The sequence below is a fragment of the Polypterus senegalus genome, chromosome 13 (genome assembly GCF_016835505.1).
Source record: "Polypterus senegalus isolate Bchr_013 chromosome 13, ASM1683550v1, whole genome shotgun sequence".
Lineage (NCBI taxonomy): Eukaryota > Metazoa > Chordata > Cladistia > Polypteriformes > Polypteridae > Polypterus > Polypterus senegalus.
In genome coordinates, this window is record NC_053166.1 from 62,290,186 (window position 1) to 62,533,978 (window position 243,793).

Consider the following 243,793-nt stretch of genomic DNA (forward strand, 5'->3'; position numbering starts at 1 on the left):
GCCAATGTTCTGACAACCCCATGCTGAGAAAAGACATTCAGGCCTTTCTGAACATGTCAAAGGTCAAGCCTCACAACAATGTAAAGACTTAACCTATGTTTTAGTCAGTGTTGACAATGACTAAAGTCTGAATATAGAAACTCACAGCTTCTTAAATTTTGTTTCCAACAGTGGCTGGCAGCAAATGCTCATCTGCAATGCTTAAAAAAGTATTCCCAACATGACATCATGGCCTGAATCTTTTCAAATTTTATTATTATTCAACTTTGAATTACAGTAGATTTAGTTTGGTGTTTTTGACACCGATTAACAGAAAATGTCTCTTTAATGTGAAAGTGAAAACTGATCTCTGCAAAGTAGTTTCAATTAATTACTAATATAAAACACAAAAAAATTGATTGAGTCAGTATTCTGCTCCTTTAAGTCAACATTTAGGATATGCACCTTTGACAACCATGAGAGCCTTGAGTCTCGACGGCCAGGTCTCTATCAGCCTTGCATGTCTAAACACTGCAAGTTTTCCTAATTCGTCTTTGCAAAACTACTCAAGCTCTGTCAGGTTGCCTAGGAATTGTGAATAAACAGCCTTTTTCAATTCCGGCCAAAAATTCTCAATTGGATTGAGATCTGGACTTTGACTAGGTCAATCCAGAACATTAACATTGTTGTTTTTAAGCCTTTCATGTAGTTTTGGCTTTATGTTTGGGACCATTGTCTTGCTAAAAAACAAATTTTCTCCCAAGATGTAGATTTTTTCAGACTGAATCAGGTTTTCCAGGGTTCCCATGTATGTATTTTGCTACATTCATTTTACCCTTTTCTCTCACAGGCTTTCCAGGGCCTGCTGCAGAGAAGCATCCCCAGTGCATGATGCTGCCATCACCTAACCGACTAAATCTAGCCATGATGTCATGTGCATTTTTTGTAGCAGTGTCTTTCGCTTTGTTGCTGTTCCATAATTTCTCCATGGCTTCTCCAGACCCTTTAATGTGGGTGAACCTGCTGTCATCTGTGAAAAGCACAGGGTGCCAGTGGTGGACCTGCCAATTCTAGTATTCTATGGCAAATGCCAATTGAGCTCCATGGTGCCGGGCAGTGAGCACACATTAGAGGATGTTGGGCCCTCAGGCCACCTTCATGAAGTCTGTTTCTGATTGTTTAGTCAGAGACATTCACACCAGTGGCCTACTGGAGGTCATTTTGTAGGGCTCTGCCAGTGCTTATCCTGTTCCTCCTTGCCCAAAGGAGCAGATATCGGTCCTGCTGATGGGTTAAGGACCTTCTGCAGCGCTGTCCAGCTCTCCTAGAGTAACTGCCTGTCTCCTGGAATCTCCTCCATGTCCTTGAGACTGTGCTGGGAGAGACAGCAATCCTTCTGGCAATGGCACGTATTGATGTGCCATCCTGGAGAAGTTGGACTACCTGTGCAACCTCTGTAGGGTCCAGGTATCACCTGACACTGACCATAGCCAAATGCAAAAACTAGTGGAAAAAAACAGTCAGAAAGGATGAGGAAGGAAAAATGTCAGTGGCCTCCACCTGTTAAACCATTGCTGTTTTGGGGGTCATCTCATAGTTGCCCCTCTAGTGCACCTGTTGTTAATTTCATTAACACCAAAGCAGCTGAAACTGATTAACAACCCCCTCTGCTACTTAACTGACCAGATCAATATCCCAGATGTTTCATTGACTTGATGCTACACTCCGATTAAAAAGTTTTCCTTTAATTTGTTTGAGCAGTATACATGTTATAAGATATGACATTTTACCTGTATTTAACGTTTTTCTCTGAGGTGGTGTGACAGCATGCATTCACATGTGTAGGAAATAACTTCATATAAGGTGCAGATAAGCTCAATTTGGTATACAGTATTTGGTTTTGTTAATCTTGTGACGTTCTTTGAAATAAAGGACCTTTTGCATAAACTTTGCCTACTTTGAATCGGTGAATCTCAAAAAATCAATTCATTCTCTTGCAAAGTACATGAACTGTATTATAGCCAATAACTTTGAAATGTTTACAAATTCTATGAATGCCCTACATGATACACTCACAGTTCCTTTGAAAACCTACAGCAAAATGTAACCAGATTTTAACTTTAGAGTTTGTTAATGGATCTGAGCCTCCCCCATTCACACTAAAAAATTCTATTTTCACTGCAGAAGAAAGGCTCCTTAAAGTTAATCTGTTTTTCCAAATCTTTGGCAGCGTTCTGTGTGTAGCACTGTGGCTGAAATGAACCACCTGAACACGCAAGCCTCATTCCCCTTAGGAAGACTAAGTAAGGGGATATTCCAATCCAGAGACATCCATCTACACGGTAAGAGAGGGTTTTTTCTCCTACGTTGTCTTTCCACAGACCTCTCAAGTTATGAAAAAAGTTCTGTCCTATATTTGACACATTAAAATATTGGATGTGTTCAACATAACCTAAGATTAACCCAGTGTTATTTTAGTCCTTATACAAATATGCTTAGACTGGCAGTGCTATGCGACTAAGATGGGTTGAAATCTAAATAATCGTAGATAATAAACGTAGACCTCAGAATGAACATTTTCAGTGTACCATGTTTCTGTAACATGCCATTTGATATGGGATTCATAAAAGCAGTGTTAAGTTTGTGATGCACCATCTGTTGAAATGACACATGCAATGTATTTTATTGCTAAAAATGTTTGTGATGCGCCATCTTTTGGAATGACAGAGGCATAGCAAATGGATGAACATATCGCCAAACACAGAGACACTTATCCATTTATCATGATGAGTACGGATAAATCAGAAATTTTGCCAACATCTGTGATGGTTTGGACAAGTAGTTAGGATACCAGAGAGTTATTTGCCTAGCTGGAGAAATTCAGCAATATGTGGCTTACTGCATCAAGGCCATTGAGCAGTTATGACAATAAAGGCTATGCTGTCTTCCACAAACTTATTGTTAATCTGTAAGTTGTAAATATTTTACTTCTTTCCTTTTTAGTAAACTGCTATCCAGTTGTATTCAGTAACCACAAATACTGTTGTGTGTGTGTGTAAAAAAGTTCATTCAAATCTCATAATTTCCTAAATGTTGGATGAGGTACTTAATTCTCTGCCGGCTCAGCAAAATAACAATGTGCATTGAAAACACACTCTACCGTTAACTTTGTTAATTTTAAATACAGTAATAGAATTGTTTCATAATGTTTAACTTAATTTCTTAAAAAATATAAAATGCTGACAATTACATTGATTCAAATTTAATAGCCCATGTACAAAGTAATTAATAGCGAATTTTTAAAAGTGAAATAAAATTTTGAAATTTGATTAAATGGTCCATCTGTAGACTGAATAAGAGGGGGGGGGGATCATCAGGACTGCAAATTTAGATTGCAATACTCAATGGAGTAACCCGGTGTATCTCAACTGACTGCATTACTCAGCCTGAAAGAACACTTTAAAGTGTAAGGGTGATGTCCCATCCATTCATCCATCCAGGTATTTATTTTCAAACCTGCTTAATACAGTTCAGGTCATCTGGGATGTTGTTAAGGTGATAAAACGGTGAATAAATTCATAGTGCTTTAAAATGTTTTGTTCTTTAAAACAGGTTAAAATGTAAAGCAGGGAATAATGATACTTACATAACTGTTTCTTCCTTATTCCTCATTTGCACATAATTTGGAATCCATGAAATTTGACTCAGCATGTGGATTCGGGCAAGGCAAGTATCTTGGAAGATTTTATGGGATCTGGAAGCATTTTGATAGATGTTTTTCTTTTTACAGTAGAAGGTTACTCAAGGCTCGATTTGATTACTGGAGTGTCTGGCAAAAGGCAAAAACCAATTATCCCAGAAGCATGAGGCAAAATGTAGGTTCTAACGCCTGGTTGGGATACCTTCCATCACAGGACACAGTTAAACACTCATTCTTACTTATTACTGTGGCAAAAGAAAGTCACAAATTAACCTAACATACACATCTTTAAGAGTGACAGATCCATAAATCAAACCTGAAGCTATGGAACTGTGAGGCCATTTCACCAATGTGAGGTACCTATCATATAAATAAAAAATTCAATGTATGTAAATTGTAGAGATCAATGCAGCTAAATAAGAATGCAATTTACACTAAGAAAATATTTTAAACTGCTGATTTTAATATAAAGCAACCCATAAAGCATCCATTTCTGCAGCTAAAATACACCTCACCAAACATTTTCACCAAACTTGTTTTCCATTGCAAGCTTCCAGGGAGTTAGAACCTATCCTAAGGCAGAAACAAGCCTTGGATGGGATACCAGACCATTATAGGACACACTCATATACACCCATGTTTATTGAAACCAAGCCAATATACATCTACCAATTAACATACTACACGTACATTTATAGGATGTGAAGGAAACCAGAAGAAAACCCACAAGGCCTTAGAGAGAATGTGTAATTAGCACACAGTGGCCAGGCTGGAAACTAAACCAAGATCCCTCAAGCTGTGGATATACAGCGTTAAGCAATTTGCTGCCTCTAAAAGCAAACAGGAAATGTAATTGTTTATGGTTACAGTTGACACAACACTTTTGATCGTATTAGTAGTTTAGTTTGAGCTGCCAGGAATAAACGTTGTCATCGATCAGAGCTTCTACAAATGAGGAAATCTTCCTAAATTCTGGTATATTACATATTGATTGAAGGTTGCATCGATATGCTTACTGTATATTAATTAAGCTTTAATGCTGAAATTATATTTACAGTAATTTTTTATACATGACAAAAATAAATAAAAGTGTAGAATTCAGGAGCTGTATTTTGAGATTTATGTTAGTTTTTTCCTTAGAAAATAAAGAGACAAACATCACAGTAATTAACATTTGTTAATTTTTGCCTATAATATGCATGATAGTTCAAAATGATCATTCTTCCGTTCCACTGCCTGCTTGCCCTATGTGAACATAAGAACAATGATCTAAGATTTAGTCATTCTAATTGTACTGATGTTTTTTTTAATACTTACTTTATAGAGTTGGTTGTTGCCTTCTTGTTATTTTTCATGGCCTTTAGATCTTACCAGCACATTGACAAAAAACAAGATGCAGAAACTACTTCCCTGTTATTGTAAAGACAACATTAAGAGACGTTCCACAAAAAACTTGATTAAGCCGTCAGTAAATGAGATGGTTTCTATTTAGATTACAGAGGCCAAATGCATTTCAAAAGGAAGAGTTCATCATGACTCACATCTTTTTAATAAACACCAATCAATTTTTAAAATTACCTCATGCAGACTAGAAAACCTCATGCTAGGCTTGCTTCCAATTCATACAGTAGGCTATTTTTTATTTTCATTCCTAGTATAAATTAATACAAGTATTTTATTCTAGTTATAATTTATAATATATACATATTTTATACTAGCTGTATTACCTGGTTTCACCCGGAAAATTTTCTAAGAGAATGAACTTACTAACTGAGTACTTTTCTGTAGACAATATCTGTTTGTTTATTTATTTATTTATTTTTTACAAGGGGCTAATATAATAAACTGTTCAAAAAATTAAAGAAACACTTTGAAAAAACATCAGATCTCAATGGGGAAAAAAATCATGCTGGATATTTATACTGATCTGGACTGGGTAATGTGTTAGGAAGTAAAGGATGCCACATCGTTTGATGGAAATGAAAATTATCAATCTACAGAGGGCTGAATTCAAAGACACCTCAAAAATCAAAGTGAAAAAATGATGCGGCAAGCTAGTCCATTTTGCCAAAATTTCATTGCAACAACTGAAAATCATACTCAGTAGTTTGTATGCATGCCTGACAATGTCAGGGCCTGCTCCTAATGAGACGACAGATGGTGTCCTGGGGGATCTCTTCCCAGATCTGGACCAGGACATCACTGAGCTCCTGGACAGTCTCAGGTGCAACCTGGTGGCGTCAGATGGACCAAAACATAATGTCCCAGAGGTGTTCTATTGGATTAAGGTCAGGCGAGCGTGGGGGCCAGTCAATGGTATCAATTCCTTCATCCTTCAGGAACTGCCTGCATACTCTTACCACATGAGGCTGGGCATTGCCATGCATTGTCAAGGAGCCCAAGACCCACTGTCTAATGGCAGTCAAAGTGCCATTGTCTAGCCTGTAAACGTCTGTAATGGATATGCCTCCCCAGACCGTCACTGACCCACCACCAAACCAGTCATGCTGAACGATGTTACAGGCAGCATAACATTCTCCATGGCTTCTACAGACCATTTCACGTCTGTCACATGTACTCAGGGTGAACCTGCTATCATATGTGAAAAGCACAGGGTACCAGTTGTGGACCTAAAACTTCTGGTATTCTATGGCAAATGCCAATCGAGCTCCACAGTGCCAGGCAGTAAACACATGGTCCACTAGAGGACGTCGGGCCCTCAGGCCACCCTCATGAAGTCTGTTTCTGATTGTTTGGTCAGAGACATTCACACCAGTGGCCTGCTGGAGGCCATTTTGTAGTGTTCTGGCTGTGCTCATCCTGCTCCTCCTTGCTCAAAGGAGCAGATACTGGACCTGCTGATAGGTTAAGGTACCTTTTAGGGTCCTGTCCAGCTCTCCTAGAGTAACTGCCTGTTTCATGAAATCTCCTCCATGCCTTTGAGACTGTGCTGGGAGACATAGCAAACCTTCTAGCAATGACACATATTGATGTGCCATCCTGGAGAAGTTGGACTACCTGTGCAATTTCTTTAGGGTCTAGGTATCGCCTCATGCCACCAGTAGTGACACTGACTGTAACCAAATTCAAAACTAGTGAAAAAACAGTCAGAAAAGATGAGGAGGGAAAAATGTCAGTGGCCTCCACCTGTTAAACCATTGCTGTCGTCTCATTGTTGCCCCTCTAGTGCACCTGTTGTTAATTTAATTAACACCAAAGCAGCTGAAACTGATTAACAACCCCCTCTGCTACTTAACTGACCAGATCAATATCTAAGAAGTTTCATTCACTTGATGCTACACTCTGATTATACACTCACCTAAAGGATTATTAGGAACACCTGTTCAATTTCTCATTAATGCAATTATCTAATCAACCAATCACATGGCAGTTGCTTCAATGCATTTAGGGGTGAGGTCCTGGTCAAGACAATCTACTGAACTCCAAACTGAATGTCAGATTGGGAAAGAAAGGTGATTTAAGCAATTTTGAGCATGGCATGGTTGTTGGTGCCAGACGGGCTGGTCTGAGTATTTCACAATCTGCTCAGTTACTGGGATTTTCACGCACAACCATTTCTAGGGTTTACAAAGAATGGTGTGAAAAGGGAAAAACATCCAGTATGCGGCAGTCCTGTGGGCGAAAATGACTTGTTGATGCTAGAGGTCAGAGGAGAATGGGCCGACTGATTCAAGCTGATAGAAGAGCAACTTTGACTCAAATACCCACTCGTTACAACCGAGGTATGCAACAAAGCATTTGTGAAGCCACAACACGCACAACCTTTAGGCGGAAGGGCTACAACAGCAGAAGACCCCACCGGGTACCACTCATCTCCACTACAAATAGGAAAAAGAGGCTACAATTTGCACAAGCTCACCAAAATTGGACAGTTGAAGACTGGAAAAATGTTGCCTGATCTGATGAGTCTTGATTTCTGTTGAGACGTTCAAATGGTAGAGTCAGAATTTGGCGTAAACAGAATGAGAACATGGGTCCATCATGCCTTGTTACCACTGTGCAGGCTGGTGGTGGTGGTGTAATGGTGTGGGGGATGTTTTCTTGGCACACTTTAGGCCCCTTAGTGCCAATTGGGCATCGTTTAAATGCCACGGGCTACCCAAGCATTGTTTCTGACCATGTCCATCCCTTCATGACCACCATGTACCCATCCTCTGATGGCTACTTCCAGCAGGATAATGCACCATGTCACAAAGCTCGAATCATTTCAAATTGGTTTCTTGAATATGACAATGAGTTCACTGTACTAAAATGGCCCCCACAGTCACCAGATCTCAACCCAATAGAGCATCTTTGGGATGTGGTGGAACGGGAGCTTTGTGCCCTGGATGTGCATCCCACAAATCTCCATCAACTGCAAGATGCTATCCTATCAATATGGGCCAACATTTCTAAAGAATACTTTCAGCACCTTGTTGAATCAATGCCACGTAGAATTAAGGCAGTTCTGAAGGCGGAAGGGGGTCAAACACCGTATTAGTATGGTGTTCCTAATAATCCTTTAGGTGAGCATAAAGTGTTCCTTTAATTTGTTTGAGCAATATACATTTTCTATAATATGGCATTTTACCTGTATTTAACGTTTCCCTCTGTGGTGGTGTGACAATGTGCATTCACATGTGTAGGAAATAAGTACATATATATACTGGATAATAGCTATTATACTGGATAGCTATTATTCCTGCCACTATTTATATACAGTATATTTACAGTATTTTTCATTTTTATATGAGTTGTTAAATATTCATCCATTAGTTCACTGCACCCAGTTAATTGAGTTTTACCACACAGGGTCTGATGTCCATCATATCAGCAGGAATAAGAACAGGATGTGTTTACCTGTTTAAATTTCTTGGAAATGTCAGGATTAAAAAATCACTTTCAATCTATCATTAGGCTAATACTTTTACATGGGATTTAGCTACAGTGTCACAATACAAAGAACTCATTAGAAATCTGATCACAAATAAACTGAAATAGCACACTGTTTAATGTAGTCTGGAGTTAATATAATATAACATCATGTCAATAGCTTCTTTATGCTGTTTCTGTTTTTCACATCTGCAGGATACTTACTCACAGAGAACATTAATATGCTACTTGCAGAGATCAACAATGCAATCAGTTTTTCCTGAAGCTGTAATCATTTTATTATCTCTCTCTTGAACTTTAATTACCAAACTGTGAAAGGTGCTGATTGAATCCACATGGAAAAGCTGGATTTAATTTTCAAAGTCCAGGACCAAATTCAAAAATATCCTTAGGGTGTCTGCTTAACTTTGCAATCAGCTTAGCAAAGCTGAGTTACTCCAAGTAGTGACATTAGAAATAAGCAACTGTCATTATTTATTAAGATGTACAATATTTCCCTATCCTGTGGAATAACTCAAAATGTTACACCACACAATTGTGCTTTATTCATTTCTACCAATAAATCAATCTCATTCACCTCTATTAAGTGATCAGTGGGAGCAAAAACCAACAGGATTGGCTATAACTGACCTCTGGACACAGATTATTCACTTATCCAGGGTCAATACAGAATTATCAGTAAATCTAATATGTGAGGAACTTAAAGCTCAAATGCAAAAACTCAAGTGAACATCAGAAGAACATTGAGACTTCCCACAAACAGTAATCAGGTCTGTCTGTTTTTGGTGATGTGAGGCAGGAATGTTAACTTTCTGCACGCATGTTAATTTTCAGGTTGAAACCACAATTACAGATTGATTTAAACCTGTTCAAACTGCTAAATGTAATGCAACATAACATTCTTAAGCTCATATAATCCATTTCAGAGGCACAATTAGCTGGAACCTATACAAGCAGCACTGGGAGAACTTGCATTTACACTAAGCTAATTTGTAAGTTAACTTTATTTGTACTTCTTCAGGGCTACATGAGGAAAATGAGAGTAGACAGAAGAAAAGACACATACAGGGAGAACATGCAAAGTATTTTACATACAGACAACAACCAGGTATGAGATTTGAACCCATTTTGTTGTGTCAATGAAGTAACAACATTAGCCATTGCTGTTAGGTCCTTCCATCAACCCTCCAGACTGACTCTTTTTATTTTTTTGGGTTGCTGTGGACCAGCTATGTTATATGGGTTGGAGACGGTGGCACTGACCAGAAAGCAGGAGACAACTTGAAGGTGGCAAAGTTAAAGATGCTAAGATTTGCATTGGGCGTTACGAAGATGGATAGGATTAGAAATGAGTACATTAGTGGGTCAGCTCATGTTGGACGGTTGAAATACAAAGCCAGAGAGACGAGATTGCATTGGTTTGGACATGTGCAGAGGAGAGATGCTGGGTATTTTGGGAGAAGGATGTTAAGGATAGAGCTGCCAGGGAAGAGGAAAAGAGGAAGACCTAAGAGAAGGTTTATGGATGTGGTGAGAGAGGACATGCAGGTGATGGGTGTAAAAGAACAAGATGCAGAGGACAGAAAAATATGGAAGAAGATGATCCGCTGTGGCAACCCCTAATGGGAGTAGCCGAAAGAAGGAAAAGATTAATAAAATGCATTTGATTAAGTGGAAGCAGACTGATCTGTTAAAAACATATGGTAGAAGAGCAGAGCTGCTTTAAAGCTTGGTAACTGTTTTCAGACTAGCTGATGTACATAAAGATTTCAGACAAGAATACACATTTAAAGCCCCAGGGATCGCCTCCATTTGCACGTCAAAGTGTCAAGATAAACCTTCACTTACTTGCAAGTAATTAAAAGAGATTTCTGACTAGAAAATCTGATGGTATGTCATGTTAAGTGGTCTAAATTATTCCAGTTTAATGTCATCTTTGAAAGTAATAGACCTGCAGATTTAAATTATATCCCTGAACACAGGACTTTTCTGCTCCTTTTTTTAGTGAGATTATAATCAAAATCATCAGGTTATGGCATTTATCAGCCCTTAACATAATTATTTCATTTCAGTAAAGAGTGTAAAATTTAGAAAGCTGAGTGCTAACTGTTTAATGTTTCCAGTAATGTTTAAGTCAGGATGTTCGATTAAATAATTTCACCTCTTAGCAGAAGCATCCAATCTGAAGTTAGCTACATTACTCAGTATGTCTCCCACTGTCTTTGATTCATGATGAAAACATCTGACTCCTCTAGTTCTACTGATTCTTTCACAATTTTAAGTTTATATTCAATACATTATTGCAATATATGCATTCATTGAATAAAGTATTAGTAACACCTGCACAAATACGTCCCCTTGCAATTAGCCAATCAACCAATCATGTGCCATACACAGATATGCAGATACAGATTATGAGCTTCAATTAATGTTCACATCAAACATCCGAATGAGGAAAAAATGGGATCTCTGTGGTTTCTACCATGGCTTGATTGTTTCAGTGGATGTGAACATTTTGTTGATAAGAGGGGTCAGAGAAGGGGCAGACTTGTTCAAGCTGGCAGAAGGACTATGGTTCACTCAGATGACCACTCTGTGCAGCTGTGGTGAGCAGAAGAACTTCTCAAAATGGACAATAAGTCGAACCTTGAGGCAGCTCTGCTACAACAGCAGATGACCACATCAGGTTCCACTCCTGTCAGCAAAGAGCTGAAAACTGAGGCTATAATGGGCACAAGCGCATCAACAGTTGGACAGCCAAAGAGTGGAAAAATGTAGCCTGGTCTGAAGAATGTCAGTTTGTGCCGATGTTTACAGATGGTGGGGTCGGACATTGAAACCAATAGCATGAATCCATGCAATTTTCATGGCACACTTTGAACCTGTTAATATCAATCAATCATTGATTAAATGCCACAGCCTATTTGAATATTTTTGCTGTCCGTGTGCATCCCTTCATGGCCACAGTTTATCCATATTTTAATGGCTACATCCAGAATGATCATGCATCATGTCACAAAGCAAAAGTTGTCTCCAATTAGTTTCATAAATATGCCAATGAGTTTAGTTTTCTTCATTGTCCTTCCCAGTCACCAGATCTTATGTGATACAATCAAGACAGCATGGACCAGAATCTTAAAGGAATGTGGAGTCCAAGAATCGAGGCTGTTTTTAGAACAAGAGGAAGCCCTACCCAGAATTAGGATACAGTAATGCTCCTGATAATTTGCTTAGCAAGTGTACAATAAATATTTAGATTCATATAGAAAACCAAAACAAATTTAACTTTGACAAAAGATTCTCATTTGTTTTTTTTAGCAGATTAACAAAAGATATAATCTTGACAGCTTGAATAAAAATGATAAAATGCAAACAATTTACAGTGACAGAGGAGAAGTTATAAGAGGTTTCAGTAAATGGAGTGGACCACAGCTCTGTGCTGGGCAGATTGTCACCGTAGTAATGGCGTCTCATAGCCCCTAGGCTTATAACCATGCAAAGGCATTGGATGCTTAGGATTTTCCTCACAGGGCGTGTAGTTTAGACTGCTTGTTATCTTGGTGTGAACATGCCCTATGGTAGTCTGGCACCCCATCCAGGACTAACTGCTGACTTGCACCTGATATTCCTAAAATGATCTCCTGTTTCTTTTATCCTGAACTTCATTAACCAGATTCAATAATGGTGAGACATTTTCATGAATATTGTATACCTATGGAAGCTTTTTCAGTGTGTCCAAATGATTTGGCAGATATAAGTCATTTACTGCAGTGTTTCTCAACCTTTAAGTATTTGCTACCCGAGTTTTCATAACAGTTTAAATCGCGCCCCCCCTAACGTTTTTTTTAAACCCTAATAAAATTTATTCCTATATTTGTTGCTGCCGTTGCACTGCTACAAGTTTAAAATTTCCCTATGAACAGCGAAATTACACCACATATGGCAACACTTCCCACCTCTTCTTATTTCCCGCGCTTTCATGGAAAGTTTCAATCTTTGCCTAATTTATTAGAGATGCACCTGCTAGTATACAGTAAATGTGAACTTTGTCTCGCCGAGGCCATATTTCAGTCTGGTTGTTTGACTTAAGTACTCGATAGTGTTCGTAGCAACTCCAGTATACGTTGTAAAAACCAAACATTTTTAAGCTCACCACCATGGATAAATTTTTAATTGGGCGCAAATGAGCATCTGACAATTGTGAAGCATCAACGAGTGCGGAGAAAAGCGTTGTTCCGAAGGTTAAATCAACAAAATATTCTGAAGAGTATTTAAATTTTGGATTCACGAGAACCAAAGTTGCCGGCAAGGAGAGGCCTCTTTGTGTTATTTGTTCGAAAATTTTGGCAGCGGACAGCATGAAACCCAACAAGCTTAAGCGCCATTTGGAAACAATTCATAGTGAGTACATTAATAAACCTTGAGAGTTTTTTGCTGCTAAACTAAAATCCCATAAAAAGCAAAAATCTGCTTTTAAAAAAGCTTTGTCTGTCAATGAAAAAGCTTTATTAGCTTCTTACAAAGTTTTGTATCAAATAGCTACATCCAAAAATCCACACACTATTGGAGAAGAACTCATTCTGCCAGCTGCAATTCAAATTGTGGAAATTATGCTTGGAGATAATTTTACCAAACAACTGCAGTCCATCCCTTTATCAAATGATACTGTAGCTCGTCGAATTAGTGATATATCTGAAGATATACAGGAGCAGCTATTGTGGAAGATTGCTCTCAATTCAGCTTGATGAGGCAACAGATAGCAACAAGGATTGTCATTTAATTGCATATGTTCGATTTTGTGATGGACTGTCAGCAGTGGAGGCGCTTTTATTTTGTAAACCAGTACAAGACAGAAGGACAGCACTTGCTTTATTTAATACTAGCACAATACCCGTGCTTCACAGCGGAGAAGTGTGTTAAAGAAGTTATGAAAAAGAAAAGGAAACATTTTAAAAATAACGTAATATTTGCTTTCTATTTGTTTGCATAAGCACAGTCCTTCACCAGCAATCATTTAATGTTAGCTCAGACCCGGCACTTAAAAGTTTCTCTCACACTTTTGCTGAGTTTGTGCCAAACACTGTTCTATCTCTGACCATCTAATCTTCGTTTGCATAAGCACAGTCCTTCACCAGTAATTTTAACTCAGTTACAAAGTAATCAAAAGTCTCGTTTATACCCTGCGTCCTCTCAGTAAACTTGTATCTCGCGAATATCGTATTCGTCTTAGGCATGACAAACACCAGCGGCAGCGTGTCTACGAACTTAATTTAAAGTTAAGCTTTACACCTTGCTTTCCTATTCATTTGCATAAGCACAGTCCTTCACCAGCAACTTTAACTCCGTTACAGCAATTTTAACTCCGTTATAAAGTGATCCAAAGTCTCTTTTATACCCCACGTCTTATCATTAAGCTTGTATCTCACGAAAATCGTATTCGTCGTAGGCATGACAAACGCCAGCGGCAGCGTGTCTATAAACTTAATTTAAACTTACGGTTTACACCGTGCTTTGTTTCCGCAGTAGCTGCACTTATGAATATGCTTGTATGCGTCACTCGCTTTATATTCTTTTGCTGCCTTCTCAATTGTGTAATGCATTTTTTGTTCAGCGCTCTTTGGAGCTCTTCTTTGTTCTCTGCGTACTGCGTTCACAGTCAGTTCACGTGAGCCACTCGGAGTACATGCATCAAAGGTTCTAAGCTGTACTTGTGTTATCTCGTGCAATGTCCACGACTTTATTTAATGTTAGCTAAGACCCGGCACTTAAAAGTTTTTCTTTCACTTTCGCTGCGTTTGTGCTAAACACCACCCTGACCATCTCATCTTCGTTTGCATAAGCAAAGTCCTTCACCTGCGAATATTTACCGGTAGAGTGTTTCTATTGGATTGCCGGTGACGGACAGCCTTATATGGGCAGGCACTCAATTACATGGGAGGCGTGACGATGAGGTACGCAACTCTGCCTCAAACGGCGACCAAGGTGCAGGCTATGTCCGTATATATGTACATAAGTAGGTTCCAGTTCTGACCGTTATGCATAGAATTTCAAAATGAAACCTGCCTAACTTGTGTAAGTAAGCTGTAAGGAATGAGCCTGCCAAATTTCAGCCTTCTACCTACACAGGAAGTTGGAGAATTAGTGATGAGTCAGTGAGTGAGTGAGTGAGTGAGTCAGTCAGTGAGGGCTTTGCCTTTTATTAGTATAGATATTGGATAATTTCATGACTAAGGCTAACATACAAGGGGAATTTTTTTTTTTGAATATGTACAGATGGTACTTGAGCAAAGTTTCCAAACATTAGTAAGACGAAAATCTCCACAGTGTATCTGGCCACATTGCATGATTCACAGGGAAGCCCTAGCTGCCAAAGAACTAAGTCCTGGTCTGAACAATGTGTTGACCACAGTTACTTCTGTCGTGAATTATATAAAAATGAAGCCCTTAAAATCAAAACTTTTTTCTGCTCTTTGCAAAGATATGGGTGCAGGAAATACAGCTTTACTTTTTTACTGTGAAGCATTGTCGTTATCACTTGGAAAATTTCTCCAACGTGTTTACGAATTAAGAAATGAAATAGCAATGTTCTTGAGGAAAAACTCTTTTTCTAATTCTTTGCATTTATAAAGCGCCTTTCTCACTATTCAAAGCGCTCAGCAATTGCAGTTTAAGGGCCTTGCTCAAGGGCCCAACAGAACAGAGTGCCTTTTGTCATTTACTGGATTAGAACCGGCAACCTTCTGATTGCCAGTGCAGATCCCTAGTATCAGAACCACCACTCCACCTCACTTATTCATGATGAAATTGAGCTACTTAACTGACATATTTGATAAACTGAACTTGTTAAACGTTCAGCTTCAGGGAGCTAGTACACATATCTTGGAGATGAGTGACAAGGTGAATGCTTTTTGCAGAAAACTTGAACTATGGAATACACACGTAAAGCAGAAAAACTTGAAAATGTTTAGCAATATGAACGAATTTGTTAAAAACTATACTGCCAATGAGGATTACATCAAAGTTAGATTTTTACATATTAAAAATCATCTAACTATGTTGGCTAAAAATATTAGAAGGTATTTTATAACCAACGAAAACATACAGGTGGGTGAGAGACCCATTTCAAAATACTCCCGAAGGTCTCTCAGTTGAAGAACAAGAACTACTCATAGACCTCCCAGCAAGTGGAGAAATTAAAAGGGATTTTGGTAATAAACCACTGTTTGAATTTTGGGCTGGACTAGATGAACAATTTTCAGCATTGAAAGAAGGAGCTTTTCGTATACTTTTACAGTTTCCTACATCTTATCTGTGTGAAACCGGATTTTCTACAGTAGCGGCATTAAAGACAAAATATAGGTCCCAGCTAAACATAGAAAGAGAACTCAGAGTTTCAATTTCTAATTTAACACCATGTTATGAAAAGGTTTGTTCTGCAAGACCGGCTCAAGGAGCCCACTAAAACCAATTTGTTCTTTTTTTAATTAATGATATATCATAGATGCATATTTTATTATACCTACTTACTTTTTATCGACATTTATCTAACTCTATATTTATTTTTCTAGTATCAGAATGTAGTTTAAGTTAATTTGTTTTGGTTTCAATTTATTTATTTTCAATTTTTGTTTTCTTTTTTTCACTTCTTCATGCCCCCTTTTTTTTTTACAGGTTGAGAACCGCCGATTTACTGCATGTTTTTCAATTTTCTTACTATTTAATGTTTTGGCTCTTTGATTTTTGTACTAATTGACAAATTAAACTCTGTTTACGGCATACTAAAGTTTGACAAAATGTTTGTAATATTTCTGTGATTTTTAGTTCTCCCCATCATTCAAATTTTGAATGCAGAGCTAGTCACAGGAAATTTTAAATAGACAAAACAAAGACCTTGTAACAAACCAACAAAATAGTCTAACTTTAAACTAATAAGTGCCAGGTATAAATATCCTTGTTCACTTAAGTTATCAGATTTAATCACCCTTTATTTTATATCGCACCATCCTCGGACCACAAAAAGTTAGCTGAATATAATTCATAAATGCAGCTTTACCCCAAAAACCATTATAATGGATGTATAAGAGTTTTTTCATGACACTGTACAGCGAATACATCTTGTTGTCCTAAAGTAAATAAATATTTAGTAAGACAAAATGAAAGGCCAAACACAATTCCATACTAGCCCTGCACTCTCTACTTGCACGAGCTAATGTTACATTATTTTTACTACACATACTGACATATTTAAATATACTGTGTATGTACAGTGATTATTATTCCAAAGAAATGACCATTATAGTACTTCACAAGAGGAACTCTTTTCTAAAGCACCTTGCCAACCAACCCTTTCCAGCTTTCCAAACATTTTTTGTTTGTCGCGTGAGTCTGTCAGAGTCCTGAAAAAGGGAAGCTTGTCATGACTGTAGGGGCCCTTTTCATATTTGTCCACTCCCTTGCCTACCTTTTCTTGTTCAGGCTTGTGTCTTTCTTATAGATGTCATCACTGAGTTGTGTTTTGTATTGTTACTGCATTGAAATAATCTGTCACCATGGCTCAATGATTTTAAAAACAGTGCAAAATCTGTCATATTACCTACAAACGTCTGCTCTGGAAACCTGAGTGGTTGCCTCAAACTAGTCTGCTACTCATTATGTACAAACATGCATCAAAATTGGCTTTCATGCATCATGGAATGGATAATTATATTGTCAGGTTACATTTATGCACGATACACCAAGCCAAAATGATCACCAATTTAAGCAAATTATATTTATTATTGTACTTCTTTAAATCACACTGTGTATTGTACTGTACACTCAAATAACATGTTTATTTTTGACTTGTACTTCCTGTTGCTTATCAAAATATTCACATGGTTTTGTTACAGAACACATAAACATATCATGCTGTTACTTACTACATGAACAAGCTCTGAAAATATGTGGCTGTTTAGAAACTGATCTTTGTAGGATTTCACACTATATTCTGTCTTGGGTGTTCTGCTCTACATGGCTTTAAAATGGAAGAAGTGAGCTCTGAGAATGGATCACTAGATAAAACAGGACCAGAAAGAGTGGTGTACTATGGGTGCTGTTGATCACATGGTAGAATAGTCAACGGAAAGCTTGCTTGGAGCTTTAAAGTTTTAATATCAATAGGTATACGGACAACACCATATTGTAGGGAAAGACATTTTAATATGGCATATTACATGTATCACACGTTACCATTGTGAGTCATCACATTGAATAAAATCGCCAACACCACTAAATCAGATTAGCTGAGGAATACAACGTAAAGATGGGGTGGTGATAAGATAGTTTAGGATAATAAAAATGGGAGTGTAAGAAGAATCGGGAGATTTCCTGATGCTTTGAATGTACAAAAATAAATCACCATAAATGGTTTATAGATACGAAAAAGGGTCCAACCAAGTGGGCAGTTATGGATTGGATAGTTTGTTACTTTCTCTGTATATCGTATATTGTGAAAGTATGGTTTTCATGAAAAAAAGATGGCTTCTGGTTTTCTATAGCAAAAATATTTTTTTTATATTGTTGGTATATGTTTTGGGAAGATGTTTTCTATAGCAGAATGTAGTAAAAAGTTTGAGGATACTGCAGCTCAAGATTAAATTGATTGATTTTTATCTTTTGGACAACTTACATTTGTTAGTCTTAAGAGCCGATTATTGCATTGAATCATTATTGCATCCTGCCACTTTTTTTTTGCAAAAGTATTGTGAAATGACACAATGCTTTTACAAAATATCACAATTATTAAAATAAAAACTATTAAAAGCCAGTATCAATAACCACTGGTTAGAAGTTCACAAAGTCTGATGAGTATGTAAGATTCTGAAAGGAAGCTTTTTGTGAATTTATAGTATAATCCAAAGCTCATGTTTCAGGCTTTTTCATTTTTATATTTTATAATTTAAGAATTTGTGATACCCATCTAAAAAATGGTTGACATCTACATAATCAATGTTGACTTAAGCATTAACATTTGCAGTGCACTATCCATTGAAATTTTTTTGTAATCCATATAATAATACAGTGCATTGCATCTATCATTTGAACAGATGGCACATCATAAACATTTGTAGTGATAAAATGCATTACTGCAATTGTTGGTAGATCTGTTGAAATGAGAGAGACACAGAAACCAGGCAAACACACAGACACTTGTCCTTTTATTAAGGTGGATGTTTTCAATTAAAGTAGTGACGCCAGCTAAACTTTAATTACAAAGAGGGCATGGTGAAAGAAATGATCTCACACACATGTTCCTAAGAGGCTTACACTGATGTGCAGTGCTGTGGCAAGGCTGGCTACACTCATTTATTGGATGGAGTTCAGACAAGTCTCAACCATTTTATTCCACTGACAAAATGACTGTCAGATTGAAGACAAACAGTAGATAAATTAGCTTGATCCAGAATTAAGTGAAATAAATATTCAGGAGGCAGGTCTACCATTTATTTGCACAGGCAACCTTTGGCAAACAGAGTAAACAGACAAGGGGGTTGGTGTCAGATACAGCTTTAACAATAAGAGCACCCATACCAGCAGCTGTCTGCTCTCCTCCTTTTCATCAGTTGTGCCATTTTAAGGCCCGGATATTTAGGGATTCCCTATGAGGGCTGAGGTCAGATCTATAGAAGCAAGCTAATCTTGGATTTGGATCATAGACCTTAGTAAACAACCCCAAAGGCCATAAGGTAAACTGGTTACATAAATTGCATATCTATGTAACATCCCCTAGTTTTGCTGTTTCAATATTACAGACCATAGCCACTTACCCAGAGAAGCTGCCACCAAAGATGGACATGTACAAAAAACAACTAGTAGTCAATAAGTAAGGAGTAACCTAAGAAATGACTTTACACTTAATCGCCATCCAGTGGATCCCAGCATGATGCACGACAGTGAATGTTCTGCCTTTCAGATTGTATAACGGACTCCCGATGGTCCAATTTACAGTTAATGGCGCCGTACTCTTCTCAGCTGTCTGCCAGGTCAGTTATGAAATAAAACTCTGTTTCAGAAGAGCACTTTTTACACTTGTTTTTCTAGATTTGTTTGCTCTGGCTTCTTAGCCAGAAAACACAATTAATAATAACTACATTTATATGTTTGTACTTGAGTCACACCATAAGCGGAGGAGAAGGCTACCCTGATTGAAACATTCAATATTTGATATGCAATATCTGATATGTGATGCTTTAATAGGCATCATTCGGTCTTGACCTAAAAAAAGTGTTGTATTGTAATGTTCACATTATATGTAGAGTAATCCTGCAGTATTTGAACCACTGCACCACTGACTTTTCTATATATAAGTCCACAATCACGTTTCAAAAATTTCAAAACAGAAAAACTCCTAAAGCTTAACATTTTTGGAGTTGTGTGTATTTATTTATTTGTTCATTTTTGTTTTTTTTATTGTCTCATGCTAGTCAGATTCTTCTCCTAAGAAAAACAGTTAACTCATGTTTTTCAAGTAGTCTCTTGACATTTGTTTTTCAGTGCTCAGTGTGGACAGTTGTTTGTGGTAATGAAACACACTACAAAACTGTAGCCTTTGATTCTGAATAATGATAATAATAGTAAATCTATTTATATAACATATACATGCAACTCAAGGTGCTTTCCACAGATTAATCAACAAAAAGAAAGCTATACCACATTTATTTGGGCTGTTATCATTAATTAATATTATGATAATTTCTAATAAATGAAAGTATACTAAATACAAAATCAACCAGGAATTGTTAAGCAAAATGTAACCAATAAAGTGCAAAACAAATCTTCACTCTTATCAGAAAAAAGGTTTTCTATTTAAAATATTTATACATTTATACATTAAGGTTGACAATAGAACAACCAGATCTAATTAATATGTATAAAAATAAATATGCATGGTACGTATCTACATTTTTCCTAGGCATCCCATTTAGTAGAAACAGTATAATATTATTAAAGTTAATGAAAAGATACAAAAGCAAATAAAACAGTCCATAACGGTTTCAGATGATTTAGGATGTAGATGAAGTTCTTGATTCCTGAATGTAAATGTTTGACCAGCTGACATGGAGGAGAGGAAAACAAAAAACTCCTACAAAGGCCATAGTAGAAAAATAAACCTCTGAGGGCCACCGTCATAAGACAGAAACGAGCAAATCAAATAGTAAGTCTGATGGCAATCAGTTTCTCTATCATGAAAGTCAGAATGACCTAGGCCAGCTGCTCGCCCACCCTCCACTGAGCATAAGTTGATACAGTTAGCACAGTCAAGGTTTCCAAGTCCAAGTATTAATACTATTACTTACTCTGATTTATATTGTTTTGCTCCAATTAGATCATATATGTTCTAGAAGAAGCAACAAGCAGTAAAATCAAGTCAAGTGACTGTCAATAATATAAACAGCCGCAAGTACAGTATCGTCACTGGCCTTGGGATCAAAAACCTGCTCAGATGCTGCCTGTGTGTCTGTAAGAAATTCATAGACTCTCTCCATGTTCTTTTGGGTTTCATCCCACAGCCCAAAGATCTATGTGTTAAGTTAATTGGCTATTCTGAATTTGCCCTGAATTAATGAATGTAAGTCTGCCTGGCAATTAACTAATGCCATCTGCAGGATTAGTTGCTAATCTCTACCCACAGTTGGAGGGACAGTTATTGGCTCCTTGTGACTCTGAACTTGTTTGGTTGATTGGAAATGTATATGTACATAAAATAAAGGTTGTTTTAGTTTCAATAATGCCTTAGTAGGTCTTGAATTGTTTTGTCCAAGACAGCAAAATATATTACATCTGCTTCCCTTCTCCTTCCACACCTCCCAGGTAAGTCTCATCCACCTCCTCTGGACTCCAACAATCCCATGCAAAGTGGATGACTCTGTTTTAAACCCAGCCCAGGAATATTTCAGGTGCTCAAGCCATTGTCTCCAAGCTGCACTTCTGAGTCAGGAGGATCCTCACTGTAACAGGGCATTTATCTCCCAACAGCATCACCTTGTTTCCCAACAAGGCAGCCCTATAGGACCACAACTCCCATGCTGCCCTGCACGTGTTTATATAGGGGCTCATCACAAGGGATGATGTCGCCCAGTGTCCTACACATAAAAGGCAGTCTTCCACTGCTCTACATTTCTTCTGGCCAGGAAAGGGACTGCTACCAATCCCAGCCCAGATGCTTCTCTAGCCCAGTTGTCCATTCACATTACTGGCCTCCCAGTCAGGCAATCGACTCCCATCCATTACTTCTAGGATGCCAGTCCTAGTGCACCAGCTGCTGTAGTGCCCCTCCATGCATGTCACACTTTCCTTCCTGACCATCTTTACCTGGCCTACTGGCTGGGACATCAGTCTGCCCATCACAATATATAGATAAGGATTTTCATTTTTTGAGGGGTACTTTAGTTTCCAACAACACCCCAAAAGATGCACAGTTTAGCTCATCCCACAACTCTAAATCTAACCTGTATGGATGACCATATTTGAAAGTCAGAGTATGCCCTGGGACAGACTGACACTCCTTTCATGGTTCATTTCTGCTTTATAATTAGTGATGCCAGGATAGAATACAACACCTCATGACAGTACATTAGCTAAGCAGAAATTGGAAAATATATGAATGAATCAAAACACAAAAGGAGAGCGATGATCATACTACATGTACCGTATATACTCGCGGAGAAACTTGTCAGGGAAATGTGGAAAACTCACGCTATTGGTCCAAGAGATTATGATATGCTAACATCCACCTGAGAGAGTAACCATGGAGAACACTGCCTTTTTTTTCTATGTATTTTGCCTACATGACCACACGGTAATACGCAAACTATTTCGAAGCGATGTTTGCACTGTTTTGTGTTTTTTGTATTTCACACCCTCATACACCCTTATCGTAAGATCACCCCTTATCTACGATGGAGCGTTCGATAAGAAGAAAATATGAAGCTGGTTTTAAATTAAAAGTCATTGAAGTGGCGAAAGAAATTTGTAACTGCGCTCTGCAACAAAATTCTGAGAAACTGGTTCGAGATTGGAGGAAAAAAGAAGATGTAAAAAAAATAAATAAATAAGTGTCGCATTTTTGAATGGGCATATAAGCCAGGGGCCTGATTTTATGATTTATTTTTTGGGTTTCAAGACCCGACTTATATGCAAGTTGTAAGAAGAGCGCTATATAGTGCCCAACCCGACTGGACACGGGAGGCACGTGTAAAATAATAAACTATTTATTTTCTTCCCCTGTGGGTGCACGTCTTCCCCATGTCCCACAGGCAATACACAGTCCCAAATACCAGCACACAATGAAACACTAAAGCACTTCTCCTTCCTCTCTGGCACCACCACTCCTCCCAGGCAACCTTGTCCTCCTTCCACCCGATTCTAGCCCCTGAATGATGGTCGCTGGCTCCTCTTACAGTTCACCCAGAACTACTCATTGTTCCGCCTGCACTTCCGTGTGTGATTAACCTGCTGCTCACAGGGCTGTACCTAACTCCAATTCCCATGGAGCCCTGTGGGAAACTGAGGCACCGCTCCCACCCAGGGTGGCGGCCATCTAGTGTCCAGGGGGAGGTATTGCAGTGTCCCCCTAGTGTGCAGGGCGCCCTGGCTGGGCATGGACCCCAGTCGCCTGCCACAAAGTATATATGGTAATTGTCCACACATTTGGAAATACAGTAAAACACTTAGTAAGGTTTTAGTTTTGATGTAATTCTCATCATGTATTGTAAGCTATCTGTTTTGAAGAAGCTTTTGGGCTTTTTCTTTTAAAAGAGCAGGTCATTTTGTTAAGGTAGTTCCTCAGATTCCAAATGGACAAATTGCACATTTTTTCATTCCAATAATCTGTTTGATTTTTTTTTTTACCTATTTTCATGTATATTCAGATGACTACAGCATTGCTTCAGTCAGATGCGAAGACTGTGTGAATTTATAATATTGTAGTATTAAGGAACTAGGTAAATTTTAATAACACCAAAAATTGTAATAATCATCAATATTATTACTTTTAGTATAAAGCTAAATTAAAAAAGGAACTATTGTAGCACATGATAAAACAGTACAAAAATAACATAAATAAGAGGTTTTTATTTGTGGACCATCCAGTCCCTTGTTTGACATAAACCTTGAAAAAACACTTACTGCCAGAATCAGCATCCGTCTACAGCAAATACGTTAACCAGAACAGAATTTGAGATTTAATAAAAGTTTTTTCTTCTTTTTTTTCTTCAGGTGGTAAAGTGGTTAGCATTAATGTAGCACGGCTCCAGTTTCCTCGGGTCGTCTCTGTTAATATGGTGCTTGCACTTTCTCCCTGTGTCTCTATGGGATTTTTTGCCATATCCAAATGCTGTGTGTTTTAGCTTAATTAGCAGTTCTAAATTGGCCATCTGTGAGAGTGTGTACACATGGCTATATTACTAACATACACATTGGTCTATTATTAAGTGTCATATTAGAAAAACAGAAACAGAAATATTCTTTTCTAAATACATGCAGCATATTTGAAAACATTGGAGACATGACGATCTTATAAGGCACAAGCAGCACTGGATTGTTCTTTAAGTTATGGTGTTATTTGCACCTGTGATTGCTCAGCATTAGCTGTCAGTCTTTAAATACACTATTTAAAAATAGGGAGGCTAACTTTTATTAAGGGTGTTCACAAAAGTCATAAATGTCTTTCTGAATTTCTTACACAATTAAATTTCTTTCTGGCATATTTCTGAGTCACTATGATGAGAAAAGTGGTTAAATTACAATAAAGGCAAAAATCAGCACATTAGTTGGAACAAGAAACTAGTAGCTACAGGGCACCCCTTGTCTGAAACTCCCCTAGGCTTAAAGAGAACTAATGATTTATAGTTTGTAATTTAACGAGTTTCAAACACACACATTTTCCAAAATGTTATTAGAAACATAAAACACACACCCACTTCTGGAAATTTCAGAGCAGAAAGAAGTAGAAGAGGAAATAAACGTACTTAGGTAAGGATGTCCTTTGATGGCAGGAATTACGCTCTGCTTAGGAAGCTGGATGGAATGAAAACTGGCAGGGGCGTGAGATTCCCAAGAGCAAGGCAGGAACATTTTCTCCTCTTTACATTCATTCACATAACAAAAAATCATGAGCAATTAAAACTAATGCCTTACATTCTAAAACTGCTGCAGCTTGTTTAGCTCTTCTATCAGCAAGATTTACTGAAGATTAAGTAATTGGCCCTGTATTTATTTGGCAGACAATCAGCATGCATAATTATCTTTGAAGCAGTAGAGCAGAAAATACCACAGACAACATGATACAATCTTCCATAAGTCAAGTTAAAGAAGCAATTGTAAATGTTCATGATTTTAAAACTATGTACAATGTATATTGTGAAAATTCCACAAAACCTGAAAATATAATGAAAAAATAGATTTTATTATGACTAAAGTCAATAACAAAGTAGGGTGCAGGACTTTGGAGGCAGATGATCCACTAAAGCAAAATAACTAAACCTTTCACACCTTGGCATGTCTACATCTTCTACCTTAATCCCACCTTGCATCTCCCTCCTTCCTTCTTCTCCCAAATGAACACACATCTACTCTTTACTTAATGCTAAGGAGAAATGGCCACTGACCTCTTTTAAGTTGGATTCCATGAAGTACTTTAACATCACTTCTGGTCTCCTGTGAAGCACTTCCAGGCCTGACATAGCCATTCAAAACTCCTATGGTCATATGGTCAAAGCTCCTTTTGTCAACCCCAGGTATCTGCAACAAAAGGGCCAGACAGTGCCTGCAGGGGATATAATAGCAACTTCCTATGTTAGTAGTTACTGGGTTGAGGAATGTATAATCTTTTATTGCGATTTCCCCACTGTCCCTCTATTATCCTAACAACCCTTGAATATTTTCAGGAATTCTCTTGCCTTTATCTCTCTGACATCTCTTCCAGAGCATGTAAAGATTGACGCCCAATCTTGGAAGTGTTCCACGACCTGCTGATGAAGGATGTAATCCCATTTACTATTGTAGTATACTTGCATACCTCACCACTTTGACCTACCATCCTAGTTTTCATTCAAAATACTATTTCTGTTTGCCATAGAAGATAAGCATGACTGGTAATGCAAAAACAGATCTACTAAACTCACACATGGTTTCCATAAAAGTTGGGATTAACGTGTTTGACTATTCAGTGCCACTTCAACAAAGTAAGCATTGATCACCAATATGTTCATCAATGGTACTAACAACTGAACAAATGTGGATTGTTTTTCTTTGTGAGTCCAGCACATAACATAAGATAGCCTCTGCTGCTTATTAGGAGCACATTTACTATGTGATGATACCATCTGTCATGGCAAGTATAAATGGTGCCATTTTCTCTGATAGTTTCCTCTAGGTGTTTTTTTCATGAAGTTTCAGGAGCTAGGAGCATAAGTGAACAGGCAGCCTTAGGTAAATTTATTTGTATTTTCTATTGAAAAATATAAAAGTATGGATTTGAATGCATTCTTAGTTATCCTGGTGGCAACAGTAGATACATATGGCATGATGGTTGGACAAGAATTTCACTGTACTCTTTACCTGTGGCAATTCTACTACTACTACTACTAAAGAACCATGCTCAAGCACAAACAGCTGACATTTCCATGGAACGCCTGTGTAACATCAGCAATCCATTCTGTCATTCTTAGATGTACAGAATATTCCTGAAACCCATCCTCTGCCCATTCTGAGCCTTCTTTGAATCATTGCCACTCTGGAAAAACAACAGCACACTGCTTTGGTGAAAGTGCTCCAGGTCCCTACCTGGCACCGCTACAATGTCACATCATGATGTACAGTACTGTATGGTTACTTATATTTCTGTCAGTAGATGTTTTACTCAGTACTAAAGAACTTTACATGTAGTCTCATTTTGTACCTTTAATGAATTCATTATTTCATTCATTGTTTTTGGAACAATTTGATGAGCCAAAGCACATTATAATTTTTATGCTCTGAGTACTGAGAATGGCACTATTGAATTACTTAAGAGTTGATTATATAGCCAGCAATAGGAAACTCTTGTCAAGACTCCAAAAAAACAGACGACCCCAGAAGGTGGCAGATTATTCACAACCTGGAGTAATAACTAGATAGGCTCCCAAGTGATAATAACTTATAGAGAAAGATAGCGAGAGAGCTTTTGTTTGGTCAGATTTTCTTGCCAGCTATCTATCTTTTATGTTGTACTGCAGTGTCCCACTTTTGCCTCTTAATTTTTGATTACTCCTTAAACAGGGCTACCCGGTTGGTACCCCAACACTTTCTGCTGATTTGCTCTAGTTTATCTATCTATCTATCTATCTATCTATCTATCTATCTATCTATCTACTAAATTAGCAAGTACACACCTTCCCTTGTACAGTGGCCTAATAGAACACATCATGCCACACACACAGAGCATTTCAAAATAAAAATTATAATAAACCATTTTAAAATAATAATTTTATATAATAAATTAACCTTAAATCATGAAGGAGGTATTAAATAGAATTACATATATAGAATTCTGTTTATCCAGTTCATGGACAGAGGACATATCCTGCAATAGCAAGAGTTGGTATGGTAGTAAGCAGTCTTGGGCAAGGTGCCAGTCTGTCACAGAACATACCAACACCCATCCTGGGGCTAATTTAGTTTTCATTTAACCTAAACTTTTTTTATTTTTTTTTTATTTTATTAATTTTATTACAATCCATACATAGCAATCAAGTTTTTACAAAAAAAAGAATTATGTTAAGAACAGATCGATCCCCACCCTGAGAGAGAGCAAGCCAAATGGTGTAAAATTTAAGGCTTGTAAAAATACCTAAATTAATAAATTCACTGTGCTTTATAAACTTATTTTAAAATATTACTGATTAGATCCTGCCATGTTTTGAAAAAAGTCTGTACAGATCCTCTAACTGAGTATTTGATTTTTTCCAATTTTAAATAATATAACACATCAGTTTCCCACTGACTTAAAAGAGGAGAGTTTGGGTTCTTCCAGTTTATCAGAATGAGTCTGCGTGCCAACAGTGTAGTGAATGCAATCACAATTTGTTTGTCCTTCTCCACTTTAAGCCCTCTGGAAGAACCCCAAACACAGCTGTTAATGGGTTAGGAGGGATTGTGAGTCCAAAGCTGTCTGAGAGGTAATTAAAATTTTTGTCCAGAATAATGTTAATTTGGTGCAGGCCCAGAACATGTGACCCAGTGAGGCTGGGGCTTGGTTGCAACGTTCACAGGTTGGATCATGCCCTGGAAACATTTTGGAGAGTTTTAGTCGAGACAGATGTGCTCGATATATAATTTTGAGTTGTATAATTGTATGCTTTGCGCATATGGAGCTCGAGTGAATTCTCTGCATTGCTACTTTCCACTCCTTTTCTGATATATTAATTGAGAGATCTTTTCCCAGTGTCCTCTTGGATCTTTGAAAGGAAGGGATTGTAAAATGATTTTATATATTGTAGAGATGGAGTCTAACTCCTTGAAATTGAGCAATATTTTTCCAGCATGGATGAGGGTGCAAGATGAGGAAAATCTGGAAGGTTCTGTTTAACAAACTTCCTGATTTGAAGATAGTGAAAAAATGTGTAGCTGGAATGTTAAATTTGGAATGTAATTGTTCATAGGATGCAAAGACGTTGTCTATATAAAGATCTCTAAGCAAGTTAATTCCAAATTTTTCCAGATATTAAAACTGCATATGTTTGTGAAGGTTGAAAGAGGTGGTTCTTTGCAGGGTGCCACAGATAGAAGCTTCTCCGTCTTAAAATGCTTTCTACATTGGTTCCAGATTCTAAGTGAGTGGAGCACAATTGGGTTATTAGTGTATTGCCGATAGCGTGTGTTTATTGGAGCACAGAGCAAGGAATACAAAGAAGTACTGCAGGATTTTACTTCTATTGTGGTCCAAGCCTGTGTATGTTCTTCTATTTGTGTCCAGGTTCTTATTGCCTGTATATTTGCTGCCCAGTAATAAAACTGGAAGTTAGGTAGAGCCATGCCGCCTTCTGCCTTTTGTCTTTGTAGGGTCGCTGATGCGTGGATGTTTTGAATTCCAAATAAATGAGGTTGTTGTTGAATCTAATTGCTTAAAGAATGATTTATTAATGTATATTGGGATGTTTTGAAATAAAAAAAGGAGCTTAGGAAGAATATTCATCTTAACAGTGTTAATTCTTCCAGCTAGTGTGAGATGAAGGGTTGACCATCTATGCAAGTCTTGTTTAATTTTTTCCATGCAGACGATGAAATTTTGTTGATAAAGAGCTTTATGTTTACTTGTGATGTTTACCCCGAGGTATTTAAACTGTTCTGCAATGATAAAAGGTAGGGTGTCTAATCTAATATTATATGCTTGAGAATTCACTGGAAAGAGTACACTTTTATTCAGATTAATTCTGAGACCAGAGAGCTTTTGAAATTCTGTGAGTGCTGACTGCAGGCACAGAATTTTCTGGGTCCGATATATACAGTACCATGTCATCTGCATATAATGAGATTTTCTGTTCCAGTCCTTCTCTGCTAATCCCCTTTATCTGATCAGTATTTCAACAATGTATTGCCAGTGGTTCAATGGCAATCGCAAACAGCAGCGGTGACAAGGGGCATTCTTGTCTTGTACTAACCTAAACTTAATATGGGAGGAAGAGCAGAGTATCTGGAGAAAAACCCAAACAGATAATGCAAGAAAACTTCACATAGTCCACACGTAGGATTAAAACCAAAAACACACGGTCTATCAGGCAAAAGGAATAACAACCATGCCTGGTGCATCCGCCATATAATGTATCTGTTTCATTATAAGTTTTTCATTTTAGACTGTAGCCATTGATGTATCTAACCATTATCAAACCCAATTGATTTATTTCAGGCTTACTGGAGGCTGGAGATTTTCTGAGCTTTCTGACTTTAGCAAGACAAGAACCATAACCTGAGTAGCGCACCAGTCCAATGCAGGGTACATTTTACTCACACAACCAAACTCATTTATATTGAGCTACTCTGGAGTCACCAGTTAACCTAAACTACATGACTTAGGAATTTGGGAGGAAAACTTGTGCCGATATGGAGAGAGCAAGTTATGATGCAAAAGTGCTAAATATTTTCTATGCAGTACTAATACAGATATTGTAGTGGCTGGATTCCACTTGGCAAGCATGTGGTTTTAGTTTTTTTCAATGTGTCACTAATTTTCATGTAGAACATGCTGTGAATTAGAAATAGAGACATCTATGTTTAGATAAAATAAGCAAAAAAAAAAAAAAGTAACCTGTAGTAACTCGTGTTTAACTTTTTTCTTTGCCAGTACTAAGTTGTAATTTTTTTAACCTAATGAGTATTTCATAGCTTCAGGCAACAAGAAATACAGCAATTGTGTACCAAAAGATATCATAATTAAAACTGTTCATTGTTATTACCCATATGTCACAGTCCAATGTCTTTCATCCTAGAAATTGTCTTGGCATTACAGAGTTGGCTCTTGCTATTATGAGGTATGAAATTCCTGACAGCACTCTAGGTATATCTTGCCTGCTTATATAGGCCTGGGCTAACAGGTCAGGTGCAAATGTTGCTCTGAATTTCCTGACTTCTTTAAGTTGCAGCATGCTGAAATGAAAAAAAAAAAGCTTTTCTACATACAACTCTTCACATACAGGAAACAGTCTCTCCAAAGATCCACAACATCATCCGTTCATCTATTAATCTATCCATTCAAAATTTGAATTGTAGAAGTCATAGCATATTCTATTACCAGTGTGCACAAGGCAATGCCTCATTCCACATTGAACTCTAGGGCATTATCATAGGGTACAGATAGGATCTAACTGGGAATGTCTATGTCTCACTGAGCCTGGCTCTGAACATCAAAAAATAAAGAGCTCATTGTAGAAGTTGGGGGTTGGAGGAGAGACACAGGGGGCTTTAAGGGCTTGCTGTAGTGCATTTGGCTGTCACTTATTGCTACGTAACTCAAGCAAAGCCTTTGTTAAACTCTTGTTATATAACAGTAACTGACCACTAGATTCACTACAGCTAGCCCCTAAGCGTTGCCATTGGTGGTTTGTTAGGACCAAACAAAGAATTTATTACACTGCTTTCACTCAATGAATAACAGATGAACCAAGGTAACCCCATTCCAAAGTGTTTCTTTGCATTCCCAGGCATTGATGGTGTCATTTACTGCCACAAACTGTTGTTGTCAAGGGAGGGGGGCTCACTTGATATATCTCAGTTGTTTCTCCACCAAATGACCTAATTAACTAACCTAAAAACCAATAAGGCTAACATTTATTCTTCAACAGACCTGATAGAATGTATCTACATGCTGAAATTGAACAGAGTTGCTTTAAAGAATTCTACATTAAGACAAGCAAAATGCATACAGACTCGATTCATCGATCATTTCTTAATTGATAACACGCAGTCCCAAAAGGAGTTTTACAGAACAGAAAAATCGGATAATATGGTTGCCACATACACAAGCAAATTTGTTTAATACAAGGAAAGGAGGGGGAGTTTGGAAATATACCTGACAAACTTGAAAAGCATGGCCATACAATGGTGGCCTAGTATGATTATGGTCCCAGAAAACAAATGCTACGATTCTTTCTCTGTCAATAATCCCCTCATTATTTATTAGATGAATAACTGCATGATTGATGATTTAAATCAACAAAAATAGCTTAACACAATCTATGTACAGCATAACACTGTAAACATATCACTTCCTGCATCTGTTTCATGAAGCCCTTCTTCCATTAATCCATCTTAGAGTCTCAGGCATTTGGTTTGAGGCACCAAATCCAGACAGTGTGCCAGTCCATTGCAGGGCACACTCAAGCAAACAGCACACATTCTATCATTCCAGGCTAGTTTAGAGTCTCACATTAACCTTACTGGGATGACTTTGTATTTAAAAGTTATTTAACACATTTAAGGCAAAAGCCATTAAATTATCTTTGAGTTTTGTCTCAGACAAGAAGTTCATCTTAATAAAATATTTACAGTAGGTCTTCAAATCCACTTTACTGGAGCTCTTTTATCACTGTTAGTGACTTTAGTCATAAATATTACAAGGGTTCTTATTTCTTCTGTCATGCTGCTAACACAAAAACAAAGTGCATTTCTTTATTAATGATTGATTTTGTGTTAGTTGGTCGGTTAGTTAATGAAAAAAAACGTACCTTTATGAAAGCTGTCATTTTAATGCAATAAATAATACTGAAAGTTTACTTAGTAGCAGAAAATATGAAGTGAAAATTACTCAAATGTTTCATGCATCTGGTAAAAATGTCATTCCACATAAACATTGGATTTAACAAAATTAAAGGTTCAGCAGAAAATAACCTTTTTCCACTGTTTTTACTGTGATGGTGAGGCTCATTATTCTTGATATATTATTGGCAAATTGTCTGACCCAGCTTTAAGTTAAACACATTTTGGTTGGAGTGAAAACATTTCTAAAGTGCTTTCAGTAGCAAACGCTTTAACTCTGAAGAGAGGTACTGTCTGACAGGAAATAAAGTCGAAAATGTAAATAGACCAATTTTGTTTCAGAATCCTGCCTGGGCATTGAAAATTGTTTGAGAAATAATTATGTTGTCAATCACTAATTTATTAGCCAAGTTCAAAGCGTCTAATGCCGCATGTTAAAAAGTGTGTGGTAGTTTCAGAAAGTGAAATGTTTTAATAAGCTTGATTTCTAGTTGAGACCTTGCTTTGTTAATTAAGTAAAGAAGACTAAGTTAACAATTTTGTATTATGTTTAACAGTTAGCACAATATGTGCCAGTTATAAAAATGTACATATTGGGCATTTGTATTCTTTGGTGTTGCAGAGAAGTACAATAGAGTGTTGAAAGGAGTTCTTTAGGAAACCACTGGAAATACCACCTGAGTTACAAATACTGGCAGAAAATTTACCATTTTTGGTTTGTGTGACCTTTCCATGTAAAAAACAGACAATAGCAGCAATAGGAACAACAACAGACCCATGCAGACATGGGAAACAAAGGAAATACTAGAATAGTCAACAGAACCTGAAACAGCACAGTTCAGTGATTGTCTAACCAGTGTTGGTGTCTCGGCCACCTTTACAATTGTTTAATTTACTCTGACAGGCTAAGAGGTGTAAAATTCCTTTATTTTGAAAAGGCTGTGTGAGGTCCTAAAGTAGATCTTCAAAATTCTCCAAGGTATTGGTCCATGAGAATTTACTAAATCACGCACTCAAAGACACTGGTGGAAATTAAAGGGAACTGCAATTAGGAAAGAAGCCAGTAGACACTTCCTTATACAAATAATCATGTAAATATAGAATAAATTACCAAAGTATGCAGTCAAAATAGAAGCCTTTTTAAAAAGTATATGAATGAGATAGCTTAGCATTTGCTTGATAAGATGGAATAGTTTTATCTCATTTGTCAAACTACGTTTCTTCTTATGTTCTTCAATAGCTCAGGTAATGTGGTACATTCAGTCAATTAATTCATTTTTTTTTATTCACGATGTGCAGTTCAGGCTTGCTGGATACATCTAGAATATTTGCTCATAAAAATAACCTTTTTTGGGGGGCTGGTTTGTATTAGCAGCAGAGTTCATGTGAAGCTTCTGTAGAAATTCTAAAACAAAAAGCATGTGCAAAACAAAGCTTTCCAAGTCATAAACAGAAGTTCTTTAGATCGAAAAAAAGCTTTGTTTAGTTTAAAGAGAAAAATGAATTTTCTGGCAAGGCAGCAGATGAGTTATTATTGTAACTCGTGTTGTTAGAATTGCAATGATGATGTCAGACACCAACACACATGGAAGAAAAGGTCAACAGCTGCAACTATGTCCACCACAACACCTCAGAAGTATGTTAATCAGATTAAATGAAGCATGCAACTGTCACAGCATTATAAGGCAAATATGATTCCAGTACTGTATGCGGAATGGGATTGTGATTAGTGCTGCTACTTCACAGATCCGCTATCCTTGGTTCGAATGCCATGCTGACTGTCTGTTTGAGTTTGCACATTCTGCCTTTGTCTGTGCGGCTTTGTCTCTTGGAACTGCAGTCTGCCTCCCGCATCACCAAAGATAAACAGCTTTGATAAACTTGTAATTTTTATTTGGATCCATGTGAATGGGAGGATGAGTATGTGTTGTACATGTACTGTATGTGTGGTTACGTGTGGTTCCTGCCTCATGCTATGTTTTGTGTCAGATAGCCCACTTTGAGCCCCCTGCAACCCTGGATTGGATTAGATAGATCTGAGAATATTCATAAAAATGAAGATAAATAAATATAAAATAAAATAAACCCACCAGTTTAGCATTAGCAAACAACAGCAGGTGTTTGGAATGAAGATGAACTGGAAACACAGGTTAAAAAACTCAACCTAGTGGTAGTGCAGCACAGTATACTATGATAGAGAGAGACAGAGAAATATATTGCAGAAAATGCAAAGGGTGTTTCAAAGAAAGACACCACTGTTAGATTGTGCTTGAAACTCGAATTTGTGAGGTGTCCAGCACACAAGTGGCTGACTCTCAGAAACATGCCTTCTGATTTTGTTGTGGCTTTGGCCTTGCCAGAACTGTTCCTGTCACAGTTTTCAAGTTTCTTTTGATGGTGTAGGAAACTGCATTTATGAACACCTTGGCTTTCTCTATTATTTCTATAAAGGAAAGACCTACACTTTGAAGGGGTATAAAGATCAGTCTGTCTTCCTTTCTTAATTAACTTTTTCTTGTCATCATGATAGAAATATGTACAGTGCAGGATTGTCCAAATAATGGTTCTGAGGGTGTAGCAACACAATTTGTTCCAACTTTGCTTTTCTACAGATAGAGGGTTTGTTAGTAATCAAAAAAAGTCGGGACACCTGGAAGAACTGTTAGCATTATGTTTCAAAGTTTAATTAACGTTAATTGCTACAGAAAAGCTGTAAGTTGTTAACCCATTACTTGTCTCCTGAAAAGGGCCTTTTTGTATCTTCTTCTTCTTTTGCTGCTGCTGTTAGGGGTTGCCAGAGTGGATCATCTTGTTCCATATCTTCCTGTCTTCTACATCTTGTATTGTTACACTCATCACCTGCATGCCTCTGTCACCACATCCATAAACCTTCTTTTAGGTCTTCCTCTTTTTATCTTCCCTGGCAGCTCTATCTTTAACATCCTTCTCCCAATATACCCAGCATCCCTCCTCTGCACATGCCCAAACCAACACAATCTCGCCTCTCTGACTTTGTCTCCAAACTGTCCAACCTGAGCCGACCCTCTAATGTGATCGTTCCTAATCCTATTTAACCTCGTCACACCCAATTCAAATCTTAGCATCTTTAACTCTGCCACCTCAAGCTCTGTCTCTTGTTTTTTGGTCAGTGCCACTGTCTCCAACCAATATATCATAGCTGGTCTCTCTACTGTCTTGTAAACCTTCCCTTTCACTCTTGCTGATACTCCTGACACTCTTCTCCACCCATTCCACTCTGCCTGCACTCTCTTTTTTACTTCTCTTCCACAACCCTGTTATTCTGTACTGTTCATCCCAAGTATTTAAATTCATCCACTTTCGCCAACTCTACTCCCTGCATCCTCACCATTCTACTGATCCCAGCTCTGAAAATGATACATTTTTGTTTCAATTTTTGGTAACCTCAACTATATCTCAATACACAATGGAGTGTCTGAAGCTTGAAAGTTGAAAGTGAACCTTTGTAGAGACACCTAGTAGTTGTAGCATACTCTTCAATGTCTACATCCATACAGTGCATTCAATTTAATCAGAAGTTTTGTTACATAACCCAAAGTGTAGTGTAAAATTCAAGTGAAGTTATGCTTAAGCTATGTAATCCACTTGTGAGACTTTATCTGGAATACTGTGTCCAGTTTTGGTTTCCATATTCCAAAACAATATATCAGCACTAGAGTGACTCCATTAAAAAAAGGAAAAGGGTGACTACACTGATTCCAAGACCGTAAGGTCTAATCTATAAATAAAGACCAAAGGGGTTGTGCCTTCTCAGTTTAAGTAAGCAGAGATGTGAAGGTAATATGAGTAGTCTTTAAAATTATTAAGGGATTTTACTTTAAAAATAGTTTTTCAACTAAAGCACAGATGATATCTTCTTAGGGGAAGATTTCGTACAAATATTAAAAAGGAAACCACAGACACATGGAATAATTGGTAATTATTTATTTATTACTATTTATTTCAAATTATTACTATCTATTCAATTATATTTATTTTTAATTAATTATTTATTTATTATAACATCATGTAGTTGTTTACTTGTCTTGCACTTGTCCTGTGTTCATGTATATTTTGTCCTCTGGGAAATTATATCGCTGCAGTAATGTACATGGATGGTATGACAAAGCCACTTGACTTGACTTGACTTGATAACTTAGCAGTTAGTGTGGCAGACCAGTTATTTTCAAGTTCAGACCTAAGCCAACACCAAAACAACCCTACCATCACCACCTCATCCAAACTACTCCAAGCAATGTCATCTTTGAATTGGACTATTCCATTAACTAACCATGTTGTCATTTCCCATTTTCTATTGCGTCAATCCAGAAATTACAAAAATATGCTAATTGATTGTTGGATGAAGCAAGCATTCGTGTGTGTTATATAGGATGACTTCATGCTGTTTACTATTTTGCTTTTTGTTAATGTTCAGAATATTTACTCTAGTAGATAACTGCTGCCCTTTAGCATTCAGTGTCATTTGCAACTGTGTCCACTCCGCTGATTGTTAATTATCAGCATTTGGATACAATAAATACATAAAGTATTTTAAGGCATGGCAAAATAAATCCAAAGTCTTATACAGTATGTTGTATATAACTCTCACACTATTGACTTTTCCAAAAGCCAAATAAGAGAAGGAAACAATGAGATCAATTAACAATTAAGTCACTGATTGTGAAACTGGATGGGATGAAAATCTGCAGTTACAATAGGGGTTGGGGAATTAAAAATTCCTGGGGTAGACAGCAGGACTTTAGGGACTTTCAAATGATTCAAAACCTGACTCTTTATTTTTCAAAAATTGTTCTAAAGTTCTAATGTTATTATACATTCTAAATTTAATTCTTGTAGACAGAGTGAAAAAGTGGTCTTCAGCTTAAATGTAGAAAGAGAAAGAGGTAAAGACAAATCTAAAACAATGTGAACCAAATGTTTTGTAGTGGGTGTTAGTCCATTATGACTTTGTGAAGAAAAACAGTTGAAGGCAGAATTATAGCATTTCTACTTAGTGGTGATAAATGTGTGACAAAATACAGTACTTCAGCTTTGAATGATAAGTGTTAAGAAACTGTTAGAAAACATGATATAAGTGTCATAATGAAGAAGTGACCACACCAGATATGTAAAAATTCCATCGATAATCTGGTGCAAGAACAACTCAAGAAGGAATCAAACTTTTTATATGACCCAACATAATTAGTTTTTCTTTTCTGCATTTAGCCAAAGAATACCTGTATTTCTCGAAACACTCAAGTTATTAAGGAGGTCAGCAAGTTTATCTGCAGCTGCTGTGTAAACAGGAGTGATGTTCAGGTACAGAATGTGAGAGTGCCCAAGACAAAGTGCTTATTTGCACTGACCTGTCAGCATTAGAATGATTCTTTTGTATCAGCCTAGATCTTTCTCTTAAAGTTAAGAGCATCAGGTATCTCATAATGATAAATAATTTTATTTTGTTTACCTCCCATGCTCAAAATGCTTCACAGAAATTCAAAATGAACAACAGGACATTGGAAACGAATAATATAAAACTCTAATTAAAATAAATACAAGAAACACAGAACTTTAAATTAGAATATGAGACAATAAACCAGAATAAAAACAAAATATACAAAATAGCACAAGAAAACCCTGAACAAATAACATATTATATGTGATACAAATGTAAATCATCTTGAGCACATGGACAAAGTGGGTAAACTAAAACAAGCGTGAGAATGTCAGTATAAGTTAAATGCATTTCTGAAAAAAACAGTTGTTTTTAAAAGAAAGAATTGAGCATACTGATCTCATATATTTTCAGGAGGTCAATCCAAAGTCTGGACACTATAGAAACAGAATTTTACAGTATATTCAATCCTATAAGACACAGAGAGACAGCAAAGTGGAGCAGAATGGCTGTTTTGTTCTTGCTGTTGCAGGTCCGTATCACGACTCATGCAGCAGAACTTAGAATTTCCTAGATCTTAATACATAACAGATTAGATAGCAACTTCATTTCTCAACAAATTCACTTTAAAAGAAGAGATAAGAAAGTTAGTTCTATTATAAAAAAGTACTACTTATTACAATTAAAAGGAAGTTATTTTTTCAGTGTTGTCTGCAATTGCTCTAATTCCGATAGCAATGGCAATTGGTCTCCCATCTGCATTTCCCTCTTGCTTAATCGCTGATTCAAGTAAAGTTTAAACAGATGTTACACGAGGGCTTGGATTGCTGACATGTAATCTCCTATAAAATTCATCCCTACTTTCACTTCTGCTGTCTATATTTTAGAAAGAATAAGTGAAAACTGCATACATTTTTTTCTGAGAAATAGTTCACAAAGTAAATTGATCTCACAGTTTGCATTCCTATTTGCTTTTTCTCTCCTTATGACATGTGCACAGTGGTGCTGTTGACCCCCTGTCCCCCCTCAGGGGGTGTTGAGGGCATTAGCCCCTAATCCCACATCGTATTACATCTGCAGTCCAGCCCTAGCTCTTCAATAGCCAAGCTCCATTAGCTGCTGTTATATCACCCAATATGTGTGGTCAAGTCCAAGGGGGACCCCACGAATGATGAACTCTGAAAACTCCAAGGAGGAACCCCAACTCCAATGTCAATTTGTAAAGTCATTAAAAGAGGGGGGCTAAGCCCCTAATACGAACTAAAGCTAACGACACATTTGCATTATATTCCTTTTGGTATCACTTTACCTTAAGTGTTCATAATTACACTGTAACTACTATGTAATTACCTGTATAAGTACAGTGTAACTACAAGTTATTACTCTGTACTTACTGTATAATACAAAGTAATGCTATAGTTAATTACTCAGTTGTCATTGTTAATCCACAGTTTATTAAAATTACAATGTAACAATTTATCACTGATCCAAAAACAAGTGTACTTACATAGTTACATTGTATCTGTACTTTCAAAATGTAATAAAAACATCAGGGTATGTAATTACAACTATGTAACAGATGTTCCACGGTCTGGGCAACTATAATGGAGAACTGCAGTGGGTTTATTATAGTAAATCTTTAAACATGTGATTCTATTTAAATGATTTTTGTCTTCTAAATAAAAACAGATCATTACTGATGAAGTAATTCATTTGGAGATTTTTGGTATACATGACAAGTTTTAATCATTAGAAAACAAAGAAAGCCTTTAAAGACGATTGCAGATTAAAAGGAGAAAAGATCTACAATCATGGTGGCGCAATGGTAATCAGTGAGCCCAAGCCCCGTCACTGCATGTGAGGAGTGTGTATGTTCACCCCATGTTTACATGGGTTTTGACTGGTGCCACTAAATTCATTCATTTTGAGGAGTGATATGCCCAGTGATGCGCTAGCCCTTCATCCATGTCTGGTTTCTGCTTAAATAGGGTCAAACTCCCAGTGATACTAAATGTGTTTCAATAGATTTAGAAAATGTACAAATGGGTACTTAAAAATGTTCCTTTGTATACTGGATCTTTGCAAGAAAATATTACATTTTAAAGACTATGATTAATATCTAGACTTCTGCATTTGCATTAGAGTATATTAAGATAGATTAACCAATGACTGATGGATGATTATTCCATAATACAAAATCTATTAAGAAATGACCTTAGGGGCAGCACAGAGTGAGGAGAACAAAGAAGTAAATACAATATGAAAAGAAGGGAATTAAATGCTGACATCAAACGTAAAGCTCTGGATGGGCAGTAATGGAGAAAGTGGATACCTTGAATGTACCTTTAGGCAAAACTCTAATGAGAGATATTCGTTTTTTGCATTCTACTTTAGCCATTTGATATGGTTTTGCAAAACCTATGAAGAAAGGTCATACCTTACTGCTAAACTCTTGGCTTGGCAAACACAAATCAGAACTATACTCTTTACATGCTTAAGTGAACATCCTAGCAAAATTCCACCTGAAATGACTGAATGATATCCATATGATGTTTGTGATTTGCCTTGATTGTGCAAGCTCTGCAATTACCCACAGACATTCATTGCCGTAAAATCCCTGCAAGAATTCAGAAACATATAAGGTGACTTATTTCTGGAGTGGAATATAGGTTGTGAATAAATTGACTGTCAAAAATCATCCATCCAGCATTACAAATTTTTAATTTATTGTATTTATTTCAGTTTGCTTTTCAAGGTGTCTTAAAAATTATTTGAACAGATATTTGTTGAGCACTTACCACTATTCAGCAATGTCTTGTTTAGATTTTTTTTTTGTCACATTAATATAACATGCAATTTTTTTATCTTAGTTTGTCTATTGGACTATATATACATATATATTTTCTCTGTTTATGCTTATTATGTCTATGTGTTGTTATATAATTTGCACTTGTCGTTACGTTTATGTTCACACATTGAACCTGGAGAAACGTAATTTCATTCAGCTGTGCACTCATTGTTGTATGGTCTGAATAACAGTAAAGTAAATTCATTCATTCATTCATGGAAATACATTTCACTTGTTAAAATCCATACCTGCGTCACTTATGACAACATCACTAACTAATTCAGGGGAATTGTAAGAAATTGTTTTTTGGCATGCTATACATTCTTTAACAAAAGACTGATGAAAAGCATGTGTTCTTTTGAGTTATTGATATATTTGCCAACAGAATTTTGAATGAATTAATAGGCATCTCCAATTTTTCATATATCAAACTTTAACTTGAATTGCAGGAGCATATTGGATACAGACAATAATTTCAGTTCTTGCATTTTACAACACAAGAGCTGATATACTCTTTTGCAGAAAAATATTTTAAGTACATATGGAATAATAATTTTTACATAGCTCTAAAATAATATATTATTATTATTATGATTATTGCTTAAAAGTTAAACCACAAAAGTAAACTTTGCAGTGATAAAAATATTTCTACTTTAAATTGCTAGAATACACTAATTTAACTTTTTGTGTCTATAATCCACATATTACAATGCACCAAAGTATGAATGGTGAGAATATCCCCCATATCTGTGTCATGAATCAGTAATAAATCCTATATTTTTATATTGAAAATGTACAAGAGTGCCTTTGATTTCTGACAAAATGAAGCATGAATGACATGACAGATGCTAACTATTTCTTATTGCAGCAAAACAGTGTGTCCTATCTGGTGGTACTATTGAGAGTCTGGTGACTTTATTAAGAACTCAAGTCAAGTTTATTTATATACTGCAGCACATTTAAAACAACTAAAACCTGAACAAAGTGCTTTACAAAATTAAGACCAATAGCTGAATATAAACAGAGATTAGACATATAACAAGTTAAAAGTAAAATATCAAAATTGAAGAAAAATGACATACTGTATAACCAAGGGAAATGCCTGCCAATAAACAGCCGTAAAACTAAATATGCAGCTAGACAGTGAAACAACAAAGTTAAAACTAGCCCACCAATATATCATAAAAGCAAGGCAATAAAAATACGTTTTAACTTATATTGAAAATTATGAATTGTGGGGAGTGATCTTACTGCAAGTGTGGGCTGTTCCTACTATAACAAAGGCACAGTCACCCCTCAGCTTGAAGAGTGTGCATGGAACAGACAGTGACAATCAATCAGAAGACCTGAAAAGGCTGGTGGATGAGTAGGGTTGGAGCAGATCAGTTAGAAAAGCTTGAGAAGACCAGAGTAAAGCTTTAAATGCAAACAATAAAATTTTAAAATCCATTTTCAGAGCCAAGGTAACATGACAATGCCTTACGGCAACATGATGTTTCAACTCTTCTTTTGGCTGCTCCCGTTAGGGGCTGCCACGTCTTCTTTCATATCTTTCTGTCCTCTGCATGATGTTCCAACATAGAAATAAAATAAAAAATCAAAAGCAAAACAAACTACCTTTGTAAAGTTCAACTTCTTTTTTTTTTTTTCAGAAAAGTTCTACTCATTTCTACAACACCATCCGGCATTTAATATCGTCAATGCAGCTAAAGAGAGTAGAGAGAGGAGTTTATGTTTTTCAGATGCATATAGATATTGGTATGATGTCTGGGAGAAAATATCTACAGTTACCTCCCTCAGATCACTAGGTGGCAGCCACATTGCAAATTGGAGTTTGGTGGCTCAGCCCTGTTGTATTCCAGGGGTGCCACCAGGGGGTGTTCCAGGGACTCATGAGCTCTACGTCATAGGGCTTCCACCTTACGAGATTGTGCTTCTAGACCAGTCTTACTGAACACCAGAAGTACTCTCAGGCATTACATAAAAGGAGCCAAAATCGGGAGGAAGGTGACAAAGATTGCTGGAGGAGGACTGGAGGCAGAAGGAGAGAGAGAGAGAGAGACAAGGCTAAAGAGAAAGAAAGGCATTGCTGTGTTCTGCTTTATTGTGCTTTGTGTTTTCCACAGCAAAATAAAACCTGTGTGTTGCTAAACTTGTGTCTGAGTCTGCTTGTGTTGTATATATATATATATATATATATATATATATATATATATATATATATATATATATATATATATATATATATATATATATATATATATATATAAATATATATATACACAATATACTATTACTTTACTATATGTACTGTATATATAGTAAATACAAAATGCAAATACAGACAGCAGATAAGAATTGTGTTGTGTGTTGTGTATATATACATACAGTATGTATATATATACTATGCTAATTCTTTACTATATACTGTATATATATACTGTATATGTATATATATATATATATATATATATAGTGTTGGAGTACCATGAATTACACCATTTAGGGTACAGTACAAAAAAATGAAATCAAAGAGATATGATGCCATCATTAATGATATAGTGCATCATGAAAGTAAGGTTCCTTCTAAGAGAGCTCTGCTCTGGATAGAGTTCAGGTTTCAAATGACAATGTCCTTCCATTGGCACCGGTATTTGATGTGGAGGAAGGTAGAAGATGAGACAGACAGGAAATGATGTCATTCTAGGAAAAATGGAAATTGTGTTTTTGGTGCCACATCAAATGCATTCCCTTTAACCTTTTTGGATGGACCTAAAACACATCCAAGCTCACATATCGGACATGCTATTAGCATCATCCATTTAGTATTAAAATTCAATGAAGATTCGATCATCTGTCCACTGTTCTGGTTGTTCCTTGAGAAACCACTGACACCTTTCTTTGTCTTTTCCCTTAAGGACATCAGAGAAGATTGTTATTCTGTTACCAGATCTTAAAACTACAGCTGTTCAGATTCATTTGTCAGCTAACAGGCCAAGGAATGTCTGGTAACAGTGGCTGCTGCAGACTTTGCACCATCTTTTACTTTGTTTTTGCTGAGACTGTCACGAAAAGGGCTTAAACAAAAACTCCTACGCAATACTACAATTTTCTGGGGACTCCATCTTAGTACTAGAATTTTCTCTGCTTCATTTTTTTATTGTTTACTAATGACTTAGCTTGCCAAGTACGCTGCACAAGAGTACATAAGTAGTAACAATGTAATGTAAATAAAATGTTCAGGATAGAGCAACCTCTAAATGTTTCATAATCAGGATGACATTTTATATATAATTAGTACCATTTTTAAATGTTTAGGTTTTTGGTTCAGGAAATCTTAAAACTGTTTTACAGTAGTGTACAAATAACAAGATACGGAAGCATGAAAAAATGAAAAATTAATATAAATTATATGCACAAAAGAATAAAAATCTGTTTTGCCCAAAATATGTTTATTCATTTGGCAATTCATATAATGTAAATTATTCTTACAACTCACTAAAATTCACTTATCTTTATAATTCATCAAATGGCCCAGTTTTAATTGTTCAGGTTGCTTACAAACTCACGTTAATTTCTGAGAGTGACATTCAATCTCCAACAAATAAGGAGAGGCATCACTTTATGGAAAATTCTCTATGATAAATTCAAAGAATCTGAAAAAATAATTAATCTATGAAAAAAAGATTTATTCAACATAGTTTTAGTAATTAGTGTCTGAAGTGAAAAGAATAATAATGGTGAACATATTATGTGATGTTTCCCATCATCAGTTGAATTATTATTCAGTAAAATGAGGCCCAGTATAGTCCATGTAGGACTATAGCTGTGTTTGACTTTGCATTCTGATTTTATTATAAATGGTTCCCTAGAATTGTATTTTTTCTATGGAAGCTGCTGACTAGAGTTTTTGTTTTCCTCTCCTGCATTGTCATCTGGCCATATTTGAAAATGTAATAAATTGACAGATATTGTTAGGTTCTATTTATTGTAATCAGTTTTCAAATATTTTATGTTCCTGTCTGTGTCTTTATGTGTACTCATTAAGTAATCAGTAATTTGTGACCTTCTTACAGCTGAGTCTGTACCCAGTGAAGAATACTATCCAAACATATGCATGGGAGGCAGCTAAAGGGTCTAAATTAGAGTCATTTCACACCAGACCAGAGGGTGGCGGAGTACGCTGACCTTTTTTCTCACTTTTCTGCAAACTGTTCATGGTAAAATCCGCCGGGCACTGATGGCATCATTTCCAGTTCTGGGGCCTTAGAGAATGTCACTTCCAGTTCTAGGCCCTTGGACGATGTCACTTCCGGGCTCTTGGATGATGTCACTTCCGCTTTCCATATCCTTGGATGACATCACTTTCGGTGAAGAACCAATGACCGGCCCTTTTGATGACATCATGTCCGGGTCCAAATCTATGGAAGAGGACCCTTCCACTTCTACCCTCGATGACTTCACTCTTTTTTCTGGCCTTTAAAGCCGCCATATTTGACTAACCTAATCAGTTCTGTTTTGGGCTCCGTTCTGAGCACATCAGTGCTAGCAATTTACCCATTTGCAGCCAGGGAATATTATACAGGTGGCTGCCCCAAACCTTTTTATGACTCTTGTGAGTACTTTTTGTGACAATAGATAGATAGATCTGTAAATCTGCAGCACAAACCACCATGCCACTTTACCTCCTTTTTTCAATATAGTCGATAAAAACAATTTCTTCAATGTATAATTGATTTTAATCATTTCAACTAATAACTGGTATAAAAGAGGAGAACTATGTTAAAGAGTTGGGGAACCACCTTAGTGACCCCCATATAACTGAAAAGGTTAAAAACAACAAAGTATGCAACAAGTTCCAGATTACGTCTTTTCAGACAGGAGATCAGAATTGAACTGGAGCAAAAGTGTCCGGTAATTCAGCAGGAAAGTGCGGGTCCAGGAGTGCAGAAAACAGTGACATGAGCAGTAGAGTAGCTTTTAGTCTTCCATTCTGCAAAGAGAGGAAGAGAGAAGGCTGCCTGCACTGAGCGCACTTGTAACACTGGTGATTAAATTACAGTAGGCTACAAATATAAAACAGATTGTGGTTTAGTGCTCATGTATATAAGATGAGGCATCTTATAAAAAATACAGTCATATTATTTTACATCTCAGAAAGAGAAAATATGTCATACAATACAAACAGGTTGTTGTTGTTGCTATTGTTGAAAAGCATGTTAAAACAGCACTGATTTGATATCAATGTAATCTAAGCGAAAACGTCTTTAATATTTAGAAGGGCTTTGGTTTTGGTAATAGAAAATATTCTCGGTTTAATTGACAGCTTCTGAAAATAAACTGTAAAATTAACTAGATTTATTCTATGTTTTACCTACTGAAGCAACCCTTTCTCACGGGTTATGGGTTAAAACAGTCATTTCCTCTTGTCTCAGTGAGTGGCTGCTTTCCTGGAAGGACAGCAAGTTTTTTGTTTCATATCTCCCACAGGGCCCGCTAAATTAGTTTAACATAACAGCAGCCTTCTCCAAACCCTTCTCACTGAACCTCTTTTTTTTTTTTTTCTTCCATTAAAATCTGCTTACCAGACTAAAGGTAGTTTACTGTTGCAGAAAAGCTGGTTGACTTATTATTTGATGATTTTAATAGAAGTTAAGTCCTTCATCATAAGTTTTACTCTACACTATTGTGCAGTTTTACTCTTCAACATCATCTAGTTGACTGGTGGATTTTATAGCAAAGCAATAAGATTGCATGTTTATTTAATATTACTTTCTCAGTTTTTCTTCTTTGCAGTCGTACATCAGTTGCAGCTACTTAGTCTTTCCAAAACACCTTGCTTTATTAAAGCGACGTCACATTAATTTTCACTGAAAAAATATTTACAGATGTCCAAATTCTTGCAAAATGCTATAGTAAGGATATAAACTTGAATTGTACATATGATTATCTTTTATGGGATACTGTTAAATAGCAGTAGCACATCCCCGAAGCAACAGAAGAAGAAACAAACCATTTTAAGATCAAGACAAGTCTTGAGCTAAAACACACCTACATGTAACATGGCTTGGGAGCAGAACCATGCAATCTTAGCTTAGAGGGCAAGTAGTTAAACTGTCGATCTGAGGAGCTCAGATCACTTGATGGGCTTGTCAAATGCCAGCAGATGTCTCTGACCTAAGTGCCCCAACCAGATCCTCTGTTTTCATGCACTTTAACTACCTTCAGCGTGAGAAGGGCCTCTTGGATACAAGTGCACTAATGGCGCAACCAGAAAAGGAGGGAAAGAGAAGACACATTTCATTGCAATAGCAGGCATATAATAATATTATTTTAACTTTACAGATAGTAAAAAAGAGGTATTCCTTTGGGATGAAACCCTGTCTTTTGCTTTGAAAAGTAGCAGGAGAAACCAGCTTTTCATGTCCTTGTCAATCTTGAAAGCAGCAAGGCATGTGCTGTACCAAAGAGGAAATTCTTGTTACATAAAAATTTGAAAAACATATAATTCTGTAGATAGTATTTCAGAGGTACTTTGTATTTTTAAATATATTTCTTTCTCTAAAATACTAGAAAGTTTGTGGTTTTTCATTGTGAATCATAGCGCAAGACTTTGAATTGCATTAATTTTTACCCCCAGAATAATTTAAAATTGTAGCCTCAGGAAAAAGCACGCAGATGCCTTTACTTCGAATTATTGCTCACAATGCAACAAAGTAATTATTAAATAAATTAAGAAAATATGTGTCATTAAAGCAATTGCAAGCACCATTTCTGAGGAAAATAAATAAGCGAAACGTAGGAAGGAGCAGGGCTAATGTGAATTTCCCCTGGGGGATTAATAAAGTATCTATCTATCTAAGATCCTGTTGACCATAATTGCACTGTTCTGTCGTTTTCGTGATGAAGATGATTCAGCCATTGATAAGGAGCCATGTTTTAGCAATTAGACACCCATACCCCCAAACCCGCTCATGCTTTATATGCTGTAGACCACTGATCAGTTGTAGACTTGTAACCCGGCAAATGAATGCAGCAGGCTTCCAGAATAAACTAAATCATTAAAACAGTCAATTGTGTTTATGTACATAAAGCACACTTAATACCCATTGCGCTACACACTAAGTATAAAAATAGCATAGTTACTAAATATATCATAAATTTCCTGCAAAATACTCCAAATTCTGCCAATGTGCTTAATAGATTAGATTACATAAATTTTATTAATCCCATTGGGGAAATTCAGATGCATACAGAAGTAGAAACATAAAAAACAAAGATACAGACTCACAGGACAGATAATACAATCAATCACTCAGTCAATGGATCAATCAATCAATCAATCAATAAAAGTAAACTAAATGAGTAGTTGCCTGTGGCTAAAAGTGCTCCAAGAGGGCACCTCCTGGAGGGGATGGAGGGGATTTTTTACGACGGCGTCTGGTTTTGCCACCATTCTCCTTTCCACAACAGCTACCAAACAAACTGCTGCTGTTTTTAACTCTTTCAGGGGTGAGGTGGACTTTTGTCAACAGGAGGAGTTGACGATGGGAATCGACTGTAAACTGTGACAAAACCAACGTTACGTTTTAGTTGGACTCTCGTTGATAGAAGGATTGTTAGATTCATTGGTTTGACCGAGATTTCCTGCACTCGCATGAGTATCAAGGCATAAACAGCAGCAAAAATGGCGCTGACATCTGGCGAGAGATCAAAGCAAATGCGTAAAGCAAAACACTCTGTGGACAATGTTTTCCTGTTCTCTCTGAACTGGACTATGACTTGTCAGACTCAGATTTTGATACAAGTAACTAAACAAACGTGAGGTTCCAGCTTCAGCTGATTGGTCCCCAGTTAATCATTGTACTGACAATGGTCACCAGGGAGGACGGCCACTTAACAATGATAAGAGGTAGAAACCAGATTGCAATGCACTGCGACCGTGTCTCAGCCACGCAAAGACAGCCTGGCTGCAAGCCTGCCACACATTCTTGGCAAACTGGCAGCCACAGCAGGCAGCAACAGACGTTTTATATTGATTTCTGTGTGAAACCATTGCTTGTTTTTTTGGAAAAAATATTCAGCTTTAAAGAGTTAAAAAGCAATATGGAAAACATTGTGTTTTCTCAACAGTGGCCTTGAAAAATATGCTATGCTAAAACATCTACTCATGGGTTCCCATCCAGAAATATCATCAGCTATGATCCCTACAGCCTAGCATGCAGCATTTCATAAGTTTTAAAATCTTAGCAGATTTCTGAATAGGCCTGCTTTTCTAGATCAGCTATCCCACATGCAGCACTCATGTGTGCCACTGCCAAACAAAATGAACCCTAAGCAAACTCTTATATTGCTTGTGGCCCAAGGCAGCAAAAGTTATCTCTAAAAAAGATATGGAAGGGTTTTAATAAATCAGGACAAGAATCTTTTTCATTTTGTGGCCTTCCTAAACACATTGCCTTGTCTCCTCTAATATGCCTGGATAAACAATTCAAGAACAGTTTAAAACAAAAAGACCAGATATTCACCATCACGTTCTGGCAGTTTTAAACATTTAGGACATATTCTAGCAGGTTTGCGAGGTAACTTGACATTTTTCATCTCATCCACTATGTGATTTTTTTCTTGTACTGGAGCTGCTTAGAAAAGCATTACATTTATCAGAGTAATATAGAAATTCAATTTTTGTCAAATTACATGGCTGTCCATGCCCCTAGGATGGTTTAACTAAGGCATAATCACAAATGCAGTAACTATGTCATTTTCAAATAAAACTCATTAAGTGTTCAGCGAATGTTACTTTCAGGTCTAAAGTCATGTTGTAAGCCAGCATAATTATGAAAAGAACTGACCCCTAAGGGAAGCATTTACACCCATTTCAGACAAAACTTTTCAACCATATCCCAGGAGACTTCAAAGTTCATCCCAGCTGCTAATCGTGCAAGCAGCCTCTGGGAGAATTCACATCTCCAATTACTGTTTAATTAGTCGGCTGACCTCTCAGTGTGTTTGGTTAGGAATAGTTTCACACCTTAACCCCCTCCGATTGCTGCTACTGCCATGGAATTCGAATCTCCTGTTTCTACAAAACACAAAGACAGAAAGTGCTTTTGAAAACGTGTGTGTTTTTGGACTCTGCCACACCACTGAAAAGTATACAGCTCTTTACAAAAACCCCAAGAACACAGTAAAACATCTGTAAAAGGAGTCTGAATGAGGAGCCAGCCAACATTACAGGTTATGCAGTTAATATGTGTGACTATACAATCTTAGGAAACCTCCTAGGTAGACCAGGTTACAATTATCAACACAACGAGGCAATACGTCACTGGGCGTTTCTTAAAGTCAGTTACAATTTTGAACAAGGAAAAACAATGTATAAAACATTTGGAAATGCAATGAGATAAAAGAGAAACTGAGCGCTTTCTTTCAATTTCAAAGTTTTATATTTGAAAACTTAACTAGCAACGATGTAGTCTACCATATGTCCCATAACCAAATGAAACTAAACCTCATCTTGGAAATAACACATAACATATTTGAGATGGTCATTACTTATTCAATAAAAAAACCAACATGTTTGAGGTGCATATAAATTTAAATTTAAGGTTTATGTAACCCATTCGATTCCTTCTACAACCAGCAGGAATTATATGAAGTAATACTTTTCTGTATGAGCATATCATCGTAAAATGTTATTGTTTTTTATATTTGATATAGATATTTAAAAACTATTAGATACATTTAAATATAGGTCTAGATTATTGTTATTTATTTCCTAGTGTAATGAAAGAGGGTGTATTTAATTTTTCACATAATTTTGCACACATGTATTTTATCTAACATTAATTTCTATTCATTTTATTTTCCCAGTGTAATTAAATACATTTATTTACTATTTTACATTATTTTCTAAACATGTATTTTACATAAAGTCAGTTTCTATTGATTTTATTTTCTGTAAAACACCAGGGTTCTGCAGTATAAAAATTGTATATACTATAGGTGAAGTGAATGACTGACTTTTCTGCTGCGCTGTGGAATCCATCATCACAACATGTGAAGTGCTACGTTTTCACAATTTATTTGGAGTTACACATAAACTTTTGGAGCATATGTATTTATTTGTCATTTTACTATTTTCTTTTGCAGACACTGATAACACTTATGGTACCCACTGTTTCTTGGTTTATATTCCTACACTAAACTACACACCCCGTGACCCTGTGTTAGGATATAGCGGGTTAGACAATGACTACACTACACATAACTGATGTCATGACGAGGGCTGAATTTTTGGGTCCTATTGATTTTTCTGTATTAGACACCATTTTCCATAGGTATCAGTAGGGTAGCACCCTGCGTTTCTAGGGGTGTGGTCTCCAGGGTTGTGACCTCAAGTTCATCTGCATGGCGTGATAAAAGGTCAGTGTTAGCACCTTAGAACTTAAGAACATAAGAGATTTGACAAACGAGAGAAGCCCGTTTGTTTACCTAATAGCTAAGCTGTTCTAGTATCTCGTGCAGATTTTTCTAAAGGGTTGTCAAGGTTTCTACTTCAACTACATGTCTTGATAGTTTGTTCCAGATTCCCAAAACTATTTCATAAAGAAGTACTTCCTGGCTTCAGTTTTAAAATGTGCTTTCCCTTAATTTCCACTGATGTCCTTGAGTATGTGATTCACCCTTAAGCCAAAAGATGTACTTTTAAAATCCTCAGTACCTCTGAGATTTTTGAATATCTGGATGAGGTCCCCACACACTCGAGACTAAACAGGTTTAATTCTCTGAGTCAGTCAGAGTAGGGCATGTTCTTAAGTACCGCAATGCAATTGGTTACTCTCCTCTTCACAGCTTCAAGTGCTGCTATGTCTTTCTTGTACTGTGGTAACAGAACTGCACACAGTACTCCAGGGGCATCATGTATAACGCTGTGCATAGAATTCACACTAAAACATGGAATACAGACAAAAACAGAAATGCATAAAAAAATTCAGATGCATACAACTGCGTGTAAGCAAAGTTACATGCACTCCCCCTTTATAAATCCCAAACAATATGAATTTTAACACACACGCATGCACCTTCAAACCCACCCGACTCCTCCCAAAATTTCACATATTTCAATATGCAAATCAATATAAATAGCCCCTTCTGCTCAGTGTTTTGTTAAAAGACAATTGCAAAAGCACATGTAAAAAAGAAAAATTTCACCGAATACAAAGTGGAGGTCCAGCTCAGTCAAGTGGATACAAGGAAAAAACATACTGTTTGGTGGGTAAGGTGCTGATATGAGTAACAAAAGGAAATATATGGTGTGGCACTGAAAAGTTCAAGTTCAGAAAGTCAAATAGTGCCCCCCGAAATAAAAAAACAAGTGGTCAGATGTCAAAGTCAATGTGAAAAGCTGGGTGACTGAGTGTCATACGGAAGCATATTTGGGCCATAGAGAAGAAAAAAAGGTAGAAATGTCAACTTTAAACTTGTAGGTTATTTTGTCAATAAAGTAGAATATTGTAAACTTCATCTTAAAGTCAATGTTTACTAAAGTTTCTCAAATCCCATCAAAACTAAAGTAGCATGTTAAATGCTTCTTATTCTAAGTGCTTCCCGACCCAGTGGTTAATCACTACGTGCATCTTAAACAGGTTTTCTCTTACACCGACAGGAGTGTGCAGGCAGTGATCACCACACAAAATACATTACATTCATGATATTACAGATCTCTGAACATTTTAGAATACTAAGGTGTATACTTGATATCATTTTCATGATGAAATCCATTAAAGCATGTATTGAACATGTGGGAGCACAGTTGTACAGTGGTAGCAATGAGCTATTACCCTGTCCAGTGATTATTCCTACCTCCTACAAGATGCTTGGATAGAATAATTTATTGCAGCTGTATTGTGGCTGTCAAACATACCAACCCCCACTTCTGTCCTTACATTTTCTTTCTCTGTGTAACCAATCGCCATATAATAAGTATCTGTAATACATGCAAAATCAGCTGTAACTTAGAACGCAGATTCTTCAAAACGTTAAAGTAATATTTAAAAATCTTCATTATACATGTTTAATTATTCCATCCATCTATCCATCCAGGGTCATGCCAGTCCCAGCAAGCATCCAGAACAAGGCAGGAACAATCCTTGGGTGGGGCACCAGCTCATCACTACTGCTGCACCACCGTGTACCCACATGTTTAATTATTAACACTATACATTATTTAAATGAAGTTAACGATTTATTAAAATGTAAGATACATACTTTAATGTATTTCATCATAAAAATGAATGGGATGAAACTGTTTTTTGAGCCTTGAGTTTCGTGCAGGAAAGGCTCTGAAGCGTTTGCAGATGGGAGGAGTTCAAATGGACTGTGGTTTGGGTAAGGGGAATCCATGCAGATAATAGTGACTTTCCCGAGGCAGCGTGTGCTATAAATGTCCTCCGGGACTGGAAGCTTTATCCCGATAATCCTCTGCGCTGTTAACGCAACCTGCTATAGAGCTTTCCGCTCAGCTGCTGTGCAGCTGTGATACCACAGATACAACGGGTTAAAATACTCTCAGTGGTGCACTGAGAAAAACAAAGCTTAAGTAGCTATGGTATTTGAATTAGTATGGCCATTCCATGCACCATTCTATCATTACAGAAAGATTACAATCAAGTCCCTTAAATTAATTGATATGCGATTAATTTTGGTGTATTTAACAAAGCCTGCATCATGCATGTGAATCTAAAAAAGAAAGGGAAACAACACAGGAACATTACTACTACTTTGATGCTGTGTGCCGCCCATTTGCAAAAACTGAGCAGAAAAATGCGTATGCATGGTGTGAGGCTGCTGTGAAAACTTGTGTGGCTTTAAGCCAAGTTTAGCTTTTATACATCACAAAGTGAGCGTCGAAATTCGAGTACTCAATATTTTTGTGCGTATGCACTGTTTATACATGAGGCTCTAGATGTGGTCTTACTACTGCATCTTACAATTTGAGTATAACATCCCTTGATTTAAATTTAACAGTTTTAATGATATAACCTAACATCTAATTTGCGTTTTTAATTGCTTCTGTACATTGCTTAGTCAATGGAAATGTTACATCAACATATACCCCTAAATCCTTTTCGCAGGTTGTTTCCTGTATGACTTATTATTTAATTTGTTTTTTTTTTTTTGTCTTTTGCACACATCTCCTGGTAAACTCAAAATATTATTTATCTGTTTCCTGCCACGCCAGGACAACTGAAACATCTTGACACTCCTATTTACTACCTTGGTTGTCATTGTCATTTCCAATTTTACTGTGTATTGTTAATTTCACATCACAGCTGCATAAAAGCAATGTGCTACATTTGTTTACTTAGCATGATACTGAGAAATTAAAATGTGTAAGCAGCTGACAAAGAAATTGAACCATAAATTGAGATAGATAACAAAAGTTAAAACAAAAAAAATTCAAGAATGGAATATGCTTCTTAGAAACACACCTGCTTTAGAAAAAATTGAATGAACTTACATGGCAGCAACAGAAATCATTAGAACTGTTATCTAATCTGGTCACTGATCTTCTGTTCTGTTTCACACTGGTGGTCAAGACTCATTTGTTTAAAGCCTGATAAAACTGTCTTTGTATCAGCTTGCATTTGCAAGATTTTTTTCCTATCCAATTACAGCCTCTGCTGCAACAGCAACAGTGGAACTCAGATATTCCACCAGAGAGGATTGTCAGCTATAATAAAATTATTTATTATTTATTTTTTCACATTCCGTGTGTTTTTGATGAATACTTTAGATGTCCTAGCATGTGAATCTACCCAGCTTAAAGCTGCAGGGGTGAGCGCTTATCCCAGGAGGAAAGGCACCATATGGAAACCCACTGTGGATTCCCTGAAATCCTTGTGACACCAAGACGCACGGGGTACTTTATCAAGTTGTAGGCCCAAATCCATAAAATCATTGGTTGATTTGTGTAGCTTTATTCTTAGTATCCAATACTGTAATCACTCCCATTTTCACTTGTTATTAATTCTATGCACCAGGGATATAAAGGACTTACCAACTAATTAATAGTTAGATGAGAAAGCCCATCAAATGGTTTGCTTCTGTTTATTTTTTATGTTATGATAAACATGACATGTTTAAAGTGGGTAACCTTGCCATTTATCCACAAAGGTTTCATAATAAGTTTATGATCAGATATGGGTGCAAAGAATCATGAATGGCAAAGGCTTGGATTGGCCAGAAAACATGAGAAACAAAGCAAGTAGATCTGTAGGAGAAAGAGTTATATGTATGTATTTCTTTATGCTGATTGTTTTACATTAAATACAAATAAAATTAAAAAGTATAATTATTGTTGTATTTCTAAGGCAATCAAGCAAGTACATGTTTGAATAATATGGCACCCCTTATATTAGGTTAAAATAAAGGAAGACTTAGTAAATCCTATTCAAGAAACAAAATTAAATACAAGAGCATGGCACACACATCTGGAACATTTTTCCCTGCGCATACTCATGTCCAATAACAACATTTACTTCTATAGCACATTTTCATACAAAGGATGTAGCTCAAAGTGCTTTAAAAGATGATGAAGAAAAAAAATAACAAGAAAAGAAAAACAAATTAGAAATAGATAAAAAGAATAATTAAAATATTACATAAGAAATATATTATTAAATTAGTATGCATTTACCTAATAGGCAAGTAATAGAAAAAGGCCTGAATTCCTATTAAAGTCTCTAAAGATTTAGTTTTAAGTCTCTACAGATAGGTCCAGAGGATATGCCACTAAAAAGTGTCTTTAGTGTTCAACATTTTAAATTACTGAATTAATAACTAATTAATCAATCCAAGGAGTTGGAAGCCATGTAACTCCATTTGATGTCAGTATCTGGTCACCCAACCCTAGAAAAGTAATCATTAATTAATCAACAGCAGCAGTAGGCCTTTCATGGAGGTGTTCTGGAATTATGTTTCCTGTTTTTAATTTTAGGTGCTTTCTCCACTGCTTAGTATTGTATGTCTGCCACCCAGTCATGGTTATTTCACCATTAATTAAGTCACACTTTTGAGACCTAATTGTGATATCATATAGGATTTGCTATGGATTCACATTCAGTCTGATTTTGGGACTGCCCCATGCCAGTCGCTGCCAGGATAGGCTCCAGTTCCCTGTTGCCCTCTACTGGAAAGTTGATGAATTGATATATTGTATAACGGTTCTAGCAGAATGTTAACTGCATGAAAAATATTAGACTTTTTTAAGATTTAATGAGGGGAGATAAAAACATTTTTAGTTGTTTTTGTTTAATCATGTAATAATGTAGACTATGAGGTTGTATTGAGTGTCTCGTTTAATATATTGTAATCCTGATAAGTCTGTTTTCATTGTCACATTTGTATAGGACCATTACAATAGTCTTACATACCTTAGATTACCTAAACAACAAAATCTTAAACTCATACACATCCCACGACTGAAACTGTATTGCTCTCACCCTAATGAGTGTTACCTATCTTTTAAGGACTAGATGTATTAAAAATCACCTTTATTACAACTGTGTGTGTTCACTTCACAGAAAGTTAATTTTACTAAAAACATTTTAGAATAGCCCCTGGGGTTCAATTATGCAGCTAACAGAATTGTGTATTTTAAACACTTCCTGGTCGAGATGACACACGTTCTGACCACCTGTGGAGGTCATTGACCCCAGCACAAAGGCTGAGCCTATGAAGAGCATAAGGAAAGGAGAACAGACGCTGTATGAACTGTTAATTAAGAAACATTAGTTCCAAGCAAAATAGAAAAAGGTTACTCCAGTGCACAAATGCACTGTTTACTGTTTAATTCAAAGAGAACTACTCAATGTATGGACTGTCACCAGCTTGTAAAATTATATGCATAGAATGTATATGGAACAGTCATCTAGAAAACTAAGTATACATTTAGTGACTATTAGAAAAGGCTTTTTTTCTCTCATGAAAGCAAAAGAAATCATAATATTAATGTGACAAGTCAATAATAAGGTGGTTACTGTTACTGTTTCAAAGTCTCTGAGCTCTAAGTTTGTATATGAAAGTCTGGATAATGTCTTTATGGATATGGTATTGTCTTGCAATTTCCACATGGATTTGCCCCTAGAAAAAAAAAATTCTTCCCATATCCCACTGCAAGTCAGACTAGATTAACTGGTGTCAGGTGTTTAAAAGAGTTTTGAGGTAGACTTGCTTCTTGTGCAGAGCTGGCTGCCACCTTATGACTGTTTGCTAGGATACACTACCCATCATACGTTTTAGAACATCCTTAATTTTTCCAATTTTTTTCTTTTTTTTAATTTAAGCAGTTCAAGTCTAGTGAGTAAAAATAAAATGGTGCAAACATAAGTGATAAACTGCCACGTGTTAAAAAAAAGTTTGGTTAAATAATCTACACATTTAGAGAGTATTATAAGTCTTTATATTCTACTCAGTTTAAAGAAGATAAAGGCACAATCTAAGGATTCAGCAGAGGAACTGGATAAAACTCTAGAATTACTAGATGCCATAAACTCACTTCAAAGTGGCAAAGCAGTAGGCCCTGATAGCCTTCCAGTGGAATTTTATAAAACAATTCCTACATGTGTCCAACTTTTGTTGATTACTTGCAAACCTCCTGCCCATATAAAAGCAATATTGGAACAATTGGAACAAACTCTATTGCTTCACCCTCTTAACCATTACTTGGACAAAATTGCATTGTATATTGCTATCATAATGGTGAGAAAAAGGCAATTAACAAAAATAGACAGCTAGACCATTATAGCCCTTAAAAATGTATGTCTTTTCTTTATAGAAATTTTAAGTAAACCCAAAGTGTCAACGAGTATTTGTTTTTATAAACTGAAGGCAACTCTGACAGGAACAGGTCTGGCAGAACCAAAGCCACAACCCAATCAAAAGACCAATTTCTGTGCAGTATCCCTATCTCCAATTGTTTATTTGTTCTATGCGTTAATTTCAGAGTACATTCAGACTGGAAGTGGTTCCTGGCCCAGGCAAATCTCTTTTCTTATTTTGCAGTTTTTGCAATGGCTTTCTTACTGCAACATAACCTGTCAAATTTGCAGCTCAAAGTCTTCTCTTCAGATTTGCTTACATTGACCAGTGTTCTGTGAGGCATCTGCTGTATAATACAAGCTGTTCACTCTCAGAAATGTGTTTTCTGATTCTTTTGGGGTTTCGGATCTTCCAGTCCTGGAGCCTCATGCATAACGCCATGCGCAGAATTCACACTAAAACATGGCATAAGGACAAAGGCGGAAATGTACGTAAGCACAAAAAAATCCAGATGCATAAATCTGTGCAAATGCCAACTTCCACATTCTTCCAATCCATAAATCCCGGTCAGCATGAAAAGTAATGCACGTGCACGCGCCTGCTGAACCCCAAAATCCTCCCAGAATTATGCCTCTTTGAATATGCAAATGAATATAAATAGCCCTTAAGCTTAGCGTTCTGTGAAAAGGCAATGGCAAAAGCACGGAGGGGAATAGAAGAATTTAAGAGAAGACCGAGTGGAGGCAAGGAAAAATTTACTATTTGTTGGTTTAAACAGTGAAATAAACAACAAAAGGAAGTTGATCGAGTGACATAGAGTGTCGGAGAAACTCGAAAGCTCAAGTTCACAAATTTGCACAGTGCCCTGAAATAAAAAAGGAGTTGTCAGATATCAAAGTCGCCGTGAAAAGACGAGTCGTAGCCCACTGTCTGAGTGTCATATGAAAGCTTATTAGGGTATAGAGAAAAGAAAAAAACATAGGGATACAATAAGAAAAAAGCCGGAAATGTCAACTTTAATCTCAAAATTTCCACTTTAATCACATAGTTTATTTTGTCATTAAAGTAGAACATCATACCCTTCATCTTAAAATCGTTTAATTCACTTGTTTCTCAAATACCATCATAACTAAATTAGCATGTTAAATGCTTTGTTTTATATGTGTTCTTCTATGTGCTTTATGTGTGTGAATCACTATGTGCTTCTTAAATAATCTTTAATAGAGTCTTCCGTTAAAGTTCACACCATTAATACTGTAATAAGCAATCTCAATGCACGTAGAAAACCTAGGAAATACGGCATAAACTCCAATAATCTAATTAAAATCACTATTTTAGAGGAACAATGTATTAAAACTATAAAAACAGATCGCAGATTAAACAAAAATATACACAGAGCGCTAATAATAATAATTTAGTTCCTATTCCAAATAACAATACACATAGTACTCATCTCTGCACCTCGAAACATTAAATATGGCACTATTAAATGTCAGAGCTTTAACTAACAAAACGTTTTTATCAACGATCTTATTAGTGATAAAAAAATAGATCTTATTGCACTAAATGAAACATGGCTGAATTCAGATGCCGCGTCAGTTTTAATCGAATCTGCGCCTCCGGATTACAGTTTTACTCATGCAAACCGCCAGGGAAAAGGGGGCGGATTGGCTAACATTTACTCGAGCGATTAAAATGTAAAGATGTCAGTTTTGGTAAGTTCAAGTCCTTTGAGTATCTCGCCGTTGTTATTCATGGAGATTCTCAAGTTCTAATACTATCCGTGTATAGACCTCCTAAATATAACGCGTCGTTTTTTGAGGAATTCTCTGACTTAATGTCAATTTTAATTACTAATTATGACACACTCCTAATAGTTGGCGACTTTAATTTTCATATAGATAATCAGTGTGATCTAAAAGTAAAAGAATTTATGAACCTCCTGGATTCTTTTGATTTGAGACAACTCATAAATCAGCCTACACATAAAGCAGGTCATACATTAGACTTAGTGATTACTAAAGGACTGAAAGTTGATATAAAACAGATCATTGATATTGGTCTATCAGACCATTTTCTTCTACTTTTTAATATAGAAATAATGATAAAAACACTCATGAGAAGCATATTGTTAAAAACGCTTCTTTGATTCGCAGCAGCTTTAAAACTTACAAACATTTTAAGCAATCAGTCCGTTTATAGTGCCAGCTATAATAGCGAGGACAATGTAAATAGTAAGGTGGAAAGATTTAATTCTAAAGTGAGAGCTGCTGTTGACATAGTTGCACCTGAAAAGACAGTGAAAAAATCTTCTAGCATTGGTATACCATGGAAGACCCAAAGAGTGTCTGATTTAAAGAGAACATGCCGTAGAGCTGAGCGTCAATGGAGGAAGACTAAACTTACTATCCACCACGAAATATTAAAAGTCAAAATAACAGAATACAATAACACTGTCCGTCTTGAGAGACGCTGCTATTTCTCAAGATTATAAATAACAATGCTAGTAATCCTAGAGTCTTATTTTCAACAATTGATCACCTACTAAACCCAGGTAGCTCAAAGGAATGCCTCCTAAGTGCTTCCAGTGAAACCTGTGAGGCTGTCGCTGTATTCTTCAATCAAAAATTAATGATATTAGAAATAACATAGTATATCTCCCCAACACTAAGGATCCCCTAAACCCCAACATCCTGTTATAAACAAATTAAACTCTTTCACTAGGATAGATTTACCTGATTTACAAAAATAATATCTCAATTAAAACCCTCCACCTCGTCCTTGACCCGATACCAACAAGGTTTTTCAAAGAAGTATCAGGCGTGCTAATTGATAATGTTCTTGACATAGTAAATTCGTCACTAGATACTGGGGTCTTCCCAGACTGTCTTAAGACTGCTGTAGTTAAACCCCTACTTAAGAAACATAATCTTGACCCTCGCTCTTGAAAATTTTAGACCCATCTCTAACTTGCCCTTCTTAAGTAAAGTTCTAGAGAAGGCAGTCATTATGCAGTTAAATGACCACCTAAATAAACATGCTATTCTTGATAAATTTCAGTCAGGTTTTAGAACAAATCACAGCACAGAAACTGCACTCGTTAAAGTAGTAAATGACTTGGGTAAATGCAGACAGAGGCCATTTATCTGTTCTCATCCTCTTAGATCTGAGTGCTGCATTTGACACCATTGATCACAACATTCTTAGAAATCGCCTTAGTCAATGGGTGGGCCTCTCTGGCAGTGTCTTAAATTGGTTTGAATCCTACCTGACAGGGAGAAAATATTTTGTTAGTTGTGGGAATTACAACTCGAAGACACATGATATCCAATATGGTGTTCCACAAGGCTCTATCCTGGGTCCGCTGTTATTCTCAATCTACATGCTTCCGTTAGGTCAGATTATCTCAGGGCACAACGTGAGCTACCACAGCTATGCTGATGACACACAGCTGTACTTATCAATAGCACCTGATGACCCTGATTCTATTGATTCACTAACACAATGTCTGACTAGTATCTCAGAATGGATGAATAGTAATTTTCTCAAGTTAAATAAAGAGAAAACTGAAATTTTAGTGATCAGCAATAATGGATACAATGAGGCTATTAGAAATAAACTGGATACATTAGGATTAAAAGTCAAGACGGAGGTAAAAAGCTTAGGGGTGATTGTTGACTGTAATCTGAATTTTAAATCACATATTAATCAGATCATTAGGACAGCATTTTTTCACTTAAGAAACATAAGTAAAGTTAGACCTCTTTTATCACTGAAAGATGCTGAGAAATTAGTTCACGCGTTTGTTTTCAGTCGACTAGATTACTGTAACGCACTCCTCTCAGGACTACCCAAAAAAGATATAAATCGGTACTGACCCCTACTCTCTTTTCTGTTTCTTTTTCCGGTTTCTTTGTGGTGGTGGCCTGCGCCACCTCCACCTACTCAAAGCTTCATGATGCTCCAACAATGATGGACGGATTAAAAGGAAGAAGTCTACGTGACCATCATCATCATCAAGCCCTTCCGTGAGAACCCTAAATCCAAAGAGGACTGTTTCATTTATGTTAGGTAGAATGCCCAGAGGGGACTGGGCGGTATCATGGTCTGGAATCCCTACAGATTTTATTTTTTCTCCAGCCGTCTGGAGTTTTTTTGTTTTTCTGTCCCCTGGCCATTGAACCTTACTCTTATTCGATGTTAATGTTGATTTATTTTTATAATTATGTCTTTCATTTTTCTATTCTTTAATATGTAAAGCACTTTGAGCTACTGTTTGTATGAAAATGTGCTATATAAATAAATGTTGTTGTTAAATGGGCTCTCTTCCTCTGACAGGACACAGAATCCGTTAATTTTGTGATATTACAGCTCTCTGAATAATTAAAATACTGAGATGTATACTTGATATCATTTTCATGATGAAAAGAAATAAAGCATGTATTAAACATGATAACACAGTGGCGCAGTGATAGTGATGAGCTGGTGCCCTGTCCAGAGATTGTTCCTATGTCCCGCAAGATGGTTGCTGCAACGAAATAATTTATTTCTGCAGTACTGTCTCTTTCAAACGCACTTACCTCCAATTCCTGTCCTTCCTTTTCTTTCTCTAAGTAACCAATCACCACACAATCAGCTCTGTAATAGAAGGTAAGCCATCTGTAAGCTTAGAACGCCAATTCTTCAAAACTTTTAAGGAACATTGAAATATCTTCTTAGTACATGTTTAATTCTTCTGTCCATCAATCTTTCCTGTGTCACGCAAGCCCCAGCAAGAATACAGCACGAGGCAGGAACATCCCTGAACTATCTAGCGCAGTGTTTCCCAAACTCGGTCCTGGGGACCCCTGTGGCTGCAGGTTTTTGATCCAACCAGCTTCTTTTTTTAATTGAACTCCTGGGCTAATTAAGTGAACTGATATTTCCCAAGTTCTGTGTTTAGGGAACTAATATAGAAATTAGAAAACTAAGTTTGCGAAAAAAAAATATTAAAATGTACCAAGTAGTTATATAGGAATGTTTTTTGTTTTCTTTTTAACAGTATTTTCATCTTGATTTTCATTCTACTTTTCTAGGTGTTCTAATTGTTTAATTAACCAATTATTTACTAATTAGTGGGTCTGACTCTAAAGTAGTTGTAGCCTTTGATTATTCAGTGTTGTTTGCCTGGGTGTCTGATCTGCTTGTTTTAAATTGTCATTATTAAGATACAACGAATGGGGAAAAACTGCACAGAGAAAGGGCAAATTATAATGAAATCAACAAAAGAGAGTTAAGCATTTAAATCTATAGCAAAAGCACAAATATTTATAAATGTCTTATAAATGTAAAAATCATGCTGTTGTGCTTTTCTCAATGTCGAATAAAAGAAAAAAAAATGCCAGCTAATTAAATGAAATCAGTGTTATCAGGTGTTGTCACTGATTAAGAATCCGGTTGGAACAAAAACCTGCAGCCACAGGGGGTCCCCAGGACCGAGTTTGGGAAACACTGATCTAGCGCTACGACACCGTATCCTCACATGTTTAATTATTAAAAATATAGATTATTTAATTGATGTTAACATTTAATCTGTATAATGTAAAAAGCATATTTTGCAGCATTTCATCTTAAAAATGATATCGTCATCATATTTAAATACGTGCTGCATAAAGTGGCTCAGGTTGTGCAATATTATAACTGTATTGCAAGTCTACAGTGAGGTAATTGTACTAATAAGTACAAACATTTCTACAAGGAGCACTTGATGGACTGATTGAGTGCATTTATAGTTCTTGGGACGAAACTGTTTCTGAACCGCAAGGTCCATACAGGAAAGGCTCTGAAGCATTTTCCGTATGAGAACAGTTCAAATAGGCAGCATGGCAGTGTGTGCTTGATGCTGTATAACGATAATTCACTTTCCGATTAGCTGCTGTAGAGCTGTGATTCCACACTCAGATACAGTGATATAAATACTCTGAGTGGTGCAGTGAGAGTAATATGGAAAAAGATGATCTGCTGTGACAACCCCTAACAGGAGCAGCTGAAAGAAGAAGAAGAAGGTGCAGTGAGAGTAACAACGCTAAAGCAGCTATGGTATTTGGAATAGTTTGGCCATTCTGTGGACCATTATATTGTTATACATTAATTACAATAAGATGCCTTAAACTAATAAATAATATGCAGTTAATTTCAGTGTATTTGATAAAGCCGCGTGAGGGATGTGGATCTAAAAAAGAAAGGGAAACCACACTGGAACAAAAGCACTGCTTTGATGCTGGGTGGCACCAGTTTGCAAAACCAAGTGGAGAACTTGCAAACGCCAGGGTTTGAGCTAGCGTGAAAATGTGCATGGCTTTACACCAAGTTTAGGTTTTATACATCGTGATTTGAGTGTGGAAACGGGAGTACGCAACATTTTTGTGCATATGTGCCATTTATACATGAGGACCCTGATCTTTTCAAAGTTTCCAAGTTCCTTTTGATGGTGTAGGACACTGTACTCACTGACACCTTGGGTTTCTTTTCAGTTCCTCTATAGGAAAGCTCTACACTTTTAAGGGTCATAAAGGCCTCTTTGCCTGCCTTGGATAATTGCCTTTTTCTCACCATTATGACTATGAGACCAAATAATGCTTCAGAGGATGTTTGTTTCAATACTACTTTTAAACAGACTGAGGGTTTGTAAGTAATCAACAAACATTTGGACAACGTTAGGAATTGCGTTCTTTTATTTTCAAGGCTTAAATAACTTCGGTTATTGCAGAAATACTGAAAGTTGTTAAGTATTACTTGTTCTCTGAGAAAGGACTTTATGTGTAACTGAAAATGTACTTTTTTTTCTTTTAGTTTTTGTTAACCTAGACTTTTCTTGAACCTCCAGTAGTTTACCGATTAACTTTATATAATTTCTGGTTATTAATTGGAATTGAAGTTCTTAAATTTTAATAACACCTGGAAAATGGAGATTTTCTAAAACTTTTGACTGGTAGTGTAGACTGCGGCTTATGGTAGCCTTAAAATTGGATTATCTGAGGTCAGTACACAGAAGGGAAGGAGACTTCAGTTATAGCTCATTAAACCCTGTTCACCTAACTCTTCTAAAATGTCATCAAATCAAGATTTGAAAGTCTCCAAAATGCTACTATCTACCACACTACTTGTAAACTGATAAATGTGAGAAAAAACTTTGGATTATTTATGCAGCATTCACTGTTAACCAGTTTCTATAGCCAGTGTTCTAGATGATGAACTTGTTGTAAATATTGTCAAGATGGTCTTTCCTCCTTCCAACTTAAGCAAAAATAAGTTTATTTACTTTTGATGGTCAGGCACAGTTCCTTCATCTATGATCAAACTTCCTTGACCCAGTTCAGACTCATGGAGGTCCACGGCCTGTGATGGAGAAATCAGAGCCAAGAAAGGAATCTTCCTAGTACTGGACACCAGTAGTGTATTCAACTAGTTGTATTTTATATTGGTTAACCTCTTGTGTCAGAATGTATTCCTCAAATCTTCTCAAAGTGTTTAATACTGGTAGTATTTTATTTTGTTAGATTTTTGTAGTAAATAAATCTTTATTTCCCTGTGTTATCAGAGTGATGGAAATCATTTGTAGAAAACAAGTACCCAAAGTATAAATTAAACTTACACTGTGAGGGCTCTTGAATATAGTGTTCTGAAGCATCCTTTCCTCTCTGATTTGCCTATTTAGGTAAACTGCCCATTCATCAGACCTATCTCCTTTCATTTGGGTATCACGTGACCAGAATGGGCAGTTCCCTTTTGTTCACCTTTGTGACAATCTTGATTTGAGCTGAAAAGAAAGCAAGACATGCTCAGAGGCTCCCAGCTTGATTTGACTGGACAGCAGGAGTGAATTGTGACACTCTGTATAATATAGTCAAAAGTAGCTGAAGACCCAGCACTTCCAAATATTTTGTTTTGCATGGTTATCACATCTGTAAGTACCTTAGCCCAGCATCTGATCTATTTAAAATTTGTAAAGGAATTTAAAAGAGAAGAGAATGCACATTAATAATAATATCCTCATAATTTACAGCTGCAGCAATAGTTTGAGTTCAGTGAATGCACGACCATTCATGGGCCTGCCAGGATTCATTCTAGGTATTGCAAAGTGGAGAAAGATCTCCCTAAATAAAAGGAGCATATATGTTTAACTTCTGAAGTCAATTTTTAAATGCATCCAAGTCAAGCTTCAACAGCTAATGAAAGTCCTCTTTATTCTGTGAAGAAAAGAGGTTTTGTCTGGCAGCTTCAAGTAATTTTCACATTTGATTAATACACATTCATATAAATCATTTCTAAATGGTATACAGATGTGAAGAGGAAGCAATATTGATAAACTGAAGTGAAACATAGCTCTGGAATCAAACACAGCAGCCACAGACCAGAACACAAATGGAGTGATTGAAAGCTTTTTTCTTTCTTTAAGGTTGGCTTTTGATTGCTATTGAGGTGGTGTGCTTTCAGAAAAAAGACACAATATATTATAATTTTAATGTAATTGCCAACACTTTATTTCATCAGTTATGCACCATTCCAGCCAATTCAAAAATGATGTAGTGATTTAAATGTAAATTTTTATATTATGGTTATACTTTCATAGACGCTGAAGTAGGACTGCATGCCACATAAAACCATACAGCTACAGTTTAGAAAGGATTTGAATGAAGCTTTAGTGTAGTATTTACATCAAATGTTCTTTTCCAATATAGGAAAAAGCAAATGAATGTAAAATTTTGGTCTACACAGAAAGTCATTCTGTCATGAAAAAACACAAAGGAATTAATAATTACATTTAATTTAGTTAATTTTGTAATTATTCACTTTGTAACATACAGCCACTGCATCTATCCGGGGTTACTGCCATGTATCAGTTTTTGCCTGGGAAAGCTACTCCTCCATAGGGACATCAAATGGGATGAATAAATAAATGGATTGATGAATTTCACACTGTAGTAGATGAAGATTTTATACTGTATTTTTTTAATAGTATGAGCACATAAGTGTACTGCCTTCAGGTAGCAATGGAAAGTAGTCTAAATGAAACAGTGTAAGGTGATGTGGAGAGGGTCCTGGTTTTCAGGTTTCTGGGCATTGAGCTGGAGGATGACCTGACCTGGAGTGCCAACTCCAAGAAGCTGCTGAAGAAGGTGCAGCAGAGACTGCATTTTCTGAGACTCCTCAGAAAGAACCATCTTCCCAAAAATCTGCTCCTTGCCTTTTATCATTGTTCCATCGAGAGTGTGCTTACGTACAGACTGTGTGTGTGGTACGGAAGCTGCACTTTCTCAGAAAAGAAAGCACTCCACAGGGTCGTCAGGACAGCGGATAGAACAACTGGTTGTACCTTTCCCACTCTGTAACAAATCTACACCTCCCAATGCTGCAAAAAAAGCAATAGACCTTTCACAGGATTCATCACATCCCGGTCATTGCCTCTTCCAGCTTTTGCAATCGGGCAAGAGATACAGAGCAATGAAAACCAGGGCAAACCACCTTAAAAACAGCTTTTATCCAAAAACAATCATGGCCCTGAACTCAGAGTAAAACTGCTCCATATCATTCTCCCAATGTGCAATATAGACCTTAAGTCAACCAGTGCAATTTGTACATTTAACCAGTGCAATTTGTATATATAACAAGTGTAATTTGTATATTTTGTAAAGTACTTTTATTACTATTTGGTTTGTTATTATTTTCTCTCTTCTTGTCTTTTTAACTCTTATGCCTCACACTGAGTCAACTGCACCTTCAATTTCATTGATCCTTTGTAAAAGTGACAATGACAATAAAGATCTATCTATCTATCTATCTATCTATCTATCTATCTTAATTAAAATAATGAGTTTCAGGTTTCCATCTTTGGTTGTTCTCAGTTTTAAGTTCTGGTTTATCTTATCAGTAAAAGTTCACTTGATGATATTGATTCTTACTTATTTAATATTTCAGAGATCTGGTTGAGGATTTCAAACTTCTTCCGCTTAATTAATAATCAGCAAATACTTTACTTTTTCTGGTCACAGTAATAACCTTGGGAACAGTCTCACTATTCCATGCTTAAAGGAAAATGACAGCTCTTCAATATACAAGTGTCTTGTAAAATTATTGCTACTGTATGTTTCAGCCAGAATTGTTGCCATAGCTTAAGCTTTTTGTTATTTATTATCTTTTATTAATAATTGTGTGTTATGAATTCTGCGTTTGGTTTTGTTTTGTATCTCTGTAATATTATGATATTCTTTGATATAGTATTTATATATGTATACATTATTTTTCTATTTTGTGTTATGTTAAGAATATATGTAATGTTTACTGTTATCTCACCTGTCTCTTTTATGTGGAGCCCAAGGAAGTGATCCTACATGATGATCCAACTGGAGAACATAGCCAGATGAATAAAAAGTGATGAACCTGATGATGGAAGAGTGGTTTTGGCATTCCATTTTTATTTAAAGATGCCTGTTTTTGTGTTTTTTTTTTTTTGCACATTGTCTTTAGATTACCTGGTTTTGACCCCAAGCTCTGATTCTGAGGTACTGTTTTTTGGATTTGATTCCATTAGATTTTATAACATATTTTTACTCCTTTTTCTTTAAATAAATTGTTAAAATATTAAGGAACATTATATTGTTGAAGAATGGCCAGTTCCAATGTATAGTCTACTAGGATCACTCATGGCCTAGTACCCATTGTTAATGGAATAAAATACATTCCCGGTCTCAGTTAGGTCCTCCATCACTAAATACATACAAACTATATATATATATATATATATATATATATATATATATATATATATATAGTATACAGTATATAGTAGGACAAAGAAACACACTTTTTCCATTGTATATCATGTTATGACATAGTTATTGTACAAAATGACGCTTTTATGCAGAAAACAAAAATGGAGATGGGAAGTGAGTTGGCAGGAGGTGACATCGAAGTTGTGGGACGGATGCAATGTCATCAAAGGCGGACCGGAACTGATGTGGTAAATGGTAGTGATGACATCAGGAGTAGCCGGAAGTAGCATCATATAAAAGGGCCAGAAGCGACGTCATCTGGAGGTGACGGACGTGACATTTTCGGCAACTATCTTTGTAATCCAGAAGTATATACTTATTTTTCTTCTATTTGTCTGATGGAAAGAAAGAGAGAGATGCACCGTTACCGCATATCAACACCTCATCATCTTTGAGCTTATTGACTGCCTCCTAAGAACACGTGTGTGACTATATATATATATATTGTGGAAACCGTACCCCCAAACACAGATAGACTGACACCAGGATGTCCAAAGCACATTCCTTTATTTTTTCACTGCACCACAATGCCTTGTTTCACCAACTCTATTTCCTCTCTTCTTCTTTTTCTTTTTCTTCTTCTTCTTTTTTCTCTCTCTCTCTCTCTCGACCTCCTTCCTCCTCCTCACAAGCTTCGTCTCCTTCCTCCCAACTCTGGCTCATCTGCTAGAAGGAGGCGGCCCCTTTTATCATGGCCCGGATGAGCCCCAGGTTCTCCCCTTGACGTCACTTCCTGGTGTGGCGGAAGTGTCAGGAAAGCACCTGGAAGCACTCTGAGTCTTCTTGGAATTATTTCCGGCAGTACTTCCTGGTGTGGCGGAAGTGCTGCCATCCAGGATTCCCTTACTGTCCGGGCGCCCCCTGGCGGTGGCCACATATTCTCAGGAACGTCCCAGGTCCGTCCTTGTGGCCCCCAGATAGGCCCAGGTGACTGCCCTCTCGTGGCCGAGGAGTAATACTGTCCATACCGGGGACTATCCAGGCGTCCCGGCCGGACAGTGTCCCCAGACATCTGTGACACTGCCCCCTCACCAGCTGATGCCCATCCGGCAAAGCGGCCCGTCCCGCGAGGGGTAGAAGATTCCCAAGGCGGGGTCCCAGCATACCATCTGCCACGGTCTGGACCTGAAAAACAAGACACAGGTGCGGAGACGTCGTCCCGACGCCGCCTAATGGCATCTTTGCTCAGGGCATATGGACAACGTCTCCACAAATGCCCAACTCCATGACAGTTGTAACACCGGCGCACCCCTTGCCTTTCTGGTGTTCTCCGGGCTTGAAAACAGGACGGGAACGCCCGTGCCTGTATCGGTTCAGCATGGCGTGGGACCGCTTTACATGGCCTCGGAGAGAGCTCTCTCACCGCACGCGAGCTCTCGTTCATTCTTTTCGCCCTGTCGGGAGACCTCTCCGTTTTCCTCCGGGGCCTCCCATTACTTTGGAGTGCTGCAACAGCTTGGATCCCCTTATGAATTAAAGCGGGACCCCGTGCTGTTTGCACCTCTCTTGATCGGGTTCCAAGCGCCGCCGCTTCTTGGCGCGGGGCGGTTTGGGTGCCGACACATACAAGCCGGCACTGCCCCCCCAGTCCCAGTCACTTAGGCCAGCCGGTGGTGATTTAATATTTTTTTCGTACTCACACGCCGGCTGGAAGCCACGGAGCTCCGCGCATGCTCCCTTGGGTCTTGGCGTCCCAGGATTGGCGTTCGTTGGTCCCGCCTTCTTGTACTCATCGGCGGGCACAGAACACACTCCGTCCAATCCCATACTTGTTTGTGGGAGGAACTTCCGGTCTTCCGACGCTCCCTCCACCCTATGAGCGAACGCCTTCGGGGAAGAGTCTTCCGGGCAGCTTCCGCCCCGCAGCCATTCTGCAGTCGACAGCGGCTCCTCTTCATCTCCGTTGTCGTCTCGTTGTCACTCCACGGGTCGGCATGCTTCGGCCACAGACGTGGATTCGGGCAGTCCCCTGCTAAAAAACAAGACCAGGGGACCGCAGGGTAAGTCCCGCCAAGCGTATCACCCTACGACGCGAGACTTACCTCCCGAATCCCGTCTTCTCGAATCCGCTGTCGCTGGGCGGCCTATTCCGCCGCTCCGTGCAACTGCAACGACGACGCCGGGTAGAGGCGTCGCTATCTTCAGGGTGCGTTTGCCCATTTTCCTCCCCATAATAGAGACGTCCGTCTGGCGTGGTCTACAGCGAGCGTTTCCAGAGGCGTCGGCGCAGGCTTGCGTGTCGCTATGGAAGTGTGCCTTCGTCTGCTGTGCGGGGTTGCTTCCAAAAAATATTTATAAAAACGGGGTTCCCCCCTTTTAGCAGGAGGTAGGCCCCATGTTGTGTGCCATTGTGGAAACCGTACCCCCAAACACAGACAGACTGACACCAGGATGTCCAAAGCACACTCCTTTATTTTTCCACTGCACCACAATGCCTTCTTTCACCAACTCTCTTTCCTTTCTTCTTCTTTCTTTCTCTCTCTCTCTCGACCTCCTTCCTCCTCCTCACAAGCTTCGCCTCCTTCCTCCCAACTCTGGCTCGTCTGCTAGAAGGAGGCGGCCCCTTTTATCATGGCCCGGATGAGCCCCAGGTTCTCCCCTTGACGTCACTTCCTGGTGTGGCGGAAGTGTCAGGAAAGCACCTGGAAGCACTCCGGGTCTTCTTGGAATTACTTCCGGCAGCACTTCCTGGTGCTGCCATCCAGGATTCCCTTACTGTCCGGGCGCCCCTGGCAGTGGCCACATACTCTCAGGAACGCCCCAGGTCCCTCCTTGTGGCCCCAGATATGCCCAGGCGACTGCCCTCTCGTGGCCGAGGAGTAATACTGTCCATGTCAGGGACTATCCAGGTGTGTCCGGCCGGGCAGTGTCCCCAGACATCTGTGACAATATATATATATATATATACTAGCAAAATACCCGCACTTCACAGCGGCGAAGTACTGCTTTTAAATTTTTATTCAGAAGAAAAGTAAACCTTTTTAAACTGAGGGAAAATATACCAATAATTATTTGTTAAGGATCTCTTTGTATACCAGTTCGGCTCTCCGGTTGTAATATGACCAAGCTGTGTGCTGAGCTTACTCTTGAGCATGCAACGTATAGTTGGCCATGTGAAAAGCAATCTTGCCTCAAATCAATGGCAACCTTTTGTAGGGTCTGTCCCTGAGACATATTAATTGTCATCGCGAAGCAGGGCCTTAGTGGAAATTGGAGGCATTTGAATTGAAATGGGAGATCAGAGGGTATAAGGGGGATGCGTGGAATAAAAACTCGTGCCGTTACAAAGTTTCCGTGGCTGTAAGTTTTTCAGTAACATTATTGGTGCCTCAACCTTCAAAATTAGATTATGCTCAGGAGTGCCTGGAGGATTGAGAGTGTGGAGAAACTCTAGCGACAGCGTGTCTATTAACTTGTGGATTTTTCTGTGAGAATTTGGTGTTTTCTCAAGACCGTGTTAGCTGCGGAGCTCAGCGGAGTGAAGTGAAGTGAATGAAATGAGGTGAATGGGAGGGGAGATGATGACGTGACTCCCCCACCCGCCTTAACTCTCAATCTCTCCACAAACACAGAAACACAGTCTCTCGGATCTAAACTCTCCTTTATATAAATCAGTAAAGTAGAGAGGACTAAACACTAAGGAAAAAGAACGGCAAGACCGCATCAGCTGTGGAGCTCAGCTCAGAGGGAAATGAAGTGAACGAAATGACGTGAATGGGAGGGGAGATGATGACGTGACTCCCCAAACCGCCTTAACTCTCCATCCCTCCACAAACACAGTCTCTCGGATCCCAACTCTCCTTTATATAAATCAGAAGTTCAGATAAAGGACTGGGGAACGTGTGGGGATTGTGTGTGTCTGGGTGTCTAATTTATATATGTATATCGTTGTAATATAGGTGAAGTACATGTGAATATATTTGCGCCGTTTATAAATAAGATATTCTTTCTGTTTCTTTACCTTGATTTCTTTCTTTCCTGCTTTCTTGTCGGCAGAGCCTCTATGAAGTTGTGGATTTGCCTGCAAGTATTTTAGTGACAGCGTGTCTATTAACTTGTGGATTTTTCTGCGAGTATTTAGCGACAGCGTGACGAACTTGTTTCCGACTAGCCGCATCAGAAAATGTACCACGACATTTGGGCAGTCAATTACGTGGGAGTCGTAGGAATGGGGGACGCAATATAGGCAGGCGGCCAACTACATGGGACGCGTGGTGATGGGGTACGCAACTCCGCCTTACACGGCAACCGAGCTGCAGGCTATGGCCGTATATATGTACGTAAGTGGGATTCAGTTATGACCGTTACGCGTAGAATTTCGAAATGAAACCTGCTTAAATTTTGTAAGTAACCTGTAAGGAATGAGCCTGCCAAATTTCAGTCTTCTACCTACACGGGAAGTTGAAGAATTAGTGATGAGTGAGTCAGTCAGTCAGTGAGGGCTTTCCCTTTTATTAGTATACTAGCAGAATACCCGCGCTTCGCAGCAGAGAAGTAGTGTGTTAAAGAAGGTACGAAAAAGAAAAGGAAAAATTTTAAAAATAACGTAACATGGTTGTTAATGTAATTGTTTTGTCATTGATATGAGTGTTGTTCTCATATCTATCTATCTATCTATCTATCTATCTATCTATCTATCTATATATATATATATATATATATATATATATATATATATATATGTATATATATCTCTATCTATATATATATATATATATCTATCTATATATATATATACCAGCAGCAGTAGAAGTAGTGTGTTACAGAAGGAAAGAGAAAGAAAAGGAAACATTTTGAAAATAACGTAACATGATTGTCAATGTAATTGTTTTGTCACTGTTATGAGTGTAGCTGTGATATATATATATATAGCAAAATACCAGCAGCGATGTCATGTGTTAAAGAAATTATGAAAAGAAAGGAAACATTTTAAAAATAATGTAACATGATTGTCAAAGTAATTGTTTTGTGTATTTGGCGGCAGCGTCATGAAGTTGTTTTCGGTAGCTGCATCAGAAAATGTACCACGACGTCTGACACGCCTCCTTTTTACTGTTTTCTCACAGCTTGGATTGCTGCTGTCATATATACACACACACACACACACACACATACATACATACATACATACATACATACATACATACATACATACATAAATATATATATATATATATACACATATATATACACATACATATCTTCATATCTACATATCTACATATACACACACATATATATATACACACACACAAATTATATATATGTGTGTATGTATGTATGTATGTATATGTGTGTGTGTGTATATATATACACATACAAATACTTGTGTGTATGTTTGTATGTGTCTATATGTGTGTGTATAGGTTTGGTCACTGAGTGCAAGGGAAAAATAATAAATTATAGTCTATAAGTTATTAAACAGTAAAACATTAACGTTTTAAGAAGTACAGGTACATTGAAATTACATTTTCTATGTGAGCGTTCAAATTTGTGCCTCTGGTAATGTGCCTTACCGGCATTTAAAGAAAATTAGTTTTGTGTCCTCTGCAGTGTTAAGAGAGAAAGGCTTTGGTTTGGGATAAAAGGAAAAAAGGTGTAAAGAAAGGAAAGTTGCCTTTTTCTTTTATATAGTATAGAGAGATGTGTTCTCTGGCGTTATGATCGCCTTTTGGGGACAGTCGCGGTGGGTCTTGTGTAGACTGGTGAGGCGTCCCGCCATTAATCGGCTGTGATGGCACTGTCAGTCCTCCACTCCTGTGCGTGTCTTCATAATTGAGCTGAGGACCTCATAATCGTATACGTGCAAAAGAAAGTGTGAATCGCCTTAATATTATTTTGCCGTGGTGTAGAAAAGGGGTCCCGTGTTTGCACTTGTCTGGGCTATAGCGCAGGGGGAGGATGAAAAAAATTAAAAGTGCTCACTTTGACTTAAGGCAGAAGCTCGACTTTTGCTGGGCAAGAGACCCCAGTTTTTGCAGACACGTTCATGATATCAAAAGTCTCAGCGCTCTTTGGAGGTCATTCATATATATATATATATATATATATAGCAAAATACCAGCGCCTCGCAGCAGAGAAGTAATGTGTTAAAGAAGTAATGAAAAGAAAAGGAAACATTTTAATAATAACGTAACATGATTGACATTGTCATGAGTGTTGCTGTCATATATATGTCTGCCTAAATAAGTCACCCTCGCTTTGCTCTTACTTTTTACCGTTCATGTAATCATGGCTAGTGGCGGAAAAATTATAAAATGGAAGGAGGATGGCTTTACCAAAACAATTATTGATGGCGAATCGATTATTCATAAAGCTTGAATTGGTGATCTGTTTTCTGTGTTAACCTCATATTTTTCATACTTCTTCTCAAACTAAGGTGGTGCGAGGGTAAAATGAATCGGGATCGCTGATCAATGTAATCGTGTACCAGGAAATCATGCATTGACAAAGCCCCCTTTGCTTGTAATGCAAAGTGTGATTAAATGCATTATGTTTTAACGCGTTATGGAGCACATGCATCGAAGCTTCTCAGCTGTGCTTGTGCTAAGAAAAGGAAAGATTTTAAAATAACGTAACACGATTGTCAATGTGACCTTTTGTAAGTAGTGCCTGGAGGATTCAGTGTGTAGAAACTCTAGACACAGCGTGTGTATTAACTTGTGGATTTTTCTGTGAATATTTGGTGGCAGTCTGACGAAGTTGCTTCGGAAGACGGCGTTAGCCGCGGATCTCAGCTCAGAACGAAATGAGATGAATGGGAGGGGAGATGATGACGTGACTCCCCACCCGCCTTAACTGTCAATCCCCCACAAACACAGTCTTTCAGAATTTGCATAAGCACACCCCTTCACCTACAATTTTAACTTAGTTACAAAGTGATCAAAACTCTCGTTTATATCCTGCGTCCTCTCATTAAACTTGTATCCCGCATTACCTGTGGGCATGTGAAACGCCAGCGGTAGCCTGTCTATGAACTTAATTTAAAGTTTAGGTTTACACCTTGCTTTCTTTCCGAGGTAGCAGCACTCATGAATATGGTAGTATATGTCACTCGCTCGCTTCTTGTTTCGCTGCCTTCTCAATTATATAATGCATGTTTTCTTAAGCGCTTTTGGAGGTCTTCCTGGTTTTCTACGCACTGCGTTGACAGTCAGTTCACGTGATTACGTGGGAGGCATGATGATGTCACACGAAACTCCACCCCCCCACGTCTTTCCAGCTCAACTCTATTACAGTTAATGAAGAAAAATACCTTCCAGTTATGACCATTAGGCGTAGAATTTCGAAATGAAACCTGCCCAACTTTTGTAAGTAAGCTGTAAGGAATGAGCCTGCCAAATTTCAGCCTTCTACCTACACGGGAAGTTGGAGAATTAGTGATGAGTGAGTGAGTGAGTGAGTGAGTGAATGAGTGAGTGAGTGAGTGAGTGAGTGAGGGCTTTGCCTTTTATTAGTATAGATATATATATATATATGTATATATATACAGTATATGTATACATAGGTCAGGTCAGGATTGGGAGCACGTACTGATTGCTACTCCACCACATGACTACAGCTCAGGATTCTGGTTGGCAATCTCCCAGGCAGACTCACACGGTCCTGTACCCCCCCCCTGGAAATGATCCTCTAGCTACCACAGCCAGGTGTTACATCAGCATCCCCTTTGTCTGGTCCAGCCACTCGAGTGCTCAATATTGAGGGTCCTGTGAGCCGGATCACTCTTGGAGAATCGCGCCACATATTCATAGTGCTGTAACTCCCTTACAATGCAGGTAATGTGCCTCATTTGGGGCTCTGAGTGCTTGTTCATTCAACACAAAGTCAAACCAGTGGTACCCAAGGATTCTCCAAAGAGACACAGTAACAAAGGTGTCCAGTCTTCGTCTCAGGTCACTGGATAGTGTCCATGTCTCACAACCAAATAGCAAGACAGGAAGCATGAAGACTAAAGACTTGGACTTTCATCTTTTTACATAGATATTGAGAGCACCACACACCCCTTTCCAGTGACCTCATGACCCATCATTCTCTCCCAGTCCGTCAATTGAATTCATAGGAAGAGTCACCAGAGACATGAATGTCACTGGCAAGGTAAGTAAAACTCTCGACAAGGTCAACACTCTCCACAGACAGACACACTGATGATGGCTGTGCCTAAGAGGTCATTAAAGGCCTGGATCTAGGTTTATGCAAGCCCAGACACTCAGACTCCTTGCTCAGTCTCTCGAGAGCCCTGATCAGAGTCCCCATTGACTCCACAAAGATTACAACATGGTCAGCAAAGTCAAGATCACTGAATCTCTTTTCACCAACAGATGCAACACAATTGCTGGACCCCACAACCTTGCCTAACACCCAGTCCATGCAAGCATTCAACATAGTAGGAGCAAGAACACACCCCTGACAAACACCAGAAGCAACTGAGAAAAATGCAGAGATTCTGACTCCGCACAGCAATACACTCGCAGTACCAGTGTGCAGGCCAGCCATGATATTCAGCAACCTTGAGGGAATCCCGCGAAGTCTCAGGATGTCCCACAGGGCAGCTTGGTCAACTGACTCAAACACTTTACAAAAATTGACAGAGGCTGCAAAGAAACTCTACTAATATTTGCGTTTTCTCTCCAAAAGAACCCTCAGTGCCAGGATGGTAGGCTTCTTAGGCATAAAACCAGACTGCTCTGGTCACTGGTAGGTGAACAAGTTATCATGGATCCTATTGAGTATGACCCTAGCAAGGACATTACCCGGCACCGAGAGCAGTGTTCTCCCCCAGTAGTAACCACAATCAACAACAAGTCCCATTTTCCTGTCAGTTGAGATGTCGCCTATCTCCTAAATGGAAACACAGATTGCTGGCAATGTTACCACCAGCCTAGAGAAGTTCACCCCGGATGCCTCAGATCCCCAAAGCCTTCCCTACCCTCAGCTGGTTCCCCACTTGTGCGATCACAGTGAGATTGGGTGGTTCACAGCTAATTGGAGGATCAGCCTGCAGAACCGTGAAACCAGAGATATCCAACATCCTAGCTGTAGGATCAGCTTTAAACAGTTGTTCAAGTAGCCAGCCCAATGGGTCACAACTGAAGTGTCATTTGTAAGGACCATTCCATCAGCCACCCTGACTGCGACTCTCTGAGGAACAGATTCGGATGTGTGTAATGCTTCGATTACTCTGTAAGCAGGACGTGCGTCACTTGACCATAGATGGTGTGTCACTTGTTCACAGATTCCTCTAACAAATGCCTCCTTATCTCCAATCAGAGCCCTCACAGTTGTCCTTCTCAGTTCCCAGTACAGACACAGACTGGAGATGCCATCAAGCCCGGCGCTACAACTCCTCTTGATGATATCCAGAGTGCCCTGTGAGATTAAACACCTCCTTCTGGGAACACTGGTAACACCAACATAACCCTCAGCAATCTTCAGGGTCTTGTCCCAGAAGGTCTCCCACATCACATTAGGATCGGTAGCCGCACCCAATTCCGTAAGTTCCTAATATGAATTGCTTGCAAATTAGTCAGAAACAGCCTGATCTTGGAGTCTAGCCAGGCCCAGCGTCATTTTTCTGGTAGGTGGTTGCCTACTGGACCTAATCTGGATCTTCAGAGTAGCAACAACAAGTGTGTGATCACAATTCACAAAGTTGGCACTACTGTAGACCCCACAGTTTTGTAAGAGACTCCAGCATCTGCCCACAAGGATGTTACAGATTTCATTCACCATACCACCAGTATTGGAGTACCAAGTCCAACGATGTGGCTCAGGGCACTGGACTTATAAATTTATGGCCACGATTTAGCCAGCACTCATGCACTCCTAGTATTTTCATAAGAGCTGTTTTCAAGTGTATTGTGTATTTAGGGTAACATATTTACTTCCTATGTGAAATATTTTACATTTACTTAAAATAAAATTTAATCCCCCACAAATCTGCCTAAGCTTGTATTCTGCCCAGGTACTTCTATAATGAATTGGTGGATTCTATACGATCGTCCATTCCATCAAGTTTGGCATCATCTGCAAACTTAAATTTAGTTTATATTTGACACATCTGTGCTGGGCATGAGTGATGAAAATAAATTCAGATTTGGAGACACACCCTTTTTTGTAACTATTCAGCACAGTGGAAGCAGCAACCATGTACCCGAAATGGTTATATGGGTGCCAGAATGATGAATAATGGGATGAATATGATGCTCCAATTAATGCAAAAACATTTCAAAGTATGTGTTTTGGTCTTTACGCTGGCTTTACTTACGCAGTAAGTATAAATCAGCATAAAAAAGCTTGTTATTTATTTTTCTGCCCAGACCATTTATTTATAGTAAAACCTCCCTGATTGTATCCTTCTGTTGCTTACTCATTCAATTCCAGCATATTACTGAAATATGACCTTCCCTGTCTGACTGCTCACTAACACACCTGTTTCTTGCCATATTATACTCAATTTTTTCTATAACAATTTCTTCTGTTAATTTACCCATGATGCATGCTAAGGTTATAAGCCTATACATACTTGGATCCACCCTTTATATATAATGGGATAATATCTGCTGTTTTACATTTCTTTGGAATTTCCCTAGTGTGCAGTGACTTTTGAAACATACCTGTACACATCAAGGGTTTAAATATATACTTATTAAACCCCTTAAGCACTCTAGAATAAATGTTATCTGGTCCTGGTGATTTGTTAGATTTCAGCTTTTCTAACCCAAACAGCACTTTTCCCTCTACAAAATCTCAATAACTAAGTACCTTCTTGGCAGTTTCTGTTACTTCTGGTATGTTTTTCACTTCATCACATGTGAATACATTAGAAAAATGCAAGTTTAGAACAATCAGTATTTCAGTGTCTATATATTTTAATTCACCCTGAATATTTCACTATAATACACTTTGATTTCTCCTTGACTGTTCTTTTATTATAAAAATACTGAAAAAATCTATTCTAGTCACCTTTCACTTTTTTTGTAATATTTCTCCCTAACTGCCTTTTAGCTTTCCAAATTTTATAATACATGCTCTCATATGCCTTGAGGGTAATGCTGGAATTAATTTTATACACCATGCAATGATGTTTTTCCATCGCATCTTATTTTTATCACCTTATATTACTCGCTATGGAGTTGATTTCTTACTGCTTCCGAACTTCCGGATGAAATTGTCCTGCTCTAGAATTTTTTAAGTCAATTTTCTGTTCCTTGACTGTTTCCACGCCTAGAAACGTATTCCAGCACCTGCTCGAAATTTGCCTTACTAAATTTAAACTGTCTGCGCTGGGAATCTATAACACACTCCTAATATCATGACTTTGTTTTGTATGTCCTTTCTAAAAAAATATGTTGCTATCTACTGTATGTTACACTCATCCCCATCTCTTTTGTTTAGCCCGATCGAGCTACACTGTCATCTGTATTATTTAGCCACATATTATTTTAGTCACATATTATTCAGCCCACAGTAGTTCTCTGTGGTCATATGTTGACTGAAATTATCTTAAGTGAGGTGTTGAGCTTTATCTCTTTAGGAACACAAGAGGCAAGGCTGGGCCCAGAGCCTGATGTGACATTATGTATCTCCATCCAGAAAAATGGATAAGTGACGGTGATGCACCCAAATTCTGTGTGGTTCCTAAATCAGTACTAGACTCAAGTGTTTGATGGTATTTTCTTCCTTAATGTATTTATATGTATATTTTATTTAAAAATAATAATTTACTCATGCCTCAAAATGTTAGATTTAATTGTAAAAAATATTAATATACAGTAATTCTGTAAAAGTGATCTTTCCTTAGTGTAGCACAAGAAAAAGGAAGAGTTAAACTGGAGTCTAAACCGTCTGCTTGTTATTCAATGAGTCAGCCTCACTGATGGATGGTGGTTTTCATGTACATTCTTTCCAGCTATTGGTCACCAGTACTTGTTTAGTTTTATTCAACCACAGTCTAAGATAAGTTTCTGGTTGATATAGGAGATATTTTCCATAATCTCAGTTTATATTTATTTTATCTGGAATGTTAGACAAAATTTGAAAGATCATTCCAAAAGACTATTAGAGTTGATATTATTAAGTGTTACCCCATACGATTTTATGGTAACATTTTATTTGCAGTATTCCATAATATCACTTTCCCTGCCTGCGTTTATTCATTCAGCAGCTTTGCTTTTAACTATTAGATTTAAAGTGAATATTTCCTTCTTTGTTATTTTATCATCTGGCATCTCACATTGAACTACAGTAAATTGTGCCACCTTATGCTTTAGTGTTGTATGGCACAGAGTCATCCTTCTGTGTGGTTTTATTGCCTTTAATTTACACATTCTTTTATTTTATAACCCATTTGTAGGAGTTAAAAAATGCAGGGCTGTAGAGATGTAAGACATTCTATTGGAAGCCATCACTGGGCAGGGTGCTTGTCCATATGCACCCCTATGCACACATCCACACTCACATGAATTGAATTTGGAATTGCTGGTCAGCCAAACCTGCAAGTTCTTGAGATATAGAAGGAAATCAGGGGTCTCTCTGAAAGAACTTGCACACTCCACAAAGACTGTAATCATTTGAAGATGTAAATGCTGAACATATTTAAACATAGTATTTATTCCTGCACCACCCATTACCTGGCAATGTGTTACCTACTGCATTTTCAAACATATACAAAAATGTGATGTCATTGTGCAAATTACATTTTTTTAATTTGTGGAATAATGCCTTTTGTTCTGATATTTTTGTTTTTACTCAAGTGATACATAACCCAAAAATTCCTGGAATTGTTAAAAAAACCTCTATTGTAAAACTTAAAGCAATTCCCTTTAAGTCATCTTCAAATACTCTCCTTGAGATGCCATACACTTGTCCAAGCAGTTCTCCCATTCCTGTTAATACTTTCTGTACTCATATTTTGTTACTATGTCTTTTGTCAGTTTTAATTTAAGGAACAAAACTAGGTCACATGGAGCAAGATCTGGTGATATAAGATAAAAGATACATCTCTTAGATGCACTGGGACACATCATCAGTGATGTAACCTGGGGTCATCCGGTGTTTCAGGTCTTTCAACATCAGACACCCTCTTCCAGGCAATCCTGCCTGACCCCAGCTTGTGTCCCAGCAGCATTCACCCACGGATCTGCCCTTTTGATCCAAAGCCACTGTGGCTTTCTCTGTGTCTTCTGTTGTGAGTCTAATGGCTCTGCTCTTCACCTTCCCAAATATGCCCAGAACTGTAAATGCTTTACAGAGTGAATGTCCTGCAAAACCCTGGCAGCCAACCTCCACAGGTTCACACCACGCATGCCAGCTGCTATTTCGGCACACATCTACAAGCTCTTAATACTTGGCATGTTTTCTCTCGTTGGCACTTGTCCATATGCTTTTTTCACTCTAGCATAATCAATTTCTTGGTGGATTTGGATATGACAACCATGTCTAGGTGCAGTGGTAATGATGTTATTGAGGCTTGAAACTTTAGCATCCTGCCCAAGTCCACTTCAAAATGCCAGTCATTGGCAGTATTGAGGAGACCGGGTTTCCCTCTAATTTGTGAGCAGGCTCTAAGAAAGATGATTTTCTTTGGCTGATGGCAGGCCTTGGAGTTTTTTATGGTCATGGCTATTCTGTCAGCAATTGCGATTAGAACCTGATCATGGTGCCAGCGATAGTGCCCATCTACAAGGGCCTTTGGGCAGCTGCTGAGAAGGTGTTCCAAGGATCCTCTTTCGGAACACTAAGGGCAGGAAGGCGATTCACTCTTATTCGAGAAATGAAGTTTTACTGGACTGGGTAGAGTGTCATAAACAACTTGTTCCAAGAACCTTATCTGATGGTAGTGAGATGATGTGATCTTTCGCTGCAGTGCTGCTTTCCATCTCATCTATGCTCCTTGCTATCCCATCCCCACCATCCTGCTAGCTTGAACTTCCTCCACATCCGCTCACACTTCCTCCTGTGAAGAATCAGCCTCGACACAAACAGACGCTAAGGACACAAGTATCAAAGCACATGTGATTTTTATTATTATTTGGTGTCCCAGCAAGCACCAACGTGCTTTACTGTTTCTCTCTTTCTTTTTTTCTTCTTTATCTCTCTCTGTCTTTCTCCTCTACTCTCCCTCCAGCAAGCTTCATCCTCCCTGACTGTGGTTCACAGAATGGAGTGAGGCGGCCACTTTTATACTTCACCCGGATGTGCTAAAGGTGCTCTCTGATGATCTTCCTGCAGCATTTCCTTCCAATCCCATGGCATCAATGCAAACCTGGGGAACTGCCCTCTCGTGTCCCAGGGGAGGTATTGTCTCTCTTCCGGTTATTACATCCCCCAGGTATCCCCCTGCCATCTGCCACAATCCTGAAATGCAAATATTACAGTTAGTTTTTATAGCTCTGCCCAAGTTATCCTACAACAGGTCCTACATGTATATCCCTCCGGCAAAATAGCAATATTATACTTTAATCCCTTTAATTTCCAAAAATGTCTCACATCTGTAAAAGGTGAGGGTTTTTTTATAAGACTAAATGATGGGTTTTGAAAAGAACAGTTAAATGATTTAATCAGTAACATTCATAACATCAAAGCTTGCCTAAGCAAGAAGATCAAAGAGTTACCCAATACAATATAGGTTAGTTCACAGACATTTACACTGCACACAGCCTACCTGCCTCAAGAATGATAAGGTTTTGAATATTCTTTCACAAATGACATCTAGTTAATCATGAGAAGCTAAGTAATGTGTGCACAACCAACATCATTCTGTAATATTCACACGATGCAAAAGGAATATTCATCCTGTTTACACCAAATGCTGATCCTTTATGTCAAGGCAAAAACTTTTTTCCAGACATCAGTTGCCCAATTTCGGAGATCATGTGCCCACTGCAGCCTCACCGTGCTGTTCCTAGCTGACAGGAGTGAAACACATATTGAACTTTTTTGACAGACGCCCATATGCTTCAGAGTCCAATGTATTATGCATTTAGAGGTGCCCTTCTGCATACCACTGTTGTAAAGACTTGTTAGCAGACCATCCATGGCTTTCTGTTAGTTTCAACAATTTTGGCCTATTTCCTCTGCTCTTTCTTATTAACATTTTTTTTTTACTCACAGATCTACCTCTTACTGAAACTTTTTGTTTAGTGCAACAAACTGTACAGACTTAGACACATAAACATTCTAAGAAGGCAGCTGTTTCTAGGATGCTGGAATAACCACTACTGACACTAACAGTTACATCAGTCAACATTACATGAATCACACACCTCCCTGATTATGTTGATATGAGGAATAAGTATACTGTATACAGTAATCCCTCTTCGATCGCGGGGTTTGCGTTCCAGAACGCCCCGCAATAGGTGAAAATCCGCGAAGTAGAAACCATATGTTTGTATGGTTATTTTTATATATTTTAAGCCCTTAGAAACTCTCCCACACTGTTTATAAATATTCTTCGCACAGTTATACAGTAAACCCTCGTTTATCGCGGTTAATCCGCTCCAGACAGATAAATGAATTTCCACGAAGTAGGATTCTTTATTTATAAATCTAATCTTTTCGCTGTTTGCAACCTTCTAAATACTTTTTTAACATTATTAGAGCCCTCTAGACATGAAATAACACCCTTTAGTCAAAAGTTTAAACTGTCCTCCTTGACAAGACAGAGATGACAGTTCTTTCTCACAATTAAAAGAATGCAAACATATCTTCCTCTTCAAAGGAGCGCCGTCAGGAGCAGAGAATGTCAGAGAGAGAGAGAAAAGTAAACAAAAATCAATAGGGCTGTTGGGCTTTTAAGTAAACAAAGCACTGCGATAAAGCCGCCGCAATGAAGGGATCAATGTGAAGGTAGTCTCTTCAGCATTTTTTACAGGCGCGTCCGTATCTTCTAAGCAAACAGCCTCTGTGCAAACAGCCCCTCTGCTCACACCCCCTCCGTCAGGAGCAGAGAATGTCACAAAGAGTGAGAGAGGCAGAGAAAAGCAAACAATGAAAAATCAATACGGGCTGTTAGAGCTTTGAAGTGTGCGAAGCACCGTGCAGGAAGCATATCGTATATCATTGAGGAGTTTTATTTAATACGTAATACGTGCTCTGATTGGGTAGCTTCTCAGCCATCCGCCAATGGCGTCCCTTGTATGAAATCAACTGGGAAAACAAACTGAGGAAGCGTGTACAATAAATTAAAAGACCCATTGTCCGCAGAAATCCACGAACCAGCAAAAAATCCATGATATATATTTTAGATATGCTTACATTTAAAATCTGCGATGGAGTGAAGCTGCGAAAGTCGAAGCACGATATAGCGAGGGATCACTGTATTCTGTATATATTGTAATAAGAAAACATAAACAAAAGTAAAGGGTTGGTCTCACACAATATATGTATACATTAGGGGGTTTGCCCCCTGCTCGCTTTGCTCACCAACCTCCCTCCCTAGCCTGCGCTACGCGCCAGTTACTTTGCGTCTCTGCCGCTCACATTGTGAAGAGGGTGGCTGAACGCACCCCAAAGGTTGCTCCTCTGAAACCCCCTCTTAAACGGTGATACAATGGGAAACAAATAGGTTTTTTAGATCCTTTTTGCTCGATCAGCTGCTGGCTTGCTGCTGCTGCGCCACATGATCTGCATCTCACGCAGAACATTTAAAAGCCTGTCCAGCAGCAGTCCTATTCTTTGTCTTTTATTTGTGGCCCTGGGCATGGTTAAATCACTTGGCACAAAGTCTCGTCTCACGGGATGTGAGTTCTTGATATTTTTTAGTTTATAATTTAAAAACAGAATAAGAATCTGAAAATCTAACAACATCACATTAAAGTTTGATAGATTCTGAAAAGAATGATACCAAACATATGTGTGTAGGTTTTACAATAAGCCCGATTTAAAGCTTGACAAAAAACGTGACATAAAAATGTCACATAAAATCATTGCACAAAATGATTTGCACTTTTAGGCTTAGGATTTTATATATATATATATAGAGAGAGAGAGAAAGAGAGAGTAGATTTAAGCTCTACAATTCAGCATGAGAGCCTGAGATGATTTGGTGCCAACCACAAGCTTGTCAGTGTTTCGACTAGCATGTCTGTGAGTGTAACCAGCCTCCACTGCTGTGCCCTGGCCTTGATACTGGTTAACACTTAAAGCTTCTGCATTGTGATTTGTAATCAAAGGAGAAATGCAACCACAATGGATTCCTTTATTTCTCTATTATTTTTTTTTATTAACAGGCTGACCTGAAATGTTAAAACAGAGACCATAAAAAGAAATTAATATTAAAGCACTGCAATTCATCCTATTAATGAAAAAAAAAAACATGTGGAAAGGCCATTGAACGTTCACATTAGCACATAACCAAAATTAATAGAAAAACATTCAAAACATTTTGAAACAACAACAGTACACTAAGAAGATCATATTACTATTACTGTTGCATACAAAAAATTTAACTCAATCGATTTAAAATAATTGAATTAACTCTACCATACAGAGAATAACAGCACGCTTACCTTCTCTCACAGTAACACAACGGACACTAGGAGTGGCTCAGACTGATGACATAACATTAGCACAATAAACAGAAGAGGGAAATATAATAGGAACACATGAGGAAAACATACAACATAATGAATGTTATCAGGATTTAGTGAAGCTCCAAATAACTAAACTTAGTATTTTAGGCACCTGTTACATCAGCATGTCTAAATGAAAGGCAGAACATGTCTGTGCTGTGAAGGACAAAAAATAAAGTGCCTTTCCAAATGTCTTCAACTTAAAAGATGTGATATGTATCAGCTTTGGCACTGAACAAGAACAAGCAGATTTAAAGAATGGTAATTTGATATGAATTTATTTTCAGGTTTATATTTCCTATGAACAGGAAAAAGTTTTTAATCGAATTTTAGGAACATTCTCAGAGATAGTAATATATGTAATTATGAATTGATTTTATCTTTGGATTTTCTTATTTAGTTGCTGACATAAATGTCATCAAATGAGCATTGTTTTAATATTCCATTGGAAATGAGCTCTAATAATAATAAAAACATAAAGCCATACCATTACAAGAAGTACAAGTGACAATCCCCTGAAAGCAGACAAATTGGTATTTGCATTTGGGAGCTGCTGCTTCTTCAGACTGATTACTTTGAGACAGACTTTTGAGACTTGCTCAGAGTAATGAAGTGTGGTCTTTGAAAGGTAAACTTCATTTTTCATGGACTTCCCTGAGGACTGAGGACAAAATGCCAAGACACTAAACCAAAGATAACGAAGAAAAGATTAAAAATTCTTTTGGGGTATGATTTAGAGTTTTAAATTTACCAGTTTTCAAAATTTTTCAAATTTGCATCCACCCTCCCATTTAGGATTAGCAGGTTATAAAAACAGGCAAATAAAAGAAATATTTAAATTATTGACAAGTTTTTTTTATATTTCACTCTTGCATTCTTATGAAGAACTTGTGTGATCAAATGACCAAACCATACCATTACACTTTAAAATTTTTTTCCATCCTGCCAGTTTGAATCCCCTAAAAACCAGAAGTGACTCTACTCTGTTGAGCCTCTGAGCAAGGTATGACGTTAATCTGCATCCAGCCCTGCAAGCAGGTCCTCCAATTTACAGGGAAAGCATGGGAGATTGTGGCAGGACTGGCACTCCAGCTACTGTAAAAAAACTCACACTGATTTGGTGTGGTGCTGAGGTGGCACTCATAGCACGCGGGTCCCAATCCAGGTTGTTTGTCGTGTGGTAGGTGCAGCAACATGCTATTAGTGCAGGCTCCCAACCTCTTCCCCCTCCTAACACCACCATGGTTAGAAGTTAGAAGCTGTTTTAATCTGCCTAGCGGATGCTGGGTGGTCTCATGGCTTTGGAACCCCTGCAGATTTTTTTTTTTTTCTCCAGCCCTCTGGAGTTTTTTTTTTTTTGTGTTTCTATCCTCCATGGCCATTGGTCCTTACTTTATTCTTTGTGAATTAGTGTTGCCTAATTTTTATATTTTTTCTTTTTTCTTTCTACATCTTGTAAAGCACTTTGAGCTACATCATTTGTATGAAATGTGCTATACAAATAATTGTTGTTGTTGATGTTGTTAATCAAATGCATTATTCTGAATTATTATGTGTGTAATTAAATTCAAATAATTGTTATATAGCGTATTCACCGTTGTCAGAGTCAGATCATTGTACTTCTTAGCAAATTTAGATAAAAGGAAATATAAAATTCCATGTTATACATTGCACATATGCTAATTCATTTTCTAATACCACTTAATCTAATAAATAATTCTGGAGTACCGATCCAACCTTGGCAGTTTCAACATCATAGTGAGAAGCAGACACGGTAATGGTGCCAGTACCCTCATTAATGAACCAATACTAGAGCAATTAAGACTCATCTACCAAAATAAATAACACATCTCTGGGATGCTGAAAGAAACCAGACAATGTCCAGGCCAGGATTTGAATCTAAACATATGGTGCTATGAGACAGCAACCCCGACCACTGCACCACCATTCTGTTTTACTTTATACAGTATACACTTATTTTTAGGTTTGTTCACATATAATGTGGAAAGCACTTCCTTGTTGTCATCATTTCTGTCTGTCAGCATGGAACCACTCAGTTTCCAGTGAACTAATTTTGTTGAAATCTGGCACACTTATTCTTCAAAGAAATTTGTCAGAAAGGGTAAATTATCATATCAACAAGCTGTACAAGGTTTTGAAATTTCAAAAGCTCCTCTTGAAAAGCACAAGGACAATATTTAGACTAATCTATCTTAAAAGAGAGAAACATTCTACACAGCTTCTAATTTAACTTGAAGTTACTTCAGCTTGTATATTTTATATGTTTCCTCTTTTATCCTGACAACAAAACAGAACAGCAATACAAGTTAGTGTGAAACACCAGCAGAGTCATTTGTGGTGCAGCAGCGGCATTTGTACCTGATGCTGGCTGAAGAAATTACTACAGGCAGCTACTTGCCTGGAATTCTCTCACACCTGCTCCCTTCTCTTGATGCTTGAAATTCACTAAGGTAAACTACATGATCTTCACAACAGTAGAAGTAATAAAATACAGCAACTTCATTTGTTCAGAAATACAGTGTGACTCTATAATTTGTTTTGCATATAGAGAAATATACATGTACTCAATAAATCCATCATTTGTCATTACCTTTAATTTTTCTGTATTTCTCTGACACTATAATGTATCTTCAGGGTGCTACAGTGACCTGCTGTTATACATGGTCCAAGGCAGTCAATAATCTTAACTTAAAACTTCATCACAAAAGTTTCCTTCCTTTCAAAATTTTAGGCTAGGAAAGCAATGTAAATATGGTTAACCCTGAATGTCTCTCAGCTGTTATAATGCAATGCAGAGCGTTAAGCCTGAATAACACTCTGGTCTGAACTCTGCTGCTAGTGGATAAAATAAAATGTTGCAAAATTCCGTTGCTTTTTGTCGCCCTAAGGCATATCATTAATTTCCTTAGTGTTACATTTTTTCTCAGAAGAAAATGTAAAAAAGTGCAGTATTTTTTGGCTTTAAAAATGACATTCTTATTAAATCTCATCTTTCTACTGTAAAATGTGCAAAACACTAAGAGTACAAATTCAGAAGTGTAAAAAGTATAATAATGATACAAATAATAATAATAATAATAATAATAAAGAATTGTAATAATAATAGGAAATGAATAAAATAATAATAATAATTCCAATACTGTATATACTGTCAAAATGTGCTCTTTGTTTGGAATATCTTTGAAAGGGAAAACTGCTTAGGTGTGCAATTGTTTACCCGACACTGTTCAGCATAATGGATCATCTCAACAATCCTTTCAATCACATTGTCATCAAGAAATCACTTCAAGGTAGTAAATGGATCTTGGCTGACAACATTCACTTTTATTCCTGGCTGCTGAACAAAATCAAAATGAGATGGTGCTAGTTTATTTGAAGCAGGGTCAACAGAAACCCAAACACGAACGTCAATTTCGGATTCATTAGAATCACTTTCAGTTTCATTGTCTATTTCAATTTCACTGCTCGAAGGCAGATTCACTTTGTCATCACTGCTGATGAGAGACTCCTCAACATCAGTGCTTGTATCACTGTCAAGAGCATGCAACATCTGGGACCTCATGCATAACACCGTGCATAGAATTCACACTAAAACATGGCGTACGGACAAAAGCAAAAATGTGCGTATGCACAAAAAAATCCAGATGCATAAATCTGCACAAACTTCCACGTTCTTCTGCCCCATAAATCCCAGTCAGCATGAAACTAGCACATGTGAACGTGCCTTCTGCCCCACCCCAACCCCTCACAGAATTATGCCTCTTTGAATATGCAAATCAATATAAATAGCCCTTAACCTCAGCATTCTGTGAAAAGGCAATGGCAAAAGCACTGGGGAAACTAGAAGAATTTCAGCAAAAACCAAGTGGAGGCAAGGAAAAACGTACTATTTGTTGGTTTAAACAGTGCTATAAATAACCAAAGGAAGTTGATCAAGTGACATAGAGTGTCGGAGAAACTCGAAAGCTCAAGTTCACAAGGTTGAAAAGTGCCCTGAAATAAAAAAGAAGTTGTCAGATATCAAAGTCACCGTGAAAAGGTGAGTCATTTTCATGATGATATGCGATAAAGCGTGTTGTTAAACACAGGAACACGGTGGTGCAGTGATAGTGACAAGCTGGCACCCTTTCCAGAGATTGTTCCCACCTCCTGCAAGATGCTTGCTGCGTCGAGCGTGACCTTCGATGAAATCATTTATTGCAGCAGTACTGTCTCTTTCAAACGTACTAACCTCCAATTCCTGTCCTTCCTTTTCTTTCAACCAATCTACACACAATCAGCTCTGTAATAGATGTTAAGCTATCTGTAAGCTTAGAATGCCGATTCTTCAAAACCTTTAAGGTACATTAAAATATCTTCGTAGTACATGTTTAATTATTCTATTCATCTATCCTTCCAGTGTCACACCAGCCCCAGCAAGAATACAGAGCAAGGCAGGAACAATCCCTGAACTAGCTAACGCTGTGACACTGTGCCCTCACATGTTTAATTATTAACAATATAGATTATTTAAATGATGTTAACATTTTATCTGTATAATGTAAAAAGCATATTTTGCTGCATTTCATCTTAAAAATGATATTGTCATCATATGTAAATATGCGCTTTATAAAGTGGCTCAGGTTGTGCAATATTATAACTGTATTGCAAGTTTAAAGTGAGGTAATTGTACTAATAAGTACAAACAGTTCTACAAGGAGCACTTGATGGACTGATTGAGTGCGTTTATAGTTCTTGGGATGTAACTGTTTCTGAACCGCGATGTCTCTACAGGAAAGATTCTGAAGCGTTTGCCGTATCAGAGCAGTTGAAATAATTCATGGCTGAGGCAGTGTGTGCTTGATGTTGTATACCGATAATTCTCTTTCCGATCAGCTGCTGTAGAGCTGTGATTCCACACTCAGATACAGTGGGATAAATACTCTGAGTGGTGCATTGAGAGGAACAGCGCTAAAGCAGCTATGGTATTTGGAATAGTTTGGCCATTCCGTGGGCCATTATATTGTTACAGGTTAATTACAATCAGATGCCTTAAACTAATAAACAATATGCGGTTAATTTCAGTGTATATGATAAAATCGCGTCAGGGATGTGGATCTAAAAAAGAAAGGGAAACCATACTGGAACAAAAGCACTGCTTTGACACTGGGTGCCACAGCTTTGCATTTAGCTGGAGTGAAAATGTGCATGGCTTTACGCCAAGTTTAGGTTTTATACATCACGATTTGAACATGGAAATGGGCTTACATAACATTTTTGTACGTACGCGCAATTTATACATGAGGCCCCTGTGCTGTGGAAAAATGTTCCTTACAAGACACCATTACAAGTCTAGGGGAAGACGCACCTACACTACGCCCAGGTAACACTTGGGCCTGATGCTTACATAAGACACACCTATAACGTTGCCCAAGTAACGCTCAGGACTAACGCCATTAGTACTTTTACAGCCTGAGTAATCATCTGCTCTAACGCTTACACAAGACGTGTCCATACAGTTGCCCCAGTGACACTCTGGACTATCGCTTTTATCGCTATTATCATAGCCCAAATGACACTCTGGTCTAACACTAAGAAAGTTAATTTTCATGGGTGGACCAGACCTTTAAACCAAAATACAATGATGTAAATGATAAATTGTAAAGCCAGTTTTAGAACAAACTGAAACTGAGCCAATAATTGAATCAAGTGATAGTGATGATGATGTGAATTGGTCATCAGACGGTGACACAGATCCTGAAACTGATACATACAGAAAAGTACAACCAAAATCCTCTGATATGCCAGGCAAATTTGGTAGCTTGAAGGTTCATTGCAGTGAAAATAGGAAGGTGGCAAAAAGCTGAAATGATTGTGATCAGGTAGAAGGATGAGAAAGATGTTATCACCTACGCATTGTTCACAGTGCAGTAACTATAGTTTGTGTCAGAGGAAATGTGAAAGTCACTAAGCTTTGTACTGTGGTACCTTACAACAACACAATGGGTGGTGTTAATCATACAGATCAGACACTGTCATTCTACCTTCTCATGCTTAGCCAACAAAAAAAATAAGAAACACTCTGTGTGCTGGTGACTGTTTTAAAACATATCACATGAAGTAGTAAATCTGCATCAGTACAGCTGGTGGACGCTAGACATGTCTTTCCTACTGTATGTTTCCATTATAGTGTTTACATGTTTCTGTTACACAAAATATTTTTCTTTTTAAAAAAATCTGCATTTTTGATTTGTTTTTCCAGGGATAAATATAACACTAAGAAGATTAAGTTCAGATGAAATTGTTGATGTAGATGTCTGTAGCTGGAGAATATTCCACATGACATAAAAGTGTGAAAAAGATTAGTATATCAGAAAGTCAATAACTAATCTTCAATGTGATTTTTGTAGGCATTTTATAAATGCCAATATTTCTATATTATCCTGTAATTTTTATCAAGAATCATATAAGGGGATGACAAGTTTACTTAGATTTAAAGTGAGTTAAAATGTGAATTGCTGATGGTAACCGTCTTTTTCATTTTCCCCTGCTGACTACTCTTCACAGGCAGTTGGCAATGGAGGGAGGCTGCAAAAATTTTGTTTCTTTGGACTTGAATGTTTGTCTGATATGTTTTGTCTGCCTTATACTCTCATTTCTTCCATGCTTTTACTGGCATCAAGGTGACTCACAACTTAAGATGAAATAAATAAATAACTTGATTCTAATTGTGTTAGGTGCAGGAAGGGACGACTGTGGACAAAGCTATTGCAATAGAGAATGGTTATCCAAAAAGACAAGTGAATTTTATTTCACATTTACATTATGCTATATTTCTTTTCTAGTTATTTTGGGAACCGGAGAATGCACAAAGATGCAAAGGAAGGATTTTTATTCATTATTTGTTGGACAAAATGTTTCAGAAGCTATTTTCTACAGTATTCAATATTTTCCCATCTTGCAGCTTGTAACCAGGCCTGAGTGTGGGTAAGAGGTGGAGACTGTATATTTGCCAAATCATTTAAATATTGCTTATGTTAATAAGCATCCACTGTCTGCAGGCTTGCCCAGCACAACCTCTGAACTATTAACTTTGGTATTGTCTCCTGAATGACTAAAATATTCCAGCTGTGTTAGTGAGACTATGAGATCAACCACCCCCCACACACCCTTTCTCTATGCCGCCAAACTGGACATCAGCTACAAGTCCAGTCTGTGTTTAAAAATGTCAAGAGTGTTAGCTTCCATGCTGTGCTTTGGCAGCACATTCTTTTGGTTTATTAGTGTTTGTCAGAAGAGTGTCTGCAGTTTTCAATTGAGAAGCCATGTGCATAAACCACAACTAGCCAGCATATACAGTGGTTTCCACATCACAGCCCCTCTTTGAAAGACTCAAAATGTATGCTATATATTACGGAGTACCGCCTGGGTAGGGCCTTGTTTCTCTCAATCCCAGTTTAACTACTTATTGTTCAGTCCCTTTGGGAGTCTGAACAGGAAAGAGACACAGAAACAGAAAATCATTTGAAAAGAAATCTCCATTTTCACTTAAATAGAGACTCAGACTATTCACAACTTATGACCCTCCCCCCACTGTTATGGCCTTGTGATATGCCATATTTTTAGCTATGGCGTTATGACCCTAGGCATGTTGTTATTTGCTTATATTCACCTTGGTGTTCATGGCCCCGGAGTACACTACTCTGTAATTCCAGTGTCATACACTCTCCTCCAGTATCACCATTCTCAAAAAGACCATTCTGTTCATCAGCACAACTCTCAAGTCCTTCCATCTTATAACCAAGATGGCTGCACAGGCATTCCAGCAATGTAGCATCAACAACACAAACTCGCAGAGTGTTGCTGTGCCCCTTAATGCTACTCAGTAGATGTGATGCCCCTTAGATACACCAAAATATGCAAAAAGATGCCCGTTGTTTCCTGCTCTCACCCAATTGGATGATTTAGGGCTCCCCCCCTGCAGGCCAGAATTTTTCAACTTCATATCCATCTCAGGCCGAGTCAATTGCCCCTTCCCACCAGGATGGAATAAAAATAATAACAATCTGAAATTAGTTTTGGAAAAATAATAAAAAAAAATAGTTATTAAGAGCAAACACTTTAACAAAATTAACATAATCCTGGGACGAAATCCCAGAAATTACAATATCCTTACAGTTTTTCAGATCTACTACAGTGTGTTAATACTGTTAATAAGTCTCCATGGTTATAGAGAGTCTAATATATTTACAAATCCATAAAACCAATGGGTCAGGGTAACAATTTTTAGAGGTCTCATAATGATAATGAGGATCTCAAGGCATGGGACCTAAAGCTTACTTTTTGTTTGTTTCCTTGAAGATCAAGTTCCCAAAGTTCTCATAGCAGGCTGTAACAGCTGAAAAACCACGTTTCAAATTATGTTGAGATGTTGTAACTAATAATATGGTACGGCAACAAACAGGGGCTTAGCATGAAAGAGAAAATTACTGTTAATGGGCTCTCTGATCATTCTTACCAATGCACAAAGCTTTGAAAGTGTATAATATTTGAAAGGTACTTTCTTAAATGTGGTTCTCATGTGCCATTGATTCAGCTATACAGTATATATATATATATATATTACATATAGTCACACATATGCATTGAAAACTGCTATACTCCAAACCAGAGGGTGGCGCTGTTGTCTAATGCCCTTTCTTTTTCTCCCTTTACAGAAAAGATGATTGATAACTCTTGTATTTCTGATGTCACTTCTAGTTTTCGCCCTCCTAAAGCCATCTCTCCTGGCTTGTAGACATCATAACCAGCTCTAACGACTTCCGGGGTAAGTATGAAAAAACTAAAAGCTTGCATCTGAACATGACAGCTTTGATTACCACAATTTTGTTTCTGTTTCAGCCTCTAGATGCCCCAAATCTTTTTGATGATTCTTGTGTCTTACAATATATTTATGTATATATAGTCACACATACACATCGGAGGGTCACTTTCAAGGTTCAACTGAGATATGCAATACTAGTCCGGATTGAGAGAGGTTGCTGTCACCGGTGAAGGCAAATAACTCCGCCCCTCCCCGGCCAGGTCCTATAAAGCCTGGCAACACTGGATGAAGGAGTGTCACTTTGATTCCAGCCTAAATGAAGGATGGAGCTCCATAAAAACACAATACCCGCTCCAACCAAGTGACATTATCTGTTACATTAATTTCTATTTTGTTTCTTGTTTTGTTTTATTTAACAAATTAAAAGGCACAACTTGATTTCTTAACATTTATACTGTACATACATACACACACAAATATATATAGATGCCCGGACACAGACACTAAGGCAGCCGGAAGTCCAAAACACATATGTTTTTATTCTTCTTTTTCTGCACAGCACAAAATGTCCACAAATCACCAACAAACAACTCATTGCTCGGTCTTTTTTCTTATCTCTTTTTTTTCTGCCACCTCCATTCCTCTCTTACAAGCTCCGTCCTCTTCCACCCAACACCTACTCCCCAAGTGGAGTGTTCCGGCCTCCTTTATACTGCACCGGGAAGTGCTCCAGGTGCTTCCTGATTAACATCTGGCAGCGCTTCCGGGTGCAGTATAAAGGAAGCCGCCTCACTCCACTTGGGGAGCCGAAGTTGGGTGGAAGAGGACAGAACTTGTGAGAGCTGACCAGGCACCCACTGGCGGTGGCCACGGACCCCAACAGGGTTGAGCCTCCAACCTCCCAATCCGTGGAGACTGCCCTCTTGCGTCCCAGAAAACATATTGCCCCTCTCCTTCCCTTCTCCAGGCATCCCAGTGGGGCAAGGTCCCCGGTCATCTGCCATTATATATATATATATATATATATATATATATATATATATATATATATAAATCTATACTAATAAAAGGCAAAGCCCCCTCACTCACTCACTCACTCACTCACTCACTCACTCACTGACTCACTCACTCACTGACTCATCACTAATTCTCCAACTTCCCGTGTGGGTGGAAGGCTGAAATTTGGCAGGTTCATTCCTTACAGCTTCCTTACAAAAGTTGGGCAGGTTTTATATCGAAATTCTACGCGTAATGGTCATAACTGGAAGCAGTTTTCTCCATTTACTGTAATGGAGATGAGCTTCAACGCCGGGGCGGAGTTTCTGTGACATCATCACGCCTCCCACGTAATCACGCAGTACATAGAAAACCAGGAAGACCTAAAAAGCGCTGAAGAAAACATGCATTATATAATTGAGAAGGCAGCGAAACAATAAGAAGCGGCGAAAGTGACATATACAACCATATTCATGAGTTCTGCTACTGAAACAAAGCACGATGTAAACCTACACTTTAAATTAAGTTCATAGACAGGCTGCGCTGGCGTTTGTAATTTAGTGCCTGCCCATATAAGGCCGTCCGTCAGCGGCAATCCAATAGCAAACTCCACTAAATATTCACGGGTTAAGGACTGTGCTTATGCAGAGGAAGATGAGATGGTCAGGGTGGTGTTTGGTACAAACTCAGCGAAACTGCGAGAGAAAGTTTTAAGTGCCAGGACTAAGGTAACATTAAATACAGCCATGGACATAGCACGAGATGGCACCAGCACAGCTGGGAAACTTCGATGCATGTACACCGAGCGGCTCACGTGAACTGACGCAGTGCACAGATAAAAAGCAACAGTTCCAAAGAGCTGAACAAAACCGAATTACACAATTGAAAAGGCAGCAAAAATATGAAGCGTCTGATACATACAAGCATATTCATAAATCCAAAACAAAGCACACGTTGGAAAAAGTCAATGTCCGCTAAAGGAAGACAGTGTAAAAAACCGTGCATGCAGTGTGTCAGGTCTCAGATAAAGAAGAAGACGAGCTGTTTATTGATGCAGTAAGAAACGAATCGATGAATGAAACCTGTCATCTTTACAGCGATTGACAAACACGGAATGTAACTTGAACACAACACATCCTACAAATACGAACCTGATTGAAAGAAATAATGATAATCAAATCCTTGATGACAGCAACACTCAGTAACACTCACAAAACAAATACTGTATATTGACAGTCATGTTACGTTATTTTTAAAATGTTCCCTTTTCTTTTCATAGCTTTTTAACACACTACTTCTCGCTGCGATCTGGTATATATATATATATATATATATATATATAACCCGATCTACATACTGAATAATGGATACTTTATTAGCCATCAATGATTGTTTTGGTAAAGCCATACTCAGTGTATTCATTAGATGAGCGGTAAAAAGTAAGAGCGAGGAAGGATGACTTATTGAGGCATGCAGGCTGTAGTCTTGCGTCAACTCTATCTGAATTGCGATCACATTTGAAAAATATATCTTTTCAAGTTCTATTTAGTCCATATGTGTCAAACTCAAGGGCCGCGGGCCACATCCGACCCGGCGTGTAATTATATCCGCCAGCGAGATCATTTTATATACTGTATTATTGTTATTAAAGCCGGGTATATGAAGCGCTGGTAACACAATAAACTACAGATCCCATAATGCAGCGCTTCAGCTGCCTTTCTGAACACTTACCGAGTTAATCAAGTTATTGCGAAGCTAGCTCACACGATGCTGAAGAGAAAAGTTGATTCTGAAAATAGAGCCTTTAAAACCGATGGGAGGCTGAGTATATGTTTACTGAACCCGTGTGTCTCATTTGTGGAGCTAATGTGGCTGTAATTACAGAATTTAATCTAAGACGGCACTATGAGACAAAACATCAGGTTAACCTGAATGCAATGCAGAAGATACAGAAAGCAGCATAATTAAATAAGAATCTGACACTTCAGCGGACGTTTTAACCCGTGCACAATCACAAAGTGATTTCAAGTGAAGCTGCTTTTATGGGAGACACAAATGCACCAGTGCACCTTGCCCACTTTCCCTGTTGCCAAGTAATGTTAAACCAAGTCGTCACTACGGTGTTCCCAAATACGCACTTTGCTGATAAACTGAGCGCACTGAGTTTGCACGGCGCTTTGGTGACTTCGAAGAACAAAAAAAGTCCGTCTACATGCGGCTCGAACCTTGTGCATGTTTGGTAGCACATATCTGTGTGAGAAGCTCTTCTCAGTGATAAAGACTAACAAAACAGCACACAGGAGTCGCCTCACTGATGAGCACCTGCAATCCATCCTGAGAATCTCCACAACACAGAACCTCACACCAAACATAAACGAACCTGTGGCCAAAAAAAGATGCCAGGCGTCCAGCTCTAAAATGACATATGAGCAAAGAAACTGAATGATTTGATTTGTTATTGCTGAAAAGAACACATTTCATTTATATTTCTAGGTTTTGTTATGCAGCATGTTCATATTTGAATTTGTATCATTTTGACAGGATATATTTTTATGGAGAGCAAAATCTTTTGGGATATTTAAAATCTAAGTTTATTTTTATATAAAATTACATAAGAGTAAAGAAATTTGAATGTTTGTTCTTTTAACGTTTACTTTATTTCTAACTTGTATAATTTAGACAGGATAAATTTTTATGGAGAGCAAAATATTATAAGTTGTTTAAGGTTTGAGTTGATTTATTCACGAATAATATTCCTGTCTGTTTTTACCATTCCTACCAAACATATTTCTGTCGACTAAATAAAAATTCCTTCTATTTAAAATTTAAATAGAACTTGAACTGACTCACTCACTTACTGACTCACTCACTCACTGACTCATCACTAATTCTCCAACTTCCCGTGTGGGTGGAAGGCTGAAATTTGGCAGGTTCATTCCTTACAGCTTCCTTACAAAAGTTGGGCAGGTTTTATATCGAAATTCTACGCGTAATGGTCATAACTGGAAGCAGTTTTTCTCCATTTACTGTAATGGAGATGAGCTTCAACGCCGTGGGGGCGGAGTTTCGTGTGACATCATCACGCCTCCCACGTAATCACGCAGAGTGAGTGAGTGAGTGAGTGAGTGAGGGCTTTGCCTTTTATTAGTATAGATATATATGTGTATATGTATAGATATGTATATATATATATATGTTTATGTGTGTGTGTGTAAATATATATATATATATATGACAACAACACTCATCACTCACAACAGTGACAAAACAATTACATTGACAATCATGTTACGTTATTTTCAAAATGTTTCCTTTTCTTTTCATTGCTTCTTTAACACACTACTTCTCGCCAAGCTGGTATTTTGCTAGTATATATATATATAGTGACAGATAGGGGGCACTATCGCTCCCTTGAACCCTCGGACAATATGTCAGACACCAGATAAAAGTACAATTATTGACTTTATTAATTAAAAACAGTGCACAAAGCACCCTCTTTTCCACAATACTCATTAATAAACACAATACAATCAATAATCAATTCTCAACTCTCCCTTGAGTTATGTGCATGGAACAAAATGGGTTATTTTAAAGTTGGTAACTGAATCCCCAGCACATACCTCATGGTAGTTGTCCTACTCAGGAGGCCTTTCCTGACTCATGCAGCCCTTCTTCAGTTCATCCCGAGTGTCCTCTATGACGAGCGTGGAACCTCCGCCGAAGCTGTCGCTCTGCTTACCCTTCTTCTTCCCCATAATGGACTTGGTAAACGTGGGTTCTGGCGATGTTGCTGTGTGACCTGACGCTGTCGTCTTAGGGTTCTCTGCCCACAGAAAATTTTTGCACAGGTCCTCTGCCAAACGGCCGGCCAGAGAGTCCTGCTGACTATGCTACTGTAACATATTGGGGGCGCTATCACTCCCTTGAACCCTCAGACAATATGTCAGACACCAGATAAAAGTCCAATAATTGACTTTATTAATTAACAACAGTGCACAAAGCACCCTCTTCTCCACAATACTCATTAAGAAACACAATACAATCAATAATCAACCCTCCACTCTCCCAGACACATTGCCACCATTCCACCCAGCTCAGCTTGTCGTCTGAGGATTTCCCATAATCCTTTATAGTACTTCTCCCGGAAATGTTTCGCTCTCTCTGTCCACGTGACTAGGAACACTTCTGGGTAAGATAAAAAATCTTTCTTCAACCCGGAAATACGTCATTCTTCGTGTCCATGTGACTTGGATTTACTTCCGGGGTTTAGGGCAAAAAATCGCTTTTCCTCCCTACAGCAACTTCTAGCAGCCCCCGTGGTATCCAGCAGGGCTGTAGAGGAAAACTCCAATGTCCATAATTCCCTGTGGCATTCGAGGCTCCTCCATGCTGCAGGGAGGGCTACACCTGGCGACATGGGGGTAATGGCCGGGATGAACAGCCGGCCACATATCACTATATATATATACTCGCAGGAGTACCCGGCATTGCCCGGAAATCTATAACCGGTGAATTTCACAAATGAAAGAAACAGAAAATAGAACAAACAGTTTTCTGCAAAGCAAAGCGACACTACCCAGAAGATTTAGTGATAGGAATTTTGGTTTTGCTTCTTTCACAAAATTCTTCCTCAAATAATAATAAAATTAATTAATTACATTTATATAGCATTTGTCTAACCTACTCAAACTGCTTTAAATAGAGAGTGGGTAACCACTTCATACATCACCAATGTTCAGCATCCATCTGAGTAATGCGATGGCAGCCATTCTTGCACCAGTATGCTCAGCACACACTAGCTATTAGGTGGTGAAGGTGTGAGAGAGATCATTAGCCAATGGAGACAGGAGATGATTAGGGGGCCAGATTGGACAAAATCATGGTGGGCAATTTAGCCAGGTAATTGGGATACACCAATACTCTTTTTGAAAGTTCCCCTGGGATCTTTTATGACCAAATAGAGTCAGGGCCTCAGTTTTTTGTATCATTAAAATGATGGCACCAGTTTTTACAGCACAGTGTCACTGCACTGGGGCATTGGGATCCACACACAGACCACAGGGTAAGCACTTCCTGATTGTCTCACCAACACCTCTGCTATAAGCAATCCAAGTGTTCCGAAGTAGGTCTCCCATTCAAGTACTGGTTAGCTTCTGGTGGATCACCTCTTCTGAAGTGTAGGTGTGCATCATGTCTTGACCTTCTACCTTTCCCCTTAAACTAACAGTAACACCAAGATTCATTTAACAAAACATCCTGTGATACTTAAGAAATGGAGCACTGACAGGTTATATGATGTACCTGGAGTTACATAGTGTGCCTATGGAGAGGACTGAACTGAAAGGCTTGTGCTTGCAAATCCATTGCCTTAGCAACTTAGCCACATTGCTTTTGAAGAAGCCTACTCTTCATTTCTAACTATATAGAGCTTTCCCTGTGTTGCCTGCTCAAACTAATTTTTTTAATCTGTGTAGTGTACAATAGATTCATTCATTATGCAAATCCACTGTGTCCTTCTGTGGCATCTGAAAAAATCCTTAATGACAGACTACAGCATCAGTTCTTCGCCTACACTTCTGGAGAGAGATTCTAATAAAAAAAGACAAACACAAAGAGAACATTTAGACATTGGGCAGATAGGTGGTAACTGAGCACAGCTGTTAGCAGGCCCCAGTTCACCTAAGCCCAGAACAAAACAAATCCAAAAAAAATAAAGTCAGTTAAGATAATCAAAGAAGGGAAGGGAATATTAATAAAAAAATACAATTTGACAACCAATTAGGTCAAAACTGCAGACCGTCTAAGGTCTGTGAATGAAACCAACAGAAATTCATTAGCCTCACAGTTAAGATTCTGCCTGATTTGAAAGCCAGAAGTTTGTAGCTGCAGGTCAGAGCCGTGTTCTTTCATGACCAAACCTTGGCAAAGACAAGTTCTCTACACAGTGGCAATGAGGAAAGATTAGTTTTAAAAGCTGAGACAAAAACCAACAAGTATTCCTGGTAATAATCCACAAAAGCTGATGTCAGTATGAAGGTATTTGGATCTGACAAAATAGCTTTCATTTGCAAGGATTTCCAGCTGTGCACTGGAGCAATGGAAAAAAAAATCCTTTCACATAGGTGATATCCCAGCCCCTCTGCTCCTGCGGCGCCTTGACACACATTACACACAAAGGGCAAAGACTTGAACAGACAGCACATCATTCCTGCCCACACACAGTCCATTAAGGAAACAATGTCTGGGCCATGCTGACTTGCCAAAGGTGATTGCTTTGAAAGTATGTAGAAAAGCAAAGCGAACAGAGAGCAGAGAATGACGGCTTGTCTAATCCCAGGGATAGGATGGATGTCTTGTCAGGATTTGCTCAAAGGATTGAATGTGTGTGGCTGATAGAGACTCGTCACAGGTGACATAACAGGAGCACACAAGAAGCTTTAGCTAAAAGACATCTCTGCTTCTTATTACAAAAGAGAAATCCATCCATCTGCCCGAATCTGCTTTAGAATTTTCCCATAAATGTGGTCCGGGTGCCCACCATGTGCCTAAGAATGTAGTAAAAAGTATTGCCTTACAGCCTTAGTCATAATAGGTTTGGAAAAATATATTGTGTGTGGACCCCAGATGTGGGTTAAAGAATGGCCTTACGACTAAGGTAATAAAGTTAAAGAAACTAAAAACCATGGAGTTGTGTGTATTCTCTGCACAATATTTTACTGCTTTTGCAATTGTAATGCATGCAATTTCATTCTTGTCTAACTGTGAGTGGCTTTCCATTCAGGTTGGTGAGACTGTGGCTTACTGTTACTTTAACACTTTCAGGGCTGATGTCGACTCTTGACAAAAGGAGGAGTTGACGATGGTAATAGACTATAAACTGTGACAAAACCAACTGTTATGTTTTAGATGGACTCTCGTTGCCAGAAGGAAAGTTAGCTTCATTGGTTTGACCGAGATTTCCTGTGCTGGCAAATAGGAAAGACATCAAGCTTCTATTTAAACAAAAAAAACAGGGCATTGAACTTTTTTTGTGCTACATTGGCCAAATGCTTTAAATGACTTTGTTAAATACTGACAGTTACCACTGTTTTAAAGTGAAAATTGCAAGATGATAGGCACAGCCTAAGGGACACATCATTGTAATGGTTTTAACATCGTCTGCAAAAATGACAGTCAGCATGAAATTCTTTGTCAAATTCCAGGAACCAACCATTCAACTATTAATAAAAGAAGAAGTGGCAATCGCAGTTACAACAAAATGGTACACCAAGGATGTAAGGTAAGATCATAAGTGCTTTTTTTTATTTAATAAAAAATGAATAGTACATTATAAAAAGACATTGCTGTATTTATATCTTTACTAATTGCCTTTTTATTCTTTATTATTATTGCTGTGCGACAGGGGCAAGCATACTGTTATGAGCTTCTGTAATCATGCATTTTTCATATAGCTCCTAATGGAATATCTAGTCAATTATATATGGAATATGAGGTTTTGATACATGTAGAACCTGAATTCTGTTTTGTTGTATTTTACTTCATTAGAACCTTCATAATTTGTTTATTTTTTATCGCAATGGGCGCAGGTATTTTGGTGCTGTTTTGACTAAATCATTGATTGAATGTTTCGCACATATGGAACTAGAATGTATTTTATTTATGGCTGCCTTCCATTCCTTTGCTGAAATATTAAGCAACAAATCCTTTCCCCATTGTTCCCAGCATTCCCAAGAGTGCACTTCTTTGCGACATCATCCAGGCGCCATATTAAGGATAGTCCTCAACAGTTCTGGGGTGTCCAAGCTCGATGGATTACTTGTTGTCTGATCCTGATTTTTTGATTATGTTGTTGGCTTTGATGAAAGACCAATTTGATTCCTGATGTTGATTTTGGCCCATTCCTTCACTATGCATCTTCCTGTCATTTTTCCTATTACTGTCTCTTGCTAATCAGTATACATACACCTCAACCAGACCATGAAAGCAGGTCTAAAAAGTTTATGTGTTCTCCATACAGGAAGGTGAAAATCACCTTATGTTATGATGCATATTGCAATTTTCTGTTAATCCAATAAACTTAATGTCACTGCTGAAATACTACTGTTTCCATAAGGCATGTCATATATTAAAAGGAAGTTGCTACTTTGAAAGCTCAGCCAATGATAAACAAAAATCCAAAGAATTAAGAGAGGTTCCTAAACTTTTTCATATGACTGTATGTGTATCAGAAGCGTTATCACGGTATCAGCACACTGGTGGTCAAGGATTCAGACTGTATTGTAACAACTGGCGAGACAGAAAGACTGAGGCACACACTACAAATGACTGTTAAGCCCAGTGCATTTACTTACAGTAAAAATGAACGATTCACAGCCTGACGTTTAGAAGAATCACCTTGCAACTTTTATGGCCAATGGAAATGCCTCAAAAAGTAACAGTTATTGAAATTACTCACGGTTATTTTTTGTTTCTAAGGTTGCATTCACTCTTACAGTTGTCCCAAATGTCTTTCAGATTTAAATGCCATTAACTGTAATATGCTAGAAAGCTGTACTTTTAAAGGTACCTTGGGATGGTGCTCATTGCTACACTGTTAAAGGGTGCACTATGAAGCAGTGACATCACCAATTTAACCTATGTTTTCCTACATTGTGCCGCAATGAATCTTTTGCTAACTTTTTAGAAAATGCTTTTTTTTCCGTGTTAGTGTTCCCTAACCTCTCACTAGTTGTCATGTGAAAAATATTTTTTTAACAGCAGTGTCCAGCCATTTCTTGGGCATTCGTGCATGACCTTGAAGCATTCTACATGGATTTTCCCATTATTTTAGTTGACTTTATGAACACTGAAGAAGCACATTCAGTATAAATGAAATAGTTAATATAACCCTTCTGGAGGTATAGGAAGGATAATAGGAATCTGTCCTGGCAGTAATGGGCACAAGGCATGAACCAACCCAGGATGGACAAGTAGTACATTTTTTTATGTATTTTTTATTGATTTTAATTAGAAGCAGATAACATTCCACACAATTAAGTGAAACTTAACAAAGCAAAATTTAACCCTCCACCCAAAAGAAAGAGAAGGAGGCCAACAAGCGAAAGCTACTCTTTAAAAGCAGCAAGAAAGGAAGAGTATCCTTTTCCCTGAAATGGAAGCGTATTCTGAAATGTTATTGATTAGATCCTTCCAGGTTTTATAAAAGTTTTGAGATCCTCTAATTAAGAATTTGATTTTTTCCAGTTTCAAATAGTATATAATATCAGTTACCCACTGAATTAAAAGAAGTGGACTAGGATTCTTCCAGTTGAGTAAGATAAGTCAACATGCCAATAGTGTAGTAAAGGCAGTTACGATTTGTTTGTCCTTTTCCACTTAATGCCCATCTGGGAGTACACCAAACACAGCCGGTAATGGATTAGCAGAGATTGTGACACCAACGCTGTTTGACAGGTATTCAATGATTTTTGTCCAGAATGATGTTAATTTGGTACACACCCACAACATGTGGCCTAGTAAGGCTGGAGCTTAATTGCAATATCCACAGGTTGGATCTTACCCTGGAAACATTTTGGACAATTTTAAACTAGAGAAAGGCACTTGATAAAAGATTTTAAATTGAATGATTGAATGCTTTATACATATGGAGCTAGAGTGTATTCTATGCATGGCTGTCTTCCGCTCCTTTTCCTAAATATTAAGTGACAGATCCTTTCCCCAATGTACCCTGGGGTCTATGAAAGGAAGGAAATTTAAAATATTTTTATAAATTGTCAAGATGCCATTTGAGTCTTCAAGACTGATCAATATTTCTTCTGGAATAGGACAAGGTAGGAGGTAAGGAAAATTAGGCAAGTTCTATTTAGCAAAGTTTCTAGCTTGAAAGTAGTGTAAAAATTGTGTTGATGAGAAGTTAAATTTGAAATGTAATTGTTCGTAAAATGCAAAGACATTATCTTTGATTGTTTTAATCCCGGACATTTCCCAAACATTACATATTGTATATGTTTAAGAGAGTGGAAAAAGGTGGACGAGACAAGCAGTACATTGTAAAAAACACTACTGCATACATCTACACTCGCACGGAGCCCACCAGGGGGCATACCAGCTCCTCAACCCCAACACGAACAGACGTGGACACAAGTTCAGCGCACACTATTTTTTATTTTTCGCGTGGGTATTGCCTTCCTCTGTTTCCCACCTGCACAGCTTTGTTCCAAGTACAATAAGCACTGCACACACAAATGTCTTTTCTTCCCTGTTCTTCTCCTCCTCCCTCTCTCTTTCTCTCTCTCAATCCACCTCCATGCTTCCTGGCAAGCTTTTTCTTCCACCTCCTAACTGGCTTCCAGAATGATGATGGCTGTCTCCTTTTATGCTGCACCTGGGACTACTGCACGTGACTTATTAGAGTCATCCAGAATTACTCCCATGTGTGTTGGAAGGCCAACAAAATTGGACTCTGTATACAGTGTGGACCACAAAGGCTGACACCGCCACCTGAACCCGACACAGACAGGCGTGGGACACAAGTTCAAGGCACACACAATTTTTATTTTTTACCTCGTGGGAAATGCTTTCCCCTGTTTCCCACAGGTACAGCACAGTCCCAGCACAAGTACAGTACAAACACAATACTTTTCTCTCTCTTTCTCTTCTTCTCCACTCCTCTGGTCAAGCTTTTTCTTCCTCCTCCGAACTCTGGCTCACCAAGTAATGTCTGCTGGCTCCTTTTTATACTGCACCCAGAGGTGCTCCAAGTGCTTGATGACCTAGTTTCCGGCAGCACTTCTGGGTGTGGCAGAAGAACTGCCCAAAAGGGCTCAGCAGATCCTGCTGCTGCTCCCCCTGGCAGCGCCCACAGATCCCAACAGGGCTGCACCAAACTCCAACTCACATGAAGCCCTGTGGAAGTCCTGGGCACTGCTGCAATCCAGCTAGCGTGCTGGGGGAGGTAACGCTCTGGCCACGCTTGCTCCCCCGGTCCTTCCAGTTTGCAGTTGTCCCAGCCAGGCAAGGACCCCAGCTGCATGCTACAACAGTAAAGTTTACTTGTTAACATAGTTTTGCTCCCACAGTCTGGTTAATTCCAGGCTGGCCTACACTATGTGAATGAATATTGATGGATGTGTGTGTGAGTCCTTGAATGGACTCCGAGCATCCCTTAAGTGGCAGCCCTTGACACTGCACTGGGTTAAATTAAAAAAGAAATTTACACCCTTACAATACATAGAACATTGGATATTTCTAAGCCATGTTGTGGATTTCAAGAGGTTATCGTTTTAATATATTGCAGCAGTTTATGAGTATAATCATTTAGCAGTGCCAAAACATCAACCACCTTATTTAAAATAATCAGATTATTTCTGATTAGAAAACAGTTATCCTGAGTAAAACTGGAAAATGACTGTTAAACATATGATACTATAGATGATAAGTCTGTGGCTACCTCAGATCTTGAGCTGGAAAAATGTTTTTTGAAAATGGATGGCTATTTGTTCTTCCTTAGCGAGATAATCTTTTGTGTTTAAACAAAAGCAAATGTGCAGATCACAATAACAAATATAACAATAAGTAAAAAACATTATATTTGTTTAAAATAAACTAGAGTCCTATAAATTAGTTCTCAGTTGCTGAATTCATTTTCTTAATATCTTTTTAAGGTGAGTATCTGTTAAAAGAGCACTCCCACCATAAATGAGCCAACAGCGGCAACAAAGTTCTCAATTCATCCCTAAGGAATGTGTGCAATGTCCGTCTGGGCTTTACTGTTGGAAGTTGTCTACATATTTGCCAGAAGTGTTCTCTAATGAAAAATATTACCTCTATGACACCTGTGATTTTTTCATCAAAAATACTCAATATTCCTCTAATCATAATTAGCACTACAAATGCTAAGTATTTAAAAAAGAGAAAATTTGAGTAAAGTGATAAGGAGATATCCACAATAGTCTGGAATTTAAATAATAACATTAATAGAAATCCATTAAAACATTAATGTAATTTGAGAAATATGTATATATATATATATATATATATATATATATATATATATATATATATATATATATATATATATATATATATATATATGTATATATATATATATATATATACATATATGTATATATGTATACATATATATATATATTTATTATATATATACAGTGCATCCGAAAGTATTCACAGCGCATCACTTTTTCCACATTTTGTTATGTTACAGCCTTATTCCAAAATGGATTAAATTCATTTTTTTCCTCAGAATTCTACACACAACACCCCATAATGACAAAGTGAAAAAAGTTTACTTGAGGTTCTTGGCAAATTTATTAAAAATAAAAAAACAGAGAAAGCACATGTACTTAAGTATTCACAGCCTTTGCCATGAAGCTCAAAATTGAGCTCAGGTGCATCCTGTTTCCCCTGATCATCCTTGAGATGTTTCTGAAGCTTAATTGGAGTCCACCTGTGGTAAATTCAGTTGATTGAACATGATTTGGAAAGGCGCACACCTGTCTATTTAAGGTCCCACAGTTGACAGTTCATGTCAGAGCACAAACCAAGCATGAAGTCAAAGGAATTGTCTGTAGACCTCCGAGACAGGATTGTCTCGAGGGACAAATCTGGGGAAGGTTACAGAAAAATTTCTGCTGCTTTGAAGGTCCCAATGAGCACAGTGGCCTCCATCATCCGTAAGTGAAAGAAGTTCAAAACCACCAGGACTCTTCCTAGAGCTGGCTGGCCATCTAAACTGAATGATCAGGGAAGAAGGGCCTTAGTCAGGGAGGTGACCAAGAACCTGGTGGTCACTCTGTCAGAGCTCCAGAGGTCCTCTGTGGAGAGGGGAGAACCCTCCAGAAGGACAACCATCTCTGCAGCAATCCACCAATCAGGCCTGTATGGTAGAGTGGCCAGACGGAAGCCACTCCTTAGTAAAAGGCACATGGCAGCCCACCTGGAGGTTTGCCAAAAGGCACCTGAAGGACTCTCAGACCATGAGAAACAAAATTCTCTGGTCTGATGAGATAAAGATTGAACTCTTTGGTGTCAATGCCAGGCGTCACGTTTGGAGGAAACCAGGCACAGCTTATTGCCAGGCCAATACCATCCCTACAGTGAAATATGGTGGTGGCAGCATCAGGCTGTGGGGATGTTTTTCAGCAGCAGGAACTGGGAGACTAGTCAGGATAAAGGGAAAAATGCCTGCAGCAATGTACAGAGACATCCTGGATGAAAACCTGCTCCAGAGCACTCTTGACCTCAGACTGGGGCGACGGTTCATCTTTCAGCAGGACAACGACCCTAAGCACACAGCCAAGATATCAAAGGAGTGGCTTCAGGACAACTCTGTGAATGTCCTTGAGTGGCTCAGCCCGAGCCCAGACTTGAATTTGATTGAACATCTCTGGAGAGATCTTAAAATGGCTGTGCACCAACGCTTCCCATCCAACCTGATGGAGCTTGAGAGGTGCTGCAAAGAGGAATGGGCTTAAACTGGCCAAGGATAGGTGTGCCAAGCTTGTGGCATCATATTCAAAAAGACTTGAGGCTGTAATTGCTGCCAAAGGTGCATCGACAAAGTATTGAGCAAAGGCTGTGAATACTTATGTACATGTGATTTCTCAGTTTTTATTTTTTTTTCCAAGTAAACTTTTTCACATTGTCATTATGGGGTGTTGTGTGTAAAAAAATGTGGAAAAAGTGATGCGCTGTGAATACTTTCCGGATGCACTGTATATGTGTATATATATATATATATATATATATATATATAATATGCTATGACAGTAGATGGCACTATACCAGTGCTTAACCTGACACAGACAGATGCAGGAGGCACACTTATAAACGCACAAGCTTTTTAATTTCTTTTTCTTCCCTTGTGGAAAATGTTTTCCCCATTCCCACGAGCCCACAAAACAGTCCAAGCACAACTTAACACAATACTTTACTTTCTTTCTTTCATTCTCCTCCACTCCTCCTTGGCAAGCTTTGTCTCCCTCCTCCCGAGTCTGGCTCACTAAGTAGTCTCTGCTGGCTCCTTATATTTTTTTTTTATTTATTTATTTTATAATTTTATTGATTTTATTGTAATCATTTAATACAAATAGATCAGTTTTTACAAAAAATAGGATTGAAAACAAATCAACACCCACCCCTGAGAAAGAGAGCATGGCCAATGGAATTAAACTTAAAGCTAGTAAAAATAAATAAATTGATGAGTTTAATAGGAGTATAAAGGTAAATGGAGAAGTAAAAGAAATGGGAAGAGAATCTACATCCTCACTGCTTTAAGAGCTTATTCTAAAATATTACTGGTTAGATCATGCCAGGTTTTGATAAAGTTCTGCACAGATCCTTTAACTGAGAATCTGATTTTTTGCAATTTCAAATAATATAAAACATCAGTTACCCACTGACTTAAAAGAGGAGAGTTAGGATTCTTCCAGTTTAACAAAATAAGTCTGAGTGCCAATAGTGTAGTGAAGGCAATCACAGTTTGTTTGTCCTTCTCCACTTTAAGCCCATCTGGAAGTAAACCAAACACAGCTGTTAATGGGTTAGGAGGGACTGTGACACCAAGGCTGTCTGAAAGGCACTTAAAATTTTTTGTCCGGAATTGTGTTAATTTGGTGCAGACCCAAAACATGTGACCCAGTGAGGCTGGGACTTGATTGCAGCATTCGCAGGTTGGATCTTGCCCTGGAAACATTTTGGATAGTTTTAGGCGAGACAGATGTGTTCGATATATAATTTTGAGTTGAATAATTGTATGCTTTGTGCATATGGAGCTCGAATGAATTCTCTGCATTGCTACCTTCCACTCCTTTTCTGATATGCTGAGTGAGAGATCCTTTTTACATTGTCCTCTTGGATCTTTGAAAGGGAGGGACTGTAAAATAATTTTATATATTGCAGAAATGCTGTCTGAGTCCTCGAAACTGAGCAATATTTTTACAGCATAGAGGAAGGTGGGAGATGGGGAAAACCAGGCAGGTTCTGTTTAACAAAGTTTCTAATTTAAAGATTGTGAAAGAAATGTGTTGCTGGAAAATTTAATTTGGAATGTAATTGTTCATAGGATGCAAAGATGTTTTCTATATAAAGGTCTCTAAGCAATTTAATCCCAAATGTTTTCCAGATATTAAAAACTGCATATGTTTGCGAGGGTTGAAAAAGGTGGTTCTCATGCAGAGGTGCCAAAGATGAAACTTTCTCCATCTTAAAATGCTTTCTACATTGGTTCCATATTCTGAGTGAGTGAAGCACAATTGGGTTATTAGTATATTGGCGATAACTTGCATTTATTGGAGCACAAAGCAGGGAATATAAAGAAGTACTGCAGGATTTCATTTCTATTGCGGACCAAGCCTGTGTATGCTCATCTATTTGTGTCCAGTTTTTATAGCTTGTATGTTTGCTGCCCAGTAATAAAACTGAAAGTTGGGTAGAGCCATGCCACCGTCTGTCTTAGGTCTTTGTAGGGTCACTCTTTGGATATGTGGATGTTTTAAGTTCCAAATAAATAAAGTTTTGGTTGAATCTAATTGCTTAAAGAATGATTTATTTATTTTTTGCAACTGGAACTGATCCTTGCTTAGTAAGTGAGTCTCCTGTAAAAATACTATTTTAGTGTTTAGACCTGTTAGGTGAGAGAATACTTTCTCTTTAATTCATGATTCAGGCCTTTAACATTCCAGATCACAAAGTTAACTGTCCCATCATGGAGACATTGATTCTGAATGTTTGATGTCATTTTATAGTCTTAACTGGAAGTGAGACAGCTTTAACCTTAATTTCCAATTTTCCCACAAGTTATTGCCATGCAACCTATTGTTACATTGGAAGTTATAATTATAAGGATTAAAAGGATAGATTAAATATAGCTTGCTCTCTTTCTCTCCATCCCTTATCCCCCCACCACCCCATTTTGTCTCCCCCCTGGCTCCTTATATAAGTCAATGCCCTGACAATGGAAGGATTGGGGGAGAAAGCTTTTTCAGGAAGGGCAACCCCCTTGGCTTACAGCGGGCCACAGATTTGGACCACGGAAGCTCAACCCACATGGGGCCTGTGCCTGGATGTTTGCTGGGCCCTGTTTGGCAGCACTTCTGCCACACCAGGAAGTACTGCCAGAAGAAGGTCATTGGACACCTGGAGTCCTTCCGGGTGTCTTGTAAAAGGGGGCTAGTCGCCACTATTCAACAACCAGCATCATGAGGAAGAAGGAAAAAGCCTGTGAGGAGGACCGGAGGTGGAAGGACTGTGCTGTCATTGTTGCTGTTATTTGTATATTGCTGGGAATTTTTAGCTGAAGAATAAACACATGTGTTGTGTGGTTAACCTGTGTCCTGCCTGTCTGTGTTGGGTTGGGGTGGCTGTACATGCCCTGGTGGTCCGTTCCCATGAAAAAACATCCTATTGTTATTGGCATATTATACATTGATGGGATTGTATTAAATAATTTAAACACTGCTTAATACTAAAATAAATAAATACAAAAGCAATTAGATGAAATAAATGAAAATCTAACCTCAATTTACTTTTTATTAACATCTGTTTTTCACAATTGTAGATACCGTTTTTCTCAGCATACGGTATGCAGCAGCCATATCCCGGATATGCACGCCACCTTCATACTTTTCAACAACCAATTCAAATTTACGCGAAAAAACACAAAATCACGTAAAAATTCACAGAGAGTTACAGCACGGGTTGTTCACTGAATGCTAGCAACTAGCGTACTGACGCTCATGCACAGTAGTGGCTTTGTCTCGAGAGAGGTAAACAAGGGTAGTGTAGCATTCTCTAGACTGAAGTAGTGACACACTTTGAATAACATTTTGAATGCTGTTTATTTTGAACCATGTTTAACCAACTCTCCATACCGCGTGCCTTCTAAACTACACCCCTCCCTCCAGCAGTCATACGTCTCAAAAGATGCAGACCATAGCAATCAACACCCGAACATAAAGCAATGGACAAAAGCATCATTAAACAATCATATACAACAGGTAGCATGTGGGTTGTTCACTGAATGCTAGCAACTGGCACACTGACGCTTGAGGGCAGTTGTGGCTTTGTCTCAAGAGAGGTAAACAAGGGCAGCACGCGAGTCGTATTCCAAACAAAGGTCGTATACCAAGCAAAATTTTTCATGTCCAAACAGGACATATACCAAGTTGGACTTATTCCAAAGCGGACGTATACCGAGGTACCACTGTATAAAAAAAAAATGGATAACATGGGCTGGCATCCTGGCTGGGATGGTTCAAGGTTCCATACCCGGCTGGAAGGCTAAGCCAGCAATTGGACAAGAAGGAAGGCAGGGTGTTCCCTGCCTCAACCTGGTGACTGGTAGAATGTGCCAACACTATAACAACGATCAGAGATGCTGGAATCCTGAAAGGGCTTAGTCAAGGATCTTTACCCAGCATGCTGAAAAGACAGATGTAGATAACCTATATGAAGTATTTGCTTACCTGAGACTGTAGATGGAAGCATCCATTGACTACGGTACCTGTACAGACAGCATGCTGGGAACTTTATTTCTGTGAACTGGCCATGTAAGGTTGTAAGGGTGTCATCAGGAGGTGCTGCAGGGATTTGTGTTCCCTTACTATGTGAAGCTTCCACCTGACCCAGAAGTACTTTCTATGGACAATGCCCTGGTACAAGAAATACTTCTGGTTCTTGTACAGGAGGAGCAGTTCTGACTCACTCAGATTGAGTCGGACTCAGTAGAAGAGCAGGGCAACACTTCCTGGGGAGAAGTGAAGGAGAGAAAAGAGAGAGAAAAGATAGACTGCTGCACTGTGCTGTGTTAAAAGAGAGAAACATGTAGGTAGTCTGTTCTAAATAAATATTTATATCTTGAATCTGGGACTGTGTCTGTGAGGTTGTGAGTAAGGTTTGGGGTGCTGCAATGCCCCCTAGTGGTCACTTGATACTTTCACTTTTTTTCATCTTCTGTATTTTTCCATCTGTTGTTTTTCAAACACTACCATTTTTTCTTTCACCTAAGGACGAAACACTAATTATTAATTAGGATTTATTAGGAAATTAATACAATTAATGTTATTTAATTGTATATTTTAATGCAAAAATTGAGAGCAAGATAAAATAATATGTGCTTACAGGTCAAGCAAAAGCCTTCTAGCAGCTACCTGCTTTAGTTATTGTTTGGGTGCCATCTGGTGGTAGTTTGTTTAATTTCAAAAAGATGGCACTACAGCTGTTTTAAAAAGGGTTTGAGCAGTTTGTCTAACCATGCGTTTCCTGCTAATAGTTGACTCTCTATACCAGTTTCCTTTAATATGTATATTTTGCATAGTAGTTTGTGTTACCTTGTAAGTATTTATATACAATTTGATAGTATGAGAATACTTTGCAAGCCATTATGAGCAAATAATGGCTGCCTATAGTGATAAAGTCTGTCAATGTTCGGAGTGCTTTAAAAACAAATTGTCTGAAAGCACCACAGTGACAGGGCAGAAAGGTCTGGTGGATTAGTAGGGAGTTTGAATTATTCTCCAAGCAGGCAAAATCTTCAAGGCAGACAGACGGCCCTGCTCCAGAAGACTGGCCATGAACTTACAGTCTATGCAGAGTTTGCATGTTCTCACTGAGTCTGTGTCGGTTTTACTCCTGTTACTAACTTTCCAAAGATATGCTGGTTTAATGTGTTGGCATCAGCAGATGTTGGCTCCTGCCTTATATATAAGATGAGACTTGGCTGGGCTCTGGCACCTCGTGACACTCTGATTGGCGTCTAATTTCACCACTATGTATAGGTCTACCAACAGAAGCTTTTTATTAAGGTTTTCATTTCAATGTATCTTCTTTGTCCCTTTCACTTTTCCTTCTTTCTCTTTATCTTTCTCCTTCTTTCAAGTGTGACCCTACTGACCACCTATAATGGTAATTAAGCTGTAAAGATTATTTCTTCTCTGCAGTAGACTGCATTTTTTAGCTTTCTCATTTCAGATCCCAATAAGTCCAACTGCAAGACATCATGTGCATAAATTGAAGGTGCCATGGTGGGTGGACTGGCATCCTGACCAGGAAGGAGTGGTGTGTCCCTACCTGGATGGAACGCCATAAGGGAAAGATCTGGATGAATAGGCATCCTGGTATACTGGCATGGCCAGTAAGATATAATAAGGAGAAGGAAGGAGTGCCCCTTGAGGGGTCATATAATTCCCCAGTATGCAGCATTCCCCAGTATGCAGCATCTCTCTGGTGGAGCTTCCATTTGTACACCAGCAGGGCATCATGGGAGTTGTAGTCCTGATGGATAGCCCTATGGGGGTACTTGGGTGCTGCCTGAGAGAGCTGTGGGGAGAGGATTCCCAAATTTTAGGAAGGGTCTGCCTGACCTGGAAGTGGTTCATGGGTGTAATCATGTGACTCTCAAAGAACTCCCAGGTCTGACATAAAAGAAGTTGCTCAACCTCATCTAAGGAGTCTAAGTTGGGAGAGGAGTAGGACAGTTCTCACTGGAGGGAGTGGAAGCAATGGATAGAGAGGAATTGTATTGTGTTACTTAAAAAAAGCTTGTAAGTTATAATCTTTCAATATATCTTTGTATTTGAAGTCATGATTGTGGTCTTGGAATTGTGTTGTGCAGTTTAGGGTGCAGCAGCGCCCTCTGCTGGTCTAACATATATTGTGGCTAGAATGGGACGCACACAGACTCCCAAATCCAAAACAACCCAAACGAATTAAAATACAAACAAAACAAGGGGTTTACAATAAAATAAAGGTAATTATAATTGAGATACATAACTTTGGAAGAATGGATACAAAAATAAGGGACACAACACAACATGATCCTTCTACCTTTCTTCCTTCCTCTTTTCTTCCTATGAGCTGAACACTTGTACTCAATCCTCTCAACTTCAAGTTCAACTGCAATGTGGTCAGGAGCTTCTTTTAGGCCTTACCTTTGGAAAAGTCCTACTTTTAGAGAAAAAATCAAGAGTGCACCTGGTGTCATCCTAGCATAACTCTACTACGCAGCTCCAAATGTCTCTTCATTCTTCGATCCCAGTCTTCCAATATGAGATCAAGGAATCACTGGATACTTGTCCATCACACTGGAGATCAGAGAAACATGTACTAGAGAAAATGTTTTTTGCTGGCTCCTAACAGCATGGTGGATTTTGAAGCATGCTTACCCTAGTTTCCTGACCTTATACTGATGTCCCAGGAATCACTTGTTCTGGCGCACCATGGACAATATTGGGCCATACATCCTCTATTAACATTGGCCTACTGTCACTGGCAGTGGTACATGGTTTTGCACTATAATACCCGTGGGTTCAGACATTTCGTTTTCTGTAAATTTGCCAGCTGTTTTTTTTTTATTTTATTGTAATATAAATCAGTAGATGCTGACGCATGACAAATTATCTCACTATTACATGTGTTGTGGACATCATTGAATAAGTGATTTGCAAAAGTCCACTGAGCTGTCTGCTGGGACTATTCCTCTTTCTTGCTTTCTCTCTCTGCTTCTTGCTGGCTTTATATCACATACTTTATCTACCAGATAGGTCAGGTGTATACATTTTTATGACTGTACATAATTTATGCACAAAGGTATTTTTATAAGTCCCATAAGATTCTTACTTATGGTAGAAAGAGTAAATTAAGATAAAACTAAGCTGAGGCCAACAAACTATATGCCAAACAAAAATGAAAACTGAGTTACTACAGTTATTTCTGTCTCTTTCTCCTTAATCTCCTTAAGAAATCATAGTTATGCAGAGAGGCATTGTACATGTCTCTGCATTTGCTTGAATGGTTAATGAATCCCTGAAGTCTTACATTCAAAATAACAGTCTAACTAGAAAGTCACTTTTAATTTTCATTGTTTTGAGCTTATCTAGCTATGGGCGATCTCAGGAAAGCATTGCAATTAGTAGAGCTAATGAAAAGTAAAAGCCATAATCAGCTCTTGGTCAAAGGGGCCATCCACTCGACAAAGAAAACGACATTGGTGTGTAAATGGTTATGATGAAGGTTTATATGTAAGGTGTGGAGATCAGCTCGGGCACAGACAGAGACACAGATTTACAAGTCCCAAAATCATACGTTTATTTCTCTTTTTTCTTTACACAGCACCATACATAACCATCACAGGTTAGTCCTTTTCCCTCTTTTCCCTTTCTCTTTGTATTTCTTCTTCTCTGCTGCCCTCACTCCTCCACTCGCAAGCTCTGTTCTCTGCCTCCCAACTCCAGCTCCTTGAATGGAGTGAGGTGGCCCCCTCTTATGTCACACCTGGATGTGCTCCAGGTGTTCCCTGATGATCTTTCAGCAGCACTACCTAGTGTGGCAGATCTGCTGCAATCCAGAGTTCTGGGATTGTCCAGGCGCCCCCTGGCAGTGGCCATGGGCCACAGAGTTGAGTTTCTAAGTTCTGTTCCTGTGGCCCTAACGCCAACCAGGGAGACTGCCCTCTCATGTCCTGGGGAAGGTACTGTCTCTTTCCCGGTCCTTCAATTCTCCAGGATAGGCAAGGGTCCCAGCCATCTACCACAAATAATATTTGCAAACATGCCTCAAAAGTTAAGTGAGATTTCAAACCTGAAAAATTCCCATTCGATCATTGATAAAGCTGATCATTTGCTTTCGGCATTGTCTGTATTTTCTATATCTTAAAGATTGTAGCAGTCCGGTGCCACTAAGATTCACACCATCGAGGAGATGGTGATTTATTTATGTTTATGGTGGAGATTCCAGGGACGCACCCAGCCTTGGCCCAACCTTCATGCACTCAAAAAAGCCAGCGGAAATAAAATAGCAAATAAATGAATGAATTAACACTAATAATGAAAACAACGATCCCACCCCTGTTCTCCTTATGGTGATCATACATTAAATACAACAAAACACAAACAAAACATACACAGCAAAGTGCATGAAAAATGCCAACAGATGAAATGTAATGATGAACATAGATAATCCAGAGATCCGCACGTTGAATGGGAATGTAAAGATAGTCCTACCGGTAGTTCCTGAATTGGTGGGGTTCAGGAGCACTCCTTTCTTTGCAGTATGGCCAAGAATCCACTTATGGTCCTCATGTACACAGGAAGATGGCAGACAACCCAGGCCCCAACCATGAAACGATCCAGGACAATATGAATAAGTACAGGTAACCCAACAGAAGGCAGACAGACAGGAACTTAAAACACAAATTACAAAAAAAACTCCCTTCTTTTGGTCACCGGCCCCCTTTTTAAAAGCCGCCCTGACCTCCTTTGACCCCAACAGTCCCTGCACCCTCAGGAGAAGACCAATCAGAACTACTGAAGGGAATGCTGGGAGATGCAGTTTCAAATTCTAGTAGCACTGCTACAAGGTGGTGCTGCTGCATTTGCAAGTACAATGTCAATAAAAATATTCACCACCTAGGAATTTTCACATTTTATTGTTATACTATATCGAATCGAGGGTGGCGCAGTGGTAGTATTGCTGTCTCACAGTAAGAAGGCCAGGGTTCACATCATGGGACCTCATGGCATGGAGTCTGCAAGTTCTCCCAGCATCTGTGTGGGTTTCCTCCCATAGTCCAAAGACATGCAGGTTAGGTGAACTGGCAACACTGAATTGGCCCTAGTGTTGTGAGTGTGTGTGTGTGCTTGCCCTACAATGGACTGGTGCCCTGTCCAAGGTTTGTTTCTGTCTTGTGCACTATGCTAGCTGTCATAGCTAACCAACCCCCCTGCAAGCCTAGTCTGGATAAAACCGCTTTGCAAAATTACATAAAATGACAATATTGAATCCAAGTAGTTTTATTTGGGTCTTTTGACATTGACCAACAGAAAAGAGTGTTTAAAGTCAAAATAAAAGCAGCCCTCTGAAATGTGTTCTAAATTCATTTTACAATTAAAACACAAAAGGATCGATTGCATAAGTATTAGACCCCCAACACACCTAATCATCACAGGTGCAGCCAAATTTTTAAAAAATTGGCATGAATTGTTAAATGGAAATCACCTGTCTGTAGTGAAAGGCATTCATTTGATTGACGTATAAATACAAATCATCTAGAAGGTCCAACTTGCAGTCAGTCAGGAGCGTTGACCTACCTACACAATGAACACAAAACACTCAAGCAGCTCTATGAAAAGGAGGTAGAAAAGCACAAGCCAGGGGATGGAGACAAGAAAATGAACTGAATATTCTTGGCATTCAGTTAAATCAATCATTAAGAAATGGAAAGAGCATGGCACATCTGTAAATCTGCCTAAAGCAGTGAGTGATCATGCGAGAAGAAGACTAGTGAGACAGGCCACCAAGAGAGCGATGGAGACTCTGAAGGAGTAACTAGCCATGATGCCTAAGATTGGAGAGACTGCCTACAACTGTTACCTGAGTCTTAAAACAAAAAAAAACCTAGGCTAAGACCACTAAACGATATGCCAGACAAATGAATACTGCATATGACATTTCGATAAATTGGGAGACGCTGGAAGAAGGTTCTATAGTCTGATTACACCAAATTTGAGGTCTTTGCCTATCAGACTTTGCCCATCATTTTTAGTGTAAGCTAAACATTATGAAAAAGAAAAACAAAAAATGCCCATCATTTTGCATGGTGATGGCAACTGTGGGGACATTTCTCTGCAGCAGGACCTGGAAGCAGTGGTGTAGCTAGGGGGGGCCAAGAGGAGACATCTGTCCCCGGGTGCAGCATCCAGGGGGGGCCAAACTGATGTTACAAAATTTTTGAATGAAATGTTTTCCATTCTTAAATGCACTAAAAAGTAAATAAAAAAACATTTGCATACTCAGTCCATCACTCCAGCAGTATGAGGATATCTTTTTCCAATGTTTTTTGTCTCTTTCTGATTTTGAAGCACGTATTAGTTCTATATACCCAGCAGACAATAATTTATCCCCTCCACTACTTTAACATGCTTGAGTCCCACCCAGAAACATTTTTGACGTTATTAAACAGGTCGCGCGACTGACATGAGGCATTAGTGTATCATTGTCTAAGTTGTTGCAAACGCCATTTCTGTGTGCCAAGTGATTTGTGTTTATGTGTTTGATAGAAAATTGATTGGGCTGTGGTGAAGTATTCTAGTAGATGGCTGCAAAAGTCTAGATGTTTCCCCATCATATTTTCATATGAATGAATTGTAAGTGATGCAGTTTTTATAAATATATAATTATTTTGATTTATAATTTGCTATATACTTTCTTTAAAATCATTTTTACATGCGGAAAACACATTTTTTCTTACAAAAACTAATTACGGATTTAGATTTTAAAGAACACGAGGCCGCATTATCATTTTCAGAGACTTTTTATTTATTAAATTATACAAACATGTACAAACATTTGACTTTTTAATTACAATAAAATAATCAGGATCTCATGCATTCTTTCATAGTGGTATCTATTTTTTTCAATGCTTCAGACAACATAGTTTAAGTTATAAGTAATTTATAAATTTTCAATTATTATATAAATATTCTTGATTTTTGTAAGAAAAGATGCTGCAAAATCGCAAAATTACAAACTTTATTAAGTTTATTTAACAACCATGATTTGGCAAGAAAGAAGATATATATATATATATATATATATATATATATATATATATATATATATATATATATATATATATATATATATATATTTTTAACAATATTTTTTTCTTAAAATACTATTATTTTAAATACATTTTTTAAAATTTTCTTTCTCTTCCCCATTGCATTTTAGCAAACAGGAGGGGGCGCGAAATCTTCAGTTGTCCCCGGGCACTGAAAACCCTAGCTACGCCTCTGCCTGGAAGGCCTGTGACATTAGAGGGTAAAATTAGAAGAATGCAGCAAAATTCAGTGCAATCCTGGTTGAAAAATTGATGCAGTCTGCAAGAAACCTGCACATTGAGAGATGTGCTTTCCAGAAAGACAACAACCCCAAGCATAAAGTCAAAGCTACACAGGAATGGCTTAAAAACACCAATGCAAATGTCTTGGAGTAGCCAAGTCAGAGTCCAGATCTCAATGCAGTAGAGAATTTGGAATTAAAAAAGACTGCTCACTTGCATTCCTTATGCAACCTGACAAAGCTTGAGCAGTTTTGTAAAGAAGAATGGGGGAAAATGGTAGTGTCCATATGTCCAAAGCTGACAGAGATTTGTGCACACCGATTCAAGGCCTGAAGGGTATGAATGCTTATACGATCAACTATTTTGTGTTTAAGATTTGCAATTAATTTAGACCACTTTGCAAAGATCAGTTTTCATTTAATTTTTGTTTTCTGTTGATCAATGTCAAAAAAACTAAAGAAATCCACTGTTGTATAATAATAAAATGTGAAAACTTGTAAGGGGTGAATACTGTTTAAATACTGTTAATACTGTATATAACTGACAATAGTATTAATGAATAAGATTAAATAAAAAGGACAGATTGCTGTAAACTGGTGAGGATCTTCAGGATAAAATAGGGAATAAGCACAAGTTATGTTTAGTATGATGGAAGCCAAAAATAAGGGCTATCTGACATAAAACTAGATGAATGACATCCATTCTCCAAAACTATCCTTGAGGGAAGATATACAGTAAAAGGTTATCTCCTAATAAGTACTCGAAAGAATTTAACAAGTAAACTGTTTTTTTAAATATGTCAGGTTATTTTTCCAGCCTGCTTAATCCAGACTAGGGTTGGAGAGGGTGCTGGAGCCTACCCCAGCCAGCATGGGACACAAGGCAGGATCAAATCCTGGATAGGATGCCAGTTCATCGCAGGGACAACACAGTCACACACCAGGGCCAATGTATTGTCATCAATTCATCTGACCTGCATGTCTTTGGACTGTGGGTGGAAACTGGAATAACCAGAGGCAACCAACACAGACACAGGGAGAACATGCAAAGTCCACTCGGGGGGGGACCTAGGATGCAAATTCTGGTCTCCTTATGCTAAGGCAGTGGTATTACCACTGTGCCACCATTTTTTAAAACTATTATATGAGAAATTAGCTTCACTTTAATATCTTTAATGTAGACAAAATAAAAACAATGTTGGGGCTTTTAGATCACAGCACTAAATATGTTTTATAATTCATTGCATTTATGCAGCTGTTATCATAATGCAAGACATACACTGTATAATTTGAGTCTAGAGTGCCCAATAATGAAAGGCATAAAAATCTAAATGATCCTCTATGGGAGTTACGCAACTCTGGCTTCTTAATATCATCAAATATTAACACTCTAAATTCATAGTAAGCAATTAGTTTAGGTCTCTGTAGGGAGAATAAGCATTGTGTAGTCTTTATAATTACCAGTTCCCGTTTTAGAATACTGATGACTCCAGTTGATGTTATTGTCTTTACAGGTGTTTTGAATATTAAAATTGTGCCACACTGGAGCAGCAGTGCACTGATGGATTCATGGTTCAGGTGCCTTTTAAGTGGATGTGAGTTTCCTCTCTGATTTCCTTTGACATTCAAAAGACAATTATGTTGATTTGTGAATCATAACTGCCCTTAGGTGAAGCAAAAGACTGGCATCCCGTCCACAGCTGTTACGTTACTGCTATCTGCTTTGCCCATGTGCTGTGATTGCTTCTGTTATCCAGAAACTCCATACTGGGTAACTGAGTTTAGAAACAGGTGTATATGCAGAAAACAAATAGACTAAAATCAGGATGTTCATTAGAAATGTAATGATTTACTTCATGAGGTAGAACTACTTTCTAATGAGTCTGCCCACAGTTTGTGTGAGGACCTTTCAGATTTGGGTACAACTGCCGATCCTAATTTGATGTGGGAGACCTTCCGTGACAAGACCCTGAAGGTTGCTGAGGGTTGTGGAGGGTTGTGTTGGTGTTACCGGTGTTCTCAGAAGGAGGTGTTTCATCTCACAGGGCACCATGGATATCATCTAGAGGAGTTGCAACGCACGGCTCAATGGCAACTCTGGTTGTACTGGGAACTGAGAAGAACGGGTGCAAGGGCTCTGAGGGCAGATAAAGAGGCGTTTGTAAGTGGAATCTGTGAGCAAGTGACATACCATCTGTCGTCTAGTGATCCACGTCCTGCTTACAGAGGAATCAAAGCATTACACACATCTGAATCTGTTCCTCGGAGAGTCGCAGTCAGGGCAGCTGATGGAACAGTCCTTACAGATGACACTGCAGTTGTGACCCACTGGGCTGGATACTTTGAGCAGTTGTTCAAAGCTGATCCTCTGGCTAGGACGTTGGATATCTCTGGGTCCACGGTTCTTGGGGCTGATCCTCCAATTAGCTGTGAACCACCCAGTCTCACTGAGATTGCGCAGGTGGTGAACTAGCTGAGGTTGGGAAAAGGTTGCAGGGATCTGTGGTATCCGGGGTGAACTTCTCCAGGCTGGTGGTAAGTCTGTCCTCCTGGCTTTGCAAGAAATCTTTGCTTCCATTTGGGAGACTGGCATCATCCCAACTGACTGGAAAATGGGACTTGTTGTCCCTATCTGGAAAGGGAAGGGTGATCGCCTGGATTGCTGGATAACACTGCTCTCGGTGCTGGGTAAGGTCCTTGCTAGGGTCGTCCTCAATATGATCCATGATCACTTGCTCACCTACCAGCGACCGGAGCAGTCTGGTTTTATGCCTAACAACTCTACCATCGACCGCATCTTGGCACTGAGGGTTTTCATGGAGTGCAAACGCGAATATCGGCTGAGTTTCTTTGCAGCCTTTGCCGATTTTCACAAAGCGTTCGATTCAATTGATCGAGCTGCCCAGTGGAACATCGTGAGTGTTCTCGGGATCCCCTCAAAGTTGTTGGATATCATGGCCGGCCTGTACACTGGTACTGCGAGTGCTGTGCAAAGTGGAGGCAGGACCTCTGAGTTTTTCCCAGCTGATTCTGGGGTTCATCAGGGGTGTGTTCTTGCTCCTACTCTGTTCAATGCTGGTATGGACTGGTTGCTGGGGAAGGTCATGGGGTCCACCAGCTGTGGGGCATCTGTTGGTGAAGAAAGATTCACAGATCTTGACTTTGCTGACGATGCTGTGATCTTCGCTGAGTCAATGGAGGCTCTTATTGGGGCGGTTGAGAGACTGAGTGAGGTGTCTGAGTGTCTGGGCTTGCAAGTTTTCTGGTTAAAAACCAAGATCCAGGCCTTTAATGACCTCTTGGGCACAGTCATCAGCAGTGTGTCTGTTTGCGGAGAGATTGTTGACCTTGTTTAAAGGCTTACTTACCTTGACAGTGACATTCATGTTTCTGGTGACTCTTCCTATGAAGTCAGTAGATAGATAGATAGATAGATAGATAGATAGATAGATAGATAGATAGATAGATAGATAGATAGATAGATAGATAGATAGATAGATAGATAGAACTTTATTAATCCCAAGGGGAAATTCACATATTCCAGCAGCAGCATACTGATAAAAAACAATATTAAATTAAAGAGTGATAAAAATGCAGGTAAAACAGACAATAACTTTGTATAATGTTAACATTAACCCCCCCGGGTGGAATTGAAGAGTCACAAAGTGTGGAGGAAGAACGATCTCCTGTCTGTCAGTGGAGCAGGGCAGTGACAGCAGTCTGTCGCTGAAGCTGCTCCTCTGTCTGGAGATGCTACTGTTTAGTGGATACAGTGGATTCTCAATGATTGACAGGAGCCTGCTCAGCGCCTGTCGCTCTGCTACGGATGTGAAACTGCCCAGCTCCATGCCTACAATAGAGCCTGCTTTCCTCACCAATTTGTCCAGGCGTGAGGCATCTTTCTTATTTATGCTGCCTCCCCAGCACACCACTGTGTAGAAGAGGGCACACGCCACAACCGTCTGATAAAACATCTGCAGCACCTTATTGCAGATAAACGGATTGAGAGAGCATGGGTGGTTATGAGGTTGCTGGAAAGGGGTGTGTGGCGCTCCCGATATCTATGCAAAATGACAAAGGTCCAAGTCTTTAGAGTCCTGGTGCTTCCTGTCTTGCTACATGGTTGCGAGACATGGACACTATCCAGTGACCTGAGACAAAGACTGGACTCCTTTGGTACTGTGTCTCTCTGGAAAATCCTTGGGTACCGCTGGTTTGACTTTGTATACAGTAGAATGAGCGGTTGCTCATGGAGTCCTGAATGAGGCACATTACCTGCATTGTGAGGGAGTGTCAGTTACGGCACTACAGCCATGTGGCGCGTTTCCCCGAGGGTGATCTGGCTCGTAAGATCCTCATTGTTGGGGAACCGAGTGGCTGGTCCAGGCCAAGGGGTCGCCCACGTAACACCTGGCTGCGGCAGATAGAGGGTCATTTCCAAAGGGTGAGACTGGACCGCGTGCCTGCCTGGGGGTTGCAAACTGGGATCCTGAGTTGTTTCGTCGTGAAGTGGGTACGGCAAAGCACTGTACCAGTGCATGCTCCCCAACTTGTCTTGACTCGTAGAACTACATCATAAATAAGGAAGGTTTTGTCAAATATATGAAATGTTAAAATGTGTGCTTCAATTTAAATGTTTAAAGTATAAATATTCTTGAATGCCATAAAAATTTGTAATTTTCAATGTTTTGAAAGAGGTCCATAGATCTCTAGTTAAGGATCATAGTCACTGACATAGTCTGAAACAGTACCCCACATGCCTTCTGGCCATTTTTGATGAAGACACCTATTGGCTTGCTCATTATCATGAAGGTCTGGCCTAAGGACTGGCCTAACAGTGATGGTTTAAAAGGCAAAAAAATAGAGGGAAACCCTAAAACGCATGACGTCTTGCATAAATAGACATCAAGGCGCATTGAACGGTGTATCATATGTTGGGGTTTCTTGTACTGGTAAATCAGGAGGCATCAGACAAAAAAACTGAAGTGATTTCAAAATATCCATAAGTAATTATTTAAAAAAAAGACAATACAATACAAACTGGTTAAAAAAACATGTTCTATATATCTCTTTTGGCTTTAACTCTTTTTGATCATTTTAATATTATTCTGTGCTATTAGTAGCTGGACTAGTTCATGATAGTACAGAAAGTCTGATTACACCTCATGGGTACTGTAGCTATTCTTCAGCTCTTTGCCAAACCTACAGTCTTTAGGCTTGTCAGAAGTCTTAGACATTCAAACAGATGTGTGTGTTTATTTATCCATCCATTTTCCAACCTGCTGAATCCAAACATAGGGTCACGGGGGTCTGCTGGAGCCAATCCCAGCCGACACAGGGCACAAGGCAGGAACCAATCCTGGGCAGGGTGCCAACCCACTGCAGGACACACACAAACACACCCACACACCAAGCACACACTAGGGCCAATTTAGAATCGCCAATCCACTTAACCTGTATGTCTTTGGACTGTGATCTGTGGACCTGAAATGTAAGTCGTGTAGGTTTTTCTTCACCTGTCTTAACTACAACTCTATATGTTAGTTTTAACTGTCATTTTTAAAACACCATGGTTTGAGTGAGTGTATACAAGACATAATTAGGACCCTGTGATGAACTTGTGCCTCATTCAGAGCCTACCATTGACCCTGTGCTTACAAGAGGGGTGTTTACCCTAAAAGTCTATTAAGTGGGTTCAGAAAATGTATAGCTGGATTGAATAGATGGATAAATGATCTGTTTAACGACTATAGATAAGCTGAGAAATACAATTAGCTTAATTGAAAGATATTAAAATAGAGACAGAGATGTACATCATAAGCATGCTTGACAGGGAAGAGGAAAAAGAAATGAAAAACTATTATGATTACCCTTAAGCAAAACGTACCTGGAGTCTCCAAACCACTTCAGGAGACTGGGACAGAGCTAAATTCGCTAATGAAGGATATTGATTATGCAAAGAGGGACCCTGATGTATTCACAGTAAATAAAATAATAATTACTGAATATTATGTCTAAGCTAAAGCTGGACAAAACAATAAACATGGCTAGGTCTCCTTAAGCAAACAAGCAGAGGTTAAAACAATGCATAGCATCTTAAGTAGTTAATACAAAACACAAAAACACATTGACACTGAAAGTAATAAAGCATTCATCTCAAAGGGCATATAAAGACCAACCAGTGCACACCAACTAGGCCAAGGTAAAATAAAAACTTACAAAGATGTGCCTATTATGACAAGGCAACTCGTACAATAGATAACAGGAATATTTTATTTATATATATATATATATATATATATATATATATATATATATATATATATATATATATATATATATATATATATATATATATATATATATATATATATATATATATATATATATATATATATATATATATGTGTATCTATACTAATAAAAGGCAAAGCCCTCACTCACTCACTCACTCACTCACTCATTCACTGACTGACTCACTCATCACTAATTCTCCAACTTCCCGTGTAGGTAGAAGGCTGAAATTTGGCAGGCTCATTCCTTACAGCTTACTTACAAAAGTTGGGCAGGTTTCATTTCGAAATTCCACGAAGTCGCTAGCATGTAGCACCCGAACGGTGTGTTGGTGAGCGAAGCGAGCATGGGGCAGAGCCCCCTAGTGCCTCAAACAAAAGTCTGTCAGGTAGTAACGCCTTTAACGTTGAACACATCTGCACAGATATCAAACTAAAATCACAGGTAAAAGTGATTCATTTCAAATTGGATATGGGTGCTCAAATCATTAGTAAGTCATTTCTTCAAGACAAACTAGTGAACTGTCTGAATCTAGAGACTGTTGAATGCATCTTGACACTGTTTTTGATATTGAAATATTTTTACTTTTCTTTTTTTTCCACATTGTGATCATCTTATACGTAAGTATTAAAGATCCCACCCTCGTGATGCCATGCATGTTGGAAGCAAGGATCTGCTATATTTAATGTCAGCTACTTTTTATAAAAAAACAACCAACACTGAAAGGCTACATGTTTATTTAGTTCAAGTTGTCATTAGATCTGTAGCAAGATACTCATCATACAACTTCAAAAGAGAAGGAATATCATTTTAAAGCAACATAAACACCCTTAACAGCATTATGGCAGAAGGTGAACATTCACTCTAATGTCCTGAAAATGTAGAGAATTCAAAGAAGTATATTAGCTTTATTTGGTCATTAAATTGTGAATGCTTCATAGATGAGGAGTAGTAGAAATAACATGAACAGAGCCTTACCCAAAAACAGGAAACACATTATGGATCTTAATTAGAATTAAAATCAGCAGAAAACTGTATTAAGGAAATAAATAAATCATAAAAAACGATTAGTTTAAAAATAGGCAGGTATAGGGTATAATAAATTGCCCTTGATAACTGATCTACCAGAGCTTCAATATGATCTCTGAAAAATGGAAAAATTCAATAAAATGCTTGACCAGGGTCTTCAGGAGACCAGCAGAGCATGTTGAAAACTTATCGACAAATATTTGGAGATGCTGATACTGGGCCAGACCATGAAACCACTTAAAAAGAGGTCATATGTGAATGGTCACAGACAATTTTAAAGCCCGAAAGGGGATCTCTCCTCTTCATTTTACATGTCATGTAAACTTTCTTCATCTTTTGTACAAGAAGGTGTGGGTAAGCTTATGTGGGGTTTAAAAGAACACCTATTTAAAACCTTTTTGCTTGTTGTGCAGTGCATGTAGTATTTATTGTTTGTAAAGAAACTCCCATTTACATTTGCAAACTGCCTTGATTTCAAATTACAGCTCATGGCAAGTAAACTTCTGTAAGAGAAAAGAAAAAAAAGTACTTTGGACATCCTGACTTCATTTGTACAAGCACATTTTGGATTAGAAAATGAGATAAATTAACTTTGTGTTTTGTTCTGTAATAACTGTTTACATATGAGAAGTCTGATTTCTTATAAATAGGACTTTAAATATATTTAACTGGTTTGGGATTTTTCATATTACATAATTCAGAAGTGTGTTTCTAGGGAATACCATTTATCAAAAGCTGATTGGTGAAAATTAATATATATTGAAATGAAGAATCCGAAGAATCAATAAAAGATCCCTCGAGCTGAGTAAAAAGGTGGTAAATTCTTCCTTCGATCGATTAAATATTAACCTTTGACCCACTGAGAAAAGAGATGACTACTCTGACATTACATTTATCACAAGTTTGTCAGTCATTAAAGTTTAAAATGTTAATTTACTCATATTTACATAAGATACATCCAAAACTGACAATACCTAGATAGATAGATAGATAGATAGATAGATAGATAGATAGATAGATAGATAGATAGATAGATAGATAGATAGATAGATATTTGTCCCTAAATTGAAATTAAAACTTTACAGAAACTCAAGAAAACCCCACATGCACACCAGAACCTTTGGCGTGGCTAATGATAAGAGCACAGTTGCTGTCTATTAACAGACTTGTAGAGGCAACAGGTTAAAAGTTAAACAAAATTTAAGACTACCAATCATTCACTTACTGTATATATTTCAATGGGCAGAAGGTCCTAACTCCCTAAGACCCTGCAATGGAATATGCAAGTGCTGATGGATTGATGGATGGATGTGCATGCATGTAACTACTTGGTGTTCAACAATCAAAGAATAATTAAACCACTGAAAGATGTAAGAACAAAAAGCTGGAAGAACTACAAAAAATAATGCAGTGTCATCAGGAGATGGCTCATCGTATAGAGCATCAAGAACAGATGTTTGGAAAACTAATAGAAAATGCAGCTAAAAATGATCATATTATAGGTATGTCTGAAAGACTAGAAAAGACTGTTGAGAAAGACAATTTCCATTTTTAGAGACAGGTCAATGAAAGATGACATTAAAATGAACAAAAGGAAAACCCACTGTGTCTTATGTGGATTTAATGAAATTCCTGAAAAAGTGAGAAACACTCCAACCATGTGTCTTTATTATTTTAAGGTGACAAACAAATTAAGGTAGTGTCTCAAATTTCAAAGGATCGTTGCTTTGCAGTACCAAATAAAGGAATGCAGAGATTTCTTTGTTAAATCTGTCATGGGTGAAGTAATGTTACTTTGATTTTTAATACAAATCCTTTAGCACTCCCCCAAAAAATCCTTAACTTCTTTCAGTGAGATTAGAAAAGGCCAGTTAATGACTGGTTACACACTAGCTGATTCTTTAAAAAGTGCCACAGTGATTAGTGTGGGAGATTGGGTTCAGAACTCAGCCTGGTCATTATTCTTTGTAGAGTTTATGGGTTTGGATTTTTTTATCATCCCCTGTCTTTTATTTTGTTTTTATTGATATTTTACAATATTTAAATTGTGTCTTTGATGATATAATCTAATGTTAGCATTGTGCTAATTATCATAGATGCCTGACTGGAGTCATTTAATGGTAACATGGATGCCATATTATTAAAAAGTGAAGAGGTACAGTAATTTTTTGTTGGGTCATTACCTAAAAAATAAAGAAACCTTTTCTTGCAAGAATGAAAGGTATTAGTTATTTATTTTCAGCTTCTTGAATAAAACACCTTTGATTATGATTTTTTATGATTTTTTGTTCCTACTGACCTTCATTCCTCTTCTCCCTAGAGCATATCTCCACCTCTCCAGGGTCTCCTCAACCTGCTCCCTACTATCAATACAGATGACAATGCCATCAGCAAACATCATAGTCCACGGGGACTCCTGTCTAATCTTGTCTGTCAACCTGTCCATCACCATTGCAAATAAGAAAGGACTCAGAGCTGATCCCTGATGTAATCCCAACTCCATGTTGAATGCATCTGTCACTCCTACCACAAACCTCACCACTGTCACACTTCCCTCGTACATATCCTGTACAACTCTTACATATTTCTCTGCCACTCCCAACTTCCTCATAAAATACCACAGCTCCTCTCAAGGCACCCTGTCATTTGCTTTCTCCAGGTCCACAAAGACGCATTGCAATTCCTTCTGACCTTCTCTAAATTTTTCCATCAACATCCTCAGAGCAAACATTGCATCTGTGGTGCTCTTTCTTGGCATGAAACCATACTTCTGCTCACTAATCATCACCTCACTTCTTAACCTAGCTTCCACTACTCTTTCCCATAACTTCATGCTGTGGCTCATCAATTTTATTCCCCTGTAATTACTGCAGTCCTGCACATCCCCCTTATTCTTAAATATCGGCACCAGTACACTTCTTCCCCACTCCTCGGGTATCCTCTTACTTTCCAAGATTCCATTAAACAATCTGGTTAAAAACTCCACTGCTATCTCTCCTAAACACCTACATGATTCCATAGGTATGCCATCTGGACCAACAGCCTTTCCATTTTTCATCCTCTTAGTAACTGTCCTTACTTCGTCCTTGCTAATCCGTTGCACTTCCTGATTCACTATCTCCACATCATCCAACCTCTTCTCTCTCTCAACTCATCATATGCCTTTTCTTTAGCCTTCGCCACCTCTCTCTTCACCTTGTGCCTTATCTCCTTGTACTCTTGTCTACTTTCTGCATCTCTCTGATGATCCCACTTCTTCTTTGCCATCCTCTTCCTCTGTATACTCTCCTGTATTTCCTGATTCCACCACCAGGTTTCCTTTTCCTACTTCCTCTTTCCAGATGTCATGCCAAGCACCCTTCTTGCTGTCACCCTTACTACATCTGCTGTAGTTTCCCAGCTGTCTGCCACCCAGTGCCTGTCTCACCTCCTCCCTAAACTCAACCTTGCAGTCTTCCTTTTTCAACTTCACCATTTGATCCTTGCCTCTGCCCTCACTCTCTTCCTCTTCTTGATCTCCAATGTCATCCTACAGACCACCATCCTATGCTGCTTAACTACACTTTCCCCTGCCACCACTTTGCAGACTTCAATCTCCTTCAGATCAACTCTTCTGCATAGGATGTAGTCTACCTGTGTGCATCTTCCTCCACTCTTGTACATTACCCTATGTTCCTCCCTCTTCTTAAAATATGTATTCACCACAACCATGTCCATCCTTTTGGCAAGATCCACTATCCTCTGACCTTCTTCATTTCTCTCCTTGACACCATACCTACCCATCACCTCCTCGTCTCCACTGTTCCCTTCACCAACATGCCCAATGAAATCCGCTCCAATCACCACTTTCTGTCCCTTGGGTACACTGTTCATCACTTCATCCAACTCACTCCAAAAATCTTCTTTCTCACCCATTGCACACCCAACTTGCGGTGCATATGCACTAACAACATTCATCATCACACCTCCAATTTCCAGCTTCATAATCATTACTCTGGCTGACACTCTTTTCACCTCCAAAACACTCTTGACATACAGTTCCTACAGAATAACTCCTACCCCATATTTCCTCCCATCAACACCATGATAAAACAATTTGAATCCACCTCCAATCCACCTGGTCTTACTCCCCTTCCATTTAGTCTCTTGCACACACAATACATCAACCCTACTTCTCTCCATCATATCTGCTAACTCTCTCCCCTTACCAGTCATACAGCCAACATTCAAAGTTCTTACCCTCAGTTCCACTCTCTTTACTTTCCTCCTCTCCTCCTGCCTCCGTACACAACCCCCTTCTTCTCCTTCTTTTTCGGCCAACAGCAGCCCAATTTCCGCAAACACCCTGGTGGCAGTCGTTGTTAACCTGGGGCTCGACTGATCTGGTATGGAACTTTGTATTGTTGTCTGCATATAAATATCCCCTATGAGTCTATGGATAAATCAACCATGAGATGCAACAGCACCCCAATCCATTGTTCCTGCCTTGAAGCAAGTACTGTTAGCCCTTGCAACCCAGAAATAAATTAATGCAGTGACAGAATTTTAAGTAAATAATATAGCATGGAAATTTGTAAAATACCAAGGAAGACAAAAACTGAGCCATGATGTAGTAAAATAAACCCCTGAATCACATTTCTCACACTTACCAAAAACATTGTTTTTCCTCACATAGGAAAATTCTTTTGTCAAAATACCATAAAAATAAAGAAGATAACAACACCTCAAATGTCTGCAAATGAAATTTGATTACCAAATGATTGAAATGCACTATTAGATAATTCATAATATGTACAGTAATATACTGTTTAGATGATGTGAGGTACTGGCTGCAGCGCTGGGCTTTAAATGACAAAGCTGGGTGGTTCATTTCCCACATGTGCTGTACCCAAAGTCACCTTTAGTAAAGACATCTGACAAATATATAATAATAATAATAATAATAATAATAATAATAATAATAATAATAATAATAATAATAATAATAATGGTCTATTTCATGTCAAATCCATCTTGCATTCATTACCTTCCCTGATGTTTATTAAGTTATAAGTCATCCTTAAATCAAGTACAGAAAAAAAATCTTTATTCTTTTAAAAATTCAAGAGGTGCTATAATTAAATAAATGGCTAACTATTCTCCACAGTAACTTTCTGATAGCTTTCTAATCAATACAAGGTCAAAGAGGGCATCCTTTTCTCTTAGTGAATAAAACTCTTGACTTCAGAGGTCAGGGTAGGATTCATTTATTCAGAATGCCTTAAATATATTTTTCCCAAGGATTTAGCTTCTGGAACTTACATATTATGCCAGTCTTCTTCAAGTAAAATGTTAATTGCACCGTTATAACTATGGTGAGTAGATGAAATAAAATGTGTTACTTTCTGTAAAACACTCTGTGTACTGTGATGTGGCCAAGTGTGTATCGAAACAGAGCCATGACAAGAAAAGAATAGTTGGGACACCAGCCGGGTCGTTCCTTTTAATCTCGTATTTTTCTTCTTTAAACTAAAACAAGTGCCTTCTGACAACAATTGCCATAAGCCCATAGAGCAAAACACAAAAGAAAATAAGGGCTATGGTTAGCCTTATTAACAAATAGCAGGTCTCCCATGGAGCTCCTGTACCCGTCACGTATTGGTCCCAAAAGACACCTTAATGGAGGCAGTTGGGCTTCTTATAACGGGAGGACCGGAAGGGTTGGTGTTACTTTCATTCACTGGGTGATTTCTCGGAAGTGTAAGCAGAAAAGAAGACGACACAGTTAGTGACAGCACCCTTCTCGCCTAGGCGGGTTACATCCTACCCTGAATAAGCCAGCAAGGAGATCCTCTGACACGTATGCATGACAATACTAAGCAGGAATTCAATGGAACACAATTAATGAGATAGAAATCATACCAAATTTCCCATTGAGTTAAGACAACTGGTAAAATAATTTTGGTTTCAAAATCATTGATTTTTGGTTATTCGTTACACAGAAGGAGTTATTTCTCAAATTAAATCTTAATCTTGTACCTTATACTCTATTCCACCATGTCAATTATAAAGGTAATTTGCAACAGTTGTGCAGCCCGTAGTGAATATACAGTACCTATAAAAAGTATTCACCCCCTTATAAGAGGTTTTTTACATTAATTACATTTTTATTATTATATAACACTGAATCACAGTGGATTTAATTTGGCTTTTTTGACACTGATCAACAGAAAAAGACTCTTTAATGTCAAAGTGAAAACAGATCTCTGCAAAGTGAGATGAATTACAAATATAAAACACAAAATAACTGATGACATACAGTAAGTATTCATCCTGGTCTGTATTTAGTAGATGTGCACTGTAAGTATTTCCTATTCTTCACTGGAAATCTGCTCAAGCTCTATCAGGCTATATAAGGATTGTGAGTGAGTTTCAAGTCAAGCCACAAATTCTCATTTAGAATGAGATCTATTCTGTGAATTTGACCACTCTGGAACATTTCCATTGTTGGTTTTAAACATTTCCATTGTAGCATTTTGATTTCTTCTTGAGATTCTTTCTTGCTGGAAAATGGGTCTTGTCCCATGGTGTAGGTGTCTTGCATATGGAGTCAGGGTTTCCTCCAACATTTCTCTGTGTTTTGCTTCATATAATTTACCCTCTGACCTCAGAGGCCTTCCAGGTCCAGCTACAAAAGAGGTGTCCTCACAGAATGATGGTGCCACCAACAGGCTTCATGGTGAGGATGATGCATGTTTTTGATAATGTCCTGTGTTTGACTTCCACCAAACATGACATTTAGTTTAATGTCCAAAAAGCTCAGTTTTGGTTTTATTTGACCATAGAACCTGCTTCCAGCTGAATTGACTTTCTCCCTTGTGCTTTCTTTTAAACTCTAGCTAATATGTTATTTGTGTTTTTATCACTATCCCATATGCTGTGACTGGTGAAGCACCGGGACAACAGATGTATGCACAGTCTTCCGAATTTATACTTTGTGTCTCCTATAGAGTTATCAAAGGTCTCTTGGTGGCCTCCTTCACTAATCTTATTCTTGCACAATCATTGTTTTTTGTCTGCCTGCTCTAGGCAGGTTTACAGCTGTGCCATACTCTTTCCATTTCTTAATCATTGATATAACTAGACTCCAAGGAATATTCAGTGATTTAGATATTTTCTTATCTCCATCCCCTGACTTGGGCTTTTCAATGGCTTTTTCACAGAGCTGCTTGAGTGCTTTTTGTTTTTATTGTGTAGGTTACCATAAGTTGAAACTTCCAGATAAGTTGCACTTATACTACAGAATTGAAACCCTCTTATTACATTGAACAAACTATGTTACTTCTAAAACCAGTTGGCTGCACCAGTGATGACAGACACACATTTAGATGGCTGTGCTTAAGAGATCATTAAAGAAAGACAGAAAGTCCAAGAAAGACAAATGAAATCCACTGCAATTCAATGTTATATGTATAACAATAAAATGTGAAATACTTTTTATAGGCACTGTAATTAATACTATTTTATTGACTAGCATTGTCTGTGGTTCCTTCAATGTGACCATTGACTTTTATCAAAAGAAATCAAATCTTGTTTTGAATGTTTAATATCTTTGTAATGTTTTGAAGAAAATTGTAACTCTGACAACTCCAGTCTTATCAAACGTCCATTAATAGACAGTTCATTTTGTCTCTTGTTCCTCTATCAACAACAACTTTAACTCATTATGAATTCTAATAATCACTGCAATGGATATTACTATTATTATCATTCTTACAGGTCTAAGTTAAATTTTTGATCCTACTACACATACATGACGTTTCTTTACTTCATACCATCGAATCACTTTTTGAAACATGCAGAGGTTTAAGGGTAGAAATCCCCCATTTCCACCTGCAGTGTCCCTCAGGGCTCTGTACTGCGACTAATTTATTTCATTATGTGTCATTAGATTCAGAAACACAATATATCCTTCATTCCTCTGCTGAATGAAATAGCAATACAGGGGCGCCGCAGGGGACTGTACTTTCTCCGGTCCTGTTCAATCTGTATACATCAGACTTCCAATATGACTTGGAGTCCTGCCACGTGCAAAAGTTTGCTGATGACACTGCTATTGTGGGATGCATCAGGAGTGGGCAGGAGGAGGAGTACAGAAAGTTAATCAAAGACTTTGTTAAATGGTGCGACTCAAACCACTTACACCTTAACACCAGCAAGACCAAGGAGCTGGTGGTGGATTTTAGGAGGCCTAGGCCCCTCATGGACCCTGTGATCATCAGAGGTGACTGTGTGCAGAGGGTGCAGACCTTCAAATATCTGGGAGTGCAGCTGGATGACAAATTGGACTGGACTGCCAATACTGATGCTCTATGTAAGAAAGGTCAGAGCAGACTATACTTTCTGAGAAGGTTGGCATCCTTCAACATCTGCAGTAAGATGCTGCAGATGTTCTACCAGACGGTTGTGGCGAGTGCCCTCTTCTACGCAGTGGTGTGCTGGGGTGGCAGCATAAAGATGAAAGACGCCTCATGCCTGGACAAACTTGTTAAGAAGGCAGGCTCCATTGTAGGATTAAAGTTGGACAGTTTAACATCTGTGGCAGAGTGACAGGCACTAAGCAAACTCCTGTCAATCATGAAGAATCCACTGCATCCACTGAACAGTGTCATCTCCAGACAGAGGAGTAGCTTCAGTGACCGACTTTTGTCACTGTCCTGCTCCACTGACAGACTAAAGAGATCGTTCCTCACCCACACTATGCGACTCTTCAATTCCACCCGGGGGAGTAAATGCTAACCTTAATTTTATTTTAATTTTTTTCATTGTTATCACTCTTTAATTTAATATTGTTCTTTATCAGTATGATGCTGCTGGATTATGTGAATTTCCCCTTGGGATTAATAAAGTATCTATCTATCTATCTGAACACTATTGACTACTGACTGTATTTAGCAATTAAGTCAAATTATGCAGTATTCATCATCATCTCTCTCCTTTCTGAAATCATGATTTTTGGTGTGTGCTATGATGCAGAATGGAGCTGGGAAACCTGTCAGCCTTAAATAGTTGGAATGTGAGACTAGCCATTTAGTAAAAAGAATATATAAAGCAACCTATGCAGTTTTCCTAGAATCTTCAAAGGTGATACTTAGTGCCAAAGCTTGTGCACTGGTTGGAATTCAACATTGTGCCAATTCAAGAATAAGACTTTAAGATAAATGCTTAGTGGAAGGACAGATAGCATGTTAGAAAGAGTTGGGGTCTCAACCAGAAAAAAAACAAAAAATACTGAATTGCCTTGAGCAAGATGGAAAAAAAGAAAAACAAAAATCAACAGGTTTCAGTGATAAAACACTGCTCTTCCACTCTAAATAAACTGCTCCCTTGTAATGATTGGTTAGAAAGCTCACAGATCTCATTGATGATGCCCTGTTACATTTGTGTTGTCCCTTAAATATGGATGGAGAGGAGCTGAGAGTGCAGCAGAAGTGATATTGCTTATCTTCGGTCAAGAACTTTTCCACTCAAATGGGATAAGTGGAAGAAAAGTGAGTGAATGTATAACATCTTCTTTCTTCTTTGTGTACAATCAAACCGGTCCACGTAAGGCACTAACTTAACCCATATATTTGAGACATGTTTCAATTAAATTCTAATCAGCAACTGAATCAGTTAATGCAATTTTAATTGTATTATTTTACAAAAATCATATTCATTTTGAAATGCCCATCCTTCTTGCAGTACATTGTCAACAGAAAAAGTGAGAAAAAGAGTGCACACATACAAAGAGGTGGGCAGCATAGCACCAGCAGCTGGGAACTGAGATCCGTTTTTAGGTGAGTAGGACGGCACACTGCTGGAAGCTAAAAGGCTGCACCATATCATGAAGGGTGGTAAGTCAGCGACATTTCGGCAAGTGCCAGGAAAAGACAGGAGGCATGAGTGTCAGAAGAACCCCAGCGTGATATAACGCAGATGATGAAATCTAACAGACTATATTGGACCAGAGCCAGACTGTAACCAGGGGAGAGGCATCTCATAGTGAGAAAAACCTTTGAATGCCCCAAAGAATAGCATATTACAGTGTCAATCCAGATATTGACATGAGCAGAATTGCCTAGCTAGCTAACAGGAAGTCTGGGGCTTAGGGAGCATCAGAGATTGTCATATTGCTTACTTGTCACAAACTGATTGGTGTTTTAACTTAATTTATATGTAGATCTGTACTCATGTTTGCCTTGTAATGTGAATGGTGATGGTGTGCTCTGTGAAGGGCGATAGATAGATAGATAGATAGATAGATAGATAGATAGATAGATAGATAGATAGATAGATAGATAGATAGATAGATAGATAGATAGATAGATAGATAGATAGTATTTTATGGATTCAGAATTGAAAGTCACAATTTAGAACATAAAGTACACAATGACATAGTGTAATAATAATAATAATAATGTAATATAAACCAATACACATACATGTGCAAGACCAAAGACTGTACACACAATATTCCCAGTGTATATTTAGTTTATAGTGTCCATTAAGACATATTGACTCTGCACTAATGTTCTCTTATAACTATCCATGGTGACGATGAGCACAATAGCAGGGGGCATCATAAAGTTGATGGTAGTAGGTCAAAAAGAGCCAAAGTATATAAGTGTGTGGAAGATCAAACATATACAACAATAGTACTTCTGTAGGTATCCTGGCCAAGACAAGGAGGCTGCCAGTATGCCTAGGCCAGAAAATGATTAACAGGAACTGATCTGAAGAGTGTGTGTTTGTTTGGCCATGTGCTAAATGTTGTGAAACCCAGTGCTTCCAGTCCATTCACTACTTGGCTGTTGTGCTATGCCATATCGTTCTGTAATTAGCCATTTTCACATCAGTGGATAAATCTACTTCTAGTCCGTTAACCAGCAGCAAACGTGTTAATTCCACTTTCCTACTTTCACTTCTAATAATTGATTTTTGCAATGTAAGAAGCATTGCTGAAAAAGACTACACAATTAAAGCATCAAAACTGGACAAAGGCTATAAAATGTTTGAGGAAGAATTCCTTTAAGTATAATTATCAGAAGTTTTTAACTTAATAAATAAGGTAAATTACCTCGAGTCTCACAAGATAATCATATTTGATCAATGTTTGACCATTTATTTCCACGTTGTTTTCAAATGTTTTTGTCATGTTTGTTGAATGTGAATTATCAAGTTCCTGACATGAAATGTGAGGACATATAGCATTTAAGCTTATGGTTCATATTGTTAGTCAGAAAAATATACATTTAATCGCATGACAGCTATGGTGAGCAGGTGCTGTTGCACAGTCATATTCCATTGAATAGGGACATGTTTAATCAGTGGGAAAGTTGTTGAGACTCAGGAAATTATTATGTTTTTAATTTTAACATAAAGAGACAGTACAAAAGCTCTTCCTTCACAATTCTGTGATTGTTTTGGACAACCAAAAGAGAATTTACACATCGACGATTAATCCCAGAAGAAAAAAATATGGAAATTTGAAAAGAGTTAGATGAATCAGAGGTAGAAAACGAGACCTTGTGATGGACAGCTGGGGATCCTGCCCAGACGGGATGCCCTTTATAAGAGAAGACCGGGGGAATGGGCGTACTACCAGGAGTACCTCCCCCAGGACACGAGGGGGCAGCCCCCTTGGTTTACATCAGAGCCATGGATTTGGAGCTCAGAAGCTCAACCCACTGGGGGTTCATGGCCATCACCAGGGGGTACCTGGACAGCTCCAGAGTCTGGGCATTCAGACCTGGAAGTACTGCCAGAAGAGGAGGGGGGTTCCTATGCAGCACTTCTGCCACACCCGGAAGTGCTGCCGGAGGTTAATCAAGAGACACCTGGAGCACTTCTGGATGCACTATAAAGAAGGCCGCCTCACTCCGTTCAGAAGCCAGAGTCGGGTGAAGGAGGACAAGGTTGCAAGTGAGGAGTGGAGTTGGCAAAAGGAAGGACTGAGTGTTGGGTATATTGGAGCACGGTGTTGTGTGCAGGACATGTAAAGAAATAAAACGTGTGTGTTCTGGACATTCTGGGTCTGTGTGTCTGTCTGTAGTCATGCTGATCTTCTACAACCTTTATACCCACCATATTAGGTGGACAGATACTGGTATTATAAGTAGGATGAAAAGAGAATGGAGTCCTTGAACCGTGTAAGTATCTTTTAATAGAGTGGAAATGTGACACGTACAGTATTTCCTAGAATGCAGCTCCACGCAGTACGGTTACAATGGAAAGAAATGAGCTGTGTACCTCAAGCCTTGACATAAGTGACAATTTTACTGGTGAATAAAATAAATGAAATTGGGCATTAGCACCCTGAAAATTATTGAGAAAATGTCAAGGAGTTAAAGAAACATTTTACATCTTCTTCACCCAAATGCATTGTTCATGTATTATTAATGGGCAGAGAGGACAAATTAAGCTGAACTCTAAACAGAGGCCTCAGTACAGTTGATTGTTCCAGCTCCACATAACTCTGTCTCTCTTGGCAGGGTGTGCTGGGATGGATGAACATCTCTCACTTTTCTGTCATCTGATATTAACACCCCATCTCTGTACATCAGACTTATAATTCCCCTAGCAGGTTTTATTGATTTATGTAAAATGCCTTGTGAATGGATTCACCAGGAAAAACTCCCTGTAAAATTATTCATGGATTCCTTTTTATTTATTTGGCTTTCACTAAATGAAAGAAAACAAACTGTGGTTGTCTGTTTAAGAGTGTACTGCACCTGCTAGAGCATACTGTAACATAAAATGTAAAGTCACCTGACAGAATAAGAATTAAGTCAATTTCTAGGTTTCCTGTTTTACAAAACAATAGAATGAATAGGACTTATTTCTTAAGTGTAGGGATGCAGATTTGCTCTTTTACATCATCCTCACTTCCAGCAACCTAGCACTTGTAAGGATAATTGTCTCTAATGGAGCTATCTGTGGATCTGAAGATGTATAGTGAGATCAGTTCAAGAAAGGCAGACAGATTGGGGAAGTGGTGCTCATGGGAAGGGTACTATAAGATTTTTCATGTAGTCATTTTTGCCCTCCAGAACTGATGTCGCTCACCATGGCTAAACATGCAGTATATACAGGGTGTCCATAAAGTCTGTGTGCAATTTAAAATAGTTGTAACTTTGTAAGTATATGTGATAGAAAGAATTTGTAAAAAGGATTAGAAAGCTTGATGTATCTAGTTTTTGTTTTGTCTTTAGAAGATTTATTTTTGCCGTATTTTGGGAAGTGAAAATCCACATGAGTCTGTCGAACATGAATGAGATTCTACCAAAATTAATGCATGGTGTGCTTTGGGAAAAAATCGAGTCATTGGGCCATTCTTTTTTGAAGGTGTTGTTAACAGTGATAGCTATTTAGAAATGCTACAAAATTACTTTATTCCTCAACTTGAACAAGTAGGACTGATAGAGAATACAGTGTTTCAACAAGATGGTGCTCCTTGTCACTTTGCTTTGCACGCTAGACAGTTTCTACATGAGAAATTCCCTAACAGATGGATTGGAACAGTTGGACAATTTTCTTGGCCTCCATGTTTGCCAGATTTGACTCCATTGGATTTCTTTTTATGCGGACATGTTTATTCAACTAAACCTCGATCTTTAGAAGACTTGCAAGCTAGGATAACAGATGTGATTGTTGGTATTACTGAAAATCAGCCTGAAAATGTTTTCTGAGAACAACAGAATCGTATTATCCTTTGTATTAGTAATGATGGTGGACATGTTGAAAATTTACAGGAACAATAAAAAATGTAAGTGTTTTTTTCTTTCTAATGCTTCTCACAGATTCTTTCTATCACACATACTTACAAAGTTACAACTATTTTAAATTGCACATGGACTTTATGGACACCCTGTATAGTAAGGGTTGGGTTGTGCTGATAGCGTGTTGCTGCACCCATCACCACCTGGATTGGGTTACAACTAAGCACCACACTTCAACAGTGTGAGTTTTTTTTACGGTGGCTGCACATATAAAGTCATTTTACATTGTACTTCAAGGTTCTGGATAATAATTTTACTTTTCTTTACTGAAGCCTAATTCACAAAAGACAATGGTGATATGCGAAAAGAGATTATCAATTCTACAATCCTGGCCAAAAGTTTTAAGAATGAATTATACTGAAGTATAATTACAAGCACGTCATACGTTACAAAGGCTTTTATTGACAACTAGCAAAATACCCGCGCTTCGCAGCGGAGAAGTAGTGTGACAAGACCTTTATTTTTCTTCACCCGTGGGCGCACGTCTTCCCCGTGACCCACAGGCAATACACAGTCCCACAAACCACCAGTCCAACTCACAGCAACAACACCTTCCTTCCTTTACCACCACTCTTTCTCAAGCTTTGTCTCCTTCCTCCCAACTCTGGCTCCTTGAGTGGTGGTGGCTGGCCCTTTTTATAACCCACCCGGAAGTGTTCCAGGTGCTTGACCACCTGGTCCTAATTGCACCTCCGGGTGGGGCTGAAGATTCGTCCAGCCAGGCTGCTGAGTCCATGCAGCTCCCCCTAGCGGCCATCCGAGCCCCCAAACAGTCTGTGGAGGACTCCATCTCCCATGGAGCCCTGCGGGTGGTTGGGGAATCACCGTCAGCCATGGAGGCTGTAACCAAGCGTCCCGGGGGAGGTACTGGAGTACCCATGGTGGCTCCCCCGGAACATAAGCAGCAGGGGCGTCCCTGCCGGGCATGGGACCCGACTGTCCGTCACAACATATACACATCTACATATATATCCATATATATACACATATCAACATATATACACACATACATACACACACACATATACATATATACATACATACATATAAATATAAATATATATACACTCATACACATACATATATATATATACACATACATATATACATACATATCCACATATATACTATATATATACATATCTACATATATATACTGTATACACATACATACATACATATATACCTACATATACTGTATATATACGGTATATAGCAAAATCCCCATGCTTCGCAGCGACGAAGAACTGCTTTTAAATTTTTATTAAGAAGAAACAAAAACCTTTTTAAACTGAGGGAAAATATACCAATAACTATCTGTTAAGGATCTCTTTGTATACCATGTTGTCAGTTCAGCAGTCCCGTTGTAATATGACCAAGCTGTGCACTGAGATTACTTTTGAGAATGCAACGTCTAGTTTTGTCCAGGAGGAAAGCAATGTTGCCTCAAATCAATGGCAACCTTTTGTAGGGTGTGTCCCTGAGACTTATTAATTGTCATCGCAAAGCAGAGCCTTACTGGAAATTTGAGGCATTTCAATTGAAATGGGAGATCAGAGGGTATAACGGTGATGCCAGGAATACATTCAGAGTGTGGAGCTCTGCTGTTTTTTTGTGTAGCTGCCTTCACACAGCTTCTCTGCTGCTTTATAAACGAACGCCATATAAGACCATCGTTTCTCCTTGCTTCGCTGTTCTGTACTGTTTTATTGTTTGTTTATTATGATTCTTATAGTTATTGTGTAGCTATTCGAGACTTACTTTACTGTTCAGGTACCCATTTCCTTTATTTAATCCGGCTTATGCGTTATTTTTGTTCGTTTATTACGATTATAGATATTTATTTATTCCCTTCTTTAGCTGACTGCCTGCTCATATAAGGCGCTCCGCTGGTTTTTTGTGAAACAGCCTTTACACAGCTTCTCCGCTGTTTTATAAACGAACGACATATAAAGCCATCACCTTGTCAATTGTGTAATGCGTTTTTTGAACAGGTTTGATGCATGGAAGTGATCACTCGTACTGCGTTCAGTCAGTTCACGTGAGCTGCTCTCTTGTGTGATGTTGCGATGTCCATGGCTTTATTTAATGTTAGCTAAGACCCGGCACTTAAAAGTTTCTGGCTGCACTCCGGTTGTAATATGACAAAGCTGCGCAAGCTCACTCTTGAGAATGTAACATATAGTTGTCCAGGAGAAAAGCAATCTAGCCTGAAATCAATGGCATCGTTTTGTAGGGTCTGTCCCGTTAGACTTATTACTTGTCATCGCGCAGCAGAGCTTTACTGGAAATTGGTGGCATCTGAATTGAAATGGGAGATCAGAGGGTATAAAGGGGACGCGAGGAATACATTGAGTGTGGAGAAACTCTAGAGACAGCGTGTGTATTACAGTAACTTGTGGATTTTTCTGTGAGTATTTGGTGGCAGCGTGATGAAGTTGCTTCCGCAAGACTGCGTTAGCTGTGGAGCTCAACTCAGGGCATATTCTTTTCCTACCTTGTCAATTGTGTAATGCATTTTTTGAACAGGTTTGATGCATGGAAGTGATCACTCGTACTGCGTTCAGTCAGTTCACATGAGCTGCTCTCTTGTGTGATGTTGCAATGTCCACGGCATTATTTAATGTTAGTTAAGACCCGGCACTTAAAAATTTCTCGCTACTGCAATTTTAACTCCGTTACAAAGTGATCCAAAGTCTCGTTTATACCTTGTGTCTTCTCATTAAACTTGTATCTCGTGAATAAAGTATTCTGCATTTTCCTTCAGCGCTCTTTGGGAGCTCTTCCTTCTTTTCTACGTACTGCAGTCACAGTCAGTTCACGTGATTACGTGGGAGGCGTGATGATGTCACATGCAGCTCTGCCCCCCATGGCCGTCGAGCTAACGTCCATTACAGTATATGGAGAAAAATAGGTTCCAGTTATGACCATTACGCGTAGAATTTCGAAATGAAACCTGCCCAACTGTTGTAAATAAGCTGTAAGGAATGAGCCTGCCAAATTTCAGCCTTCTACCTACACGGGAAGTTGGAGAATTAGTGATGAGTGAGTGAGTGAGTCAGTGAGTGAGTGAGTCAGTGAGGGCTTTGCCTTTTATTAGTATAGATTACATTAAGTTTATGCAAAGAGTCAATATTTGCAGTGTTGGCCCTTCTTTTTCCAAGACTTCTGCAATTCACTTTGGCTGTCAATCAACTTCTGGGCCAAATCCTGACTGATGGCAGCCCATTCTTGGAGTTTGTCAAAAGTTGTGGGTTTTTGTTTGTCCACCTGCCTCTTGAGGATTGACCACAAGTTCTCAATGGGATGAAGGTCTGGGGAGTTTCCTACGATGGACCCAAAATGTCAATGTTTTGTTCTCCGAGTCACTTAGTTATCACTTTTGCCTTATGGCACGGTGCTCCATCATGCTTGAAAAGGCATTGTTCGTCATAAAACTGTTTTTGGATGATTGGGAGAAGCTTGGGGAAGTTTTGGTACCATTCTTTATTCATGGCTGTATTCTTAGGAAAAACTGTGGTGGGTGTGCATGTGTTTGCCCAGCAATTTACTGCTATACAGTCCAGGAATGCTTCCTGCCTTGTACCCAGTGCTGGTACACGTTGCATTTTTGTCAAGTTGAATAAACTTATAAAGATTCTTTGATGGCTCACAGCAGTCCAGGGCTAGAGCCCGACCCCTCTGTTCACTGCCATTGCAGCTTCTTGTGACTTCGAACTGGACCAAGCAGGTTTAGATAAAGGATGGAGAGATGATTATTTCCTTCTCATGACTATTTTGCAAAATGCAAGTGAGGAAAATTAATCTCTGTCTTATATTACGCACTCTGTTTTATGTATGTTATAAATGATTTCAGAGATAGGTATATTCAGGTCGAATTTGCTGTTAAATCCATCCAAGTGTTGGTTCCAAGCCTTATAATTATTTATTTTGGTGGCAGGAATTCTAATTCAGATTTTGAAAAGATACCTGAACTAAGGGTAGAAAACTCTTAGGAAGGAATGATTGAAGTATGCATCATTACACATTTTTTTTCAGATATTTAATACAGTAAGTGCAGAGATTGAATTAACTATCAAAGAAATCAGACGTTTATTCCCTTTAAGTGGTTTAAAATTAAAATATCCTACATATAACTGCCTACAACTTGCTTCCATTCATATTCAAATTTTTAACAGCTGCAGCGCAGTTTTGGAAGATATCTTCTTTTAATGAATAATTACAGCGTGTGGAAATGCTGATCCTTATTATGGCCATATAAAAGTGTGTATGAGGCGCGCGAGGCCCCCTTCTGCAGTCCCAGCAGACTGCGCAGCTTCCCTGAGAAGCGCTTCATCCCCCCTCTCTGCTCGCGCCCTTGGGTGCATTTGCACATCAGTTGCTTGGTCCCCACGTCCTCTGCGGCAGTGCTAAAGGTAACAAAAGAGAGGTGGGAAGGGTCCAGGCACAGAGAGAGAGAGAGGAGAGATGAGCGAGGGGAAACATGAGAGCTTGGGATGTTATTTCATCCTCCGACCACGCTGAAAGGCAAACATTATAGAGTCAGGGGAAGAAGCAACGGGACACCTGATCTGCCCCGATCACTCAGTCCCCGATCACTCAGTCTGGCTGCCTAGCTCATGTATCTTAGCTGCACCTGAAGCAGCAGTATTATTAACTTACTCTCGATCACCTTACATCTCTATGACCAGAAGACGTCGGGGGTCGCTGATGCCAAGCAGAGCGTCGGAGAAGAGCGCGGGGACTTAAGGGGCAGGAGGCAGTTGCAGGAATTGGACTAGTTAAACGTATTCCTAACAGTTTAGGAGAACCACAGCCTACAAGACACTGCGCGAAACAGGGACTGACGGCAAGTTTGGGGAAGGAAAGGCACCGAACGGACCCCGAGATCCTAATCCAGCCGCCCTTCATCGCTATCTCGTACTCAGTTCTACAGTCCCGTTCCTCGCAGCCCCGTTTCGTTTTATCAAGATGCCAGTCCACATCCCAGACGACTCCGATTTCACCTCCTTCAGAGACCAGTGCGAGGACCAAGAAGGCTGGACAGTCCAGTACAACAAAGGAGGGGTGACGGTCTGGTGCCGAGAACAGGAGAGCAACACGGTCCAGAAGCTAAAGGCGAGTGATCGTCTTCATATCTGATTGTAACAGTACACACCGTATAACGCGTACTTCTTTGTGAGAGAGCGGATTTGCTGTAGTTAGACGCAGTGCGGTGAAGTAGCAGAATAAGTTGTCAGAAGCCGCGGGATGAGTGCATACAGTACAGCGAACTGGCCGGGGGCTTTTTATGGTGTCCCATACTGGGAATTCGATCAACTTGAATGTTTGAAGTTATTAATGTTGTTGATGTTAATAATGAATTCATCCTAAGATTCACAAATGTGGGGAACACGGCGTTTATTCTTGTAATGTCGCGTAGTTTAAATAGGAACCAACCTGGATGGTGTGCCAGCCTATGACAGTCTCACTTAAGTGCACACCAACTGCCACTCACAGCGCGACAGCTTTAGAGTCGCCGGTTATTCTAACACACACGCTGTGGTTGGAAATTCGGTTTATCCTGGTAAAATGTGCAGACTTTATTGTCCATCCATCCATTTTCCCAGTCCCAGCCAACACAGGGCGCAAGGAAGGGAACAAACCCCGGGCAGGTCGCCAGCCCACCGCAGGGCGCTCACACACACACCAAGCACAATTTAGAATCGCCAATTCACCTAACCTGCATGTCTCTGGACTGTGGGAGGAAACCGGAGTACGGGAGGAAACCCACGCAGACACGGGGAGAACATGCAAATTCCACGCAGGGCGAACCCGGGTCTCCTAACTGCGAGGCAGCAGTGCTACCCACTGCGCCAGCGGGCCGCCCGACTTTATTATTATTATTATTATTATTATTATTATTATTATTATTATTATTATTATTATTGTTGACAGTATCTGGACCAGCCAGGGACTGAATAGTGTATAACGGATGAGAACAGATATATCTGGATACGATTAAAAACAACATTTTAAGACTGCTTTAATTTTTTAAATTCAATCTTTGTCTTCAGATTGAAGGAATTTGCATTGGTTTTTGTAATCACAGGCAAAAAACCCAAACATGTATAATATATTGAGTTTCACTTCTTATACTGTAGTATTATATGACCTTTTCTATATTATTGATCATTTTTATACCTTATTGTTTATTGCAATCCTAAAAGTCATGCAGTACTTACCTGTATGTACTCTTAATTTGTAATGGCAAACCATGTAGATGTTTTTCTTATTCTTTAACTGTAAAGCCAGATTAAGGTTCCCACAGACCCAAGGTGTCACAAACGAACCACTCCACTTCCCTACAATACCCATATAGTCACAGAGTATGAATAATAAATCAGGTACAGGCACTGAAGTAGGAAAAAAACTCCAAAAGTTTATATTGGGTGAACTTCGCAGTCCTTTTTTAATCATTACTATAAGAAACTAATTGATGAGTGCAACATTACATCTGCAGGAAATCAACTTTCTACTGATAGCACAGTTAGTGAACATCGCTTAAATATTTTTAAAAGGCCTATGTCACTTTGTTGCAAAAAGATAATACATAAGTTAAAATTTTGGGCTCACATATTTGCACTAAATAAAATACAGGACCACACAAGGAATCCTATTTTTTGGGATTGGTGTTCTTTGGTGTGTCATATCTCCTGCAGTGGCCGTTGCTGTCTTCCACATTATTCTCCACTTCTAAGTCAGTGTTGTCAGACTGAACACTGGTGTCAAACTGCTAGAAGCAGTGGTATTATCTGTTTCTGAACTAGCCTCTGGCTCATTAGTCTCAACTGCAGTATGTAATGCTTGTTCAAATCATCATTTTGGTTTATTTATTTAAACTGCAAAGGTCAGGTATAGTCTTCGGCAAAACAGCATCTTTTGCTTCTCTCTCTTTAATATTTTGTTTTCTGCTGCACCACTGGATTATCTTGTTTAGACTGACCATCAATGTTGTCTTTTCCTCTTTTGTAGAACAGTAACACATTCAATGCTTATTGTATATATGTCACCTATTAGACTCCTGTTCGGTTCACTCCCTACTCACTTATAATTTTCCTTTAAAGCTTTCTATTTAGGTTTCATTGAACAGGACTATAATTGTTAGGATCAATGTAGGGTAGGGATGGCTATGGCTGTGAGGGCCTGTCTGTGACAAGTTGGACTTTCTTTGTTATTAGACATTTTTTTAATCAGATTTGCTGAGGCCCCTTCGTGAGTAGGGCCCCAGAGTGCCCCTTGATGACAGATCCAGCCCTGCATAGTGGTATTTATATTTATCCTTTTATCCATTTCTTACTCAGCTATTCAATTCTAGAATATGAAGGTCTAATGCATTGGGTGGAAGTTGGGAACCAGCCTTGAGTATGACACACTTCCATTGATTGGCAAACCGCACAAACCCACACTCAATCATATGGGTCCTGTTTAACTGAACAGGTACGTTTTTGGGATATTGGAGAATAAGAACCGGTCACCCAGGGGGTAAACCCACCAACATCCCAGGAGACAGATAGAAACCTGCACAGACACTGGCCAGGTTGGGGTGATATGCTAGGACTCAGGATTTTCTCATTTGATGAAAAACCTAATGCTTTGATTCACAATAATCATTGCTCTGAGAAAAATGCATAGTTATTTAAATCATTCATTTTTATTCAGAGGTTTACTGGCTAGAACCGTTAATCTGCCTTCCATAAACTCAGGTTTGATTACAGGCCTGGTCAACATCTGAGTGAAGTTCACACATTTTCTTCATGTCTGAGTGAGTTCTACTGGTAATCCAAAATCCTTTCAAAAAAGATTACATTAAAAGTAGTTTGGCAGCTCCAAACCATCCCTGTTTGAGTGTTGTGTGCTTGAGTGTCTAGTGTGACAGATTAACATTTGGTCCTGCGATGGTTTGTGCCTTTTCTCTTTGTACTTGATAATTAGAAAAGGAATGGATGTATGAAATGAGTGAGTAATGGACTATGAAACAATGAATACATAATTGTTTAAATGTTTCCGTGGTCTTGGACTAAAGCTCTGATAAAATTACTTTTTTTATTGTAACTGTCAAAATAAGTAAAGTCTCCAGACTTGTGTTTGTGTTGTGTAGCATTTGAAATTTTAATAAATAGGATGCCCTTGTCTCAATGCTTATTATTACCCAAAACAAAAGAGCCACTTGAAAACGACTGTACTTTGAGTTCTCCTAGGTTAAAGTGCTGACTGTCTGTTCTTTTATAAAAATATAATTATCAGCTGTTCCTTTATTCATCCATCCATCCATTTTCCAACCCGCTATATACTAACTACAGGGTCACGGGGGCCTGCTGGAGCCAATCCCAGCCAACACAGGGCACAAGGCAGGAACCAGTCCCGGGCAGGGTGCCAACCCACTGCAGGGCTGTTCCTTTATCGCATTTGCAATATTGTAGTTATGCTATCTGCAGGATGGCTTTTTGTACATGATACAACATGTAGTTATCTTTGTCAGCATTCTTAGGTGTAATCTGTGTGTTTCAATGAGAGGAAACTTGAGCCATATTGCTACAAGGGATATCTGGGCCATAAAACTGAATGTACATCCATTCATTTTCCAACCCGTTGAATCCAAACACAGTCAACACAGGAACCAATCCCAGGCAGGGCACACACACCAAGCACAATTTAGAATCGCCAATCCACCTAACGTGCATATGTCTTTGGACTGTGGGAGGAAACCCACGCAGACACGGGGAGAACATGCAAACTCCACGCAGGGAGCACCCAGGAAGCGAACCCAGGTCTCCTAACTGCGAGGCAGCAGCGCTACCACTGCGCCACCGTGCTGCCCACTGAATGTACAGTACTTGGTTATTCATATGCACAGTACTGCGGCTAGGCAGCCGGAGATTATCTAATATTTCTGAGATTTAATAGGAGATCTTATTTTGATTTTCAACTAACCAGCAGCACATTGGCTTCCCAGTAGCAACTGTATCTTGTTTCAGAACATGTATAAAATAAATATCCTCAGGTTTAGTCCACATGCTGTGTGTTTAGTGACATAAAACGAGTGCAGAAGGGTGTAAGATAGGGATGCTGGAAATGTTTATAGTAATTCCTGCAGCTTCCAAGAGAGGGTCGCAAATCTTGCTGTTAACAAGACAGCCTCTTTTTCTTAAGGCATCTGTAAATCAGTTGGTATTTATTTGTTATTGCACATTTCATGAGAAGTACTAGCGCATGGTGCTTTACAAAGAAAACAAACATCTTCAATTTAACGCAAAAAAAAAAAATCCAGATACAAGGTAGAATGTAATGTATATTGAGAATATTTTAAAGCCAAATGAATACAAAAAATGCATAATACCCAGCATCTCTTGCTTCTCCTGACCTGGGATGATGTGTCTCTTTATCATTTTATTTAAAATGGTGGCAAACTTAGTTTAAACTGTATGTACAAAGTCAGTTACCTCTGTGAGACTTCTATAACTCAGTTCATTTACTGTGCAATAGAGAAAGTTAAAAGTTTTCTGTTTAAATATTTAATTAAGTTTAATATTTTCTTGTCAAAGTTCATGATTGTTCATTTTACAATCATGGTATGTATTCATTTGTCATGGAAAATTGTGTTTTTAAGTGAAAAAAAATTTCCATTTCAAAACATACCATGGCGGCACGGTGGCGCAGTGTGTAGCGCTCCTGCCTCACAGTTAGGAGACCCGGGTCCTACCTGCGTGGAGTTTGCATGTTCTCCCCGTGTCTGCGTGGGTTCCCTCCGGGTGCTCTGGTTTCCTCCCAAAGACATGCAGGTTAGGTGCATTGGTGATCCCAAATTGTCCCTAGTGTGTGATTGGTGCATGTGTGTGCGTGCCCTGCCCGGGGTTTATTTCCTGCCTTGTGCCCTGTGTTGGCTGGGAATGGCTCCAGCAGACCCCCATGACCCTGAGGTTAGGATACAGTGGGTTGGATGATGGATGGATACTTTTTGATTTTCTGAGATATGCTTATGAAAGCAAAAGGAAACTAGAAGTAATACATTTTACCACTTGACACTATTTTGTCTAAGGTAAGGCTACATTCCCGTACACTTGTGTGTTCACAGCAACCTCTACGAGTGGAGTTTCCATGTAAATAAGTAAGTAAAATAGCACAAAGCCACACAGGTGACAGAAACTCTTCAACTGCATTACCTTTATACTTCTTCATAGTCAGATAAATCACTTAAATAAAAAGTGACAGTTCATTTGTGCAAATCTTTTTGGGAAATCCTACTGTAATCATTTAAATCAACTGCAGCATTCACAAAACAACATCTCAGGGGTTAATGGTTACCACTGAGGAAATGAGGAGAAGAGTATGCATGGACTTTTATAAAAACTGATAAAAGCTAACAAAAATGTTTATTTTTATGGAAAATGACCTGCATATGCTGTTTTAATGTTTTAATCTCACTTTAAAGTAACAGCCTGAATCCATAACACTAGTTCCTTTCATAATTAAAAAAATGAATCATCTCACCTCTTAATCTCTGTTTTTCTTAAATGGAAAAGGTTCAGCTCTTTAAATCTTTTTCTTTTTAGCCATAACGTATCCATTGCAGTCCTTGAATGAGCGTAGTTGCTCTGCTCTGGACTTTTTCTAGTGCTGCTCTGTCTTTTTTGTTGCGCAGAGACCAAAATTGCATGCAGTACTACAGTTGAGGCCTCACCAGTATGTTTTAAAGCTTAACCTCCATTGATTTGCACTCTGCATATGCTATATAACATTCTGTTAGCTTTCTTAATAGCTAAGATTAAAGATAGTAGTGAGTGCACTGTGACTCCTAAATCATTCTAATTAAGGGTTGCTTTCCAGTTTTACACCTCTCATTGCATATTCACATCTAACATTTCTACTTACTACATGCAATACTCACCATTTACTTACATTACATTTTTCCCCCAAAAATCTGGGTTCTGTCTTTCTGGCTGGTTCCAGATTATCTGCCATTCCACCTAGTTAGGTAAATACTGTACATACCCTTGAATATACTGTTGGTATTTTTTTTTATTTAATTGTATTGCTGAAATAACAAAAAATTAGAATATCTCAAGTGCCACGGTGGTTGGTTAATTTCCCTGTCTTAAGTTATTTTTCTCATATGTTATCATGTCAATCAACCTCATTGAGCATTCACTAAAACATTTTTAGATTCTGCTCACAATAAGCAGGACTTCTTGAAAGCTTGTGATCATAGTAAAGTAGTTTATCCAAAGTAAATGAGCGCTTTTTATTTTAAAATCTTCCATTTTAATACTTGCAGTTACTCATTTAATATACAGTAGTGTAGCTAGAATAAATGGTGAAGGTACAGCAGATTACTTTTGGCAGATGGCTTTCTGAACCGATCCCTCTAGAGAGATTGAGAACCCTATAGCTGGTTCATCCCTGGAGTGCTGTTGTCTCCTAAGGAAAGAAGCAAACTAAGCACCTTTGTAACAAAAGGCAGCTGCCTTATTTCAAGCGCAATTAGTTCAGATCATCACTCTCCATTCAGAAGGGGAATCGTTATCTAGGTTGCAAACACACTGCCGTTGTATAGGTTTACAAGTTGGCCTTCTTCTGAAATGTAATGCAGGTGAGCTTGTCAATGAAAGGTGCAATTGTCCTGTTCTCAAAGGTAAAATGTTTTGCCTCATTGGTGCACAGCAGCCATTAAATTATTAGCTGCTAAACGTGTAGAAGGCAGAATCCAGAACTGATTTAAAAAAGAGTTTTAGTGCAAAGAAATGTTCTGACCTTAATTAAATCAGTGTCTCAAGCATTGTAGCTTTGTTTTTTATTATTAAAAATGGGACTGCTAAAAGCCTAGATTGATTGTTTCCAGAATGTTTGGCAGCTTCCCTATTTCCTGATATTTTCATGTTTTTCATTTACATAGGATGGCTTGTAAAATCTGTGGTTTGTGCTAATGCCTTACAGCCCGAGGGTTCAAGGTTCAATTCCTGGCCCAAGTGCTATCATGTTCTCCTTGTGTGCTTGCAGGGTTTCTCCAAACACTTCAGTTTTCTTCCACATCCCAAAGATGTATGCATTTGTCTAATGAATGATCTGAAATGGACCCACAATGAGTAAATCTGAGAGTGCTTGAGTGTGATATGCATGTGCCACTTTAAGGGTGTGATCTGGGTCTATTGTTGTGGTAGTAGACTCCATTTCTCCACTACTCTTTAATCTAAAAATCAGGGTCAGAAAATTAATGAATTTTTTTAATCATTTAATTTTAAACCAGTAACTTAAGATCTATATATCCACTCATTTTCAAACCTACATGTCTGTTTAGGGTGTATTGCAGGAACCTACACGATACAAAGTGACAGTCCATTGCTGGTAAGATGTGAAAATTTATGTTGATCTTGTGAGTCCTAGGCATCGGGGTGATTCCTTGCCCTAATAGAATGGCTTAAAAAACGAAACTGGTAGGACAGGCTCTCTGACCAGATGGGAATGTGAATCCTTATCTGCCTGGGAGGCCAGTATGTTGGAAGGTCCAATATACAGTACTAGAGGGTAGCATCCCTGGGATTAGGTTTTTCTTCAGATACCCATAGGGAATCGTGAGAGTTCTAAAATACAGCCCTGTTAGGTTCTGTGGGTTGCCACCAGAGGGCATTACAGGGGAATATGGATCCCTAATTTATGGGACTCCCCTCTGACATGGAGGTGATTCTGACGGATCACATGCTAGTCCTAGAAGTACTCCTGGGTCAAAGATAAAAGGGGCCTTGACCAAGCAGTCAGAATCAGGAGGTGGTGGACAAGGCTTGACAGGAGGAGTGCAAAGGAAGAGGATTATTATATTCTGCACTTTGGATGTATTAAGATAATGTTTATTAATAAAAAGGGACTATATCTGACTAGTTTGAGTGTGATTGTGTCAGGAAGTTGGGGCTCAGTGGAGCACCCTACTGGTTACAATCTAAATTATTAATTTCATTTAAAATCATTTAAAATAAATACATTAACATTAAATGCATGTAACGACAGAGAGCCTAAGAATTACATGCTTAAAACAAAATCACGTGCAATTTGAAAGCAAAAGACATTTAGAGGACAAAATCAAGAGCAACAATATAGTCAGAAGCAGACAGTACATAATATCACAAAGAAGCATCAGGCAGCTCCTATGCTACGGCAAGCTGAATTAACATTTAGAGATATCTTGAATGAATTTCAGATGTCTTAAAATGTAGTTTACTTTTTATGATATTCGAAACTCATTTCCAGATATCTCAAAATAGATTCTTCGTATTTTACGATATCTGCAATACATTTTGAAATATCTTAAATACATTTCATTTCAAAATAATCTCAAATGCACTCTTAAAAATAATGGTACTTTAATGGTGCTTGTGGGTCCTTGAAGAACTATGGCTTGACAAAGCACCATTTTATTCTGGGAAGGGTTCTTTGCATATGAAGCTGGTTGGTTGTGCTTTGATAAAATTCCTAATATGTGAAAAAAGGAAATCTTTAAGTAATGGTAGGCTATCTAGCAGAACACTAGCAGATTAAGAAAATCTGGATTTGTTATTGTATGCAGCAAGAGTCCTTTTAAAATCAAGACCCATTGGTATTTCACAAATCTGGTTATTTACTGTATGAAGCCAGTTATTGATCTCAATTAATAAAACAACCTTAATGTGGATGGGCCAGCATTAATTAAATTCCCACAAATCTTAAAATAACATCAAGATTGTTTTGCAATATCTGAAGAACCGATATCTTAAATTAACTTCCTGTCAAATATCAGATATCTGAAATGCATTTCTGAAGAACCGATATCTTAAATTAACTTCCTGTCAAATATCAGATATCTGAAATGCATTTCTGAAGAACCGATATCTTAAATTAACTTCCTGTCAAATATCAGATATCTGAAATGCATTTCAAGATTTCCTATATTTGAGATATCTCAAAATCCACGGGAGCCTATTTCAAGATATCCAGAGGTGCATTTCAGATATCTTAAAATTAGCAGAGTATACCTTTAAATCTATTTGCGATAATTTAAAGAATGCATTTAAGACTTCTCAAAATTGACATATTTTCAGATATTTGTGGTTCATTTTAAGACATCTTAAATGTGATTTCAAATATCTTAAAAAACATTTCGAGGTAAAGATTAATTCAGCTTGTCATAAGTTCCACAAAAAGATTGGCAATAAGTACTCAGTTTGGAAAGCTCTGGTGTAATAGCTGCATCTACTAAACTTGACCCTTTTAACACTATCTCTTTAGTAAGATAGCACACGTTCCCATGTAGAAGTATATTGTCTGGCAACTCCCAAGAATGTAAGCTAGAATCGTACTTTAAATATTGGTAAGGAAATAACATTAGTGTTTCTTAGTGATGGATGTTATAGTTTATATAAGCTTTATCTGCATATGGCAGACAGTGTATTCCGTCATCCAGGGCACTGGGCCTGAAATGGATCTTTGCAGTCAGAGATCTCAGTTTGATTGCTTCACAGGTTGTGAGAGGAATGGTGATGTCATGGGTAACATTTATTTTGTTTTTGTAGCTTAGAAATAAAAGCTATTTGTGATGCATAAGTAGTGTTGCTTATAGGCAATGGCTCAGATCACATACTACCAAAATAAATAGTATGTTAAACCTCAAGGCTGATTTTTCCAGTCCACTGTCTGACTCGGGTCAAGTTCACTTACCTGCCAAGCTTTGAAAAATGTCAAGAAATTGTTGCAATGTATTTTGACAGGAAAAGCTGTCTTGGATAAAGGCATTAGAAAAACATACAATAATTAACATGTATGCAGTTGTATGCTGTGATGTGCAGAATGAATGGCATATCAACTGCAAATAAGTAAATATATTAACCAATCTTTTACCTGACAATGGAAAACATGACTCATCCAGATGATTTGTGTTTAATAATGTATAAACAGATTCTCAGAGCATGTTGTTGCTGCTTGCCTTTTACTTTGCTTAATGCTCAGATTTAATTCTCTGTTTTGTGCATTTCATTTTTAGGGTGATGATCATGGATAGCAAATATGTAATTCCATTTCAAAATTTAAAAAAATAGCCTTTTTATTTCCAAGTTAAAAAGTTAATAAATAATATCTGAGGAGATTAAAACTGCCAGTTTGTATTTTAGTAGGCGGGTCTTACAGATGAATTGTTGAAGATATGAAAAGAATAAATAAATCAAGAACTTGCTCAATATGAATATTAAGTAAATATGTTAATTAATTGAAAAATTACTAGATACTGTATGTTACAAATTGTTTATTGTAGATGCTTAATCAATCTGAGATGTAAGGGACAAATGTCAGTTTATAACTCCTTGTGGAACTATAGTCAATGAAGAAACCATTGACATGTCAGTTGCATTCTTTCACTAAAGGTCATGTCATTTTACATAACTTTTCCAGTGAGTTTCATTTGTAGCCTTCATAATCTTAGCGAATCGGAGGCTGTTGGATGGTGTTCTCCCATCAACCTAATCACATAATGTGACATGCCCAGTGAGTAACTCCGACTAGCCCACGACTTGTTCTAATAAATTTAAACAGAGTTGATTTTATCTTTAGTCGCAGGCTTGGACTCTGTGTGCATGAGGGCTGACAACTAATCTGGAAGTATAATGCTTATAATGCATCGATGAGGAATAAGGTGTTTTGTACCTCACAAGTAGAAGAGATGTTGCATGTTTTATATATAAACGGCTGAACCTATCATACCTGTTTACCCTTCATACAGTGTCAGCTCTGTCAGACAGCGTGCTATTGGCTGTCAGAGAAAAGTGGCAAGCACAAATGTGCTGGAAAGTCGGCATGCAGTCGGTAAAGTATACATGGGCAGCGATTTTCGGTCAGGCAAGCTGACATGCGATCAGCAACTTTGCTTGGCAAATGTGACGTAACCCACAATTAGAAGTTGCGTAATGTAGCATGGGCTTCAGGGAATCCCCTTTGAGGCTGCTGACTTTTGCCGAAATGCAACAAGCTAAAAATTCACTGGAGTGTTGTCTTGTCAGGTTCATCCTTCAAACATATCCGTTTCCACATCTTTGTCCATGCTATCCTTGATCTGTTTTTACCTGAACAAATCCCTTCTTTACTGTTGCTTAGCAAATGTAATTGTTTGGCTGTCACCTTGGGCCTATTCAGGCCTAATGCTGCTTGGCCTTTTCTTGTGTTTTCTGATATTTGTTCTGTTTTCTTCTATGTTTCTGATCTTAGCTGAGTCATGCGGATATCAGCTATAGTTATTTGTTTATAATTTTGGAGATCTGGTGGTTTAGCTGTTGAGCTCACACCTTTTTCAACTGCTCTCATTTCTGCTTCTTGTTTATCTAGTCGTATAGCTGTAATATATGTAGGAATATTATGGAATTCTTGCTTGCATGCAATGTGAACCATATTGCCACTTTATTGTGTCATGACCAAGAAGAAGGTATTGAAATATGTAACTTCACATATTTTTCATTCCTTACTCTTTTTTCCATTTGACTTGTTCAGGTAGGCTCCCGATTCATAAACTTTCCAGAAAAAGCTCTGATATAAACTGCAGTATAGTTAGCATTGTTGTGTTGAAGAAATAACAAGTTTTAGTGGACCCTACTGCAATTATTTTAATGATGCTACATACTGCAGTATAAGGAAGAGAAGGCAACCTTTGTCCATGCTGACCACATCTCCTGATCCTTCAGTCATCAGAATAACACCAAATGAATCTCCCTTTAATAAATATCTTAAACAGCTCTCATTTCACCTTATCAACACCCTTCATCCCACAGGGGCTAATGGGGAATTGCAGTTACTGAAGTAAGGAAATAGCCGTTCATCACACTTACATATAAAACTGACATTCTTTGACTCAGTCCTACAGAAATGGGTCAGTGGATACCTGAATTAACACATCTTCTGAATTAACATCAGCAAATTATAACACACGCATTCCAGGGTGGTATTTATTATAAGCACACGATTAAAATAATGCCATTGTGGAAATGTTATACAACAGAAAAAAAAAAAAAAATAAATAAATAAATCATACACCTCTGACAGCTGGCTAGTCTTAAGAATTTTGCATCTTCAAAGGGAAGGTCATGGCTTTTGTAGGGTTTATTCATAATGGCACAATATTTTAAAAGATACTTTATTGCATTCTAACATTTAAAAAACATCAACTCCTCTACCATAATGTATACTGTACTTTACAAGTACAGAAAGTGTATAATTTCTTTATTTTTTTGGACTGCATACAAGAAGGTTAAATGACCTGCTCAGGCTCATATCAATGATTCAGAAGAAGAACTCAACTGTCAGCCTTGTACTTAGAAGCCATTGTTTTAAACACAAGGTCACATTTCCTGCCGAAAGCATAAAATCGACACCATTTCACAAATACTCACATCTCAGAACTGTGGGCTCAGGGTATGAATCAACCCTGAAGTGGGTGCCAATTCATTGCAGGGTAAATTTTAGCACCCACAAAGGATCAAGTTACACTTCCCATTCTACAGTCTTTGGGAAGCAAAGACCAGGCTAGTATTTAGAGCATTGACTTTAGACCTATGAGGCAGTATTGATAATCATTGTAACTTCATTTTATAAATACAATATGCAGAAATTTCAAAAGTTAATTAAGTTTAGGGGTGGGTTAGGCACAACTTATACAGTAGTATTAAATATCGCAAGTAATGAGTGAAGTGGATCTGGCAAAACTGAATTCTCAGCAAAACTGAAATTTTTTACTTTGCAGTAAAATTAGTGAAACAAATGATGTTTCACCTCAAGAGAGGTACATGTCATTAGCAGAAATATTTTCATCTCATCTGCAACCCTTTCTTTCTACGGAAAGGCATAGCAAAAAGTGGAAGTGGAAAGAGCCACATCTTGAGAGCAGCTGCAGGCAAAGGCATTTTTCTGCTACTAAATATCTATTGGCCTGGGTATGTGGAAAGATCTAGACGGTGCTGGCTTGGACTGGTTTGTGGATTTGTGGACAGTGAGTCGTGTTACTTCTGACCTTAAGTAAGCAGTGCGAGATGTAACTGGCACCAGGAATGTCTAACTAGACAGTACATGAGATAAGTGGGAGCACATGGAGCTATATGAAAGGAAAAATGGGGTGGCTTTGGAGGATGGCTAATGTAGGAGACAGTGTCTTTGCTTGCAGAATAACCCTTAGGGAGCAATGTTTTTGGCTTTTCACCACAAAGATCTCTACAAAGTGGCAAAAACATTATTTTGGTATGATTTATGTTTCACAATTGCAAAATGGCATGCAAAACAAAATGTACAGTAGAGCCAATTTCATAAAACTGTGTCCAGAACGATGTTCTGTTGTTTGCTCATCACTAAGTTACACACTCTTAACAGCAATATTTAAAATGACATTGATGGTCTATAAATGTCCGTAAGTTGTACTTAATGTGCATGAGCCTTGTTAAGAGTTATTAAATCTTTGACAAACAGTCTTCTAAAACTGCTAAAATCAGTACTGACTGATGAACAGCTTCATACTGTGTATCTTCCATTAGAGGATGTAAAATGAGTTTCTTATTTAAATTCTGCAAACCTGTTGCAGTTCAGAAGAGCTCTAAGTGATAAAAACTGTCAAAAATACAACTAGCAAAAACATTATAGTCCCATGTCTTAAAATATTTTCTACCACTACATTTTTCTTTTGCAATTTACAAGAAGAGGAAATTGTCCTTTAGAGTGCAACAGGCTATACTATTAATGTAATTATTCAGTCCATCATACATCTAAGTGCAGTTGTAATTTATTTTTTACTGTTTTCTCTACCAAAAAGTCACAGCTTGTGTTATTCAAAGACAGCCTCAGGCAAACAGCCAAAATCTCTTAACCATTGGAAGAGCATTTATTGCAATGGTGTTTTATCTGATCACTGTGTTGTCTGCTTAAAAGGAATTCTGTGAATTTTTAAAGGGTCATTTGATGATATTGTCAAGTATCCCAAAGTTGTCTTCTGTTTCAGCTTGCTATTGTAGAGCAGTCAATTAAAGTAAATGCTGTTAAGACAGGACTGAGTAGGTTCTCATTATGTCCTCTTCCTTCTGATCATGTTTTGGTAAGCAATTATAAGATTTTTTTGACATCTAACACAGTAAAGTTTCTGATAGGCCTTTTGTTTAATCTAATTAAATATAGCCATCATATTTGATATAGTAATATTTAATATATTAGTTAAAGCAGTACCTTTTCTGCAGTATGATGCATGACAATACTACTGATGGGCACAGAAATAGGAATTAAAGCTTTCATGTTTCACGTTAGCATGGTCAGAGAAAGTAGAAAATATAATTTTAGTAATTTGTAGCAAATTTATGGTAAACCTGGGGTTATTTTTCATTATGGGTATAAACTGACTAGTGCCATGTTGTGACAAATGTTGTGTTGAAAAATCTTCAATGGCACTTTATAGGTGTAAATATAAGTATACAGTATATATATATACATATATATATATATATATATATATATACAGCCATGGCCAAAAGTTTTGAGAATGACACAAATATTAATTTTCACAAAGTTTGTTTCCTCAGTTAATATGATGGCAATTTGCATATACTCCAGAAAGTTATGAAGAGTGATCAGATGAATTGTAATTAATTGCAAAGTCCCTCTTTGCCATGAAATGAACTTAATCCTGAAAAAAACATTTCCACTGCTGTTGTGAAGAAGGCTTCAGGGTGCCCAAAAAGTCCAGCAAGCGCCAGGACTGTCTCCTAAACTTGATTCAGTTGCAGAATTTGGGCACTACCAGTGCAGAGCTTGCTCAGGAATGGCAGCAGGCAGTTGTAAGTGCATCTACATGCACAGTGACAGAAAGACTTTTGGATGATGGCCTGGTGTCAAGAAGGGCAGCCACTTCTCCCCAAGAAAAACATCAGGGACAGACTGATATTCTGCAAAAGGTACAGCGATTGGACTGCTGAGGACTGGGCTAAAGTCATTTTCTCCGATGAATCCCTTTTCTGATTGTTTTGGGGCATTCAGAAAAAAGATTGTCTGGAGAAGTAAAGGTGGGTGCTACCATCAGTCCTGAGTCATGCCAACAGTAAAGCATCCTGAAACCATTCATGTGTGGAGTTGCTTCTCAGCCAAGTATGACGATGCGGGTTCTGCTCCATATCCGCTGTTCGGGAGCCCTTGAGCCCAACACCATCAATAGTTACTGTATAACCAAGATGAGCTAGACAGTGAGGCAACAACATAGCAAGGGGATGATGTACAAAGCGCAAAGTGCTTTTATTTCAAAATCCAACAAAACAAAGGAGTGTTCAAATAAATAGTGCAGTCCAACCAATAAATAATTCGTTAAAACAGTAACAATCGTGGATGTTAAAAAAGCAATAAATAGAAGAAAAATAATCCTTTAAAACCCGAGGTTAAAATGATGCTGGAAGCTGTCCTTTTAAAAATCCAGTGCATCCTTTTTCTACTACTGGCGACCCCCTACTTCCCCTGTCTGGACTTCAATAGGGGAGTTGTCCTACATGCAGCTGAGCTTCTTTGTACCAGCTTCTGCTGTTCCGATTGTCTCACAGATCCTTGGCTTCAGTCGGCTCCTCCGGACAGTGACTTGGGAATTCCCCCGCGACCAAGGCTCTCACGCAGGGGACACCACGACCCAAGTCCTGACTCCCACTGCCTTCCGTGGCCTTAAGCGGAGAGTCACCTGCCTTCCAGTCACTCCCGCCCTCCAAAGCAAACTCTGCTGGACCGACCACAACTACTACTTCCCCGGGTGTCGGCCAGACACGCAGGCGGCCTGCTCAGCTGCTGCGAGCCTACTCTCGCTCGCTTCCTGCTTCCTCCTGAAACCTCGATTTCCTTCTCTTATTTTTCTCTTTCCTTTTTTTTCCCCCTTTCTATCCGACTCGCGCTTCTATATGTTGAGAGGGCAGAGCAGCTGCAGCACATTAGCAGCCTCAGGAACAATCACGGATGTGAGCAGTCTCTCATCTGTGCACCTAGGTGAGAAACGCCCACACTGCAGATCGCCCCGAGACCCGCTACAGCCACCACACTGGCCTTTGCTGAGCAAGCTGTGGACCCATAACACCACACCAAGGGAGTGGACTCACTCACAATTTGGCCTAAGAACACAGCCATGAATAAAGATTGGTACGAAAACTTCCTCCGAGAGCAACTTCACCCAACCATCTAAGAACAGTCTGGTAACGAACAATGCCTTTTCCAGCATGATGGAGCACCGTGTCATAAGGCAAAAGTGATAACTAAGTGGCTCGGGGAACAAAACATCAAAATTTTGGGTCCATGGCCAGGAAGCTCCCCAGACCTCAAGAGGCAGGTGGACAAACAAAAACCCAGAACTTTTGACCTACTCCAAGCATTGATTATGCAAGAATGGGCTGCCATCAGTCAGGATTTGGCCAAGAAGTTGATTGACAGCATGCCAGGGCAAATTACAGAGGTCTTGAAAAAGAAGGGGCACAACTGCAAATACTGACTGTTTGCATAAACTTAATGTAATAGTCAATAAAAGCCTTTGAAACTTATGAAATGCTTGTAATTATACTTCAGTATACCATAGAAACATCTGACAAAAAAATCTTAAAACACTGAAGAAGCAAACTTTGTGAAAAAAATACTTGTGTCATTCTGAAAACTTTTGGCTTTGTCTTTGGCTCAACCATGCCAGGATGCCCATGAAATGGAAGGATAGGGGAAGGCAGCTTTTCCAGGATACTGCCTCCCCCAAAATACTAGATGGTAGCTCCCCTGGAGAGTAGCAGTGCCCCAGATTCCTGCAGGGCATCCTGGAACTTGGAGTCTGGTTTCTCAGTGGAGTTGAACAACAACAACAACAACATTTATTTATATAGCACATTTTCATACAAACAGTAGCTCAAAGTGCTTTACATATTAAAGAATAGAAAAATGAAAGACATAATTATAAAAAATAAAGAGTTGAGTGCCATGGCTGCTGCCAGGAGGAGCTGTGAAAGGACTTGGGCAGCCATTCTTCCCTTGCAGCCCAGAAGTACTAGGAAGTCATGAGGCCAGAAGCCCCAAAGTACTTCCGGGCTAATTAAAGAATTGGGATTCTCCATCTGACCCAGAAGTGCTGGCAAGTCACATGGGAGGAAGAACAGAAGCACTTCCGGATCAGGAACTACATAAAGGACTGCTGGAGACCCAGCAAGCGAGCCAAAGTCGGGAAATGTAGGACAGGGCTTGCTGGGAGATGTGGAGGAGAGATTAATTATTATTATTGTTATTGGTGCTTCTTGCCTGTTTATTGGTGGCTGTAGTATGTGAAGGGCTTAATTTTAAAGAAGATATTAAACAATTTCTTAGTATTTTAACCTGTGTCCTGCGTCTGTCTGTTGGAATAAAAGGGAAAATAATGCCACCTAGTGTCCACGCTCTTATATAAATATATATATATAAATTCTAAGGGTGCTCACATATAGTGTGTACGTTTACCACAGTAAACTGTCATCTAGGAGAATTTGCATTATATAAACTGGAGTTGCCTTTCATTTTACTTTAGCTAATTTAGGGTTCTACTTCCATTCAGTAGTCCCTCATTGATCATAATTTTTTTGACTAACAGGACTCCATTTACAAAGTATAAAACAAAGGTTCAATAAACCCTTGTTTATTAACACTTCACATTAAATCAGAGATGAAAATCTGGGCCTTTTTAAGTGTTTATTGAAGGCTTAAGAAAAAATCATTTACAAAAGTTGAAGTTTCCTAAATGAGAGCAAAATGTAGATTTTTTTTAAGGTACTTCATTAATTGTTTTCAGAGATGTTTGTTTTCCGCATGTTTTATATTTTACTGTATGCTTCAGTTTGCTATGTAACGATAAGAACTGGTTTTAAAGGATCTGTGACAATGTCAGCAGAGTTTCTGTCTTTGAAACACATCATGTGGCCTAAGCAAGATTTTAATGCTGCATCTATAGAATACAAGGACAGATTCCTTAGAACTTTTGATGTTTTTTGGGAGATGTTCTTAACATTTCTCGTACTGATGAAGGCCTACAAGGAATTCTTAAATTTGCCAATGTGTTGCTCAATGTTTGTAGCCAATGCATTAGAACGCATATGATTCAAGCCTTAGTATACTTGTTTAAGTGTGCATGATTTATTTTTTGTATATTATTTATTCATTATTATATATCGGTCTAATTTTAATTTGCTTCTCTTTGCATGTAACTAGCTCTTTTGACTTGTAAATCACTTTCAACTGCATCATTTGTATGAAAATGTGCTATAGAAATAATTATTGCTGTTGTTAGTGGTCTATTTATCTATCCATCCATCCATTTTCAGTCCACCCTAATATAGTTAAGTATATAAGAGAACCAAAACCTAATGTTTCACATTGTCTTCAGCCCATTACAAAAATGAATACCCACACAAAAAACAAAGTAGTAAAAAACCTTCTTATTCCCAAGCAGTTTTAATTAGCATTTAGTGCTTCAGCTACAGTCTGCAAAGAGAACATTTTCCTATACTTGCATTTTCTATTTAGCAAGTCTCTCACTAGACTGATTCCACAAAACTTAATGCTCTGTCAGGTCGATGTCAGTCAATGTCAGTTTGGTGAAGCTGATGCAAGGCAACAGAATGGCAGTTAATTCTGACTTATCTGAACCTGTCAGCCTTTTGTCCATGAAGTCAAATTGGATTGCTTTTCACACAGTGGTAGGTTTAAATGGTAGATACTTGTGCTATGTGTCCTGCTGCTTATGGCAAATAAATTAAATTTTTAGAGTAGCTTAACACTTGCCATTTACTCCTATCAATATAAGCACTACTTCATAACAAGGCATTATAAAATATTCAAAAATTTTTAAAACATGTAAATAAAACTAATATACCTTAATGTGTCAGAGTGGTCATCCTGCATAACAGATCCATTAGCCTACATTCCATTCTCACCTATGACACCTTTATGAAAAAAAAAGGATTGAAAACCGGAAAGGGACAATAATAGCTTCCGGGTCACGAGAGAGCAACTGCCCTGGACTAGTAAAGGACCACGGGAAAGGAGAAAAAGGGTTTTGGCCTGTTTGGACCCGTGGCCACCGCCAGGGGGCACCTCAAGCTTCATCGGACCTGGAGAATTGTCACTTCCGCCACACCAGGCAAGAGGCGGATGAACCTGCCATGGACGCACGGAGTGCTTCCGGGGCAAAGGGCAGCACTTCCGCCACACCAGGAAGTGCTGCCGGAAGATCGTTTCCAGCCACCTGGAATGCATCCGGGCGGGTATAAAAGACGCTGCCTCTTAACAGTCAACGAGCGAGAGTCGATAGTGGGAGTAGGACGAAGCTCCTAGGAGAAGAATAGAGGCAGCGAAGGACTGAGAGAAAGAGAAGGTTTATTCTGGGGATTATTGCTAAGTGCTTTGTGTGTTGTTTGGGACTGGATCCTGTGTTTATTTGGGGAAAAATAAACATGTGCATTTATAAAGATGTGGTCTCCGACTGGTGGTGTCCGGGCAAATATCACACTGTATATTGGAATGTTAAAAGTTCATTGAGTTTTATACACATATAAAAAGAAGGGATAGGATTCCTATGCATGGACAAATAAATTGTCCTGACAAAATGTGAAGAAAACAGATCAATTTAGTTCATAGTGATACTAATGTGTTTTAAAAGTAAAATTTGAAAAGAAAAGTTTGTTTCAACTTAGCTGGCACAAAATAAACTATAAACATTTACTAGTGATATTGTAGATGCAACACAGAGAACATGGTGTTAAAATTCTAGCAAGTCCTAATATTTGCCTATAAAATAGAACTGGAGGGGAAGGTTTTATGTTTGAGCCTTCCAAGGTTTTCTTTTCTCACCTCACCCAAGTGTTGTGATTAGTAGTTTATATATTATTTTATAGTTTAACCTGAATAAATTCTGGCTAATTATACATCTCTTCTGGGGTTTTAAAACTCAGTGACTCTCTTTCTGAAGTCAGATTTCAAGTTTAATGCATTTAAAGAACTTATAATATATTTGTGTTTTACCATGATGGCATTTTGTTTTTCCTTATGTGTTGCCATTCTGTTGTCATGATATGGATCTGGGTTGCTAGGGGTGTGGCCTCTAGGGTCATGACTTCAAGGGGTCAAATGGTAAGAGATTAAAAGGTTATCTCGTCAGCCATTTTGTATCCAAATTTTCAGATAACAAACTTGTCTTCTTATGCAACTATCAAGACTTTTATTTTTGATTTCCCAGTTCTGAAATCTTTTGCACTTATCCCTGACCTTTTATTGTGCTCTACTTTTGGCTTTGTTGATGGATTTGGTGACTTATGCTTTTAATCTTGGCTAATATTCCCACTTTGTATACCTCCTTGTTCTTTTCATCAAAACATGTTCTGTTTGTCTTCGAGTCAGTATAATAAATGGGATCATCTGCCTAAACAGTCTATTTCTCATCAAGGACAAGAACATGTGCTTAAAGGCGTTTAAATACAATATGCAAAAGCACAAACAAATTAAAATTGCAAAAAATAGGAGAAAAAAATGGAATATCAAACAATCTTCCAGCAAAGATCAGAGAGTCTTCCCCATATCCAAACACCTTGTGTCATGGTTTGGCTAATTGTATTAATTCATTTTTTAAATTTAATTTCATTTATGTTTCCTCTTTTTAAAAACTGTTAGGGTTTTTGATATATGGGAACTTTGAATGTATTCATTTTCATATTCAGTTTTATTTTGATCTTATTTATTATTTTCCATACCACAATTTTGTTTATTATTGGTTGCCAAAAATATTTTTTGTATATTGTTGGTAGGGTGGTCCCTGCCACGAGATTATAAACTGTTGTTTCTTCTAATGCCATCAGGTCTGCAGTGTAAAGGTCAATGTTACATTCTTTCTAGTTGTCCAAGATTGTGGATAACAAGCAAACTTTTGAGTGAATGTTTCATAGATTCAAGTTTAGGGTAAAAACTCTAGCAGTCCAAAATATTTTTAATTTCCTTTTGGGATTACCAAGTGTTTTTAACATTATGTTCATCCTCAACTATGATTTTGTTTTTCAAGGCCCCTGGCCCTTAAACAATTGTTTTTCTTTTTGATTTTCCTCCTGTATCCTGGAAACTTGCAGCCATGATATCACATGCTAAGGCATATGACCATACCCATTGTTTTATGCAACCGACCCCGCTGTGTTAAATTTTCATGTCTCATCCATCCTGAGTGACAAAAAACAAATCAAACAAAGAAACATGAAATTAATCAAAGCAGCCCAAATATGTGCCCAGACCAGATCAGATTACAATGATATTTGGCATATTTCGCCATAAGGGGATTACAGTTAGATGGTCAGAAAGAATTATAACTTAATTCCCAAGGTAATTCAATAAACAATATGCATTAACAATTGCAATCTTCTTGAAATGTTATCATTATTGTATCCAATTTGTTCTTAGTTCTTATTCTTGATCTGTCTCAAATGTATCATCCTGAACCTCTTAATTACAGATGGCGCATACTACCTTTCATTCCTGCTTTTCTTGTCAGGCCTGAGATCAAAAGATGTCAAGGACTTAGCAAGACTTCTCTTTGGGAATTATTTCTCTGCAAGGTGCTTAGAAATTGCACCTTGATTAATTAATCAAACATACCTTTTGTAATGGTTTTATGAGTATACCATATTTCATTATGATGTTTTTCCACAGTTTAATCATTAATTACCTTTTTACCCTGTAATATTCAATATTCTAAAAACCGATACTCCATTTCAGAAAATCATATTGAGAGCACTTTAGAATAGTGTCTTTCTAGATGCATCTTTTTCTTTTTCATTGTTCCTGTTAGGGGTTGCTACAGGAGATCATTGTGTTCCATATCTTCCTGTCCTCTACATCTTGTTCTGTCACACCCATCACCTGCACGTCTTCTCTCACCACATCTATAAACCTTCTCCTAGGCCTTCGTGTTTTCCTCTTGCTTGACAGCTCTAAGCTTAGCATTTTTTTCCAAATATACTCTTTTCTGCACATGACCAAACCAATGCAATCTTGCCTCTCTGACTTTGTCTCCCTCTCTGACTTTGTCTCCTAACCGTCCAACGTGAGCCGACCATCTAATGTACTTCTTTCTAATCCTGTCCAATGCAAATCTTAGCATCTTTAACTCTGCCACCTCCAGCTCTGTCTCCTATTTTCTGGTCAGCGCCACCGTCTCCAACCCATATAACATAGCTGGTGTCACTACCATTCTGTAGACCTTCCCTTTCACTCTTGCTGATACCCGTCTGTCACACATCACCCCGACACTCTTCTCCACTCATTCCACTTGCCTGCACTCTCTTTTTCACCTCTCTTCCACAGTCCTTGTTACTCTGTACTGTTAATCCCAAGTATTTAAACTCATCCACCTTTGCCAACTCTACTCCCTGCATCCTCACCATTCCACTGACCTCCCTCTCATTTACACACATGTATTCTGTCTTGTTCCTACTGACCTTCATTCCTCTCTGCTCCAGAGCATATGTATTCATTGATTAGTGCTATGAAAATATACCCGTAATAAGCAGTTTGATTAATCTAAGTATGACTTACAAAACACCAACAATCCTTTAGAAAAAATAATGTATTGTGCATCTGTTATTCACTTATGCTAAGTGACAAGATCATATCAAACATTTTGTGTTCTGTTTAGACAATATTAAATAAACAAAAGTGATTATCAGGCCTCAAAATAAAACTCAAAGTAGTAGAATTTCCTTCCTGCACAGGCCCAAAGTGTCCTTCAGGGTAGAGGATGACTGTAAACCTCTGGTTTAAAAGACAAAAGCAAATACAACTCCTTTTTATATAAAGAATTTATTCAAATGATTTAAAACAAAAGCAGAACAATGCAAGGCAGGGAAAAACAGCAAGGTGGAGCATCATTAAACAATCTCATAAATTTTATAAGGTAAAAAAACATAAAATGTAAAACCCAAAATGTACATATAAAACATATAAACTGTTACACCAGTGAAACTACATTGAAACTGAATAAATGGAACATACTTTTTTCTTTAAAATGAAAAAAATTTGGATGTAAGCGTCAGTAGGCTTTATTCCCTAGGAACCAAGTTACCTGAACTATTCCATAACATTTCAGTAATTATTTACTCTGATGCTGATCTTTCTGATCATAAATTAGGTTATTAAAGTTGACAAGAAGAGTTCATAATTAATTGCAGAATTACAGTATTTCAGGCATATAGGGTTCCGCTATAGTGCCTCTTTCTCTTGCACGATTTGTCTCAAAAACTAATTAGCACATCATCATCTCATAACAGGCTTAATTTTCAAGTTTGGTATTTTTCCGTCCAGCTGTTTTAGCTCTAGACCACCATCAAGAAACTGTGACACAAAGACACACAAACCCACAGGCAGACACACACCCATCATCGAGATATCAATGTTTTTATGGTATCAGGAGACCCTAAAATGTTGAGATCTGTGGAAAACAGGAGATCGAAATTTTTGACTCCCCCATAAACAATAGGTTATGGTGGGGTAGGACACAAATCAAAAAGTAGCATAGAAATGGTTTGCCCAAAAAAGAAGACACAGCCAGTCTAAAATCCAATGACAAAATGCAGTGGCAAATATCCACAAATGAAGAAAATCCAAACATTGCTTGCCATAATGATCTGAACTCCATAACATTGACTCTGTGACGGACATTAGCCCTCAGCTGAATGTAGAAAAGGCTCAAGGTGATCCTTCAGCAGTGGTCACTGTGGGTCCGCCTCTTTGGTTTTTGCCTGCAAGACCAAGGCATTCAACTGAAAATACTAAGCCATAAAAATATCTAATATATAAAAACTAAATAATCTGATACAGCAATTTTCAAAACAAAAATTATAGAACAACAAAAAACATAATATGTAAAAGCATCATTCAAAACAACAAAAATTACCAGAAAAAAACAAATACATTTATAAAATATTAACACTTTGTCATGTTTCATAATCATATGTGAATAACAGCTACATTATAGTAAGTCAGTAAAGTACCTTTTCTAAAGAGTTTTAATAACCATATCTCTGCAATTAGTAAACAAAATATTTTTCAAGAAAATGTGGGACAGAAATTAGACTTGTTATGCTTCAGTAGGTTGAAAAGTGAGCAACATTTGTAACTTGGCCAACATCTAAGTTGTGCTCAAATTCTGGCTACCTCTGATTGATGGTCTGGCATGATGGTTGCTACAGCTGCAGCGATTCTCTTCTGCGATTGTTCCAAGTCAATTTTTTTGAAAGCAGATGTTTTTTTCACATACCCACATGATAAGATGTGCAGTAACCAGACAGCTGATCAGGTTATCCTTTACATTGACTGGGAAATGTGTCATTCAGAGGATGATGCATGTGTCATTCTGGTAGATCCAGTGAATCGTTTGTTAACAAATAAAGAAAATGTAATTTTTTATGGTGTACTTTCATGAAAATTTCTGAAATTTTGTGTAGGATTTATAGGGACACAGAAATTTTGAAATGCTGTCACAAATTCATTAGTACTGTTAATATATATTATCTCATTTGTCATCCACCAGTTAAATTTGTCTCTTTTTCTGGAGTGAGAAACCAAACACTGCCTGAACAGAAATAGTAGTAAGGAGGAAAAAAAAAGCAATTTCACCACGGCACATTATGGCACGTTTTCATAGTCATTCCTGACTATGAGTAAGGAACCCAGATTCAATATCCATTTAAAATTTTGTGTGGGATTCCAAGATGGCAGCATTGAATTTTGTAACAGTTTTATTTATATGTCCAACTGTCCATTTTCTGAACCTTCTTTCTTCATTAAGTACTTGTAGGGATGTAGCATCAATCCAGGCAGCTTAGGGTATAAATCAATAAGTAACATCACCCTGTGGCAGAGAAAAATTCACACATAGGCACCCAGACCAGGATTATTTAGTGTTGCTAAATAATTAAATATTCAGTAACTCTTTGAAGAATTAATGAGTCTGCTAGAGAAAATCAAATTCAGACAAGAAGTAAATGGACATCATTCACATGTCACAGGGAAATGAGACAATAGCACTAACCACTGTGCCATTCCAAATATTACAATAGTAAAATAAATCAAAAAAGGAAACCATAAATAGAAAAGTACTGCTTAGATTAAAAAGGCAGAAATCTAACATACCACCAGGACCTGATAACATTAATCCTTGAGTGCTTAGTCAAGAAGTTAGTAAGTATGTAAGTAAATCCTTGGCACATATATTTTGGAAGTCTCTGCACACTGACGCAATTTCTAAATATAGGAAACTGGCAAATATATAAAGAGTAAGCTTGATGTATCACAGGTAAATTAATGTAAGTAATCATTAAGAAAAATCCTGAGCAGCATGTGTTTAGAAGGGGTGTATTAACAAATAGTATGAGTTCAAACAAGGAAGGTCATGTTTCATTAATATGCTAGAATTTTATGAGGAGGCAAACCTCGAAAGCTTGCATATTGTAATCCTTTTAGCTCGCCAATAAAAGGTGTCATTTTGCTTGGCTTTTCTCTACATTCACAATGGCTAACATGGTACAACACCCTAGTACTACAGACATGAGGAGGCAACAAAAGCATATGATAAGAAAGGTACATATGATATTATTTATCTTGATTTTCAGAAGATTTTGGACAAGGTACCTTTTAAAATGTTAGTGAGTCTGTAAGTGGGTACAAAGTTAGCTCTAAGCCAAGAAGCAAAGGATTTTGGTGAAGGAAATTTTTTCAGAATTAGGTGATACTAAAAGTTGACTGACTGAAGGATTCAATGCTAGGACCGCTGCTCTTTTTAATATACATAAATGATATGAACAAGAATATAATCAGTAAGCTAGTTAAGTTTGCAAATGGTATCAAACTAGGTGTAAGGGCAGATAATGTAGAATCAGATAAATTATTATGGAGGGAATTGTATAGCATATGGGCTTGAGAAGATTTGTGTCAAATGAAATTTAGTGTACATAAATGTAAAGTATTAAATGTAGGAAGAAAAATGTCAGAGTTTGAGTGCACAATGGGAGATCTGAAACTTGAAAGTACTGCATCTGAAAGGACCTAAGCGTTGTAGTGGACTCATCACTGTCTACATCTAGTCAATGCACTGGGTGTAGATGTAATGTCAGTGTACAGAAGCAATCAAGAAGCTAAAAGGATGTTAGGTTGCTTATCACAATGTGTGGAGTACAAGTTTAAGTCTAAGTTTAAGATTTATAATGCAATATTGAGGCCTTTTTTGCAGTATTGTATTCCATTTTGTCTCCATATTACAAAAACGATACAGCAGCTCTAGAGGGAGTCCAGAGAAGACTTACAATAGGTGGTATGAGCCAGGAGGAGAGATTGAAGGAGTTGAACCTTTTCAATTAATCATACGGAGATTAAGAGGTGACATGATTAAAATGTTTTAAAATTCTGAAAGTAAATGGTAAAGCAGATCCAATTTGTTACTTTAAAATATATTCTGCTACAAGAACAAGGGGGTACAGTTGGAAACTGGTTAAGAGCAGATTTCACACAAATGTCGGAAAGTTTTTTGTAATGCAAGGAACCATAGACACATGGAATATTTTACCAAGTAGTGTGGTAGAGATGGGAACTCTTGGGACCTTTAAATCTCGACTTGACTTTATTTTGCATAATCTACATCACGGATGTCAAACTCCGATCCCGGAGGGCCGGAGTGGCTGCAGGTTTTCATTCTAAGAATCTTCTTAATTAGTGACCTGTTTATGCTGGTAATGAAGTCCTTTTCTCTTAGTTTTAGTTAACCTGACTCTGACCCCTTAGTTGTGTCTTTTTCCGTAATTAGCAGCCAAACAATAATGAGACACAAAACGAGTCACCACATGACCATCTCAGCTGTGCCCATTTCACAATATCTGAAAATAAAGAAAGGTGAAGGCCTCACTAAGGTTGATCTCTCAAATCACCAAAACATCTTGACGGTGTTCTTAGAAAAAAGAACAGAAAATCAACAGTTTTGGAATTGTCTGCTTTGGCAGAATAAGTGCTACAACAAGCCATGGAATGAAATAACAAGCGTAATTAACAGCAAGTATTGGCTTCTCATTAAGAAACTGGTTGGAGTGAATTTGGTTGGAGTTTGATGCCCCGATTTAGCTGGTCATCTGTTGGCTCATTTCACATCTCATTTCTGTTTGGCTGCCATTTCATGAAGAAAGAAATCAATTCAAAAGGACTGAATCCTTAAAAACAGGGCTATTAAAATAAAGGGAAAGGGAATTCATTAGGAGTGAAAACTGCTCACTGATTAGAAAAAGTGTTAGAATGAAAACCTGCAGCCACTGCAGGAGTTTGACACCCCTGATCTACATAAATAGGATGGACAAGCTTGTTGGGCTCAACAGCCTGTTCCCTTGACAATTTCTCTAACGTTTAAGCTTGTTTTAGAGTATTTAACTAGGAGAGAAGGGGATGAAGAGGACAAATATTAAGTAATAACAACTGAGCAATGCACCACCTGCGGTCCTGTGTAGTATTAACTTATTTTATATTTATTTTCTACCTGAATTTGTGACATAGTGGCTCACATAACTTCGACCAGGGAGCCTTCTGCGTGGAGTTAATTTTTTTTTTAATTAGGGACTTTTCCCCCAAGTTTACTGGAAATGCTATACAGACCCCAAGACATGACTGCACTCTGGAATGGACTGTCCTCCCATTCAGGATTATTCATGGCTTTCAATCTTTACTCTGACCTTGTATTGTTAAAATCAACTAAAAAAATGTATGGATATTTGGCTTTGGATGTCAAAAAATGAATAAACATTAATTTTGTACAACAGTAAATATTTTATAAGCTGTACTTCTTACACAGAATAACTAAACAAGTTATAAAAAAATAGAACTATTAACACTAATCAGCTTATAGCAGTCACTGTTGATTTGGTCATTAGAATTTCATTCCTCTCCTTCCTAAATTGTCACCTCAGTTTCCTGTCATCATCATCATTAACACCATCTGCTCATGCTGATTCAGTTTTTTGACATTTCAAAGTAAATCCTACTGCTTTTTCCAAAATAAGCATGAACTCTGAAATGGTCTAATGGATTTTGATCTAAATTTTTGAGTTGTCACCGATATTTATTTAGCACAAGAACTCAAGAAAGGTGTTACTGTTTTTATTAGAACGTCTCATTATGAATCAAGTTAGACCTTAAAATAAAGGGTACGTTTTAAATCACAGAATCACATGACATCATCATGGCAGTAATTAAGAAAAAATAGCAAAATAAAATGTTATTTAGTTTCAAAAATAACAAATTGCAGTTTTATCACTGTCAAGAAGTGTAAAAAGTACAATATGGGACAACCTTTCAACAATGAGGAACAATTTGTGATGGCCTGCTAAACTATTTTAGAATCTGTAGCCAGGAAAATGCATGACTGTCTGTTTTCAGATCGCTCAGTGAGCAAAAGCACCATGCATAGGAGTGATCAGGAAGGAACTTTTATATGGAAGAAAAGACAGCCTGTGTTATTTAATATAAACAGATGACTTGACTCAGTGGACTGATTTGAATCCATGTTGAAGTATTTGGTCTGGATCACTCGTGTTTATGTTTGAATTTTATCAAATGACTTCAGATAATTCAGACTTTCGTTTTTCAGTGTAAACACATCTAATGGCGGTCTAATACTGCGAGTGGGCATAAGGACACCCTCTTTGACACCTACTGCACACCCAAGCTACCTGGAAAGGGATCTATCCTTGTACTGCCTTTCTCAAGGTTTCTTCCATTTTTTTTCCCAACTAGGGTTTTTTTGAGAGTTTTTTCTTGTCTTCTTAGAGAGACAAGGCTGGGAGGCTGTCAAGAGGCAGGGCCTGTTAAAGCCCATTGCAGCACTTCTTGTGTGATTTTGGGCTATACAAAAATAAATTGTATTGTATTGTATTGTATTCATTCATTTTCTATCATTTTTTCCAAGTTACGTTTACACCGCATGAGTAGATCCTGGGTTTCCCATCAGAAGTTGACAAACAACATTTGAAATGAGTTTCCGGTGTGCTGACATTGCACTGCATAGTACTTAGCACTTAGGTGTAAGGGCAGCTGCAGGAAGTGAAAATCTGATTAACAAGGGGAATAATAAGAGTAAACCAGCCTTTATATAACATTACACTACATATCTTGAATGAACACCTACATTTTTCCCAAGCCGGTGACACAGTCATGCAGTTGTTAGCTCTGCTGGCTCACAAATCAGTTTCTTTGGTTCATGCAATTGAATCAAGTTGTGCTATTGGGACAGACGCTGGGTCCTCCATAGCTCTGTTTTTAACTAAGGAAGCTTGTAAAATAATGAACAACTTTATCCAAAGTGAATCCCAAATTAAAAACAGAATTGTTTTTATGCTTCCACACTTTAAATAACTTCAAGGTCCAAGAGTAGTAAGGATTTATCCAGTCCAGAGCCTTGGCCTCCAGTGTTTTTGTCAAAATATATGACATCACACATTCCTGTAAAAGACATGAAGATTTTAAAGAAATGGCTTGCTAAATTAAAAAGAAGGTAAAGCAGCATTGACTAGCTGAAATTGGCAAATACTGGAAATTCTCTTTGAATTAACTCGTAATGTTCTCTCAAACCGAATGAAGGAAGAAGCTCAACTGGATTATTCATAATCATATTTTTATGTTCCTTCACAGCACAGACATTTCATTTCTGAATGTCTAACATTTTGTTTTTATTGCCCGGCTTTTAATTATGTTTTTGGTATCATTTTTCCTTTTCAATATCCGACTTTGCTAATTGCAGAAACCATTCAATCATATACGTTTGAATTACTACAATGAACTGGCAAGGGGATTGTTCGCACCTTATTCCCAAAGAGGTTAGGATGGGCATCAGTCATGTCTTGTTATGACTTTAAATTATGACTGGTGTGACTTTGAATTGGATAACTGAATATAGAGAATGAAGATACAGTAGGACTCCACAATGAATGGTGCACCATCACAGACTAGCTAAGGCAACCTAGAATTGAAATAAGCAGGACCATAAATTGGAAAGATAATAATAATCATAATAACTCTTTACATTTATATAGCGTTTTTCTCACTACTCAAAGCGCTCTTCGTGTAGAGAGGACTTTGGACGTGAACCCATGATCTCCTTACTACTACTGAATGGCTGGACTAGCATTGTGGTTAGCACTGCTCCATTCCATGTTTAGGGATAAATAAAATGAGTTTTATAAATAAAATAAAATTTGAGTATGCCCTCCAGCTGATAGACATCCCATCCAGAACTCTTTCTTGCCTGGCTTCAGCTCTCTGTTGTTATCACATGCTGGTGCTGAAGGATTATTATTAGGAAAAATATGAAGCTAAAGAGTTTAAATCGCATGAGAAGCTATTTCAAAGCCAGAGGGCAAAATGAGAATAACAAGGTGAAGTCAAAAAGGAGATTTAAAACCAATAAAAAAAACCTGACCCTAGTGCCAGCTTAGTATTGAAGCCATCTAGAGGAGAATTCAAGATCGAGGAGAGTTATCCACTGAGGCGTGACGTGTAAAGTGATCTCCGCCATATTTATATTGTCACACCTGTGTATTAACTAATGCACCAATTGCAGTCACGTGGCACACTTAGCCATACAGCATAAACAAAGAAATGAAACGAGGCAAAAATAAAACTTTTAAAACTTGCTAGCAATGATCTCATAAGCAGATTTTGCAACGCAAAAGAAAATTAAAAATACTCATATAAAATGTGTTAATTGTAACACCTGTGAAACTGCAAAGAATAAAGGTTTACAAACTAGATAAATGGTTCAATTATTATTCTTTAAAATTAAGATAAAAATGACAAAGAAGCACTGTGAAGAAGTGGGTAACACTGCTGCCTCATTGCTCCATAGCTTAAGATTGTAAATAGAAACACAGATGGGGCAATATAAGAAGTGTTGGGCTAACAGAGCTAACACCATTTACTTTCCATAGGCAGTTGTTACAGGAGAAAAAAGGTTGTAAATTCAATCTTACAGAGTTGGCAACCTTCCTGTTCGGTCTTTGAATGACTGATAACATGCTGAGGACTAGGGGGAACACAGAGTAAACTGGAAGTAGAATCCAATGCAATGCCATTGCTTTTATTTCGGATCCCAGTCTTCCTGACTACGGATGGATGTGAATGTGGCTACCAAATCTGCCTCCATTACCCATTTGTATCACACATACGCACAATGTTTATACATACGTACATCACACAACATTTTAAGGTACTGCTCAATCTGTACTGCACATGAGTAACCATTGTATGCTACGTGAAACTCATGTTTTCGTTTTATTGGATAATGAAAACTTTATTGCCTCTGTAACTGTAATTTTTTATAAGCTTTTTCATAGGTAACACAGAACAGAAATATAGCCTAGTTACAATGAGTTTATTTATATAGTTTGTAGACACACAGAGTGGGTTGATTTCAAGCCCTTATCATTACACTTAGGTTAAATTCTCCTCAAAACATATTCTTTACAGTTTACAGGAGATAGCAGAAGAACCTGTGACCTGTCTTGGGTGGTGGCTGGTATCTCTCCTTGCCAGTAATCCACTATAATGGAAGGTTGGGGGAATGTTGGCAACACCTTGTAATTCAGGTAGGCAATCCTGTCAGACACCTTCAGGGGTGCTGGTGGAGCTCTAGTTATATGGATTCACTGTCAAGGGTTGAGACTCAGAATTAATTTTAGGAAATTCTCCTAGTGTGCTGGACATACTCTCCAGTTGAACTTAAAAGGTAAACTCTTTTCCTTGGCTATGGGAGTTTGAATTTGAAAGGTTGGGACTGGCAAGAGCTTACCTGGCAGAAGAGAAGGGGAGAAGGATGATGACAGAGAAGTATAATGGAAAGGAAAGGTCTTTGTCTGAAGGTGTCACACACGTGCGATTGGGAGGCAGTCAGAAAGCCCAAAGGTGAGTGAAATATCGCGAGATGAAGGATTGTCATGTGGTACTTACCTGGACCTTTTCTCCCACCAGGAAAACTGAAAAAAGATAATAGCCACTATTTCTGGGTTTCAAAATGGCCACCATAACCTCACTTCCGGCGACTCCATTTTTCATCACTTCTGCCTGTCACCATGGACATCAGTTCTGGTTCCTCCACAATGACGCTGTTTCTGACTTCCGATCTCAACGTCACTTCCTGCCATCCAGTTCCTGTTCCCATAATGCAACCTCTGTAAAAATGAAATCTTGTCACATCTAATTTGTCATCTGTTACTGTATACCAGTGCTTTTGATCAATTTTGCATCCATTTTGTCCGCAGGACAATATACAGGGACAGTCCCCAAAACTTTATTTTTGTGGATATCTTTTTCTTTATTGAGTATTTACCACAAAGGTATTTTTAAAAAACAAAGTGTCTTCCAGGCCAGTTAGAACATTGGAACAATCAGGATGAGAACAGGGCATTCAGCCCAACAAAGCTTGCCAGTCCCATCCACTTAATTACTTCAAAATAACATCAAGTCCAGTTTTGAAGGTCCTATTGTCTACCAAACTACTTTGTAATTTATTCCATGTGTCTGAGATTCTCTGGGTAAAGAAAAACTTTCTGATGTTTGTGCAAAATTTATCCTTAATCCAATGATTTATTTATTATTGATCTATTCTGAGATTGGGGTGTGAGATATCCCTATCATCAACACGGAGCATTATACAATTCAAAAGTTGTCACCTTTCAGAGTAACAACTGAAAGATTTATTTTCTGTCTATTATATTAAAAACGTTTTTCTTCATGTCCGCGTTCTCCACACCGCTTGCCCAATCATTACTCCTACTGCACACATCCTCTCTCCATACCACCTCGTGACACTCGGCAGTCGGCTATAATGCCAGATTATCAAATTATCTATTCAAGAATTTCAAAATTTAGATTGCAATAGAAAAACAGTGGGGCGGCATGGTGGCACCTTGCAGTTAGGAGACCTGGGTTTGCTTCCCGGGTCCTCCCTGAGTGGAGTTTGCATGTTCTCCCTGTGTCTGCATGGGTTTCCTCCACGTAGTCCGGTTTTCTCTCACAGTCCAAAGACATGCAGGTTAGGTGCATTGGCAATCCTAAATTGTCCCTGGTGTGTGTGTGTGTGTGTGTGTGCGTGTCCACTGCAATGGGCTGGCACCCTGCCCGGGGTTTGTTCTTGCCTTGCATCCTGTGTTGGCTGGGATTGGCTCCAGTAGACCCCCGCGGCACTGTGTTAGGATATAGCAGGTTGGATAATGACTGACTGACTGACTTGAAAAACAGAGGCAAGAGCTGATAATGAACATTGAAAAAGAGAATAGTCCAATAAACAAAAAAGAGAAAAATGTCCTGAACAATATATGAACATAAATGCAAAAATCAACATTTATAGAATGTAAATTATAGGATGAAGTAATTCATAATATTGTTTTTGATGAGGCGTTAACATAATTAAATTTTTTATTTACATTTTATTACATTTTACTTTTTTGATTCTACTTTTTAAATTTTATTTTGTGCTATGTTTTATTATTCATTGGTATTTAAAATAGACAGTTGTAGTGAAATACTCAAGTAACTGATTTTATTCTATAATAATTAAGGACCAAACTATCTTTCTTCCGTGCTCCACATACTCTTCTATATACCAACTCTTTAAATACAATCACTTTCTCTAATGGAGGGGTGCCTCAGTGGCTCAGCAGCGAGATAGTGTGTGCTCAGCACCCGAGCCCTGGGGTTGGCGAGTGAAGCAAAAAGGGGGCAGAGCCCCCTAGTTTAATAAAAGAACAAACTTGAACTGAATCAAATCTTGAGGTAAAGATAAATATCATGTAATGTCACAAAATATTACACACCCTAGACTGAGAATAGCAACAAATGTAAAATAGTACAGTATACTCCTGCATGAAAATACTGCAGATGAGTGGTGCAAATGGGCAGGGGATGGGCAGCAGAAACTATATAAAAGGCAATGCTACATCCACATTGCTCCCATGTGTACCATTTAAAACTGTTCTTGTTACAGCTGCGCAAGATGTGCATGGTAGGTTGGATGGTGATCAAAAAATGTTTAGTTGTATTCAGGAATGTACCTCAGCATGGAATGTCTAGAGCTGATTCCTGCCTTGCAGTCGATACTACTTGGATAAGCTCTTATGCTTGCAGTTCTATTAATCAAGATTAAAGAAAGTATTTTATGCATGTGTACATGTGTATATTCACAGAAAATAAGTAAAACAAAGAAAAGGGTTGTGAAATGTCAGAACTTTTTCCTTTCATGAGGACTTTATAGCATATACAGTAGATTTTAAACTTCACAGTTGTCAACTTGCCATAGTTCATCAATTAACTAATGGACAGATATTGTTATGTGTGCGTTTTAACAAATTTGCATTTATATGTCTATCAGTTCATTCAATTAATTATAAATCCATCCATTATCCAACCCGCTATATCCTAACTACAGGGTCACAGGGGTCTGCTGGAGCCAATCCCAGCCAACACAGGGCGCAAGGCTAATTATAAAATATTAAAGCTAATTATTAGTATAATCTTTACTTGTATTTTAACTGAGACTTGTTCACAGCACTTTGCACCTGCACTCAGTGAAGAGTGCTATACAAAAAGTAAGTTGTATTGTATTGTATTTTGGAATACATAAATGTTAGAGGCTTTTTGTTGGGAGTTATAATTACATAAACAAGTAAAAAAGAGCTAATTAAATTCTTAAATTCTTAAACACCTCCTTCTGTGAATTCTATACTATTGCAAATGTTACAAACATTTTATTTGATAGGTTTTTTGATCTCCGTGTCAATTATGGTTGCATAGGGAATTGGAGAGGGTCCTTATCATTGATCACCTCCTTGACTGAAAAATTCACAATGGAAAACAATGGTAAAAAGCTGGGGTGAAATTTCCGAACATGTTGCCTTTGTGCAACTCAAGTTGCATTGCTGTTCAGAGGCAATCCTTACACAGAACTCTTGAGTAGTTCTGGTTGAAATATTGGGCAAGCAATTATTTGGGTTTTGGAGACTATGCTGTAGCAGATAAGTAACATACAGTATATTTAAAAAATCTTACACAGCAAAAGAGCTAATAGACAATCTTCCATAATTTATTACGCTATCTTAGCAAGTACGGTACCTTTTCACCATCAATAATTCACGCATTTCGACAGGAGACTGACGATATTCCATTCAGAGGTAACTGACAGAGCGTTTTTTTGGGGGTTGATCTGTATGTCTGTGCGGATCAGTGAGAAAGCTGAATTAAAGAAGGGGTTGGGGGATTGAATCTCATAAATAATGCAATTAGATGTGAAGGCACAGTGCCAAGCCAGCGATTGAATTACACAGAGATGGACTGTTTCCTATCAAAATATCATTTGGTATTCTTATCTCCTACGTGGGTCGGAGTTAAAATTCAAATAAACCACACCATTGATCTGCTGATATTATAGTCATACATAAATCTTCCATTTCAATAGCTTCAGATGTCAATAATTGAATTGATTGCTTGCTCTTCTTTGTAAACACTTTTGAACTGTGGTTACATATTTCCAGTGAGCTGAGCTAGCCTTATAAAAGAGAGTGTTACTTATAATGTTTACTCCCACCATAAATTTAAAAGAAATCAATTTTTATTAGTCCATGTTGACATGTTCTAATGCGCTTCCAGCAGATCTGCAGCCGAGCAGTTTAGATCCTATTTGCCGCTCAGCTGGTGTGACTGATGGCATAATTTTCTGAAGTTCACTGCCAACATTATTATTGTGTAAACATTAACATTAAGGCATGTTTTTGCTGAATTAACCTAGTCATGCTGATCATTTTTCAGTACATAGACTGCCATTTCATGGTTTGACTTCTGATGTATTTGTTCTTGCAGACTATTTAATGTTGATTCACATAATTTTAAAATCAAAAGGCTTGCAGAGAGGCAAAACCTACACTGGGTGCTTTGGGAGCAGCAGAGGAAGCAGTGCTGGGAGCAGTTGCCAGGTCATCACAGGCGGCACATTCACTTGCATCCGTTCAAAATCTGTGATTAACCTACAGTAACACCCCAGTCTTAGAATGGGGGAGCAAAACCTGAGTGAAACACATCCACATGGGTTCTTCTTTTCACTGATGTCTCTCATTCTGCATAATCCACATCACAGACTTTATATGTCAAGTTTTTTTGTGTTATTATTGGCACTTATTTCTATTTCCGAAATTGAAAATGTTTCATTCTGGACTAGACTGGTTTCTGCTGATGCATGCTGGTAAGCAGAACCAGGATTGTAATCACTTTATTGTTTGATTTTGTTTGAGTGTGGAGCAGTTCGCTAGGATAACTCATTCCTAAATTCTAAACAGACCGTTCTTGTCCAGGATTTCATATACACAGTTGTCTCCTGTAGATATGAACAATGCTTTACAGAAGGCAATTACTTTTACACGACTGAGCATAACTCTAATGACTTTAGTAAACTCTGATGGGCTATGGGAATGGGTTTCACTATAGAGCAGCAACGTGGTGCAGTGTTTGGTGGTGCTGCCTCACAACACCAGGAGACTTGATTGAAGACCTGGGGCCTCATGTATAAATGGTGCGTACACACAGAAATGTTGCGTAAGAACGTTTCCATGTTCAAATCGCGATGTATAAAACCTACACTTGGCGTAAAGCCATGCACTTTTCCATGGTAGCCTACCTCATACCCTGTCGTAAGCAAGTTCTTCACTCGGTTTTGCAGACTGGTGGCACCCTTTATTTCTTAGAACCACATTCCTGACGCGGCTTTATAAATACACTGAAACTAACCGCATATTGTTTATTAGCGTAATGCATCTGATTGTAATTAACCTGTAACAATATAATAGTCCAGGGAATAGCCATAGTATTCCAAATACCATAACTGCTTTAGCGTTATAACTCTCACTGTACCTTTTTTTTCCTTCTTTCAGCTGCTCCCATTAAGGGTTGCCACAACAGATCATCTTTTTCCATATTACTCTCACTGCACCACTTGGAGTATTTATATGACTGTATCTGAGTGGGGAATCACAGCAGCAGCTGATCGGAAAGACGATTATCGGTATACAGCATCAAGCACACGCTGCCTCAGCCACGGCAAAACATTTCAAAGCCTTTCCTGTACGGACCTCGCGGTTTAGAAGCAGTTTCATCCCAAGAACTTTAAACGCACTTAGTCAATTGCTCCTTGTAAAACTGTTTGTACTTATAAGTACAATCACCCCACTGTAAACTTGCACTACAGTTATAATATTGCACAACCTGCGCCACTTTATAAAGCACATATTTACATATGATGATGATATCACTTTTAAGATAAAATGCAGCAAAATAGGTTGCTTATATTATACAGATACAATTTTAACTTCATTTAAATAATCTATATTGTTAATAATTAAACATGTGAGGACACGGTGCCGCAGTACTAGCTAGTTCACAGATTGTTCCTGCCTTGTGCTGTATATTTGCTGAGGATGGCGTGACACTGGAAGGATAGACGGATAGAATAATTAAACACGTACTATGAAGATATTTCAATGTTCCTTAAAAGTTTTGAAGAATCGTCATTGTAAGCTTACAAATGGCTTAACATCTATTACAGAGCTAATTGTGTGGCAATTGGGTATTTGGAGAAAGAAAAGTAAGGACAGGAATTGGAGGCTAGTAAGTTTGAAAGATACAGTACTGCTATAATGATTTTATCGAAGGTCGCACACAATCAGGCACTGTTTTCCCCTGTTTAATAACATACTTTAACTCCTATCATCATGAAAAAGATATCGCGTATACATCTCAGTATTTTAATTATTCAGAGAGCTGTAATATTACGAATGTAATGGATTCTGTGTCCTGTCGGAGAAAGAGAAAGAACGGAAGCACGTTGTGATTCACACACATAGATTACATTGAAGATCAAATACAAAACAAAACATTTAACATGCTACTTTAGTTACAATTGGATTTGAGAATCTAGTAAATTAAACGATTTTAAGATGAAGTTTATGTTCTACTTAAATGACAAAATAAACTACGTGATTAAAGTGGATATTTCGAGATTCAAGTTAGCATTTTGTGCATTTTTCTTACTCTGTGCCTTTTTTTCTCACTGTACCCTAAAAAGCTTCCATATGACACTCAGACGGTGGGCTACATCTCGCCTTTTAACGGCGACTTTGATATATGACAACTTCTTATTTATGTCGGGCACTGTGTGACTTTGTGAACTTCAGCTTGTTTCTCCCACACGCTATGTCACTCGATCAACTTCCTTTTGTTGATTATCCCACTGTATAAACCAACAAATAGTACATTTTCCTTTGCCTCCACTTAGTATTCACTGAAATTCTTATATTTTACATTTTGCTTTTGCCATTGCCTTTTCACAGAACGCTGAGCTTAAGGTCAATTTATATTGATTTGCATATTCAAAGAGGCATAATTCTGGGAGGAGATGGGGCAGGACAGAAGGTGCGTGAACTAGCGTTAGTTTTCACGCTGATTGGGATTTATGGAGCGGAAGAATGTGCAAGGTGGAGTACACACAGATTCCTGCATCTGGAATTTTCTGTGCGTAAGCACATTTTGGCTTTTGTGCTTATGTCATGTTATAGTGCGATTTCTACACACAGCGTTATGAATGAGGTCCCTGGCCATGCTACCGCCTGCCTGTGTGAAGTTGCCATGTTCTGTAATGGTGTAATTCGGAATGGATGAGTGAGTCAATATGGCTGTCAGGATAAGATTCAACCCCCTTGCAGCAACATAGTTGGATTAAGTCTGTTGGAAACTGGATGACTGGATTTCATTGTGAATTTCCCCTTGGGATTAATAAAGTATCTATCTATCTATCTATCTATCTATCTATCTATCTATCTATCTATCTATCTATCTATCTATCTATCTATCTATCTATCTATCTATCATTGTAGGCTGACCAGTAACCATGACACCTACATCTGTTTACAGTAAAACATAAAACTCCGGGCTACCTGGCTGTTCTACAGTATATTATCTGCAAACTTTGACGAAGGAATACATTTACCATGCATTACATTTGCTGAAAAGTGAAATCACTGAAACAAGAATTAAACAAGACACAGTCAAAACAAACAGGCAAGTTGTAAATGAAGGGAGACCAAAACATGACACATTCTTCATTTTTTAACTTTTTCATCTGATTTGTTTTCTTTTTTCAAATTTTGCTTAATTTTGAAAGCAGAACATTACAAAGTTATGCTACTCAATCAAACACAAAAATAACTGCATGACACTTATAACCATTTACTTTAAAAACAAAAACATGATCCATCTAAGACAAACAGTAATGAAGAGAGACACACATGAGTAAAATAAATACTTACATTTTTAAATATAATAGAACTATTAATAATATAAGAGAGTCAATCAAAAGTCTAAGAGTGCTTATTCTAAAATAATGTTAATTAATTCTTGCAATGTTTTGTGGAGCTTTTGGACATACTGTATCTTCTAGAAGAGCATTTGTTTGTTTTTTTTTTTCCTAATTTGAGATAATGTAATGCTTTGCTTACCCAGTGAGTTTTAAAAGGTTAGTTGTTTTTTTTTCCAGTTGATTCAGGAATGCCTGCATGTAAGTAATGAAGCACAGACTGTCACAATTGACTTATCCCTACACACTTTAATGCCATCATATCACTGTTGACGGATTAGCAGCGATTATAACACAGAGGCCATCTAAAAAGTATGTATGGAGCTTTGTCCAAAATGATGTTGATTTAGTGCATTCCCAAAACATATGGACTTGTCATGCTCGACATAACTGATTCGTTTTCAAGTGAAGACTTTCTTTCATTATTTCGATGGGAACACCATAGCCTCTCATTTATAAATAAGCCAAGCATGTGGACCAACTCCCAGGTAAAGCAAGGAAAAGCATCCAGGTAACAACTACAATGCTCAGACAGGATGACATCATTAACAAATATAGTATATACATATAGCATTGCATTAAAATTTCAAAATACAATTAATTTGAAGAATGCAAAATAAAAAAAATTCTTAAAACACACTGTGGTATAGCGGGTCCACAGCTTATGTCAAGAGGCCAGTTTTTAAATATATAATCACCGCACTCGCAGCTTAGCGAGTGGTCGTGGAGGTTGTGTGGCTGAAGCGATTCCAGGGATGACTCATGATGTGAGTGTTTCGCACCTAAGTGTACAGGTGAGAAATCGTCCACATCCGTGATTGTTCTCGGGACTGCTGATTTGACACAGTGCCACGTCCTCTTCATAAATAGAAGCACAAGGCAGCTAAGGAGGGGAAGAAAAGGAAGTGAAAGTGGAAGAAAATGAGACAGAGGAGGCAGGAGGAGAAAGCCGGTGCAGGAACAGGGAGCCTGGGTGTTTGGCCAACCCCCGAGGGGCAGTTGCAGTGGTTGCTCCTGCTGAGTTTATTGTGAAGAGCAGGAGTGACCGGAAGGTGGATGACTTGCCGCGTAAGGCCACGGAAGGCCAAGGAAGGAGTCGGGACTTGAGATGTGTATTCCCCAGTGTCGCTAGGGAGCCCAAGTCGCTGTTTGGTGGAGCTTACCAAAGCCAGGGGTCGGTAAGGCAAACTGATCAGCCGAAGCAGGCAATACGGGTCAGCTGCAGCAAGGGTGGCTCCCCTGGTGCATAGCCAGAAGGGAGAAATAGGGGAGTCACCAACAGTAGGAATGCACCGGGCTTTGTTTTAAAAAGACAGCTTCCAGCTGTTATTTTAACCTTGTTGTTTTAAAGATTTTTTCTAATGGATTTTAACCTCCATTTTTCACCTCTGTTTTTAATGGATTATTTATTTATTGAAGATTTGAAACACTGCACTATTTATTTGGACACTGTTGTTTTGATTTGATTTTAATAAAAGCACTTTGCACTTTTGCACCATCCCCTTGCTCTATTTGTTGTGCTTCACTGCCGTGTTCATCAGTAACATTACCAACGGTGTCGGGTTCAAGGCTCCCAGAAGTGAGATGGGAGCATGCAGTGAACCTGCATCGTCACACACACCAAAATAATTTCAAACTTTGATCCATTAGACTCAAAAAGTTAAACGTAACAGCAAAAGAAGCTTTCTAAGAAGATACAAATTATGTTTCATATCTAAGTTAATAATAGCAACCTGATATATTAACAACACACAAAACATCCATCCATCCATCCATTATCCAACCCGCTATATCCTAACTACAGGGTCACGGGGGTGTGCTGGAGCCAATCCCAGCCAACACAGGGTGCAAGGCAGGCAACAAACCCCAGGCAGGGTGCCAGCCCACCGCAGGTTGCACACACCCCCTCACAACAAGCACAGACTAGGGACAATTTAGGAACACACAAAACAGAAACTACAATTTAGGAAATCTGCCCAAATTAACCCCAATTCCATTTTCTGTATTTAAAATTCTTCTGCATAATGTTGTAGTTTAAAGAATGTTGTTCAGCTATATCCAAGAACATGAAGGTGAGAAGATCAGTCAGTCATTTTCTAACCAGCTAAGTGCTGAACAGGGTCACGGGAGTCTGCTAGAGCCCATCTCTGCCAGCATAGGCCAAACAAAACACTGGACTGGGTGCCAGTTCATCATAGGGCAAACACACACACACCAAACCACACATTAGAGCCAAGTTAGTATCACCTATCCACCTAACCTGCATGTCTTTGGACTGTGGAAGGAAACCAGAGCATTGGTAGGAAACCCACGCAGCCACAGGTGGGTCAGAGATGGCAGAATATTTTTGCCTCAGGATTGCTGTCATCCAGGTAATTCATTTTTATTTCAGTTTCTGTGGATCCAAAAGAGAAAAAAACAAAGCTCGGCAGAGATCTTAAACATCATTCCTGCACAAAAGAATGCAGTGGAATATTTAGGAATGGAATTGAATACAGTCAGAGATTCCTTTGGATATGTGTGCTGTGAAAGATAGTTTCCTGTTGCAAAGTGTGCTTAATAAAACAAAATCACTTTTGTTTGCAGATTGCTTGGTATTTATTATTCTGTCAAAGAAAGCTGACATTTTCAAGCCTTTTCAGCTCTATAAGGTCAGGCAAGATATAATGTTAAAAGGACCAGATTGTAAACAGTACTGCCACAGAAGGTATTATATTTAAATTGCTGGGCTAAACAGCAACAAGACAGGGTTGTCTCAGATAACCCTCAGATATCAGCCAAGTGTATCTGATAATCAGTGTGCAGTATAAATGGCCTTCAGTCATGTAGGGTAGCTGCCAGCACATCCAAGTTCACCTTCTATCAGAAGTGGCTGCCTGTAAGAAACTTTAACTGTACCACATATTTGCTTTCAGTAGAGAGTTGTGCCTTTTTAATAAACATGAAAGTTGTATGAGGGCTATTTGTTGTAAATAATGGCCCTGTTGAGATGAATGTTTCTATTGGAAAACACTCATTCCTTAAATTAGGAAAAAATAATTTAATTGTCCTTCCATGCAGTTCAGGTATTTGTAAAATGTGTGGACTACAATCACTCATTCATGATGATAGAAACACATTTGATATGTGTATATTTTATTTACCCTGAACCTGAATTGGAAGAAGCTTGTTGGGAAAAATGAACAAATGAATGGATAATTCATCACATATCTTTTTTTTTCTTGTTCTGGATATTTACACATGGCCAACAGCATGTCAACTTTTCACCAAGCCTGAACATTGACTTTTTATACAATTCACCCTCATAACTTTGCTCCCTTCATTAAACCTAAGTAATTTACTTTGAATAATCAAGATCCAGTGACTGTAATGATCCACATTTTAAGAGGGTCAAATTAGAGCTGAAGTGGTATTGCTTCATATATGTATCACAAGTGCCGTTTAATTTGTTTGGATGAGTGTTCAAAATGCAATCATGGGTCAACCGAACTTTCTCCAAGTCATCTAAAAGTCTTAAATCCATCTATCCTTTTCCTGAACCTCTTAATTCCATCAGAGAGAACTACAGGATCTTCCATCAGCATCAGGTAAAAGTTAAACACAGAGCTAGATGGAACATCCACCCATTCAGTGTCACTCAAGGAAAGACCAGCGATCAAGCCATCACAATATAAACTATTGAATCAGCCTAACTTATAAGTCTTTAGGATGTGGGAAATAAATCAGAATACACAGCAGAAAAATCCCATGGAGCCATGAGGGAAAAAACAAACTTAAGTAAACAGGCCAGAATATGAGGTCAGTCTCCTGAAGTTGTGAGTCAGCAGAGCCAACGCAGTATGCTGTTCTTTAAAGGTCTTCTATGCTTGTTAACATTAACAGCCTCAGTTTATCTTGCTATCAGTTCACTAGCATTTACTTAATTAGAAGGCAATTTTATCTGAAGAAATAACATATTATAAATTTATGATGACAAACCATTAGTGCCATACTGAGTTTTTATTTAAAGCCCTAGTCTAGCAGATAAATCAGAAATTAAATCCATGATTGGAACAAAACCTTCAGTTCATAAATAAATGTCATCACAAATAAATAACATTAAGGGAAATTTTTTATCAACTGTGTTTTGATTATATGTGCAATTTACAGAGTAAGTTAATGTGTAATAGAGGTTCAGTTAAGCGGACACAGAACAGAAATGCAGTGTTAAACCAAAAAAATGCAGAAAGTGCCTGCAGCTCACACAGATTCCATCCTGTGTCAATGAACAGAGTCTTCTCTGATGCTTTAATGTCAAGGGGCTAATTTAAAAAAAAATTATCAAGGATTCCTATATGAAAAAAATAGTACTTTTCCCCCAACTTATTGTTATGTCTTATACTGTATTGCTAATTATTCCAGATAAAATGTGCTTTGTTCAGCCAAGTGGTGTTACTCAATAGTGTAGTGGTTTTCCATTTTGATTATCTTTTACTTTGTTTTACGGAACACATTCAGATAAATGGGGAAGCTTTGGGTCAGATCTTGTCCATAAATAGCAAGTATTCAATGATGCAATGAGCTGATACTTTGCATTTTGCATCATTTTGATTAAGTCGCAATGGACCAGTGAGAGGTAGAAAGAAGGCCATTTACATGAAAAAGGAACGACCAACTCTGAACCGAGGAGGGGGCTTAAGAGTAAGAGGTGTAATTCTGGGAGGAGTCTGGGAGGGGACAGCAGTCGCGTGCACGTGCATTACTTTTCATGCTGACTGGGATTTATGGAGCGGAAGAATGTGGAAGTTGGCAAACGCACAGATTTATGCATCTGGAGTTTTTTGTGCGTAAGCACATATCCGCTTTTGTCTGCACGCCATGTTATAGTGTGAATTCTACACACGGCGTTATGCATGAGGCCCCTGGTGTTTTGAAAAAATGCGTCTCAGCTGTTCCGATACTCCTGACACATAAGAGATCACCAAAGGTTTTCGCTTAGGCAGCAGTTGTCCTTCCTCTCTGCTGGATTGCTTAGAGCATTCTTTTGGTGTCTTCCCTGCTTTGACAAAAGTTCAGCTGGGATAACCACATTTACTCAGGGCCTTTTTGATACGACGTTCTTCTGCTTCCCTAGCAGCTGAGTCTGTGGGTATGATGTTTGCTCTGTGTTTTAGAGTTCTGATGACACCTATTTTGTGCTCTAGCGGATGGTGAGAGTCAAACCTTTAATACTGATCCGTATGCACTGGTTTACAGTACACATCAACTTTCAAATTTCCCCCATTGCTGATGGAAATTTCACAGTCTAAGAAGGCTAGTCTTCCCAGTTTCATGCCCTCCCTAGTAAACTGGATGTGTTTCTCCACTGAGTTGATGTGGTCAATGAATTGTGGTACCTCCTGAGATTTGATTTTCACCCAGGTGTCGTCCACATTCCTGAACCAATGGCTCGGTTGTGTTCCAGGATAGGATAATAGCGCCCTCTTTTCCACTTCTTCCATATACAGATTGGCCACAATAGGTGAAACTGAGGAATCCATGGCGCACCCATGTTTCTGCCTGTAGTACTGGCCTTTGTATATGAAATATGTGGATTGAAGACACAGTTCCAAGAGCAAACACAATTGATCGGTGCTGAGAGTGGTCCTTTTTCTGAGTGTGGGGTCATCCTGTAGTCTATTACGGACCACCTCCACTGCTTCCGTAACTGGAACACAAGTGAATAGAGATGTAACATCATATGAGACCATAGTTTCATCTACCTTCATAATGGCATCTCTCACCTTCTCCACAAAATCCAAAGTGTTCTGAATTTGGTGTTTTGATCTGCCTACCAATGGGTTGTTGGCAGCAGCCAGGAACTTTGAGATGTTATATGTAACCAAATGATCATGCAGACAATGGGTCTTAAAGGTGAAACCTTTTTATTTATCTTCGGTAAACCATACAGTCTTGGTGTAGCTTCCCCTGGGTATAATCTGTGGTATGAGGTCCGGTCAATGGTGTTGTCATGCACTAACTGCTTGAGACAATCTATCACCTTTTTCCTGTAACCACTACCTGGATCTTGTTTTAGGAGTTCATAAGTGTTTTTGTCACTAAGCAGTGACAATATTTTCTCATGATAGTCCGTCTGGTTTAGCACCACTGTGCATCTCACCTTGTCTGCCGGAAGGATGAAGATGTTGTCGTCCTTACTGAGTGCCATGAGAGCCTTCCTCTTCTCAATACTGATATTGGGTGCAGGGGGCTTAGCATTGCTGAGACATGCCAATACTTTTATCCACAGTTGCTCCGCTTCTACCTTTGCAATGTTATTATTTCTGATTGCTGACTCTGTGACTGTGATCAGTTCCACTAGAGGGATTTATTTCTGTGGAACAGCAAAGTTGAACCCTTTAGCAAGGACATTCTTCACCCACTTGTCCACATCATCGGTTTGTGTCTGGCATCCTTCTCTCTGTTGGCTGTAGAGGTCACTCCCTATTGTATGCTGATGTTTCTGGCACACCACAAGTAGATCAAACTTCCTCTGCTGCCTGGTCTTAGACTTTTCATGCTATGCTAGACAAGCCTTCTCAGTGAATTCAAATACCTGTTGAAGCGTTTTCTCATCTAAAAGCAATGAAAGCTTTTGTCAGATCTGCTCCTCTTTAGATTTTAAAACATCAATAATAAAATTAGTTTGTCTCACCTGTTCGTTTAGCAGCTGGCTCTGTGCGTTCTGTAAGATTTTTGTAGCTCAGAGACCCTTCATTGACGATTTCATTTTAGACTTTTAGGACAGTAGTCACTCTTTCAGTGATGAAGATGTGCACATCTTAGACAGGGAGGAACGCTGGTTTGAGCGAGGAGTTAAGGAGGCCATTTATGTGCAAAAGGAACGACCATCTCTGAACCAAGGAGGGGGCCTAAGGGTACATCTTCCACCATCTTACAATGCGGTGATTGCAGCCATTCCCCAAATCTCAGTGAATGGTACTCATGGCCATTGATCAATGGACAATTTGCATACCATTAATCACATGGCCCATTGTTAGTTAATGGTGCTTGTTCGATCATTAGGCCAAGGTACTGTTTATAAGGTTGGAGAAACCTGCAGTCAACTGAGACTGAGGAAGTCACTTGGATGAGTGATGAAATGTATCAAAAAAAAAAAACTGTCCAGATGAAAGGAATCAACTTTCAAGAAAAGAAGCCTGCTTTCTTTGTACATTTCTTGTCTATTTTCTACCTAGAAATCCAGTCCTGAAAATGTATGGGTCGAGAGTTTTGGTTGGGTTATACAAATATGCTTTATGCAGATTCCTGGTAGCAAACAGCCAAGATATCCTGCCAACTATGCCAATTTAATCAGCAGGGTCACCACCAAGCCCCAAACCCCAGACACCAATACATCAAACACAGTCCCGGGTTCATATCATTCTTTTTTTAATTCTTATTACAGTACCATCCTACATGATTAAGATCCGCTTTCATAGCCATCAGCTACATAATATTCTTTCCCCTCCTTCCTGTCCTCCAGGTGAGTGTTGGTTGCCTTCTGCCTCCCAACTCTGACTTTACTGGAGGAGTCTGGACAGCTTCCTTTTATGTTGAATGTGGGAATACTTCCAGTGTCATAATGCTGAATGAGAGAAGCACTTTCAGGTTACTCGGAAGTCCCATGAAACAGGGAGTTACTCTCCCTGCAGTACTCTCTGGTGGCAAAAAAGGATCCTGACAGGGCTGTTCCTTAGGACTATGAAGGCCATGGATCCCTGCAGGTGTCCAAACAGGGTCGATACCTTGTATTGTACCTGGAGAGAAATTGTTTTGGATAGATAATTTATCCTTGTCCATCCACTATGGCCAGGAAAAGCACCAGGGTGGCAATTGGAAGGGGTTCAATGCATGCTCATGTATACATGTTTACAAGAGGATTGTTATTTATAAAGGTAAACTGCATAAAAATGTGTGTATGCTGCATTTTATAAATTAGTTTTTTAGCTTACACATATTTTCACACTCAAATACATACAAAGTTTTATAAATTAGACCCCTGTTCTTCTCTCCTCTTTATTGATATTCCACTATTTTCTAATCAGATCCTTCCTGTGTCTCATATTTTACATGTGGAACCATATCTGTTTAGGCAGTCTTGGTACTAAACTACCACTTGCCACACAGTGCAAATCTCATGGAACTTTCACAAATTATAATTGGGTATCTAAATTCTATAAGTCATTGCATATGGAGCCATCTGCATCTCACATTAACAAATTATCCATAAAAACTATTGAGGGTTGGTCTAGATCCAGTCCAATTCAGGTGATATAAAAACGGCATCAGTTGAAGTGTTATTGTTAGTTGTGGAGAGTCTCTGATTAGCTGTTTCTTCAAATTTCTTAAACAACATTTTTAAAAGCAGTACACAAAGGAAAGCTAAAATCTCTGCTGAAGTTGCCAGGTAAAATTCTCATCTGCTTCAAGCCAGGATGGAGAGCAGGTCTGGAGATTTGCTGATAAATTTTAGTATCAGATAAATGTTGAATTATTATGTAATTTAAGTTATCTTTTTATTTAAAAACATGAAAGATCTTTTTTTAATAACAAAAGTGATCCCTTACAAAAACCAAAAACCCCAATAAACATCCCAAGAAGAATTTAGTGCAGTAATCCCCTCTTTGTCAACTATAATAACAGTACCACGCCACTCAGTTAACCACTAAATGCCAACGTTTCAATGATTAAGTGAAATTATCAAAAAAAATAAAGCTATTAATGCAAAATGACCCATACTAGCATAAAATCACTATCAATATTACTCCGTAAAAGCCAAAAACACAACTGCACTAAGTTCCCTGTTTAGCTATTAATATTAGTAAAAGCCCAACAATTAATTAAACTTTTCCAAATAACTGAGAACTTGGAAAGAAACTGATTTTTTGCATAATGAGTACCAAAGGTGACATAAATCTTAAAGATTTGAAATTTCATTCTCAAATAGAGAGGCTCTTTAGGGACATGCTTAGTTTTCGTCGTACGTTTTACCTCTACGCAACTCCTTCAGTACAGAGCAAGCTGTAACTTTGCTCCATCCTTGCGACCTGAGGCACAGTTAGTCTCTCCATGCACAATAGAAGCTGAATGTCACAGCACAGTTCTTTTTGCAGACCCATGTTTCCGAACTTTTGCCAGCTTATGATTTGCTGTTCCCTATCTAAACCCATTTATATTAATGAAGGGAGCTGCACCTTTCCCGTTTAATGAATTACTTCAAACACCTTTTAGCTCCATGTCGTAACGGTCTATTCTTTAAATACTAATGTACATACAATGCAGCCATAAGACTGTATTTAGTGTAATGTAAATACTGAGAACATATTTGCTCAATCTGTGCTTACAGAGTGACCCTAAGATAATTCAGTTTCTGTTCCTTTGACTTCCAGGTAATAAACTTTCTTTTTTTTTTTTTTTTTTAAACGTTTACCTAAAAGCAGTAGGAGGCATGAGTTAGTGAATGAGTTGACAAGCATTTCCTGGGGATTTGAGTGACTGTTGGACTAGTTAATGAGGAAAAATAACCAAGTTGAAGCAAACCCTATCAATGAAAATTTGAAACTGTAAACTGAAGTTATACATTATGTCTTTTTAATTGCTTCTTTAATGCTTTTCAATGGGGAGATTTAAATTAAAGAACATTTCACAGCAAGCTCTATTTGAGATATCACTATAAAAATTGAAAAATTGTCCTGACAAATTTCTTCGAAGAGTAACCAGACTGGTTCACTGTGAGAAGAGTTGTTTCAAGTGGAGAGACAGATATCCAGAGAGACAGAGATTGGTGGTGCACTTGGTGGGTTTGACATTATATGAAAACACACCTAATAAGGCTGTAAGCATTGTAAGGAGCATCCAAACTTTGAGAAACAGCTTATGAAGAAGAATAAAATGACTATGCTCTTCTTCTTGTTTTTATAATGCTCTTCTGGTTACTATTTTTTTTTTCTGCTTTTGCTAAGAGTCCACTGAGTGTTATGAAAGCATTTCATCTGACACCTCATCGGCCTTCAATGAACTTTCATATTAAAGGAATATGCAAGATATTGTACACTTGTCAGAAGTATTTGATTTACTTTGGAATGTGATAAATTTGCTTGAATATGACAAACATTTGCCTGTTGCCTGACTGGCATTGCATTTGACACTCATCTCCACATATCTTTTTCAGGCTTAGGCCAATTGGGCTATGAGAGTCACCCAGCCAACTTATGGTCCACAGAACCCCTGTTCTGGACAAGATTCTTGTTGAAACTACCCTGAAAGTTATTTATTGATTGGCTTTGTCTGGCAATTTCCCTTAGACCAATTTGTCATGAAAATAAACTATCAGGAGAACATGTTTGGAGACAGCATAGTCCAAAGGAACATTGACACATACGGGCGCCTCTACGAGGCCACAATACAAAAGCTCAACAAAACGGGAGGACCTTAAAGTAGAACCACTTCTTCTCCAGATTGATGAGAGTCATTTGGGATGGTCTGAGCATGTAGTTAGAATGTCTCTTGGCACCTCTTATGGGAGTTGTATAAGGCACAGTCCATAGGCATAAACCCCAGAGCAGAAACAGTACTTGGAGAGATTATATTTCTTAGCTGGTCTGCAAACATCTAAGAAGGGTACAACAAGTTGCTGTGGAAAGTGTGGGCTGAATAGTCTCATTGAACATGTTGCCATCAGAAAAAGTGGAGTGAATATGAAGATGAGGAGACTGATCAATATCTAACATCCTTCCTAGTGTAGAGTTACAATAAATGCCTTGTCTTTTAAATGTCTTTTACATATTTTGATTGGTTGTACAAAATAAAAGTGTACTTTGCAATAATCATACTTAAAGATATTAAATTATGAATGCAATGACACAATGGTTAGTACTGCTGCCTCCTAGTTTCAGTAGAATGTGTTCTAATCCGGGCCCAATCACTCTTCTGCCCATTTCTGCATGAGAGTTTCTGTGGTGCACCTTCATCAACCCAAAAACATGGTCATTAGGTTTAGTAATGTCTGTAAATTAGCTGTGTGGCTGAGTGTTTCCTGTGATTAACTGGCACCTACAGTAGCTCATGTCTAATGCAACAATTTGCTGCAGATCTGCATTGCCTTGGCTCACTCATGCACATTCCCACACACCTTTGGAATTAAGAGTCACTTATTAACTAAAATACATTTATTTTGGTGAAAAACTTTTATAGCTAAATTAAACCCACAGATTTGTGGACAGAACAAACAAATACAACACAGTGATTGCACTAGAATTGCACCAGAAAACGCAGGATGGTGGTTTAAAGCAACAGTACTATCTATTACACCAGCATATCACCCATGTTCTGATTATGCTCAGTAAGGGTTCATAAGTAATTATAGCCATTATTAAGATTTATCTCCATGTAAAGAGAAGAACAATAGGAGAACTCAAGTATTTCCTGTGTGTAGTTTGAATGATGTCCCTGTTTGAAAATTAATTTGTGGCAGAGGCCCAGTGTGATGCTCTAGGTGTCTACATTGTTGGGCCTCTTTCATTCTCCAGGACATCAATAGTCATAATCGAGATGGACGAGGGCAAATAACGGCACACAGCAACAAGTCTTAATGTACAATAGTGCATAGTGTGTTTATTAAAAACAAAGCGAGTTGTGCCATGCAGTTCAAAGATACAATAAATAATGCATAAAATAATACCATGAAGATAAGAACAAAAATAGATTAATCAATATATTTAATAGTTCATAACAAGAATAAAATGAAAATCAGGATTGTCACCTCCCTGCCTACTTCCTGGGTCCCACATTAAGGCTGAGATGTCAGCAAACGTGATCAACCTTATGACTATTCTGTCCCATCCACTTATGTCAGTACTCCCTGAGATCTTCCTGCTGCTTCCTTCTGTTTCCCTAAGTCTCTTGAGATTGCTTCTACTCTTCAGCTCAATAGCGATGGTCCACACCTGGCACCTTCTCTCCACTGTGGGGTATCCTAACTGCCTCTACTCCTCTTCTCTCCTCTCCTCTCCTCTGTCCTCCTCTCAGCACTGGCTTGACCTCAAGTTTTCCCTTTGGTCTGTTTTTCTTTTCTCCCATTTTGATTTCCTGTGAGTAGTGGTCTTACCCTAAATGACCTATGGAACTGCTTTTAAAGGATGATTGACTTGCCTGTACCTAATTAATTAATCCATTCCCCCGTTAGCACTCTGCGGCCACTCTTCTTTCCAGCATGTACCCTCATGTGTGTGTCTTAGGCATGCTATTTCAAAACAAAACCCTTCTCCTGCTCTAATCTGCCACAGACCCTTGTCATACCTTACCACACCCTGGTTTCCCACTATACAATTAGGCTAGTGGTCTATTTGAGTCATTACGAGAGTTTCCCTTTGAAGGATTGACATTCCAGTGCTGCTGTAATGGCTGATGAAGAATAATTAAGCTTAGGAAATAAGTGGATAAAGAGATTTTTCTCGGATGGGGTTCTCTGTGCTTTAGGTATTTGTTGTAATATTTGTTATTTGCACATTTAATTTCTGAACATAGTTTTAAATCAGTGGGGGTTGTATTTGTTCATTCATTTTGATTAACATAACTGCTATAAAGATTATCTGTTGCTTGTTGATTATAAAGTCGGAGTGAAGGATAAAACAGACATCAAAAGTATCTGAGCCATGAAAAGATACACTGCTTGAATGGTGCTTGAAAGATTAAACTGCAGGATGCCAAGGAAGTCCTTATTATGTATGGATGCCATTTAGGCAGTGTGTTTGTTGGAAGGGTTAGAAGTGGAATTCTAAAGGTTATCCAGCTAAAACATTTTTTGACATATTTAGATGTACTCTAATGTTAATTAAAACAGCCATGATCTTCTTATATAATACTCTACCGTGGCTGTCCGATTGTCTGTCCAGGATTTTAAATCACCGTTTGAACTATTAACCTGAAATTTGGTACACATATACTACGTGACGTCTAGTATCCGCTTTCGGGGTAATGATTGACCTCCAAGGCTATTTCTCTTTTATTTTTATTTTATTTTATCATAGAATCAACTCTAGGCAGCGGTCAACAGGATGGTCGTACGGCTCGTGTACGGGCGCCGTTCTCATCCCTACCACCTTCGCCGTCACTTCCCCTACCGCTTCATATCTTAAATCATTCTTGAGGCAGATTGAAGACTTAAGTACCAGCTTAAGTGAAAAATTAAAGAAAATGTACTAAGTAATTGCAACACAAACACTGACTTAGTCAGTTTTAACGCGAAAAGATGCCGTCAAAAGAAGAGAAGAAGCGGGGCGCTAGGGTGGAGAAAAGCAGAGCTGCTCAGGAAGCAGCAAGCACATCAACCTCTGAGCAAACGAATGCTAAACGTACAGAGAAAGAATGTGAAAACTATGAATTCTCAAGTCAAGTGTATTCACTGCATGTTATTGTATAGTGCACCGTTACTGGTTAATATTATAATATAACCTTTGGATAAATATCTATTTCTACAATTCATTTATTAATGGTAATGTGATTGTTTCTCATGCATTACTGGCCAAATCGTGGCTTTCCTCCTGTGCAGCAAGTTTTTTCTGGAAACTCCCATTTCCCACCATGTTTCAAAGGCTTGCAGAATAAGTTAGTTGCTGATAGTAAACTGAGTGCATATGACCCTGTATGTGCAGTACGTAGCCCCTGTGTCTCTGTCTGTGTGTAGATAGTGATGAACTGACACTGTGTCCAGTACTGTGACATGTTGATGTTGCCAGTACAGGCTACAGCCCCTAGAACACTGAAGTGATTGAAAGGTTTTTGCAAACATTTTTGCAAATTGGTTTGGCTTCATTATGTAATAACATTTTACAGAGACAAAGAACAATTCATAAAGATTCTTGTGAACATTTTACCCATAATCTATGATAGGGCTTAAAGCTTGTTATTTTAGACTGTTGGAAATCTTTAGAGCATAAATCCTGCAAAGTTGAAATGGAGAAGTTGGAGAGAAGAGTCAAACTCCTTCCAAAGCAGACAGCAGATCTGTGACTCTTGTGGTTCCAAACACGCTACTTGCACAAAATAGGGAAGCAAGCTTCCTAAAGGCTAATATCATTTTTGACTGATTAGAATCCACCCCTTGTGGACAACACAGTTTATTATTCAATTCTTATATCGATGATTTTTCTTTTCTCAGAATACCTTCCAAATGATTTGTGGATAGTAGCAGATTCGTAATTCTAGTTTCACATTACCTTGCTGAAGTGACTAAAATCTGATTTTTTACCTTAATTTGACACATATCTAATATGTTCAGAGCTGTGTGGAAACAGAGATCTGTTTTTTTCATATCAGATTTGAGTCACTTTCATATGTAGTCCCAGACTTGATACCTGATTTGAAGCCATGTGACATGAATGAGAAACTCAGATCGAAATTCATGTGCTTTTTTGCTGGTATGCATTGGCTGAATGCAGCAGCCATCACCAGCCAGCACTTGCAGCATGGTTAAACAACAATGGAGGACAACAATTACAGCTCTGTACAGCTGTGACAACCATTGCTGCCTCCTTTCTCATACCCACACTTGTTGAAGCAGTGCCAGCAATGGCTGTGCAAACAGCAAATGATAGGCGTTTGGCTATTTTTCACATTATCAGCCTAATCATGTACAGCTGACAAACTGTTTGCCTTCCTCCAAAGCATTTTGTCAGCTTGAATACCATGAGTCGTCAAACAAATGTGAAGTTTTCTGTTGATGGTAACACAACGCACAAACGTATCAGTGGGCACATGCGTGCAGTGCGTTTCAATTACATTTAGGTACAGGTCACTTATACTTATGAATGTGAACCATCAGGAAAGGAAAATTTGATCTGAGCAATAAGGCTTGTAATGTGAATGTAGCCTTAGTCTTTCACATTTTTTTTTTTAATTTTCTATTAAGACACACTTTAGAATGACTGCAGACATACAGATTTAAATGTCACTGGGGTAGATGGTTAACCTTTGGTTCCTTTATCTTTCACATCTAATTGTTAATTTGTAGATGTTTTGAAAACAAGAGGCAATTTAAAACAATCAATGCAGCTGTTTAAGGCTATGTCCATACTACTACGTTTTTATTTAAATATGGCGTTTTTAAAGTCAAACAATCTCCATCCACTCTAGTGTTTTCATATTATTTACAAAGGACTCTTTTTCCCCACAAAAATGACTGGAAACACATATGAAGTAATTTGTTACTAATACTGGGAATGTATGCATTAGCAGAAGGAGGAAGAAGAAGTGTCCTCCACACTAGACATTCATTTGCAGCCTATGTTAAGATGGGGAGAATAGCAATGGTGACTGCCAAAAGCAAAAGACCAGATTGCTTTGCTTGGACTGACTATCATATGGAATTGCTATTGAGGTATAAGGCAAACAAAGCAACTGAGAACATGTAAAGAGCAAGATTCTATCACGGAATTGCCACATAACAAGCAAAAACCAATCAGAGTGCAAGTAGAAGTCTGCATTTTCAAAACTGTTCGTTTTCACCCATTTAAACTGCAATGCTGAGCTGACACTTTCAGAAATAAATGGTTCTGAAGAGCATTTTCAAAAGTCTTCATTTTCCAAGGTTAAAAATGTCAGGATAGAGGGGACAAAAGGCAGAAACAAAGACTAATTTATGAATTTGAGGACCCCTGTTGGACACTTCTAATATCTACAGTGACCAGGCAAAAAACTGTTAAGCTGTTTGGGTGACACCTTTATAAGAATGCTCGATGAGCTTCTGACCGCCATGTACCAAGTTCTTACTTAAACCAGTGTTTGACATGTGAGAGGAAAATAAATGGTAAGCACCATGACCACACGCAGCATGCAGAAGTGTGTCTCAAGAAACTGTAAACCTGTAATTGCGTTACCTTTTACTACACTAGATTTAAAATAACACATTTCAGTGCTAAATGCTAATGTGATATCCCTGCAGATGAAAAGGAAGTAGACATCTGAACGCAGGATATTAGTGAAGTGCTAAGGGGAAAGATGAGCCTTCAGATTAATTTTTTCCAGAGATGAGACAAGTCCATCAGCATTCTTATCCACAATCTTTCATGAACACTGCTAGCTATTATACATCTATCATGAAGTTAGTGTTGATTAGTTTCAATACTTCAAGTCAATAAAATATATGTGCCATTTAGCAGTAGAATATGTTGAATTTCCAAAAACGCCACGCTTATAGACATCCAAAGCAGGTTATTGTTTTTTAATCATTTACTGGTAGTAAAAGTAAGCAGCTGAAGTCATAGTCATACATCCACCTAACCATCCATTTTCTAACATTTTGGACACAACTTCATGCTTAATTGTTTTACTTGTCTATCCCAACAGCAGCAGACACAATCAGCCTGGCACGTGATGCCAGGACATTACACGTCACACTCACACACAGGCAAATCTAGAAGTTCCAGCTAATCTAACATGTTTTTTTCTTTTTTTTATTGAATTTATTAAAAGCATGTAACATTCCATACAATCATGTCAAACTTAACAAAACTGAATTCAATTCAACCCTTACCCCTGAGAAAAAGAGGAAGGCAAATAGCCAGAGTAAAAACATTTGAGAGTAGTATAGAGGGAAAGGTGTCTATCTCCCAAATATAAGTACTTTTTCTAAAATATTATTGATTAGATCCTGCCGGGTTTTAAAAAAGCTTTGAACAGATCCTCTAAGAGAGAATGAATTTTTTTCCAATTTCAAATAGTATATAACATCAATTACCCACTGACGTAAAAGAGGTGTGCTAGTATTTTTTCAGTTGAGCAAGATAAGTCTACCTGCTAATAGCAAAATAAAGGCAATTACAGTTTTGTTTGTCCTTCTCCACTTTAAACCCATCTGGGAGTACCCCAAACACAGCTGTTACTGGATGAGGAGGGATTGTGACACCAAGGCTTTCTGATAATCATTTAAAAGTTTTTGTCCAGACTGATGTTGATTTGGTGCACGTCCAAAACATATGGCCCAAAGAGGCTAGAGCTCGATTGCAACGCTGGCGGGTTGGATCTTGCCCTGGAAACGTTTTGGACAATTTTAAATGAGAAAGATGTGCTCGATAAAAAATTTTAAGCTTTGTTCATATGGGGCTAGGATGAGTTCTGTGCATGGCTGCCTTCCACTCCTTTCCTGAAATGTTAAGTGAGAGATCCTTTTCCCACTGTACTCTGGGATATTTCAAAGGAAGAGACTTTAAAATGGTTTTAAGTATTATAGAAAGTCCCCAAGACTGATCAATATATCTTCTGAAATAGAAATAGGCGGGAGGCGAGGAAAATTGGGCAGATTTTGTTTAGCAAAGTTTCTAATTTGGAGATAGTGGAAAAATTGTGTTAATGGGAAACTAAATTTATAGTGTAATTGTTCATAGGATGCACAAACATTATTTATATACAAATCTTTCAATGATTTAATCCAATACATTTTCCAGACATTAAAACTGTGTAAGTTTGAGAGGTAGGAAAAAGGTGGTTATAATATAGAGGTGCCAAAGATAAATATTCTCTAACTTGAATTGCTTCCTACATTGGTTCTATATTCTGAGTGAATCTGAAGGATAATTGGGTTGTTAGTACAGTATATTGGTGATATTTTGTATTTACTGGTGTACAAAGCAAGGAATATAAGGACGTAGTGTGGGATTTCATTTCTACTGTATTATAGACTAAACCTGTATGTGTTCATCTATTTGTGTCAATGTCCAGGTTTTTGTAGCTCTTATGTTTGCCGCCCAGTAATAAAATTGAAAGTTAGATAGAGCCATGCCGCCTGCTGATTTAAATCATTGTAGGATCGCCCATAGGATGCGTGGATATTTTGAATTCCAAATAAGTGAGGTTATTATGAATCTAATTTCTTAAAAAAATCATTTGTTAATGTGTATGGGGATGTTTTGAAATAGAAACAGAAGCTTAGGGAGCATATTCATCTTGATAATGTTAATTCTAATTGCTAAAGTAAGATGGAGATTAGACCATCTATGCACATCTTGTTTTTTCTAAGAAAATGTTAAGGCTTACTCTTTATTTAATAAATATGTTGAAATGCCCAAAAGGATAGTTTTTTGTACTTTATTAAAAGATCATTTCAAACAAAAGTGCAGTGCTTATGGTGACTAGGTTTCTCAAACAGAGCAGTTGTTGGTGCCATTTAGATTATTTTAAAATTGCCCACCATGGCCTAGTCATTCTGGCCCCCTAATCATCCCCTCCCTCTAACTGGCTATCTCACAGCTATCTAACAGCTAATGTGTGGTGAGTGTACTGGCACAGAGTGGGTCCCGTCGCATCATCCAGGTGGATGCTGCACATTGGTGATGGTTGAAGTGTCTTCCCCACTCTTTATATTGCTTTGAGTAGCAAGAAAAGCGCTATATAAATGTGATGAATTATTATTATTTTTATTGTTATTTAATGCTGACATTAGTTTATCAAATTTTCATTACCAATAGGCAAGCATTATTAGTGTCATAACCTTCTTATTTTGAAAATGATGGAATAACAAGCTTTCGTGTCATGTCTGCACCTTACTTGGTGAGGGCACTAACTTGAAAGGCAATGGCTTAATGAAATTGTTCACTACTTTTGATTTCATCTACACTTGCTTAGTATTCGTAACAAATAAATTTACATTTTGATAACACTTTAGTTTAGGTACAGCAAAAATGCATCTATTACCCATTTACTGTTATGAAAGAAGACCTTAACAAAGGCTATTTATGGTCCTCATTAAACTTATAAAAAATCATTAGATGGGTTATTAATTTCTGTGCAGTGTGGCATATTAATATGATGGTAAAATTACTTGCTAATATGAAGTATTCACAGGTCTTATACTAATTATGTAATATTAAAGAGAAAGTGTCTCATTTGAGCCACTTCAGACCACTCCAAAGTGAAGTTTTGTTAGTTAGTCACACTGCAGATAATGAAGAAATACTTTACTGATGCTTTGTTAAGACCCAAAGACGTGTTTAAGATCTTGTGCATAACAGTAAATGAGTAATAGATGTATTTTTTCAGAACCTAAACTAAAGTGTTGCCGATTGTAGATGAATCCAGAGGACATGTTGGGTGTCCCACCAAAGATGGAGATGGAGTCCTTACCTGCCTGGGATGCCATAATGGAAGGATGGACTAAATGGGGGCAATACCGGGTCGGGATGCCTTAAGATCCCTGTCCTGGGTGGGATGTATGAAGAGTACAAGAACTGGCAGGAGAGCACAGCAGGTAGCAGTTCATCCCCCACTTAAATAGGTGGCAGTGTCCCTCATATAGAGTCCCAGTTTGGACACCTGCAGGAGCAGCCCTGTAGCGATCTCTTGTGGATGGTAGAAGCCACTGCCATGGGAGAATTCCTCGAGCTTTCTCATAACCTGGAACTTCTTCCAACTGGCTATGTCATGTCACCAGAAGCACTCCCGGTTCTCAATAAAAGGGGCCGCGCTGTAATGTCCAGACAAAGAAGGGAAGAAGGCAGGGAACACTCGACTGGAGGAGAGCAGTGAGGTAGAAAGAGGGACAGTGAGAAAAGGAGAGACAACTTGCCTTTGTGCTTGTGTATATAAGGTATTTGTAATAGAACACCACTTTATTTGAATTTGAATCTGTGTTGGTGTGTTCATGTTTGGGGTTTGGGGCTCCATAATGCCCCCTAGCCTTCATGCCGTGTTTTTATTTACACGAAGGAAACCTCATTAATGCTAAAATGGCAATAACACATTTTATTCAGGTACCACTTTTCCCATATTGAAAATGTTTTGTAAATATTCAGAATGGCACAGTGGAAACATAAGCACGGAACAACTTTAATAAATAACATTGGATAGAAAGTAATTTCAAAGTCTGTACATCAGAATGCTTTAGGGATGTCATTCATAAGTCTGGGTACAAGAGAGCTGAATGTCCTGTCACTTGGGATATATCAGTTGACTGGAATGTAGTGATGCAGAAGATCACAGAAATGGTCTGGCACAAGGTCAGTTAAAGCTTTATAGGTTAGTAACAGGCTTTGGTATATGGCACAGGGCGCCAGCGGACATTGAACAGAACGGGCATTATCTGCTGACTGCTGTGAGACTGAGTGAGGACTCTTTCAGCAGAGGTTTGATCTAGCTGGAGCTGAGATAATTTATTAGAAGTAATTAGGCTCCTTAAGGACAGCGCAGCCCATTAATTCCCCCTTTGTCACCATTTTACATGATGGGAGCACTTGAAATATTACCCGTAATGTGAGCAGGAGCTTCACACACTTTATTATAAAGGGCATTGAAAGGAGACAATAGACCACAGTGTACAGAAACTTGACCATTCTAATCTTTTATATTCACTGTACAATTAGTGCCAATCATGTCGCTCTCCTCACGGTCTGCTGCTTGAGTAATGAGTACACTAGAAATAAAGCGTTGTCCTGAGTTACTGGACAAATGATAGATTTGGTCACATGGAACTTAATGTGATATGCACATATTTGAAGAATTGGTAAGTTGTTAAAAGTGATCTGTCTTTTAAGAAAAAGACTAATAAAGCTGATCTACTGTCTATAATAATACACATGGATTTTTGCTGAAGCATTCCTGGCAGAGTGACATCCATGACTAGAAAAGTAATTAGAAGATTAGTTCCATGAGCCAATGCTGATTTTGGCGCTTTTTAAGGAATGAAAGTGCCATACCATACCACTTAAGGCCACTTAAACCTGAGCAGGGCTGCAGGGGGCTGGAGCTTGTCCCACCAAGCATAGGGCGCAAGGCAGGAGCAATCCTCCAGACAAGGCACCAGCCCATCGCAGGGTGAGCACACTCACGCACATAAACTTGGGCCAATTTAGCACCACCAATCCACCTAAAATGTATATTTTTAGGCTGTTGGAGGAAACCTCAGCACTCAGGGAAAACCACACAGACATAGGGAGAACGTGCAAACCATTTAGGGAAGACCTGGGACATGAACCTTGGACTCCTTACAGCAGAAAAGAAATTGAAACAGTTTTTCAACAGAGTGAGTGAGTGAGTAATTATAGTCTGCCATAAAATTTCATACCCTACAAAGCTTGTTCCTACATCACACCTTATGCAGCCAGGATAGACTTCAGCTCCTCACAACCTTAAAAAATTGTTTTATATAACTTCAGTAATAGATGCATTGGTATTACTTTCAATATTTATTTTATAAGAAATTTTTGTTTTTCTAAACTTGCTAAATCCAGTGTATTTTTGTGGGAAACCAAAACCTATCCTGGCAACACCAGATACAAGGCAGAAACCATCCCTGGACAGGCTGCCAATTCAGCATAAGACCTAGTCAAGCATACACAGATCCATTTTAGAATCACAAATTACCTAACACACATACTAAACTAAAGTACCAGGATACACATCTAGACAGACATCAGAAAAATGCAGACTCTACATGGACAGCAGCTTGTGTGCTGTGAGTCTTGAGTGTAAGTTATTGCACCACAGTGCTTCCCTTACCTAAAGTAGAAAGACTTAAATACAGACAGTAAATTGGACAGATAAAATGAAGTAAATTAGAAAAATTTGTTCCTGTTGCAACACCCTAGCCTATGATAGTCAGTATACCACAGAGTGGTGGATCTCAGGCTAGGGATCTGAGCTGGCAATCAGAACGTTGCTGGTTTGAATCTTGTAAATGCCAGACGTGATTCCATTTCATTGGGTCTTAACCTGTAATTCCCCCATCCTGGGTATGACGGGATGGTGGCTGTAAAACACCTCACTCTGTTCAGTTCCAGTGTGGTGCTGAGGTGTCACCCATTGCACGGCTACACTCAGGTCCTAATTTGGGATCCTGAGGTGGTTTGCCATGTAGAGGGTGCGGCAACACACTGTTTCAATGCATGCTCCCAATCTTCTCATACCAATACTTTAATGTACAGCAACACCACATGATTACTTTTTATAAATGAGGGCAATCAATTAATAAGAGCCTAATTGCTTAGATGTGCAATAGTGCCTCACAGCTCAGAGTGTGATCATGGTGCTTTTACGCATTTTTCCTATTTTGTTGTCCTCTGCTGTATCTTCCTCTACACCAAAGACATGCCTTTTAGTTGGATTGTTAATATTAAATTGGCCTTGTTTAAGTAACTGAAACTAACTAGCAACCCATTCTGGTTTGGCTTCTGCCTTCCTCCAAATTTTGCCAGCATCTCATTTTATCTTGAATCTGTTATGAGCTGTGCACATTTAGAAACTGAAAGGAAGATAGTAAAGGAATAAGTAGAAACAAAAGTTACATGAAAGAATAAGGTTCCGGTCGGGATCTGTTTAAGGCAATCAAGTTTTAATACAAGCTTTGATGGCCAATATTTTTTAAGTTTTAATTTAATATCAACTTTTATTTATATGTTTATTTTGGGATCAAAGAGTTTTCCATGTGAGAAACAAACCAAAAGATTGTAATAAACATTAGTAGTTAGTATAATCTACTTGTGTTTTAACAGAACTCTGCTCCTGCACTCAGTGAGGAGCGATATACAAAAAATATTGTATTGTATTGTAGAAAGCTGGAATACTTCTGCAGACCTCTTATGAGATAGATATGCTCACTTTTCACATAAAGCCTGACAGTAACTAACAAAAATCTCTATCCTGATATAATTAAAAATTCTGATAGTTTCAGTAGGCACCAGTATATTTGTATATGCTTTTTAGGCTGAAATTTATTTTTAACAAATAACAAATGTATAAATGAATAATTGTGCACACCTATCCATTGAAATGCTTGTTAACAGTCTTCTACTCAAATGGATCTAAATGCTTCTTTGTCCCTCGTTCCCTCACACTGCCACAGAGCAGACACAGAACAAGACATGTCCTTCTCTGTGCTTCAGATCTCCAGCTTTTAATACAAATACATTGTGTAACCCACTTAACCCAACATAGAGTCATGGGGGGCTGGAGCCAGTATTGACTCCCCATCAGGTTGAACTGCACATCACTTCAAGTAATATTATAAGACACTCACACACTGATCTACTATCACATTTGATGTCTAGCATTGCATGCATAGATAAATGAGTTTCCAAGTCTCCAACTAACATTTATTATGCGGGTAAAACTTTTGTTTTCTACATCCATGCCATAAAAAAAAATTTGTCCAGTGTATCAGTTCAACCAGTACTGCACCTCACCCACTGCTACTGACACTACTCTCATACTGCAGTTCAAACTGTGTTAAATGGAATCAAACCATGCCTACCTTCTGCCATTCCAAGTCAATAAAATAATTGGCATTGCAGACTCATCTCTTTGCCAGTTTTCAATCAATCAATCAATCAATTAATCAACTTTATTTAAAGTGCAAGATCACGATGCAGTATGGTCCCAATACCTGGCACAAATAAGAAGAAAACATGGTACAAAATATACAGCAAGCAAGTGAAAAATATAAATAAAAAAACAACATTAATGTTAATGAAATAATAATAAATAATCCATCCATCCATTTTCTAACCCGCTGAATCCGAATACAGGGTCACGGGGGTCTGCTGGAGCCAATCCCAGCCAACACAGGGCACAAGGCAGGAACCAATCCTGGGCAGGGTGCCAACCCACCACAGGACACACACAAACACACCCACACACCAAGCACACACTAGGGCCAATTTAGAATCGCCAATCCACCTAACCTGCATGTCTTTGGATTGTGGGAGGAAACCGGCGCCGGAGGAAACCCACGCAGACACGGGAGAACATGCAAACTCCACGCAGGGAGGACCCGGAAGCGAACCCGGTCTCCTAACTGCGAGGCAGCAGCGCTACCACTGCGCCACCGTGCCGCCCATAATAAATAATATGATTTGACATTAAAAACACCATGTTAACGGGTGTCAGCAAGTAATAAAATTAATAATTTAAGCGTTTCAGAAAATATTTCGAGATAATGAGCCAGACTGAACTCTAACACACGTTGCAATGAAGAGAGTAAAGTAAGTGCTTAGTCTTGATTTAAAAGTATCAACTGCGTGTGCTTCTTTAATGCATAATGGAAGACTATTCCAAAGTTAAGGTGCATGGTAGACAAATGTTCTGTGATCAACTATTTGTTAATCTTAAGTGGAGGAATGACCAGGAGACCAGCATTACAAGAGTGAAGAGAATGTACCACAATGTATGGTGTTATTGACTCAGCTACGTAAGGTGGAGCAAAGCCTTAAAAGTTAAAAGAAGAACTTTAAAGTCAGCTCTAACTTGTATTGGTAACCAATGAAGAGAAACAGAATGGGTATTATATGATCAATTTTTTTTCCTTTTTGTTGCGATTCTTGCTGCAGAAATTTTAACAAGCTGACTACTTCTAGTAGCACAACTAGGACAACCAATAAAAAGGGCGTTACAATAGTCAAGACTAGAAGAAAGAAATGCATATATTAATGTTTCAGTGTCATGCAATGATAGAATAGATGGGATTTCTGCAATATTACTAAAATGGAAAAATGCTGTCCTGGTAATAACTTTGATATGAGACTGGAATGTAAGACAAGCATCAAAAATAAACTTCAAGATTTTCCATGGTCAAACTTTTAGAAACACAGCAGCCATAAATGTTACCCTTGTAACCATGTAAGTTGTCAGACAGGTGTCCATACTTGGTTGGTCTCAGTCAGTCAGTCATCGTCCAACCCGCTATATCCTAACACAGGGTCACGGGGGTCTGCTGGAGCCAATCCCAGCCAGCACAGGGTGCAACTAGGGTGGTCTAATAACCGATAATGCTGTTTTGTTGGCATATAGCAAAAGTAAGTTCAAACCCATTTATTTTTTACATTTTTAATGACATACCTCTAAATTCAGGAGTTGGGACAGGTCATTTGTCTTTACAGGTATACTGTATATAGCTGTGTATTGTCAGCATAAAAATGAATATAAACACCTGATTTGCAAATGATGTCACCAAAGGGAACTATACAGATAGAAAAAAAGCAAGGGGGAAGGACTGATCCCTGGGATACACCAAACTTTACTCCAAAAAATTGACCTCTGCTGGATGCCACAATCTCTGATTCACCTTATTTTGAGTAGGATGATTCTACACGCCGGCACGGTGGCACAGTGGGTAGCGCTGCTGCCGTGTTGCAGTTAGGAGACCTGGGTTTGCTTCCCTGGTCCTCCCTGCGTGGAGTTTGCATGTTCTCCCCATGTCTACGTGGGTTTCCTCCAGGTACTCCAGTTTCCACAGTCCAAAGACAGGCAGGTTAGGTGCTTTGGCGATCCTAAATTGTCCCTAGTGTGTGTGTGTGTGTGTGTGTGTGTCCACCCTGCGGTGGGCTGGTGCCCTACCCTGGGTTTGTTTCCTGCCTTGCACCCTGTGTTGGCTGGGATTGTCTCCAGCAGACCCCCGTGACCCTGTAGTTAGGATATAGTGAGTTGGATAATGGATGGATGGATGATTCTATGCATTTTATACCACATATGCAAAAAAAGTATGCATAATCAGCCTTGCCTAATTCATTCTTTCTTTCATTCATTTTTCAATTTAATTTATTCAGTCTGTGCCTGGATTTACAGCATGGCAGGTAGAACTCAACCCTGGACCAGAAGCCAGCTACATCATTTTTTTATATTTTAATTTAGTGTTGTTTCCCCTAATGATGGCGAACTTGAATTAAGAATAATTTTGCATGTAATTACAATGTTTCAGCATAACTGGAGAAATGGTTTTGGGCAAATACAATTAGGAATAATGGATGGGAAATGTGCAACTACCCAAATAGTAAATACACTTTTAAGAGTACATTTTACTTTCACAAGTAATAACAGAATAGGTGCACTCTGTTTAATGAGGTGCAAACGTCTTAACGTCTGGTTACCATTAAATGCCGGCTGCCTGGTATGGATTTTAAATCAATTCACCAATATGCTATCAATGCCTTCTCTACCCCAGGTAATCAATACTTCATTTACTGATCACAATATTCCAACTTCCCGTACCCAGTCTTCTCATTGTGCTAGTGTAAGCATCTTAAACATTCAATAACATAATGACTGAATTGTCTGGTACCCTTAATTGAACACACAGCCTGGGACAATTTGTATGAATCCTTTCTGAAAATCATTTGTGGTTTTGGTTCTTTCCCACCAACTGCTTTGCAGGAAGCTTTATCTACAGGAAAAAGTTAAATCTAAATGTTTTTTTCTTTTCTTTAGATGAGAATCATTTGCAAGGATGTCACGGCTGAAACCCTCTATGATGTGCTTCATGACACCAGCTACCGTCGGAAGTGGGATTCCAACATGATTGAGACTTATGACATTGGGCGACTAACAGTGAATGCTGATGTGGGCTACTACTCCTGTAAGCTGTAGCTTGGTACTAAACTGACTTATTGAAACTAGTCACAGTAACCTTTGTACACAAGTTTGCATTTGCATTGTGATGCCTGAGTCACTGTCTTGCACCACAAAAGGCTGACTCTCAGTACTTTAGCAAAACCTGCTTTATTCAACTTGAAACAGGAACAACACAGTTATTTATTCTAGGGGGATCTACCACTTCCCTATACACAGGCACAGCAAACAGGCAGAGTCAGGGCCAGGTCAGTGACAAAGTTATACTGTTCCCTGCATTTATATTGTCCCTTGAATCACCCATCGCTTTAGCACGATCCCGATTGACTCGTAGTTGTTTCCGTGGTGCTCTGCTGTTGTGTTGCGAACCTGTATTTGCTTCGGTGACAGATAAGTAGTCCTTCACAGATGTGGCAAATGTGCTTCGCCATAGGGGATGCTCCTAAAAGAGTACAGAAACCTCACAGTATTAAAAAAAAGGTGGTTCTCCAGATAAGCTAAAAGTTAAGGCCTTTCCAAGCCAGGTTCAAGTTAGAATAGATGGTGCTCAGTAAAACTGCCCAGGCTAGTTATTTCTGTTTGTACATACCCACTACACATTTTTGCTAAAATAAATTTGTAAAACAGTCATTATGGGAAGGATGCTGCAGGAAATGTCATTGCCATTGATTATTATTTAAAATTATTTGGATTTCACAGGCTTGTTAACTATAGTTAAAATACAGGGGGTCTGGTAGATAGAGTCAGGGATTTCAACATGAAAACAATTAAGCAGACCCACTCACCTACAATTAATGAGTGGACTCATTTTTTGAACACATAATAGACGTGTTGGAAGTGCAATGGTTAGCACAACCACCTTACAGTAGCAGAAAAATGGGTTCAGATTTTCACAAATTATGATATGTTTTTCTTCTGGCTTTTCTGCGGGACTCTAGTTTTTCTCCCACATTGCAAAAAAATTGCTTTGCCTGATCATATTCTGCAACGTACAGTAGTTAAGAGTTTTTCATAAAAGGAAATGCCTAGTCACCCATGTCGTAACTCGTTTCAAGTCATTTGCAGTTCTACATACAACTGTTGTAGCTCATTAGGTGTGTTGGCTCATCCAACTCAATGTTAATGCTACACTGACTCAGAGATGCCTTGATATTTTGTGCCAGGTCACCAAAATGCTCATCATCATATTCTTGCAAAACAAGATAATGTTTAGGAATGAATGAAACATTTAATAATATGGTTGTAGCAAAAATGTCCACTTTTAAAACCCTTTAGAATGTGGCCTTATTCTTACAGCACTGAGTTTGTTCACCTAACTAAATTTGGAGACATTTTTGGATATATTGATAGGCCATTACAAGGAGGTTGGCATGTGCTGTGACCGGTGGTCAGGAAGCAGTTGAGACAACACAAAAATTTGGGGTATCACCCTGGTAACCCAGTTTACTTTTTAAGTCAGAAGAAAAAATGATAACAGAAACAGTCCCGACAATAACGAATGCAGGCTTCAAAGGAACTGAAATGGTCGTAACTGAAATTGCTTATATAACATTTAATCGCCCTCTGTCCTCCATGGTCCTCATCTTCCTGGGGTTCTGCTTTTTATGTTCCCAGAACCGGAAGGGGTGGGGCTTTCTTCTGACCTTACTGTTGGGCTTGGTTGTCCTCACTGGTCTATGAAAAAAGGAGAGGAGACAGTTAGTGACAGTCACCCCCCAATTTTGCAGTGGAACTGCTTGCCTTGGCTGAGCTGATCTGGTAGACCTCTGGGCATGCGTGACAGTGTATAGATTATTTCTCACGGCTTTAAGTTTTTTCATTTTGTACTGTTCCTTATAAAGTAGTAACATATATGTTTTGTTGTTTAAAAACTGAGACCTTCACCACTACTCAGACAAGTTTTAGATTAAAGTATACCTTCATTTGTCTTTACATTAACATTGCTTTGCCATATTTAAATTGAAATTACTGTTGGAAAATGCTTAATGGACGCAAGGTGACTCCTGGTGTTTAACTGGACACCTTTGGCATGTATCTTATCGATTCATTACAAATTCGCAAAAAAGAGATAATTGTAAAGCCTATATATCTTAAACTTACAACTTTTTCATAATTTTTAGATATTTATTACATTGTTATATATTGCTACATATGTTTGTTAATTTTTTGCCTCACAAGCCTTCACTTACATCTTACTACTCAAGCTCCTCAAGGTGCTGAGTCCAGAGATTATTCTATTTCAAAGAATTATCCAGGTCAGGGGACTTGAACATAAAGTAGTGAAGGTGTTATTTTCGGGGAAAAAAACAATTGCTTCATCTAGAATATATTGTTGTGGTTGGATTGTTACTGACTACTGTCTGAGTGCTGTGAGTTGTGTCCAGTTGACTTAATGCAAATTAACTTTTCTGCGCTGATGTTCACTTCATTGTATGCACATGCATAATTCCTTTGCTCAAATAAGCTTGCTGCACAAGAATACATATGTTGATACACGATGCGAGATGCAACATGAATAATTCACACCACGCTAAGTAATAAGCCAGCAAGCAGAACATATGTAGTATCTGATTGAAACGCAGGTACTAGACATGAATACTTTATTTATTGTAGACGTACACCTATCTGCATTTTCTGTTCATTGACAACACAAACTAGACCTGGAGTATGCAGATGTTAATATATTATTTGGTAGAATTTGAGCAGGTCTGACCTCATATTGTTGACAGCAGCGGTTTTGTATTATCCAAGCCAGAAGTTCTTATTTTAACATTCCCTTGGGATTAATAAAGTATCTATCTATCTATCTATCTATCTATCTATCTATCTATCTATCTATCTATCTATCTATCTATCTATCTATCTATCTATCTATCTATCTATCTAAAGAAACACATTTTCCTTTTTATTTGTGTTTATCTCACAAGCAACATTTTAGTTCTGCTCAATAGCACCATTTATAGACCACGACTGACGTATCTGGTGCCAGGCATATTTACTTACCTACCCAGTTAAACTATTGAGTGAAGGAACAGAAGGAGTATTCTTTAGAAGGCCTTGGTCCTTAATGTTTGCCATTTAAAATAGTTACATTAAATTTACTTTATATACTGTACTGTATGGTCATTTCTGCCTCCATTAAATTGCTCTATTTAATGTAGAGTACATGGAAAGAACACTTTAGAAAATGTCACGCACAAGCGTTTGTGGATCAATCTCTGGCCTCATCTGAGGTACACACTACGACACTGGGTTATAGGGGGTATTTGTGCTAAACGTTTCCCCTTTTGTTCCCTCAGCAGTACAGAAAAGACATCCAATGAGGGCAACTCACACCGCCCCTTCCGGTGTCCCACCAGCTGGAAGGAGGAGTTCTGTATTAAACGGATCGCACCACAGGAAGGAGCTCATTTTGCTCTGACCCAAATCATATGAATTATAGCCTGATGGCTTTCTTGTTTTTTTGATCATTTAAGATTTGCATTGGTGTGTATAGGAGCCCATTTTTTAAAATGTATTAAGCAAATTAAATGGGGATGCCTGTGTTGGCGCCCCAACATTTCTTTGTGGAACTTGAAATGTTTTCCTCAATCACAATACCAACAGTAGCTATAAATTGCTGTGAATCAGCGATTAACACAAAGAGGACTGTTATATGTTATGCATTGCATACATACACTGGAATTTCTATGGTTTCCATACTGATTATCTGTACGTTAAATGTAGGTTCATGCAACATTGCAAAATGCTGCAAAGAAATTCATGTGTTCTGTTTGCAGGATGTGTTGACAAGGTTAGAATGGTATTCTATTGGGACAATGATCCATATAACAAAAATTGATTTTCTGTCATTCCCAGTTCACCTGGGTAATTGTCCTGCAAGACTTAATGATCCAAAATGAGAACATATTAGGAATCTCACATGTATTGTTTTGTTGTTGAAATAAAATAAATGAAACATCACAACTTACTATTATTTGATAAGGTGAATAAACTAAAATTTTACTTGTAATACTGTACTATACAGACTATCTGTAGTTTTTAACAAATCTGCATTTAGTAATAAGTATAATCTAGACTTGAATTTTGACACAGCACACTGCACCTGCACTTGGTGAAGAGCGTTATACCACAAGTTTGTTATGTTGTTGTATCTAAACATAAAATGAGGTTATGATAAAAATCAAATTGAAGATTCATAACCAGAAAATCTGAAAAGTGAACTGAAAATTTCAAATTCATATATTACTGTTCTTAATCATAGAGAATAGTATAGACAGATTTTTAATGGGTAATCTGATAGCACTTCATAGTTTTAATAAAGTACTGTATTTGGTGACTTTGCAGCTTACTATTTCTAAGAATCAGTTTTATGGCAGGGCATTTCAAGGATGTTACAGGAAGTGGCCGCTGAAGCGTATCGTCACAGTCACCAGACAGTAGCTCACGTCTGGACAGTAATATTACTAACATGCAGCTGCAGACTTTCCACTAGAGGTGAATGATCAGGACACGATAAAAAAAAACTCAGGTTTTGAAATCATATCCTCATATCTGTTCTGCCAATCATTTTTTCCTCTTTAATATTAGTTTTAATACTTTAGATAGGATCTCAGCTGGGGAACTCCAATTTCCTTTTTTAAGAGTATTACAAGAGAAGTAGAGGTTATAACCGCTTATTGAAATTAATTTTCTAAACTTACTGTCTGAAGCTACACAGCAGAAGCCTACAGTATTTCAGGTTTTGTTAATCTAAAGGTCAAAATCAAAACACATTCCATCAGACCCATTTTTTCTGTTGCCAACAATATTAAAATGAAACACGGAAAAAAAACTTAAAGTTATACACCCTGGCGAAATAGGGGCTATAACTGAATTCAGAGTTAACCACTCACATTCCAAGGGATGAACAAAGTTAATTTACCTTCCCAGTGGCTTCATTTAAAGTTTCTGGCCTGCATAACTAGGGTTCACTAGAAAGAAGCAATTATCTTATTGTTGAAAAGCACAAATCAGGATAGAGATAAAAAAAGAATTTCAAAGGCATGACTTTTATCATGTGTGTAACAGTATGAAGTTATCATTAATAAGTGGAGAAACTATGACACCACCATACTTTGTAGGAAAGGTAGTTTAATTTATTTTACATTTATTTACAATACAATATATGCAGTTTGTCTAATTTGTAGCCTCAGCTCAGTTTCTCTGGCATTTGATTTAGTGTAGATTTTATGGTTCTGTCAATGATGGCAAGTAGTGATGATTAGAACAGTTCACACAAAATTAAATTCATGGTGAAACTCAATGTTTTGCTTCACAAAATAATTCAAATGAGTAGTGCTTCCCCACAAGCAAAATCCATTTTATTACCAGATAAATTTGTATCTAATCTGCAACCCTTTTCACCATTTGCAAAAGTATGGCAAAGTTTATTCTGGTGCATAACATGGTTGATACAGCTAGATAGCACTTACTTGAAAGCATATCCAAGGCGCGCCTCCACTGATAAAATCCTTAGGCCTGGCCTGGGCATTTAGCCACCCCTGATTCTCTGTCAGAATTCTGGCTTAAATTAATTTGTAAAGTTTGGAAATAGATAGAAGGAGCCCAGGAACACGGCATTGAATGCAGCAGATTCAGCTGTGGAATAACCTGTATGGAGCAATGATCTTTGCTTTCCACCCAAAAAGAAACTCATTTTAAAGAGTTTCCCATTTTGCATGCAAAATGGATCTGAAACTCAGTTTCCCTGAGCTTTGCAAAAGGAAACACTGATGTTTTGTTCATCACTAATAGCAAGTTGTCCACAATCAGTATTGATGAACCATCATGCTACTGGCACAATACTGGACCACCGGTTTGAGGATCCTACAGCTCAGGTTTACCTTTTCTTCAAAGATAATGACACAGTTTTTATGAAAGTTTCCACTTTTTGATTCATTTCTCCAAAGAGCTCTTGATGATCATCCACATTCATTTAAACAAAGCTGGGTGGAGCACGCATGTTCCTGTTTGTGAGTAAGGGCTTTGTCTTTGCTAACTGGTAAGGGATTCTGTTTTTGCTCAGTGTCATTCAATTGGAGAAATCATAAATGCTGACCTTAGCCATGGCAAGAGAGCCTCAAAATTGTTCAGTCCGGTTGTAGTGTTCTCCAGGACCTTGTGGGAAAGTGCTTGTTTTGCTCTCAGGGGAATTTTGGCAGAGAGGACTGATTATTGCATATAGAAATAAAAAGCCTTAATGATGTAAAAAGAGTTTCAAAATCATTTAAACTTCCTGTAAATATTGCCTTGCTTATGCAAAAATGTAAATTTTGTATATTATTTCTTTCTAAAATGCTTATCACGCAATTTGAAATTTGCGTTATGTCAATGTGTTTGTGCATATGTTGGTGTGTGTGTGTGTATGTGTGTGTGTGTGTGTGTGCCTGCCTTAGTTCTTGTCTTGAACTCAATGCTGTTGGCATAGGCTATGACAGAGACACAGGTATGATTTGATTAAGTAGGTCTGAGAATGTTCTACTGAATATAAAAATATTTACATATGGAATACTAAGTATTATGCCATTCAATAAACATAAACCAAAATGGCAGTAATTGAGACACTTGTAAATGTATAAACTTTATTTAATAAATAAAACTTCCTTTATTTAACAGAAACGTGTTAGATTTGATGTATGTAAATCAACATTTTAATTTAGCAAGCCTGGCCATCTTTGTACTGGCAACATTTTGTAGAGTTACTAATCCATTTCACACAGTAGTTTTGAGGAATTGTAGTCATTCATCCTCACACAGCACCTACAGTTGTTTCAGATTTTTTGGCAGTCTTGGACACACAACATCATTTAGTACTAGCCACAATATTTCCACTGGGCTGAGTTTAGACTTTCACTTTGCCTTTTTCTAGACACTTTGGGTTATTGTTTGGTTATACTGTGCACTTTTCACTCAACCTGTGGGCTGCATCTCCAAAAGCGTCATAACGCTAACAACATTGTAAACTCTGTCTTATGACTGATCGTTAATTTATGAGTGCTTACCTCAAGATCCATCGTAACTAAAGTAGCACGTTAAATTCTTTGTAATCTATGTGCTTCTTCACCCACTCGTTAATTGCTAAGTGCTTCTTTAACTGGATAACTCTTGCGCTGACCGTAGCCACGGGCAGTGGTAGCCACACAGAATACTTTCAATTCATGAAATCTAAGATTTATACTTCAGATAATATTATTTTCATGATAAAATGCTTTGAAGCATTTACATTATTACATTTTATAGCTACAGAGTTAATTTAATTTAAATAATTGATACTTTTAATAATTACAGATTTATAAGTTCTGTGGTGGGTTGGCGCCCTGCCCAGGATTGGTTCCTGCCTTGTGCCCTGTGTTGGCTGGGATTGGCTCCAGCAGACCCCCGTGACCCTATTCGGATTCAGCGGGTTAGAAAATGGGTGGATGGATGGATGGGTTAGAAAATGGATGGATGGATGGATTTATAAGTTGATGATATTTATATCTTTTTAAAATTTTTGAAGATTAGTGTTCTAAGGCTGCAGCTGGCTTCATTTTCACAGAAGTGTTTTCTTTCTTACAATTGGTTGTGCGAGGAAGCAGGATAATAAAAGGGAGGAGATAATGCGGCTGCAATAAAGAAAGCCTTCCCAGAAGACCATCCATTGAATTCTGTGTCTGTGTGTCCTACGGACCTGGATAGTTTGACATCTGTGGCAGAGCGACGGGCGCTGAGCAATCAGCAATCAATCCTGTCAATCATGGAGAATCCACAACATCCACTAAGCAGTATCATCTCCAGACAGAGGAGCAGCTTCAGCGACAGACTGCTGTCACTGTCCTGCTCCACTGATAGACTGAGGAGATCGTCCCTCCCCCACACGATGTGACTCTTCAATTCTATATGGGGGGGTAAACGTTAACATTATACAAAGTTATTGTCTGTTATGCCTGCATTTTTATCACTCTTTAATTTAATATTGTTTATCAGCAGTATGCTGCTGCTGGAGTGTGTGAATTTCTCCTTGGGATTAATAAACCATTTATCCTATCTATTGTGGAGGACTGCCGGCTTCTCATGCCGGTCCTCACCCCCAGGCCGCCAGGAGGAGCCCTTCCGACAGCAGGATAGTGCCCCGAGGTCCAGCAGGGCCTCATGGACTTTGTAGTATTTATACACAGCCCTGCTGGATACCTTGGGGGCCACCAGGAGTCACTGTGGGAGGGGTTATGGGCTCTTTTGTGCCTTATGACCCGGGGGTACGTCACGGTCATGTGACGGGAAGGAACGACGTGCTCCCGGGTTGAAGTAAAAGACTGATTGCACTGACCCGGAAGGAAAAAGGAACTGTGGACTGTTGGGACAGAAACACCTCTGGGTCAGGGGGTTTAAAAGGGCGGTGCCTCGCTCCAGACAATGAGCTGAGTTGGGAGACAGGGTGGCTAAGCGTCTGGGAGAGTGGAGGATTATTATTGGTTTATTGTATTATTATTGGAGTATTTGGGAGTGGAGAGTGCTTTGTGCACATTATTGTTATAATAAATATCACTATTGGACTTTTACCTGCTGTCTGACGTGGTGTCTGAGGGTGCAAAGGTGCGAGCAAGCACCTAATCTGTCACACTATCTATCTATCTATCTATCTATCTATCTATCTATCTATCTATCTATCTATCTATCTATCTATCTATCTATCTATCTACCACCACCTTGTGAAACTACGACTTACACATTATTTAAATTAAACCAGTCTGTCTTTGGGTCTAGTTACACCTGCTGTAAAGTTTCTCTGCATCAAACGTACAGGCGATTTTATAAACATTTACGACTTTTTAACTGTGTAACATAATGTAATGCTGTGGTAAAGCACTATTGTAATTGTTATTCTACAATGCATGTACATATGTGCTTTTAAAAGCTGCGGCATAACATTTACAATTGAGTAATTTAATTATAGCGTAACACTGTATTACACGGTTAAGTACAAGGTAATGACACCTAGTTTTTCTGTAATTATATATAAGTAATTACAGGGTAAGTACAGTGTACTAGGGACACCTAATCTAAAGTCAAACTCAAAATTCAACACATAGAGTTAATATGAGTTAACACCATAAGTTTCTTGCACAATGGAGTACAGTGGCTCAATATCTCTGAGTCAGCAAGGCAGAAGTAGATCAGCATAGACAAGAATAAAAAGCCATTTCACACCAACAATTAATGGTGTGATGTTTTAAGAAAGTTTGGCGTTACTAAATAAGCTTCATTTTAAATGTAGAGAGTGTGCCTGCTTCTTTCTATACATGTATGTCACATTGGATAGATGAACTGAAGAGCTTCATTTTCTCATAATATTAATAACAAAAAACACTAGGTTAAGTGGAACACTTAAAGAGGCTCTCTTCAGGAGGAGACATACTGTAGCTAATGTTTTTTTAAATGACTTGCTATTAGATGTCTGCTGAGAAAGAAATATAAACTTGCTCTAATTTGTTATCCACAGTCTGAAATTACTTAAGCAGCTCCAACAAGCTGAACTGGAAAATACTTTTAGTTGAATCAACAATGGTTTGAAAAATGCCTCTTTACAAAGGCGGCCATTTCTCTGCCGCATTTGGGTGCTTGGAAATCAATATCATTTAATTTAATGCTGCCAACAGCTTCATGGAACAGCACTCTCTGATAATGGTCATTGCCATCTGAGTAGGAAAGGTTAAGAGAGAATTAGAAACTGTGGAATGAGAGCTGGCAAAACCATTAGCCTTCTTACTCGCTGAGCTTCGAGTCATTTAATCTTCTATTGACTTCAAGGTGCCTCTGTATGACAGCCTTGCAAGGAAGCAGCAGTGCTTTGCTCATATTATGCAGAAAGAGGGTAAGAACATGACACATTTTATAAACATTAGACCATTAAGTCCATCAGGCTCATTTGGTTAACTAATAGCTGTTGCCAATATGTTTCATTCGGATCATTTCTAAATGATGTCAGGCATTCAAATACAAGGCTTAGTGATTCTTTTTGGCTCCCATATTGAATGCACTTGAATGCATGTCCCTAGTGTGGCCGTGGGCGTTAGGGAACGAGGGGAATCCTACTCTGCCATTTTATGGTTTCTCATCTTTTACCAAATCTATTTTTTCTCAAATGAGGCTAAAGACATGCTGTATTCGCATGCTATGGGATATATGGGCTTCTCAGGGGAAACTTTACATGAACACACTGGTAATTAGTAGCTCCCAGTGGGAGAATTCAGGGTGGTGTTACCCAGCTTTGCCCTGCTGTGATTTAATACACCTCATTTCACTATATAAAATAGTAATCACGATCGCTATCACTATCAAGTTGTATTTAGAGCAATGAACTACCCACTTGAAGAATTTCTTACGCTTAGAAAAAAAACATTAGTTTTAAATATACTTAGTGTGGACTGAATAGCAAACACAAACAGAGTAAACTGGGAGCATGGACATCACTAACAGTAACTCCCAGGATTCTTAGAGAGCTCAACAACAATAGTTGACTGTGCAGTTGATAATTTATTAAATAAATCTACTGTACATATATTTATGGACAGTTACATTCCAAAATGCTTCAGTGCAGTGCTTCATACAGCAGCAAGTTCCTCAAGGTGGATTAAGTAACTTTGACGCTCAATTTCAAATTCACATTACTGTGCAGTTTACTTTTTTATTTAATAATGAAGTGGTCTACAAACTTTTAACCTTTATGCGTGTCATTTCTGTCATACTTTTGTAGTTAATGAATCCAGATGAAAGCTTTTTAATGGAAAAAATGTTATTGCAAAGTTCACCAATAGTCCAGGAATGTAATTTTCTTAAACTAACATTTTATATTATTGTTATTTGGTGTCCCTGGCATGCTGGAAGCAGTACAGCATCAGGCCAAATGTGTTCTAGATCCCAAGCCCAAGGAACAGCCCAGCTGCCACAGCTAGTCCCATCCTTTGATCATTTCTTAAAGAGAAAAAATACTGTTTGCATAAAAAGCCATCTATCTATCTATCTATCTATCTATCTATCTAATGTTGTGGTAAATACTCAGTAAATAAAGATCATCATTACAAATTATTTCAAATTAGACATCCTTTATTACATTTGGCCATTTGAGCCTTGCTATGTGAACAGCAAAGTTCTTTATAGCATTACTGGTTAAGTGTAATTTATGCTTCTGCATCTGCGTTTAACTACTCTTTGCATTAACCTGAACCCTACACAAACCTCTATGCCTCTGATTGGCCAGTTTGCTAATTACATATTTCTTGTAATATGTTTCCATTCATCTGCTGGTTTGAAAGATGGCGAATGTATGAAGACATGAAAAAATGTAACAGACAAATTCGTTCAATTGATAGAGGAAAATGTGTAGTGAAAGTAGTGGTGATCCTGAAGGGCAAAACTGCCTGCATTTTAATGGATCATTCGCTTTTCTAGCATGCTACAAACACCGCCAACTGGCATTCAGGCATGTGCTTGCTTTCAATGGTGTAGCCTTTGCACATTTTTATGCCATAGGCTCAACGCAGAAGTATAAATCAGCCTTCAGTCTTAAGAGAGCAACTCATTTTATTATTCAGGTTCACTTACATATAATATCTATAAAGCATTTCAGTTATACCAATGAGCACACAGATAGATGGTACACTCTAGTAACATCTCTCTGCCATTATGGTCCAAAGGTCCCAAAATAAACAAATCATTAAAAGTCTGGGGTAGAAATATCTGGTTCAAAGAAATAAGACTCTCATATATAAACTGTTATTAAAGAACAAAACATAAAGTTAAATGTTATATATGACCTAATTTTCTAATTGAAGTGTGCTTGTACAAATGATGTCAGGATATCCTCATTAACCATGGCAGGCAGTTCCAAACACAATCTCCCTCACACTATTTGTATATACAGTACTAGGAAACATGTGGTCTTTCTGCGCATGTGTTCTAAATAGTTTCTTTCGGTCTGATGCCAAGCTGAGTTCATGGATCTGTTGTTTTTCATGGCATAACAGTCCATAGTTCATGAATATCTGATTGATCTGTACAATGTGCTTCACTTTCAGCAGTTGTTGATGTTCTTTTCCTGTCAGTCATGATACCTTCATGCACAGCTGTTCCTTATCTGTTAGGCATGGTACATGGGGTGGCGTAGTGGCTCTAAGGCTAGGGATTCGCACTGGCAAGCGAAAGGTTGCTGGTTCGAATCCCATAAATGCCAAAAGTGACTCTACTTCATTGGGCCCTTGAGCAAGGCACTTAACCTACAATTGCTCCATCCTGGGTATGATGTTAATCTGCCTGCAGCCCTGCATGATGTCCCTCCAAACTGCAGGGTTGTTGGCAGAATTGGCACCTCAGCACTACACTAGCTCAGATGGAATGTAACCAGTGCTGAGGTGTCGCATGGCCGCCCTTGGGTCCTAATCTGGGATCCTGAGTTGATTTGTCATGTGGTGGGTGAGGCAATGCGCAGTATCAGCATGTGCTCCTAACCTCCTCCTCATGGTACATGGCTGCACGGGCCAGGAGGAGGAACCAATGCCCAGTTTTCTGTTCAAATAGATCACATGTCCAATTCATTGGGTCATGCTATCATAAAATTTCGATTAAAACCACGATCAAGGCTCAAGGCCAAGTGGTGTGCAAGTTTTTCATGACAGACAGATATACATTATGTATGTATATTTATGTATCTATCTATTATATATAAAAATCTTGGATCAAGATGTGATCATCTTGGAGAGACACTTTGAAGTCCTGCAAGACTATTTGCTCATTATACCCTACTTACAAACAATTTCTCGGAGACACTTTAACATCCCACGAGACAAGGAAGTTTGAGACAAAAGGACAGCTGCTGTACAGGCTTTTAAATGATCGTCACACAGCACGACATGCAGATCAGGCACCACAGCAGCAGCTAGCAGCAAGCCAGCAGCTGATTCGTCCGCATCACCTTAGCGTGCGTTCAGCCCCCTTCACAATGCGAGTGGCAGAAATGCGAAGTGGCTAGTGTGAAGCCATAATGACCACTAAAGGGCATCTCAAACTGCTTATTTTTATTAAAAAGATTGCTTTATCACAAACGTCTTCTTCAAATCTACACAAGCTTAAACACAATTCTTTTCTTTCTGTCTTTTTTGCTCTCTTCCTGCCCAGGCAAGTTTTTTCATCATCCACACCCGATTCCACCTCCCTGGATGAGGGGTAATGACTCCTTTTATACCAGACCCAGAATACTTCCAATGCTACAATATTAGCACAACGCCCTAAGTGGCATGCTCTTTTTGTCCTTCCATTACAAAGAGAAATTCTAATCACCCTAGTCTTCACATATAAGAAGACAATTTCCGACATTTGAGATACAATTGCTTAAATTTCATTTGTTTTTGCAGTTGGAGCACAGGCAGGTGAAGAGACGTGCTTATGGTCACACAATGTCAGTAGCAGGATTTGAATATGCAACCTAAGTGCTTGAAGTAAGTGGTCCAAAGCCTTAAACACTACAACACATTGCCTGCCAGTAATATTAAATATTAAATATTAAATAGAGAATATAATTAGTTAAATAGTACTTGTGATACATCTGAAGTATATGGCACTTTAACTGAGGCCCATTGACTTATGGAATTTTGAAGCCGCATAACCCAGCTATATACAGTATATACAAATACCATACCTTTGTTAATTAAAAAAAAAAATAAATAGGTGATTTTTTTTGATTGACAGGTGCTCATTCAACATGATTATAATTCAATCCCAGATTGGTTACGCAGCTCTGACAATAACTTTACTTTATAAGGAACTTTTGGAAATGTACAAAGTTGTTAATGTAGATCAATAATTACAAAACAAATTTTTGAAAAAATAAATATTATGAGGGCAGCACGGTGATGCAGTGGTAGCGCTGCTGCCTCGCAGTTAGGAGACTCGGGTTCACTTCCTGGGTCCTCCCTGCGTGGAGTTTGCATGTTCTCCCCGTGTCTGCGTGGGTTTCCTCCGGGTGCTCCGGTTTCCTCCCACAGTCCAAAGACATGCAGGTTAGGTGCATTGGCGATTCTAAATTGGTGTGTGGGTGTGTTTGTGTGTGTCCTGCGGTGGGTTGGCACCCTGCCCGGGATTGGTTCCTGCCTTGTGCCCTGTGTTGGCAGGGATTGGCTCCAGCAGACCCTGTGTTTGGATTCAGCGAGTTAGAAAATGGATGGATGGATGGATGGATAAATATTATGATATTACAGAACGGATTCCTAATCTGCAACTTAGTCTTATATTACATGGGTAAAATGCCACCTGTGATACATTGTAGCAAGTGGTAGGAAGTTATGGAAGGATGTTTCAATAAGAATGTACAATTCTAAAAAGAAAAAAAAACAGCATGCTTTATTCGGCTTTACTGGGCGAGCACTTGACAGAGTAAGTTATCATTTTCATCTCCCTTTGTCTCTGTTTTGCTATTGCAGGATGTGAGCGTATGATATACCAGACTTAATGTTGATATTGCTTATTATGTGCATACATTTTGAGTCCATCGGTATGTACAGTCTGTAACACTTGATTAATAAAATATTGATTAATATGCTATCAGCATCAACCATTGTGTTTAAAATCTTGAAGCATAATGTTTTGTTGGCATGAGTAGCTCTGGTTTGTTTTCTGAGCTATAGGTCAAAACCATTGATATTAGCTTGCTTGTTGGAGCATAAGAGGATTGACCTCTTGCTACAACCAGTCTCTTCAGTTTGGTGTCTGATTGATTACTGTGTCAGTATTGTTTATTTTTTTATTTTTATGACATCAATACTTTAATAAACTAGTTCTCAGAGCCAAGACCAGGATTAATTAAACTTTTTATATAAGAAATTCAGTAGCTGTTTTCCATCTGTCCTGTGACTATCTTCTCAAACATTGTGCTCAAGTAGTGATTATGTAAATAAAGTTTAGAGCAGCAGCCACCACCCAGCCAATCACTGCACTGTGACGATTAATCATGTGATAGTTAAGATTGTTGTTGACTATTAATGTGAATATCAGTTAATTTGAACCTCAGCCAGTTAAAGCATAAAAAGTTCTAAGATGGTCATGTCTAGCATCAGTTACCTAAGATCTGAACTTGGGCGGTGTTAGTTACAGATTACTAATCAAGACTTGACATTTGAGAAGCTGGCTGAGCCATCTGTGACAAGTGTTTTTGATTCCTGTTGTGCAGCCCCAGCTTTTAACTTTAACCATTCACTGTTATTTCTGTTGATGGAGTGTTTACATGAATCCAGGTACGACTGTAGAATTTTTGTGCTAAATTAAACTTAATATTTTTATTATATCACATACAAATACATGGGATTGAAGAGTATTTCTTAGCATCACTTACCTGGAATAAGGTTCCACCGTGGTCACTATTTGCATGTTTGCACATTCTCCTTGAGATTTTGTTTAGATGTACAGGCTACACTAACACAGCATAAGAGTGAGAGTGGAAATCTGAATGAGTGTGGTTTGCAATGCACTGGTACCCTATTCAGATCTTGTTAGGCTCCAGCACCCCATAACCCTTGTGGCACAAGTGATAGAGGTAGAACAAGTGCAAAATTAGCTGGGGATCCAGATGGGTAAACCCCATTTAATACTTACAAAAAAATAAAATAAATCAAAAGGCTCGCAGTGCCACTCAAACACAAACAATCACAGGCAATCGCTTCAAGTTTCACCCTGTAGCATTATCGAAAATACAAAATTGGTCAGGTTTCAGGGAGTTCCAGTCTTTTGGGTGCTCAGGTCCAAAATGTCATGCCACCTTCCAGCGGTGTTTGTTCTTATATCTTCTGGACCTGATGGGGTGGATCATCTGTGGCTCAGTTGCACTCATTGACCGTCTTCTCTGCACTGTGAGAGAAAAAGGAAGCAAGACTTTTAGTGACAGCACCATCTTTCATCCTAGGGTGGTACTGCATACCTCAGGTGAGTCCAGAAGGTGATTCCCTGTGGTGCGTATGTGATACCTTGCAGCATAAAATGTGGGAGTGAAGGAGGGTGGGACACATTTGTGTGAGCCACTAGTCAGAAGCATTAGCTACCCTGCAGCAAGGAATAATCTGGAAAAAATGAATAATGTGATCTTATGGTAACTGTATATATGTACTTGTGATTAACAATTAAATGATGCTGAAATGACGAAGTGAAAAATGAAATAATCATTTACCCTCATTGAATGTCTATTTGCTTTCAGGGAAGTGTCCCAGTCCATTGAAGAACAGAGATTTTGTGACCCTGCGATCATGGCTTCCTCTTGGCAATGACTACATAATCATTAACTACTCCGTTAAACACCCTGTAAGTGGCATTGCACTGCATACCTGTTTTATATTTACCTCTGTTTGCCATTAAGTTGCATATGTCAACTAACATGCTTGCTTGCTTTCAATTAAATGAATCTCTTGCCTTCTTCATTGATTATTTTAAACAGAAGTATCCTCCTAAGAAAGACTACGTGAGGGCAGTGTCACTGCAGACCGGCTACCTGATCCAAAACAACAGTGCTAGTAGCAGTACTCTGTACTATCTTACCCAGGTGGACCCCAAGGGTGAGCCAGTGTGTTCTTATTTTACTGCGGAGTGTAGTTCCATCTGAGATTTCTTCTTCCTGTATGCCTATGGCTGATGGGATAGGCTCATAATCTTGATATGCCTGTGCTATCAAGGAGGGCTTGGAAAGTGGATGCTTGGTTATTAATAAAGTGTCTCTTTCTCATTTGTTTTGCTGCTACAGTCTATGCCATCTTTATTAACATTTTTGTTCTGTTTCAAAATCTGTTACACCAAAAAAACCTTGTTTCCCCTGTAACAGTCACAACTGCACTGCATGCCGTAATAATGTGAATAGCAAATGGGCTGCAAAGTTCAGAGTGAGAACAGGTTACATTAATTTGTAAAATATTTTTATCTATACAAACACATATTTCTTGGAATTATTGTCAAAGATTTGCATAATTTTTCTTAATATATGTTCTGTTATTTCCAGGTTCCCTACCTAAATGGGTTGTCAATAAAGTATCACAGTTTGTAGCACCTAAGGTAACTACTTATTTTAATATTAGTGCAATTCTTACTATATTCTTCTTTGACTATTAGTGTTTACAGCCACATCTGACATTGTACTGTTGGTGTATAAGTTACTGCATCATATGGAGTATATTTATTGTTTAATTCTGTCATATTCAAAACCTGCTTCTGGTCGGCTTAGAAGGTGAAATAATACATGAATATTTACTCAGCAATGCCTAACAATTTCTATGTTTGTGCTGCCATCTTGTGTTCAATTTTAAAATTACAAAAAAGTCAATTTTTTCTTGAATTAGTTCCCAAACTCGATCCAAAGGACCCCCTGTGGCTGCAGGCTTTTGTTCCACCCAGTTTTACAGTGATAATAATTGATAACAACTGATCTCATTTCATTAGCTGGACTTTTTCACTCTTCTCTTATTCTGCATTCAGAAAAACACAACAGTATGTTTTTTACATTTGTAGAAATATTTCAGATAGTGATAGATAGATAGATAGATAGATAGATAGATAGATAGATAGATAGATAGATAGATAGATACTTTATTAATCCCAAGGAGAAATTCACATAATCCAGCAGCAGTATACTGATATAAAGAAACAATATTACATTAAATAGTAATAAAAATGAAAAAAATGAAAAAAATTAAAATAAAATTAATGTTAGCATTTACTCCCCCGGGTGGAATTGAAGCGTCGCATAGTGTGGGGGAGGAACGATCTCTTTAGTCTGTCAGTGGAGCAGGACAGTGACAAAAGTCTGCCACTGAAGCTACTCCTCTGCCTGGAGATGACACTGTTAAGTGGATGCAGTGGATTCTTCATGATTGACAGGAGTTTGCTTAATGCCCGTCGCTCTGCCACAGATGTTAAACTGTCCAACTTTAATCCTACAATAGAGCCTGCCTTCTTAACAAGTTTGTCCAGGCATGAGGCGTCTTTCATCTTTATGCTGCCACCCCAGCATACCACCGCATAGAAGAGGGCACTCGCCACAACCGTCTGGTAGAACATCTGCAGCATCTTACTGCAGATGTTGAAGGATGCCACCCTTCTCAGATTTCTAGATTTTTCTAAAGCTATAAATGCTTAACTCTTTTTTGTTGTTCTCCTATTATTTTCCCCTTTTCCTGTATAATTTGCTCCCTTCATTTAACCCTAATAGTGATAATTAACAACCAGCACAGCAGACACCTGGGATAATGAAAGCAACGACGACTTCAGTGCTAGATTAGTAAATAATCAATTAAATAATCAGAACACCTTGAAAAGTAGAATGAAAATTAAGTTGAAAATACTGTTAATGACTAAAAAAAGTACATATTACCTATATAACTGCTTATTACATTTTAATAAAAATCTACCAAACTTAGTTTGTAATTTCTACATTGACTCCAAAACACAGAAATTGGAAAATAATGACTCACTTAATTAGGCTAAGAGTCCAATGAAAAATAGAAGTTGGTTGGAACAAAAACCTGCAGCCACAGGGGGTCCACAGGATCGAGTTTGGGAACCACTGAGTTAGTATATAAAAATTCCCTGTGCTGGACGGACTCCTTCTGTAGGGAGTTGTTTCTGCCTTGCACCCTGTGCTTGCTGGGATAGACTCTAGTTTCCCGCAACCCTGTTTAGGATTAGGTAGGAGTGTAGAATGGTATGATATAGTAGGGAATCTACTCTATACAGTATATATAAAATCCTAAGCCTAAAAGTGTCACTTTTTTTAATGTCATCTTTTTGTCACGCTTTAAATTGGGCTTACGTTAAAACCTGCATATATATGTTTGGTATCATTCTTTTCAGAATTTATTGAACTTTAATGTGATGTTGTTAGATTTTCAGATTCTTATTCTGGTTTTAAATTATAAAATAAAAAAATATCAAGAACTCACATCCCACAAGACGAGACTTTGTGCCATGGATGGATGATTCTGAAGTCATAGTTTCATATCAGCGATGAGTCTATCAGCCTTACAAACATTTATAATCTTGATTCTTTTCTTCCTTACTCTTTATTCATTTGCAGCCACTGTGTGAAATGGCTGCTCTGTTCCAAAGTATTCTTTAGCATTAGTCTGAAAAAGATGGCACTGATGAATGAATTCTTATTTTTAATTTCAATGGGTAACAAAGTCTGGAGGCACCATAGTAGTTAGTGCTAGTGCCTTACAGCACATGAATACTGTTTCATTTCATGTCTGGCAGGGCTACCTTCTGTGTGGAGTTTAGATGTTCACCTTGTGTTTATCTGGGTTTTTTCTTCAGTCTAACTCTAAAGATATTCAGCAAATCTAAAATGTTCTGGTGAGGGGGTGTGCTTGAACATACTCTGCTGTGCATTGGAAAATATTTTGAAATATGCTATGGCACTGCATCACACTGTCCTGGAGAAAACAAATTTGGGAAATGTTTAATTTCAATTCAGTGTATTTCTGTATAGCACACTTCACTGAGTGCAGGCTTGTAGTGCTGTAGTAGGTGCACAGGTACAAACTTTACATATTGCTAGTTGCATAATTGTTTGAAAAGCAGTAAAACAAACTACTTAACACAAATAGAACCTAAAAATACTGTATATGGCCCTTAACAGTATCATTGAGCTATGGCCAGTTGACAACAGCCATATAAACAGTTAGGATCTTGTTTCTAATATCTAATACTACAATTATATTTTTGCATTTATGGGACAGAGAGTGTAGAAAGAAAAAACATGTAAATCTCTGTAATCAGACAAATAATGTTTGAAGTGTGTATTTAGTCCTGACCAGTAAGTCTGTACACTGCCTCTTCTGTCTTCAGTCCAAGTTGTGAACTATTGGATTACACAGAGCGTCAACCCCAAACATTTCTGCTTAGTCTCCAGGTTTATTTCTGGATTGGAATCGCTTGTGCATGGAGTCTAAATGTTCTCCTTTTTGCTTACATGTTTACAGCCCATAGACATTTTAACAGATCCAATGATGTCTATAAATTGGCCTTCTTGCGAGCGTGTAACTATATAGATGGGTGTTCTTTTGCTTTAATTTATTCAACTCATTCCTCTTCAATCTTTTTGCATACTTTTTGGATTCAAAATGAGGATAATTTAAAGGAAGAATATTAGTTAAATGTCTAATGTGCAATTACATAATCGGCATTCTCTGAAAATGCATGCTTGGCATGGACTGACTGTACAAATTCTATACAAAGACCAGTTTTTGCACTGTAAATACTCTTTCACCTTTTTCCAGCAAAGCCATCCTTTTTATAAAAAGTAGAGGCTTATTGAAAGGTGTTACTTTGCTCAGATCTCAGAAAGTATTAAAGGCAACCATGCAGAAAGGTGTCTATGTAAATACAGTATAATATTGTCCATCCACATGTGGTGTACTGAAGACACACGCGAAGATTATTTTCTAATTGGTTTCTGTTGTTCTGTAACATAGTGAACGCTAAAATAGTGATCCCAATGTTAGATTCTTCAAATCATAGAATCTGTATGTTTTAAAAGAATTTGCTCATAAATATATAAATGGTAGACTGAAAGTCCATTTGTTTATGCCTTAGCAGCTAGCTGTCCTTGCATTGCAAAGCAGACAGTACATAATTTGGAGGTTAAGTTGGACAAACTAGAGATAACAGTATAAAGAAACATGAGCCTTCTTATTTTAAGACTTATTATAGTAGTACTAATAATCAGCAGAGTCAGAAAAAGTATTATGCCAAATAGTCCTTCAATTGTGTTTAGTCGTTTCTGATATTTGCTCCTTTATTTCTCTGTGTATGTGTAGGCAATGAAGAAGATCTACAAGGCCTGTCTGAAGTACCCAGAGTGGAAGAGGAAACACAATCCCAACCTGAAACCCTGGGTATACCCAGAGCAGAACGCATTGCCTAGCATTAACCTGGCTGACCTCTCGCTGCAGAACGCCGATTCACTGGAAAACATCGATGAGAGTGGCCTCAGTGAAGAGAAGCTCCACATTAGCGATGAGGATGACAACTTCTCTAAGGAATCCTAAAACAAGCCCCCTCATTCTGTTCTAAACTCTCAAGGCCTAGTAATGTGGTGATGTGTATTGTCATAGAGCTTTAATATCAATCTTCCTTAAGTTTTCAATTTAAGGTATCTCCACAAGACTGTTGGCCCGGCCAAAAAAAAAATACAACTTCTCAAAGTGTAAAAAAAATTATCTTTATACATCAGTCTCTACAGGAGGTTGGCTTAGAGGGCTAACAGTTGAGTCCTTGCTGTAGACAAACACATGCGTGGACCTCTTGGTGAAGGGGTTGGGAATACAATGAAAGAAATTTAGGCACATGTATTCTACAATATTAATAAAAAGCTCTTTGCTCCACATAAATAAATCCCAGCACCTAACAGCTGGGAAAAACATTTCTTGGCATTTACCATGATGCTGCACTTTTTGATACCACTTCCATCAGTCTGGTGAACTCTTGTTTTTTAACAATATTGTATAAGTAAGTTTAATTAAGGACCGACTCGCACCAAGTAATCTACGCACAGGCTTTAGTAAATAAATTCAGGCATTCTTCACCAGTTTGTACTTTCAGGGATTTATTCCAAGACTTCAGTTCAAAACTATCTCAAGTTCTTGGAATGTTAAGCAATAAAAATGTAAGGTCATCAGTACTACCAAGTCACCTCTGACTTCTGGTAGTCCTGGATTCATAAAAGTCTACAAGTATACGCCTACTCCCCCTAGACAACAGCATGAGTTTGATGTCATTCCCTTAGCAGTCACCAGAGACAGATCCCTCTTAGGCAGGAGCATTGTTCTGTTAGCATGGCTGGCTGGTAAATTCCTTTTGTTTTCAATGAGAAGGGCCGAGGCATGCACTATTGCAGGTTCATATCCCCAAGAGTGTTGCTAGTTCACACTGGGTTCTATCGGAAACTTGTTTTGCCTAATTGCTAAAGGATAAGTCCTCCCATCCTGTAGGCTTGTATGCTCCTTACTCATACAGGAGGTACTTGTTACCTTCCCAATAGACCATATTTGGACCCGTTATAATACTCTAGCTTACCCACCCTGCCTAATTCAAAAAATTGAAAATCTACTCACAAATCTTCTAAACTGTTTAGATCCGTACATTGTACAGTATTTGAATTTTTCACAAATGGAGATCCTTCTTTCCATCAATGTACATTTTATACCTTTTATGTATTGTTTGCTATGTTTGCTCATATCATTCAGGCCTGTGGGCTGTTTTTATAATAATGATGGTGCTGGATAGTGGCAACATGTTGCATGTTGGTTAGCACATGCAGGTAAGAATTTTGCTGTACTCTGTTCATGTGACAATAATGGCCCTATAAACTTATATAAACCTACATTCAAAGTACTTTTCAAAAGAAAGAGAAGAAGCAGTCCCCCTCACTTAATGTTAATTTGTCTTTGCTTCTACACTCCATTTTTCCCTAAGTTGCAATAGTTTAATTTAATATTTGCAGTACTGTATTGGTAATTGGTCACTAAAATGACTCACTTGATTGTTTAGCATGTACATTCCAGAGTTTTGTTTTTTGTTTTCAGAGAATCACTTGCAGATTTCAAAAAGTTACCAAAAGCAATCACAGTAATTTATGTAAGCACAACTACATTATATAAATTTTCCAGTTTGCAGAGGAGGAAAAGAATGGCAATCATTTATCGTATAAAAAGTACTAAAATAAGACAGATTATTTATAAGTTTTAAAAATATGCAGTCATTTTGAAAAGGCTCAAAGAATAAAATTATTCCAGTGATAAATCTTTATTGGCATAAATGCATTAGAAGATGACTGCAAAGAAGAAGGCTGAGCATCCTTTCATAAAGGTTGCGGGTGTGATCCAGTGAGTAACGACAAGTTCAGGTAATAAATGTTGGGGTGACTACCTTGTCGTCCGTGATAAATCAAAGATAATCTTAAAGCAAAACAGGTGCTCTGTGGTTCGAAATTGAGTAAAAAATGAGTAAAATAAAGAGTCATCAGGCTTTGTTATACAGTGAGGTTCCTTACTGAAGTCACAATATAAAAGCTCTGTTCACATACTGGCGCTTCCTTCTGGCGTTTTATAAATGGAGAACCAGAAGAGCCAATGTCACTTGCCTTCACTAGGTGTTTTATTGGTTACGGTGGAGGGAATGAAAGAGGACATGATTCGCACCAGTGCCCCCTCTTGTCCTGGAGTGGTATTAGCTACCTCAGACCAAGTGAATTAAGACATGAAGTTACTTTTCCAACACTCAAATTACATCTCCAAGTCTGACTGAACCTGATAAAACACTCTACCATAATGCGCAGCAGACATTGGCATCCTGTAAAACTGCACTTCATTTTTTGGCCTTTATTCTTCTGCTGGTTTACCAGTGACTTTCTGGTCAATACATGGTTGAGGGGCTCTTTAGCTAAAAGGTTTTTTTTAACAGTGGCAGAGCAGAGGGTGACTGAATTCATACAGTTTCACACTTATTGTGTGATTTGTTCACTTGTCATAGCTCTTTCTTACTTCTTTATAAAACCAGGACATTCTTTTGTACCTGCAAATGAATGTTTCACAGATCAGTAACTACATGGTTGTTAATGTTAAATTATAAAAAATGTGAAAAAAAAGAACCTGAAATATGTGGGGTCTGCTATACTTGTGTATCATGGTGTTGACGTAGAGTACAGTTTTTGGCCCTGCTTAGTGTCAAATATGTGGCTACAGCTCATGCCTTGGTAAGGCAGAATTAATCATCCTTTAACTTTATTGTCTTATTCACATTTGACTAATTTAAGTCTATTTAACTTTAATTAGTTTAGATTTATCACACTGTTTAGCACTTGGTATCTTGAAGGGGCTGCAATGAACTTGAATGAAGTTAATCAGCCTCTAAAAATGGATTGCTGATCGATTCAAATATTAATCACCCAGATAGTTTTGATTTCAAAGTATGGATTTTCTCAGCTATTTCTATTACAATGTATAAAGTCTGCCCAAAAGAAATATACAGTATATGTTTACTCTAAGAGTAACAGTTTAGAGCAAGCAAAAGACAGTTTATAAAAATAACAGAGCGACCCACATCTGAAAGCTTTTATTTTTGGTTAGATAACACCTCACAATTAAGATGGTCCTCTTTGAAAAGTCTTATTTTGTGGTGCAGGTGTCCATCTGGTTACTAAACAGTAAGAGCTGTCCTGCACAAACAGTGCTGTTCCCACACAAAATCATTGTCACCTTATTCATAATAACACCTGTGTAAATGATAAAATAATATGATAAAAGAAAAGTAACATTGGCCTGTACAATTAGTCAAACATATGAATACTTTTTGAAGAAAGTGAAATATTTTTATAGATTTAGCTACTGTATATGCATGATACTGTAGGTTTATCGTTTTTCATGAATATAGAACATAATGTAAATAAAGTAATTTAGCTGCTCAAAACTTTGTTTTGTTTGAAATTCTTAAAAGGCAGATTTATTTAAGCAACTGCCACCTGTTTTTGCTTATTGCGTGTATTTCTACAACTGTGTCATTTCTGAAACACAGTATGCGATTAAAAAAAAACAACTAAATAGCAAAGTTCTAATTCTTTCAAGTTAATTACTTATTACACTCCAGCAAACCAAGTTCCAATTTTCGCTCAGCACCAACACTAATTTGCCATGTTAGTGCTGGCTGTGTAATGGCTATAATCAGGAGGTTTAAACAGAGTTTACGCTAACAAGCATTAGCATCAAAAGTCGTTCACTGAGGGTTATTATGCAAAATGATGTTTCTAGAAGTAAGAAAGCTGGTTTTTCAGAACTCACATACATCACTTTTTCAAAATTGAAACCCATTGCTCATTTATTCCTAATAAGAGGGTTCCTTATGAAGAAAATGCATGGAAGAAGCCTGTGTTAAAAGTTATGTTTCTAAAATATTAGTCAGTGATTAGTTTATTGATGATCATTTTAAATTACACAAACTGTACTTATCATGTTATGCATTGTTATGAACTTGCAGTTCAAAGCATCACAAAGTTCCACAATTCCCTGAAATTTCTACCAGGGAGATAAAACCGTCAAAACCCAGACTCTTTCCAAATAAAAATATTTATTTTTCAAATTTGCTTTGTAACAAAAAGGTCTGTGAAGCACAAAAGCAAAAAGGAGTTGCCCACAAGGCGATGCGGGGAAAACAAAGTCCCAATACAATATCCAAAAAGAGTGGTTAAAAAACAGAGCAAGAAGGTTGAAATGTACTGTAGAAAACTACAATATTAAGCAAAGCACAGAAAATGCACCCTTCCATTAGCACATTCAAATGAATTGTCAAGAACTGTGGGAAACCCTTGTCTTTATAGGGCTGTATAAGGCAGTCCCTGGCCGTGATTGGAAGGAGGCCTCACCTCTTGGGGGACAACCCACAAAACATAAGGCACAAGACAAAGGCTTAGATGCACAGAAAACATTAAAAACAAAGAATAATGATAATGCGAGGGACGTTCAAAACGTTTCCACACTTTTTTCAAACTCTTATTTATTAAGAATTTCAAAAACAAAAGACATCACTTTTCTACATAGTCACCTTCGTTTGAGATGCACTTTTCCCAGCGTCATACCAACTTTTTAATGCCCAATTACTACTCCTCCCACATTCGTCATTTCCAACAAAAATATAAAAATGCGGAAACTTTTTGAATGTCCCTCGTAATAAACACAAGCAATATTAACAGAAACTCAAAATGAAAAATGGACAAAGACAACAATTTGATCTCCAGTCAGGAGAGGAATTCTAGCTGAAGCATAAGTGAACTGTTGAGTTTCACTGTTCTTATCCAAATGCTTGAGGCAGATTGTGTCAGCAGACATACATCGTTTTTAACTTTTAATCAGTTAGCCAGTGAATATCTGCACACCATTGACTTGTTTATTTATTTTATTTGTTATTAGTTGTTCCTTTACATTACTGTGAATACACATACGAGATTATTGTGACATCAGCATTTTTAATGGAAAAAGGAAGTAATACCTAGAAAAAAGTAGAAAGGAAGGAATTGATGAAGGTGTTATAAGAATACAATTATTAGCTTGATGACATGGAGAAATGAGTAGTTAAGTTTATTTGATAACTTTCTTCAAGAATAGTTTTAGTTATTGTTAGCTAAAGCATGGTTGAATGTAAACTTTAGGATTGTGACATAAGACCACAGCCTTGATTGAATAAACCATTTTTATTATATATAAAATGAAAAGAATATATATTATATAAGTGCTCAAGATTTGTCCCACCTTCCTAAATCTATCAAAAGGAAATGTACAAAGTTCATTTAACTTGGCCTCATCATGAACACAAAGTCTCCCGGCCATTTTATTGAGTTATTTATCTGTGGATTACAACTATTCTGTTTATGTGTGTAATATTAATATTTTCTCAACACTGACATTGTATTTTTAACACTCCAAACTGTTGATGTGCTGTTGTTTGTGCACCACCAATGAAGCAATTGTTTTGTTTGTGTTCTTTGCTTTTTAGGGATATTTCCCAAAATGATTATATCCAACTTTCAATGGATTTACACATTTTACCTTCCCTGTGTACATTGGTTTTGTTCTGAAAGCTTTATTAAAAATGTTTTAAGTATACTGATGTGGTGATGTTGTCTTGATAATTTGCCTAGCATCCATAATTTTTTCAGCTCTCAGCTCTGTTTTATGCTTATAGTTCTTTTCATCCATTTCTCTGTGCAGAAGAGAGACCATTTTACATAGATGCAAAGAGATCTCAAAAGGTTTTGCATGAAGCTAAATTGTATAGCTGCCACCTCTTTATTGCCAAAGCCTTTACTATACTGTACTCTAATCCAGCAAAAATGGCAACTGTGTATGCAATGCTGTCAGAAAGCAAATACTTGCCTTTTAACATATAGAAATCTCACCCTTATTTCAATACCGTCAACAGCTCAAATTACCTAATTTAAAAAACAACACTAAATGATTTCACTTTGCAACAGCATAATTAACAGGAAATGCAGTTTTCTGGAATGGAAGAGTTAGTCCACCCGACCTTAATGATCCCAAAAACTGATTACAGCTCCTATCAGTTACACCAGATCAGTAATAACTCATTAACTAATCATTATGAAGTAGCTTAAAAACTCCAGCATTATATAAAAGTGAGAATGATGATATATACTCAGCAAAAAAAGAAACGTCCCTTTTTCAGGACTGTGTATTTCAACAATAATGTTTTAAAAATCCAAATAACTTTACAGATCTTCATTGTAAAGGGTTTAAACAATGTTTTCCATGCATGTTCAATTAACCATAATCAATTAATTAACATGCACCTGTGGATTGGTCGTTAAGACCTTAACAGCTTACAGAAAGTAGGCATTTAAGGTCACAGTTCTAAAAACGCAGGACACTAAAGAGACTTGTCTACCAACTGTGAAAAACACCCAAAGAAAGATGCCCAGGGTCCCTGCTCATCTGCGTGAACGTGCATTAGGCATGCTGCAGGGAGGCATGAGGACTGCTGATGTGGCATGGGCAATAAATTGCCATGTCCGCACTGTGAGACGCCTAAGACAGCGCTACAGGGAGACAGGAAGGACAGCTGATCATCCTCGCAGTGGAAGACCACGTGTAACAACACCTGCACAGGATCGGTACATCCGAATAGCACACCTGCGTGACAGGTACAGGATGGCCACAACAACTGCCCGAGTCACACCAGGAACACACAATCCCTCCATCAGTGCTCAGACTGTCCGCAATAGGCTGAGAGAGGCTGGACTGAGGGCTTGTAGGCCTGTTGTAAGACAGGTCCTTACCAGACATCACCATCAACAACGCCGCCTATGGGCACAAACCCACCTTCGCTGGACCAGACAGGAGTGGCAAAAAGTGCTCTTCACTGATGAGTCACGGTTTTGTCTCACCAGGGGTGATGGATGGATTCGTGTTTATCGTCGAAGGAATGAGCGTTACACCGAGGCCTGTACCCTGGAGCGGGATCGATTTGGATCGATGGCTAGGGCCATTCCCCCCAGAAATGTCCAGAAACTTGCAGGTGCCTTGGTGGAAGAGTGGGGTAACATCTCACAGCAAGAACTGACAAATCTGGTCCAGTCCATGAGGAGGAGATGCACTGCAGTACTTCAAGCAGCTGGTGGCCACACCAGATACTGACTGGTACTTTTGATTTTGAGCCTCCCTTCATTCAGGGACACATTGTGAAACATATTTAGTTTATGTCTTATGGTGTTGACTCTTTTACTGTTCATACAAATATTTACACATTAAGTTTACTGAAAGTAAAAACAGTTGAAAGTCAGAGGACGTTTCTTTTTTTGCTGAGTATATATTTTCGTTAACCATAAAGGTTGGTGGTGACAACCATACAAAGATCATGAGAATTTCCCTACTGACAAAGATTTATGATAGATGGGGATTACAAAGTAACATCCAAGGTATGTAAAATTTTACACTATTACAGATTATCTGCACATGGAGAAATTCAAGGTTGTCATTAATTTACTAAGAGAAATTTATCCTCTCAAATTCAGAGCACATAATGAATCTCATTAATTTCTCCAAGAAAACAAGAATACGATTGAAGGATTTCAAGCCAGCTCTTGCCACTGTCAATCAATATGCATAAGTGTGAGGCACTAGCCTTTATGACTGAAAAATAATGAAGTCAGTTATATAGGCTGTAAGTGTTTATTGGTTGTGAAAGCATTATATACTGTAGCATTGTAATTAACATTGATACAGTAGAAATAACAAGAATTGCCTGTGTTTTCTAAAACCTTACATTCTGTGAAATGACTAGAAAAGATTTAGTTCTTAACAGTCTCCTTCAGGTACTTCAGCCATTCAGTGCATTTGTTAAATTCTACCAACAGTACTTATGACTCACATGAATGAAACAGCAAACCAGATGTGCCAGTGGTGCTGTCAATAAATACATTGGTGTAGCGACAGTTAATCACACATACTGGGGCAACTTAAGAAGAGGTTTAGAAATGGCTAAGCTAACATACTTTGACAGACATTGTGGAGGATGGCCCGGCCAATACCCCCAAGCCACCAGATGGAGCCCTCCTTGCAGTATGGAGGTCCCCAGAAGACCAGCAGGGCATCATGGACAATGTAGTTTTTATGCGCAGCCCTGCTGAATGCCATGGGGCCCACTAGGGGGACGCTGCAGGGAGGAATAACTGCTATTTTCCCTACGCCTCGGAAGCGCACGTGGACAAGAGAAATGACGTGCTTACAGGGTGAAGAAAAGAACTTGTACCTGACCCGGAAGTAATTGAGAGTCACATGGACTGGGGATTAGGAACACTTCCGGGTCAGGAGATATAAAAGGACTGTGGGAGCTCCCAGACGGCGAGCTGAGCTGGGTGGAAGGGTGCAAACACGTCTGGGAGTGGAGGATTGTATTTGTGATTTATTATTGTGATTTATATGAGAATAGTGGAGGAGAGGGTGTTTTGTACACCGTGAAAGATTAATAAAGTCAATTTGAGGACTTTTACCTGATGTTTGGAGTCGTGGACAGGAGTTCAAGGGAGCGAGAGCGCCCCCTATCTACCACAACAAAAAACCATAATTATGAACAAGCCATAATCAGTGAGCAATAGCACACCAAACCAGATTTTTAAGGTGTCAGTAAACCTAATCTCCCATTCTTTTCCAACTCCTCTTATATTATGTGTTGGTTATTTATTTTTTCTTATTTCTGGGCCATATAGCCTCCTCTTTAGTTTTAACCATGGTCTCCATGTGGGTCAACTTGTGGCTTTACTACCTTTTGCTAGACAAAAATTCTTCAAAAACAATAAAGTTAGCAGTAGGGGAGCAACCACAATTCTACATTAGGTAACCACTTTTGTGACAGGATTAAATAACCCTTCTGACAGTGTGTGTATGAAATCAAACTCTAAACTATGGAAGGATAACATGCTAGGAGCCAGTGTGGTTTTTGTTCCTTTAGGTCATCATCATATGTTATATGAATTGAAATAATATTCAGATTTCATATTTAAAAATGTTTAAACATGCAGGTTTAAGGTGCTATAATTGATTTGCCTGTTATACATATATAAACACACATGTGTGTGTTTATACATATATATTATATATATTATACATATATAAACACACGTATGTGTGTTTGTGTGTTTGTGCTGGGAGCAATCCACTCTGCTCACGTTCAACCATAGCCACTAGATGGCACATGCATGCACTTTTACATTTTTTTAGCACTAGCATGTACCTTACTTCTTACTAAGAAATACCTGCGTGCAACAAACGGCACCATGCAACAACAATGTTGTGCTAATGACACCAATAAAGAGACAAAACGTTGAAACAAAGTATATGTCGCAGCCCAATAACGTGCAAGTGAAACACCTCAGCTAAGGAGTGCAAGGCTCGAAGTTTTTACTAAAAACATCTGGAGGTGTTTTTTTGAGACAAAGATTAATAGATATATGCCAGTGATACAGCTAAGATATGGTATCACCAGTGTCTTCTTATGAGAGCTCATAATCATAATTCTTAAGAGTTAGCTGACACTTCTCCAGGTTCATAAATATAGTAAACCTGCTAGGGAGTCTTCAGGTTGTTTTTTTGTCCTGAAGACCACACAAAGCTAGTAACCTATAAAAGAACAATCAATACATCTTCTCTCCCCAGACTCTATCTGTGATTTAGCAACTTATGGGCGATCAATTATGTTTTCAGAATGAAGACTATTTAAAAAAAATGATACAATGCATATTTGCACCTGCAAGAGACCCACATGTTATACAACTTTTAATTACAGTGATTTAATTAAGCATGGATGGAATTTTTTGAAATTTAACACATGCAGTTAGGTCCATAAATATTTGGACAGAGACAACTTTTTTCTAATTTTGGTTCTGTACATTACCACAATGAATTTTAAATGAAACAACTCAGATGCAGTTGAAGTGCAGACTTTCAGCTTTAATTCAGTGGGTTGAACAAAAAGATTGCATAAAAATGTGAGGCAACTAAAGCATTTTTTTAACATAATCCCTTCATTTCAGGGGCTTAAAAGTAATTGGACAAATTAGATTACTGGAAATAAAATGTTCATTTCTAATACTTGGTTGAAAACCCTTTGCTGGCAATGATAGCCTGAAGTCTTGAACTCATGGACATCACCAGATGCTGGGTTTCCTCCTTTTTAATGCTCTGCCAGGCCTTTACTGCAGCGGCTTTCAGTTGCTGTTTGTTTGTGGGCCTTTCTGTCTGAAGTTTAGTCTTCAACAAGTGAAATGCAGGCTCAATTGGGTTAAGATCAGGTGACTGACTTGGCCATTCAAGAATTTTCCACTTCTTTGCTTTAATAAACTCCTGGGTTGCTTTGGCTGTATGTTTTGGGTCATTGTCCATCTGTATCATGAAAGGCTGCCCAATCAATTTGACTGCAATTAGCTAGATTTGAGAAGACATTATGTTTCTGAACACCTCAGAATTCATTCAACTGCTTCTGTCCTGTGCCACATCATCAATAAACACTAGTGTCCCAGTGCCACTGGCAGCCATGCACGCCCAAGCCGTCACACTGCCTCCACCGTGTTTTACAGATGATGTGGTATGCTTTGGATAATGAGCTGTTCAATGCCTTCTTCATACTTTTTTCTTGCCATCATTCTGGTAGAGGTTGATCTTGGCTTCATCTGTCCAATGAATGTTTTTTCCAGAACTGTGCTGGCTTTTTTAGATGTTCTTTAGCAAAGTCCAATCTAG

At 38.2% G+C, this 243,793-nt stretch overlaps 1 protein-coding gene across 2 annotated transcripts; it reads left to right on the plus strand.

Moving 5' to 3' along the window:
* The first annotated feature begins 102,054 nt into the window (after positions 1-102,054).
* On the plus strand, positions 102,055-237,535 carry stard15 (StAR-related lipid transfer (START) domain containing 15). 2 transcript variants are annotated; one of them, XM_039774958.1, is made up of 6 exons: positions 102,055-102,408; positions 211,809-211,956; positions 228,205-228,308; positions 228,442-228,559; positions 228,997-229,049; positions 232,811-237,535. In XM_039774958.1, exons 1-6 carry the CDS (start codon positions 102,388-102,390, stop codon positions 233,039-233,041), a joined length of 675 nt encoding a protein of 224 aa, XP_039630892.1. In that variant the 5' UTR covers positions 102,055-102,387; the 3' UTR covers positions 233,042-237,535. The 2 variants fall into 2 exon arrangements, with proteins under 2 accessions (XP_039630892.1, XP_039630891.1); XM_039774957.1 differs by lacking the exon at positions 102,055-102,408 and adding an exon at positions 145,702-146,224.
* The last annotated feature ends 6,258 nt before the right edge of the window (positions 237,536-243,793 follow it).

Coding starts and splice junctions, on each gene's coding strand:
- stard15 (XM_039774957.1), top strand. CDS start 146,078: ATGCCAGTCCACATCCCAGACGACTCCGATTTCACCTCCTTCAGAGAC. Junction 146,225..211,808: donor ACACGGTCCAGAAGCTAAAG/GCGAGTGATCGT, acceptor TCTTTTCTTTAG/ATGAGAATCATTTGCAAGGA. Junction 228,560..228,996: donor TACCCAGGTGGACCCCAAGG/GTGAGCCAGTGT, acceptor TGTTATTTCCAG/GTTCCCTACCTAAATGGGTT.